At 40.8% G+C, this 205,860-nt stretch overlaps 2 protein-coding genes across 3 annotated transcripts in view; one reads left to right on the top strand and one right to left on the bottom strand.

Moving 5' to 3' along the window:
* Positions 1–4,595, top strand: part of LOC124622507 (cilia- and flagella-associated protein 97-like) — a 7,653-nt gene extending 3,058 nt beyond the window's left edge. Inside the window, exon 2 of the mRNA XM_047148226.1 lies at positions 1,980–4,595. Within this exon, the coding sequence (XP_047004182.1) occupies positions 1,980–2,048 (69 nt within the window). The 3' untranslated portion in view covers positions 2,049–4,595. The remainder of the gene's footprint in view (positions 1–1,979) is intronic.
* A 32,416-nt stretch (positions 4,596–37,011) lies between these two features.
* On the bottom strand, positions 37,012–205,515 carry LOC124621968. Of its 2 annotated transcripts, none has more exons than XM_047147501.1 (10): positions 205,297–205,515; positions 195,796–195,938; positions 169,047–169,318; positions 152,335–152,547; positions 120,552–120,957; positions 110,459–110,503; positions 102,901–103,098; positions 90,763–90,854; positions 58,174–58,346; positions 37,012–37,796 (listed from the first exon to the last, which is right to left on the bottom strand). In XM_047147501.1, exons 1-10 carry the CDS (start codon positions 205,404–205,406, stop codon positions 37,739–37,741), a joined length of 1,710 nt encoding a protein of 569 aa, XP_047003457.1. In that variant the 5' UTR covers positions 205,407–205,515; the 3' UTR covers positions 37,012–37,738. The 2 variants fall into 2 exon arrangements, with proteins under 2 accessions (XP_047003457.1, XP_047003458.1); XM_047147502.1 differs by having other exon boundaries at positions 195,796–195,957; positions 205,297–205,435.
* Between the last annotated feature and the right edge of the window lie 345 nt (positions 205,516–205,860).

The following is a 205,860-nucleotide window of genomic DNA, read 5'->3' as shown; positions in this document are numbered from 1 at the left end:
TGGGCAGTCTTGCCTTCTTTTATTTTATCTCCTGCTATAATTGATAGGCTTTGTATTGCTTCACATGTTGCTACATTTCTACAAAACCCAAATTGCTCCCCCCCCCCCCCCCCTCCTTTTACATACTATTAAATGAAATTTTCTACAGAAACCAAACTGACACCCCCCCCCCCTCCCTACCCGCCTGCCCTCCATGATTGTCTTTTAGCAGTCATTCCATTCTATTTGTTAGTATTTTGCAACCGTGAATTGTTAAAGTAATAGTTCAGTACTACTAACAACTGTTAGCAACAGTGATTATTATTTTGCCTGCCTGAGAGTGGTTTTTGCAGGGTTTGTTCTCTCAAGAAGTAATTCAGGTAAAATATCGTAAGCACTAGATTAACATTGAAAATTGGAAACAGAAAAATGTCAGATTTGTTGAAGAAGTTGTATTCAATATCTGCAATAATTAACGAGCAAATAATTTCCACTTTGTAGTACTAATCAGGGTGGGGAAACAGGGAATTAACTTAAAATGTTTACTGTTGAATATAGTAAAAGTTGACCAAAATGTTTTTTAAAAGCTATATTTTTGGGCACTTGGATGAAATGTAACTAACGGCCAGCCTATGATGAGATGAACTTGAGAAACTGTCCAAACCAACCCTCATATGCTCCCTGTCTCTGGAGTTGTCAACTGGCCTGCGGCATTTGTGTCTATAAGACTACATGTTGTGCCTCATGCAGTTTGAGAAATTCCAACTCATGGTGAGGACGTGTGTTCGGCTGTGAAATTTTCATTTTTTCCCTCTCTCACAGGGCTTCCTTGCAACTACTGCATTTTGATTCACAGACAAACATGCCTTCAGTATAGCTCTCATACTGCTGTGCAAAACTTTATGTAGTCTTGGCAAAGTTTGTTGGGTCTTCTTTATATACACATGAGTGTTAAACAGCTATTGTAATTAGTTGTGCAGCAAAGGAAGGGGGGTATCCTTTTGGGAATTGGGATAGGTGTCTGGCAGATATACTGCAGTTAAGTTTTCTGTGGGCTTGGTGTTGAAACTGCCCATTTCCACAGCTCCGTAGGGATTATGTAGGAAAGTGACAGAAAAATTTGCAGGCTTGCTGTGGTAATTTTCTGTGAAGATTTGCATCTGCTATGGCTACATGATGGCTCTACGCAATTGCACCGAGGAAACAGAATGAATTACTGTGACCTACAGATAACCAAACAAATCCAAGTTACACAGCGCTTGGTAGTGTCACAGTGTTTTCCATTGCACTCAGCAATACTAAATCTGTAATTTGGTAGCATATCAGACTTTTATTTCAATAATGAACAAAAGGTCTGTACCCCATATTCCAGGGGAGGAGGGGGGGGGGGGGGGCCAAGTGACCACCCTTGCTGCCCCTAAGACATTTTGTCATGTATGGCAACTAGAATGGGAAAAGTGTAGAATAGTAATGGAATAATCCTGTATATAAAACAATATTTAGGCAACTGAATTGAACATTTTGTATTCTCAGCTATGAAAAGGATAAAAAAAGGTGATCTCTATGTTACTCACAGTTGGTAGAACACATATATTCAAGGCAGTTGTAGCAACTACTGTTGCCCATGGCAGCTTGGTTGAAAAGGGATAACACTCTTACTAAATTTGAAAGACTTCTATAAACATATTTCTTACATTTATATAGATGAAGAGTAAAATGCAACTTCTGGTCAAAAAACATGATTCATAAAGAAAGAGGGAGTAGACCAATGAATAATGCTTGAAAATTAGTCACCTAATCACTATGTGCTAATGAAAAAAATATTTCTATTTTTTTCAGTTTCATTTGTAATGCCTGTGCCTATATGCTTATTAATGTCGTTCAAGATGATGATATTATGCATTTTATTGAATTACAGTTATTGTCCAGTGCATGTGTTTACTGACAAGCTATTTTTGGAAATGTGATTTTTAATACAGTGCTTTCTCTTCTTTTCACAGACGTTACTAAAAAAAATTGAATGTGTTAAAAGCACCATCAGTGCAAGAGTCAGTGTACGAAAGGTTTGACAATTGATTTTGTGATTTTTGTTCGGATTTTCCTCATAGCCAGTGTACAAATTACTGCAGTCAAGTGAAGATTATATTTTGTAATTTTTTGTATTCTAGTCAAATCCAGGAAGTATAGGTGAATGTACATATATTTTATACAATATTTTTGAAAAATATATTTATATATCTCACTCATGTTTTATCAATTTATGCAGATCTGTGAATAGTTGTTCCCTTTTTCTAAGAAAATAACACTTGATTGAAAAGTATTATACCCTGTGTAAAGAAAGTGCTCAGCATTTACAGCCATTTTGACTAAATGAATGGATAGAGAGGAGTATTAGATACTAGTCATCAATTTCCACCAGTGACATAGGAAACTTGCGACAAATGTGAACAATGTCGTAACTGTAATGTGATATTGGTGGCAATATTTTCAAACTACTAGATAAGTCTGTCACCACAGCCTGGTTTTTACGTTTTGTGGCTTCACTCACTCTCACAACCAAACTGGAAATATGCACGGAAAGATGACATCACAGCAGCAGCCATTAACATTGTCACTGGTTAAAGCTGAGTACTAGTAGTGAATATTCCTCTTGATCCAAATGAACTGTAAAAAGAAAGAACAAACAATCAGGAAGAAATGAGTCTGTGAACGAGTCAATCATATATTAGTAGATAGCAATGGTGCTACCTTAAAGTGTCTCAAAAATAATAGACTAAGGACCTTACATAGACTGTTGAAAAGATTTCAAGCTTTCAGAATCATCTGGAAATTAAACCTGCCACACTGTATATTGTGATTTGCTGGGTATGAGTATAGATGAAACAAATTAATAAACTCACCCATTCTAATATGTGTATCTTGGACAGTTTTTCATCAAGAATACTTCCAGTTTTGAAAATGAGTTACTCAAGTTTGTGTGTTCTTGACAGATTAAAACTGTGTCCTGGGATGATAATCATACTCAGATCCATATCTTCTGTATTGTTGGTGCATGTTTCCATAGCACAGAAAACTTATTAAGAAACATTCACTTTTTGTGCTGTTGCCACTCAGTTGTTTCCTTTCTAATTGGTAAGTTAACATTTTTACATACAACCTCTGACAAAGTTTGGCGCGAATGAAGTCAGAACGTTCTATCGGGTGACACTGGTGACTCGCAGCACCGCTCCTCCTGCGTAGTGCCTGGTATGGACAACTTTCCCCCACCATAATTCAGTGGAGCATCGTGTGTGTTCAGTGTTAGACTGATGGGCGAAGTGCTTGTTTGGTGCATTGATTCTGAACTGACAACAGGACAATGAACGAGCAAAGGATCAATTTAAAGTTTTGTTTTAAGTTTGGCAAGACACCAAAAGAAACACATGAAATGCTGGTACATGTTTATGGGGATCAAGCACTGCCCATGAAGTGTGTGTGCAAATGGTTCGCCCGTTTTCGAGGAGGCCGGGAAAGTGTTTCTGACAATCCCCATAGCAGACGACCGGTGTCTGCTGTCGGTGACGAAAACATAAAGTGAGGACGCTAATAATGAAGGACCGTTGATTAACTGTGCACATAATAGCAGATCAACTGTGAATCCATGCAACAAATCCTTACCCAGCAGTTAGGGAAGAGAAAAACGTGTTGTCGGCTTGTGCCACATCATTTGACTGATGATCAGAAGCAGGCACATTTGAGGCTTCACATGATTTTGTAGAAATGGTGGATGTGACATAATTTCTTGAACTGTATTGTCACTGAGGATGAAACCTGGTGTCTCCGGTACAGCCATGAAACAAAGAAGCAAAGCATGGAATGGCATTCTCCAACATCACCTCATCCGAAAAACGTCAGAGCCAAAAACTGCACATCAGAATGGTGGTAATCACCTTTTGCAATAGTCAAGGCAGTATCCACAAGGAATTCCTTCCTGAGGGAACATAATCAAATGCTGCACAGTACATTGAAATTTTGACCCATTTCATGCAATGTCTATGCAGGGTGCAACCCCAGTACGCACAACAAGGTCCCTGGCTTTTTGTTCACGATAACGCTCACCCACACACGGCCAATATTGACAAACAGTTCCTGGCAAAAAAAGGGGGTGGTTCAACTTGAACATCCACCATACATGCCAGGTCAATTCTCCAGACATCTTCCTATTCCCTTGACTCAAACTTGCTTTGAAAGGAAAGAGATTTGACAATATTCCTGACATATGAAATGTGGCGCAGCTTTTGAACACAGTACCTAAGGAAGACTTCGTGCAAGGTTTCCAGGACATGTATCACAGAGCTCAGCAGTGCATAGTTATGGGAGGTGACTATTTCGAAGGACAGTAACATAACTGTAACTCATAGTTCTTGTACGTTAATGTTAATAGGACTATTCATCCAACTTTATGGCCGGAGGCTGTATTTATCTGGTTATCATTCTGGACTCTGCACGTAGTCGTGTACCAATTTTTTATGAAGTACTCATTTACAGAATCAGAAATGTATTTGCTTCTTTAACATTGTTTTTCTGAAAGAACTGTGTTAGAATGTGCGTAAGAGAATTATTAGTATTATTATTTAAAACTCATGTATGTATAAAAATCAATTACTCACATGAATAATTTCATCCTCACGTCTGCTCATTTTTTATTTGAAATAAATACTATAGCCATTTTATTTTAAAAGGCATTTATGAGGTACTTTCTGAAATTATGTATACTGTATAGCTGTTTCCTGCCTTCATCAGTGCCATCATTCCTATGCTGACTTGATAACATACTCTACTAATTTAATTGCCATTTGTATCAAAGAATGTGTGTTGATTTCAGTTCTCATCAGTGCTTAAAGGTGTCAAAGTCAGGTAGGCCTACATTAAAGTCTATCAAGTTGGTAGTGAAAACCTTTGGTAAATAATTTTAAGGAACAAACCACATCTGCACTGTACTTCACAGGTGGTCTAAAAGTAGTGTGTTTCGACTATCATCTAAATGTCCTAGATCCCAGGTTCAAACCCAGCCACTACTTAAATTCTGAATAAAAATGCAATGGCAGCCAAAGGCTTCTGATAGGAGGAGTCACCGTCAGTCTGCTGAGAGCCTTGTACAAGAGGGTGGAGGGGTGGATAGAGGTTAATGGAACTCTCTTGGCTCGGCAGTCGAAAATGGCCCTAAAGGCAAAATATTTGGCAATGATTTATGGCATGAGGATGCAGAAGGTTAAGGAAAACACTGCATTAAAGACACACAATGTGTATTCACAAGCAATTGGCCTGTAATCAGTAGCAGGCCACACGAAACTAGCCAGGAGACTGATGATTCTGCCGCCATTCCCTTTCCCCCTTCCAAGAACTAAGAAACTGGCAGTGAAACTCCATGAGCTCACGCCCCCTTCCCCCCACCTGGCCCGTATGCTTGTTTTGCAAGATGTATGTGGGAGGAGGTAATATGCTGCCCACTCTTCTCAGAATAGGAGCACTTGAATTTTTTACAGTAATCCTGTCAATTACAAATGTCTATAGAGGATAGTCTACACACAAAAACTATCAAATTGTGTCTGTCATTTCATTTCTTTGCTTTAAATTTATTTTAAAGGATTTGTGCTAAAGCTTTATGTATTTACTTCTTGTATATATTTCTATATCTGTTCTTGTAAATTCGACTACAACTTTCAATGTAGCATACCTGACAGTGTGTATTCTCAAGTAATACTGTCTTATTCAGCAGCTGATGTCCGTGCTCCATCCACTGCCACCTGCTGCCATCATGGTTAGAAAATCAGAATGTGTTCAGAATGAGATTTCCACTCTGCAGCGGAGTGTGCGCTGATATGAAACTTTCCTGGCAGATTAAAACTGTGTGCCGGACCGCGACTCGAACTTGGGACCTTTGCCTATCGTGGGCAAGTGCTCTACCAACTGAGCTACCCTAGCACGACTCACGCCCCGTCCTCACAGCTTTACTTCTGCCAGTACCTCGTCTCCTACCTTCCAAACTTTACAGAAGCTCTCCTGCGAACCTTGCAGAACTAGCACTCCTGAAAGAAAGGATATTACAGAGACATGGCTTAGCCACAGCCTGGGGGATGTTTCCAGAATGAGATTTCCACTCTGCAGCGGCGTGTGCGCTGACATGAAACTTTCCTGGCAGATTAAAACTGTGTGCTGGACCAAGACTCGAACTCGGGACCTTTGCCTAGTTCGAGTCTTGGTCCGGCACACAGTTTTAATCTGCTGGGAAAGTTTCATATCAGAATATGTTGTTATTGTAGCTTTTATTTTAGATGTGTTTTAGCCAATTACTATCTCTTTGTACAGAAATCCCTTTGATTGTGTATTATATTGCCATGCTTACGACCTGAAGATGGTCTAAATTGTAGACCAAAACTGGTTGCCATTCTAAGTAAACTTCTGTTGCGATCGAGACTGTTTTATTGAATTTTGGGATTTTATACCGATTGCTGTTTATGCCCCATTGATAGAATTCTTTCTAAAATTTTAAAAATCTCTATGGTGAAACTTTTCTTGTCGTGTTTTATGAGCATCTCCATCATGCCCTGGTGCTTACTATATAGACCTGTGATGATTGCATCAGTTGACTTTGCATCTTTAACTCCTCTAATAATCCCACCAGGTAAGGGTCTGAGACTGATGAAAAGTGCTCAAGAAACTGTCTGTCTAGGGTTTTGTAAACTACCTCTTTTGTGGGTGAATTACATTTCCCTAATATCTCTCCAGTTGTGAATCTCAGTGTGGCATCTTTTCCTGCTAGTTTCATGTGACAGTTCCCTTTAAGATCACTTCGGATGGTTATTCCAAGTTATTTTATAATTTTTGCTATCTTAGGTGATTTATTGGCTGTTGTGTAATCAAATCATCCTTCACTTCACTGCTGAAAGTCGTGACTTTCCAATTACTACATTTTAAACTGTGTATCAGATACTACAGTAATATTTCATATCATATATTGGATACTACAATACATTTTGTCAAGTATCATGTAGTATAGTACTGTTTTACATGCTCAAAAGTAAACACATAAAACCTGTAGATGAAGAAGTATAAGTCATTGTGAACACTTTGTGTCATCTTTGATTTAACTAAGGTATTTGATTGTGTTGATCACAAAATGTTACTGCAGAAGTTGAACAGTAATAGAATAAGAGCAGTAGCTCACAGTTGGTTTCTCTCCTATTTCAAGAACAGACAGCAAAAGGTCATTCTCTACAGTAATGAGAACAGCTGTGAGGTGGCATTTGATTGGGCCATGGTTAAAAAGAGGGTGGAGGGCCTCAGGGATCAATGCTGGGACCACTACTGTATCCTCTGAAGGAGACGAAAGTAGTTCATGAGTGCCAAAAACTTAGTTTAGATAGCTGTTAAGAGTATAACATGCCACTGTGCATCCTCATATTTTTATTTGTGTGCAGATAAAGTGTAAGTTACTTTAGCTCTAGACACTGGCAAGTTACAACAGTGAGTAAACCTCTCCACCTGCTGTGTTGGCGTGCATGATCTTTGGACATCATTACTTGACAGTGCCTTGGAGTTCAAAGAACGGAGAGACATTGTCAAGAATGCAAATGAGTAGAAATACATGAAGAATCATTTTAAAAAGTTTACTCACTTTTTATCGCTAACATCATAGCATTACATGTCTGTTTTAAATAGACTGCCATGAGCTATGAGATCTCTTCACCCATCGTTATTTTTGAAGCTGTATATCAAACCAAGTGGGCGTAAAATGCAAAAGAATTACTGCTATGCTCTTTACATCATTTAGTAGCTTGGACAGATTACAGATCTCTTCCAGCACTCACACATTAGCACAGAGTGAAGAAATCCGAGAGAATGGTCCTGTGTCACTGCACAGCAGGACCACACAAAAAATTAACTTCAAGAATGGCAACTGGAAATTATGTGCAAGGTAAGTTGACGTACATGCATTGTGGGTGACAGATTGGCTTGAAGTGCAGCACGACACGAGGCAACACCACAAAACACCTCACTATATTCATGGAATTTATGCTATATCACAATAATATTCAGTTTTTACAGTTTCTAATGCGGTATTCAACTAAAACTGACATTTTGATTACACAGTATGGGCATAAGATTGGTGAGTTTGAACAATTCACATTTATAGGTGTTCAGATAGAAAGTAAGTTGTCACGGAAAGCCCATGTTCAGGGCCTCATCCAAAAAATGAATGATGTTATATTTATCATTAGAACAGGATCTGTACTAAGTGAAAGTCCAACAAGCAAATTAAACTACTTTGTTTATTTCCGTTTAGGTATGACATGCAGCACTATATTCTGGGGTAAATCTTCCCATTCGTGATGGGTATTTTTGGCTCAGAAATGGACAGTTCGAGCCGTATGCAGTGTAAGTTCATGAGCCTCTTGTTGACCCCTACTCAGGAGGCTGGGAATTCTGACATTGGCCTCTCAATATTTATTTTCTGTGATGATGTTTGTTCTCAACACTATAAGCTTGTTCCCAAGAATTAGCAGCTTTCACTTATTTAATACTAAGACAGAAATCCAGTCTGCATTTGGATTGCAACTTCTTGACTCTTTTGCAACATGGTGAACAGTATTCTGCTGCAGCCATTTTCAAATAGCTACCAAAAGAATAAAAAATCTTAACAGTAATCAATGCAATTACAGGTGCAAACTAAAGAATTTCCTTGTGACTCACCCATCTTCTGAAGACAATCATCGAAAGACCATCTTCATTCCACTGATGACAGCGACAAAAATACCACAAGGCTCCTCTGCTTACCTACTCTGGAGCTTGGTCACATGACCAACAACAACAGTTGAGTCTGTTACTTTCCCTGATCCCATCTTATCAAAACTACAATTCACACTGTTTTATATACATTATGAAAATTGGAAAATTGAATAAACGTTTTCTTAAATCTGCATATATTTATGTCTTATATTATGACTAAATGAAACAATCAAAAATCCAGGATGGAATGTAACAATATTATGAAAGGAAAGTTGGTACGCACCATATAACAGAAATGCTGAGTTGCAGATAGGCACGACAAAATGACTGCAAGGCCTTCATTAAAAATAGACAAAACACGCACACACGACTGCAGTCTCTGGCAACTGAAGCCACACTGCAAGCAGCAACAGTGAGACTTTGGGAGACTGGAAAGATAAGGCACAAGAGATTTGTTTTGTACAAGGCTGGGAGGACAATTACGGTCTGTGAAGGCTTCAGTGAGTCCCACAGCGTATTTCGAGAGAGATCACTTGTCACTGCAGACACGATGACCACTGGTGGCTACACTTTGTGGAGGGGATTTCTTAGTATGGAATGGTTGGCAGCTGTCGAAGTGTGTGGCCACAGAGGAGCATTCCCCTCATAACTCAGTACCACCCAGGACTGGAGCAACTGAATTACATTCTCTTCCAGGGTTTCAACTACCTCTCGTTGTGCCCTGAAATGAGAAATGTCCTACCCGCTATCCTTCCCAACCCTCCCACAGTGGTATTCCGCTATCCATCAAACCTGCACAATATACTTGTCCATCCCTACTTAACCCTACTCCCAACCCCCTACCTCATGGCTCCTGTCCCTGTAATAGACCTAGATGCAAGACCTGGCCCATACATCCTCCCACCACCACCTGCTCCAGTCTGGACACAAACATCACATAGCCCATCAAAGGCAGGGCTACCTGAGAAACCAGTCATGTGATCTACAAGCTAAGCTGCAACCACTGTATTGCATTCTATGCGGGCATGACAACCAACAAGCTGTCTGTCCGCATGAATGGCCATAGACAAACTGTCAGGAAGCAAGTGGACCACACTGTTGCAGAGCACACTGCCAAACATGATATCCTTTATTTCAAAGACTGCTTTACAGGCTGTCCCATATGGATCCTTCCCACCAACACCAGCTTTTCTGAATTGCGCAGGTGGGAACTTTCTCTGCAGTATATCCTATGTTCCTGTAACCCTCCTGGCCTCGACCTTTGTTAGTCATTGTCTTCACCCATCCAGCCCCTTCCCTGCTCCCATTCCAGCACTACACTGCCCTCATTCCACCATCGCACCCGGTCTTCTTACTCCTCTCCTATTCTGCTGCCCCCCCCCCCAACCAACCTCTCCCCTCCCCCTCCCTCTGTCTAACACCCTGACTGCACATAGCTGCCCTATTCTCTCTCTTCTCTCTTGACCTTGTCCCTGCACACTCTCCAGCAGCGCTTCACTGTCCCGTGCCCTAGCCTACTATTCCCTACCTGCAAACAAATACGGGATACCTCTATGGGCATCCGCATGGCACCATCTTATGCCAACCTATTCATGGGACATCTAGAGGAATCTTTCCTAAAAACCCAGAATCCTAAGCCCCTCACTTGGTTCAGATTCACTGATGACATCTTTGCTATTTGGATTGAAGGTGATGACACCCTGTCCACGTTCCTCCAGAACCCCAACAACTTCCCCATTTGCTTTACCTGGTCCTACTCAATCGAACAAGCCACCTTCCTAGATGTTGACTTCCACCTCAAAGGTGGCTACGTCAGTACCTCCGTCCATATCAAGCCTACTAACTACCAGCAATACCTCCACTTCGACAGCTGCCACCCATTCCATACTAAGATGTCCCTTCTGTACAGCCTAGCCACCCATGGTTGTTGGCCTCCTGTCGTTGTCGCATATGCAGTCATGAGCAGTCCCTCTCAAAATATACCGAGGGTCTCACTGAAGATTTCACTGACCGTAATTATCGTCCCAACCTTGTACAAAACCAAATCTCCCGTGTCTTATCTTTTTACTCTCCCACCACCTCTCATAGTCCCACTGTCCAGCCACAGAGGAGCATTCCCCTCGTAATTCAGTACCAGCCAGGACTGGAATTACATTCTCCACCAGGGTTTTGATTACTTCTCATCGTGCTCTGAAATAGGAAATGTCCTTCCCATAATCCTTCCCACAGTGGTAATCCACCCTCCACCTAACCTACACGATACACTCGTCCATCCTTATACAACCCCTGCTCCCAATGCCTTACCTCATGGCTCATACCCCTGTAATAGACCTGGATGCCAGATCTGTCCCACACACCCCTCCCACCACCACCTACCCCAGTCCGGTCACTAACATCACCTCTCTCATCAAAGGCAGGGCTACCTGTGAAACCAGTCATGTGATCTACAAGCTGCAACCAATGTGCTGTTGTAGGCACGACAACCAACAAGCTGTCTGTCCGCATCAATGACCAACGACAAACTGTGGCCTAGAAACGAGTGAACCACCCTGCTGCTGAACACGCTGCCAAACATGATACCCTTCATTTCAATGACTGCTTCACAGGCTGTGCCATATGGATCCTTCCCAACAACACCAGATTTTCTGAATTGCGCAGTATGAACTTTCCCTGGAATAAATCCTATGTTCCCATAACCCTTCTGGCCTCAGCTTATGTTAGTCACTTCTCTCACGAATTCAGCCCCTTCCCTGTTCCCATTCCAGCACTACACAGCTGTCATCCCACCACCACACCCAGTCTCTTTATTTCTCTCATTTTCCACTACTCACCCCCCCCTCCTCCCCCACCTCTCCCCTGCCCTCTATCTGACCTGCAGCACTTCACTGTCCGCCACCCCCACCAAACTATCCCTCCCCTCCCCAGCCTCCGCCATACCCTTACCCAGTCGCCACTCCCATCGTGCCCTGAGGGGCCGCAGCTCATGCTCTAGTGGCTAGTGTTGCTGCCTCTGGATCACGGGATCCCAGATTTGATTCCAAGTCGGGTAGGGATTTTCTCTGCCTGGAGTCTGGGTGTTTGTGTTGTCCATGCCATTTCACCATCCTCATCATCATTCGTGACAGTGGTAAAATTGGACTGTGAAAAAATTGGGACATTATACGGGCGCTGATGCTCACATGACCAATCATCATCATGCACAGTGTGTGTGTGTGTGTGTGTGTGTGTGTGTGTGTGTGTGTGTGTGTGTGCATGTGTATGGGTGTATAGTGTTGACGAAGGCCTTAATGGCCATAAGCTTTAATTGTGAGAGTCTTTGTTGTGCCTATTTGCGACTTGGCATCTCCGCTATATTGTGAATGGCAACTTTACTTCTCATAATATTGTTACATTCCATCCTGGATTTTCCATTGTTTAATCACAATTTAAGTCCAACATATTCCAAGTCTTACAGAGACACTGCACTTTTTCAGTAATGTTTCCTCTTCATATTCAAATTTTGTCTTCGAGATTTTCTTTTTTGCTGTAGCTCCACATTAACTTCTTATTTCATCAAACTTTCAATGTTTTGGTCCAACAAATATTATTTCTTAACGGGTATCCTAAGACAAAAAAATAGAGTTTGTAACTTATATAGTTAAAATAATCACACTCTTTAGACAATGCTTTGATGATCTGTTTAATGATTCTCGGTTTAATATGAAGATGTGGCAGGATGATCTCATTTTTCTCCCCAGGATTCATTGTTGTTCTGGTAGGCCATTATATTCTACTCTGAGGCATTTCACAGTCACAACTATCCCAGGGGCACAGGAAACGAGGAAACTTTGTAAAGCCTGACTGTTGTCCAGCAAATTTCCTATTACTTTCAGGTCTCCACATACAAGTCATTGGTGTTTCAAATATTTTAATGCCTTCAGCATCATCTCCATGTTTTCAGAGGTTTCTTTTAAGTGCACAGAGTATGCTACAGGCACTGAGCCATACTATTTCCAATGTGTAGAAATATGGCGTTGAGGCTCCTTTTGTTAGAATCTGTAAATAGACTCCATTCATTTGTGTTGCATGTAACAACATATCTTGATAACACACCTTCAACGTCCTTACAGTAAACAAGAGAGCATTCTGTAGTGACATATTCACGGAATTCCGATTCTCGTGACCGAAACCAGTAGAATGTTGTGCCCAGGGCAAGCAGATGTTTTTCCTTTAATAAAGATCCAAAAACTTGGGCTGCTTCTTTTGAAACACACAGATCTCTTACCAAGTCATTCAGGACTTCTTGTGTAAACTTCTCTGGTTGTCCTTTTGGGGGTGAGGAGACATAATCAGGATCTGAAGTTTTACTGGATGATGATGATTCTGATTCTAAAGCAGTGGACGCTTCAGGCATGGGAATGTTAAAATCATGTGGTATGGGTCTTATGCCTGATTTTAGGTTGGGATAAACAATTCCTTTCATACTGTTCCCTTTATGCCCACCAACTTTCACCATACAAAAATAGCAATCATCTACACTATTTTCCTGTTCTCTCCGTAGTATTGGAATCCGGAATGGTAAAGATTTCTGCTTGCCTTGTGTCAATTTCCTCAAACCTGCAACACGTGTATGACAAACAGTATATGGTGCAAAATTTTCATCCTGGTCTCCCTAAATTTATATTGAAATAATATAGGTATGGTTTTTTGACAAACGAGTTTATGTTCTCTCTCCTGGTTTGAGAGTCAGGGACCCACAGATGTAACAAAACACATCAGTGTCATTCACACCGGATCTTGATGAAGCAGTCATTATTAGGCTGATTTGAAACAACCAGGTAGCATCGAGCACACAGACAAATTTCACTTCAAGTTTATTCTCAAATGACTGTGTTTGTGTGCTTCTAAACAACTGGAGAGGTATTGATCTTTTCACAGTTGATAATTTTGAACCGCTTAACAGTGTATTGCAGTATATATTATGCAAGAAATTTAAAAATAAGAAACTTAAGGAATTATGTAAACGCTATGGGTGTTAGAAGAAAACAAATTATATCTTCATAATGAGTGCTCTTGGCCACTAATTGACCCACTTTCATGTAAACTGCCAAAACATTGCAGCCCTGTGTTGTTAGATTGTAGTCTCTGCTGCAAAATTAACATGCCACAGCTAAATAATAGTGTTTGTGTGCAGTATTCTGTTTTATCACAGCTTAATTAATAATTATAAATAACTTGTTTAACAATTTGTTTGTGTACAAATTGCGCAACAAATCTGCTCGTTGTGTAGCTGAAGTTGCGACCTATTCATTGGTTGTCGTATGTGTTAATATGTTTGTGAATGGTTTTTACTTTTTATAAATAAATAAACATTTGAACTTTCATGACTTGTAAACAAGATATCGTATAAATATGTTAATAATTTTATTGTGTTCTAGGACTCTAATGATTCCAAAAATTTCCTTATGTTTTCTGTAGCTCATCTGTATGCAGTTTTGGCTATTTTAGTGTGTATACAGTACATATAATGTTACACATTCAGTTGCCAGGCCATCTTGGCAGTCACCTTCATTGTCACCAGGCATGTTAGTCATGGGCTCTTTCCCATTGTCATGCTCTGTCCACAGACAAGCCAGCCCTCGGGCGCTTTGCTCACACTGCAGCTCTGTCCGACCTTCCTGTTCCAGGCTAGGTGTAGCCTGGTCATACACAACAGACTGGCTCTCCACTACTTGCATCTGTACAGATCAGTCAAGCTGCTTGTTTTGTCACATCTTTCTTAAAATGAGTAATGAAGTAAAAATTAAATTTTTGAAAAGCTTTTTTGAGGGAGAAGTATTGTCTTGGCCTAACCAAACTGACTGCCAAAACTTAACATTTGGTGAGACTGAAAAGGATTAAAAAAAAAAAAAAAAAGTTCAGAACAGGCTAGGATAAAGAGTGAGTTCCTAAATAGGCCGCGTTATAGTGATCAGGAGACAGGTATGAAAGAATTTTGTAAAACTCAGTTGAAAAGGTTAGTTCACTCGAATCAACTATTCAATGTATTATCACAGATTAATGCATTACAGAAAACGTCTGAAAGAATACAGTGAAGGTTGGTTTATAGACCAGATAACTCAATTGAACCATTTTTGAAATATATAGACAATCTGGATAGGGCATTAAATAGAACAAATGACAAAACTTTGACTTTGGAATACAGATTTAGAGGAATGGTAACCTTCATAATAATAAGCAAGCACCCGTATCATCTAACACAGCCACACATCGATCAAGATGCACCCAACACATGCCTAAGAAAAGGCAATATATACAGTGAGACGGAAGGATTCATGATCGCAATACTGGATCAAACAATAAACACCAGATATTACAGCAAGATCCCAATACCACAACAGATAAATGCAGACTTTGCAAACAACAAATAGAAACAGTAGACCACATCACAAGCGGATGAACAACACTAGCAAATACAGAATACCCCAGAAGACATGACATTGTAGCAAAAATAATACATCAATAACTTGCCATACAACATAAACTAATAAAACAACATCCAGAATGAGATTTTCACTCTGCAGCGGAGTGTGCGCTGATATGAAACTTCCTGGCAGATTAAAACTGTGTGCCCGACCGAGACTCGAACTCGGGACCTTTGCCTTTCGCAGTTCTGCAAGGTTCGCAGAAGAGCTTCTGTAAAGTTTGGAAGGTAGGAGACGAGATACTGGCAGAAGTAAAGCTGTGAGTACCGGGCGTGAGTCGTGCTTCGGTAGCTCAGATGGTAGAGCACTTGCCCGCGAAAGGCAAAGGTCCCGAGTTCGAGTCTCGGTCGGGACACAGTTTTAATCTGCCAGGAAGTTTCAATAAAACAACATGTTCCCACATACAAGTATGCACCACAAAATGTACTGGAGAATGATGAATACAAATTATACTGGAACAGAACCATTATAACAGATAAAACAACACCACATAACAAACCTGACATCATACTCGCCAATAAAAAGAAGAAATTAACACAACTAATCGAAATATCCATGCCCAATACAACAAATATATAGAAGAAAACAGGAGGAAAAAATTGAAAAAAAAAAAATAATTGAAAAATACCTTACATCTAACTGGCTGAGGAAGTCAAGGACATGTGGAATCAGGATAAAGTTGACATTATACCAATTATACTATCAACTACAGGAGTCATACCACACAATATCCACCAGTACATCAACACAATACAGCTACATCCAAACATATATATACAACTACAGAAATCTGTAATTATTAATACATGTTCAACTACCCGAAAGTTCCTAAATTCAATGTAACATATACCGTACAGTTAAAAAGAAGTCACGCTTGATCAAGGTCCGCGTCACTTTCCATTTTTAAACAGACATAACGTCTGAGAAAGGAAAGAAATAATAATAATATAATGGAAGGAAACATTCCACGTGGGAAAAATTATATATAAAAACAAAGATGAGGTGACTTACCGAACAAAAGCGCTGGCAGGTCGATAGACACACATACAAACACAAACATACACACAAAATTCAAGCTTTCGCAACAAACTGTTGCCTCATCAGGAAAGAGGGAAGGAGAGGGGAAGACGAAAGGAAGTGGGTTTTAAAGGAGAGGGTAAGGAGTCATTCCAATCCCGGGAGCGGAAAGACTTACCTTAGGGGGAAAAAAGGACAGGTATACACTCGCACACACGCACATACAGACACAAGCAGACATATTTAAAGACAAAGAGTTTGGGCAGAGATGTCAGTCGAGGCAGAAGTGTAGAGGCAAAGAAGTTGTTGAAAGACAGGTGAGGTATGAGTGGCGGCAACTTGAAATTAGCGGAGATTGAGGCCTGGCGGATGACGAGAAGAGAGGATATACTGAAGGGCAAGTTCCCATCTCCGGAGTTCGGATAGGTTGGTGTTGGTGGGAAGTATCCAGATAACCCGGACGGTGTAACACTGTGCCAAGATGTGCTGGCCGTGCACCAAGGCATGTTTAGCCACAGGGTGATCCTCATTACCAACAAACACTGTCTGCCTGTGTCCATTCATGCGAATGGACAGTTTGTTGCTGGTCATTCCCACATAGAATGCGTCACAGTGTAGGCAGGTCAGTTGGTAAATCACGTGGGTGCTTTCACACGTGGCTCTGCCTTTGATCGTGTACACCTTCCGGGTTACAGGACTGGAGTAGGTGGTGGTGGGAGGGTGCATGGGACAGGTTTTGCATCGGGGGCGGTTACAAGGATAGGAGCCAGAGGGTAGGGAAGGTGGTTTGGGGATTTCATAGGGATGAACTAACAGGTTACGAAGGTTAGGTGGACGGCGGAAAGACACTCTTGGCGGAGTGGGGAGGATTTCATGAAGGATGGATCTCATTTCAGGGCAGGATTTGAGGAAGTCGTATCCCTGCTGGAGAGCCACATTCAGAGTCTGGTCCAGTCCCGGAAAGTATCCTGTCACAAGTGGGGCACTTTTGTGGTTCTTCTGTGGGGGATTCTGGGTTTGAGGGGACGAGGAAGTGGCTCTGGTTATTTGCTTCTGTACCAGGTCGGGAGGGTAGTTGCGGGATGCGAAAGCTGTTTTCAGGTTGTTGGTGTAATGATTCAGGGATTCCGGACTGGAGCAGATTCGTTTGCCACGAAGACCTAGGCGCTTTTGTTCGGTAAGTCACCTCATCTTTGTTTTTATATATAATAATAATAATAATAATAATAAAGGGAGAAGGGAAGTATACAACTACAGAAATTATTATTCAGAAACGGGACATATGCAAGGGAACAGGATTTTTCAGAGACAGAGATCGTAATAGAGGTTTTGAAGGGAGATCAGACCTTGGCCAGAACACAGTCCACCCCAAATGTATAGGCCCAATGAGAGAAGAAATAACTCATTAAATTTAGGGCTCTTGCATTGGTGGCACACAATGTGAGAGCTTATGATAGTTTTAATACAGGAACCATTTGTACAAATAAATGAATATGTTTCAGATGAACAAAACTACTATTTATAAGGAATTTTTGGAGGACTATTAAGTAAGTGGAGAAGGTAAAGAAACAAAATTTGATGAGTTTTGTTTGGAGAAAGGGGATTTACAAATGCTTTACAGTTATGAATTTGGAGGGAGCCAAGGGAAAAAAGGAATGAGACACTGGGAATGCAAAACAGTTTTGAAGAGCTGAGGAAATGGCAGTACCTGGAGAGAAGGATGAAAATATTCCTGATATTCCGTCAGTGGAACAGCAGCCAGTACAATACTGAAAAAGTTTGTTCTAGTCTATGGTTACAATTTATTTATTTTGCCCATTGGCTACTGGTTTTGGTACACAGCACCATCCTCATATGGCATATAGTGCACCTTACAATGTACAGGTAGCCACTTACCCCTAGCACCCAGTCATCATGCTCGCTTCCCAGGTAGATGGGTCAATACTAAAAAGGAGGTCATTGTTGAGCTTTAAATAGATTTAAATTATGGTCAGCAGTGAAAGAACTCCCCCCTACTTACAGAGTTTTTTATTTTCTTTTTACCTTTTAAACAGTCTCAGTATAAAAGGTATCTAAAAACAACAAAAAATATGAAATTAAGAAAGTACACAATATAGTCCCCACTGCAATAAAACACTAAAAGCCAAACAGAATATCCACTTACCCAAGTTTATGTTTTACCTTTGTATACAGTTTATAACAATGTAAAATATCAATTTGACCATGAATCTTTAAATTAAGCAAGTGTTGTTGTTGTTGTTGTTGTTGTGTACTGAGATACCACACAAGAACAGCTTGTGATAGTTGTTACCAGAAGTGCAATGGATGAAACTTCCTGGTAGATTAAAACTGTGTGCCGGACCGAGACTCGAACTTGGTACCTTTGCCTTTCACGGGCAAGTGCTCTACCTACTGAGCTACCCAAGCACGACTCAAGCCCCGTCTTCGCAGCATTATTTCCGCCAGTACCTTCCTCTCCTACCTTCCAAACTTCACAGAAGCTCTTCTGCGAAACTTGCAAAGAAAGGATATTGTGGAGACATGGTTTTGCCACAGCCTGGGCATGTTTCCAGAATGAAATTATCACTGTGTAGCGGAGTGTGCGCTGATATGAAACTTCCTGGCAGATCAGTGCACACTCCACTGCAGAGTGAAAATCTCCTTCTGGATTATGACCTCCTGTTTAATAACTTGTTTGTCCATCTTTTAAAAGAATTATATAATACACCTTCCGTGTATCAGAGATCAGGCAGTTTGTTGGTAAGTTTGTAGAGATATGTGGCACTACATGTCTACACATGTAAATAATGGCCCACTGTTTTGCGTATGCAGTGTGGCGCCCAAGAGTGACGCAGATGGGTTCCATATGAGTTACATCAGGAAAATTTGTTCACCAAGAAATCAATGCGAGTTCACTATAATCCTTCTCAAACCACTGTGGCACAGTTCTGGCTCTGAGATACGAGCAATTATACCGCTGAAAGGTGACATACCTGTTGGGGAAGATGTCAGGTATTAAGATATGCAGGTCCTTTGCACCTGTCAGCATGTCTTTGATCACTAGCACGGGTCCCATGCAAGCACAGGAGAATGTCTCTTGTAGCATGATATAGCTGCCAGCAGCCTGCGTCTGTGGTGCACTGCATGTTTCGAGCAGCTGTTCATCTTTATGACGGTGTTTGTGGAGACGACCAGTGACCTAGTGTAGCAAAAATGAGACTCACCCAAAGAGCTGACTTTTTTCCCTTAATTGACAGTTGAATCCCGATGGTCACACACCCACTGCAATCATAATTGATGATGTCATCGGGTCAACATGTGAACACACAAGGGTGGTCTGTTGCGGATCTCATGTTCAATAATGTACGATGAACGGTGTACTCTGAAACACTTGGACATGTGCCAGTGTTCTGCTCTTTCGACAGAGATGCCACAGACACCATGCATCCTACTTTACAGAGCAGACAAGATTCCGAAACCCGTGTTGTGTGAAGAGTCATGGACATCCAACTATTTAGCGCCTAGTGGTAGTTTCACTGTCCTTGTGCCTCTCTCTGTATATGCTGAAGACAGTAGCGCATAAATATTTGGCCAGCTTTGTTGTTTTCAAGATACTTGTTCACAGTCGTGCATAACAATAATCTGCCCTTTCCCAAAATCACTTGTGTCAATGGATTTCCCCATTTGCAGCATGTATTTTGCTAGGGTGATCCCCATCTGTCTCTGCTCTCCTTGCACACTTTTTTTACCATGTCACTTGCCCGCAACACTACCAGACATATCGAACGTTGCAGTGTGCAGTGGTCATAATGCTTTTGGCTTATCAGTGTACATTAAAAATATAAAATTATATTTACTGGAAAGAAATCAAGCAACCAGAAGGAATAGTGACACACTGTGGCAACTTATTGTTCTGCAACCATCAGTTGATGATTCTTTGGCCACATCTCTAACTTCATGTTTCTGCAATCAGTGAGTATGCTGGGGCTCACAGCAGCAGACTGCATCGATGGGCATTGATATTAGGCCAAAAAGAGCATGCCATGCTGTGAACATAATGTATTGTGGCAGTGTAATCCAATTATTATGTTCTGAATGTGGCAGTGCTGTATGTCTATAATGATGAGACAATTTTAAGTGCGTAGTTATTTTGTACATCTACAGCTGAAACCAGTAAGTCATATGCATTAAAGTATTATGGCACTAGAACCCCTCTCATCTTAAAAATTTTTTTTTTTTTTTTGTATCAGTCATTTAAAACATAGTAAACAGTGGGGTGTATTAGACTAAATACCATACACTTATGATGCACAGCACTACCATGTTCAGAACATAGTAATTGCATTATACTACCACAATAGGATGATGATCACAGCATGGCATCTTTCTTTGTCGGCACCTAATATCAATGCTCGTTGATGCAGCCTTTCAAAACTGCATGTTACTTACATGGAGTGGTTACCTGCATGTTACTTACATGGAGTGGTTACCAGGGCTGGCTGATGAGCTGCAATGCAACGTCGAAAAAGCATGACGCAGTGCTGCTGAGAGCTCCAGCATACTCATGGACACTGCTTGCAGAAACAGGAAACTAGAGAAGCAGCCAAAGATATTCAATTGATGGTTGCGAGTAGTACATCGCCACAGTGTGTCACTGTTCCCTCTACTTGCTTGATTTCTTTCCGATAAATATAATTTCATATTTTTAATATACAATGCTATCATGATGACAACACTTGCTTCATTTAAAGATTCATGGTCAGATCAGTGTTTTACAGTGGTATAAACTGTATAGAATGGTAAAATATAAATTTGGATAAACAGATTTGCTATTTTGCTTTTCATGTTTTATTACAGTGGGAACTATTTTGTTTTGCAAGTCTTAATTTCACATTTTACGCTATTTTTAGAAATCTCTTATTTTGTGACTTTTCAAAAGGTAAAAATTTAAAGAAAAAACTATACAAATATGGAGCACTATTAACCTTTATTTAAATCTATTTAAAGCTCAACATTGACCCTTTTTTTTAGTATTAACTCATCTATTTGGGAAGTGAGCACGACGACTGCATGCCAGGGGTAATTGGCCACCTATGTTTCAAAGTGCACTATATATTTTGTAAATTACTCTTGCACTATTGTTCAATGTTATCAAATCTTTTGATCATAGGATGGCCTGAGAATTTGAGAGGTGGTCACAATATAAACAACATCGTAATTCACTAACAGCATCACAGATCTTTCGTATGGGGTCCTTCAAAAACGGTACCACTTTTGATATATAAGATTATGATCTTCACTAATAACCTGCCCTGGCTTTGCATGGGTAGCAGTATGTCTCTACAGCCGAACGACTGGTCTGGCGTACCAATAATTGTTTTACAACCCACTGTGTAGAGTTACAATTAAAATCATGCAACTATCACACAGTATTTGATTCATACTATTTACACCCACTCAGTCTGGAAGTAAAATAGTATATGGAAATTGCACATCCCACTGCTCAGCTTACACATTTGCCATGACTTGATGTGGAGGCGGGATTGATTACGCATGCGAAATCTCATACTTTTGAGTTTGAAAAACACTCGTCAAAGTTTTAGGATAAAAACTAATATAATCTGGATTAAATACTTAATATGACAATTTATTTAATAAAGATCATTATTTTGTTGTCCAGGTGACTCACTTAAACTGAAGTTTTTCATTGTGTATCTTGCAAGCTATTCATTTTGAAATTGCAAGTTTGTATTAATAGACAGACATATAGTGTTGCAAACTTTTCTTTATACCTCTTTGAGAGGATCATTTCCTCCATATGAGGATCAATTCCTCATAACTCAAACAATTTAAGCCCACCAGGAAAGTTCTCAGAAGGCACGACATATTTGTGAAAATCGTATCAAAATTCCTACAGTAGTTCCTCAGATTAACATTCACATACAAACAGAAAAACACAGCAGGAGACTTTGTAATAAGTAATGATTATTTCAAAACACCTCAACAAAATACATGTACATGTTCATAATGCCTTCCCATTTCAGATATGGAAAATTATGACTGGAATATGACCTCTAACATTCAAATTTCTTCCTTTAATTCGTGGATGTTTTCGAGTTTATTGACATACACTAATCAGGGATTAAGGTAAATGATCTGGGTGGCCATTGTTGGTCACCATTGTGCAAAATGAGGCAATCTGGAAACTGCTCATGGAACAACTCAGTTGTTTTGTCGGAAGTGTGACAGGCATCATCCTGCTGAAACCACAACTCTTGAGCGTCCATTCCATTTAAATGAGGCCACAAAAAGCTTCTTTCAGATGCTGTGTTAACTGAATTCTGTATGGGTTGGTAATGGAGATCATACCAGAGAATTTGCTGCACTGTGCTGAAAAATAACAATTGTTTCAAAAACTTTGAAAGGAAATGCACTTAAACCTGAATTATAGTGAATTAAGGAGATAACTCCTTCTTGTATTAATAATTACATATTTGTTATTCCTGCACCTTGCTCTTGTTGGAACTGAAAGCTTATTGAAGTTCCTCAGTTTCAGATACTGAACTGCAAACTGTCTGCAGATAATTTTGGTACAACAAAATGATCTCAGTTTATAAGCAGCATCACTTAAAATAAAACATCAAGTTTTTGATAGCTGTCTCCACCATTGTCATCAGGAGTTAACCGCCATTGTCATCAGGAGTTAAAATCACTGCTGCTGGGGCAGACACAGAGTTCTGCTTTTACAGATGTAATGGCAGTATTTGGAACTTACAGAGAGGCCAGAGTGATGCATGTGTGAAAGGCAGCTCCCAGCAGCTCCATCCCACTGCAGGACTGAGTGATATCACATCACGTGGGGGCCTGGTGCTATGTTTGGTACTGTCACTCCCACATTTCCACAAGTGTCAAGCCTATGCCTTTGTTTTCACTCAGTGTCCAATGCCCATCCCCATGACCACACCCTCTAAATGTGCACCCCTGGTCCCAGTTAAAATTTCTGATATTTATTTTAGTTGTGGTCACTTCTTTGATAACAGAATCCCATTATGATGGTGTCTGAGCCAAAACACTCATCTTTTCCAGTTGTATTTAATGCCCATTTTCTAGGCAATGTCAGCCATGGCCATTTTCTCAAGTTTCCTTTATTTGATGTCATGAATGCCCTGCACAAAGCTGAGCAACACTTCAAATAGTGAGGCCTATGTAAATGCTATCACATTCACATGCCAGGAACCCGAAGACTTATGTTGTCTTTAACATAGATCTTCGAATTCCTGGCATGTATAGTGTTCCCTGTGAATGTGGTAGCATTTACATAGGTCACAGTATTCGAACTGTTGCTGAGCAATATGCAAAGTGTTCACAATGTATCAAACAAAGTAAACTTGAGAAGTTCCCCATGGCTGAACCTAGACATCAGTCAGTCCTCCGGCGGGAGATGCCAAACTTGCCTTCCGTGCATGCATCGCTCCGGCTATCTCTGGAAGGTTCCAGATGCTGCCATTACTTCTATAAAAGCAGAACACCATGCCAGTCACTGATCTTAAATAATAATGATGATGATGGTGGAGACAGATATTGAAACCTTGAATGTTTTATTCAAAATGATGCGGCTTGTAAACCAAGAAGATTTTACTGAAGCATGCCACTGTGAAAGACTGAGGACACAAGTTGAGTATGAGTTGACTAGGCAAAAGTGGATGGTTCTGGTAAAATTCTGCTTGGCACGCAATAAATGCCCAAAGTTTTTAAAATCTGAGAAGCAGTGAGGTGAAATTCCCTTTATAATTTCATACTGACATTACATTTGAAATGTAAGTTACTAAGTTCATGGGATATGATAAAGAAGTTGTTATTACAGTTGTGGGAACAAGGTACTATACTTGGTGAATATAATGACATGTGACTACTTTATGTAACAAAACATACTTATTACAATACATTGATCCAAAATAATAATTCACTAACGATCACAGAGAGAAAACACACTGAGTCAGGTCGTCTCTAAAGGCTATGCGGATGCCAAACACCTATGGAAAAGCCATTGACCAGGAACGTGTAATTGGTTGACAAAATTATTTGCCCCTCTTGTGTAGCAGATATGTGTAGTGTTTTGACTGATGAGGTCCATATAATGGAAATGTCTCGAGGAAAGAACGCTGGCAGGATTGTGGAGCACATCCATGAGCGGTTTGTGATCTGTGAAGATCATGACTTCACTACCTTCAATGTTCTTGCAGAAATATCACATGGCCTCATAGATCCTGAGAAGTTCCTGGTCAAATCCTGATCACTTGTCTTGTGAAAGGGAGAGATTCTTTTGGGGGGGGGGGGGGGGGGGAAGAGGATCATATCACTGATGTGTTGTTAAAGAATGGCACCAATTGATTATTCACTCATGTCATTCATGATAGACTATCAGTAAGTGGGTGCACGAGTGTAACGGCATTTGTGAGGGCAGTCATGTGATCATTGAATGTGCGATTTGTGTCATCAGACCGATAGTCTAACACTGGATGGATTCTCTCAACAGTGACGGTATGACTGAGGAAGAAAAACTAGTGTGGCACGATCATGATTTGCTGTGGTTAATTTCCACATCAGCGAGTGCTTTAATGACTTTTGTTAAGTGTTGCTTGTGCTCCTTGGCACAGGTGGAGTAGATAGGAAAGTCATTGAGACGGGCATTACAAAAAGGTAGGGAAAAAAGTACAGAGTAAATAAACCACTGCCATGTCTGAGCTGTGTTCTTGAGACCATATGACACAAAGCAGTATTCAAACAAGCCAAACCGCACAATGGCTGTTTTCGGTACGTCATCTTTGTGCCTAGGGTGCACTGTAGAGTTGTTGAACAGTCTTGTATGTGAAGAATAGGGTAGTTGTCCATAAAGGTATGGGCGTTAAGCTTGCAATGGTTCCCACATAACCAGAATGAACTGTCTCTTTTTTAGGGGCTAGATGAATGGTGACACCCAATTGCTATCCGATGGATGTACAGTTCTGACATTTAAGAGTCCGTGAATGGCTGCTTCCGCAAGACAATTGTTCTTAGAGGTTAGGCGTCAGGCCTTGTAATGGACCAGAGGCCCTTCTGTAGTGAAGAACCTATGGAACGTACCACTTGTGATTGACCAATGAGAGCAGTTTGAATATGTGGGGGGAACATGTGTATAAACACGAGATGGAGGTGCCAGATCACACAAAACATTGATGGTTTGAGTGTCATTGACATGAATGGTATGAAGCATGATCAGGGGTGAGGGAGCACCGTGTGTGAAGGCAGAACCAACAATGTGAAGTGGTTGCAAAGCAGCGAGGTCATTGACCACATGAAGAGCATGTGCCAGATTGTCTGATGCATCAGCAATCAGCTGAGGATGTTGCAGGAGTGGAGGGCATTGATCTAGAAGCACCGAGTCACAAGCCCAGCTAATGAGCTGATGAGGTTAGCTGCTGTCAAATGGGAGCAGTTGGAGGTTGTGTGAAAAAGGGAATCATACTGAACCAGAAGTGAAGGTGGGAAAGGAGCAGAGGAGCCAGGAATGTGTGCCAGTTGAATGATGGAGTAAGGTGGCTGAAAGCAGGTCAGGAGACAGACTGAAACACTTTAGGAAATTGATCTCAAGGACCAGGCCATCCACATCACAACATGGAAGGTCCAAGGGAGCTGTAGCTCTGGAGTAAGCTGGAGTCCGAGATGAAGAGTCTGCTGCTCGGAGGAGCCATTGTCTTGGACGACTGATGTGAGGGACACAGCCCTGTTGTGTTGCCTCGAGCTGTGGCACCAAAATCAGCTTGCATGTTCAATTTGGGAAGGTGCAGGGGGACAACAGGTCCTTGCAGTGCTGCTTAAGATCATGTGGCACCAGCACAGCAGGTATGAGAGGTGGGGAGTGGGCTGTGATGTAGATGAGCCATCCTACAAGCTGTGTTTTTCATCTGGGAGGCTTGCAGTGAGAGCAGTAGAGGACAGAGCAGGAGGTGCCCGTGGCAGTCCACTAGGTGACAGGGAGGTGGCTTGTTGAGTTGCAAAAGTTCACATGCAACCTTTACCAGCTAGGCTTTGAGATGATGTGCACGAAGCAGGAGTGCTGTTCCCAACCTTAGAGGTAGGCAATGAGCCAGTTGTAGGGAGAGGCTGTCAGTGGGTCGGCGACATGATATGCCTCATAGGCCAGCTGAAGTTTGGATTCCAATTTGTCACCAGAGTGTGAAAGTAACTGAAGTTGCAGATCAGTGGGAAGTTCGATGAGCCAGTGTCCACAAAGTGACATTAGGCATGTCTCCACACCAATCAGTGCTCAAAGGTGCCTCCACAGCTGTGAAGATGTTCTGACGTGAGGTTGTACATCATGGATGATGTGATGTATTCATCATGGATGATGTGATGTATTGCCTTCGACAGAGGACTTAACAGCCACTCAATGGTGAGAGATTTTGTGGTGACATGTTTATGTTGAGGAGGTGGGTTGAGAAGCATATCACTAATAAGATCAGTATGATCGTGGAGATGGCAGATGAGGCAAATAAAGAAGCATTATCATTACTTATTCCACAAATGCCTAAGATGTTGTCCACAAAGAGAAACCATGTTTTTGGGTTCTCTTTCTGCAGCTGGGGAAAGTTTGAGGAATCTGCCCACAGGAATGTGCTGCAATGGAACAGGCTAGGACATGGTTTGACAAGCAAATAATGAAGAGGTAGGTAGTTGAGGAAGGGTGCTGTTGGCAGTGGAATTGTGATTGAGGGCAGTGGATGAAGTAGGCAGAGGATGCAGTGCGTCGCTTGAGGCCTGCTTGAGGAGGGGGCGGGCGGTCACTGTCTGCATGTCAGACATGGCGCAGCTGGTGCGGAAGGTAACACGTCTGACCTAGACGGGGCAACTGTGGTCACTGTAGAATGGTTTGGAAAGTTTGCAGGAAAAGCAAGCAGGCAGAACACTGCACCACATGTTCACAGGCTGCTCAGGCAGTGAAGCTGGAGGCGGTGGTGCAGCAAGATGATGTGGCGATGTGATTTCGTGCTCCAAATCACATGCTAGACAGTCTGTATAGGCTGAATGAGCCTGGAAACACACGTATGGTTGAGGACGTAGTGGCATGAGTGCATGTTGTTCCCATAATGGCAGCGTCAGCCAGGTGAGGTTAGGTGCTGGAGTGCCAGTATGAAGTGAGTGCATGTGTGCTCACAAATCTGGGAAGTGCAATGAAAGCAGAGTTTGTCTTTCACAGTCTAAGTTCACTGTAGAAGCCACAAGTCACTATGCAGTAAGCAATTCATTGTCATGGTGCAAAACCAGTAATGGCCAACACACATTTTGCAGATGAAAGAAAAGAAATGGTGTCACGTTTGGGGAAACAAGGTACTATACTTGGTGACTATGATGGCACGCAGCCGCTTTATGTAGCAAAATATATTTATTATGATACACCAATACAAAGTTGTAATTCACTAATGATCACATTGGACAGAGAACAGACTGTGCGAAAGATGATATCACTGAGCTTCACAGCACTTTAACCAGATTATCGATAGTTGATCTGCTATCAATAATCACCATACAGTCTTCTGATGTACTCACAATTTCTCATACACTGTTATTTTATAGAGATGTAAATTAAATAAATGAATCAGCTGTCCTGGCTGTTACCATTTCCCTGTAAGCAGGTAAAATAATTCCTACCTTCACATCTTCTATCCACTGACCATAGAGACCCTCTCTCACCTAGCTCCCCATTCTTCACTTCGTTTGTGCGCACTCACAGCAGCACTTTACCGTCCCCCACCCCTACCCCTACCGTGCTATTCCTCCCCCTCCCTGCCCCAGCCTCCTCCTCATCCACACCTGGTTGCCTCTTCCATAATGTCCTGCTGCTTGCAGTGTGGCTCCAGCTGCCAGAGACTGTGGTCATATGTGTGTGAGTTGCATTTATGTGACTGCATGTGTGTATATTGTCTATTTTTGTGAAAGGCTTTGTTGGATGAAAGCTAGACAGAAGTTAAACATTTTAATCAAATCTAAGGAACTGTATTGTTTCCATCTTAATCCTAACATGGCATGATCTGTCTATCCTCCAGGGATCCTTCCAAATAAAGCAACAAATTGAACACAATTAAATGGAAACCAATGAAATTTAATCAAACTCAGACACTTCTTCATTTCACTATTTAATATATCTACTTCATGGTAGACTTGTATATGTAGTCAAAGTTAGCACAATCAACGATGATAGGGCAAACGGGTTGGGGGGGGGGGGGGGGGGAATCTGAGTCTTTGTTTAACCACTATCACTTGGTTACATTTAATAACAAATATATGGCATAACACTCTGAGAGCTGTCTTATTTATGCATTGAGACAGAAGATGAATTTTACTTTCATGCTGTGCAGGAATTGATACATCATTGAACATAGTTTTGGCTTTAAACAACTAAATTTACACTCATACTCAGCAAACCACCTCACAGTGTGGATACTGAAGATACCACTATCTTTTTCGCTCTTCCCTGTTCCACTCACAAATAACATGGGAAGAATGACAGTTGTTAAACCTCCATAAGAACTCTAATTTCTCATATTTTCTCGTTGTGAGACATATCTGTGAAGTAGCAATATGTTGTCTGAATCTTGTAGGTGTTGTATGACTGTGTGGTGTCTCTGTCACGAAGCTCCATTTCTTTGGACTATGTTCTTTGACTTTGCTATTTTTTCTGTGTGTTCTCGCACAACCTTTTCTGCATTCGCTCTGTTCAGTGCTGAAATAAATGTTCATTTTGACTCTAAAAGTGTGTTATTACGGTTCTACGTCACGTAATACCCACAACTGTTATATGTGTGCAAGAAAATTATTCCTTCTGCAATTTGTCTCAGCCTTCTTGCCACACAACACAAAATAACTTAAACCTAGAACTATAGACAGTTGTAGATTAAATTAAGAATTCCTTATTTACACTTGGCAACCCTTTTACATACAGAATTGTCATTTCCCAACATGTAATATATACTTGAAAACATGTTATTGATAGCTCTGTAATGTGCTTCATCACCAAAGCAACCTAGTTTCATAGTGTGCAAGTTATAATCACAAAAAGGAAATTTAATCATGTCTTGTTCCATAGTCCAGCCATAAAGAGGTGCCTTCAGATGGCAGCAATAACAGGGAAGAATTTGAGTATTTCTGGGGAAATACTATGAAACTATGAGGGTTGAATGAAAAATAATGCCTCCACCTTCGTTAATTGGGTTCGGATGGGAATATTTTAATAAATCAAATGCAGAAATAATCTGTAGAATGCGATCTTAATTACCAATATTCACTTTTCCACAAAATCACCAGCCAATTGGATACATTTCTGCCAATGATGAACAAGTTTTTTGAAGCCATCACAGAAGAAGTCGACACTCCACAACCACAGTCTCACAGTTCCCTCAACATCTTCATCAGAAGCATAATGATGTCCCGGCAGATCGTCTTTCATTATAGGGAGTAGATGGAAGTCAGACAGTGCTAAATCTGGAATGTATGGAGGATGCCGTACGGTGTTGAGATTCAGTCTCTGATGGTCTGTTGTGGTGGCACGTGAAGTGTGCTGCTTGGCATTGTCATGCTGCAGAAAAACATTTCCCTTTTCCTTTCAGACCCTTATTAGCCATGGTTTCAAGTTTGCAGCATTTTGATGTAACACACTGAATTGATTGTTGTTCCATGATCAAGGAAATCAACAGGGATAAAGCCATCTGCATCCCAGAACACTGTGGTCATGATTTTTCCAGCTGAGGGCTGCGCCTTGAAATTTTTTTTCTGGGGCGAGTCTATGTGTTGATATTCCATACACTGACGTTTTGTATCTGGGTCATAATGGTGTACCCATGTTTCATCTCCTGTCACAATTGAGTGGAGAAAGGCGTCACCTTTATTCTCATAACGTGAGAGGAGTTCCTGGCAAATTTCAAGTCTGTGCGCTTTCATTTCAGAAGTCAGTATACGGGGTACCCATTGTGCACAGATCTTCCAATAGCGAAGAAAAGCAATAATGTGACCCCACACATTCTTGTGAAATGCCAATTGTGCTTGCAATTTCTCTCTGAGTGAGACGACGATCATCCTGAATCAATCTGTCAACATTTTGCTTGTGAAACTCGGTGGTTGCTGCCACAGGATGTCCAACTACTTGTTTGTCACGCAGGTTTTACTTACCCAATGACGCACAGTACTCACATCAACACAATCATCATAAACTGCTTTCATTCTCTGATGAATCTCCTTTTGGGTGACACCACCTGTTGTCAAGAATTCAATGACTGCACATTGCTTAAATCGCATTGACCGACTGTCTGTGCAGGGTTCCATACTTTACACTGTAACAACACAATAGTTCAATGTTAAGGCTTCCTGCCAACTGGAGTTGTAGAGAAGAGGCTACGGAACAAGCCAGTACTTGCCACATACCAATGCTGCCAACTGTTGAGTTATGAAGGTGGAGGCATTACTTTTCTGTCAATCCTCGTAGGTTGAAGATGAAGCACATTAAAGAGCTATCAATAACGTATGTTTTCAGGTACATATTACATGTTGGGAAATGACAAATTTGTATGAAAAAGCATGCCAATTGCCGCATATGCAGTGGTGGATGTAATCACTGCAAGGCCTGCGGGCGCACGGTATTAGGTGCAAGGCTCTGCTGTGGCCTCGTGGCAGTGAACATGTTAATGGACTTGGATAATAAGTATTTATTGGAGAGTTACTCTCACATTCCACAACAAGTGAAATCATCAAATATGTAACACATTGTCTTTCATTTGAAATTACTTCATAAACTTTTGAGGGGATTACCACAAGTGGTCCATCATACAGGAATTGGTAATAGTGGTTAATGAACAATTAACCAACACTGTAAGGAACAAGGTAAGGACCTGTGAATGCACAATTTATCATAATGAAAGAAAACACTATAATGGTGTGCTTTGGCATGTTCAGCCGAGTTGTTGATTCCATTTTTGTGCACAATATGTTGGCGACTGACCCAGTCATCATTTTCAGGTGCTGTGAGCTGTGTTAGTAATGAAACTGCCTGCCAGGCTTGCAGTCACATCGTGAAGTATTGTTGGCGTTGCACTGTTACCTATAACCAAGTTGGAAGCCCAGAACCTGCTAAACCCTTTGATGCTCGCTTGTTTTCAGGGTCCACACGCACTCCCAGCATTTTGCAGCTCTAGTGGACAGAATGACTGGTGAGATTTTAATAAACTCAGTGTCAGATCCAAAAGCCCTCCTTACACTGTAACCTCCGTACCACTTTATTGGGTTTTTTTAGATCTTTATTTTGAGAGACTTCTTAATTAAGCTTTCCCGGAGATTTGGTGTTAGTGCAATAACGGTCTGTCCCGCGTAACAAGCCGCATTCATGTGGGATGCAGTACACTTTTTGCTTTCTGGGATCTAGGTTACATTTTAACATTACAAAGAGAAGACTTTTTACCTTTGTTGAAACACACAAAATACATTGGATGCCATTTTTATGTGGGAGTCTACCAGTTTTTCAGAAGACTGGGCTGGCATAACTCAGAAAAGCAATTCTTAGCTTTTTTTTCCATTTTTCCATCTCTACCTCAGGCACTGCTGATTTTGACTGCAATGCCTGCTCAATTTGTCGACCTATATATCCATTCCTTCAGAACACTAACTGCATTTGTAGTAAAACTTTGGCAAGACCCCCCTTGCCTGACATTACATAAGCTGTAAGGATCATAGGCTTCAGCCTCTAATCAAGTGCAACTATTAAATATCAAGTCACTAACTGTTTTCTTGGATACTGCTTCGTTTTAATTTTAGCAATTTATTTATTTATTATTATTATCTATTTATTATGGTTAGATAAATTATATGAAAAAGTGATTACACCTGTATAGTAAAATATATTAATGTCCTGCATAATTACTGCAGAAAATTTACAATGGGGTTTAAGTTACAAGTGTCCAACAGTAGTTGGAAATGATTTCTTTTACCCATAATTTTCAAAAACTTAATTCTCTTAGGATTTCTATATATTGTAATTAGGTAGAAGTTTGCACTGCATCTTGTGGATGAAGCTCACTTTGTGTTTGCCTTCAAATATAGGATTATGAAAATATGGTTCTGCCTTGAAAAATCACAAATTATTATAAGACACAATCACATTTTGAAAATGCGTGATGACATCATTATCAGTGGGTTCCTTTATTTTCTGTCAAAATTACGCATGAAAATATATCATCATCAAGATAGCAAAACCCTGCATCTCAATAAAGATATTCTTAGGTCTTCTACAGCAAAGTATCAAAACTGATTATCTTGTAGCATTGAAATACTGAAGTATGGTGCCTCGTATCTCAGAAGAATGTTTCTGCTTGGGAATTCATTCATGTTGTGTAATGTAATAATTATTAGTTTGTAGATGAGATTTACAATATTCTTAATGTGGGATGAATTTTCACTCTGCTGCGAAATGTAGGCTGATTTGGAACTTCCTGGAAGATTAAAAGTGTGTGCTGGTCCAGGACTCAAACCTAGCTTTGATCTTCGCTGGCAAGTGCTCTACCAACTGAGCTACCCAAGTGCGGCTCATGGCCTGCCCTCACAGCTTTACTTACAGCAGAACCTAATTTCCTACCTTTCAAACTTCACAGAAGTTCTCCTGCAATGTTGCAGTACTACCACTCCTGGAAGGAAGGACATTCCAGAGACAATGTGTGTCTATGTCTCATGTCTTTACAGTGTCCTTTCTTCCAGAAGTGCTAGTCCTGCAATCTTTCAGGGGAACTGCAAAGTTAGGAAGTTAGAGATACACAAATAATGAAGTATGCTATTTTCAGTAAGCAAATCAATTTCTATAATGAAAGACAAAGATGATAAAAGTAATACGGGTAAGAAAAAAGAACAAATAGAAATAAGAACCTACAGGCCCATGATGCTCATTGAATTTCCAGTGCAAGTCAATGACTAGAGTATCAACAGAAAAGCCCCACAGATGTGTGACACAATTGCTCTTATTCTCTATTTATATAAATGATCTGGCCAATAGGATGAGCAGCATCTGCAACTGTTTGCTGATGATGCTATGTATACTGCAAACTATCATCATCGACTGACTGTACAAGGATACAGGGATGAGTTAGACACAATTTCCAACTTTCTCTAAATATAGAAAAATGTAAACTAATGCAAATGAGTAGAAAAACTATCCTGTAGTGTTCAAATGTAGTATTAGTGGTATGCTGCTTCACGAAGTTGCATTGATTAAATATGTAGGCATAACATTGAAAAGCAGTACGAAATGGAAGCACATAAGATAATAGGAAAGGACAGTCTTAGATTTTGGTTTATCAGGAAAATTTTAGGAAATGTAGCTCATATACAAAGGGGACCCATTCTTGAGAACTGGTTGATCGTTTGGGATCCCCATCAGGTTGGATTAAAGGATGATGATGATTGGATTGTGGGGTGCTCAACTGCGCGGTAATCAGTGCCTGTACAAATTCTCTACCTTTGCTCAGCCCAGTCTCTACAGTTTCATGAACAACGATGAAATGATGAGGACAACACAAACACCGAGTCATCTCAAGGCAGGTGAAAATCCCTGACCCCACTGGGAATTGAACCCAGGACCCCGTGCTCGGGAAGCGAGAATGCGACCACGATGGATTAAAGGAAGACAATGAGACAATTCAGAAGCATGTTCCTAAATTTGTTACCAGCAGATTTGATAAACAAGCAGATATTATGGAGATGCTTATTGAACTACTCAAATGGCAATGGCCAGAGGGGAAAACCAATGTTATTTTTGCACAACATTATTGAGAAAATTTAGAGAACATGCATTTTCAGCTGATGCAGAACAATTCTACTGCTGCCAATGTACATTTTGCATAAGGAGTGTGGAAACAAGAAAACAGAAATTAGGGCTCATATGGAGACATGCAGACAGGCATTTATCCCTTGATTCACTTGTAAATGAAACAAAAGGAAATGAAATGATTTGCAGTGATACATGGTACCCACCACCACACAATGGCTTGTGGAATGTGTGTGTGTGTGTGTGTGTGTGTGTGTGTGTGTGTGTGTGTGTGTAAATGAAACAAAAGGAAATGAAATGATTTGCAGTGATACATGGTACCCACCACCACACAATGGCTTATGGAATGTGTGTGTGTGTGTGTGTGTGTGTGTGTGTGTGTGTGTGTGTGTGCGCGCCTGTGCAGATATAGAAAGAACTAAAAAATGTGTTCAATATCTGAGGAAAACTATTGTCAAATATTTATCACATTCTTGTCAAATAGACTGGGAATGGGATTCATGTATGTTGTTACCCAGTTGAACGGAAAGAAGTTAAAATCCAAAATAGGGGAATCAAGAAGAAAACAGTTTTCAGTACAGTTTAGTGTTCAAAGAAATGTTCTTTCCAACAATAAGCCCTGGTGAATGGTCAGTCAGTAGTTGAGATTAACAGAGTATACAGGTTAATTATTTCAAAACAAAATGGCAATAGAAAGAAGAAAGCAATGCACTGAAAGAAAATATATATAAATTATTGGATAAAATTCCAAAGTTACCATCCCACTACAGCTGAGCATCATTTCATTAACTGTACAGAGCATTCAAAAGTGATTACATTAGCAGTAATACTGAACCAATTGCAAAAAAGGAAAAAAAAATTTTCTTTATTCTGTCAACAGATAAAAATTAATGTGGGACATAATATTTCAGAGAGCAAGCACAATGCTCACAGATGAAAAAGGAAGGTCAAGACAAGAGAAGCACTATGATAAAAAGGCACCTGAAGCAGGAAAGTGCTGTGTGTTTGCCATGGCCAGAAAGAGATTAAATGACGTGGATGTGTAAAGATAATGGAAGATGCCAGAATACCAAAACAAATTACGGAAGCCACGTTTGAAGGTAAGAGGGAGACCTAGAGTAAGAGGGATTGACTCGATGAAGACCAGTTTAAGAAGAAGAAATCTGGACTGGAACAAAACAGTTACACAAGAAGAATGGTGAAAAGACAGGAGAAAGTGGAGAAGTACTATAAACTTTCCAACCTGGCCTGACGCCGGATAAAGGGGAAACAAAGACAATATGGTTTGGTGGTATGTTATATTTGGCATGGAGGAGGCAGTTGGGTGCTAATGTGTTTGCAATTTTAATTGCAGAATGTGGAATGCAGTAGAACACCCATACCCATGTGTGAAAGACACTGGCTGGCTGGTTGGCTGGCTGGCTGGCTGGTTTGGGGGAGGAGACCAGACAGCGAGGTCATCGGTCTCATCGGATTAGGGAAGGACGAGGAAAGAAATCGGCCGTGCCCTTTGAAAGGAGCCTGGAGCGATTTAGGGAAATCACGGAAAACCTAAATTAGGATGGCCAGACGTGGGATTGAACCATCATCCTCCAGAATGCGAGTCCAGTGTGCTAACCACTGCGCCACCTCGCTCGGTGAGAAAGAGGTATAATCCATATGTAGATACTGAATATAAACTGGATTTTGAAAAGGACTGTAAATTACTTTCAAAACACCCTAACACAGTCATTAGGGATATAAAAGAATGTGTACAATGGCCCAGTTGCAATTTCAGTTTGAAAGTATTACGATTCAGTGTCTCTCAAACTCGGATATTTCAACAGATTAGCATCCTTTTATGAAGGTCTTCTTTATAAACAATATTACACAAATTGTAGCAAAAACACAAGCAACTTTTCAATAATTTCTATCTTTGTGCTAAAAAGCTTTAATTTCAAATTATATTTGTGTTATGAATATGCTCAGTTCTGATAGGAACATTAAAAACTAAGTGCAAAAACTAACTTATTGTTTGTTAACAGCGTTTTGTTACAAAAGCTTGTATCTTATTAAATAAGGTTATTAATACTACAAAACTGCTGAATAACACATGCATCAGATATAGTAACTTTAGTTTCCGACTCAAAACCTCTGTGATGTAGTATGACTTATCAATTAAAATTTTATTATTAGAATGTTCATTAGTTTCCTGTATGATACATAGTATTGAGACACAAGATTTTGCAATCTTAATGTTGATTTACAATTTTGGGGTTATGGTATTGATATTCATTACATTATCTTAGCATAACATATTGATGTTTGTGTGACTGTCTGTCATCTGCAGTACAGTTGATTTTTGCTGCAGTTTGTCATCTGCAATTGATCAGGCTTTCTCAATAGCATATAAATAATATATTTACCAAAATGTAAGGCCTAAAACCAGAATTATCCATTCACTTTGGTAACGACCTAGTCATTTTGGCAAGTTGATGCCCAAAGCAGAGTGTGGCTCGCTCTCCACTGATTGAAGGGCTTTAAACCAGTTGTACCACTTCGTAATCTGTGTGACACCTTTAGCATAATCACCAAAAGCTGTCTGAATCTTCCGGATGGTTTCCACCTGGCTGTTGCTCAGTTTCTGGCAAAATTTGATGCTGCAGTGCTGCTCCACTCATTCTGTAACTTTTCTTGCAATGAAAAAACAATGCCAGCACTACGCCCTACCTCACTTAACTGCTGCTTGCAGGTGGGAAAAAATTAATGCATGGACACGTGGGTTCAAGATTGGCTTATCCATTAGGTGGTGTTCAGGAAAAAAAAAGTCTTTAACTACTTCCTTATGCTGTATCAAAACTGAACAATCTGTTGGCAGGTTACTGTACACAAATTCTTGCGCTCTGCTGGAAGTTCTATTTATTTTTATTTCAAATTAAAATAAGTGGGGGTAAGGATAAAAACACACTGTGTAAAAAAAGTTTATTGTATCAATTGTTGCTGATTTCTTTTCATAAATTTATAAATATATACAACTTTTTGTTTACAAAATCTTTTGATACAAAAACAATACTCATTTCTTGCATTTCAAAATCTACTCCTTAAAACAGAAGGATATGAAAAATGCCTGCTATCAACTTCCATTTTTTCTCTAAAGTACAAAATAGTAACTTTTTAAAAACAGATGTGCACATCTTCGTAAAACTCAGCTCTTTTCTTACGTGACAGACCACATAATACTGCAGTTTTATGAAGAATTTAATGAAGGGATGACAATGCACTGATTCACCAAAGCCATTAACAGGTCAGTCTTTCAACATCTAACAAGTGGAATAATTAACTAGACTATGCAACTTTTAAAGCAAGCACCAGAACCACTTCAGTCTACAATTATTGGTAAACATTAATACGTAAATGAAAAACACATTAGTATTCAAGATGTAATGTCTTTTTTAACAAAAGCAGTTACCTCTGAACAAAAAAGTAAATACTGAAATCATGTATTAAATGAACTGTTTCTTATTTCCATTAAGTGAGGTGTAACATCTCTGGTGAACTTCTTAACTGAAGAATTCCACATAGCTTCATCACATATAACAAAATGTTAAATTTATTAAAACCAGTCAATGTTTATCATGTCTTTCATAAAAACGTGTATTTGAGGCACTATGGTATTATTAAAATGTCATCTAAATTAGTAATAACCAGGCATTTTATTGGTTTTGCTGGGTGGCTGCCCAGCATTTGATGACCTGAAAGAGAGAAGCTCACATGAGTGCATAATTCAATCTATGTAGCAAATTAATTGCTGTGTTAATAAGACAGAATAGAAATATTATTGAATGCAAGTAATTTATAACCTAATCATGTAAAAGTGTGTTCCCAGTGATATGAGCACTGTCCTGTTGTGCTTCAGAGAGAAAAAGGTAGAGTTATTTATAGGACTTCTGTGGGCAAAAAGTAGGGGCCAAAAATATCTTTTTACAATGTTTTTTTGCTCCTAGGCAAAGAAAAAAATTAAATGTGGCATCCTCAAGTAATACAGAACACAACACTGCTTTCCAAGCACACATTTTGGTTACATTTACTGTACCGTTAAAGCCTCATTATCTCTTTTTATGATTTGTCTCTCTAATTGGAGTCTATACTTTAGACTTCTGAACTCATTCAAAACAACAAAAGAAATGAATTAATGTATGGAAATGACAATAAATAGATAAATATTATGAGAAGGATGGATTTTCAAGGAAATACACTAGCGGGAAACTTAAGTTTTTCATAGTGAAAATATATTGTATATACATTTTGTACCATATTTTTTTCACTACTTGGTAGCAATAACCCCTTTTTACGATTGCTGTAAATTGCTAATCAGCTATCTTCAGATTACAAGAGTACTGCAGCAAACGATATCTCCAACTTGATTGTATCATATCTCACACAATGCTGTTGTGAATGCTGTGGTGGTGGTGGTGGTGGTGGTGGTGGTGTGATGATGACACTAGTTAGCAGATATAGTGATATGGCACAAGTTCAGGTGGCATTTTAAGATCTCTGCTGGCAGCCAATCCTATTCTTTAGAAAGAGCTGTACAGAAGATTCCTCTGTGGGGGGTTGACTGGCATCAATTTCTCTCTACAAAACACCTGACCAACAACAAATGTTTTAACAATTCAACATGTTGCTTTCTTACACTCTCCTTCCACCCCTAAACAGAACTATTATTTTTCCATAATATTCCAGTGATTGTACTGGCTACACCTTTCCTTCCTCATGGATATGTGATAATTATTCTATATACTGAGGTGTGATTAATCTGTGATAAAAATATTCTTCCATTCATTTACAGTACAATTTCAACACTCCTGATGCAACAGTCTTTAAACCTGCTTCCTCACTTTTTGAGAAGGGCACGTACTGCTAGAATCTCGAACAGACCACCTGCTCTGATTCTCAAATATACAGGTTGTCCGGCAACTACCAGCTGAAGGAAGTGTTAGCTCTACAAACAGCTATGGTGTAGAAATTGTTACATATTGTTAAGTCCAAATATTGGTTCTGTGGTGGAGTGGTTGCTCTTTGTCCACCTCATACAGGTCCATAATAAATATTTCTTGTGTCCTTGAACAACCATCAAAATCACTAAACTGCTACAGATCAATGTTCCAGCACACTGTTCACATGGAAAATAAGGCTGTTGGTAGGAAGATAAATTAATCAGCACCATTTTGATTAGCCCTCCCTGTTGTTGGCTCAATGCCCCTCTTTCCACATTCCTGTTTGGACTTAACCTTTGAACAATAGTTTAGTAGGACTCTACTGTCCATTAAATCCAGGACGAAGAGAATCAAAAGCACACACATGGCGGGAAGATCAACATCCATTAAATAGTGGCCTTGCGATAAATGCAAATTATGCCTCAATATGTGAAAATGTGAATCTACGTAATAAATGCTATTTCATAGCCAACTGTATCCAAATCAACTTGTTTATGAGAGATAGTTTGAAATAGCTTTACTTTCTGGAAATAAGTATCAAAAAAGCAACCAATTTTCCATTATCAGTTTTGCAAAATATCTGGTGAAGTCCAATTTGGGAAGAGAATGTGCTTAAGAAGGTGCCTACAAAGAAAGGGCACCTATGCACAAACGTATCAGTGCATTTATAAGTTATGTTCTGGTGTCAAATCAAACAGTGGATGGTTGCCCAATATCTGTAAAGGCTGTTTTACATAAATCAGTTTCTGGTCAAAACTGAGTACTCGCTGTGGATGTGCACGCTATACTTGTGTGTAACTCAACAGCCAACTACTTAACAAATGAGACAGAGACATCCATGATCAATTGATTGTGCCAAGTGTAGAGCTTGTAAACTCAAGAGTATGCTGCAGACTGTACATCTGTTGAAACAAGGGATTGTGATGTCACCTGCATCAATACTCCGCAATCCACTTGTCAGTGTAATCCACCTGTCAGTGTATTGTGGAGGATACTTCTTATACCACTAACTGCCTTACCTGTTCTATTTGCGAATGATGTGTGGGAAGAATTATCGTCGATAAGCCTCTGTGTTAGCTCTAATTTTTCAAATTTTCTCATTGTGGTCATTTTGCGATACATAAAATAGTGGAAATTAGTATACGAGCAGGATTCCTATGAAAGTAATATACAATGTATGAAGCATTTATTTATCGAATTTAGTATGAGAGTAGCAGATATATATAAGACAATCATGACAATAGAATTACATAGTTTCTTTTGTAACACGAGTAACAAAATAATGTGTCTGCATTTCTTGGCTGGAAATTGGTATAAAAGCAGCTACTGTTCTGTTGTGTTATTGCACTGTTAGTATGTTGTCCAACATCTGTTCTTCCTAATAGCCTCAAAAGTTCTCTTCGACATTGATTTTGATAGGGTTTGTAGTTCTTGCTGTGAAATTGTTGTCCACTCTTCTTGTATTGCTATTTACAGCTCACATACAGGCTCAAATTGCCTTCCATTGTGACAAACATGCCTGACAGGTATTCCCCATAGATTTTATATGAGGTTCAAATCCAGGCTGCATGCGGGTGGGGCCAGACATTGATACCTTTTATCTTCAAACCTCTTTTTTATTATAGAAGAAACATGCACAGATGCATTATCCTGTTGAATATTAGACTTTCATCCCCTAGATCATCATATATTCTAATCCATTCTGTCTCTAGCTCTATGGATACATGTTACAGTTTATTCTACTGTTCACTCAAGGAATGTGTGATCTACCTTTAGTGCAGAATGCTACCCAAATCCTAACACTTCGACCACCAAAATGTCTGCTCATTCTTACCTACTACTCTGTTCTTTGACCATGCCAATCATAATGAAATACATCCGGACCATATAAATTAAACTACTTCTGATCACTGAAGATCACTCTACCCCATTCTCTAGTGCATGACGTGTTACAGCGAACTACAATGTAACCTGTTTATGTTTGGATGTTAAGAGCAGGCTTATGCAGTCGTTTCTTGAATGCAAGTTGTTTTTTGTTGTACACATCTGGCAGTTACTGACAACTGTAAATCACTACCAAGTTGAGCAGAATAATGGTTTGTGGCCCTTGCTTTGGGCAAAAGTAACTGTTTTGATGCCTCAGATAATTTTCTACTTTGCCAATATTTTCTGTTCCATCCATGTTGTCTACCGATTCTGATGAAATTATAAATCTTTGTATTTGAATGCTTCAACTTTTGGTGATTCAGCAATTAGAGCGCCCCATTTCCTCCTATATACCAATTTATTTGCTTTTTCATCACACAATAACTGTTTTCTGTATGTCTATATCACAATTGCGGCTTATGTACAAAATACGCACTGTCACTAATGATGTCTGGTTCCTACCTGCTAGAAAGGCATGTACACACGTACACACACACACACACACACACACACACACACACACACACAGAGGTGAGTTCCACCCTTGACATCTTGTTATATACTGCACTACTGACATCAAATGCAATATCATTTGACTGTATTTGTAAGTACACTGGATCCCACACTATTGCATACACACTGTGCACAATTATTACAATTGACGATGTTAATTCTCCAACATACTCTCTCTAAATTTCAACAGTAAATCTCTCTGTGATGTACAATGCCTCTCTTGTAGCATCTGTCATTGGAGTTTGCTGACGATTTTAACTCTCTCATGAGGACTAAACGGTGCCGCAACAGAAGGCAGCAATATTTGTTGGATCTTCTCTCCCTCTTCTGTCAGTCCTACCTAGTAAGCGTTCCTGACTGATGAACTTACTCAAGAATTGGTCAAACAAGTGTCTTGTGAGCCACCTCTTTACAGGGTGAATTACATTTCCTTAAGAGTGTTCCTAAGAGTGAGTCTGGCATCTGCTGTTCCTATTATTGGTTTTATGTGGTCATTCCACTTAAAAGCTTCTCCAGACAGATACTCCTTCATATTTTACAGCAGTTACCATTTCCAGCAATTTGTCGTAAGTAGTGTAGCTGTACAGTAGTGGATTTCTTTTCCTGTGTGTGTACAATGTTATATTTATTTACATTCAGGATACGCTGCCAGTCTCTGCACCATTCATCAATCCTCTGCAGGTCCTTCTGCAAATCAAGGGTTTTCTGGCATTGCTATCTTCTTATAGACAACGCCATAATCTGCGAACAGCCTTAAAGAGCTCCTGAAGCAACCTGCTCCATCATTTATATACATTGTAAATAGTATCGGTCCTATCACACTTCCTTGGGGTACTCCTGAAATCTTTAATTTCTGCCGATTTTGTTTCATTGAGAGTGAAGTGTGAGTTCTCTCTGCAAGAAAGTCTTGAATCAATTCACAAGTCTGGTAAGATGGTTTGTAAGTTCATACTTTTTCACTAAATGGCAGTACAGGACCCTGTCAAATGCTTTCCTGAAGTCAAGGAACACAGATCACCTTGAATGCTGTTACCTACTGCACTATCTTCTGGAAGAACAGAGCAAGGCGAGTTTCACTAGATCTGTCTGTGGAATACATTATGAATTTTATAGAGATGGTTTTTGTTCTCCAAAGAACATCACAATTCTTGAGCCTACAACATTTTCCTTAATTTCACAAAAGATAGACATCAACAATATACGTGCATCTGTCCTAGAGCCCTTCTTGAAAACTGGAGCGACCAGCACTTTTTTCCGGTCACTAGGTACCCTTCATTGTTCCAGAGATTACGTTAAACTGCTCTAGTAGGGGAGCAAGTTCTTTAGCGTAATCTTTGTACAATATTACTGGTGCCTCATCTGATCCTGATGCCTTTCTATTACTAAATGATTTTAGTTGCTTTTCTACTGTTCAATCCATTATCTCAATATCTGCCGTTTCGATGTTCGTACAATTATTGAAAGAAGGGACCATGTTACTGTGTTCCGCAGTGAAACAATTTTGGAAGATCAAATTCAGGAAGACCAAATCCAGTATTCTGGCCTTCTCTCTTATATTCCATTCCAGTGCCAGTAATGTCTCTGAGTAAATGAGTATATTATTTTGAGATACTTACTGATTTTATGTAAGATCAAACCTCTTAGGGTTTTTACTCAGACCAGTTGACAAAATATTACTTTCAAAGTCATTTAACACTTATCTCATTGCTTTCCTTTGTTCACTTTCACTTTGTTCACCATTTGTCAGCCAGGTTTCGAATTTTCTTGAATCTGTGATGAAGGTCTCTCTGTTTATGTAGAAGTTTTCTAATACTGCTGTTAAACCACGGTGGGTTTTTCCCATCCACTATCACCATGCTTGAAACATACTTGTCTAAGGCATATTCAACAATGCTTTTGAATTTTGTTCTATTTGTGCGCCACTTCTATGTCCTCATGACTGAATATTTGATGCTGACTACTCTAGCTAAGCAAAAATATTTTCCTAACTTTCTTAACACTCCTTGTAATACCCATAGTCATAATTGCTACCACAGCCTTATGTTCCCTGATACCCTTCTCTACTCCAGAAGTGCAGGTGTATCTGTTGCTATAGTCCGATCCATGAACGATGGCACTTCGCGTGATTTCACTGTTGCTGTTCCAAGCGGCACTAAGCGGATAAATGTGCTTGCACCTGAAGAAAATGTGTACACAGGAAGTTGCATCTCTCGCATGGTTGAGCAGAATTTGTTGCTTACCACCACTGTCAAGATGCGACAACTCACAACAAATGCAATAAAAATTTGCTACGTAATAAGCTACGATCACATTTAACGCTCACATTAGCTGCAACATTCACAGCAGAACACTACTGAATGCTCATTGGATGTCGGAGAATGTGTGACATAGATGTGCAGAACAATCCTAAACTCAACTGCCATTGTTCATGACTCCAATTTCAGGTGGTCTAAGATATTTCATGTGTGAACTGTTAACTATCTGCTCGAAGTAATATTCAGTAATGACATCCATAATAATGTCACATGAATTCCTGTGCCTGGGAAAAGTTTTGATAGCAAGACTCTCCCACTCTGCACCTGGCAAGTTGAAGTGACTGCCCGCTACTTCATGATCTGCTTATTTACTAAATGCTGCAAGTTCTCTCTGAAGCACTCTATCATTACAACTTCTGATGTAGGTGGTCTATGAAAGCATCTGATTACCATTTTTGACCCACTTTTGATGCTTAACTTCACCCAGATTAATTCACATTCAGACTCTGTAATAACCTCCCTAGATATTAACAAATTCTTTACTTTAATAAATTCGCAGCCACCAGTGGTGACTAACCTATCCTTACAATAACTATTCCAATCTGATTTTAGGATTTTGCTGCTATTCACTACTTCTTTAAACAATTTTCTGTTGGTAATACTATCTGGGCATCACAGCCTTCAATACACAATACTCATTTTGGCACCTCAGCATGGATGCTCCTGCAGTTAACCTATTCTCACTGAGCTCACTCATTATAGTACCGGGTTTTGTGCTTTTGTATCTTCTTCATCTTTATTTTGTTGTTTGCTTAGTTTTCATGACAATGCAAATGTTGTGCCAAAGCCTGGTATTTTTCCTACTAGTGTTCTCACACAAGAAAGACTAAATATCAAAGCGAAACGGTACCGCTATTTACAATATTGGTTCCACGACAAAAGAGAAGCCTACATTATGGATAAACAAGAATGTAAATAGATAAACCTTTTTACCGAGAAAAGTACTTTGAAAGAAATCAAGATACAGAGGACAATATAAAAAGGTGCTGTCTGCTGCCTTATAAATGTTGTTTGATATGTTCCTAAGTATATATTTTCTCAAGCAGATAAATGTAGATATTTTTCGAAGTCTGGATGACACATTTTCTTTCTTTCAGTTATCAGAATTTTGTGTTGTATGTAGCATGTTATTTTATTTTCCTATTTTCAAAAGAATGAGGAAAGTAATCCTGCCCCATCATGGGTTTCATGCGAAGCCTCACAACTGCAAAGGTGTCGACAATCCCCATGACCATGTGTCAGTTCCGCTTTTGCAGAAACACAGAAAATGGTATAAAGCTAGCTTCGCTGAGAAGGGGTGGTGGTACTTGTTCCTCACACTACTCCTCACCCTTCGAGCAGCCAGAGTTCTTATTTACTCACAACTGGCAGTTATATTGTAGACTCTACACTACAGCAACCACGCTGAAGGCCTTCCTGTAAAGTGCACGTAATTATTTTTAAGTTCTACTTATATCCCAATGCTAAAGTACTTCATTTGTTCTGTCTGTAGCATTGTTAAGTACAGGTTGCGAATTACATGAAAGGACTCTGCAATACGCTAATCCAATCTTACATACTACAGATTTGAAATCGATGTTCTGCAGATCTTGAAATTATTGAACAGGATAGGAAAAGAGAGATAATTTCAAGAAATACCTTAAATCAGAGAAGTGCTCAATGGTGAGAAAATGCTGCTACTTCTCAACACAAACAATCATTTGCTGAAAACTTAAATAGAGCAAAAATAAGAAAACAAGTGAAGACTATTTCAGGGTTGGAGGTTTAAGTTTTATAAAAGCAAATATTCCACTCAAAAAGCTATAATTATAAAGGAAAAACTAATTAATCTCTCATTATTTTATCACCAACTATGATGTATCATGCAGCGTAACTTGCTGTGACAGTGCGAGAGAGAGACAAAGATATTGTTTATTACTCTGTGGCGGTCAGCGCTCACATAATTATTCTTAGGATATAGAGTTTTTTGTTCTTGTTTAGAGTAATTTTAGGAGAGGAGAGCCATTCCTGTGATATAAAAAATCGACGCCATTGCGAGTTTTTGATTCACATTGTAAAATATAAGTGTATATGGAAGGAAATCAGTTAATAGAACACCAGCTTGAGAACAGTTCCGACGGGAGCGTTCAGTTCTAGTGAAATAGTTCGATGTTTTCTTCGGAAAAGAAGTCACTTCATGGATCATTCAAATCCACAATAGTAACTGGACATTTCTCAGAACTGAAAGCAATCTGATTGCTATGCAACAGAGCCCCGAAGAATATTTCTCCGTACTTTGGTTACCACTTTCAGCTCAACACGGTATCTGCAGCATCTGGAGCAGATTTCTACACAGCGGAAGCGTGTAATCGCTATCAGTTTCACACACCGCCCTGTGTACGCTGTATGTATTTACCCAGAACAGTAAACATACAGTTACTCACACACACAGAAAGACAATACTAGGTGGTGTGGGGAAACATTTCAGTATAAAGGCCGTGTAGAGCTAAACAGTAATTAGCCTAGTAAGAAGGGGAGTCTCTATAGATGTCTACCGTTAGACAGGACACGATCCTGATATAACACTCACAGTGAACCTGCAATATAACTATGTTAGTAATTTAGTAATTAATGTTTCATTGTGTGTCTATATGTCTAGTTTTATAGAGTAACTACATTATGGTCCTTTGTATGTTTCACGCTAACTGAACGTGCGGGAGTATCTTGTGAAGAGAACGAGTGCGCCGTCCCAGCAGCTGAGCAGAAACTTCAAAAAGGCCAGAACATTTGAATTACTAGCTTTCTTGAGCATTTATGCATTGTAGTGACCTTTCATGTATTAATTTTCTAAGTATAAATAGTGTTGCTACATTACTTTTATTAGAATTCCAGTATTTCAGTAGATATAGTAAGACAATATTTTATGTGTTATCTATGTACTGTGTTTGTGTCACACTGTAAAGTGTACATTAACAGCATTAGGATATTAACACTTTTTGCGTGTGTAAAATTTAATAGTCACTTTTGTAGGACTTATTTAGAGGAGAAACTGTCAATTGCTCATTTACATGGTGATAACTAGATCTATGTTCAAAGCCAATAAGCAAGCACACATCACAATGCCACAAAATTAATTAAATACTGTGAATGCATCGTCAACTAGTGCCACAGAATTTAATACCGCCGTAGTTAGCGATATGTCGATTACGGCTGAGCAACCAGCAATAATTAATGCGCTCACGCCGTCGACACAAACGGTTGCTAGTTCCGACATTCATATGTCGAAAGAAGTCCAGAGAAATATGCAGCAACCAACAAACAACATGAATTTCATCTCTGACACAGACGCGTGCGAAAACAAAATGACTGTACTGAAAATTGTGTCGGTACAATCCTCATTAACCCCAGTGCAATCGCCAATTGCTGAGAATACCGATTTGTTATCCCAGCTGATGTCAAGTTTGACTGTCATAACACAAGGGATTAAAGCATTGGAAACCACGCAATCCACGTTTGCAAATGACATGAATCGTAGATTCCAGGCATTGGAAACCACGCAATCTAATCTTGCAATGGCACAATCCACGTTTGCAAACGACATGAATTGTAGATTCCAGGCATTGGAAACTATGCAATCCACTTTTGCAAATGACATGAATCGTAGATTCCAAGTATTGGAGAGTGCACAATTTAATTTGGCTCAGGAGCAATCTAATAAACTAAAAGAAATAAATGATAAGATTACTGAAAAATTCCAGAGTTTGGAAACAAAGCAGAGTCACTTGATTGCCAGTCAAGCACAACTCATAGTTACACAAGAACAACAGTATCAGGAATTAACAAACAAATACAAAGACATCTTATGTCGTCAAGACACACTAAATCATCAAGTGCAAGAAGTTATTCATGTACAGAACACTATTGCGCAAGACGTGAATACAATTAAGCATGATAATGAGCAAGCTGTCATTGAGCTTACTCGGAGGATAGACACTCTCAGTCTCGAAGGCGAGAAACACACAGAGAAACTTTTCAATGAACATAAGATCGCATTCTCTAAGGACATTGAAGATAGGGCGAAAGAGCAAACCGAGACAGTGCGAAATTATGTTGACAAAACCTTGAAAGAAATGGTTTCTAACGTGCAAGTTAACAACGAAGCTGCACAAGAACAACTTAAAGCAGAAGTTAAAGAGATTAAGGAGAATATAGGAGATGAATTTCCTGCTTGGAAAGCAAAGATAGAAAATACATTAAAAGCATGCCAGCAGGGTCTAATTAATACTAGAGGGGCACATACTACTTGCAGTTTATCAAAAGCAGACATTATTCCTGATGAAACCAGTGAAACCGAATCCATGCAGCAATATCCATGTATTGGCGCATATTTATGTAATCAATCAGAAACAAATTATCGAGATTATAATTCACTGCTAAGTAGCCACCAGAATACACCTGTGACTATGAATGAAGGAAAAATGCTTAAATATCGTCAATTCCAGATATTTATTCCCGAAAGGAAGTCTATCAATCCCGTGGTATTTATCAAGCAATTTAAAGGGATATTGCCGCGAATGTGTACTGAGCAACAAAAAATTATGTACGTTGCAGGATTCATACATGGAGATGGATCGATGTGGGCGTCAGAAGCATCTGACTGGTGTCAAGATTATGACCAATTTGAACGTGCTTTCTTGCACAAATACTGGAATAAGGGAGTACAAGAAAGACTACGTAAGGAAGTTTTTGACCCACAACCTTTTTCTTTCAAAAATGGATCTTTAAGAAAGTATTTCGAGAAGTATATAAATAAAAGCAAATACTGGAATGAACCAATCCCAACGCAGGATATCATTCGAATATTAAAGGGCAAACTTCCACTTGAAGTTAAGGAAAAACTTCTACATGTGCCTGAACAACATGTGGAAGATTTTCTAGCCACATTGGATTCAACAGACATTCTATTCGAAGAATCACGTGTGCGCTATAACCAACCAAGTTACCAACCTAACAAATACAATAACAACAACAAACAGTATGGAAACAAACCTTTTGCACACAATTCAGCAAACCCACAGGTGAATTATTTCCAGAAAAACGTGAAATTTGGTAACGAAAATCCCGACCAGTGTAATCATGACCAACAATGTGAACAAACATATAAACAGAAATGGAGGAAGAATAATAAGAAGAGGAAAGGATACTATCAAGAAGGGAATTATCAGCAAAAATGCCGATATCAGCAACCAACCCAAGAATATCACAACCAACCACAAACTTCAGGTTGGGTACCAAATGACAATGCAAATGAATGGAGAAATCAACCACCAATAATAACCGACGTAACGGAGCAGACATCTGCTAATAATGGACAATCGTCAAACTAAACTCGACTGTCAGAAGCTCCGACGGAGCAGTCGAGGAAGTTTTCAGGGGCGAAAATTCAAGCGTCAATTTTTTTTGGTACAATGACGGCAGATTATTAATAGAAGAACTTCAGCAGGATATGATGCCTTGTCAAGAGGAACATATCACTGAACCTGTTGCGAAAATTCAGGCGGCAATTGAAGGCATTACTGTGCAAGTTACTTTAGATACAGGAGCAGCAGTAAATGTCGTTTCTGAGAAGTTATTTCAAAGAATACTTCAGAAAGCAAATCCACCGATTTTTCCTGTTCAATGTTGTAGAATTGTAGGTCCTACTGGTCATAAGTCTTCTCAGGTTAATGTGCAGACTCAACTCCAGTTAGATATAGGAAATGTAGCTATAAATTGCACGTTCCTTGTAATAGAAAAATTGATTGAGGACTGTATCCTGGGTATAGATGAATTTAGAGAGAGAAATTGGCATATCGATTTTTCTCTAGGCCGTGCCAGTTTTACAATAATGAATCAGAAACATCAACTGAATCTTCTCAGGGAATATAGTACCCATGGAAAGTATTGTCAGGGACGAAAGCTGCAAATAAAGTGGATACATAGCAAACCTATACGGTATTACCAAATTAATTACTTGCAACCAGTTTTAAACCCTGAAGATATGGTATATGAAAAGGTGCAAGAACCTGAATATTTGCAACAACATCAAAGAAAGCAATTATATGATCTTCTACAGGAATATCATGAAGTCTTTCGAGAAAGACCTGGTGTAATCAAGGGATACACATGCCATTTAGATGTGATACCACACCAAGTTTTCTGCCGTATTTTTTATCCAGTACCGTGGCACCAACGAAAGGCAGTTGATGCGGAAATCCACCAGATGCTTGAATGGGATCTGATCGAACCTTCGACGAGTCCATACCGTAGTCCGCTTCATGTTGTCTCGAAAAAGGGAGGAAAAGTTCGTCTCGTGCTATACGCTCGGCAGATAAATAAGATTATCGTGCCCGTGCGAACTCATCCTGAAAATATCGATGAACTAATTTAAAAGTTCGAGGGGATGAAATATTTAACAAATATTGATCTGAGAAGTTCATTTTGGTAGGTAGCTCTAGATGAACCATCAAAAAAGTACACCGCATTTGTACATGCAGGTAGAAGCTATCAATTTAAGGTTTTACCTTTTGGGCTAAACGTGAGCTCAGGAGTTTTTATAAATGCTCTAGATTATGCATTGGGACCTGCACTTCGAAGCAATTTAACTTTGTTTGTGGACGACATGCTCATAGCTACGACCACATGGAAGGAGCACGTTGATTTATTGAGAAGAGTGTTAGAACGTTTCAAGGAAGCAGGCATAACCGCAAATCTGCAAAAGTCTCATTTTGCTCGAGATAAAATCAAATTTTTGGGTCATCTTATAAATGGAAAAGGCATCTTACCGGACTCCGAGAAACTAAAGGCAATCAAAAACTTTGCAGTTCCAACAACAAAAAGGCAGTTAAAGGGCTTCCTCAGAGTTGTCTCTTTTTTCAGGCGTTTCATTCACGACCACTCTATTAATGCAGAACTGTTGTACAGCTTGTTGCGCAAAAATACTCCGTGGGTGAGGACGCAACAATGTCAGAATGCATTTAAAGCAATAAAACATGCCTTAGTCAATTTGCAAATATTATATCATCCAGATATGAGCCAAGAATTCGGTTTAATGGCAGATGCTTCAGAAATTGGAATAGGTTCATGCCTCTTCCAAGTAAAGATGATAGATAGAAAATCAACTTTCTGTGCAATAGCTTTTGCTAGCCGACTCTGAACTGCTTGTGAAAGAACATATACGACTACCGAAAGGGAAGCATTGGCCGTAGTCTGGTCATTTAAGAAATTTTACTATTAGTTATATGGAGCGAAGACAACAGTATACTGTGACCACAAAGCTTTAAGTTCTTTGCAAACATGTAAATTATTACATCCAAGATTAGCAAGATGGACGCTCTCACTCCAAGAGTTTCAATTTGAAATTAAATACCTAAGCGGACAGGATAATTTCATCGCTGATGCATTGTCTAAAATGCCAGATGGAGATTTGTCAACTATCAACATCACGGACAATCCGTCCGAATTTAATGTTCTTATAATGACTAATAGAATACATAGGAAACATTTTCTTGACATGTGTAAGAACATGGAAAAATTACAGAATGAAGATCCTCGTTGGCATTCAATAAAGGAAACTTTAGCAAAGCCTGGAAACGATGATCTGAAGAGACTGTACAAAGTTGAGGACGACGTCTTATTTTTCAAAGGGCATCTTGATTCAGATAATTGGAAGGTGTGTCTTCCCGAGAAGAATGAGAATGACTTAATTTTGCACATGCACATCACTTGGGGACATTTTGGAGTATTAAAGTGTGCTCGGAAGATTCAAGCATATTGCTACTTCCCAAACATTCGCAGGAAAGTGCACAGACAGTTAAGGAAACGTTAAATTTGTCAGCTAGCCAAATCAGGAAATTTTTGTGTGAAAGATTTCCTACATCCTATTATACCCACTAAACCGCTGTCAATCATTTCGGTCGACGTCTGTGGTCCTCTACCATCATCAAGGGGAGGATGCAAATATATTGTAGCTTTTCTTGATATATTCACTAAGTATGTCAAACTTTATCCATTAAAATCAGCTACTGCTGCATCCATAGCCAAGAAGCTGGTCAAGGATTATATAGTCAAGGTAGGCAAACCAGAGGCTATTCTTTCTGACAATGGGTCAATGTTCACTGGATTTCGTTGGAGGCAAACATTAGCCAGTTGTGAAATAAAACAAATTCTAACATCAGTGTACCACCCCTCGGCGAATCCCGTGGAACGAATTTTTCATGAATTAAACCGGTTCATGAGAACCTATTGCCACAACCAGCAACCCAAATGGATCGATTATCTTCACGATTTTCAGGAATTGTAAACAATATGCCACATACTACGACAGAATACACCCCATACGAACTGATGTTTGGAAAACAGGAACAGAATGACTGGATTAGACCAATTCCTAAAGTAGCTATTAACAATATAGACCTACAAAATAAAGTACGACAATCCTTACTCAATATAATGGACAAGGCAAGAAAAAGGAAAATATATTTTGACAATCGACTTGGAAAAATAAAAACATATAAAGTGAAAGACCAAGTTTTAGTAAAAACTCATCCTAAGGCTTCACTTATACAGAGGAAGAACACAAAATGGCAATTATTGTATCAAGGACCATTTGTGATTACCAAAATACCCCATCCAGGAACTTATGTTTTGAAGGATGTGAAGAATGGAAAGGTGAAAGGAATGTATCCTCATCACTTGTAACAGCAATTTCATGATGACTGAAGATTCTGAAGATTGAAAATACTATTCTTATCAGATAATATTGATTAGAGAATTTTCATTAAACCTATGAATCATACTTAGGATAGTTTCTTTCTTTTTGCAATTTCGTAGTTAGTTTTTCTTTTCAGGCATAATGTATGAGATATATGCAGACATTATGTATTTGTTTTCTACTGTAAAGATAAGTTTTCTTTTCAGTATGCAGAGAATTTAGCTATAGTATGAATGATTTCTTTTAAAAAATTTTTTATTTAGTTGATAGTAACTTCAATCAGGTTTCACAATGCATAATGACCATGGGTTAGTGACTCAAATGAATCTAGTCTATGGCAAGATATTTTTTCTTATGTCAATTTAACAATGTCAGTGTGTGTTTGTATTTGCTTTTTTACTCGCTGAGCTGAAGTCATGCTGTTCGGAAGGGATAACCCGTTCTCAGTTTTAAAAGGACGCCTATTACTTTGTTTCAATCTTGTGTGATGAACATTGTCTTTATAGTTGTACATACCTGTGTATGTAAATTATGTACGTCAATTGTTGCTCGCGAAGTTACCAACTGAGCGAATGCCTTTCAGTTATAAGCACATCAACAAGTGTTAAAGTCCATCTGAAAGATGATGAGTGTAAGTTGACACAGCAGCACCAGTTGGATTTGTGTATAGTGCATTCTAGGGTTGTTGATAGAAATGAAGAACACCTTACGACTTCCGAATATTTCAAATTCAGGACAGAGAATTAGAAAGCACTTTAGATTAGATTCTATTTCAGCTCAGCATAGATCAAACACCTTTTCCACAGAACTTACACTGACTCTTATTTTCATGTTAACCATATGTGGAAAACCATAATATCCACGAGGAGACAGTGAAATGGGAATAAAATTCAATCAGTTACCCGGAGATGACAGATAGAAGGGAATCGTAGATGGAAGTAAACCAACGCGTCGACGGTTCACCTCAAGACACAGAAGATTAACAGTGTTGTGTTTCTTTTGTGAACAGCGTTTAAATTCATTCAAAAAAATCCATATTGTAAATATTTTTTTTATTTTCCATTGTAAATCAATTAATTTTCTTTGCAAATGAGAAATACGAGGATGGTAAATCTATCCCGAGGTTTTCCTTGGATTTCCTTTGTGGGGCTTGGCCGAATGGCTAGATTATCCGTTTGAGACATCCCAAGGCGAGTGACAGAAGCTTTGAGTGATGATGAAAAAGCTTTCTGATCACATCTCATGCCATCCTCGACAAATGAATAAAAGCAAGCATGTAAACTATGCATATAAGCTGCATCAGAAATTCAGCACAGTCTTTGTCAGCAGTATATGTACCCAAATCTATAATTTACATTTAGATAGTCATTCACTAATACCAAAATATCATAAGAAATACAGTGGACATTAATACAGCGTCATAAACAATCAACAATATAGTGTTGTGTGAACGCTCGTGTTTGTTTTTGCCCAAAAACGTTCGTCCACAAGAGGGGCATATATGATGTATCATGCAGCGTAACTTGCTGTGAGAGAGAGAGAGAGAGAGAGAGAGAGAGAGAGAGAGAGAGAGAGAGAGAGAGAGAGAGAGATATTGTTTATTACTCTGTGGCGGTCAGTGCTCACATAATTATTCTTAGGATATAGAGTTTTTTGTTCTTGTTAAGAGTAATTTTAGGAGAGGAGAGCCATTCTTGTGATGTAAAAAAACGACGCCATTGCGAGTTTTTGATTCACATTGTAAAATATAAGTGTATATGGAAGGAAATCAGTTAATAGAACAATAAAATATTGTTCATTTCAAGAAGGTACGTCTTGTTATACACCCAGCGATATACTGCTATTGCGATTTACTAATAAACACCAGCTTGAGAACAGTTCCGACAGGAGCGTTCAGTTCTAGTGAAATAGTTCGATGTTTTCTTCGGAAAAGAAGTCACTTCATGGATCATTCAAATCCACAATAGTAACTGGACATTTCTCGGAACTGAAAGCAATCTGATTGCTATGCAACAGAGCCCCGAAGAATATTTCTCCGTACTTTGGTTACCACTTTCAGCTCAACACGGTATCTGCAGCATCTGGAGCAGATTTCTACACAGCGGAAGCGTGTAATCGCTATCAGTTTCACACACCGCCCTGTGTGCGCTGTATGTATTTACCCAGAACAGTAAACATACAGTTACTCACACACATAGAAAGACAATACTATGTGGTGTGGGGAAACATTTCGGTATAAAAGCTCTGTAGAGCTAAACAGTAATTAGCCTAGTAAGAAAGGAGTCTTTATACAACCACTGTTTTTTAATTTTCTTTTGTGATGAATTTCAACTTCACACATGTAGCACCCCAAATTTTTAATTTATACCTCTAATTAATTATAAAAATATATGCTGATTCTGCTGCAAATTTTGTTCACAACAAAGCTAATTGCTCCAAAAAATGATGCTAATTCTGTCTAAAATAAATGCTACATTTTCTGGTCCCTAGCCATAACTGTCAAGTAACACTTGCTGTTACGTTCCTCTTCATAATCATTAAAATATTTTCGAATACAAAACACAATTCGTTTTCATATATTTATCCTCTGCTCAGAGCTTAGAACATGTCACATCTGTATAGAACATATCTAGAAAAGAACTCGGTGAGCTGGTATGCCAATTAAGTATGTTCATAACAGAGTGGCAGTCCCCACATTGTTATGTCTGTGTACAAGTGTTACTGAAACATGTTTACAGGTATACTGGTTAAAACTGAAAGGAATATTTTGAATTTGTGAAAAATACACCTATGAGCAAAAACGTTATGACTGCTGCCCACCACGAGGGCACCTGGTAGTGGTGTGGGCATGTGATGTGGTAAGAAAATATATAAGCAGAGCAAAGAGAAATGGGAAGAATTTCTAGTGATACAGGCTGCAAACAAGAAATCACACTGACATAAGCAACTTTGACAAGATGCAAACTGTTATAATGCGGGATGTGGTGACTAGCATCTCAGACACACTGAAACTGATCAGCTTTTCATGTACTACTATCATGAGCATCTACGGGAAGTGACTGAATGACAGTGAAACCGTGATTAGCTGACAAGGTGTTGGACAACTGTGCCACATCACAGAATGTAGACATAGGAGGCTTGCTCAGTCTGTAAAGCAGGATGGTTGACAATCTGTGGTGTATCTGACCATAGTACAAAGCTCATGCAGGGGCAAGTGTTTCAGCGTGTACTGTTCACCATCACTGTTGAACACTGGGAACCGCAGCAGAGGATCCTTCAGTACTCTCATATCGACCCAACATCGTCGATTATGACTGTAGTGGTAACGAGATCATTGATATTACCGTATTTACTCGAATCTAAGCCGCACTTTTTTTCCGGTTTTTGTAATCCAAAAAACCGCCTGCGGCTTAGAATCGAGTGCAAAGCAAACGGAAGTTCTGAAAAATGTTGGTAGGTGCCGCCACAACTAACTTCTGCCATCGAATGTGTGTAGCACTACACAGAAATGCTTTGTACAAGTTCCGTATTGTTCATCTTCGAATGTAGCAGAATTTCAATATACTACGAAAATCCGACTGGCAAGACTGTTTGGGATGTTTGTCAATATGGCCAACTCTACGTTCTGAATTTTTTCTGCGTGTGAGAAGAGATTGCTGCTAACAGGTACCTGATGAAATGTGAATCACATGCAGTATTCTCTTCACCATAAGAATAATACGAATATAAACATTTTGCCATGTATTCTTTCATGTTTGCTGCTATCTCATTTAAATCCTGTCTGCCTAATAAACTGTGAAACTAGAGTGGCACTACAGCAAACGCGGAAGAATATACATATCGTGTCATGTTTATATTCGCATTATTTTATGCCTAATAGTGATACAGTCAGAAATGAAGCACTGCAACTAACTAGATTTTTAAATCTAAGATGACTAATTTCGGTACAGAATTTGATGTGCTAAAGAAGCGGCTGCAAAGATCTTCAAATGGAGAAAATTTTTCGCCTAACTCTTGTTCAGAACATGTTCTATCATACACAGTCTATTATTTGGTTCTTGTTGATCATTATCAAAGAAAGCAGCAGTGTAAGTAACAACAAATAGCAGTCTCTTGCCAAGCAGCGGCAGCGCGCACAAAAGCAAGCCCTGTCGCGAGCAGCGACAGGCCGTAAACACGCACTATCAGAATGCGACAAACAATGCATGACACCGTACAACTTAGAGTGACGTAAACACCTATAACAAAGAAAACGGCACTTATCAGATCAAAGCAAAATAAGCAATTGATTCAAAACAGATGAAGCACGTTAAAAAGGAAGGGTACCCGTATAAATACGGACGGAGCGCCTGACACATAGCAATGGCTACCTGGTAAAGCGTAACTGCTAAGCTTATGACTCTAACCAAACTACTGTAGCTGTATCGTCATTCATTCGACGTAAATTGCGTCTCATATTACAATGGACCAACTTTGTTTCGATTTGGAGGTGCGGCCTAAAACTTTTCTCTCCCCTTGAATTTCGAGTCTCAAATTTCAGGTGCGGCTTAGAGTCGGGGAATTTTTTTTTTTCCCCTTTATTTCAAATCTCATTTTTCAGGTGTGGCTTAGATTCGAGTGCGGCTTAGATTCGAGTAAATACGGTATACTGTGGATTAAGCGAAATGTGTTGCTTGTTTGAATGAATCAGTTTTCTTTTTGTGCCAGGTCAATATTTGTGTCTGCATAGACCAACATTCAGGTAAATAGCTGCTCAAAACGTACATCGTATCATAGGTGCAGGCCTGTGGGTGCACTATTATGCTGCGGCATACATTCTTCTGGACATGTTCAGGACCTTTGGTAGTAATTGAAGTTATCAAAACGGCTGTGAACTGCAAGAACATTATTGCGTACTACCTGCATCCATTCATACTTGACGTCTTCCCAGACGAGGGATTTTTCCAGTAGGATAACTGTCCATGTCACATGTCTAGAATCATGCTACAGTGATTTGTGAAACATGATAGTGCCCATTACATTTCCCTGATCTGGGCCTAATGGAATACATCTGGGACACAATTGGGCACCTGCTCCACATCCACAAATCACCAGCTCATAATTTACAGGAATTGCATAACCTCTGCATAGACATATAGTGCCACAAACCATCTGAAACCAATCAAGGGTTTGTCAAACCCACATCCAACATTCTTAATCAGGCCTTTTGACTGAAATTTTTAAACACCTTCTGCAAATTCGTATGAAGAATATCACTGACGAACATCTTGTTAATGCAAATTAAAACAAGAGGAGGAGGAGAGGAAGAAATAGAAGGTGAAGATTGTAAGCAAATGGATTTTCTTAAGTGTAAGCAAATCAAAGATGAGATTCACTTGCTTCTGGCAATAATTTTAAATGCAAGAAATTAGAAATGACCAAACAGCAGCTGGTGACTTAGAAGAGAAAATGAGACAGTGGAGATGCACAGAATAGACGTGGGAGAAGAAAGAAAATAAAGGGGAGGGCGGGGGAGAAGAAGCACATTAAAAGAAAAGAATTATTCGAATTATTAAACTGCTTACATTCAGTGATAGCTTATGTTGTCAAAATATTTTACAGAGAGAGACCACATCATATCCAAAACATGTATTATCTGCTACATTACCTGATTTTAGGAGCAGGCAACCTTGAAGGCAATCGTGAAGGAGGTCGAGGAATGCCACTAGAAGGTCTTCCCTGTGGTGGGATTGTGTTTATCCTAGGAGGTCGAATGGAAGGAGGTCGCAAACTAGACGATGGCCGAGGTCTTACGTTTTCTGGTTGTCTCAAAACTGGTACCTGTAAATTGATTTCAACATGAGGAAACTACAAATACTGAATACATTTTAGTAATTTCTTAACATTTAATAAGAACTTAAGAACATGCTACATTACGAGGAACATTTGCAAGTACATGAAATACACAATATACAATGAATATCATTGTTGAAAAAAAAAGGGAGTAACTTAATGGATAAATAAGTAGGTAAAAAATTAAAATAAAATTAAAAAAAGGTACACAGACTTCAGTATTTTTCACGTTTTTTCATCTATCATTTTATGAGACTCAGGCATTTGAACAGTCAATTCATCCTCTAATCTACTTTAAGAGCGTAGACATTATGTAAATTAAAAACTAGTTAGTTGGTTAGTTGGTGATTAAGGGACTAAACGGCAAGTTCATCAGTCCCTCAATTCAACATCAGTGACGTCCACAAAGCAAGTGTTCTGGTGATTAAAGTATGTAAGAGCGGTGAGACAGACATTGAAGGCCATACCAATGCCAGAACTGGGAAAGAATTTACAGAGAAGTGTATGGATCAGATTGGCATATAGGTCAGAGCAGACAAGGAGTCTCCTGAGGCTCATCCGAAGGCAACAAAAGCACCACCTCACATCTGACTCCTGCGAGCCCAATGAAGGGTGAAGACAGTTACAGAGCAAAGAATGTCTTCTGGTTGGCAGATTCAGAAGAGTAAAAGTGAGACTGCTAAAAATGTACTGAAAATCAGTTGGACCATCAATAATAAAAACAAGAGAGAGAGATAGGTAAGACAGGACAAAGGAATCCCCAGGGCTCCATGCACAATATGAGTCACACCACCCACAGCTGTCCCATTCCTGCACCAGTGTAGTTGCGGTGTTAAACAGCATCCACTAATCAAAAGAATGCTACCTCTAAAATAGAAAAAAAGCTTATGGCTGAGAAAGAGGCAACATGCATCTAAAAACAATTAAAACAGAGTAAGGAAGAGATGAAAGAGCTGATGAAGGAGGTAAGGTCGGGTGTCCCCCAGACTCAGCATGCAGCAGGAGATACCCGAACCCCAACCATACCGCCCCAGCTCCGAGGCTAGCTTAAGATATATCTGGCAATTAAAGCCACTTTCACAGAGAAAATGGAAAACCAGTGCAGCTGTCCATGAATGATCAGCTAATAATTGAGGCAAGGCATTTGGAAAGCCATTCTTAGCATGGAAGAAGAGGGAAAAAAAGAAGTCATTCCAACAGGATAAGAGTTACTGTCCGTAATGCTCCACAGCTAAAACATGCAGGTGGCTCGCTACGTACTATAAAACTATGGGTCAGCCTGGTCTCACCAATGTGGAGGACATAGGATGGTGGATTCTTTCGCAATTCCTGGGGAGGGGGGGGGGGGGGTGCAGCAAGATGATCATGAATATCAGAGATCACAAGGTGTTGAATAAAACTGTCCAATGGCCTGAAGACCATTCACTGAGTCACTACATATTAAACGTGGTCAGTGGAGGGCTCTGCTAAGGGCCACCAGCTCTGCTGTAAAAATACTACATGTTTTTTGCAACAAATGAAGTTCCTACCCAGGAGCAAATGTAAAAGCAAATCCCCTCTTATCCAGTTTTACAGCTGTCAGTGTAAAAGAGGGTTGCACCCTAAAACTCCTGAAGCAACAAACATAACAAGGCGTCAAAAGGTCATGGGGGTGACAGACTTTAGGACCTTGAAATAGATCAGTCCTAGTTTGTGGGGGTGGGAGAGGGGGAGACACAAGGAGCACAATCCAGGGAGGGGATATGGAGAGAGCCAATCCAGGGAGGGGATATGGAGATCCTGGCAGAGGGCTGTGAGGCAAATTCCCATTTGTAATCCCACCCAATGTCTGATGCCCCTCAAAAGCAAAAAGAATAGGATATGTTGGGTGATCAGGGAATTGATGAATTGCAACTGCGTAGGAGACGAAGAGTTGGTACCGTTGGAAGATGCAAGATCCATGCTTCAAAAGAAGATTGTCTACAGGATTACACTGGAAAATACCAGTGGCCAAACAAACTCTATGCTGATGAACTGTGTCTAACAATTTCAAAGTTGTTGGTGCCATATAGCTGTAAACTTAGCACCCGTAGTCCAGTCAGGAGGAGACCAGGGCCTACTAAATACAGAGAAGAAAAGCACTATATGCACCGCAACCGTTGCAGGCAAGGAGGAGATAGTATTAAGCTTTTGCTTGAACTAGGCTTTAGTTGATAAATATGGGCAGCGAAGTTGGCCTTTTATCAAAAAGAAGGCCCAAGAAAAATGAGTAAAGTACAACTGAGCAGGCAGTATGACTAAGTTCAGCAAGAAGATCATGAATAGCAGAGATCACAAGGTGTTGAATCAAACTGTCCAATGGCCTGAAGACCATTCACTGAGTCACTGTCCTTCTCTGGGTCCTTTACTTTCAAGCACTGGGTACCCAAGTAGAATTCTGGATCAGGAAGCTAGGACAACAGTATAACTTTTATAAGATATCACTGAAAAAGCCATTTTACAGTGTAATACGGGTCTCAGCATCCTCCATATACCCCCAGTCTCAACTGAAACTATTACTATTACAATTTGCCAAGAGCAAATAAGGCTGCATTTTAATGACTACACAGCTGCCTAGTTCTGAAAGTCAACCAAAGAATCTTGTGATACTGGTTTTCGCAAATATTCTACTGTAACACTTAAATTGGTACTTTCAATCATTCAAGTTCTATACTTAATTGACTTGCTTTCAAACCATGGGCATCCTTTATTTTTCAATGTTTGTCCATCAAACAATTAATTCTTGGAAAGAAGAAGTATCTGCATTTCAAGTATAGACATAGTGAAAATGCTGACAAAATTTAATGTGAAACTGAAATAGGCGTCCTTCTATTGATTAAGTTACTCAAAGTGAACAAATATTTATGAAGCAGAATAAATAAAAAAGAGGAGGTGAAGAACAGACATGGTACGGAGGATTGCACAAGAAAAAAATGTCTTCTTAGAAAAAGGGAACAGCTGCTGACACAAAAATACACTAGTGTCCAAAATTAAAGCAGCAAACTGCTATTTCCTCGTCCTGTGTCTAATTCACAATATAATCATACAAACTGTCAAAAGGTGTCTGTACCATCGTGTTCTTCATGGAAGATGGCACTTTGGTCAATGAAAAACCATGCCAACGAGGACGTCAGGGCACCTACCAAATGGAGTAGTGTTTGTCAGATAGTTTCACATTAACAATTACTGTGTACACAGTCACAGATGGTGCAATATGACAAAGAAAAGACGTCTACCAGATTCTCTGTGGTGGAGGGCCACAGGAAGAATGGAAGCGGGACAGTTGCAAACTCATATGGTTCGGTGGCTTAACGTGAATCGTTCTGTTGTTTCTCGGATGTGGCTGCAGTTTATAGAGATCACAACTGCACCCTTGACCAGGGTAGCTCTGACCATCAGTGACATCAGAAAGAGCGGAGTAGAGAAGCTTTGTCACAGTGGCCATTATTGCCAGAGACCTGCCGCGCGCGTGTGTGTGTGTGTGTGTGTGTGTGTGTGTGTGTGTGTGTGTGTGTGTGTGTGCGCGCGCACGTGTGACGCGTCTTCACAGAAGGGAAGTCCTCAACATGCCACCTGGACAGTTGAACAGTGGTCCAATGTTCTTTCCATAGATGAATCCTGATCTGATCTGGAGAGTGATTCTCGACAAATTATCTGAAGGGAATGTGGAACATGATCTTGAAACCCAAACACTGCGAAAGACAGCGTTATCAAGGAGGATCGCTAATGGCATGGTCAGGGATTATGATGGCCACTTGAACACCTCTTCATGAAATTGGATAGGTGAATCTGGAAGGTTTAACTACTGTCATGTGCCATGATGAAGTCTTGAGACCTCATGTGCAGTTTTTGCGAGGTCGTGAACAATAATGTTCAGCCCCATGGAGCACGAGTGGTTGATGTTTTCTTGGAAACAGAAGATACTGCACCCATGGCATGGCTGTTTGTTCTCTTGATCTGAAACCCATAGAGCGTGGCTGGGATGCACAAGGGAGACGGGTTGCATATCAACATCCACCAACCACTCTCCAAGACCAGCGAGCAGCTCCGCACGAAGAATGGGCGTTATTGTCTCATCATGACACTGACATTATTCAAAGCATGCTCCATCATTGTCAGGCCTCTGTTGCTGCCAGAGGTGGTCACACCTCATAGTGAGCACATTAACCAGTTGTTGGATGTGTTGGCAAATCTGTTAACTTGGAAAAAGCAAAGAACATTTTCATCTACTGTTCTATATGCTGTAGTTGCTTATGTTCTGTGTTCTTTACATTGTCTCTATCCACTGTCACCTGTTTATACTGTTATGTGGCAAAATAAATGCAACCTTGCAAAATTTCCATTTGTTGCTCTAATTTTGGACACCAGTGTATAAACTGTGAGATCAAAAAAAGATCCTGAAAAGTTATGTTTGGAGCAGACAAAGTTGGATAGTGGAGAAGATAGAATGAATCAACTGAGAACCTTTGAACTATGTTACAGGAGACTGCTGAAGATTAGTGGACTGATCATGTAAGGAATGAAGATGCTCCACAGTGAGTCAATGAGGAAAATGTCTAATGAAGAATATAATGAAAATAAGTGACAGAAGGTTGTGCACATATTAAACAGCAGTTTAACACTGACAATTGTTAAGTGAAGGGGTGATGGAAGCAAATAATTACAGAGGAAAGACTAAACATTGGTATAAAAGGCACAGAGCTTATCATGTGGGATGCAGCAGTTACCAACCTCAAAGTTGACTGAAACAATGAATATTTTTTTGTCCAGATAGTTAAACAAACTATTTAATGTGGAATATAGATGACAACGTGACTTTGCATTTTTACACAGATAAGATGGATGTTTCATTTTACCAAATTATGGTTAGAATAACTTGGCTTTATTACATAGCCTCCCATGATTATTACTTGTATACTGTGTGAAGACCAACTTTTTTCATTTCATCAGTAAAGGATATTACATATTTCCTCTGTACAACCCAAATCAGTTTTTTTTTTCCCCTTTGTAAAGCTTAATGCCATGTTCCTTTACTTGAGGGAGATACTTGATACAGTTCCACACTCATTTAGTGAACAAAATATGGCATTACCAATTATCAGATCAGATTTGTCCCTGGATTTGAGACTTCCTTGCAGATTGAACTCAACATGTTGCTCTTAATAGAACAAAATTTACTGTTACAATCTGAGGAATAGCACGAGGAACTGTAATAGGACTATTGCCATTTACAACACATACAAAATCAGAAGCTCTATGAGGCTGTCCACAGATGATAAAATTGTCTACAAGAAGGAAACAAGGCCAGAAGACTGTAGTGAATAACAGGAAGACCTGCAGAGGATAGGTGATCGGGTAGAGTGTCTGGCAACTTACCCTGAATGTAAATAAATTAGGCACTGAATATAAATAGGCAAAGAAATTCACTATTATATGATTACGCTATTGTGTATTGGAAACAGTAACTACAATAAAATACCAAGTACTGTAGTAGCCATCCAGAGCACCCTAAAGTGGTACGATCACACAAAACAAATTGTAGGGAAAGCAGATATCATGTTCAGAGTCACTGGAAAAACCTTAAATGTAAGTTAATGCAGACAAGTAGAGAAATAGTTCTGTAAAGTTCAAATGCAATTGTTTTTTAGTGGTGTGCTGCTTGACACAATCACGTCATTAAAATATCTAAGTGTAACAATGCAAAACCATATGAAATTGAACAAGCACCTAAGGTCAGTAGTAGGGAAGGCGAATGGTCAACTTAGGTTTATTGGGAGATTTTTAGGTGCGTGTATCCCATCCATAAAAGAGACCACTTGTGTAACACTAATGCAACCCATTCTCAAGTGCTGCTCATGTGTTTGGGATCCCCATCAGTTCAGATTAAAGGAAGAAATCGTTGAGAAGTATTCTGCTACATTTATTACTGGGAGGTTTGATCAACATGTGAGTGTTACAGAGATGCTTTATGAACTCTCACAGGAATCCCTAAGGAGCAAAGACTACATATTTGTGTGAAACACTATGAGAAAATTTATAGAATGGATATTCATAGAAGATTGCAATACAATTCTACTGCCATCAAAGTAAATTTAATGTATGGACCGCAAAGACAAGATAAGAATAATTCGGCGTCAAAGGAGACTTACAGGCAGTCATTTTTCCCTGGTTCCATTTGTGAGTGGAACTGGAAAGGGAATGACTAGTAGTGGCACACGGTACCCTCCACCATGCATGGTATACTGACTTGTGTAGTATGTATGTACATATGTTTAGATGAAGGTGAAGAAGTGGCTTACATAACACTTTTATGACCACTTCTTGAGTCTGACTACTCAGCCTAAAACTCTTACCAGGTTGGATTAATAGAAGAGATAGTGAAGACCCTACACCAAGAGAATCAACAGAGTTTTGTCATGGGCTTGTTTAACCTGCATGGGAGTGTTTCTGAGGTGCTTAGCGAACATCAGTGGCAGAAAATACAAGAGAGACATTGTGCATCATAGAAAGAGTTACTGTTTAAATTCTGAGAGAGTATTTTCTGGTTGGTTTGTAGGGGTTGAAGGTACCAGACTACAAAGGCCATTGGTTCCTTATTCCACAACCATGAAACACCCACAAGGAAGAAAAACAAGCAATGGAGATGACAAGGGACAACACTGAACAAGAAAAACAGACAAAGGCCAGAAAAGAGGAATTAAAAACACACAGTGTTACAGTGGTTGGCTGACCATGAGGGGTGGGGAAAAAAAATCTAAAACCGTATGCCAAAGGCCAGACTCAACACAAAAAAGAAACAAACCCTCAGATCAAGTGATAAACGCCCCCTGCATGAATAAAACTCAAAACTAAGCCAGCGATGGCAGCGTCATCAATTAAAAGTGCAGGGAGCATATCAAGCAGAGCAAACGTCTGCCTGAGCACAGTTAAAAGCGGACAATCCAACAAAATGTGGACCACTGTCAACACTGAACCACAGCGACAGAGAGATGGGTCCTCGCGGCGCAGTGAATAACTGTGCGTCAGCCAGGTGTTGCCAATACGTAGTCGGCAGAGTACAACGGAGTCCTTGCGAGAGGCCCACAAGGAGGAGTGCCACACACCTGTAGTCTTCTTGATGACTCGAAGTTTGTTGGGAGAAGGCAGGGTGCGCCATTCATCACCCCACGCACCAAGGACTTTTTGCCGCAATACTGACTGGAGATCACATTCGGGAAGGCCAATCTCCAGGTCTGGTGCACTGATAGCCTGTTTGGCCAGCGTGTCAACACTTTCGTTACCCAGGATGCCAACATGACCTGGGGTCCACACAAAAGCCATGCAGCAATGGGCAAGAGTATGGATGGACTCCTGGATAGCCATCACCAAATGAGAGTGAGGTAAACACTGGGCGGCAGCTCGTAAACCGCTCAGGGAGTCACTACAGGTAACGAAGGACTTACCCGAGCAGGTGCGGTTGTACTCTAGGGTGCAAGAGATGGTGACAAGTAGCTGTCCAGCAATGAGTGTTGTTCAAATTGTTCCCCAAGAGTAAAAGCATACCAAACTCGACCAGCAACCAACGAACCGTCTGTATAGACTACGGCAGAGCCGGGGAACGGGGCAAGGATGGAAATAAAGCGTCAACGGAGGGACTCAGGAGGGACTGAGTCTTTCGGGCCTTGAGCCAAATCCAGCTGAAGCCATGAATGGGGCACACAAAATGGGGATATACGTATATGGGCACAGAAAAGAGGTGAGAGAGGGAAAATCTCAAGCCCAGAGAGAAGAGACTGGACACGAATCGCAATCGGACAACCTGACTGGGGCTGCCATTTGGGAAGATGGATGACTGAGTTGGGGAACAGCAGATGGTAATTTGGACGCCCGGGCAAGCTATAAACATGTACAGCATAAGTGACCAGTAGTCGTTGGCACCGGATCTGCAACAGAGGGACACCAGCCTCCACAAGTATGCTGTTTACAGGGCTTGTGTAGAAAGCTCCAGTTGCGAGTCGGATCCCGCAGTGAAGTACGGAATCAAGCAACCGCAACAAGGAAGGCGATGCCGAACTGTAAGACAGGCTCTCACAACCGAGATGGGACTGAATCAACGCCTGATACAGTTGTAGAAGGGTAGACCGATCGGCACCCCAGTTGGTGTGAATCAAGCAACAAAGAGTGTTAAGATGCCGCCAGCATGTTTGTTTAAGCTGCTGAGTATGAGGGAGCCAAGTCAACTGGGTATCAAAAAGCAATCCCAAAAACCGACGTGTCTCCACCAGAGCAAGAGGTTTGCCGTCAAGATAAAGCCATGGCTCAGGGTGAACAGTGCGATGTCGGCAGAAATGCACGACCAAGTCTTGGCAGCCGAAAACGGGAAGCCGTGCGCTACGGCCCAAGGCGGCACCCTGCGGATAGCACCCTGCAGCTGCCGTTCAGCAACTGCAATGCCAGTGGAGCTGTAGTACAGGCAAAAGTCATCAGCTTGCAAAAAAGAGGCAGACACTCAAGACAGGATCTTGTGGGACCCCATTCTCTGCACTCGGGAGGAACTATGAGAGGAACCAACTTGCACGCGGAAGGAACGAAGCGACAGGAAATTTTGAATAAAAATCAGGAGCAGGCCCCTAAGAACCCACCCACGAAGCGTGGTAAGGATGTGATGTCACCATGTTGTATTGTATGCCTTCTGCATATCAAAAGAGACAGCAACCAGATGCTGACTGCGGGCAAATGCCATACAAATGGCAGACTCCAGGCAGATTGGATTATTGGTGGCACAGCGGCCCTTACAGAACCCACCCTGAGACGGAGCCAGAAGGCCCCGAGAGTCAAGTAGCCAACTAAACCTCTGGCTCACTATACATTTGAGCAACTTGCACAGAACGTTGGTGAGGCTAATGGGGCAGTAGCTGTTCACCTCCAGTGGGTCCTTGCCAGGTTTCAGCACTGGTATGACGATACTTTCATGTCACTGTGATAGGAACTCGCCCTCAACCCAGATATGGTTGAAAAGGTTGAGGAGGTGTCACTGGCAGTCCACCGAGAGATGTTTGAGCATCTGATGATGCAATCCGGCCCAGGAGCCATACCAGGGCAAGCGGCTAGGGCACTTTGGAATTCCCACTCACTGAAGGGAGCATTGTATGATTCAGGGTGGCACATATGGAATGAAAGGCTCCAACATTCCAACCGCTCTTGCAGGAAGCGGAAGGCCAGTGGTTAATTCGTAGAAGTGGAACTCTGAGCATAATGCTCTGCTAAGAGTTCTGCAATCGTATCTGATTCAGTACCGACTGCTCCATTCAGGGAAAGCCCAGGTACACTGACAGGGGGCCGATACCCATAGAGTCGCCTGATCTTGGTCCAAACCTGCGATGGAGAGGTACGGATGACAATGGTGAAGATATACCATTCCCAGCACTCTTGTTTCCATTGGTGAATAAGATGTTGGGCTTGGGCACAGAACCGCCTAAGGGTAATGAGGTGTTCCAGTGGCGGGTGCCACTTATGACTTTGGAGCGCCCACCTGCCATCTCTAATCAACTCAGTGAACTCTGGTGACCACCAAGGCACAGTCATCTGCCAGAGGACCCGGAAGAACAGGGAATTGCAGATTCCGCTGCAGAAACGATGCTGGCGGTGATCGTGTGAACCACCACATCAATGGTGTCATGAGAAAGAGGCTCAATTGTGGCAATGGAGGCGAATGAGTCCAAGTCAGCTTTATTCAAAGCCCATCTGGGGAGGCGCACAGATGAGTGACAATATGGCAGTGACAGAAAGACCGGAAAGTGGTCACTATAGCACAAGTCGTCATGCACACTCCACTGGACAGATGGTAAAAAGCTAGGGCTGTAGACCAAAAGGTCGATGGCTGAGTACATGCCATGCACCACACTGAAATGTGTGGAGGCACCAGTATTTAAGAGGGAAAGGTCGAACTGTGCCAATACTTACTCAACGACAGTGCCTCGGCCTGTTGCCACCAATCCACCCCACAAAGGATTATCGGCATTAAAGTTGCCCAGTAACAGAAAATGTGGTGGCAGTTGGGCTATCAGTGCAGCCAATACATGTTGTGGGACATCACCATCTGGTGGAAGGTAGATACTGCAAACAGTAACAGCCTGGGGCATACACACCTGAACAGTTACAGCCTCTAAAGGTGTTTGAAGAGGTACACACTCACTGTAAAGAGAGTTAAGGATGTAGACACAGACGCCATCTGATATCCGCACATAAGCTGCCCGATTCTTATAAAAACCCTGATAGCCACGGAGGGCGCAGGTTCGCATCACCGGAAACCAAGTTTCCTGGAGAGCAATGCAGGAGAAAGGGTGAAGACTGAGAAGTTATCAGAGCTCAGCAAGGTGGTGGATGAAACCACTGCAATTCCACTGGAGAATGACATTGTCCACAGCTGAAAACGGCGCGAATGGACTGAGGAGGCAGATCACACCACCGTGTCATCTACCACCACCAAAGAAGAGCCTGAATCAAGAACCATTGCGTCTGAGGTAGAGGTGAGATTGAGGTTGTTGGGGGACACACCAAAATCAGCAAATTGTCCTCAGATGCAGAGCTGGTAAGGACAGGTGGCACTGAGAACCTCTTCCTTCTTACCCAGCTTGGTCGTCTTCTTATTCTTCTTCCCCCCCCCCCCCCCCCCCCACCCGCTGCTCATTAGGAGCACCCTGGGAGGCAGTCGCAGGAAGGGGTCAGGGACAGACAAAGAGCAGGAAACTCTTCGATCCGCCACTCGTGGCTCCTTGAGCCACTGACTGATGTCAGCTGTCGCACTGGAGGGTGACTGGGAAGATAGACTTGTAAGGGACCCTTTCCACGTGAGAGAGGCCGGAGGAGGCTGGTGTACCTCCGGCAGGGTGGGGTTGGCTCAACAGCCCCATCAATTTGGAGGTTTGGTCTCCCAAGGGATGTACCGTGGGAGCACCAGAAGGAGCAGTGTCCCCCATCACAGACACGGGGGAAGAGTTGGGGCGGCCCCGAGGGCCCACTGGAGGTTTTACAAACGCAGGGACAGCCGTCGCCAACGGGGGCAACGAAGTTGCAGTCGCAGCATATGATGCAGTCATTGGAACAGGATGTAGGTGTTTGTATTTCCTCTTCGCATCTTGATAGGTGAGCCTGTCCAAGATCTTTGTTTCCATTATTCGCCGCTCCTTATGGAGAACAGGGCAGTCAGGCGAACAGGGGGAGAGGTGCTTCCCACAGTTGACAAGTGGGAGGAGGCACACACGGAGCACCAGGGTGCAAAGGACGACTCCAATCCCTGCAAATGGTGCTGGAGTTACAGCGAGATGACATGTGACCAAACCTCCAGCACTTTAAGTATCACATAGGAGGAGGGGCGTAAAGTTCCATGTCGCAACGGTAAACCATCAACTTGACCTTTACAGGTAATGAGCCACCCTCAAAAAACAAGATGAAGGCACTGGTAGCAACCCTGTTATCTTGGGGTCCTCTATGCACGCGCCGGACGAAGTGGACACCCCATCGCTCCAAGGTGGCTTGTAGCTCGTCATCCGACTGCAAAAGGAGGTCACAATGGAAAATAACACCCTGGACCATGTTACGGCTTCTATGGGGTGTAATCGAGACAGGGATGTCACCCAGCTTGTCACAGGCAAGCAGCACCCGCGACTGGGCTGGGGAGGCTGCCTGGATCAAAAACAACCCGCTACGCATTTTGGACAATGCCGCCACTTCCCCAAACCTATCTTTCATGATGGTCGACAAAAAACTCGGGCTTAATTGCCTGAAAGATCTCTTGATCAGTCCTGCTGCAAATGAGGTACTGAGGCGAATACGGCTCTCAAGACCTGGTCGCCCAACGCTCCTCCCAAGGTGTTGCCAGGAAGGGGAACGATCGAGAATCATAGGCTGCAGCATCGAAATCATTCCTGATGCGATTTTGAGACTGCTGGGGCCGAGCGACCACTAGCTTGATTCGATTTAACCCATTTCATTCCGGGTCATCCACCCTGATGCCACCCACTTCGACCAGGGGCTCTCCCCACGGGCACCACCCAGTCTCAGCAAGGGCCACCTGGCGGGATGACCATTGCTGGTAGTCCTGGGGCCCCAGAAGGATGGGCACCTACTCCTTGGCATACACAGGGAGGTCTCAGCTCTGGCATCAGCAGTGTGATCCCTGTGTTGTCAGGGGGACACCACCAAAAGGTTACATGACAAACCCACCAAGATGGACTGGCTACCGCGCTGGATTTCAGGTGTCGAAATGGTCCAAAATTGCCGTGGGCACGAAGGATGGTACGGTGCAGGAGACGTTCGGTGCAAAGCCCGCCACACAACAATAAGTAGCATGGAAGATCTTGGTGCATGATGGACAAACAAACACCACGTAAGTAGTCCTTCCCCAAATGGCACGCACTAGCAACAGAAATCTGGAAAAGATGGAGGTCAAACCCGAGAGGGGACCAACATGAAGACCGAGACTCCTTTTAGTCACCTCTTACGGCAGGCAGGGATACCTCAGGCCTATTCTTACCTCCAAACCTACAGGGGGTATTTTCTGGGTAATTTCATGTGAAATCACCCTGTGGCCATTGCCCTTAGGTCACAAATTTTTTATGAAAATTTGATGTAAGAATTTACATAATGAGTTAGGGTTAAAATATTTTTTCTGGAATTTTTTGACCAAAATTATAATTAGGAGACCTTTTGAAATGTGGGCCCCTTCTACCAACTGGCATTGAGAAACAAAGTGCCATGTAAGTTTGTAACCACTATAACTTTTATTATCTATGAATCAATTTTATTCAACTTGCGTGTCATTGGAAAGTAATAGAGTAGAGCTATAATATAAAAATGATTAAAGTGCTGTGTTTAAGCAACAAATGTTTGAAAGTTTGTAATTAATATAATTTCTCACTTTTTTTCCCTCCCAAGAATTTTTTCCCAGCAGAATCACAAGTTTCACCATCTGAATTTTTATTTCAAATAATTCCTATTGCCATACTTTTCAACATGAAAAAAATCAGAAGGGTGTTTGTCCTCTATTGTTAGATCTTATACTTTTTCAATAATGCTGTAATAATTAATTGCTTCAAATAGCTAATCAACAATACACAAAACAACAATGAAATATTCAGTCTAGCTGCAACACACATGCAGTGCAGGCTGGATGTGTTAGGTTTTTGTGTGTCTGTGCACTTTATATATCTGAAGGACTTTTTTGTCTTGATTTTGTGCTTCTTACATAAGCAGCCATTCTGTCTGGTAATTAGCGAACAAGAAAAAGTTTCAAACCAATGGAAAACAAATGTCTTTAGGTTGTGTGTCAGCAGTTGTGTGTCAGAAGAAAAGTAGTAGCAATGAAGAGCTTGATTTAATAGATATGTCAAGCCTGAATTAAGCTGATACTGAATTATTGAAGCTAAGAAGCTCCTGTGAAAATATTGAGTGTGTTTTTTCTTTTCACAGTAGGCTCTATTTGGGAACATTTGAAGATAGACAAAAATTTTTCTGTGACCCTTTTAAGAAGCATAGTAAAAAGACTGCTAAAAAATCTTTGAAACCTATTTGTTTAAGGAAATATGAAACCCTTGGACTTACATCCCGCAAGGACCTTTTATCTCCTATGGGGGATAACCTTCCAGGGATGGATGAATGTGAAGTTGAAGATCAAGAATACACACCAGATCCATCTACAGCTCTTCAAAAACTTAATGGAAGTTGTGAATTACTTGAAATTTCACCATTTAAGGTTACCAAGAGAGCAAAAGACAGACATCCAGAATACATTCGATCCCAGTCTTGTTGCTTAGCTTTAAAATTCCAGCAAACAGCATCAGAGGTGCTACATGTTCTAGTGAAAAATGTGTCTGAAGAAACTGGCAGTGCTGAATGTACAGACTGTAATATTTTAATGCAAAAACTTAAAGAGAAATTCAGCAGAAGTTCTGTTAAAGAAGAACTACAAATACTTACCTTACCACCAGCTTCATGGAGTAAAGAAAAAATCCAAATGTTTTTTAACACTACTGAATACATGGTAAAGAAATCGAGGGTATTGCTAAAAGAAGATGGTATTTTGTCAAAAGGGAGTTATGAAGTGGGAAGCATAATAGGTAAGGATGTGGGAAAACGTGTCCAGAATTTTTACGGTGAAGATGATACAAGTCGTATTTCTGCTAATAAAAAAGACTGTCTGTCTGTCCCTTCAGGAAATGGCAAAAGAGTATACAAGACAAAAACACTAATTTTACATAATCTGAATGATGTATACTTAGCTTTCAGAGAAAAATACCCTGAAGAGAAAATTGGTTTTACTAACTTTTGTGAACTTAGGCCAAAAGAATGTGTTACTGTAAACAGTCATGGATGCATAACGTATGCATATGCACGTATCACCAAAACATAAAACTGTTAATGCATGCTGCACATGTGAAAGAACCGTACACTGAACTTCTACAGAAACTTGTGTGCAATCTGGAAAATGAGGAGTGCACACTACATCGCTGTTCTCTGTCCCCTGACGAATACGAACTGCGCAGTTTTTTAATGGAGCTGGAGTCCTAACAAGATTGTGGAAATGTATTCAAACAATGGATGTAAACTGATCAACCTACACTGAAGACATTAATGAAGATGACTGATGAATTTGTAGAGTATCTCATGCAAAAACTTCCCAAGACGACTGATGAATTTGTTTAGTATCCATGCAAAAACTTCAAAACTTAACACAACATCATTATGTATCAAAATTTCAGAGTCACTACTTCAAATCAAACAAAGAAACCCTCCCTGATACTACATGCATCATCATAGTGGATTTTGTAGAGAACTATACCTGTTTGCTTCAAGATGCTGCACAAGGATTTCACTGGCAGAACATTCAAGTCACCCTTCATCCTTTTGTGGTGTACTTTAAAACAGATGATTGCATTAGGTCAATGTCACTGTGTTGTACAAGTGACTGTTTGCAGCATGATACAAACACATTCTATGTCTTCCAGAAAACTGCTCTCACTTATGTATTGGAACAATTATCACACATCCAGCATGTTATGTGCTTCAGTGATGGCAGTTCTGCACAATATAAAAACTTTAAGAACTTTTTAAATTTGTGCCATCACAAGCAAGATCATGGAGTAACTGCAGAATGGAATTTTTTGCCACTAGTCATGGCAAAAATGACTGTGATGGAGTTGGTGGTACTATTAAATGCTTAACAACAAGAGCAAGTTTACAGCGTCCATTTGAGAGTCACATTTTAAGTCCAAAAGATCTGTTTACATTTGCCAAAACTCATTTTCCAAGAATAGAAACCTTTTATGTTACAACAGAGGAGATAAAGTTCACAAACATGTTACAAAAACAACACGAGACTGGTTCTACCATTCCTGGGACTAGAGTAAATCATTTTTTCAAACCACTGAATGAAGATAAGTTGCTGATAAAGCGTGTTTCATCATCTACTAAATTCATTCAAGTTCCTCTTGGAATTCAAAACACTGCCTCTGACACAATTAAAGAAGAAACATTTGCTGCAGCTATCTACAATAACCAGTGGTGGCTTGGAAAAATTCTAGAGGTAAGTGAAGAACATAGAGGTGCAAAAGTCAAGTTCATGAGTCCAAGTGGCCCTTCCTCAAGTTATTCATGGCCACTTCACACTGATGTTTGCTGGAGACCTTATGAAAACATTTTAATGACTTTGCCTGCTCCTAGCGCAAGCACAAGTACTGGTCGTTTATATAGTTTTAAGTCAGACATAATATTGCCCATTGAAAACTTGTTTGAAAGAATGAATGTGTTTTATGAGAACTGATCATCACTTGTAACCTCTAGGTAAGAGTCACAAAATGAAACGTGTATATTATTATTATTATTATTATTATTATTATTATTTACGTTCTTTCTGTTTTAAATGATTAAACAGAACAAACACCCTTCTGATTTTTTTTGTTGAAATGTATGACAATAGGAATTTTTTGAGACAAAATTTAAATTGGTAAAACTTGTGATTTTGACGAAAAAATTCTTAAGTTTGTAAAAAAAATAAATTGAAAATGACTTTAATTACACATTTGCACATATTAATGTGCACAGTTGCAGCATTTTTATAGTTTAGTGATATAGTTGGTCCTTTTATCTTTCTAATGACACCAAATTAAATAAAATTGATTTAAAAATAAGGGAGTTATAGTAGTTAAACCTATCTTTTGTACTGACACCAGATGGAGAAAATGCTAGACATTTCAAAATGACCCCCTCACTACAGTTTTGATCTAAAAAAAATCTGAAAAAAATTATTTTATCACTTTCTATTTATGTACTTTCTTACACCAAATTTTCACAAATATCTATGACATGATGGCAATGAGATTTCTTTATTTTGGGTGATTTTAAATGAAATAAGCCTTCTGGGATGAGTCAGTTAACATATTACTTCCTCTCCTGTATGTCTTGTGAAATGACCACAGTGAGAAGATTAGAGAAATTGGTGCTAGTATGGAGACTCATTATTTCTATGCACCATTTGTGAATTGAACACGGAAGAGGGAAAAGGAACTGGTACCAGAGAAATTTTTGAGCATACGCCACAAGATAGCTCAGGGAGTATAGGTGTAGATATAGACTACTGGGTTCTTGTTCTAATTTACTAATCTTTTAGCCTATGGGTGTAACATGACTTAACTTTAAATTATAGTATTTAACAACACTAAATGATCTTCAGTGTATACATGTCTAACATACACTGATGGAAAAAATATATATATCACAACACCAAGGTGGAGCTGTGTGACAGATGAAAGTTGGTAGGCACAGTTCTACACCTGAAAGATGCTGTCTGTTCAAATTTTACTCCAATCACATAACAGTGGCACTAGTAGTGCCACTGTGATGAAGCAAATAAATGCTGTAATGGTGATGACATTAGTTGTCTTCGAGATTGGACATGGTGAGTTAACGCAGTCAAGAATGCATTTAAGATGACAAAGACGCCATCACCAAACCTCACTGAGTAAAGAAAGTCATGTAATATGGCTACAAGAAGCTGGATGTTCCTCCAATGGTTACAAGATGATATTTGTCTTGGTTTCAGTCGTCTAGCGGAAGTATGATTCCACAATGCAGTTTTGTCAGCTGCAGAAATGACCTGGTTCAATGTGTTTGCCTCATTTTTGGGGCTTCAAATACCACTTCTTCGAATGTGGTTTCTTCTTAAAGTTTACATAAAAAATAGTAACATAATTCATTTTTTCCTCTTCACTAGCAAATTATTTATAACGACGATCTGCACATTGTTCTACCGTCAACACACACCAAGAGTTCACTGCCGATTGACTACAGTCAAAGACGACTCCAGCGTCAAATCAGTCTCTCTGATATTCTTCGTCACATTTACTAATAGTAATCAATATGCTTTCACTCTCAAAAATGTAAGTAAATTAGCATATAATAAGGCAAATTAAAAAAAAAAAAAAAAAAAATTCTGACAAAAATATAAGAAAACATTACCAACTTCCCACATTAAATTTGGTATCGACAAATCCGGTAGAAAGTAACACATCTCCCAGATCCATTACACTGGGTGCCAGTGAGAGCCATGTGTTGGTTAGGAGGCGGCCAGATGAGGGCCTTCAACCACCTGTGTGTGCCATATACACTAGACCTACATCTGGAGTCATGGTCTGGGAGGCAATTTCGTATGACAGCAGAAGCACTCTCATGGCTATCCTATGCACCCTGACTGGAAATTCTTATGTCAATCTGGTGATATGAAATACTGTGCTGTCATTCATGAACAACATCCCTGAAGAGTTATATTCCAGGTGGTGTTTTCCAACTGGATAATGCTCACCCTCATACTGCTGCTGTAACAACATCCTCTACAGTGTCAACATGTTGCCTTGGCCTGCTCAATAACCAGAACTGTCTCCAATCGAGCACATATGGGACACCACTTGACAACTCTAGCATCATCCACAAACAGAATTAACCATCCCTATATTGACCAACCATTGCAGTTACATCAGTTATTAATGCAGCAGCACTTCACATTTGCAAAGGCTTATTTCCCCTTACATTTAACCTGTGATCTTGCAATGTTAAGCAATTAAATATTTTAACAAGACAAATGTATTCCAGTAGTTTCATTACTCTACGTGAACTATTTATTGGTGTTTGGTTTTTTCTATTAGTGCATTAATGATACAATAATTTCTAGGAGGAACAACAATCAAAATTGAAGAAAGGCACCCTGCAGTTGCAAACAGATGGTGGTTGGTGTATGTCAATATGTGAAATTAGGAAACACACAGTTGAGAAACAAATGAAGTTGCTTGTGATAGAGGAGAGGCTACTGCACCTGATGGGATACTTTGAGATTCCATGTGAGGCAGAATGGGCTCTTCACCTAGCAAGAGTCTACAAATTTGGTGAAAATCAGTGTGCCCTGCTTGTTCATGAAAAAGTTGTTAATAGTCAAGATCGCATTGATGGCATATTTCTGGACCTCTGGAAATTCTTCCTTGCAGTTGTGCACCACTGCCAAGCCAATTACGTCAAACAGAATATGGACTTGCATGTTATCTGGGAAGAAAAGTATAATTCAATTGATGATTTGCTGGGTGGGTGGGGGGTTGTTCTCCATGGGGAAATGTCAGAAATGAGAGACATGTACAACGTAGCACCGAAGGAACATTGCTGTCCACACTATACAAAGTGACCAGATATCGCCTACTGCTGTCTGAAGCTGTATGCAGATTATGCAGTCTTTTACTGGCAGGTGTTGACATTAAATGACTAGATTATCAGTAGTTGCTGTAATGACTAGAGTGATTTTATTTGTCTATCACTTTTATGGGGATATTACATACATATGGTATTACAATTTCAGAACAAGACAGGCAATTTTAAAGTAGATAATGTTAACACATGTAAACAGAAAAAGAATGGGATATTACTTGATTAATCTATCAACAGCTAGTCACTGCTGCCAGCTATATGTAAGTACCAGTTAATAACAAATTACAGAAGAACGATCACCTTGGGGAAGATAGACACCAAGTGAAAGAATGCGTCCAACATTCAATTTGCATAATGCGCACAAAAGTAAAATGAAACAAATTCAGATTTAGGCAGAGAGGTACATCTACATCTACATCCATACTCCGCAAGCCACCTGACTGTGTGTGGCGGAGGGCACCTTGAGTACCTCTATCGGTTCTCCCTTCTATTCCAGTCTCGTATTGTTCGTGGAAAGAAGGATTGTTGGTATGCCTGTGGGCTCTAATTTCTCTGATTTTATCCTCATGGTCTCTTCGTGAGATATACGTAGGAGAGAGCAATATACTGCTTGACTCCTTGGTGAAGGTATGTTCTCGAAACTTCAACAAAAGCCTGTACCGAGGTACTGAGTGTGTCTCCTGCAGAGTCTTCCACTGGAGTTGATCTATCATCTCCGTAATGCTTTCATGATTACTAAATGATCCTGTAACGAAGCGCGCTGCTCTCCGTTGGATCTCCTCTATCAACCCCATCTGGCACGGATCCCACACTGCTGAGCAGTATTCAAGCAGTGGGCGAACAAGCGTACTGTAACCTACTTCCTTTGTTTTCGGATTGCATTTCCTTAGGACTCTTCCAATGAATCTCAGTCTGGCATCTGCTTTACCGACGATCAACTTTATATGATCATTCCATTTTAAATCACTCCTAATGCGTACTCCCAGATAATTTATGGAATGAACTGCTTCCAGTTGCTGACCTGCTATATTGTAGCTGAATGATAAGGGATCTTTCTTTCTATGTATTCGCAGCACATTACACTTGTCTACATTGAGATTCAACTGCCATTCCCTGCACCATGCGTCAATTCGCTGCAGATCTTCCAGCATTTCAGTACAATTTTCCATTGTTACAACCTCTCGATATACCACAGCATCATCCGCAAAAAGCCTCAATGAACTTCCGATGTCATCCACAAGGTCATTCATGTATATTGTGAATAGCAACGGTCCTAAAACACTCCCCTGCGACACTCCTGAAATCACTCTTACTTCAGAAGACTTCTCTTCATTGAGAATGACATTCTGTGTTCTGTTGTCTAGGAACTCTTCAATCCAACAGTAAACAGTAAACTTTGATTCAACAGTAAGTTGAGTGATAGGGGCCATACACCAGCCAATCATAGCTGTTTCTTCAGCTCCAAGTGATCCCTTTGTCACCTGTTCTGCACGCATGAGCACCTCACAAGGTAATGACTGGGGTTGGGGTGGAAGGAGGGGTAAGTGAGACAGCCTGTGTGGATGGGAGGGGAGGGGAAAGTGCCAAATACAGATACTTTCACATGGTCCATTGCACCACTATAAAAATATTTTAATGTAAATAAAGCAAAAGAACATTCCCTGCTGCAATTAGTACTTTGGTAACAATGTTAATTTCTGCAGAAAAATACTCGAAAGTACTCCACAGATTCACAATCTTTACCAAGTGATCAAAAGAAACTTTTTGGTCAAAAACCAATTCTTTCGCATCGTATAGTCTCATACGGCAATGACCTTGCCACAGTGGATACACCGGTTCCCGTGATATCACCGAAGTTAAGTGCTGTCTGGCGTGGTTGGCACTTGAATGGGTGACCATCCAGGCCGCCATGCGCTGTTGCCATTTTTCGGGGTGCACTAAGCCTCGTGATGCCAACTAAGGAGCTACTAGACTGAATAGTAGCAGCTTTGGTCAAGAATACCATCATAACAACTGGGAGAGTGGTGTGCTGACCCTCCTATCCGCATCCTCCACTGAGGATGACACGGTGGTCGGATGGTCCTGATGGGCCACTTGTGGCCTGAAGACGGAGTGCTTTTAGTCTCATACCTTAGCTTGACAAAGTGGTTTGGCAATGAATTGGCTATCTTTCCTTGATCACAGTTGTTACAACATTAAGAAACTACGAAACTTTTGCACAAGTTCACCTTGTAAGATGTGGTCGCTTGATACTTTACTTTAAGTACACTTCAGACCACATATTACTGTGTATGAAATGTAGTCATCGAACCAAAATTGTTTTTAAGGCTAAAGAAGAGATATCTCTCACTACAATATGGAGTAAATATACATAGTTACATACATATATATGGAGTAAATATACATAGCTGTGAATGGTGATGTGCCACTCAGCATTACAATCATATCTATCCTCAAATGTTATGCCAAATTCATTTGCGTGTTTTGTGTTTCTGTTTCTTATGCAATTTATTAGAAGTCACAGCCTCAGTCTAAGTTTGCATTCCAGCCCAATACAAACCAACTTAGGAAGAAATTTGCATATTAGCATCAGGGTCAGAATATCGAATGTACGTCTACATTTTTCTCTCCTCTTTTAAATGATTTGTTATTTTTATATAAGGAAACTATTCTCTCATAGACACTAATGGCTCTCCTTTTAGTTAGCACTAGAACTGCCCGAGGAACATTTGTAGCCCATAGCAAAAGTTTAACCCCTCTGCCTGTTTTATGGGATGGATGAGAGTTCAAGGTTTAATGCTTCTTAGCCTAGTTCATTTTGAAATAAAAGTCAACACTGTCAGTTGCTTAACTTTTGGGCAAAAATAATAAGTAGTACCTAAAATTGCTGATGCGCATTTTTGTCCCGTTTAATAAACTAAGCCCTGCCAATTGCTACACACTGTTGCAGCCTGTACTGTGCCTGCTGCTGCAGTGCAGTTGTGAAACTAAGGGAATGGTCCAATCCAACATGTCGAAACTTACCCTGAAATTTTTCAGACAGGAAAGATACATCGAAAGAATTGCACAGTCAAAATTTTAGCTGCTAAGGCGCTCTGAAAGGTTTTTTTTTTTTTAAAAAAGCAAAAACACTGAAAACTGGCATCTTTGTAGCACACCACGCAGCTACAGCTACAGAATTGTACATAGTTGCCGTAGCTGTAGTAGACGGTGCACGCACAACACGGTAGGCACATACCCTTGATTGATGTCTAATTTGTAAAGTGAATTCCAGTTCCATTGATAGATTCCCAGACAGCTATTCGCAGTTACTTTTCACTTGAATTTGCAACTCATTTAATATCCATAATAATTAGTAGTTGTCTTTGCAGTACTGCCAAGAGTGAACAATAGAGGTAAAATTGAATTAACTTTTTTTTCGTTCTCTCTTCGTACACGCTTGCTAACAGCATCTGTCTTTGTGCAGGTTTCATAGTTGCACAGTAATGTGGTATCCAATTAATGTTTTTTACTTAGCAAATTAAAATATGAAGAACGTGGCATGTATTCAGAATCGACTACTTCTCATGAAGACCTACATACCGGTTACTTGTTACCGGTAGTTAATTTCTTGAACATCCATTTGAATGATGTCAGCATTTTGTTAGAAATTGTGGGAACATGAGAAGAAAGAGGAAATAACTGATGATTTCATGTATTGTGGTTTGAATGATGATTGGTGTGTATTGAAGTAAAACTACAATACCTTCCTAGCCATAAGAAAATAAGGACAGCCATAGCTTTGTGACAAAGAAAGGGCTATAAGCTTTAGTTAAATGAAGGAGGCAGAAAATGCTTCAAATTAACCTGTGTGCAATGTCGATTTTGTTTCGTATAATCTGAATCTGAACTGTGTTATAATCTGAATCTGAACTGTGTAAGTGGAAAAAATATTTACACACAATACGAAATCTGCTCCAAAATAAAACTTGCAAAAGTGTGAAAGAATAACTATTTCGAAGATTTAGAACTTCTTGTGGGAGTCAATGCACAATTACTGAGGGAAATCTACAAAACAAGACCTTCTGAAACGCAAGTGAGATGAACATTACCGAGGTTCTAGTCTTCTTCAACATGGATTCGGAAAATTATAAGGAAAAGAAAGCTGCAAAACTGCAAAGCTTACTTCAAGAAAACATGTAGAGGAGATGAGAGTAATAGTAGTACTATAGACAAATTCCTTGCTTTTTGCTATCCCTTAAAATGCTTTGTATAAACCCGGTCAGTCAGGATTCATGGAAGAACTGTGTGCAAACCGCCGACAGGGGAGGGGGGAAGGAGTTGCTCATGCAGTCAATGAATGCTATGACACATTCATATACAACAATGGCAGTAGTAAGTATCAGCAGATTACTGTTACCGCAGCTTTATACCTGTCTTCAGAAACCTCAAGGCAAATTACGGCCAAAATTTAAAAAGAGGATTGTTTGGTTGCAAAGATCCTGTAATCGATGTAGCAAACTCTGGAAAAAGGGAGAAAACGATTTTCCATATTACATCTGAAATGTCCTATCACAGCTGCAGAAATTTACTTATTGCCTTTTCTGGCCTGTTGGCCTGCACATACGACACCTCTCCCTTTACAAGGATGCCAACAAGACTTAATATAATTCAGATTCAGCCTGGAATGAATAGTGTGGTTCATACCCTTAATAAAAAAATGTTTTGACAATGTGAAGCATTTTTCAGAAAATTTTTGCACAACATAATTTCCGATAGCTCTTTGTCATTTAAGTTTTATGAGCACATCAATACTGTTAAACTTCAGTCATTTGTGCACTGTCTGTTTGCATCATCAAACTAAAGCTAAGATCCGCCCGAACAGGCCTCAAAGACCCAACAGTACCGACATGATCATCTTTTATGAATGTATGCCTGATACACAGCACCATACGCAACTAACAGCCATGGCCATTTCTTTCTCCATTCTAGTTCTGTCTAAATAAGACTAGCGATTCCTGTGAAGCACCTAAATGCATTAATTTTTTTTATCGGGTATGCCTTATGCAAGGAAACTGTTTTCATCATCCAATAACTGCTTCACACTTGTGATTACCACAGGGTATAAATATGAAAATGTTTCTTGTTAGTAAAATATACATCGTTCAAAAATTATCATATAAGTTGCAGGAGTAGTTATAAAATATTTCAAGTCAACCAATTAAAATCCTGCTTAATGGAAGTAGTCTGAAATGAAACATCATACACTGCCTTGATTCTGTTTCCTCTGGTAGTCTATTGTGTAAAAATTACATTTGCAACAATGTAGACTTCAATATGAACTGCAACTTATTCAAAATATTAATGATTTGAGACGTTTCAGGTATGGTTCAGGTGCTTAAAATTCATGGGTATGCACTTTGAACTTTGTGCTGTGTGGTGTTAAGTTGTCTTGTCACGGCTCGCTCTGCTTATTTGCCAATCCGCGTGCTAGTCAAGAAAAACTGTACGAACCACTATTGTAGCAGACCTTTGGGCAGCAAGACTGACTGACTACAACTTTTTTTTTTGGTAAATACTTGCAGTATGCTGTATCAGCAAAAGATTTACAGTGCTGGTTGGTTGGTTTGTGGGTTTGAGGGGGAGGAGGAGGAGGAGATTAGTGTTTAACGTCCCGTCGACAACGAGGTCATGAGAGACGGAGCGCAAGCTCGGGTGAGGGAAGGATGGAGAAGGAAATCGGCCGTGCCCTTTCAAAGGAACCATCCCGGCATTTGCCTGAAGTGATTTAGGGAAATCACGGAAAACCTAGATCAGGATGGCCGGAGACGGGATTGAACCGTCGTCCTCCCGAATGCGAGTCCAGTGTGCTACCACTGCGCCACCTCGCTCGGTGGTTTGTGGGTTTAAGGGACCAGACAGCAATGGTCATCGGACCCTTGTTCCAAAACTTAAAAAAACACCAACACAGAGTAAAAAACGGATAATGGAGACAACAGAAAACACAGACAAGAAAAACTCAAAGAACAGACAAAAACAAAACAAATTAAAATCACATGGAGTGTGGCGGTGGTTGGCCGACCATAGAATAAAAAAGGAGAAAAGCCAACCACCGAGAACACATTAAAAACTCAGTTTAAAACCGTAGGCCAAAGGCCAGAATCAACACAAAACAATAAAATAAAACAAACACTCATATTAAATGATAAAAAACCCCTGCCCGAATAAAACGTAAAACTAAGCCAGCCATAGCAGGGTCATCAGTTAAAAGGGCAGGGAGCATGTCAGGCAGTGTGAACATCTGCCTGAGCACAGCTAAACGGGGACACTCCAATAAAATGTGGACCACAGATAAAACAGAGCCGCAGCGACATAGAGGTGGGTCCTCACGGCGCAATAAGTGGCCGTGGGTCATCCGCGGTGCCCAATGCGCAGTCGGCAGAGGATGACAGACTCCTTGCGAGAGACGCGCGAGGAGGAGTGCCACACAGTCGTCGTCTCCTTGACGGCACGGAGTTTGTTAGGGGTGGTCAGACCGCACCATTCAGTGTCCCAAAGCGAGCTAACTTTGTGGCGTAAGACTGCCTTCAAATCAGTCTCCGGAAGGCCAATGTCTAGAGTGGATTCACTGGTGGCCTGTTTGGCCAGGCGGTCAACACGTTCATTGCCCACGCCAACTTAGAGCGACGAGGGGTCCATTTCGTCCAGCGCATCCATCGGGGTTTGAGGGATTACCAAGTTGCCACCGGTGCCTTCATCTTGGCCTTCGAGGGTGACACGTTACCTGAGAAGGTCAAGGTGATGGTATACTGTTGTGATGTCAAGCCCTATATCCCTCCCCCGATGCGGTGCTTCAAGTGTTGGGAGTTCGGCCATATGTCTTCTCGCTGTGCTTCCAGCCTCATATGTCGCGATTGTGGTCAACCATCCCATCCTGATACTCCATGTGCCCCGCCTCCCATCTATGTCAACTGCGGCGAGCACCATCCCCCTTGCTCGCCGGACTGTAAGATTCTCCAGAAGGAGCGAAAAATAATGGAATACAAGATCCTGGATAGGCTGACCTACACTGAGGCTAAGCGTAAGTTTGAATGACTGCATCCAGTACGAATGACGTCCACTTATGCCGCCACTGTCGCTCCTGTTACAGTTCCTATAGCTGCACCACACAACGTTAGCTCTCAGAGCCAGAGAACCACACCTGCCCCCTTGATGGTGGGGGGTACACTCCCTGTTGCCTGGAAGAGCCGTAACAGGGTAGATCGGTCGGCGCCCCAGCGGGTGCGGCTCAAGCATGTCAGAGCATTTAGATGCCGCCAATACGCCTGTTTAAGCTGCCGAATATGAGGCAGCCAAGTCAGCCGGGCATCAAAAACTACACCCAAAAACCTGTGGGTCTCCACCACAGCAAGGAGTTCGTTGGCAAGATAAAGCCGCGGCTCAGGATGGACTGTTCGGCGCCGGCAGAAATGCATAACGCGGGTCTTGGCAGCCGAAAACTGAAAACCATGCCCTACAGCCCAAGACTGTGCCTTGCGGATAGCGCCCTGTAGCTGATGTTCAACAGCTGCAATGCCAGTAGAGCTGTAGTAAAGGCAGAAGTCGTCAGCATACAGGGAAGCGGAGACAGTGCATCTCTTTCGGAGTATTCTTCCACACGAAAAATTTCAGGGTAGGTTTCGACATGAAGGATTGCACCATTCCCTTTTAAGTGCAGTGTCCTTGACATAATACAAATTTATATAAAAAGAATAAACAGACACCATGAAGAACTGCAGCATGGCGCATCAATGCAATCTCACAGGTTGACAATTGTTATCTTTGACAAATAATACTGAAGAAATTAAATCAATTAAGTCTGATGGAGAATATGTAGACAGTATCCAACTTATTCTGATTATGATGCAAAACAAAGTACAGCATGGGGTTCAGATGAAATAGAGAGCAACAATGATGATTCTAATGAATCTCCACATGTACATTGTAGTGGAAAAGACAACAATAAATAAAATATTTCTGGCATCACATATTTGTGTTTTCCCATTTTTCATTCCAACTATGTTCATCTGATGAAAAACACAAATTTTACCACCTCATCCAAAGGTCATCCAAGTTGTCACGATATTAGAAAAGGTAGCAGAGGCAGTTCTGCTACAATGGTTCACTATAGTGTTGCCAGAGTTACTACAGTTAACATTTCACAAGATGATAATGAACAGTACAGGTGGAAGCAACTCTCATTTAAATGAGACAATTGAGCCATGCATTACTAAAAGGTGGTATAATACAAGAAAAAATGCTCTCTCAGTAATTTGGGTGTCAGTTCAGAGTTTGAAGCTCCTGATGGAACAACGTTAGTTGTATTTGGGAGAGGGGCCCAAACAGCGAGCTCACTGGTTCCATCAGATTAGGGAAGTATGGGGAAGGAAGTCAGCCATGCCCTTTCAAAGGAACCATCCCAGTATTTGACTGAAGCAATTTAGAGAAATCACACAAAAGCTAGATCAGGATGGTGGGACGTGGGTTTGAACAGTCACCTTCCCAAATACGAGTCCAGTGTGCTAACCACTGTGCCACCTCGCTTGATGATGGAACGCAGTGGGAAGTAGTTTCTACTGATAAAGGAACTTCCAGAAGGTGTGGACACAAGAACGTTCTTCAGGAAAATAGTGGTCCTCCCCATATGTGAAAAGGTGGGAATCTTGGTATATTTAGAGAGAGACTGCTCAACCATTCCAAAATTTCTCCACTGAGTGTGCGTGTCCTCAACCCCAGCAGTCCTACCTTCAACATGATTCCTAAGGCATATGCATCCAACCACCTGGGATGCTCCCTTGGGGCTGGTTACTGTGCTCCCAAAGAGAGCATCTCTCCTCTTGTGGGCTAGCTCCTTCAGCTTATCACCTGTAATGAACCCTTCTATATAAAAATCTCCACTACCTCCACTGACTCTCCACAGTTACTATCTACATTAATGTCCCCAATGCCCATGTCTCTACTGCTTTTGGTCACTCCCTTTCCCAATGTCCGATTGACTCCAAACCTACAACCCTCTCCTGGTCATAACGACCAATATATCTTCACTCACTATTGCTTCTCATTTGAATCCATCACCCACAAACACATCTGTGGTGTACAGCAATGGGTACCCACATGCCACTATCCTAGGCTAGCCTATTCATGGACCACTGAGAGGAATTCTTCCTAACAACCCATAATTCCAATGCCTCACCCGGTTCTCATTGATGGCATCTTGATGATCTAGAGACAGGCTGAAGGCACACTATCAATCACATTTCTCCAGAACCTGCTCAACACCTTATACCCCATTCGCTTCACCCAGTCCTCCAAAGCCCACTAAGCTACCTTCTTCATGCCTATCTCCACCTCACAGATGGTTACATCAGTACTTCCATTGATGTCAGACAAACCAACCAACAACAATACCTCCACTTCAACAGCTGCCACCAATTCTACACTAAAAAGTCCCGTCCACACAACTTAGCTACCCACAGTAGTTGCACTGGTAGTGACTAGCAGTCATTCACCAAAAATGCTGAGGGTCTTACTGAGGCCTTCACAGACTGAAATTACCCTCCTGAACCTTGTCTAGAAACAGATCTACCTAGTCTTATCTCCAAAGACACCTACCACCCTTACATATTCACTGTCAGGCCACAAAGGAGTATTCCTCTTGTGACTAAGTACTACCTTGGACTGTAGCAAATGAATTACATTCTCCATCAGTGTTTCGACTACCTCTCATTGTGCCCTGAAATGGGAAATATAATTCTCCCCCTCCCCCACAGTGATATTCTGACACCCTCTCAATCTGTCCTTTTCCACTCCTGCTTCCAACCCCTTGCCTCAAGGTCCATATCTGTGCAATAGAACCAGGCACGTGTTCCACACATCCTCCCACTATCACCTACTCTAGTCCTTTCAAAGTCGTCTCCTATACCATCACAGGCAGGGTCACCTGTGAAAGCAACCACGTGATCTACCAACTTAGCTGCAAACACTAAGCTGCATTCTATGTGGACATGACAACTAACACTGCTTGTTCACCCAACAGCCACTGCCAAACTGTGAACTGTCATCAAGAGACAGCTGGAACACCCAGTTGCTTAGCATGTTGCCCAACATGGTGTGTTTCACTTTAAAAGCTGCTTTACAGCCTGTGCCATCTGGATTGTTCCTACCAACACCAGCTTTTCTGAATTACACTTATGGGAACTCTCCCTGCAACACATCATTTGTTCCTGCAACCCTCCTGGCCTCAATCTTCACTGGTCTCTGTCCTCCATCTGCTCATCCCCAATCCCTGCTCCAACAACAACATGGTAGGTGCCCTCTACCCTGTTGATGCACCTGTAGGGGTTGGACAAAAATATGGAAACACTGCAGAAACACTTGAACATAAATGCAGATGTTAGCTAAGCCTGCAAGTTATGCTGTTGTATTTGTCTAAGAACAGCACCTGTACAATGTCCTCAGTATGCTGAAGAAGCCAGTTATGGTCAGAACAATTTTCTGTGTAGTCGTGAGTGCATTATGTCAGAGGTAAGTGAATTCCACATGGTGGGTGCTTCCATAACCAAAGGAGCTGAACTGTTTGGCATTTCAAGAGACACCATACCAAAGATCTACACCATATACATGAAAGGTGAAACTTGTCAGCCACTAAGTCGCAATATGGAGGAAAGTGTGTGCTGAGTGATCATGACAGATGGTCAATGAAGGGAACTGTGATGAACAGTAAGTGAACAACAGCTGCAAAAGTCACTGCACAACTGAATGTCACACTCGCGAACCCTGCCAGCACCATAATACCACTAGGGAAGCTCCTTATGTAGGGAACTGCACGGGGAGCATGAATTCCAAAATCACAAATGCCGTAGTAAAAAAACATGATGTCAAAGCCATAAAACCTGAACCACGGAGCAATGGAAGAAAGTCATTTGGTCAGATGAGTCTTGGCGCAAAATGTTTCCAAATTCTGACTGAGTTTGCATCCCAGGAGTGAAATATGGCTGGGGCTCCCTGATGATACCGGCAGCCGTATCATGGTATTCCGTGGACCACAAGGTCACCTTGTTAGATCACATTACTGCCAAAGATGGTGTGACCTTTTTGGTTGATGAGGTCCATCTCATGGTACAATGTCTTTTCCTAAATGGTGATGATGTGTTCCATGGCACCTGTTTACACAGCTCGCATAATCCATAACTGATTTTGTGAGAATGAGGATGGGGACAAGGATGAGGATGGGGATGAGTTATCGCATCTCTCCTGGCTATCTTAGTCATCAGAAAATGGTTCAAATGCCTCTGAGCAATATGGGACTTAACATCTGAGGTCATCAGTCCCCTAGAACTTAGAACTACTTACACCTAATTAACCTAAGGACATCACACACATCCATGCCCGAGGCAGGATTCGAACCCGCAACCGTAGCGGTCGTGCGGTTCCAGACTGAAGTGCCTAGAACTGCTCGGCCACACTGGCCAGCCTAGTCATCAGATCTCAATATTATTGAGCCTCTATGGTCGACTTTGTAGAGAAAGGTGTGTGACTGCTATTCACCCAGTATCATTAGTATCTGAACTTGCCACTATTTTGCAGGAAAAATTGAGTAAGATTCATTTGGAAACCATACAGGACTCTTCTTTATCCATTCCCAACAATTGGAACCGTTCTGAATGCCAGTGGTTTTCATACACTGTATTAAGCATGGTATTGTGTTGTGTTTATATTTTGGCCCACCTCCTGTGCATAGCCCTTCCCACTTCTCTATTCCTCTCCCCATCCCTGATAATGGTCACGGGTGTGTGCGCACGCACGCACGCACACGCACGCGTTTAGTTGACCTAATGTATTTTTAATGTGTGTGTGTGTGTGTGTGTGTGTGTGTGTGTGTGTGTGTGTGTGTGTGTGTGTGAGAGAGAGAGAGAGAGAGAGAGAGAGAGAGAGAGAGAGAGAGAGAGAGAGAGAGAGATATCTGTAATTTTACTCTATAATGTGTAATACAGCAATATTTACTGCAAAACCATTCGAAAAAAAGAAGAAAATGTCCTAAGGACGAGGGTGAATTCGGGCTGCACACTGGAGTTTCATCTCCGGTTCCTTATAAACAAACCCGAAGCGGCCTGAAACTGTACTGCACTCTGATAGCAGATCTAAGCCTCATATTAAAAACATTTTCCAGTTTTTTTTTTTTTTTGAGAAGTAATTGTTATTTTGCAACATGTGTGGCTAAACACTTTTATTGTTGCTGTTACTCGCCTTTACATTTGCGATTATGGCTGTCATATGCATTGCTAACCCTACGGACATCTGCATTATGCACCAGATTCTCTTAAAACCAAATGACTGATTTTCTGTCGGCATGAACTTAGTTTGGAAGTTGTATCACCTAGCTTATACAGTTGCTGTATTCAATAATTTTCTCACAAATCAGCTACCATCACTTCTTCATACCAACAAATCATACATCACACGTAAAAACACTGTATGATCATGACGTAATGTAAAAGTACACACACACACACACACACACACACACACACACACACACACACACAAAATGTATTACGTGATGATGTGTACAATATGATGTTTAGTTGACCTAATGTATTTTTAATACTCTCAATTTCTGTAAAGAAATGAATTAAAATCACGCAGTTGGGTAGCAGCGATGTTGAAAGCAGTAGTATAGAATGAGGTGAATGTGTGAGAAGGAAAGTGCTGGGTGCATAATACAGAGACCATGTCGGAAAAAGAAACTTATCTTTTGGAGCTACTGCCAAGAAAATTATTTTGAGTTTGTTTATAGCAATGACAAAAACAAGATACTACTAACATTCCCCGATGTCATGGGAAACTAAATAAAATTTAAAAAAATACTAAATAGATTTTTGAATATAATAGAGGGAAACATTCCACGTGGGAAAAATATATCTAAAAACAAAGACGATGTGACTTACCAAACGAAAGTGCTGGCAGGTCGATAGACACACAAACGAACACAAACATACACACAAAATTCAGCTTTCGCAACCAACGGTTTCTTCATCAGGAAAGAGGGAAGGAGAGGGAAAGACGAAAGGATGTGGGTTTTAAGGGAGATGGTAAGGAGTCATTCCAATCCCGGGAGCGGAAAGACTTACCTTAGGGGGAAAAAAGGACAAGTATACACTCGCGCGCGCTCAGGTCTACTAGTCATGTGACCCATCCATATCCACTTTATTTACTCTACATGTCTCAAATTGAGACAATTAATTAAATTTGAAACTGTGTTGTTTTAATTACTGCATATTTGATATTCATATACTTCCTTAACAATTTGCATCTTCATCAACCCTTTTATGAATATTTGTAGCTCTGAATCCGAGATTATTGCCACTTATGGAATGTATCTCATTTGAGTCACTTTGTCATATTTCATGTATATTCATGATTGTCATGATGTATTACACAAGCACAAAAATCACAATTTCGTAACTTGCTTGAACAGTGCATTTCTTAAAATTCTGCAAGACCAAATAATATCAGTTTCCTAATTTCACTACTACTACTACTACTACTACTACTACTACAACTACTACAAAACATCAATTAAAATAGCTAATTACATCAAACAGAAATTCCATAATGGCTGCAGATGATGTTCCAGTATACTCACAGTTGGTCTTTGTATGGCGTGATGCTGAGCTGATGGAACACTTGTCGATACTCTACTCTGCAAAGCAACTGGATGCTGATATGTGACATTGTCTAAAGCAAACAGAAAATAGAAAATATGACAACATATATGTACTCTTTGTTGAAATTTATAATAAGTCTTAATTCAACAACAGTTCCAATGACCATGTCTTATTAATGAGATTAATACACTGATGCAACAAAGAAACTGGTATAGGCATGCTTATTTAAATACAGAGAGATGTAAACAGGCAGAATACGGCACTGAGGTCCACAACGCCTATATAAGACAAAAAGTGTCTGGCGCTGTTTTTAGGTTGGTTACTGCTACTACAGTGGCAGGTTATCGAGATTTAAGTGAATTTGAATGTGGTGTTATAGATGGTGCATGAGCTATGGGACACAGCATCTCTGAGGTAGTGATGAAGTGGGGATTTTCCATCATTTCATGAGCGTACTATGGATGTCAGGAATCTGGTAAAACATTAAATCTCCATCACTGTGGCTGTAAAAAAATTCCTGCAAGAATGGGACCAACAATGACTGAAGAGAATCGTTCCATGTGACAGAAGTGCAACTCTTCCACAAATTGCTGCAGATTTCAATGCTAGGCCATCAACAAAAGTCAATGTCAGTATGTGAAACAGTCAATGAAACAACACAGATATGGGCTTTCGGAGCCGAAGCCCCAGTTCTGTACCCCTGATGACTGCATGGCACAAGGCTTTATGCCTTGCCTGGGCCTGTCAACACCGACATTGGACTGTTGATGACTGGAAACATGTTGCCAGGTTGGATGAGTCTCGTTTCAAATTGTAAAGAGTGGATGGACATGTACAGGTGTACAGACAACCTCATGAAACCATAGACCCTGCATGCCTAGATACGAATTTGACAGGCGACATGTACTTAAGCATCCTGTCTGATCGATCACCTGCATCCATTCATGTCCATTTCGCATTCTGATGGACTGAGCCAATTCCAGCAGAACAATATGACATCCCACACATCCAGAATTGCTAAAGAGTGGCTCCAGGAACACTCTTCCGAGTATAAACACTTCCGCTGGCCACCAAACACCCCAGACTTTAACATTATTGAGCATACCCGGGATGCTCTGCAACATGCTTTTCAGAAGAGATCTCCACCCCCCTTACTCTTATGGATTTATTGACAGCCCTGCAGGATTCATGGTGTCAGTTCCCTCCAGCATTACTTCAGACATTAGTTGAGTCCATGCCATGTCGTGTTGTGGCACTTCTGCGTGCTCGTGGGGGCCCTACACGATATTAGGCAGGTGTACCAGTTTCTTTGGCTCTTCAGTGTATTTTCAACTGGCAACATAATTCCAACATAGGCTTGTTAACATTTGAATCACTTGTGTTAAAAAATTGTTACAAAAACAAATGTGTGAGGCTTATGAGCATTATATATCATCTACATGAAACTATGGGCATATTTTCCAGCAGACATCTGGATGTATGAGAAGAAGCGCAGGAAAACATAAGCAAACTGTGAAATGTCCATACAGTTAGAAAGCCCTGCAGGATACTGTGGGAAGCACCAACTTTAACTTGGAAAGCAGAGTGCAATAAGAACCAGACAAAAATTGGAATGGGGCCCGGAGACACCACTCGTGTAAGGTAATGAGGATGTGATGATGCCATGTGGTATCATAAGCCTTTCACATATCTAAGAGGATAGTGATAAGGTGTCAGTGGGCAAAAACTGTCCACGTAACAGACTCTAGGCAGAAACAAACTCAGTGGTAGAACAGTCTTTGCGAAAACCACCCTAAGCTGGAGTCAGATGGCCTGGAAACTCAAGGTACCAACATACATTCAATTAAGTTGCAGAGCAGATTAGTGAGACTAATTGGGTGATAGCTGTCCATCTCAAAAGACACTTACACGGTTTCAGTACCAAGTTGATCACAGTTTCTCGCCACTGAGATGGGAAATCATCCTCCCTCCAGATATACGGTCGTGGCTAGGACACGATACTGGCAGTCCACTGATGGGTGCATGGGCTTGGATGCTGTCTAGCCATGGAGTGATGTCAGGGCTTGGGCAATGAGGAATTCCCACTCATTGAACGGAATATGACTTCTGGTGGCTTGTAGAGTAAGGCAAGTGAATTTGCTCCACGTACTGTTTGAGGACACAAAATGCAGGCTGGTAATCCTCAAATGCATAGGCTCAAACATAACATAGAGCAAAATGTTGGGCACAGCATGTAGGTCAGTGTAGGCAACACCATTCACCATTCATGGAGATAACAGGTACACCTATGGAGGAATAGCGTCCACAGAAGCACTGAATCTTTCCCCTAACCTCAGGAGGAGGGGTATGTGGTCCAATGGCAGTGACATACTGTTCCCAGCATTTTTGTTTCTGTCATTTTATTAGAAGGTGGGCCCAGGCACGGAGCTATTTAAAAGCAATAAGGTACTCTATCAATGTATGTTGCTTATGGTGTTGGAGAGTCCACCTGCGATCTCTGATCGCCACATTAATTTTGGAGGTCAACCAAGGCACTGCCTTCTGACGAGCGTATCCTGAGGGACAGAGGACCACGAAGTTAGGGATAGCAGGAAGTCCCCTGTGGATACAGAGGAGGAACATGCAGAGTCCTATGACTTAGGGGCCACCAGAGTCTTCTCCTTGGAGAACTACTACTTGTCTTTCTCCTTGGATGTTTGTCTGTGAGGGCTTGTCTCCCTTAGTTTCAGCGACAGAGGAGGAATGACAAGTCCTACGACCAGCAGCCTGTGACCCCTTCAGCTAATGGCTGATATCCAGTTTTAGAGATCAGCAGTACCTGATATGAGAGCACCCCAAGGAAGCACTTCCTGGTGAAAGGTGCCAAATGTAGGTGATGCTTCTCTGACTGGGGGCCAGAGATCGACATTCCCATGGAGTAGGTAGTCAGCACTTCCAAACTGGGTGTGGGGGAAGCAGTAGGAGAAGGGCCCTAAACCGCCAGAGGAGGGGATGCAATCAACACAAAATGCACAAAGGGTAAGGATACTGTTGCTGGAGAGGATCATGTCGTCTTAGCTGTAACCTACACGATAATCACATGCACAGGATGCAAACAATTATATCACTGCTTGGGCTCTTGATATGTCAGGCACTCAAGAGTCTTGGATTTTCTTTCCTTCTTGGCAGATGGTACAGTCCAATGAGCTGGGGGAATGATACTCTCTGCACCTAACACAGAAGGGGAGCAGCACAAGGAATATTTTTGGCCAATTGACATCCACAGTCCCTGCAGATAGGGACTGTGTTACAATGCAAGACACGTTTTAATATCATGCATTTGAAGCACCACATGGGTTGGGGGTACATACAGTTTCACACCACACTGATACACTATCCACTTGACCTTTTTGGCCAATGAGTCACCTCCAAAGGCCAAGATGAAGACCCTACAATCAACCCAGTTGTCCTTGGATCCCACTGGACATGGACAAAATGCACACCCTATCACTCTAAATTGGTATGTAACTTGTCATCGGTCGGAAAAGAAGATCGTGGCGGAATATGAAACCTTCTATTATATGAAGACTCTCATGGGTGGATGATAATTACAGGAAAGTCATCCAGCTTGTCACAGGTAAGTAGCACCTGTGGCTGAGTAGGGGATGCTGTTTTAATAGGAATGGAAGTTCTTTTCATTTTCAAAATTATGTTACTTCCTCAAATCTGTCTTAAAGGTGTTCAACAAAGAACAATGGCTTTGGGCCGAAAAGGAACTCCTATCGATCCTAGAACAAGCTCTTTTTGTCCAATGTTCCCCCCACGGTAGAGTCAAGGAAGGGAAGATTTATGGGGTCATATCTCTCTGCATTGTAAGAATTTTTTCCTTCACAAACAACTGCTGGGCAGTGTGGCCAACATTTGAAGAATGATTAATCCACTTCATGTGGGAGTCATCCACCATGGTACCACCCATTCTGCATAGGGCTTTCTCTGCAGGTGGGCACCACCCAAACTCAGCAATGGCTGCTTGGGCATTGCTCAGTTCCCTGGAGTCTCCGTGCCCCAGGCATGAAGGGCACATACCCTTGGCATATGTTGGGAGTTTGCAGCTTAGGCACTAACAGTGTGATCCCTGTGTGGTCAGGGGACTACCACTGTGCACGTACTGTATGTGCACATACTGTGTGTCCACTCACCCCCTACCTACCACAACGGAATGGCTATCATGTTGGATTTTGGGCATATTACCATTGGCAGATAGGCAGGGTGCAGAGAGAGAAATGCACAATGGTGCAATATAAACTGCATTGGGTGACCTCCCTACACAATCTGCACTTCAGCAAATGTGGAAGAGGAATAGTATGTCAAAACCAAACAATGCCAACCAAGTATTTTAGGATGAAAGGATTTGTGAAGGAACAGAAGAGAAAAAAAATGAATGTTCAAATTCATAAACCAAATCCAAGTGTGGTCGGCATCAAGAAGACCATCCAATGGAAAGGGAGAGGGGGAGACAGAACAGTGGAAGGACGGGCTTTCAGCATGGAAAGGGAAGTAGCACTTCAAGGGCTGGGGGCCCATGTTGGTGAAGCACATACTCACTGAAGAGTTGTGAGCCCCAGATGGGTTTGTGTAATTTCTTCAGGGAAGACATGATTAATTTTGTTTGATATTGTCAGATTCTGCAATAGCAGAATTCACCATCTATCAGAAGCATCACTACCCACTCAGTGCAATACATTTAGATGATAATGCCCACTTATGTTACAATGCATTGGTCATACCAAGTTGGGATTTAACACTTTCCCTAAGGTTTTGAAATATTAAGAATAGTTTGCACTTTGATATTTTTAAATTGATGAGTATGTTTATTCATGTGTGACAACATATGTTCACAAGCTGTACCATCCGTGCAGCACTATGACAAATGCATAAGTGAGGATAGCGTTAGACCTACCAGTAATACAAGCTACACTTAAATATAAGTGGAGAGTTTTCAAGATATATCATCACAAACAATATCAGAAAAAACACAATATAATGAATGGCCTATGTGAGAAGATTACAGATTACTTTCTACCCAATACACAATTTATTCACTTACGGCTGAAGTTAGCATTACAGCAGGAAAAATACAGATGAAAATATAACAGTTATGCTGCTGTTTATAACAGTATTAAATATATAAAAATCTTGTAAATCTTTTACAGAATTTCAAGGAATTTAAAGCAACAAAATTTTGTAATGAACCCCACAAAAGAACTTATGCAGTGTCATGTAAACTGATAACGTGCACACACCGACTAATGTGAATGGACGTTTATTTATTAGACTTGCTACTGTACATAAATAGCCGTGTAACGACACTACCTGACCTTACTAGGGAAATCAAGCAGCTTGTGTAAACTGTTGACTCGTGTTGTGGCACTACTCAGATGGCACTCATCTGGATTGCTCTCTGATGGCACCAGGCCAAAATCTGGCATATGAGCCAGCTCAGAGCCAGTCCGAGGCAACTGTGATGTGACCTGTGAAGTGCCACTATTGTGGATTCTGTGTATTATATGAAGATTCTTCTCCTCCTCCTCATTTTTGTCGATACTGTAATTGCAAGTGGTGATATTTCTTTACAGCACTAACATTGTAGATTCCCCTTGTTTGTACTTGCCATTAACAAATGTCTTTTTTGATGCTGCTGCTGTTTTTCCTCAAGTGTGAATAAATACACAACACAGATGAGGTAGACAGTAGCATTTTCACCGCTGTGTCCTAATACACCACAATGCACATGATAGAGCACAAGTGCAAAATTAGTGTACAAAAAAAAAGTACAATCATACAATGAGGCAAAAGGAAGAAAGAAGGGAAGTGAAATAAGGGGGAAAATGTGAGCCACTACTGTAGACAAGATTTCCCCAAAACTGATATTGTGCTGCCTGCATGCGAAAGGACCACCCATTAGTCCAAATAGGCATGTAATAAGTAGGTAACAAAATTTAGTGTAATAAGCCCCTAAAGTCTAAGTGATGTTCACATTTTTTCTTATGAGCAGTATTTAGCCTCCTAGTAATGCTTGTGCCATTACATTACACAGGTACCATTTATGGCTTCTTGCGTGGGGTAGAACCACATCAAATATACAAGCAAATCAGATGCATACCACAATCTCATTGAATGAGCTACAAAGTGCCACTTCACGGCTTTAATGCTAGTTCTGAAAGGCTAACAATGCTTGTCACAGGTCAGTATGAGAACAGAGTAGCCAAGTAGCTGCTTACAACATGACGAAAATCTCCATACAAGTACTTTCGGAAAATCCTTCCTGACACTTAAATCTATACTTGATGTTAACAAATTTTTCTTCCCAGAAACACTTTCCTCGCCACTGCCAGTCTACATTTTATATCCTCTCTACTTCGACCATCATCAGTTATTTTTCTCTCCAAATAGAAAAACTCCTCTACTACTTTAAGTGTGGTTTCCTAATCTAATACCCTCAGCATCTTCTGATTAAATTTTACCACATGCCATTATTCTCATTTTGCTTTTGTTGATGTTCATCTTATATCCTCCTTTCAAGACACTGTCCATTCTGTTCAGCTGGTCTTCCAGATCCTTTGCTGTCTCTGACAGAATTACAATGCCATCGGCGAACCTCAAAGTTTTTATTTCTTCTCCATGGATTTTAATTCCTACTCCAAATGTTTCTTTTGTTTCCTTTACTGCTTGCGCAATATACAGATTGAATAACATCGAGGATAGGCTACAACTCTGTCTTGCTCCCTTCCCAACCACTGCTTCCCTTTCACGCCCCTCTACTCTTATAAATACCATCTGGTTTCTGTACAAATTGTAAATAGCCTTTTGCTTCCTGTATTTTAGCCCTGCCACCTTCAGAATTTGAAAGAGAGTATTCCAGTCAACATTGTCAAAAGCTTTCTCTAAGTCTACAAATGCTAGAAACGTATGTTTGGCTTTCCTTAATCTATTTTCTAATGCTTTTATTAAGTGATTTGAGTTGCTTCACTACTCCGAGGATATTTACTTCTATGTTACTCATGTTGGCAGCTGGTCTCGATTTGAATTCTGGAATATTAACTTCATCTTCTTTTGTGAAGGCATTTTGGAAGGCTGTGTTTAATAACTCTGCTTTGGCAGCACTGTCTTCGATAGTATCTCCACTGTTATTGTGCAGAGAAGGCATTGATTGTTTCTTGCCGCTAACATACTTCACATACGACCAGAATCTCTTTGGATTTTCTGCCAGGTTTTGAGACAAAGTTTCGTTGTGGAAACTGTTATAGGCACCTGGCATTGAACTCCGCACTAAACTTTGAGCTTTTGTAAAGGATCGCCAATCTTGGGGGTTTTGTGTCTGTTTAAATTTGGTATGTTTGTTTCGTTGTATCTGCAACAGTGTTATAAACCGTTTTGTGTACCAAGGAGGATCAGCTCCATTGTTGGTTAGTTTATTTGGAATAAATCTCTCAATTGCTGCCGATACTATTTCTATGAATTTAAGCCACATCTGGTCTACACTTATATTATTAATTTGGAATGAGTGGAGATTGTCTCTCAGGAAGGCATCAAGTGAATATTTATCTGCTTTTTTTGAATAGGTATATTTTTTGCTTATTTTTCAAGGATTTGGGAATTACAATATCCAATATCCCTACGACAACCTTGTGATCACTAATCCCTATATCGGTTTTGATGCTCATTATTAACTCAGGATTATTTGTTGCTAAGAGGTCATGTATGTTTTCACAACCGTTTACTATTCACGTGGCATCATGAACTAACTGCTCGAAATAATTTTCAGAGAATGCGTTTAGCACAATTTCGGATGATATTTTATGCGTATCTCCGGAATTAAACATGTATTTTCGCCAACATATCAAGGGTAAATTAAAGTCACCACCAACTATTATTGTATGAGTCGGGTACTTGTTTGAAATCAACCTCACGTTTTCTTTGAACCTTTCAGCAACTTTACTATATGAACTGGGAGGTTGGTAAAAGGATCCAATTATTATTTTACTCCGGTTGCCAACATTAATCTCTGCCCATAATAATTGACAGGAGGTATCTACTTCAATTTTGCGACAAGTTTTAAACTACTTCTGAAAGCAACAAACACGCCACCGCCAACGGTGCTTAGCCTATCTTTTCGGAACACAATTAGGTACTTAGCAAAAATTTCGGCTGAGCTTATATCCGGCTTTAGCCAGCTTTCAGTGCCTACAACGATTTGATCCGAAGACCCTCTAACCTAAAAAACTGCCCAGTCCACACCACACAGCCCCTGCTACCCATGTAGCTACCTCCTGCATATAGTGGACACCTGACCTATTCAGTGAAACCAGAAACCCAACCACCCTTTGGCGCAAGTCGAGGAATCCGCAACCTACACGGTCGCAGAACCATCTGAGCCTCTGATTCAGACCCTCCACTCTCTGTACCAGAGGTGCGCAATTGGTCCTGTCAACTTTGCTGCAAATGGTCAGCTCTGCTTTCATCTTGCAAGCAAGACTGGCAGCCTTTACCACTTCTGTTAGCCACTAGAAACCAGAGAGAATCTCTTCTGATCCAAAGTGACACACATCATTGGTACCGATGTGAGCAACCACTTGCAGTTGGCTGCACCCTGGGCTCTTCATGGCATCTGGGAGGACCCTTTCCACATCTGGAATAACTCCACCCGGTGTGCACACCAAGTGCACATTGGTTTTCTTACCTTTCTTGTTAGCCAAGTCCCTAAGGGGCCCCATAATGCGCCTATTGTTGGAGCTCCCAACTACCAATAATTCCACCCTCTGCAATTGCCCAGATCTTGCAGGCTGAGTAGTTTTCTCTGAAACAGGACAGGCAACATCATCCGGCTCAGCGACAGTGTCAGCCACAGACAGCACCTGGAACCATTGGACGCCCACTGCAGAGATATTGAGCAATGCTGTCTCTATAGTCCTCTAGAATTGTGGAAGTGTTGCCCGTGCAGGATTTTGTACACCAACTGACCTCTCCATTATGTCCCATAAATATTCAATGGGATTCATGTTGATTGTCCAGAATTGCGAACTATTGCAGCCAAGTGACATGATGCGTTGTCATCCATAAAAATTTCATTGTTGTTTGGGAACCCGGAGTCCATGAATGGCTACAAATGGTTTTTAAGTAGCCGAACATAACTATTTCCAGTCAATGATCAGTTCAGTTAGACCACGGTATTCAGTCCATTCCATATAAAAACAGCTAACGCCATTATGGAACCGCCACTGACATCAGCTTGCACAGTGCCTTGCTATGCAAACTGGGTCCATGGCTTCATGGGGTCCATGCAACACACTAGCTCAACCATCAGCTATTACCAACTGAAATCAGGACTCATCTGACGAGCCACAGTTTTTCAGTCATATAGGGTCCAACCAATGTGGTCACAAGCCCAGCAGAGGCACTGCAGGCAATGTCGTTCTGTTAGTAAAGGCTTTCACATCAGTCATCTGCTGCTGTAGCTTATTGAGGCCATATTCTACCACACTGTCCTAATCGATATGTTCCTCATAGTCCCACATTGATTTCTGTGGTTATTTGATGCAGTATTGCTTGTATGTTGGCACTGACAACTCTGTGCAAAGGCCACTGCTCTTGGTCATTAAATTAAGGCCATCAGCCACTCCGTTGTCTATAGTGAGAGGTACTGCCTGAAATTTGGTATTCTCGGCACTCTCTTGACACCACGGACCTCGGAAATTTAATTCTGTAATGACTTCCAAAACCGAATGTCTCATACATCTAGCTCCAACTACCATTCTGCATTGACAGTCATAATTCCTGTTGTGCACCCTTAATTACATTTCACAGGAATCACTCGAGTGCAAATGACGACTTCGCCAATACACTGCCCTTTCATATCTTTTATACATGATAATACCACCAGCTGTAAATGTGCATTATCACTGTCCCATGAGTTGTCACCTCAGTGTAGCCTACAAGTATATAACATTTCATCTTGCAGCCATGGCGTATTATATCCAAGACTACCACATCCCCTAACTACACTGTTGTTTAGAAGATTTTTCATATCTTTTCTTGTTTCATTTCAATTGATGAAATTTCTTCTTTCACACTTGAGACACTGCTTTAGGTCAAATGTGTTGTGACTGAACAGCACCTTTTTCTGTAATCCTTTTAACACCCTATTCATTTCCTATGTATGCTGAACTTTTCAACATGAATATATTTAAAGAACTCCCCTGAGGAACACCATACAAATTTAGCCAGAGACTAATGAGTTACTTACTTGCAATAAAAGAATATGTATCAGCACATTTTAATTATAGTTTATCAGCCTATCACTTCACTGCTAGACTTGCTTGTATAGCTTAACACACAGTGCACTAACATTCAACACAGGGAACTGGGGCAGACCTGGACTGAATCTGCGTAGCAGATTAATGATACTTGGGTTGGAACTAGGCAGCCTGGGTATTGCTTTACTGTAAGTGAAACATTAGGATCACATCCAACAGCTTCAGTAATAAACAGAACGTAACAAAAAGTAGTAGACAAACTTTCAGGATATATTCCTCAAAAATGGAAAAAGAAAATATGTTGCATGGACGAAAGTCCAGAAATGTTTTATTTCTTTGTTAGGACTCGCTTCTAGAACCCTTAATAGTGAATTAATCATGGCAACTGTACATATAAAGAATTATCAGCATACCACTTTAATCCTACCTATATGAAACATTTAAAATGTGTGTGTTAGCATTTGTACAGTACATCCATCAAGTGCTGCACTGCATCCTGGATGTGTAGCTGTATCCCTCTAGTATTAGATCTGTTTTACAGAAAATGAATTGTAACATAGAAGTAAGACATCTCTGGACCCTTGTTCATATAAAAAGTTTTCCCCTAGAGTGGAACATGTTCTGCAAGTATGGCCATACAGTGTCACAGCCTGTTTTCTGTGTTTCTTTTAGAAGTTCCATAATAATTCCTGCTTGCTATTATTCTGTCCAGATAATGAAGAGCTATTTTCTCTCTTCTTTAGAAAACATCGTTCCTATGAAACACAACTAGCTCTTTACTTGCATGAAGTGTTGAGTGCTACTGACAAGGGATATCACATTGATCCCTTACTTCTGGATTTCCGGAGGGTTTTTGATACTGTACCATACAAGCAGCTTGTAGTGAAATTGCATGCTTATGGAATATCGTCTCAGTTATGTGACTGGATTGGTGATTTCCTGTCAGGGAGGTCACAGTTTGTAGTAACTCTTGCAAAGTCTTTGAGTAAGACAGAAGTGATTTCTGGTGTTCCCCAAGGTAGTGTTACAGAACCTTTGCTGTTTCTTATCTATATAAACAATTTGGGAGACAATCTGTGCAGCCGTCTTAGGTTGTTTGCAAATGACTTTTTTGCAGCAGAGCAATCTTCTCATGGAATTCCAATCACCAACTCTCTCCTCTGAATGTGAAAATATTTTGTTGGCATAAAGAGAAATTATCGCCATGATAAAACAAGGGAAATCATAGCTTGTATGGAAAGATATAAGCGTTTGTTCTTTCCACGCGCTATATGAGATTGGAGTAATAGAGAATTGTGAAGGTGGTTTGATGAACCCTGAGTAGCCATGTAGATGTAGGTGTTCACTAAGTTAATCAAGAAAGAACATAGCAAATGTGCAGATGGCATTACACCCCTACCTCCCACCTATTTTCTGAACACCTAATACTTCACACATCAATGCGCACACTAACTATGTTCTCTCTTCTCATGAGAAAGGCTTTAAGGTAAGTTATCATGTCACGAGTACAGCAGAAAATGTAATGTCAGTTTCTAGCACATCTGCAGTTTGGTATTTATACCACTATGAATAATGGCAACATTCGTGTGTGTGTGTGTGTGTGTGTGTGTGTGTGTGTGTGTGTGTGTGTAGGGGGCACGTGGGTGTGGTTGCGTGTTAGGGGGGGGGGGGGGGGGGGGGGTAGGGGCAGCAGATTGTGATAGAGCCATCTTTTCCCCCACACACAAAGCATATACAATTCTTAGAAAATTTATGAAAAAAAAGGACACACTCTTCATATTGTGGCTATGAGAATGCTATTTTACATTTTAGAAAAGTTCTTACCATTCATATTACTGAGCAAATTTGTTGAGCCATAGGGACTGCTACTACAGCTTGACCGAACAGAACTTCGAGAACTTTTGGCACGGCTATCACCTGAGGAATGATCTGAGTGATCTGACTGGTATCCATGGTTTGTATCTGGACAGTTACCAGGCACAATTGGTGAAGGTAGCTCATCTCCCGAATTGGAAAATGGGTCTGCAACATCACATGAGATCACAGAAGTTTTTAACCAATTATTAATGTGGAAAATGCATACATTAATGATTAACAAAGTACATCTTTTGAGATTTAAGGCATAAAATCTAAATGCTCAACTTCCGTAACTAAGTCAATATTTTCACTTAATTGACAGCATTATATAAACAGCACAACTTTTTTAAATATTAGGAAAGTTCTGGTAGAATGTAACAATGGAAACTCCAGGTGGGAAACCTCAACAATATTAGGAAAAAAAGATTGCTAATCACTGTAAAGGTGACCTGTTTTTGAGTTGCAGATGGGCACAATGAAAAGAATGACACTGACACACACACACACACACACACACACACACACACACACACACGCACCTCATGCCCAGACAGTTATAAACTATAAATTAATGGACAAATTAATTGGAGGAAAAGTAAGGGACACTAAAGTCATACGAAGTGAGCACTTGGATAGTGACCACAGGTTACTAGTAGCTGACCTAAATTATAAGATGAAAAGTTTGAATGCTGTACAAAGAATGCCAAAAATTAAGGAGTGGAAGTTGAAAGAAGAAGAAAATATGAAAAGTTTCCAAAATGTAGTAGCACAAAAATTGCCAAAAACTGAAGAGGGTAGTATAGAGGAAGAGTGGAACCGATTTAAATCATCAGTAGTTAATAGTGCTGCGCAGTTATGCGGCAAAACAAACAGAAAGTGAAACACAAAGAAACCAGTTGGTGGAATGACAGAGTAAAAGATGCAATTAAAAAACATAATATGGCAAAGAGAAACATGGAGTTTGAAAAAGAAATTAGGACCACAGGCTGGTACCAGAAGAGGAACACAAGGTGACAACACTGGAGGAGGAATACCGACAAAAGAAACTACAAGCAAAGAGAATTGTGAAAGAAGAGTTGGAAAATATTCACCCAGAAACTAGAGCAGGATAGCAAAAGGAACCAAAAACTGCTATATGGGTTATTGAAAAGTAAGAGATCCGACAGATAAGACATAAAAGCGATTGAAACAGAGGATGAGGATATTATCAGGGACATGGAAGGTATAAGAGTAGAGATGACGAATTATTTTGAAATCTTACTGAATGGGGAAGGTGCACAAGAAAGTGACACTGAAGTCATTGAATTAGAAGAGGAGCAGGATCCAATCTCTTGGTTAGAAACTGAGAACTCCCTGAAATGGACGAAAAGTGGGAAGGCGGCTGGAGTAGATGAGCTGAAAGCGGATATGATTAAAGCCGCAAGAATCCATGGAATACAATAGTTACACTGGGTGCTGGGGGTGATATGGAAAGAAAACAAAATGCTGGATGAATGGGAAAAAGGAATTATAATACCATTGTTCAAGAAAGGTAGTAGAAAGAAATGCACCAACTATCGAGGAATCACACTGTTATCACACTGCCTTAAGATAATGGAAAAGGACATAGGAAAAATATCGTGGAAAGTTCTAGAACACCAATTAGAGGAACAACAGCATGGGTTCATAAGTAATATGGGAACAATACATCTAATTTGCTCCCTCTGTCAGTTAATGGAAAAGCAGTGGGAAAAAGGAAAGGACTTGATAGTAGTATTCATGTATTTGGGAAAAGCATATGACAGTGTACCAAGGGATAAAATATGGGAATGCTTGAGAAAACATAACATTCCTGATTCATTAATTAAAAAGGTCTAGATGCTGTATGATGCTGGTGAGAGCAATGTATAAGTAGGAGGTAGAAGATCAAAATGCTTTAAGACAAAGAGAGTTGTTCAGCAAGGCAGTTTGCTCTCTCCTTTACTCTTCATTACACTTATGGACACAATCATGAAAGAAATCAAGGAAGAAGAATATGAAGATCTCAGCTCTTGTTTTTGCTGATGAGATCGCCAATTGGGGAGGGATGGAAATGGAGGCTCAGAGGAGACTAGATTATTGGAACACAAAATTTAAAAAATTCAAGTTAACTGTGAGTAGGAACAAGATAGTGGCAATGAAGATGAGCAGGACAGCCACACCCTGTTACATCATACTGGAGTGGGAGAAGGTTGAATGTGTGAAAAGCTTCAATTATCTGGGTAGCATCACATCACACGATGGAAGTTCCAAACTAGAAGTCTTAAACAGAATAACAAAAGGATCTAGCTTCTCCCACCAAGTACGAAATCTAATCTGGGTCAAGGAAGTCCCTCAAAGAGCCAAATAGAACATGTATGAAACTTATCTTCTGCCAATCATGATGTATAGTCTAGAGGCCTGTGTCATAAATAAGAGAGCATGTGAAATGAAGTTCCTCTACAAAAAAACTAAGAGAGATACAGAGTCAGGAATGATTATGATTATGTAAGGAGACACCTGCAGGTGACACTGACTACAGGAGAGAGGATGAGTGCTTTCAGATTGAAGTGGTTTGGTCATGTGAAGCGAATGCACCCGACTAACTCCACGCCAGTATTTGGAAATGGAGGTACCAGAAAGAAGACCAATTGGGCAGCCTAGAAAGAGGTGGACAGACCAGGTTAAGGAAGATCTGAAGAGGACAGGAGTAACATGGGATGTAGTGGAGAGGGAAAGGCTATACCAGGAGGCTATACCAGGACAGAAACCAATGGAGGCATATTGTTCACAAAGTTCCTACCCAGCTTGCTCGAAGGAAATCCTGATGATGATATGTGACAAAAGCAATAACATCAAATGGTTAGAGAGAGACTGCACATACTACTTAATTCATAAAGATGATGATGAAACATACAGGCACAACAACAACAACAACAACAACAACACTGCTCAATGAGCAAACCTTCAGCCAAAAAGCTTCCTGGCTGGTCCACCTGTTTCTTGGCCAGTGAGTGGCCATTCATGTGGACAGACAGCTTGTTAGTTGTCTTGCCCATGTAGAATGCAGCACACTGACTGCAGCTTAGCTTGTAGATCACATGATTGGTTTCACAGGTAACCCTGCTTTTGATGGACAGGTGATGCTAGTGACCTGCCTGGATTGGTTGTGGTGGTAGTATGTATGGTACAGTTCTTGCTTCTAGATCTATTACACGGAGATCAGCCATGAGGCAAGGGGTTGGAAGCAGGGGTTGTGTAGGGATGAACGAAGATACTGTGCAGGTTTGGTGGGCAGTGGAATACCACTGTGGGAGGAATGGAAAGGATAATGGGTAGGACACTACTCATTTCGAGGTGCAATGAGAGATAGCTGAAATCATATTGGAGTACGTGATTCAGTTGCTCCAGTCCTGGGTAGCATGGAGTCACAAGGAGAATGCTCCACTGTGGCCAGATGGTGGGATTTTGGAAGGTGGTGGGTGACTGGAGAATGAGAGCATGAGAGATCTGTTTCTGTACATGGTTGGGAGTGTAACTGCTGTCTGTGAAGGCCTCAGCGAGACCCTCAGTACATTTTGAGTGGGACTGCTTGTCACTACAGGTGCAAAGGCCAGGGCTGTCTAGGGTGTATGGAAGGGACTTTTTGGTATGAAATGGGTGGCAGCTGTTGAAGTGGAGGTATTGCTGGTAGTTGGTAGGTTTGATACCGACAGAGGTATGATGTAGCCATCTTTGAGGTGAGTTTCTGGAGGAATGTGGATAGCGTGTCCTCACCCTTGATCTTGATCATGAAGATGTCATCAATGAATCTGAGGGGTTTTGGATTCTGGGTGGTTAGTAAGGATTCCTCTAGATGGGCCATGAATAGGTTGGTACAGGATGGTGCCATATGGGTTCCTATTATCATGCCCCGGATTTGCTTGTATGTGACGCCATAACCGTCCTGGCCTCAACCTTCGTTAGTCATTGTCCTCTACCCACCTAGCCCCTTCCCTGTTCCCACTTCAGCACTACACAGTCCTCTATGCCACCAAAGCACCCAGTCTTTTTACTTGTCTCTTTTCCACTTCTCCCCCCCCCCTCCCCTTTTGCTCTGCGTCTAACTTCCCCAGACTGCACCTAGCTGCCCTACCCTCTCTCCACCTCATCCCAGCATGCTTCCACAGGCAACACTTTACTATCACGGTGAGTAGCAATCTATTCTTTCCATAATATTGTCATTATTCCATCCTGGAATTTCCCCTATTTAATTTTTAAAGAAGTGTAAGAAAGCCAGAAGGAAAGACAAAAGAGTGTCACAGAGACAGAAATGGAGGATGAAGTAAAGAAGAAGTGGAAAGAGTACAGGAGTGGTTGTAGGAAGGGGAAAGAAGACACGAGGCGTAACAACTATAGAAAATGAGGGAGAGAAGGGCTACAACACACTAAAGAGTGAACTGGAGGCAGCTCTTTAAGACACAGAAAATGGAAAGGGCACAGGGATTAACAAGCTGCCAACAGAAATATTACAAACCTCAAATGGAAAAGGAACAGAAGAGCTATTGTAAATAAGGAGAGCTAATGTAAATATGAAGAGACATATACTCAAAGGGAGAGTGGCCTAAGAATTTCTTGGAAAAGGTCTTGGTACTCCTCAAATAGAAAACACACGAAAATGTGAGGAACCCAGCACTTTCAGTCTGACACTGTATGTGGCCAATGTTTTACTGAGTGTCATGAGTAGAAGGATGTTTAGCAAACTGAACACCACCCCAGGGGGAAAAAAAACCAGTTCAGTCTCAGGAAAGAGTAAGTCCAACAGGTACTATAGGTTTATGAGTCCTAGGAGAGAGGCACAATGGAAAGAATAGGAAGATTTACGCTGTTTTATTGATTTGAAATAAGCTTTCAATTGTTTGAGATGGGATAGGCTAATGCTAATAATGAGAAAATATGGCATTAACTGGAGAGATAGAAAACTGAATAGAGGAGTCATACATGAATCAAAAATGCCAAGTCAGAATTGGTGGACAACTAGCTGAGAACATAGAAATACGATTTAGCCAAAATGTTGGCTTTCACTTACAATGTTTAACATCTACTTAGAAGGAATCCTAGGACAGACCATGGCTGGAATGTGAGGGGTGTGTGTAGTAGGCAAAAGGGTGGTGTTGGCAGAATCCAAGAAAGTGCTTAATGAAGCTATGGAAGACATAACCAGCAAATCATAAGAATTATTGCCAAAAATAAATAATGAAAAGGCAAAAACCAAAATGCTGGCAGAAATTCAGAGAAGGCCTAAATCAACAACCAGAACAGGTCGCAAAATAATGAGAATGGCAACAGCTGTGGTAGCATTAATCAGAAACAGGAAATTGCTGTGGGGTCACTGAATGAAGACTCAAGGAAAATATTGGCCAAATGCTTTATAAAGATACCTGGACACTGCAAAAAACTGAGGAGAAAAGGTGATAGACACTAGAAATGTGAGTATGAAGGAAAATAGAGCATTTGAGTTGGGAATGAGATGTTTAGAGGAGATGGGGGTGAATAGAAACCTCTCAGACACCATAATAAAAAGAAAGAAAAATTGGTAGGCCATATTGCAGCAAGGAATGGTAGGGACAATAATGGGAAAGAGAGGAAGAGGGAGAGGAAGGAGATACTAACAAACAAAGGTTGTCGAGGAGGAAACTTAACGACATGAAACTCAAGAGGAAAGCACAAGGCAAGAAGATGCGAAGTACAATGCCTGGAACTGCTGCAAGGCAGAACACCCAACTGATATGTCCAATTTTCACACGAAATTAAATGACTGTCCTTGGTGGTGCAAAATGCTGCTTTCTGGCCCTGGTGTCACACGATGTAAACTGTAGCTTTCTCAGGGAAGGGTGAGGTAGACTGGGAAAGGTTGAAACGGAAGGGCAGGTCACTCTGACCCTAGGCCTGTTTGGCCAAAAGCACTGTTTGAGAGTCTTTTTGTTGTACCTATCTGCGACTCAGCATCTCAGCTGAATGGTAAGTTGCAACTACCCTTATCGCTATAATTTATTTGTTTTCTCCATTGAATTTTCCCTTGATATAATTAATTGCTTCTCAGTGTTATGCTGAGAATGTAAATATACCTATTAGTTACATTATGTTTATTTATAACATTCATCACATTTATATTAAACATATTAAATTTAATCAATTAGTGAAAAATAATGCTGCAACTATACACTGTTTAAAGTCTGTCAAAAGAAAGCATTGTCACAACTTCAAATTCTCTTCAGAGAGATCATGCCACCAGTCAGTCAACAATTCATTAACGTGTGAAAACAGCCACTTTGACTATATTTGAACAAGGAAGACAAACAGCCTACAGAACAACAGCACAAATTTGTCAATATTAACATTTCCTGTTGGCAAGGAACATTGATTTTCCACTAAATTCTGAAAGCATTCATATCTATTTAGAATATACACACTAATGAGATCTGTCATTCCAGGTATATATAACAGACTCTTTGCCATTTCAGCATTAAGAGTTCATAATCATCATCCTTGGGATGAATGATGGACTTACACGGATCTGTATCAGCCTCGTTTGGCTGACTACATCACCAGAAAGTGCCACAGCAATGAAGCAGTCTTCTACTTGGTTTCACTTGGAATAGAGCTAACAGTTTTATCCAATGGCACCACATTTCTCGGTACTTTCGCACAGCAAATAGTGCTGTAAGTGACATGTTTTTTGAACAGATCTTTAATGCAGCCCATAAATTACACTGTACACTTTTGTAGTATGTGAGTATAAATACATGTATCACTAAACACGGGACTTAAACTTCACAAGCACATAGATCAATATGGCTGCTCCTCGGTTTTCAACTACAAGCAACTCACAGTATAGGACACATGATATTATGCAAGTGTGTTACTGGTAGTAAAAAACAATATTAAGAAGGTTTATTTTAGTATTTATTCATTGGTACTTTTACTATTTTGTGAATGAAGTTTATTGATGATAGCCTCATCTTCAGCCTAATTTGATCTCTAGGTCAGGTTAAACGATAACCCGGTTGACAGCAAAATCAATGAATATTATTCTATTCATCATATTTGACAACAGTGATGTTTGGCTGAGGAGCTTCATGTCTTGTGCTGGACTGACAGAGAAGCAAACCGAGCTGGCATCATGTTGATTTATATGTCTGCAAAGCAGAAGTGCCATATTTAGTTGTTTTCGTACGTATATTCTCCATCATAAAAATATGTAGGTTACTTCATGCACTGCACAAAAGACCTCAAAAAATTGCATTTTTTTGTACGACTGTGAAAGAGTGTCAAGAAATGTGGTGTGAGAAAATAATTTGGTTACTGGAATGGGTAGGTATGTTGCAGATTACAAGTACCAAAACTTCATGGAAAGAAATTCCTCACTGAAGAGGAAAAAAAAAAAAAAAAAAAAAAAAAAAAATAGTCTAAGTGAATGGAACGAAGGAAACTACACTGCAAATAAGTAAACTTGTTTCAATTTAAAAAATCAACGGCACAAACTTACCATTTACATATCCTCTCACAGGAGTCGAATTTGCTTGTTTCAGACCTGCAACATACAAAATTAGAAGTTAGATCTACTATTAAACAAGTATGACGTACGAATGAATATTACGACTCATCATATGTAAGGCATTTGCAGAAAGTGTGTAATTTTCAAAATGGGAGTCTGCTGTGAATATTAGACACATTTGAAACTTTTAGGGAGTGTCAACCTATTAACTGCCAAAATAGGAACAACAAGCTTAAAATTTCAGCTCAGCTACCTATTGACAGTGTAAAAAAAAAAAAAAAAAAAAAAAAAAACCACAATTTCTGTCTTTCGATGGTCAAGTCTTCATCATCAGAATTGTGGTATAAGAACCTCTCACATTGATCTATTGAAATGAACAAGAGTCTGCTACTTCCCTTAAAGCCATGTCCTCTTTAACATGTACATCCATATGGCACATGTTATCCTGGATATTTGGGATATTTTGCAGCATCATAATGACAGCCACTTGTGTGCACAGCCCATGTATCTTCCTGAAGGCCACACCCCGCAGACTTACGTGTTTGTCTGTGAGATGTGGCTTTCAGGAAGATACATAGGCCATGCACAAATACGGATGTTACCTTCACACTGAAATACTCAGGACAACACATGCAATTCCCTTTAGATTTTTTATACTGTAAATAGGTGGTTGAACCAACATTTTACATTGATTTTTACAAACATGACCTATCAAGGGGAAAACATTGTTGTCAGATACATGGTTGTGGTGTGGGAGTGACGGGGGGAGGGAGGGGAGGGTGGGGGGTTAGTGTGACCCTCTATGAATATCCAACCACAAGTGTATAAGGCTATTTTTAAACAAAATGTCTTTTTGGAGGGAGCCACCATTCTCCCATCTCATTTAATGCAGCCCACCATGATTTCTCTCCTGTGCCAACATCTTCATCACAGAGTAGCATATTCACCACAATTTCTCGATTATTTGTTGGATTTATTCCAATCTCTGTCTTTTTCACAGTTTTTACCAGCTACAGCTTCTTTCAGAGTCATGAAAATTATTCCTTCACATTTTAACATCTTATCATGCAGTCCCTTCTTATGTAGGATACAGTACGCAACATAACAAATACCAGTAGGGCTGCAAGTTCTTTTTCACTGTTCAGTCTGATAATTTTGGTCTTCCCTACAAACTCAGTTTCCAGTCTCTTCAGTTCAGATGCAATGGTCTCCAATACGTACATGACTAACAGAAGTCACATGATTTTTCTGTTTAGCTCTCGGGTTTTCAAATCTCATCTAGTGCATTCCCTAACAATGTCTCTCCTCCTCATCCCATTCTTAAGTCTTCTCTGACCTGGGGTTCTGGGTGACATTTCTGAACTCTCTCCATTTTCTAAACTTCACCAGTCCTTTCTCCTTCAGCCTCTTCCTTCTCCTTCAACCCTTCTGTCAGAAGGAGCCACTGGCTCCGAAGCTTGTGAATTTCAGTACCTTTATACATGTGTGTTCTCCTGCTGCCACTTTGGGAGTAAGTCAAGAGAGTGTATAACAAGATTAATTTTTAGAATTCTGTTGGCAATCCTTGACAATAAGTAGCGCTAAATAGCACTGAGGAACAAATTGCCAGTTTCTTCATGGTGCATATAATTTTTTACCATATTCTGGGTATTTTGGCACTGCTACTGATTTTAACAACTACAGTTTAGCGATGACATGATTACATGCATTCCTTTTATGATTACTTTTTGCCATGCACATAAATTTTTAAGATAGTTGCCTAAGTTCATTACATTACAAATGAAGATACATGTTGTGGTCTTCAGTCCTGAGACTGGTTTGATGCAGCTCTCCATGCTACTCTATCCTGTGCAAGCTTCTTCATTTCCCAGTATGTACTGCAGCCGACATCCTTCTGAATCTGCTTACTGTACTCATCTCTTGGTCTCCCTTTATGATTTTTACCCTCCACACTGCCCTCCAACGCTAAATTTGTGATCCCTTGATGCCTCAGAACATGTCCTACCAACCGATCCCTTCTTCTAGTCAAGTTGTACCACAAACTCCTCTTCTCCCCAATCCTATTCAATACCTCCTCATTACTTATGTGATCTACCCATCTAATCTCCAGCATTCTTCTGTAGCACCACATTTCGAAAGCTTCTATTCTCTTCTTGTCCAAACTGTTTAACGTCCATGTTTCACTTCCATACATGGCTACACTGCATACGAATACTTTCAGAAACAACTTCCTGACACTTAAATCTATACTTGATGTTAACAAATTTCTCTTCTTCAGAAACACCTTCCTTGCCATTGCCAGTCTACATTTTATATCCTCTCTACTTCGACCATCATCAGTTATTTTGCTCCCCAAATAGCAAAACTCCTTTACTACTTGAAGTGTCTCATTTCCTAATCTAATCCCCTCAGCATCACCCGACTTAATTTGACTACATTCCATTATCCTCGTTTAGCTTTTGTTGCTGTTCATCTTATATCCTCCCTTCAAGACACTGTCCATTCCGTTCAAAAATGTCATCGGTGAACCTTAAAGTTTTTATTTCTTCTCCATGGATTTTAATACCTACTACGAACTTTTCTTTTGTTTCCTTTAGTGCTTGCTCAATATACAGATTGAACAACATCGGGGAGAGGCTACAACCCTGTCTCACTCCCTTCCCAACCACTGCTTCCCTTTCATGTCCCTCGACTCATAACTGCCATCTGGTTTCTGTACAAATTGTAAATAGCCATTCACTCCCTGTATTTTACCCCTGCCACCTTCAGAATTTGAAAAAGAGTATTCCAGTCAACATTGTCAAAAGCTTTCTCCAAGTCTACAAATGCTAGAAACGTAAGTTTGCCTTTTCTTAGTCTAGCTTCTAAGATAAGTCGTAGGGTTAGTATTGCCTCACATGTTCCCATATTTCTACAGAACCCAAACTGATCTTCCCCGAGGTCGGCTTCTACCAGTTTGTCCATTCTTCTGTAAAGAATTCGCGTTAGTATTTTGCAGCTGTGACTTATTAAACTGATAGTTCGGTAACTTTCACATCTGTCAACGCCTGCTTTCTTTGGGATTGGAATTATTATATTCTTCTTGAAGTCTGAGGGTATTTCACCTGTCTCATACATTTTGCTCACCAGATGGTAGAGTTTTGTTAAGACCGGTTCTCCCAAGGCTGTCAGTAGTTCTAATGGAATGTTGTCTACTCCTGGGGCCCTGTTTCGACTCAGGTCTTTCAGTGCTCTGTCAAACTCTTCATGCAGTATCGTATCTCCCATTTCATCTTCATCTACAGTCTCTTCTCTTTCTATAACATTGCCCTCAAGTACATCGCCCTTGTAAAGTCCCTCTATATACTCCTTCCACTTTCTGCTTTCCCTTCTTGGCTTAGAACTGGGTTTCCATCTGAGCTCTTGATATTCATACAAGTGGTTCTCTTTTCTCCTAAGGTCTCTTTAATTTTCCTGTAGGCAGTATCTATCTTACCCCTAGTGAGATAAGCCTCTACATCCTTACATTTGTCCTCTAGCCATGCCTGCTTAGCCATTTTGCACTTCCTGTCGATCTCATTTTTGAGACGTTTGTATTCCTTTTTGTCTGCTTCATTTACTGCGTTTTTGTATTTTCTCCTTTCATCAATTAAATTCAATATTTCTTCTGTTACCCAAGGGTTTCTACTAGCCCTCGTCATTTTACCTATTTGATCCGCTGCTGCCTTCACTATTCCATCCCTCAAAGCTACCCATTCTTCTTCTAATGTATTTCCTTCCCCCATTCCTGTCAATTGTTCCCTCATGCTCTCCCTGAAACTCTGTATAACCTCTGGTTTAGTCAGTTTAATCCAGGTCCCATCTCCTTAAATTCCTACCTTTTTGCAGTTTCTTCAGTTTTAATCTACAGTTGATAATGAATAGATTGTGGTCAGAGTCCACATCTGCCCCTGGAAATGTCTTACAATTTAAAACCTGGTTCCTAAATCTCTGTCTTACCATTATATAATCTATCTGAAACCTGTCAGTATCTCCACGCTTCTTCCATGTATACAACCTTCTTTTATGATTCTTAAACCAAGTGTTAGCTATGATTAAGTTATGCTCTGTGCAAAATTCTACCAGACGGCTTCCTCTTTCACTTCTTCCCCCCAATCCATATTCACCTACTCCGTTTCCTTCTCTCCCTTTTCCTACTATCGAATTCCAGTCACCCATGACTATTTAATTTTCGTCTCTCTTCACTACCTGAATAATTTCTTTTATCTCATCATACATTTCTTCAATTTCTTTGTCATCTGCAGAGCAAGTTGGCATATAGACTTTTACTACTGTGGTAGGCGTGGGCTTCATGTCTATCTTGGCCACAATAATGCGTTCACTATGTTGTTTGTAGTAGCTTACCCGAACTCTTAATTTTTTTTATTCATTATTAAATCTACTCCTGCATTAGCCCTATTTGATTTTGTATTTATGACCCTGTATTCACCTGACCAGAAGTCTTGTTCCTCCTGCCACCGAACTTCACTAATTCCCACTATATATAAATTTAACCTATCCATTTCCCTTTTTAAATTTTCTAATCTACCTGCCCGATTAAGGGATCTGACATTCGATGCTCCGATCTATACAACGCCAGTTTTCTTTCTCTTGATAACGACGTCCTCTTGAGTAGTACCCGCCCAGAGATCCGAATGGGGGACTATTTTACCTCCGGAATATTTTACCCGAGAGGATGCCATCATCATTCATCTATACAGTAAAGCTGCATGCCCTCGGGAAAAATTACAGCTGTAGTTTCCTCTTGCTTTCAGCCGTTCGCAGTACCACAACAGCAAGGCCGTTTTGGTTAGTGTTACAAGGCCAGATCAGTCAATCATCCAGACTGTTGCCCCTGCAACTACTGAAAAGGCTGCTGCCCCTCTTCAGGAACCACACGTTTGTCTGGCCTCTCAACAGACACCCCTCCGTTGTGGTTGCACCTACAGTACGGCTATCTGTATCGCTGAGGCACGCAAGCCTCCATACCAATGGCAAGGTCTATGGTTCATGGCAAGATACATATTTAGCCAAAAGATGACAGGAACAACTCTGTGAATACTGCATCAGAGCTTCGTACAATAAACCTGTGATGTCACCAGTATCTCATTATACGGATTTAGCTGAAAGATGGTACAAGAACTTTGTACATACATCAGAACTTTGTACAATGAACAATTGATTTCATTTGAGATGTTCATCATATTCTATGAAGTATAGTTGCTTGTGGAATGAGTGATCTGCAAGAGCCTATTCTAATCAACCTGATCTTTAACGCATTTACGAGGGTCGGACCTTAAATAGTGGCAACTACTTATTCACAACTGATACAGTAGAGTTAGATGTTTGCACCTGTTACTGTCCTTCAAAGTAGTCACCAGCATTTTGTAGAACACATTGCCAGCGATGTGGAAGGTGTAGTATACCGTTAGACGAGACTGTTCTGTTCATGGTGCAAATGGAGCAGTCTAAAATTATGGTGATTCTCATATGTGACTGTGATGGTGTTATCCTGACGCATTATGTCCTCCACGGAAGACTGTCAACCCACAGTATTACTGTATGTTTTTGGAGCATCACCTGTGGCCAGCTTTGTGAAAGAAGCAGCGACACTTTTTGCACAACCCACCCATCATTTTGCACAATGCGTGGGCGCATACAGTGCTAGCTGTGACTGCTCTGTTCGGTCGATGGGACTGGGAAGTACTGAACCATCCACCATACTCCTCAGACTCAAGTCTTTGTGACTATTTTGAGTCCGGAGATGAAGGAACCACTTCGTGGCTTTCGTTTCAGAACTATCCCAGAGATTCGACAGGCAGTAGACCGCTCCAATTGACCCATCAATGGAACAGGCTCTGCTAACAGTATACTACACCTTCCACATCGCTGATAACGGGTTCTACACAACGCTGGTGACTACTTTGAAGAACAGTAACAGGTGCAAACATGTAACTCTTTGGTATCGGTTGTGGATAAATAGTTGCCACTAGTTAAGTTCCAACCCTTGTGTAAAGGGTGATAAATATTTTTACAGCCTATTTTGTGCCCTTTTTAAAAGTACACTTAAAAATTAAATTCTCTTATCACCTACCTAATTAATTTACTTCACTCAAGAACATCTGTGTTGTTTTGTATGCTGTATTTAACTGTTCTGATTTCTTCTCTTTCACAGACACTGAAAAGGATTCGCCATATACAAAATGTGTGAATCATTCTGATGTGTTTTGTTTGTGAGGATTAAACATTTATTCAGTAAAGAAAACATGTGACTGACTTTGTAAAATATTTAATGCAAAGTATTTAGCCTACTTCAAAGTAAAACTGAGATCACGAGGTTTGGGCACTTTAGTTTGTGTGTGAAACAGGAATAGAACATTTTCAACAGTACTCAATCGGTAAATGAAAGTGCGTGAACTTCACATATGAGAAGAACAGAGAAACCACAGTGATGATTTATTTTTGTTCAGTGAATGTCAAGATTATCAAAGGAAATAACCAGTTGAAGTGGGTAGATGCCAGTGAGGACTTGACCAGAGTCAATGTTCCACATTCAGGAGATACCTGTTCCCACGATTACCTGTCTCTAGAAATTATCTGGAGAAGAACAGGAAGAAGAAGAAGAAGAAATCAGGTGGTCAAAAGCATACTACGGCTGAGCAAAGAACCTTCATAATGTGTTCTGAGTATGAGGCTCACTTTATCACAAGCCTGAAAAAAGATTTCTTGCCATTCCTTATTGAAAAGAACTAATTTGATTTTGTAATAACATGCAAGGATTGCTAACAAAACTGGCTGTAAGACAACAGAACCAAGCGAATGGAGATAATTTATAGATAGCTACAACTGCAGCCTCAACTGGGTACTTCTTCATAACAGGAACCTATACAAGACTATCCCAGCTGGTTATTCCACTGCTGTGAATAAAAACCGCACTACAGTAACCATAGCCCCAGATAAAATCTCTTATCATAATCACCAATGGATCATATCATAATCACCAATGGATCATTTGGTTGATTTGAAAGTGGTGAATTTTCTTCTGGGACAGCAAGACGAGTGCACCCAGCACCTTCTGGACAGGAAAGCAAATGATCAATGCTGGGTGAAAGAAAACAGTTGCCCCCTAGAGAAAGCACGGTCTTTGGGGAGGGAAGGAGAGAGAAGGGTGCAACGCCACTACTGCACATAAAACTTGGTTTAATGAAACAATCTGTAAAGGAGTTGAAGAAAAATGGAGCCTGTTTCGGCTATGTATGTAGAAAATTTTCTGCACCAATACATAGAAAATAAATGCAGGTATATTTGATAGACCGCAAATCTGAGAATTCATAAGTGACCAGCAGTTTTAAGACACAGTGAACAACACTGAAGCTGATGCATGGTTGTCATTTTGTATAGGAGCGAAGAATTTTCTTAGGAACTATTACAACTAACCATTATGAAATTCTATAAAGTATGAACACTGCCTTTTGTATACTTGGCTGGTCTGAAACCTTAGTACTCCCTGCAATCATTTGGACCGATTTCTGGATTCTTTTGATGCAGAATGAGCATTTTCACCATGAGATAAGAATACTGGAAGAACAGTACCGTGGACAGTGGGACACATACATGATGGCAAACTACTGTTGGAGTATCCATCACAAATGTACAGGAACAGGTCATCAAAGGAATTCATAGATCTGAGGTTTCTGTGAGCTGATGGAAGAATGTCTAATACCATATTCAGAATCTACAGACCCAAAATGTTTTGAAGATCCAGGCATCAAATTAAATTTATTTAATTATATTAATAAATTTATTATTGCACAGGCTTTCAAGCAGTAGCTCTTTTTCTAGCACAAGTACACACATTCACACACACAAAACCACACAGACACCCAAACGCACACTTCTGTAGGCACAGCAAGACCCGAGTCTTGGTTGTCCGTGTGAGATAATGTGTGTACTTGTGCTAGAAAGAGAGCTATTGCTCTATAGATAGTGTAAATGCTGTTTTCTGTTACATGTTTTTATGAGTCACTCATCAATCTCCTATAGGTGAGTGGTTGTCTTTCACTTATTGTATGTACTCCTTCGGCCAGGAATTTCCATTATTGTTATAAATTTCTTTACTATAATTCTTAATTGCTGCTTTTTGACTTACTTCCTAATTAATAATATGTAATTATGATTTTAGCTAGTACTAAGCTGTTTTAGCATAGTGTAATTAGTATGTGTTTGTTGTAACAGTATCATATTGAATATATAATCATTTTTAAATAATACAATTTCACACAAAAACTTTTGGGTGACCACTAGTTTGAGCAGAATATATTTAATAAGGTATCAATGTTCTATCTCAAAAACTAGAGCTGGCAGAGGAAAGCAATCATTTCCAGAACTGGTACCCATTACATACATCAAAAGCAGAACCAACCTTAAGGCACCAAAATGAGTGTTTCTCAGTGTAAGAAATAATAGGTATATATAACTGTCTTGTTATCTGTTTATCCAACAGAAAATGAGTGGCCATCACAATCAGCCCAGACCTTACAACCTATGCAACAATAATTTTGTGAACAAAACTGCAAAGGGCGATTTGACACTGAGGACTATGACAATATGCAGATGTTGGATGATACCTTTTTCTATCTAATAAAATTTGTTAAGAGAATTTTCACTATGGACTACAAGAGTTATTGCAGATTTAAACTCTCTCTGTTATGCCCAAGGCAGTTAGTGATCAGTATAACTGTACAGAGCAATAAATTTTATTTTTTCCACATTTCTTGAAATCAAGAAAGGTAAACTTCCAGTGAGGAGGTAGTTGTTCCTGCTAAGCACATACCTAAGGCTACTGCAAGGTCAATTCTCCAATAATCATACTGTCACAGAAAAATGATATTGCCCTGGCCTCTGTGCTGGGTGAAGTGAGGGGGTAGGTGGGGGGGTTTGAAAGCATGACCCACTGATGTCAAAACTAGTGAAAGAATAATACCGAAATTGTAAGGGACAGATAAAGAAGTTTCTACACTCATTCTCAAATGCACAAGGAGATCATCATTTACAGGTGGCCACTGATGTCTAAACTAGTGAAAGAATAATACCGAAATTGTAAGGGACAGATAAAGAAGTTTCTACACTCATTCTCAAATGCACAAGGAGATCATCATTTACAGGTGGCATAACAATTCTTTTACGCATTTATTATCTCAATTGAACTTTGTAAATGTTTGTGAAAGGTTTGCTACTTTTTCTAATTTTAGTGAATTTCACAAATTGGGAGTTAATGTGACATCACATAAATTGTTAATAGATGTTACAAACACCCGTCCCTCCAAAAATTCACATTCTTCTGAAACCAATCAAAATTTTCACAATGACTAATTTGTTAAAAATCTGTTTCAAAATGAATACTGTAACTACAGAATAAAAGAATTATTCAAATTTAAGGTATATCTTACGTGGTGAAAACAAGCACAGAGTATTAACATTACGGATTTGCATCAGTCATTTGTTTGCACAGCTCATTTTCATTGTTTCTGTTACAGCTGGTAGTGGGTTCGTTTCTGTTCAATAGAGGGTTAGTAATTTATTTACGTTCATGTAAATTCTCATTTCTTCTAATTAACTAACGATTCCTGATGTGTCCGATATGTGAATGACAAGATAGCAAGTGAGTTATTACCATAGGTCATTCAGATTTCTTCTATGTTAAAAACACTACACAAGTTAGAATGAGAATACCACATTCATCGTTTCTTGGAATCAATATTTCTGATGATATTGAAACTGGGGTGGTCTGCACAAAAAAAGCAATGATGAGAATCTTACAAGAATACATCATAGTGGCTGAAATCATTGTGGCTGATAGGATTAGTTCAATATGGGAAACTGCGTCAACTTCTAACTATAAAATAATTACGCAAAAGTTCAGTAAATATATTACAGACAGCTGGTCACTGTGTGCCATTCAACTTTGTATGCATAACAAACTTTGAAAATGACTGTTATGAGCAGTTGTAATGTTAAATTTGGCAACCATTAATTGAGGAACAAATAGTGAAAAGAGATAACTCACTTTCTTCCTGGATGTGCGCTATTATCTGGACATCACCCACATTCATGGGCTTGCTAGCAGAAGAGTAACTGCTGTCAGAAGCACTGCTGAGCTGATCTTCATCCAATCCACTCTCACACGAAGCAGTACGACCACTATGTCGACTAATGCTACGAGTCACAGTCCCGTCCACAACTGAGAATGTACTGTTCATAATTTCAGAATTATTTGCAGTATCCCGATCAATACACATAGTCGCATAGGGGAATCCTGTGTCCTGAGTTGGTAAGTCTGTTGCATTGATATTTCCTTGCTCCTTGGGTTTATGATTTGTCTGACCAGCAGAACATTTGTTATTCAAAGTTGTATTGAACAGTAAGTTTTCTGTAGTGAAATGAAAACCCGAATTGTTCTTTTTTTCATCACCCTGCAAATAATTAAAAAAACCATAGAATTCTCATAGTCTTAATTTAATTAAATTTAAAATTGTCAAGGAAGAACATACAAATACAAACACCAGAATACCTACAGAAAATGCTTGACCAATGTTGCAGAGAAATGACTACATGTACTTTGTAACAGTGAAAAGCCAAGAAAATAAGAATGTAAGACAGCCATGTACATGAGGGATGAGGAGCAAAAGACAGAGTAGTAAGTGGGCAGGAAAGAAAGGCATGAATGGAAATGAGAGATGGAAAAGGATGTTAAACAATGTTCTGCCGATCATAAGGTCTTTACCACCAGAGCAATAGTCGAGAATAAATCCTCCCAAATTTGAGTCCAGTGACTTATCACTGTTCCACCTTGGTACAGAAGGAGGGAAAGAAGGCAGGGTAAGGAAGTACAGTATATAAGAGTGCAGAGCATGGAATATAAGGAAAGAGACTTGACGAGAGGAGGAGAGGAGAGGAGAGGAGAACTGACAAATTGACAGAATTTAGAGCTAGGGAAAATGATGTGACATCAGAATATATACTTAAATTATTGCTTTTGGTGTTTTTGCTTTGCTGTCAATTCTGATGAGAAAATCCAATCACTGAATTGTCCAGCGTAACTCTTTCTTGAGCTACCTTCTCCTTCATTATGAATCCTACTCCTGTTATACTAATTTCTGCTTATGTTGACATTACCCTCTATCTGTCTGGCCACAAACCCTTATCTTTCTGCTTCACTTTACTTACCCACATTATATCTAAACGGAGACTGTATTCTCTTTTTCCATTTTCTTGCTTTCCTAACGCTTTCAGAATTGTGACATTACATGCTATGACTCAGAATGTCACTCTTTCATTGGTTAAGGTCACACTTCCGGCAGTCCCCTCTAAAGTATCTCAATGGGAGACTAGTCTGTAACCTTTTGCCCATGGAGAGATGATCATTACTTTTTTGCCCCAATTACGAGCCACAAGTCCAGTGGATAAACACTGTATCTAATGCAGTAGTTGTCAATACCTTCTACATCCTCATGGTGTTGGTCATTGATGATTCTTCCATCTTTTAAGGGCAGTTTCCCAGAGACAAGAATGTGCACCAAGCCTCTGGCCACTCTTCCACCCTATTTGACATGGCTGTTGGTAGAACAAGGGTGATTCCTTATAGCAGACGCCAGTGGTGACTGTAGTTGATTTTTATTTAAAATTTAAGCAGTGGCTAGAATCTAATCTGTAACCCATTCATTGTGATTACTAGCCCCTGATGCTACTCCTAGACCACAAATCCCTTATGTCATCAAAATCCAACAGACCACAACAGAATATAACTAAGGCCCTAGCCATTAATTTTGCTACTGAAGACACTCCGTAAGCTCTTGTCATTGGTACTGGCTCGCAGTTTGCATTTGCTGGTTTTTAGCAGTTCTACCTCCACTCTACCCCACCTCTAATGGTGTAGCCTAATGTTGTGTGAAATTTCAAAATGGCGAAGAAAAACTATTGACACCCACGACTACTGACTTTCCTTTTTATCCTTCTATTAGGTAACACCAATCCATGATCAAGGCCCAGTGAAACTATTGCTCAGATGCCTTCATCATTCCTTGTTAAATCAGGTGCCACCTCCATCAGTACAAGAAGAAGAAGCCACACTTTTTACAATGGACAGCCACATTTTGGTGCACATTATGTGACACACATCTGTCTAGATATGTGGCTTGATCATCATCCAGAAAAGCTGCCACCTGGTGCTGGTTGCCCAGGAGCAGCTCTCCTACCACCAGAACATCCAAAGCCATACCCTAGCCTTCACAGGGGACCATGCCCACCTCATCCTACCCTCCCCTGTGCCCTATGGGCCAATTCAAGAGCTTGTGGATGGGGGTGGCTGGAACGGGGAGGGATCTTTTAATCACACTGAATGCAATGTCACTTTAATTGACATAATTATGCCTATGTCCTGCAGGGACACTAGTTGCAGAGTGGGAGGATAAACCCCCAGCAGTGGGTCACATGGCACAACAATCATGTCAGAGTGAAGGGCTGTCACACACTGCTACAATCTCACCTGTTGCAGCAAGAAGTTCAGAGCAAACTCTCCAGTGTAGTTATTTATAATGACCTTGTCCGCGTACTTCTCTCTTGGACTGTGCTTTGGGCTTTGTTGATTCCTAACATTGATGTTTGGTTAGCACACAGACTTCCCTGTCTGCCTAATGTGGTACTGTCTACATTCACTGTTGAACCAATAGTTGTGTTTTCAGTGAACAAACAAACAGCATATGGATGCACCGAGAGTGTGGCTCGTATTCAAGTGCTTCCCAGTCAAAGCCACAAATAGTGTTCTCCTGGAAAACCTGTGAATTTTTGAACTTCCACCACCTCCTTGAGTTTTTCATTCTGTGTATTTCTAGGAGAACCTTCTGCTATTTATTTTTACATAATTTTTGTTTAATAAAATCTGCACTGTTGAAGAAGCAGATTTCTAACACCAGGTTTTGTACCCACTGTTTGGTTTTGTTTTGCTTTGCTTTAGGGCGGAAAAACAATGACAACAACAACAACAACAACAACAACAACAACAACTGGGGTCATACACGCCCAAGACAAAATTGTAGAGCACAAAGACAGAGAGGAATTAAAAAATGACTATACGTCAGTCCCAATGGGCATAATAGAAGACAACTACAAAAAGGCACATGGAAAAGGGGCTAAAAATGACACCATACAGAAACAGAGGTCCAAAACTAAAAATTAAACGGCTTTTGCCATATTGCTTTGGTAGGTAAAAAGTAAAACACGGTTGACAGCCTGCACATCATTTGCTAAATCAGCTGATAACTCAGGTGGCAAACCCAAGTGGGAACATAAATGGTTAAAAAATAGGCATTCCACCTGGAAGTGGTGGGCAGTTACAACTTGGGCACAATGTGTACAAAGTGGTGGGGTGGCACCACTTATCAAATGATGTTAGCTAAAAAGGCAGTACGTCCAAGAGGAGGTCATCCAAGCTGTTGGGAGGGGCTTAATAAGCCGGAGCTTATTCCCGTGAAGGGAGGTCCATTGGCGATGCCAAAAGGACACCACTTCTTGATAGATGGCAACACAGAGATCATCGGAGGGAATAGAAGAACTCACGGGCTGAGGTACGAGGACTGCAGCCTTGGCAGAAGTGTCAGCAGCCTCGTTTCCTGGCAGACCAACATGACTAGGAACCCACAGAAATGTAACACTTGCTCCACAAAGAGTGAGCAAGTGACAGTTTTCCTGGACCCACTGCACTAAGGGATGGGCAGTGTACAGCGCACATAGACTTCGAAGAGTGCTGAGTGAGTCTGAGCAGAGGACACACCTGAAAAGGCTGTATTGCCAGATGAACTCTGTGGCCTGATACAAGGCAAAGTGCTTGGCTGTAAATACTGAGCAGTGTGCTGGAAGCCAATATCGAAAGACAGGGGTGCCAATGACGAAGGCACACCCGACCCCACAGTCAGTCTGTGTGCCATCAGTGTATACAAAGGCACTATTGCTGAGTTCCATGCGAAGGTCATGCAACTGAAGGCGATACACCTAGGCTGGGGTAGTGTCCTTAGGAAGTAAATGATGGCCAAAGTTAACGTGAAACACTTCGCAAAGCCTAGGTGGTGAAGGGTTCACACCCATTGGGTAAGTTGCAGAATGTGTGAAGTTAAGCCGCTGTAGCAAGTGCTGAAAGCGGACTCCAGGTGGTAACAGAAGAGAGGGATGCTCCCCATGCTGGCAAAAGAGTCGTCAAAGGAGGTCGCATAGGATGGGTGGCCACGCATAGCAGACAAATGGTATGCATACTGGCTAAGGGGAAAGTCACAGTGATAGGACAGTGGTCATTCAGCAGCTTCAGCATACAGACTCTCAACTTGGCTGGTGTACAAGGCACCCATGGCCAAATGGATGCCACAATGGTGGATAGTGCCGAGATGGTGTGAGAGGTATAGACGTACAGAACGGCGTCAGAGGGATGGACATGCAGAGGGCATAAAGAACCCACAGTATAGTTTTGAACAGACAAAGGACCGGTACAAACAGAGGAGTGTGGTTTGATCGACACCCCAGGAAGTACCATTGAGGGCACGTAGGACATTGAAGAACCCCTTACAGCAGTCTGCCAGGTAAGACACATGGGAGGACCAAGAGTGTTTCCTATCGAGAATGAGCCCCAGGAATTTCGCAGTTTCAACGAACGAAAGGGCAACAGGCCCAAAATGTAAAGACGGCGAGAGAAACAATTTGCGCAGCCAGAAATTCATACACGGTTTCCCAGTGGAAAAATGAAAGCCACTGTCGATGCTACAGGAGTACAGATAATCAAGATATCGCTGAAGACGTCGCTCAAGGAGACAGGTCCGTGGAGAACTGCTGTAGATGGCAAAATTGTCAACAAAAAGTGAGCCAGAGATGCACGGCAGAAGACAGGCCATTATAGGGTTAATAGCAATAGCAATGAGAATGACACTCAGGACAGAACCCTGAGGCACACCATTTTCCCGGATAAAGGTGTCCAACAAGGCAGAGCCCACAAACCCTTTGAAAACTTGGTCTTTTAAAAATGCCTGAAGGAAACAGGGCAGGCGGCCACAGAAGTGCCATGTGTAAAGAGTACGGACGATACCAGTTCTCCAGTAGGTGTCGTAGGCCTTCTCCAAATCAAAAAAATATGGCCACAGTCTGGGAGTTCTGCAGAAAACCATTCATGACATGGGTGGACAAAGTAACAAGGATGTCAACTGCAGAACGGCACGCTGGAAATCCACACTGTGCGTTCGTCAGTACATTGTGATACTCAAGCCACCATACCAGCCGAGCATGAGTCATATGTTCCATCACATGGCAAACGCATATGATAAGAGGGATGGGGCAGTGGCAAGAAGGATGGTTTTGTCGATACCAGGCTTAGGTATGGGTATGAAGGTGGCTTCACGCCAGTGTTCAGGAAATAAGCCCTCTGCCCAGATGTGGTTGTGGGTGTTAAGCAGGAAGTGCTTGCCTGCAAGAGAAAGGTACTGCAACTTTTGAATGTGGACAGCATCTGGCCCTAGGACTGGGATGAACCGAGAGCACGACTTAGCTCCCTCATAGTAAAGGGACACTGTAGCACTCACGATTTAGAGAAGAGAAGGGTATCGCCTGAGCCTCCTCCACTTGTTTCTGATGGAGGAAGGCAGGGTGATAGTGGGAAGAGTTCAAAACTGCCACAAAATGGTGGCCCAAGGTGTTGGAGATTGGAATAGGGTCCACGATGACATCGTCTGCAACTGTCATGCCGGATATTGGCGAATGGATCTTGGTTCCAGAGAGCCATCGGAGGTTGGCACACATGAGAAAGGAAGGGGTGGAACTGTTAAAAGAACTAGTGAATGAAATCCAGCTAGCTCTTTTGCTATATCAAAGAATGCGGTGCACTTTACATGTGTCTGTTTATAATAAATGCAGTTTGCCATTGTAATATTCAGATAGCCACCTGGAATGTGAGGACACTCAAGAGGCCTGGCAAGCTACAAGAAATTGGGAATGAGTTAGATAAGAATCAAGTGAAAATAGCAGCAATACAAGAAACTAGATTTCAGGGCAAGGAATGACAGGGTGGGGGGAACATTTAATTATGCATAGCGGTGGAGATACAGGCCTTTATGGCACTGGTTTCCTTCTATATAGGTCTCTGAAGGCTAATGTAATTGGTTTTATGGTAGTAAGTGACAGAATGTGTTCTCTAAGGATAAGGGCAAAAATTTTTAACATTACAATAGTGAATGTCTATGCCCCTATGGAGGAGGCAGACAAAGATGCAAAGGATATATTGTATGACAAATTGGAAGAAGAAACTGGTAGAATTCAAAGGCACGATATGACAATAATACTTGGAGACCTAAATGCAAAAATAGGGAAATAAGAGGTATATAGGAAGTGTAATAGGAAAGGAAAGGCTACACAATGACAGCAACGATAATGGGCTCAGACTGATAGACTTTGCCAGTGGGAAAAACATGATAATAAAAAGCACTTATCACCCGAGGAAAGATATTAAGAAAGGTACATGGGTATCACCAGACGGAAACACAAGAAACCAAACAGATCACGTACTCATAGACAAAAGGCATGCATCAGATATTATGAAAGTTAGCAGCTGCAGAGGGGCAGATGGAGAGACAGACCACTACTTAGTACGAATTAGATGTAAGCAGAAGATAAATTCAGTAAGAAACCAAAGGAGTCAGATAAGAATTAAACACAATATACAAAGACTCCAAACAAAGGAAACACACGAAGAATATAGGAAGAAACTAGAAGAGATGTCGGAAGCTGGGAGATACACAGGGAATGAAGATAACGTGGAAACTAAATGGGAGTCGTTGAAAACTGCCATTAGCGTAGCTGCGGAAGAGATACTGGAGAGAGAACAACACAAAAGGGTTGTTAAGTGGTTCAACAAGGAATGCTTAACAGTAATACACAAGAGAAATTAAGCGAGACGGAGAGTGTTGCAAAGGAACATGAGGTTAGTGGCAGAAGAATACAGAGAAAAGAGGAAAAAAGCAGGTAAGCTTTGTAGGGTAAAGAAAAGGCAGCATGAAAGGCGAGGGATAGAGCAGCTGGACAAAATGGGACAATAAAGAGATCAGAAGGTTCTATGAAAGAACAAGAGATTTGAAGGAAGGTTTCCAACCTCTAGCAGTTTTTTTTTTTTTTAGGATAAGGACAGAAATCTAATTGGAGATAGAAGTAAAGTCCTAGAAAGGTGACAAGAGTATCTTACTGAACTACATGATGGGAAAGGACGGGATAAAGAAGAAGGAACCATGACTGAGAATGAAAGGGAACAGGACTCAGAATTGGAATCAGAGTTAGATGTAGAGGATTGGGAAAAGGAAGTAGTAACAGAGCTAGAGGAAGTAGTAACAGAACTAGAGGAAGTAGTAACAGAACTAGAGGAAGTAGTAACAGAACTAGAGGAAGTAGTAACAGAGCTAGAGGAAGTGAAGAATGCTATCAAGAGCCTAAAAAATAATAAAGCAGCAGGAAAGACAGCATAGAGGCCGAATTATTGAAATATGAAGGAAAGAAAATGGAGGAGGAAGTGCAAGAATCGACAAAGGAAATATGGATATAGGAGGTAATGCCTAAGGACTGGAACATGGGAATTATCTGCCCGTTACAAGTCAGAATGTAGTAATTTCGTGGAATCACTCTCTTGCATGTAACATATAACATATTCAGTAAAATTTTAGCCTCCAGACTTGCCAGGATGATAGAAGGGATATTCAGGGACTATCAAGGCTGGATTTAGGAGGAACAGATCCACGATGGATCAGATATTTTTATTAAGACAAGTGGTAGAGAAGATTTATGAATATGACAAGCAACTACATCAGTTGTACATTGATTTTAAGCAAGTGTACGACAGCCTACACAGGAAGAAAATTATGCAGATCGTGAAAGATTTTAGAATCCCACTAAAACTGGTCAATTTAATAGAAATGACAATGAAAGCAACAGTGTGTAAAGTAAGAATAGAGCAAGAACTGTCTGGAGAATTCCAAGTACAGAAGGGGTACGACAGGGAGATGTGATCTCTACAATGCTATTTAATTTAGTTTTAGAAAAGGTGATGCTGCAAATGCTGATAAACCCAGGAGGATCAATACTTAATCGGCAAGTTCAAGTGGTAGCATATGCAGATGATGTAGCACTAATGGCAAGGAATGTAAGGGCACTAAAGGGGAACTACAATACGTTAGAGGAAGCAGCAAGAGAAATAGGTTTAGAAGTAAACAAACAAAACAAAGTATATGGTGATGGGGGAGCCCAATATAAACAGACAAAAGAATTCAATAGTAATGAATGGGAAAGAATATGAAAGAGTAAAAACATTTAAATATATCAGTTCTGCAATAATGGAGGACAATAAAGTGGCAGTAGAAATTAAAGCCCCCCCCCCCCCCCCCACGAACCATGGACCTTGCCGTTGGTGGGGAGGCTTGCGTGCCTCAGCGATACAGATAGCCGTACCATAGGTGCAACCACAACAGAGGGGTATCTGTTGAGAGGCCAGACAAACATGTGGTTCCTGAAGAGGGGCAGCAGCCTTTTCAGTAGTTGCAAGGGCAACAATCTGGATGATTGACTGATCTGGCCTTGTAACAATAACCAAAACGGCCTTGCTGTGCTGGTACTGCAAACGGCTGAAAGCAAGGGGAAACTACAGCCGTAATTTTTCCCGAGGGCATGCAGCTTTACTGTATGATTAAATGATGATGGCGTCCTCTTGGGTAAAATATTCCGGAGGTAAAATAGTCCCCCATTCGGATCTCTGGGCAGGGACTACTCAAGAGGATGTCGTTATAAGGAGAAAGAAAACTGGCGTTCTACGGATCGGAGCGTGGAATGTCAGATCCCTTAATCGGGCAGGTAGGTTAGAAAATTTAAAAAGGGAAATGGATAGGTTGAAGTTAGATATAGTGGGAATTAGTGAAGTTCGGTGGCAGGAGGAACAAGACTTCTGGTCAGGTGACTACAGGGTTATAAACACAAAATCAAATAGGGGTAATGCAGGAGTAGGTTTAATAATGAGTAGGAAAACAGGAATGCGGGTAAGCTACTACAAACAGCATAGTGAACGCGTTATTGTGGCCAAGATAGATACGAAGCCCACACCTACTACAGAGAGGATATAAAATGTAGGCTGGCAATGGCAAGGAAAGCGTTTCTGAAGAAGAGAAATTTGTTAACATCCAGTATTGATTTAAGTGTCAGGAAGTCATTTATGAAAGTATTCGTATGGAGTGTAGCCATGTATGGAAGTGAAACATGGACGATAAATAGTTTGGACAAGAAGAGAATAGAAGCTTTCGAAATGTGGTGCTACAGAAGAATGCTGAAGATTAGATGGGTAGATCACATAACTAATGAGGAAGTATTGAATAGGATTGGGGAGAAGAGAAATTTGTGGCACAACTTGACCAGAAGAAGCGATCGGTTGGTAGGACATGTTCTGAGGCATCAAGGTATCACCAATTTAGTATTGGAGGGCAGCGTGGAGGGTAAAAATCGTAGAGGGAGGCCAAGAGATGAATACACTAAGCAGATTCAGAAGGATGTAGGTTGCAGTAGGTACTGGGAGATGAAAAAGCTTGCACAGGATAGAGTAGCATGGAGAGCTGCATCAAACCAGTCTCAGGACTGAAGACCAGAACAACAACAACAGAAATTAAAGAAAGGATAGTGAGTGGAAATCATTGCTATTTTGCCTTGCAGAACATATTTAATTTGAGGAATGTTAGTAGGAATACAAGAATCAAAATATACATGACCATATTACGACCTATAGTAATATATGGATCAGAAGGCTGGGTACTGACATTAAAGGAGAACTGCTTATTGAGATGGGAAAGAAAGATACTGAGAAGGATTTTTGGAGCAGTGGGAGAGGAAGATGACTGGAGAGAAACTGCAAATGTAGAACTAAAAACACTTTTTGGACAGATGGATGATGATGTTAAAATTAAGCAGGGAAAAATGATGGGCAGGACATGTACAGAGAATGCCAGAAACTCAGAGTGTCAAGAAAGTTTTCATGGGAAAACCTGATGGGAGAAGGAGAAGAGATAGACCCAGGAAAGGCGGCTGAGTGGCCGAACGGTTCTAGACGCTTCAGTCTGGAACCGCGCAACCGGTACGGTCGCAGGTTCGAATACTGCCTCGGGCATGGATGTGTCTGATGTACTTAGGTTAGTTGGGTTTAAGTAGTTCTAAGTTCTAGGGGACTGATGACCTTAGATTTTAATTCCCATAGTGCTCAGAGCCATTTGAACCAAGACCCAGGAAAAGGTGGCTGGATGATATGGAAGAAGATCTAAAGGCGATGGGAATAATAAATTGGAGAAGACAACGGACAGAGTAGAATGAAGGCAGGTGGTACAAGAGGCCAAGGTTCTTCAAGGACTGTAGAGCCAACCAAGAAGAAGTTTGCCATCGTAGGATGGTGGTTAAAAATGCGGAGAGCATGTCTCGGTGTGCGAATTACATCGCGGCATGCCTCAGTCCACCAAGGGACTGGGACATGACAGGAAAAAAAAAAGAGGACGTGTGAGGAATGGAACGTTCTGTAGCAGTAAGGCAGAAGAGGTTAAGTTGGTTAAGAAAATCAGCCAAGAGGGCACCTCTCTGACAGGTCCTGGGAGAACCCCAAAGGGGATGATGTGCATTAAAGTCACCGACTAGCAAAAGGGGGGAGGTAGCTCCCCAATAAGCTGAAGGAAGTCTGCCCTCGCGACATTGAATGACAGTGGGACATAAATGCTACAGAGGGAAAATGTCAGATGGGGAAGGAAAAGGCGAACTGCAACAGCTTGAAGATGGGTATTCAGGGAGATGGGTTGATTATGAATGTCATCCCATATGAGCAGCATGACGCCCCCATGAGATGGACTACTGATCTCAGTGGGAAGGTCGAAATGAACCGGTAAGAAATGTGAAAGCTCAAAGTGGTCTTGAGGGTGCAATTTCATTTCCTGAAGGCAGACTACAAGGGGCCACTGCAATGCTAAAGCAGTCGTAAATCTTCTTTGTGGGACCAAGGCAGCAAACGTTCCACTGGTCACGATGAAGACATGTAGGTGTGTCACCTCAGCGGCTGCCGAGTGACAGCCATTGAATAGTCACTACTACAGGGCACAGAAGCAGGAGGATTCTGCTCCATGTGGCCCATGTGTTAGCCGGGCTAAAGTATCACGTGGCAACACCGTCAAGGAGGATTTTCAAGTTGGTGAAGGAGAAGACCATTTGCCTTTGGTGGACTTCTTCGAGCCTTTCTGGTTAAAGGAAGACTCAGGTGTTGTTTGGCTGGAGGAATGGAGGAAGTCTTCACGGGACTACTCCTTCAGTCCTTTCTCACTTATTGGTTGTGTAGCTGGTGGTTTCTCCACTTGAGGCGAGAGTTTGATGGCTTGTTGCACAGCTGGACTGAGGGGGGGTGGAGGGTGGGGGGGAGGGGGGTGGCGATGCTACCTTGACACTGGGCGATTTCACAACCTCAGAGCAGAATTGGAGGTTGCATGTCTGCATGGCCATGTCCTTCATGGTGCGAGGGTTAACAAGAACAGAACTCTAGGTCCCAGAGGGGAGAACGCATGGTTTGCGACTAGCCAGCAACTTGTGAGCGACTGGGTAAGGCACTTTTTCTTCTACCTGGATCTCCTGGACAGCCCACTCATCAAGACACACAGGACAATCCTGAGGGGGTGGTATGGCAACCATTGCAGTTGATACAGCGGGGCGGAGGCAGCAGACAATCGCCCCACTTGTGCATCCCTACCACAGGTTACACGTTTGACTGGGTGTCTACAAGACATTCTAGTGTGGTTGAAATGATGACACTGGTAGCAGCTTATCTGGTTCAGAATGCACAGCCGCAAGGGGAATTTTTGTAAGTAATACTTCGGAATCAAGAGTACCAAAAGCTCTGCTAGAATCAAGCAGAGAGAAAATGATCGCTTCACATCTGCCCACGAAATGTTTGATGTAGTCAGTCACCTTAATTAATGCAGTTGCCGTGCCAGTGTTTTTGAAAGCCCAATTTTTCAGCTGCTCATTAAGAAACTACTCAAAGGTTTTAGATACTACAAGTGATATGTTTATTGGCATATAATTGTATGATGACCGAGTTGTCTTTACTGAGAGTTTGTTGAGTTAAGCTTTGTTTCCACTCTATAGGACAGGTACCACTAACGACACAAACTGAAGATATCTGTAAAAGAAGTTCATATTAGTGATTCAGTTTCTCGTTATTCCAACTGACCTCTGTGTCTACAAGACATGGCCATACATTCCTTAACTTAAAAAGAAGTTGTGACATTTTAAAGTATCTGTCACAAAGAGTGAAGAACAGTTTCTTTTTAAGAGACACCTATGCTTAACACACACTTTTCAGACCCTACTCGTGATGTTACTTTTGCAGTGGGCAAATGGAACAATAACAATCAGTAAGTCTGATTTTTCAGTGTCCTTTCATATAATATGTAAGAATCATTATGCACCGAGTTTAACTCATCATTCTTTCACATTTGTGAATTTACACCAGAAAATTTAATTTCAAGGTTGAAATGTACATACAGTATCCGTTCCAAAAGTTATAAGAATAATTTTTGGTAGGTGAAAATGCTGGCTGTCACGACGGAGTTTCAGACGGAGAAGTTGGTGAGGGATTTAAGCTTTGAAACAGAGCTGGTGTCAGTTGCTTGCAGGCAGTAGCTGATGCAGGGTCACGCCCTGCACAGACATATCTACTGCACCATCATCAACCAAAAATGGAGCAGTTTTGGGAGCAGCATTTTACAATCAAACTGTGTGAAACTGGGGCACAGGTGCTTGAAATTCTTTGAAAGGCCTATGGTGATAAGGCAATGAAACAAAGCCAAAATTTTACGTGTCACAGGAGGTTGCGGGGAGGTCAGGAGTCCATCAGTCACGACGATCGTTCGGCACACCCGTAGACATCACAAACAGATGATTCAATGCAAAAAGTGCACCAAGTTATGGACAAGGACAGACAGTTAAGTGTTTGGACGATTGCAGAAGCATGTACTCAAAACAATCATTCACCACATTTTAACTAGGATCTTCAAATGAGGGAAGTCTGCATGAAAATGGTGCCAAAAGTCCTGATGAGTGAGATGAAGGAGCAGTGTTTGCTGAAGTGCCAGGAATTGCTTGACCACTACGAAAAGGACCCATAATTTTGAGGGAGAGTGATCGCAGGGGATGAGACATGGATTCTTAGCACAATCCCAAAACAAAGAATCAGAGCAGTGAGTGTCACACCAAGGAGCCTCCTCACCTGAAAAAAAGCAAGGTTGAGCAAATCGGGAGTCAAGGCCATGCTCATTATGTTTTTCGACAGAAACTCTGTTGTTCACAGTGAATTTGTGCCACAAGGACAAGCAGTCAACAAGGAGTTTTACCGCGAAGTGCTCAAATGGTTGTGCAACAGGATTTGATGCGCATGAAAAGAAATTTGCGACAATTGGATTGCGCACTATGACAATGAGTCAAGCCACACTGAGCTCATTGTCTCCGAGTTGCTGGCCAAAACAGGTGTGGCAGTGCTGCCCTAGCTGCCATACAGCCCTGATCTGGCGCCATTGGATTTCTTTTTATTCCCAAGGTTCAAAAAAACCCTGAACGGAATTCAGCATAGGATGCTTGAGGTGGTAAAAGCAGCTACGATGACGACACTGGATGAGACTCCCGCTGGCTTCCAGGTGACCTTCAATGATTAAGTAAAGCATTGGCAATGGTGCAACGAAGCAGGGGGGAGAATAATTTGGAAAGTTCTGAAAAGATTTTAGACTGATACTGAATAAATTATTTTTAAATTTCATTTCATGAATTTTGGGGCAGACCCTGTATAATAACATGTTTAAACAATTGGAAGTCTGGATAGAATAGCAACAACATAGAAAGGATAGATTGCTACTCACCACAAAGAGACAGGTACAATGAAAAACAACTGCTAAAATATAGCTGCAGTCAGGCCCCAGCATCCAGCTTGTGCTTGTGTGTGTTTTCTTCTTTGGATGGAGAACTCTCTCTGCAAGCTTAAATATTTTATCTATATTTTAGCAGCCTTTTTCACTGTGCCTGCTCAACACCACCTCTCTATCCTTTCCATATTCTTATAACACTGTGTTTGTTAGATGAAGACTCTGTGACCGACACAAACCTAGGAAAGAAGTCTTGATGACGTAAAAAGAACACTTGCCACAATAATGGTGCGTTATTATCTCAAGCCACCCACTGGGTGCCACCAACTGCGCGCCGGCCTGTGCCCAGCTAGTTACCGAAACCAGCGAAACTTCGGTATGCGGTGTAGATGACATTTGTGGCAGCAACAAACAAAAACCCACTTTATTGTGTATAAATATTGTCCAACTAGCCAGGCAGGTCATCAAATCAGCAAGTCACCAAGTCGGCTTCCGTCAAGGTGTCTGCTTCCGCTGTGAGGTTGCTACCACTCCATAGTCATCCTGCCAGGGGTGCAGCCACAACATCCATGGGCTGAGTGTCGAACCGAGGTCCTCCTGGCCACTGACCTATTAGGTGTCAGCCAGTGCCAGATCCGCTAGCCAGATACCACACTGAGGTTCACCCACCAGACATCTATGCTCTGTCACCCACCATCCTGGACTTGGCCTGGCTGTGCCAGTCTGTCACATCAGCTCCAGACAGCTCTGCTGGTTATGTTTACCATGCTATATCATGCCACAGCTGGGCTGTGGTGGGAGTGACAGCTGCAAGTGTCTTCACAACAATGTTCAGCTGCCCTGGTGGGTTGATGCCCACCTTTCAGCACCTGACATGTGGACTTGAGATACTAATATGATCTGTTGCAAAGTAATAAAGGGATTTTATGTCATTGTTCAGATTTAGACAAACCCTGACCCACCATCATCCATCAGAGAGCGCATGCATACGTACACACACACACACACACACACACACACACACACACACACACACACACACACACACACACACACCTCTCTTATTTGTAATTTGTTAAACCTTTTAAAAAAAAATATCATCTGAAGATGGGAGGATGCTATGCTCTTAAGCCTTAAAACAGATAATAGTTTTATGGTTAATAATTCCTAAACGTGACTGGTTGCTGGAGTTTTCTCCAGAAATCAAATTCTTATTTTATATATCTGATGAACTTGCATTATGTGGGTTCAATCAAAGAAGTTTCCAACTGTTTACTTGCTTATATCAAGATGAAATTTTTAATTATTAAGCAAAAATGAGCATCCAAAAAAATCCAGTTTTGTTGAAATATATATTTAAAAAATCATAAAACTCAAAAACAAATGAAATCTTTTCCTACTTATGAGGCCCGTAAATTCTCATTGTCCTATGACTTTAGCAATATGAGAATCACTACATTGTTTAGTGAACAAAAATTTAAAACATTGTTGCATAAATGATGACAGGTAAAATATAAGGTGCTGCTTTTAATTTTAATCCAAAGGCTGCAGTTCCTCACTTTTCAACAATTCACAGAGTCTTCAAGGGACAGGAAACACACAGCAGCTGGCAACATGCTGGTGTCACTATATGTTCTCCAACATTGCAAAAAACAAAATTCTGAATGGTCTCAAGTACATATCCAAAGCAGTTCCCAGTCTCTCACCACCGATGCCAAGATAGGCTTGATTGGACTTCAGTCTGCAGACTCTGCACGCATTCAAGCATCTGGGTGTCTGATCAGTCAATCTTCAGTTTATTTGATGTTTGCACACTACTGTTACTGTGCACTATGTGCTAGACAGCAAGGCCGACCAGCTGGCAGCATACATTGTTCTCCAGCATGAGTGTGTCATCCTGAATCCATCCACGGCAGAACTCTAGCACTTCAATTCGAGCTGCAGGCATCTTACCCTTCATGGCTAAGTTTATCATTACATTTTGTGATGCGGCAACAATATTATTTGGAGCGTACCAACATATCAAAGTCTCCATACAAACAATATCCCAGAAACAAAAAAACAAAAAATATCACAGGACCATACCACCAAGTCCCAAAATTCTTCACCAAATTGGAGGTACTGGCAACAAAATACTGCTTGTTTCTCTATAATAAGATATAATGGTTTGGTTTCTAAGCCTGTGGAGAATGAAACCAGCAGCATGAAGGTGTTGGTGGACAGTTATAGCACTCACTCATTGACACAATGAGGTTTCTGTGCACTCCTATAACTGATAGACTTTTGTTTCAATGTTCGTTATTAAAATGGCTAAATGTTGGTCCCCAGCAGTTGATTTAAACCTCAATGCATTTTTGTGAGTTCTAAGCCATTTGCTCTCCTCTTGTTGTCTTCTTACTCATATTTCTTTACATTCGAGATAATCCTGCAACATGTGCAATTGGGCAACAACATCGCCACATAACAACTGCATGACCACTAGTTACCTTTGATAACTAAGGCACGCTGAAAAAAGAAAACCCTATTATTATTTGCCCTATTCTTATATAAATGTTGACATAATCTGAACCATTTATCACTAAAAAAGACTAACTGCAACAGCACAAGACTCAAAATTGTACCCAAAAATATGACCCATACCCTAGTGTTCATAACGATCATTTTAACCACAGATTGGTAGGAGTTGCTCAGCAACATGTCAGTTCACTAACTGTAGACTATATTCTTTAGTCTGTTGTAAGGTTGATTGATTTGGTGTGCTTGTGTGTGTGTGTGTGTGTTTTTGGAAGGGGGGAAGGGGGGGAGGAGGCAGCAAACAGCGTCGTCAGTACCATCAGATTAGGGAAGGATGGGGGAGGAAGTCAGCTGTGTCCTTTCTAAGAAACCATCCCGGCATTTGCTTGAAGACATTTATGGAACTCACAGAATACCTAAATTAGGATGGCCAGACATGGATTTGAACCATCCTCCTCACAAATGCAATTCCAGTGTGCTATCAACCACTGCGCCACCTTGTTCGGTACTCTGTTGCAACAGAGGTTGCGAGGGGTTTATGGTAATATACCAGCACAACTATATGGGTGTTATAGGGATGCTGTTAAAAGCCAAAATATTCACTTCCATGAGCACATTTTGCACACTAGATTCACACAATGCTTAATTATCTCTCATAATTTCACAGCTTATAAGAAAACAGTTTTACACCAGTCAAACGATTTACCAACGACATTGTTGACTCAACAGTAACATCATCATCAATTTCTTCTCCTCCTGGAAGGATGTGGAATATGAAAGGTGCAGAAAAGCAGGGCAGTTCTACAAATGCATTAGGGGGCTTATTTGGAGCAAGGAGGTGCCACAGAAATCCAAGGGAATTATATACCGAACCTACTTTGTCCCCATATTGGCATACGGAAGTGAGACATGGGTAATGCACAAAAGCGACAAAAGTAGAATACAGGCTAGTGAAATGAAGTTCCAGAGGAGCAGGTTGAGTGTAACAAGACGAGACAGATTGCGAAATGTGTATGTGAGGGAAAGACTAAAGGAGGAACCAGTACAGGACAGGATAGAAAAATCAAGACTGCAGTGGTATGGACACATGAAGAGAATGGATGAGGGAAGAATTCCAAAGAGGATGTTTGATCTGCAACTGGAGGGGAAGAGGCCCAGAGGAAGACCAAGAGATAGATGGGTGAAGGGAGTGAAGGAATGTGTGATGAGAAGAGGAGAGAACTGGACGAAGGTGGAAGAGGGGGAATGGTGGAAAGACGGAACACGATGGAGAGGCTTGTGTTCCTGACAGACCCAGCCAGTGGCTGGAAACTGTCCAAGATGATGATGATGATGATGATGATGATTGTTGACTCAACAGATGACAGTAGGTGCCAATTAGAGTGGCCTTTGGTAGAAGCATCCCAGAAACACATTCATTTACTACATAATGTTGAAGCCCTATGCCACTTAATGACAGAATCAGCAAATAGTGAATGAAGTACCATTGTTAGTCATCCATGGCGAAAATTTTTATCATCTTATTATTACTTCAAGATATCGCAGTTTTCTTACTCAGCAGTGTATACAACTTAATTACGCTAGACTCTCGCTAATCCGGTCATTCCTGGCACATATGGGTGCTGGATTAGCAGAAGTGCTGGATTATTGAGTATCTGAAATTTATTTTATTCATTTATTTTGTTTTTTATTTATTTTTAAAACATAGGGGATATAGTGTACTGTATTTTATTAAACCGAAGGATACAATTTTAAAACAGGATATACTTTTTTAAATCCAAATATACATTAATTTTCAAAGAAGACCTAGTCCTTGAGTGCATACTGTTCATAATTATACAGTCGTATCATTCACTATGAAACATGTCCCTAATTTTTAACTGTTGCAGTGATGATACATGATGGGGGCATGCTTTATCATGCAAGCGCTTTACAAGCATTACATCGGTACTGCATGTATCTGGTTGTTGCATAATGTAATCCAGGAAGACCTCGGCAGCTTCAGCACCAGCAGTGTGAGAAATCTTCATGCTATCTCCTCCTGTGTCCTCTTCTTCTTCACTTTCGTCATTACTTTTTCTTGCATGCTTTTGATTATTTCTTCACCTGTTAAAGTTTGGTCTGTATCACAGTTTTCCTCATTCAGCCTCTTAGTAACATCTTCATCATCAATTTCTTCTCCTCCTGGAAGGATGTGGAATATGCCAGTGTACAAAGTAATTGATAATTCCGAGCTGACTGGCTCATCTCTGTCACTCGCTACTGGATCCAACTCGGCATCAATGTATGGCCACAATTTTCTCCAGCTCTTCATTATGGTAGCACTCTCCACTTTATCCCATGCTTCGGCTGCTTGGAAAACAACAACATGTATGTCAATTGCTTTCCATACCTTTAGCATAGCCTCGATAAGAGTCGTTTTTACTTTCGTTCAGAACGGAGACGAGAAGTGAATGTCGATAATGACATTTAATTGATTCCAAAATTCCCTGGTCCTTGGAATGAATTAGGGCTGTCACATTGGATGGGAGGAAGAGCACTTGTCCATGTATACCATCCGACTTTAGAGAAACATCTGAAGGATGACTGGGAGCATTGTCAATTATAAGGATAGCTTTCAGTGGAAGCTCTCTCTTCTTTAGCTCTTTTCTCACTGCTGGTACAAACGTTTCATGGAACCACCGAGAGAATATTTGTCTGTCCATCCACGCTTTCTTCTGAGTGCAGTACTGCACTGGTAGAATATTTATGTCAGTGTGTTGAAAACAACGTGGATGTCGGGATTTTCCCATCACCATAAGTGGTAGTTTATGACTCCTATTTGCATTACAACACACCATTAATGTTACGTGCTGTTTCTGTTGCTTGTAACCACGAGCTTCCTTCTCGTTCTTGGCAGCTAATGGTTTTGAAGGAAGCATCTTGTAAAAGAGTCCTGTTTCATCAGCATTTTACGAGGCATCAGCAATTAAATCTTCTTCCTCTGTTATCTTCTGTATCTTGCTTACAAACTCACCAGCATTCACATCATTAGCTGAGCATCTTTCGCCGGTGACTGTCAGCTGATGAATGCTATGCCGTTTTCCCCAGTTCAATAGCCAACCTTTGCTCGCTGCAAACAAGTAACTACCGCCAAGATGTTTGTTAAATGCGGCTGTTTTTTCCTATATAATTGGGCCACTGACTGGAATTCCTTTTCTGGGTTGTTGTATGAACCACCTGTAAATAGCTATGTCCAATTCTTCATTCTCGCTCTTTCGCATAACCTTCTGTTTTCCAAACTCATTATCCAATTTATGTTGAGTACTGTCGAATAACATCATCTTTCTTTTTGATGTCATAAATAGTTTGCTCATCCAAAATTGAACTCAGCAGCAATGGCTTCCTGCGAAGAACCTCAATTTAACTTACCTAAAATTTCAAGTTTCTGCTTCAGGTTTAGTGTAATGTGTTTTCTTTTAGAAGACGTGATTCCGAACAGTAAAGAAAGCTACTATTTCAAATACAGTATATAAAGCATTGTTGCACACGATAATTCATTGCACACGTGTTTTTGGAAGTGCGCAAGATTACTGAGAGGCCGGACTACTGAGGGCCGGATTAGCAACTGTCTATTGTATTTCTGTCTTTGGCAGATATGATCACACTGTGTTGAAATCTATAACTCTGGAACTTTCAAAATACACACCTCAACAAACGTTTGGAATGTCAGAGTTTACTACAATCCCTTCTTACACTACACCCACTTAGATTTATACAATACCTTATTAACAAAATAAACTTCATTCCTTATGAGAACAAGAAAGATTTTTATATATATATATATATATATATATATATATATATATATATATATATATATATATATCTAAAAACAAAGATGATGAGACTTACCAAACAAAAGCGCTGGCAGGTCGATAGACACACAAACAAACACAAACATACACACAAAATTCAAGCTTTCGCAACAAACAGTTGCTTCATCAGGAAAGAGGGAAGGAGAGGGAACGACGAAAGGATGTGGGTTTTAAGGGAGAGGGTAAGGTGTCATTCCAATCCCGGGAGCGGGAAGACTTACCTTAGGGGGAAAAAAGGACGGGTATATAGACACACACACACACACACACACACACACACACACACACACACACACACACCCATCGGCACATACACAGACACAAGCAGACATTTGTAAAGGCAAAGAGTTTGGGCAGAGATGCTGCCTCTGTACTTCGTCCTCGACTGATATCTCTGCCCAAACTCTTTGCCTTTACAAATGTCTGCTTGTGTCTGTATGTGCGGATCCACACATATACAGACACAAGCTTGTGTCTGTATATGTGTGGATGGATATGTGTGTGTGTGCGCGCGCGCGAGCGAGTGTATACCCGTCCTTTTTTCCCCGTAAGGTAAGTCTTTCCACTCCCAGGATTGGAATGACTCCTTACCCTCTCCCTTAAAATCCACATCCTTTCGTCTTTCCCTCTCATTCCCTCTTTCCTGATGAACAGTTTGTTGCGAAAGCTTGAATTTTGTGTGTATGTTTGTGTTTGTTTGTGTGTCTATCAACCTGCCAGCGCTTTCGTTTGGTAAGTCACATCATCTTTGTTTTTAGATATATTTTTCCCACGTGAAATGTTTCCCTCTATTATATTAATATCATTAATTTGAACCCAACAATTACGTTTGTTATTGTCACTGTTGCATTTCGAAATCTTTCCTGTCGTCTTATTTTCTCTTTGTGTTTTTGCCAGTAGTTTCACTTTGTATTCACCTTCTCCTTTTTACCGTAATCTGCTATACAATTTTATTCCGCCTATATATACTCAACAATACGTAACCCACTTCCAAACCATAACCAAAAACTTTTTTTTGCCGCTTTCAACACTACCGCTGCTATAAAATCCACCGTTTCTAGTTCAGAAACAGTTCCTTTCACCTTTTAAACAACCATTTTGGCTATTTCTAATAACTTTCGCTTTATTTCCATTTCCGTTTTTCCCACATCACTGATAATTTTTAGCCGCTTCCCACAGGTTTTAACGTCATCATTTCCTCGTCAGACAATTTTTAGCCTAATTTTCATAATCTGCCACCACAAAACCACTCCTTTTAATACATTACACGCAGTTTTTTCGAAATTTTCCCGAATTTCTCCGTCCTTTAACGTGTTTTGGCGGCAACACAACCACCTAACCTTTGTGCACATAGTTGTCTACCAACCCAAGTCCAACATAGCCCAGCTGTAACCAACACCTTTTCACCTTTTTCACACCAGATCTCCAGTTACTTTCCAGTTCACCTTTATCTCTCCCCATATATTTTTATTTTCATTTTCATTTCAGCCTCACGTTACACTTTCCACCTTCTAATACCATGTCACCCTCACAACACCCCCACAACAACCCCATTAAGTTTTATTTACATTCCCTCCGCAAACATGCCTTCGCCCTAGCTAGATTACGCTCCCATATTCTATTTTCTCAAGCTTGTCTAACATTTGGCATTACCCCCAAAGGCCTCACACTTAAAGTTCCCATCTCTGGCTGCAACCCTTCTTTCCATCAGTCCCTATACCAGTTCCAAACTGAACAATCCATTGCCCTCACCCACCTAATCCTTCACCTACACAAAGGCTTGTGCCTATATGTGTGGATGGATGTGTGTGTGTGTGTGTGTGTGTGTGTGTGTGTGTGTGTGTGTGTGTGTGTGTGTGTGTATGCGCGCGCGCGCGCTCGAGCGAGTGTATACCCGTCCTTTTTCCCCCCTAAGGTAAGTCTTTCCGCTCCCGGGATTGGAATGACTCCTTACCCTCTCCCTTAAAACCCACATCCTTTCGTCTTTCCCTCTCCTTCCCTCTTTCCTGATGAGGCAACAGTCTGTTGCGAAAGCTTGAATTTTGTGTGTATGTTTGTGTGTCTATCGACCTGCCAGCACTTTCATCATCTTTGTTTTTAGATATATTTTTCCCACGTGGAATGTTTCCCTATACATTCTTTTTAAAAACAAAGCAGACTCCTTCCTAACTTGCATATCGGAAACAAAAACAGTGAAAATGTCACGATGATAATTATCAGTCTGTAGTAGTATGTCCTCCCTGTAAACGGATGGGTTCTTCCACTCTTCAAGGCACGTTCTGAATGAAACCAACTTGATCTTGGGGTATGAGGTCCCGTACCTCAAAGGTAGCTTCAGTGAGGTTCTGAAGATAGTCAGGTGGATTCAGACATCGTGCAATGGCCACCTTCAATAGGTCCCATGCATGCTCAGTTGAATTCATGTCTGGTGACTGTGCTGGCCAATGCATTCCGTTAATGTTGCATCTCTGAAAATACTGAGACACAGCTAAAGTACAGTGCAGTCTTGCATTGTCATCAACTAAGATGAAGTTGTCACTGACTTCACACTTGTAGGACCTTTCAATTGTTTGTGAGATCCCTTGGGGGTATCGGGGACCAGTCAAATTGCTGTAGATGGGAATGAGAGGGGTCGCTGTCCCACCGTTACTGCCATTCAGAACATTATGCCTCCACCTGCAAAAGGATGGACTTCCTGAATGTATCCGTATTCCTGGTGTCGTCTAATGCTTCACCAAACCCTAGCACATCTAGTGCCCAGTAGTAAGCTAATCCTGGTCTCATCAGCAAACATGAAATTACTTCATTCTGCAATGGTCCAATGTTGATGGGCAACAGCCCAGGTTCTTCGATTACATCAGTTCCATTTGTTCAGTGCGAGAGATAGGTAGGTAGGTTGGCTGGAATAAAAGAGGGGGAAAGGGACCAAACTAGGAGGTCATTGGTCCCTTGTTACTAATAAAACTATGCCACAAATGTGAGAATAAAATAGATACAGCATATAACATAAAATGGAAAGAAAGGAAAGACCACAAGAATGAAGGAAACACAACAAACACTAAAAGAAACAAAAGAGGACAAGAGAACAACAGAGATGCAAGAAACAGTTACAAGAGAGTAAAACCAGGAAGCAGATTACAGTGGCTGGCTGACCAAGAAAATAAGAATGAAAAGCCAGCTCCCCTGCAACACATTAAAACCTTCACCCCAAAAACGCTAGGGTGGAGGACACAGAGGGACAAAGGACAGGCGCTAAAACTTAGATCAAATGATAAAACTCAACCTCATGGATGATACGTAAAACCGAATCAACCGATGAGGCATTGCCTGCTAAAAATCAATGATAATGAGACCGGCAACCGAGGATAAATTCGTAGGACTGCCAAAGGAGGACACAGCAGAATAATATGGGCCACTGTCAACCAGACGCCGCACCGACACTGAGGTTGGTGTTCACGGCGCAGGAGGTTGCCTGGGTCGCCCATACATGGCCAATGTGGAGCCTGCAGAGAACCACAGAGTTCTTGCGAGATGCCCTCACCGAGGACTTTCACACATTCGTGGTCCCCTTAATGGCTCGCAGTTTGTTGTGCATACTGAGATTTTGCCATTCCGTCTCTCAAAGCTGAAAAACCTTGCGGCGTAATAACGAACACAGGTCAGTTGCGGGGACGCCCATCTCTGGAAGTGGTTTCTGTGTAGCCTGTTTGGCCAGCCTGTCAGCAAGTTCATTTCCTGGGATTCCGACGTGACCAGGGGTCCAGACGAACACCACTGAATGACTGGACCGTTCCAGGGCATAGATGGACTCCTGGATGGACACTGCCAAAGGATGACAAGGGTAGCACTGGTCGATAGTTTTCAGGCTGCTCAAGGAGTCAATATATAAAAGAAAAGACTCCCCAGGGCATGAATGGAGATACTGAAGTGCACAAGAAATGGCCACCAGCTCTGCAGTGAATACACTGCAGTCATCAGGAAAGGAATGCTATTCAATATGGCTGCCGTTCACGTAGGCAAAGCCAACACGAACATCAGACATCGAGCTAGTGGCGTAAGCCACTTCAGAGCCCCGGAACATGTCAAGAATCAAGAGGATGTGACAACGGAGAGCCGCAGGGCTAATGGAGTCCTTAAGGCCTCATGAAAGGTCCAGACGAAGGTGCAGCCAAGGCGTACACCATAGAGGCATATGTGAATGGACCGCAAGTAGAGGTGGTAAAGGGAAGGACTCCAGTTCGGAGAGAAGGGACTACAGGCAAACCACAATCGTTAGCCCCGACCTGGGCCGCCGATGCGAGAGAGAGACTGCTGTGGGTGGGAAAAGGAGACAGTAATTCGGATGCTCAGGGGAACTATGAATGAGTGTTGCGTAACTGGTGAGCAGTTGCGCACATCTGATCTGCAATGGAGGGACTCCGGCCTCCACCAGTACACTGGTTACCGGACTCATCCTAAAAGCTCCTGTCACTAGTTGAACCCCACAGTGGTGCACAGGGTCAAGTAAATGCAACGTTGAAGGCACTGCCAAACCATAAACCACTCTCTCATAGTCAATTCAGGATTGGACAAGGGCTCTGTGGAGCTGCAGCAGCATAGAGCGATCTGCACCCCAATTAGTGTTGCTCAGGCAACGGAGGGCATTGAGGTGCTGCCAGCACTTCTGCTTAAGCTGACGAAGATGAGGGAGCCAAGTCAATCAAGTGTCAAAAACCAGTCCTAGGACTCGATATGTCTCCACTACAGTGAGTGGATCATCATTAAGGTAAAGTGCTGGTCCCAGATGAACGATATGACGCCGATGGAAGTGCATGACACACGACTTTGTGGCTGAACGCTGGAAGCTGTAGGCTACAGCCCATGACTGCATCTTGTGGATGGCTCCCTGAAGGCACCACTCAGCAACACCAGTACTTGAGCAGCAGTACGAAATGCAGAAGTCATCTGCATACAGCGGAGGTGAGATTGAGAGCCTGACTGATGCTTCTAGACCGTTAATGGCCACTAAAAATAGAACACTTAATACAGAGCCCTGCGGGACTCCATTCTCCTGGATATGGATGGAACTATGAGGCACCAACTTGGACACGGAAACTATGGAGCGACAGTATAAGTTTTGGATAAAAATTGGGAGCAGGCCCTGGAGACCCCACTCATACAATGTGGCAAGGGTATGATGGCGCCAGATCGTGTTGTTTGCTTTACGTAAGTCAAAAAAGACGGCAACCGGGTGTTGCCGTCTGGAAAAGGCTGTTCGGATGGCAGACTCGATGGACACAAGATTATCAGTAGTAGAGCGACCCTGGCAGAAGCCGCCCTGACATGAAGCCAGCAGACAACGTGACTCCAGGACCCAACCCAACTGTCGTCATACCATAGTTTCCAGCAGCTTACAAAGAACATTGATGGGCTGATAGCTATCCACATCAAGCGAGTTTTTACCAGTTTTGAGCACCTGCCATTGCACCAAATCTGGTTGAGGACGACGAGGAGAGGTCGCTTGTCGTCAGATGAAAGACGTTTAATCATCTGACTGTGGATCTGATCAGGCCCAGGAGCTGCGTCGTGGCAATGTGCAAGGGCACTGAGGAGCTCCCACTCTGTAAATGGGGCATTACAGGATTCGCTGCAATGTGTAGTGAATGAGAGGACATTCCCTTCCAGCCACCGTTTGAGCGAGCGAAAGGCTGGGGGGAATTCTCTGACGCAGAGGCTCGAGCACAGTGCTCATCAATGTGCTCGGCAATCGCATTTGCATTGGTAGATAAAACACCATTTATGGTAACACCAGGGACACCTGTTAGGGCCTGATACCCAAAAAGACGTTTGATCTTTGCCCAGACTTGGGAACATGACGTATGGCACCCAATGGTTGAGATGTATCTCTCCCAACACTCCTGCTTCCGTCGTCTGATAAGGTAGTGAACATAGGCATGGAGCCGTTTTAAGGCTATGAGGTGCTCCAGGGAAGGGTGCCACCTATGCCCCTGTAGAGCTCACCGATGCTCCTTAATTGCTTCAGCGACTTCCGTCAACCACCAAGGGACTGCCTTACACCTCAGGTACCCTAAAGAGCAAGGGATCGCGTTTTCTGCCACAGAAACAATTTTGCTAGTCTCCTGCTCAACCATCACATCGATGTGGGGACAGCAGATGTGAAAGTTTTCCAGTCCGTGGCCCGACGCCGGGGCAGTGGCAGGAAGATGGGGAAGTGATCGCTACTACACAGGTCGTCATGTGCTCTCCAGTGGACAGATGGGAGAAGTCATGGGCTGCAAATTGATATATCAATGGCCAAGCAACTACCATGAGCCACACTGAAATGTGTGGCGGCCCCAGAGTTTAAGAGACAGGGGTCGAACTGAGACAGTAAAGTTTCGACATCTCTGCCTCGGCCAGTAAGCATGGTACCACACCACAAGGGGTTATGGGCATTAAAATCTTCCAGAAGTAGGAAAGGTTTAGGGAGTTGATCAATTAGTGCAGCTAATACATATAAGGGTACTGCACCATCTGGAGGAAGATATACATTGCAGACAGTTATTTCCCGTGTTGTTGTTATTCTGACAGCCAAAGCTTCTAGAGGGGTTTGAAGGGGCACATGTTCACTATAGACTGAGTTTAGGACATAAACGCAAACTCCACCTGACACTCGATTATAGTCGCTACGGTTCCTGTAATATCCCTTATAGCCGGAGAGGGCAGGGGTCTGCACTGCCGGGAACCAGGTTTCCTGGAGGACAATGCAGATAGCAGGAGTAAAGCTTAACAGTTGCCGTAGCTCAGCCAGTCGGTGGAGGAAACTGCTGCAATTCCACTGGAGGATGACGTCATGAGACTGGGAAGGCATGGAACATTCAATGAGGCACCTCAGGGTCACCTGCTGCCACCAACTTTTTGCCTGGGCATTCTATATCCATTTTGTCTGAGGGTCTGGCGAAATCTAGGTCCTCAGCGGACCCCAAAATCTCCACCCCATCCTCAGCTGCAGAGCTTGTAGGTAATGGTGGTATGGGTGTACAGCAATTACCTTGGTCTTAGGGGTTTTCTTTTCTTGCTGCTCCTTGGGTTTCCCTGGCTGGGAGGACTTCACTGGCTCAATCTCCGGGATTGAGGATGAGCGTGAATCCCTGCGTGCAGCTGCTTTTGGTCTCTTCGGCCACTGGTGGGTGTCTTCTTTCCCAGTAGCAGAATCCTGGGAAGGGAGTGACCCAAGGGACCCCTCCCTAATGAGAGAAGCTGAAGAAGACTTAACACTTCTCCAGTTTAGAAGGGGGGGGGGGCGGGGGGTTTGTTGCTCCCGAAGTAGGTGGTGCAGGAGCAACAGGGAGGGAAATGCCCCCCACCATTAAAGGGACAGGTGTAGTCTTCCAGCTGAGAGGTGACTTGGGTTGGTGTAGCTGATGGTGCTGTAACTGTTGTAGCGACAGTGTAAGACGATGTCAGATGCACAGGAAGCAGGCGTCCAAATTTTCTCTTAGCCTCAGTGTAGGTCAGTCGGTCCAGGATCTTGTACTCCACGATTTTCCTTTCTTTTTGGAGAATCCTGCAGTCTGGTGAGCAAGGCGAATGGTGTTCTCCGCAGTTGACACAGATGGGAGGCAGGGCACATGGAGTATTGGGTTGTGATGGGCGTTCACAATCTCGGCATGCAACACTGGAAGTACAGCAGGAAGACATAGGGCCAAACTTCCAGCACTTAAAGCACATCAGGAGAGCGATATAGGGCTTTACATCACACCGGTAGACCATCACCTTGACTTTATTGGGCAATATATCACCCTTAAAGGCCAAGATGAAGGCACTGGTGGCAACCCGATTATCCCCTGGTAGACAAGCCGGATGAAATGTACACCTCACCACTCTAAATTGGCACGCAGTTCATCAACGGTCTGCAAAAGAAGGTCCCTATGAAATATGATACCATATTTAGGCTCTAATGGGGCGTGATGGTTACAGGAACATCCCCCAGCTTGTAAAAAGCAAGTAACTCCCGTGTATGGGCACAGGATGCTGTTTAGATCGAGACTGACCCAGATCTCATTTTGACAAGCACTCCACCTCCACAAAATTGTCCTCTAAATGCTCAACAAAAAACTGTGCTTCATCGTCATAAAAGACTCCCCATCAGCTCTCGAACATACAAGGTTCCCGGGGCGAATAAGATTCACTGCCATCCTCAGCCTGACGTTCCTCCCATGGTGCGGCCAGGGAGGGGAACGATTTGGGGTCATACTTCTGTGCGTTGAATTGAGCTCGTGATCGCTTAGAGACTGCTGGTGTTGAGATGATGGACTATGCTTCATCATGTCATACTCCCTGATGCCACCCACTTCAATCAGGGGCCCTCACCATGGGCGCCACCTAGCCACAGCAAAGGCCACCTCGCAGGATGGCCACTGCCGAGACTCCTGATGCCCCAGGGGGATGGATATCTACCCCTCGGCATACGTGGGGAGTTAACGGTGCAGGCATCAGCAGAGCAATCCCTGTGTTGTCAGGGGGCTACAACCAACAGGATACATGGCAGCCCCACCACAACAGACTGGCTACTGTGCTCGATACCAGGTGCAAAGAAGCCCACGGTCATCGTCGACGCAGAAAGCGACACTGCATTGCGCATAGTGGAGAACGTACTCAGGAAGGTGTCCTCACCCAACAGATGGGGAATGGGCAGGACTGCAATGCAACGATGAGAAACTGGGCTAGAGATCTCAATGCACGATGGACACAATGCACCATGTAAGGCGCCCTTCCCCAACTGACTCACTCTTCAGGAAAATTTTGAAGAATGGAGGTCAAACCCTACAGGGGACCATCACATAAAGGCTGAAATGTGCGAGACTCCTTTTAGTCGCCTCTTATGACAGGCAGGAATACCTCGGGCCTATTCTAAACCCAGGACCCGCAGGGGGGAGTTCAGTGCAAAACTTCTCATTGGTCTTCTGCAGAGAAGACCACCCTCCACACTGTTTTGTCTGGGATATAAATCCCTGTTGCCCAGGCAAAGTCATTTCCAATATTTCAGGCAGTAGTTATTGGGTGCCTATGAGCCGACAGCTGGAGAAAATGATTCTGCATTGGTACTGTCTGCATTGGTACTGTCATAAGAGGATGACTGCGGTGAGGTATATTGTTCACATTTCCCAACTCTCTGTACTATCTCCACATCTTAGATACACCACTTAGAGCGACATGTAACCGATTGGCAACATATTGCTGTGTATGACCTTCTGAAAGTAAAGCCACTATTCTGAATCTATCAAAGTATTGTATACTTCAACGTGGAATGTTACCGCAGTGCTAAACACAAACTGAATGAAACTGTTGTCAATACTGGACTGCTTGCAGTTTGCTGCTGTGGTAGCAGTATGTGTACATGACTGGGAAATGGCAAAGTGCACAGGTCAATGAAACCTATAATATTGTGGACTACATTTTAAAACTATTTCAAACTTTTGTTGAGCAATGTACATTAAGACTAATTCACAACTACAATAGTCTTGACAGTATTAATATAGACAAGTGGAGCAATACAATTCCATTAGGTAATTTTTGTTTATAAGAGATGACATGCAAGGACAACTACTGTTGTCTTCAGTCCAAAGACTGATGTGATGCAGCTCTCCATGCTACTCTATCCTATGCTAGCCTCTTCATCTTCAAGTAACTACTGCAACCTACATCCTTCTGAATCTGCTAACTGTATTCATCTCTTGGTCTCCCTCTATGATTTTTACCCTCCACGATGCCCACCAATACTAAATTGGTAATTCCTTGATGCCTCAGAACATGTCCTGCCAACCAATCCCTTCTTCTAGTCAAGTTGTGCCACAAATTGCTCTACTCCCCAATCCTATTCAGTACCACCTCATTAGCTAGGTGATCTACCCATCTAATCTTCAGCATTCTTCTGTAGTACCACTTTCCAAAGCTTCTATTCTTTTCTCATCTAAAATGTTTAATGTCTATGTTTCATTTTCATACATGGTTACACTCCATACAAATACTTTCAGAAAATCCTTCCTGACACTTAAATCTATATTTGATGTTAACAAATTTCTCTTCTTCAGAAACACTTTCCTCGCCATTGTGTCTACATTTTATATCCTCTCTACTTTGACCATCATCAGTTATTTTGCTCCCCAAATAGCAAAACTCCTTTACTACTTTAAGTGTCTCATTTCCTAATCTAATACCCACAGCATCGCCTGATTAAATTTGACTACATGCCATTATTCTCGTTTTGCTTTTGCTGATGTCCATCTTATATCCTCCTTTCAAGACACTGTCCATTCCGTTCAAGTGCTCTTCCAAGTCCTTTGCTGTCTCTGACAGAATTGCAATGTCATCGGCAAACCTCTTCATTTCTTCTCCCTGGATTTTAATTCCTACTCCGAATTTTTATTTTGTTTCCTTTACTGCTTGCTCAATATACAGATTGAATAACACTGGGGATAGGCTACAACCCTGTCTTACTCCCTTCTAATCCAATGCTTCCCTTTTGTGCCCCCCAAACCATAACTGCCATCTGGTTTCTGTATAAACTGAACAGCCTTTCGTGTCCTGTATTTTACCCCTGCCATCTTCAGAATTTGAGAGTATTCCAGTCAACATTGTCAAAAGCTTTCTTTAAGTCTACAGATGCTATAAACGTAGATTCGCCTTTCCTCAACCTATCTTCTAAAACAAGTCGTAGGGCCAGTATTGCTTCACGTGCTCCTACATTTCTATGGAATCCAAACTGATATTCCCCAAGGTCGGCTTCTACCAGTTCTTCCATTCGTCTGTAAAGAATTCGTGTTAGTATTTTGCAACTGTGACTTATTAATCTGATAGTTCAGTAATTTTCACGCCTGTCAGCTGCTGCTTTCTTTGGAATTAGAATTTTCTACTCTTCTTGATGTCTCACACATCTTGCTGACTAGATGGAAGAATTTGTCATGGCTGGCTCTCCCAAGGCTGTCAATGGTTCTAATGGAATATTGTCTACTCCCAGGGGCTTTGTTTCGACTTAGTTCTTTCAGAGCTCTGTCAAATTTTTCACGCATTATCGTGTCTCCCATCTCATCTTCATCTACCTCTTCCTCCATTTCAATAAAACTTTTAGTGATGAAGAAAGGAATAATAATAATAAAAAAAGATAGTATGTCAGGTGTAATGTGGGAATTGCTTTTCTTGGTAACTTTTTTCCAAGGATTTCCAAAGTTACATTCTAGGTGAAAATAAGCAAAATTAACTAGCTTGTAAAGGCGTTTTTTTGCTTTTTGTTTTTTGTTTTTTAATACTTTTGGTTTATTGGAAAGTTGTAACAAATATAGCTTCTTACAACATGGCTGTTTCTACAAGAGCACTTATGCAAATGATAAAGGGCACATGAATGGAATCAGCAAGTGCTGAGTGTACCTATGGAACTAACTGTAAGAAATAACAACTGTTTAGCCTTAAATGTACACTACACACAGAACAAACTACTAAACAACCTTACCTTTATACCAGATATGTGTCGAAATGATGAATTTATGCTGGGTGAATCATTTTTACAGAAAGTTTGATTTAAAATATCAGGTTCAGATGTCAAAGATGTAAATGTTATAGATACGTCTTCTATATTATCTCCCAAAGACTGTAGGTTCTTCTTTGTAAACCAAGGAGATGAAAATAATTGCCGATTTTCCATTGCTGGTACTTCGAACTTCGTCTAGGATAAAGAAATGAACAATTAGAAAAAAATTAAATATTGCAGGTATAATATAATAAATGTTTTTGAGAGTTCCTAGAGAAGACTCTTTAAGTATTCCATAAAAAGCCTATAACACTATCTTGGAGAATACCAGAAGTCACTTCTGGTTTACTTGACTTTCCATCAATTATTACAAACTACAACCTTTCTGACAGCAATCCACTTGCACAACTGAGGCAATAGTCCATAGGCACACAATCTGATTAGAAGTCGCTTGTGAGGAATTGTATTGAAAAGCCTATATTACGTTGCAACTAGTTTTAATAATTATGTCTACACCTGGTAGACCGGGCACAACACAAAATGAGAAAATTTTATTATAATAGAAGGGCATGCAATACCACACCAACTAACACAGAGTCTTATCATTACATACAAATGTTAACACCCTTTGTCCACTATTGTAAAATATGTTACTTATCTAGCTTATGCTGAGGAATCAAGTAGGACTACAAATGCATGTGTAATAAACATATGAACCATGGTATCATATGCATCAATAACAATTACTTTCACTTTCAATAGTACACTACCTGGTGTCTGGTAGGACAGTTTACAGCCCCAAACAACTCCACGCGCCAGCTATTTTTATATGCCATGCAATGGTATACTGAACTACCAGTGTACATGACGAGCAACACTGAAGTCTACTTGTTTGTCACTGACCTATTTCATCGTCAATGTTGCACAAAATATTAATGCACAACATAAAGGACAATTAAAACTGAGGTCTGCCAATGTGATATTTAATTCAGAGACATCACAGCACTTTAAAGAGCAGCTGAATGGAAGAAACAGTATCTTGAACATGTTGTGAGTACAATGAGGATAATCGAATGCAGTCTAATTAAACCAAATGAAGCCGAGGGAATTAAGTGTAGGAAATGAGGCATTAAAGGTGGCCAAACATAGCAAACAATAAATATTAGAAGCTTTTAAAAGGTGTTAATACAGAGGAATGCTGAAGATCAGATGGGTGGATTGGGTGCATAATGATGAGATACTGAGTAATGTTGGAGAGAAAACAAATTTGTCACACAGCCTGACTACAAGACGGGATCAGTAGATCTAAGATACATAAGGGACATCACTCAGAAATGGCCAATTTGGTAATGAAGGTAACTGTGTGGGGCAAAAATTATATGTTCAAATTGATGTAGGTTGCAGTAGCTCTGCACAGATCTCACCTACATCTACATGATTACTCTGCAATCCACAATTAAGTGCCAGGCAAAGGGTTCATTGAACAACCTTAAAGCTATTTCTCTACCGTTTCACTCTCAAATGGTGCATGGAAAAACTAACACTTAAATCGTTCTGTGTGAGTTCTGATTCCTCTTATTTTATTATGGTGATCATTTCTCCCTATGCAGGTGGGCACCATCAAAATACTTTAGCAATATGAAAAGAAAGCTGATGATTGAAAGTTCACGAGAAGATCCTGCCATGATGAAAAACACCTTGGTTTTAATGATTGGCACCCCAACTCACATATCGTGACTATATCATTATCTCTTCTATCTCATGATAATACAAAATGAGCTGCCTTCTTTGAACTTTTCAAATTCCTTGGTCAGTCCCATTTGGTGTAGACTGCACACGGCACAGTAATAACCCAGAAGAAAGCAAACAAGCATGGTGTTGCACTTTCTAAATATTCTTGCCAATAAATCACAGTCTTTGGTTTGCTTTCCCCACAGCATTACCTATGTGATCATTTCAATTTAAGTTATTGGTACCTGCAATTCCTAAGTATTTACTTGAATTTACAGCCTTTAGGTTTGTGCGATTTATCATGTAACCAAAATTTAATGGATTTCTTTTAGCACGCACGTGTATGACTTCACACTTTTAATTATATAGAGTCAATTGCCACTTTACTTGCCATACAGGTATCTTATCCAAATCATTTTGCAATTGGTTCTGATCATCTGATGACTCTACAAGTTGATAAATGACACTACAATTTGCAAACAATCTAAGTTGGATGCTCAGATTGTCTCCTAAATCTTTTATATAGATAAAGAGCAGCGGAGGGCCTATAACACTATCTTAGGGAATACCAGAAGTCACTTCTGTTTTACTCGACTTTCCATCAATTATTACCAACTACGACCTTTCTGACAGGAACCCAGTTGCACAACTGAGGCAATTTGATTAAAAGTCACTTGTGAGGAATGGTATTGAAAGCCTCCAGGAAACCTAAAACTATGGAATCAGTTTGATATCCCATGCTGATAGCACTTATTACTTCATGGGAATAAAGAGCTAATTTTGTTTCACAAGAACGATATTTTCTGAATTCTTGCCCTCTATTTGTCAATCTGACAATCAAGAGGCTTGCACAGGACAGGCTAATACAGAGAGCTACCTCCAATCAGTCTTTAGACTAAAAACAACAATGGCAACATGTTGTTGTTGTTGTTGTTGTTGTTGTTGTGGTCTTCAGTCCTGAGACTGGTTTGATGCAGCTCTCCATGCTACTCTATCCTGTGCAAGCTTCTTCATCTCCCAGTACCTACTGCAACCTACATCCTTCTGAATCTGCTTAGTGTATTCATCTCTTGGTCTCCCTCTACGATTTTTACCCTCCATGCTGCCCTCCAATACTAAATTTGTGATCCCTTGATGCCTCAGAACATGTCCTACCAATCGATCCCTTCTTCTGGTCAAGTTGTGCCACAAACTTCTCTTCTCCCCAATCCTAATCAATACTTCCTCATTAGTTATGTGATCTACCCATCTAATCTTCAGCATTCTTCTGTAGCACCACATTTCGAAAGCTTCTATTCTCTTCTTGTCCAAACTATTTATCGTCCATGTTTCACTTCCATACATGGCTACACTCCATACGAATACTTTCAGAAATGACTTCCTGACACTTAAATCAATACTGGATGTTAACAAATTTCTCTTCTTCAGAAACGCTTTCCTTGCCATTGCCAGCCTACATTTTATATCCTCTCTACTTCGACCATCATCAGTTAATTTGCTCCCCAAATAGCAAAACTCCTTTACTACTTTAAGTGCCTCATTTCCTAATCTAATTCCCTCAGCATCACCCGACTTAATTAGACTACATTCCATTATCCTTGTTTTGCTTTTGTTGATGTTCATCTTATATCCTCCTTTCAAGACACTGTCCATTCCATTCAACTGCTCTTCCAAGTCCTTTGCTGTCTCTGACAGAATTACAATGTCATCGGCGAACCTCAAAGTTTTTATTTCTTCTCCATGAATTTTAATACCTACTCCGAATTTTTCTTTTGTTTCCTTTACTGCTTGCTCAATATACAGATTGAACAACATCGGGGAGAGGCTACAACCCTGTCTTACTCCCTTCCCAACCACTGCTTCCCTTTCATGTCCCTCGACTCTTATAACTGCCATCTGGTTTCTGTACAAATTGTAAATAGCCTTTCGCTCCCTGTAATTTACCCCTGCTACCTTTAGAATTTGAAAGAGAGTATTCCAGTCAACATTGTCAAAAGCTTTCTCTAAGTCTACAAATGCTAGAAACGTAGGTTTGCCTTTCCTTAATCTTTCTTCTAAGATAAGTCGTAAGGTCAGTATTGCCTCACGTGTTCCAGTGTTTCTACGGAATCCAAACTGATCTTCCCCGAGGTTGGCTTCTACTAGTTTTTCCATTCGTCTGTAAAGAATTCGTGTTAGTATTTTGCAGCTGTGACTTATTAAGCTGATAGTTCGGTAATTTTCACATCTGTCAACACCTGCTTTCTTTGGGATTGGAATTATTATATTCTTCTTGAAGTCTGAGGGTATTTCGCCTGTTTCATACATCTTGCTCACAAGATGGTAGAGTTTTGTCAGGACTGGCTCTCCCACGGCCGTCAGTAGTTCCAATGGAATATTGTCTACTCCGGGGGCCTTGTTTCGACTCAGGTCTTTCAGTGATCTGTCAAACTCTTCACGCAGTATCGTATCTCCCATTTCATCTTCATCTACATCCTCTTCCATTTCCATAATATTGTCCTCAATTACATAGCCCTTGTATAGACCCTCTATATACCCCTTCCACCTTTCTGCTTTCCCTTCTTTGCTTAGAACTGGGTTTCCATCTGAGCTCTTGATATTCATACAAGTCGTTCTTTTATCTCCAAAGGTCTCTTTAATTTTCCTGTAGGCGGTATCTATCTTACCCCTAGTGAGATAGGCCTCTACATCCTTACATTTGTCCTCTAGCCATCCCTGCTTAGCCATTTTGCACTTCCTGTCGATCTCATTTTTGAGATGTTTGTATTCCTTTTTGCCTGTTTCACTTACTGCATTTTTATATTTTCTCCTTTCATCAATTAAATTCAATATTTCTTCTGTTACCCAAGGATTTCTACTAGCCCTCGTCTTTTTACCTACTTGATCCTCTGCTGCCTTCACTACTTCATCCCTCAAAGCTACCCATTCTTCTTCTACTGTATTTATTTCCCCCATTCCTGTCAATTGCTCCCTTACGCTCTCCCTGAATCTCTGTACAACCTCTGGTTCTTTTAGTTTATCCAGGTCCCATCTCCTTAAATTCCCACCTTTTTGCAGTTTCTTCAGTTTTAATCTACAGGTCATAACCAATAGATTGTGGTCAGAGTCCACATCTGCCCCTGGAAATGTCTTACAATTTAAAACCTGGTTCCTAAATCTCTGTCTTACCATTATATAATCTATCTGATACCTTTTAGTATCTCCAGGGTTCTTCCAGGTATACAACCTTCTTTCATGATTCTTAAACCAAGTGTTAGTTATGATTATGTTGTGCTCTGTGCAAAATTCTACCAGGCGGCTTCCTCTTTCATTTCTGTCCCCCAATCCATATTCACCTACTATGTTTCCTTCTCTCCCTTTTCCTACACTCGAATTCCAGTCACCCATGACTATTAAATTTTCGTCTCCCTTCACAATCTGGATAATTTCTTTTATTTCATCATACATTTCTTCAATTTCTTCGTCATCTGCAGAGCTAGTTGGCATATAAACTTGTACTACTGTAGTAGGTGTGGGCTTCGTATCTATCTTGGCCACAATAATGCGTTCACTATGCTGTTTGTAGTAGCTTACCCGCATTCCTATTTTCCTATTCATTATTAAACCTACTCCTGCATTACCCCTATTTGAGTTTGTGTTTATAACCCTGTAGTCACCTGACCAGAAGTCTTGTTCCTCCTGCCACCGAACTTCACTAATTCCCACTATATCTAACTTCAACCTATCCATTTCCCTTTTTAAATTTTCTAACCTACCTGCCCGATTAAGGGATCTGACATTCCACGCTCCGATCCGTAGAACGCCAGTTTTCTTTCTCCTGATAACGACATCCTCTTGAGTAGTCCCCGCCCGGAGATCCGAATGGGGGACTATTTTACCTCCGGAATATTTTACCCAAGAGGACGCCTTCATCATGTAATCATACAGTAAAGCTGCATGCCCTCGGGAAAAATTACGGCTGTAGTTTTCCCTTGCTTTCAGCCGTTCGCAGTACCAGCACAGCAAGGCCGTTTTGGTTATTGTTACAAGGCCAGATCAGTCACTCATCCAGACTGTTGCCCTTGCAACTACTGAAAAGGCTGCTGGCAACATACCAGACCAGAAATTAGAGTGTTACGACAAGTCATATAATTACTAAATAAAACAAGCTATATTGTAAAGAAACAGTATATTAGAACTGTGCAGTTATTTTCTGGACAGGTGTTTTTAAGCAAACAAATGGCTGACAAGTTTTACGGAGTAAAGATTTTTAAATTCTATGACTATTTTCTACAGTTTACTTTCTCTCTTTTATTTAATAATTAATTTAAATGTTGTACAGTCTAATTTCTGTATCTATATAAAGTAACTAAAAAGAAACAATTGTTGTTGGCTTCTAGATGAAGACCAGTTTGATGCAGCTCCCCACATTAGCCTATCGTGTAAGCCTCTGCTCAACTACCACAGCCTCCATCCATTTGAACCTGTTTACTGCAGTGGAGCCTCTAGAATGTTGCCCCAAACACTTCCCTCCTTTACCAAATTGATAATTCCTCGATGTCTCATAGTCTGTTGTATCAACAGACTCTTTCTTTAAGTCTCTATTCAATTCTGTACCTACTCATTAGCTTTCAATCTAGCAATCAAATCTTCAGAATTATTTGGCGGCACCAGACATAAAAAGCTTTTAATTCCTTCTTGCTGAAATGTTTATCATCCATGCTTCAATCCAATGTAAGGCTACATTTCAGACAAATAACTTTATGTAAAATTTTGTAGCACAAATTTATATCTGATGATGCCTAATTTTTATTTTTCAGAAAAGGTTTTCTTGCTATTGCTAATCTGTATTTTACACCCTCTCAACTTCGGCCATCATCAGAAGTTTGGTGCCAAAATATGGGAATTCGTCTACTATTTTTTGTGGGATTTCCTACATGTAACTCCTTTGGCATATTTGTTGTTGTGGTCTTCAGTTTGAAGATGGATTTGATGCAGCTCCCCATGCTACTCTATACTGTACAAGCCTCTTCATTCCCAAGTAACTAATGCAACTTACATCTTCCTGAATCTGCTTACGATGTTCATCTCTGTCTCCCTCTACGATTTTCACTCCCCTGACTTCCATCTAGTACAAAATTTTGGCATCTAAGAATGTGTCTTAACCGATCCTTTCTTCTAGACAGACTGTGCCACAAATTTCTTTTCTCCCAGTTTCTATTCAGTACATCCTCGTTAATTACGCGATCTGATCTTCAGGATCCTTCTGTAGCACCGTATTTCAGAAGATTCAATTCTTTTCTTCCTTAAGCTGTTTATTGTCCATGTTTCAATTCCACACATGGCTAAACTCCAGACAAATTCTTTCAGAAAAGACTTCCTGAAACATAAATCTATATACGATGTTTACGAACTTCATTTGTTACGAAACACTTTTCTGCCCACTGCCAGCCTACATTTTATATCCTCTCTACTTCTCCCATCATTAGTTATTTTTCTGCCCAAATAGCAAAACTCATCTACTACTTTAGGTGTCTCATTTCCTAATCTAATTCGCAAAGCATCATCTGATTTAACTCGACTGTATTCCATTATCCTTGTTTTGATTTTGTTGGTGTCCAACTTGTGTCTTCCTTTCAAGATGCTGTTCATTCCATTCACCTGCTCTTACAAGTCTTTTGCTGTCTCTGACTCAATTACAATGTCATCAGCAAACCTCAAAGCTTTTATTTCTTCTCCCTGAACTTTAATTTCTGCTCCAAATTTTAGTTTCGTTTCCATTACTACTTGCTCAATGTACAGATTGAACAACACTGAGGATCAGCTAGAACCCTATCTCTCTCACTTCTCGACCACTGTTTCCCTTTCATACCCCTCGAGCCATACCAGCTATCTGGTTTCTGTGCAAGTTGTAAGCAGCCTTTCACTCCCTGTTTTTTACCGCTGCTACCTTCAGAATTTCAAAGAGAACATTTCAGTCAACATTGTCAAAAGCTTAAGTCTACAAATGCTATAAACGTATGTTTGCCTTTCCTTGACCTATCTTTCATAAGAAATCATAGGATCAGTACTGCCTTGCATGTTCCTACATTTATCCGGAATCTAAATTTATTTTTCCCAAGGTAAGCTTCTAGCAGCTTTTTCATTCTTCACTGTAGCCCAATATAATTTCACAACAACCCACTGCCCTTGTTTAAATTATGCTGCGAAACCATGTCATAAAAATGTCGAATGGACCAGAGCTGCTCAGTGCCGGTCCAAGTTCGCTGCGTCAGGTATCCATTGGAGCGCGTACTTACCAATAGGCAAAATTCTGACGATGTATAGTGCACATGGGTACGCTACGACAAAAAGCAGTATGAGTGTTAGCTGAGCCACCAAACATTACAGAAGTGTTTTATGGATTATGTTTCTGCGAGCAGCGGACCATATGGGTTGAGCTTAACACGGATCCCCACCGACATGTACAGAAGTTAGTTCGGCACTACCTGTTTTCACTTTCACTTTGGCGAATCTGCGAAATACATGGCGCCAGACAATTGCAAGGAAAGTTTACTTCATTCTGGATACATGTCCCTCATTCCCCCACGCTAATGTGATCAGAAAATGCACTTGCCACCGAGGAATGTACCCCCTTTGGGATCAGTGTTCGAGTGGAATTGTTATGCAAACACCATTATCATCATCGCCACTTAATATACACTGCAATCTGGTTTCATTTTTGTCACTCATTTGTGCAGAATAAACACAGGTGTTGCAAACATGTACTTGATGAATTCCTGTCACCACAGAGTGCGACAGTGAAGCTGACTCGCTGCATGACTGATGGGTAAGCAGAGGTACCCACATGTTCCCTCATCATTAGTGATTTTCATCTCGTAACCCCTTTTCAAGATATTATCCGTTTTATTCAATGGCTTTTCAAAGTCATTTACCAATTCTTAGAGAATTTCATTTAATCGGCAAACCTCAAGCTTTTTATTTCTTCACACTGAACTTCAATTATATTTCTAAATTTCACCTCTATTTCCTTCACTACTTTCCCAACACTGGGGTAGACTATAACCCTATTACACTCTGTTGTTTGTTTTGCTTTAGGGCGCAAAAAACAACTGGGGTCATATGCGCCCAAGTTAAAACTACAGAACATGAAGACAGAGATGAATTAAAAACTATACCATACAATGTAGGCTTCCATGGCCAGTATTGTCTTCACTTAAAGCTTACGGGCTGATAGGCCGTGGTCGATGTCTAAATGTCTCCCCTGACATTTCGTCTCGACTGCAGGAGACATCCTCCGTGGTAAAGTGGTGAAATCTGTGTTACCTCAGAGGACGTCTCCCACAGTCGGAGACGAAATGTCAGGGGAGAGTTTTATACATCGACTACGGCCTATCGGCCTGGAAGTATTAAGTGAAAACAACTATACGTCAGTCCCAATTGACATAACAGATGCCAGCTAAAACAGGCAGGTGGAAAAAGGGCTAAAAAAGACACCTTACAGAAACAGAGGTCCAAAACTAAACATTAAGGCATTTGCCATATTGTTTTGGCAGATAAAAAGGGAGCCACAGATGCCCCGCAGAAGACAGGCAATTATAAGGTTAATGGCAATAACAACGAGTACAACGCTCAGGATGGAACCCTGAGGCACACCATTTTCCCGGATAAAGGTGTCCAACAAGGCAGAGCCCACAAACCCTTTGAAAACTTGGTCTTTTAAAATATGCCTGAAGGAGACAGGGCAGGCGGTCATGGAAACTCCATGTGTAAAGAGTACGGAGGATACCAGTTCTCCAGCAGGTGTCATAAGCCTTCTCCAAATTGAGAAACATGGCAAAAGTCTGCAATTTCCACAGAAAACCATTCATGACATGGGTGTGCAAAGTAGCGAGAGAGTGAACTGCAGAACGGCGTGCTCGAAATCTATACTGTGTGTTCATCAATAAATTGCAAGACTCTAGCCACCACACCAGCCGAGCATGAATCGTACATTCCATTACCTTGCAAATGCAGCTGATAAGAGAGATGGGGCGGTAGCTAGAAGGAAGGTTTTTGTCCTTACCAGGCTTAGGTATAGGTATGAAAGTGGCTTCATGCCAGTGTCCGGGAAATATGCCCTCTACCCAGATGTGGTTGTATGTGTTAAGCAGGAAGTGCTTGCCTGCAGGAGAAAGGTGCTGCAACATTGAATGTAGACAGTGTCTGACCCTAGGGCGGAGGATCGGGATGAACTGAGAGCACGACCTAAGCTCCCTCATAGTAAAGGTACACTAGCACTCACAATTCAGGAAAGAGAGGGGTATCGCCCGAGCCTCCTCTGCTCGTTTCCGATGGAGGAAGGCGGCCCAAGGAGTCTGGAGATAGGAATAGGGTCCACGATGACATCATCAGCTACTGTCAGGCCGGGAACTGGTGAATGGATTTTTGTCCTTTAGAGCTGTCATAGGTTGGCCCACATGGCAGAGGAAGGGGTAGAACTGATAAAAGAACCAGTGAGTGAAATCCAGCTAGGTCTTTTGCTATCCCGAAGAACGCAACAACATTTTGCACGGATCCGTTTATAACGAATGCAGTTTGCCATCGTAGGATGATGGTTAGGAATGCGGGGAGCACTTCTCCGTGCGTGAATTGAGTTGCGGCATGCCTCAGTCCACCGAGGGACTGGGACATGAGGTGGTAAAGAGGAAGTGCCAGTAAAGGAACGTTCTGCTGCAGAAAAGATAATGTTTTTGAGATATTCCACCTGGCCACCACAACTGCGGAAATCTTGTTCTTCAAAGGTTGCCAGGGAGGAATAAAGCTTCCAGTCAGCCTCAGTAAGCTGCCATTTGGGCGTACACGGACATGGGGTAGGAGTCAGCAAACTGATAGCATATGGGAAATGGTCGCTCGAGTAGGTGTCAGAAAAAATGGACCACTCAAGACGATGGGCAAGCTGGGCAGGCAGTGCAGAAGGATAGGTCCAAATGGGAACAGGTGTGCAAGGAGTGGGAAAGTAAAGTGGGTGCTCCAGTGTTAAAGGAGAAGAGGGTAAGTAAGAACGTCAGCCAAGAGGGCACCTCTCTGACAGGTCCTAAATTGGGGAGGAAGTTTCCTAATAAGCTGAAGGAAGTCTGCTCTGTAGATATCAAATGACGGAGGGGCATAAATGGTACAGAGGGAAAATGTCCGGTGGGGAAGGAAAACGCGAACTGCAACAGGTTGAAGATGAGTATTGATGGAGATGGGTTGGCTATGAATGTCATCCTGTATGAGCAACATGACGCCCCCATGAGATGGGATGTTGACTTCAGGGGAAAGGTGAAAATGAATCAGTAAAAAATGTGAAAGTACAAATCGGTCGTGAGGGCACAGTTTTGTTTCCTGAAGGCAGACTACAAGGGGACGCTAAAAAGCAACTGTAAATCCTCTTTGTGGGACTCAAGGTTGCCAATATTCCAATTGGAGGAGAGTCATGATGAAGACATGTAGGTGTGTCACCTCAGCGGCTGCCGAGTGACAGCCATTGAATAGTCACTACTACAGGGCACAGAAGCAGGAGGATCCTGCTCCATGTGGCCCATGTGTTAGTCGGGCTAAAATATCACGTGGCAACACCGTCAAGGAGGATTTTCAAGTTGGTGAAGGAGAAGACCATTTGCCTTTGGTGGACTTCTTCGAACCTTTCTGGTTAAAGGAAGACTCAGGTGTTGTTTGGCTGGAGGAATGGAGGAAGTCTTCACGGGACTACTCCTTCAGTCCTTTCTCACTTATTGGTTGTGTAGCTGGTGGTTTCTCCACTTGAGGCGAGAGTTTGATGGCTTGTTGCACAGCTGGACTGGGGGGGTGGGGGGGGGGTGGGGGGGGAGGGGGGGTGGCGATGCTACCTTGACACTGGGCGATTTCACAACCTCAGAGCAGAATTGGAGGTTGCATGTCTGCATGGCCATGTCCTTCATGGAGCGAGGGGTAACAAGAACAGAACTATATGTCCCAGACGGGAAAACGCATGGTTTGTGACTACCCAGCAACTTGTGAGCGACTGGGTAAGGCACTTTTTCTTCTACCTGGATCTCCTGGACAGCCCACTCATCAAGTTACATGGGGCAATCCTGGGAAGAGGCGGCATGGCTGACATTGCAGTTGATACATTGGGGAGAAGGAGGCGCACAATCGCCCTCGTGCACAACCCTGTCACAGTTTACACATTTGGCTGGGTGTTGACAAGATGTTCTAGTGTGGTTGAAATGATGACACTGGTAGCAGTGCATCAGGTTCTGAATGCACAGCCACACTGTGTTAATTTTATAGCCTGCTTTGATCTTGGACCGAAGCACCACTCTATCAAAGGTGAGAAAAAGAGTGTGGGTGGGCACTAAAGGAGGCATCTACCTTTTTCATTACATGATGGGCAGCAATGACACCCCAATCAGAGAGGTAAGATTGGATTTTGGCCTCACTTAGACCCTCGAGCAACCTGGTGTAAATTACACCACAGGAAGAATTCAAAGTTGTATGAGCCTTGGTATGAACAGGGTAGCTGTAGAGAAGTGAGACAGCATGCAGCTTGAGAATCAAAAGTAGTTTCCAAAAGCAAAGTGCCATTCCGTAAATGATGCAGGATTTCACAGGGCTGGCAATTACATCAACACATTTCTGAATAATAAACGGGTTTACTGTGGCAAAGGACTGACTGTCTTCAGCATGTAAGACGACGAGGAACCATGGTGCAGGAGGGGAGGGTCTTGGAATCTTTAGCCTCATTACATTTACATTTCGTAGACGTTGACTGGAAAGATGATTGACTCATTGCAAGAAAATTCTCCATGATTGCCAGCGTCTCTGAAGGCGTGCTCCTTCCAACTGGGGGCCCTCTTTACAAGAGGGCGCACCTGCCTTCGGTGATTGGTTACACCTCCAGAACACCTGACCAACGGGCAATCAGACGGCTGTAGCTCAGGCAATCATCCCTCCCCGGGCCTGGCCTGTACCAGGGAGTATGTGCAAACCCTGCCTGGTCTGTACCAGGGGGTACGTGTGAACCCTACCTGTCGACCCAGGGCTGGGGACTATGCATTACCCAGTCACCTGTTATGCATCAGATGCTTGGGCTGGCCTTCACGAGCACACAGAGGAAGAAGAAAAAGAGGAACCTCAAACGCCGAAGCAGAGGAACAAGAGGAGAAGGTAAACAAAGAAAGGAAAAGGGAGCGAAAAATGAAGGTGAGACTGTTCTTATGTCTGTGACAGACAATGCCCAACATTCCCAGACATGTTCTCAAGGGAGGGGAAAAACATTAGCAAGAGGATAGACATGCAGCACGGAAGGGAAAAAATGCTGCATCTTTCCCAAGATCAGCTATTACTTTTTTCATTCTTCTATAAATAATTCATGTCACTATCTTGCAACCGTGCCTTGTTAAATGGATGGTCTGGTAATATTCACACCTGTCAGCACTGGCCTTCTTTGGAATTATTACAGTCTTGTTGAAGTCTGAGGGTATTTTGCTTACCTCATTTATCCTGCACACTGGGAGCATAGCGTTATCTCTCTAGGATCTGAATAATTCTCAGGAAATTTTGTCAATTCCGTGAGCCTTCTTTTGTCTTAAAGCTCTGTCAAATTCTACTTGCAATATCGTATCTAGTATCTCATTTCCATAATATTGTCAACAAGTTTTTTTTTTCCTTTGGATAACCTGAGTGTACGTAATGATAATATACTCTTTGCCTTTACAAATATCTGCTTGTGTCTGTGTATGTGCGGATGGGTGTGTGTGCGCGCGCGCATACCTGTCCTTTTTTCCCCCTAAGGTAAGTCTTTCCGTTCCCGGGATTGGAATGACTCCTTACCCTCTCCCTTAAAACACACATCCTTTCATCTTTCGCTCTCCTTCCCTATTTCCTGATGAAGCAACCGTTGGTTGCGAAAGCTTGAATTTTGTGTGTATGTTTGTTTGTGTGTCTATCAACCTGCCAGCGCTTTCGTTTGGTAAGTCACATCATCTTTGTTTTTAGATATAATAATATAATATAATATAATAATATAACAAAATAATGAAATAGTTTGGCGTTCCACATATGCACTTCGATACTACTAATCACTTAACACTGACAGTTCAATATACCCCATCTGGTTTACAAACTGACGTAGCATGGATACCTAATTCTGTTGTACCATACACAAAGAATTTGAAAATTAGATGTTACTTACATGTAATACCACGGCTCTGATGTGCAATGCACTTGTCTTTGTTTATATGCTGATTGTTTCCACAGCATTAACTAGACACACTATATGATCAAAAGTATCCGGGCAACCCCAAAAGCATACATTTTTCATAGTAGGTGTGTTGCACTGCCACCTACTGCCATGTACTCCATACCAGTGACCTCAGTAGTCACTAGACATCGTGAGACAGCAGAATGGGACGCTCTGTGGAACTCATTGACTTCGAATGTGGTCAGGTGATTGGGTGTCACTTGTATCATATGTCTCTACGCGAGATTTCCACACTCCTGAACACCCTTAGGTCAACTGTTTCCGATATGATACAGAAAAGGGAACTTGAAAGGACACACAGCACAAAAGCGTACAGGCCAACCTCATTTGTTGACTGACAGATTGCAAACAGTTGAAGAGGGTCATAATACGTAATAGGCAGACCACCACACAGGAATTCCAAGCTGCATCAGGATCCACTACAAGTACTATGACAGTTAGGTGGGAGGTTATAAAGCTGATTTCATGGTCAAGCAGCTGCTCATAAGCCACACATCACACTGATAAATGCCAAATGACACCTCACTTGGTGTAAGGAGCATAAACATTGGACGATTGAACAGAAGAAAAACGTTGTGTGCAGTGGCGAATCAGGTACAGAACGTGGCGATCCGATGGCAGGGTGTGGGTATGACAAATGCCTGGTAAATGTCATCTGCCAGTATGTGTTCTGCCAATGGTAAAATTCAGAGGTGGTGGTGTTTCTCATGTTGTTTTGCTGTTTTGCATGGCACTATCACAGAACAGGCCTACATTGATGTTTTGAGCACCTTCTTGCTTCCCGCTGTTGAAGAGCAATTCAGGGATGGCGATTGCATCTTTCAACACAATCAAGCACCTGTTCATAATGCAAAGCCTGTGGTGGAATGGTTACACAAGAATAACATCCCTGTAATGGACTGGCCTGCACAGAGTCCTGACCTGCATCCTATGGAACACCTATGGGATGTTTCAGAACGCTGACTTCGTACCAGGCCTCACCAGCCGACATCGATACCTCTCTTCAGTGCACCACTCCATGAAGAATGGGCTGCCATACCCCAAGAAACCTTCCAGCACCTGATTGAACATATGTCTGTGAGAGTGGAAGCTGTCATCAAGGCTAAGGGTGAGCCAACACCATACTGAATTCCAGTATTATCGATGGAGGGTGCCACGAACTTTTAAGTCATTTTCAGCCAGGTGTGCTGATATTTTTGATCACACAGTGTATATAACATGCAATACTGGACATGAGGTATACATGATATTAAGCTTTAAAGTATGTTACCAGTGATATAACAGAACTGAGGGGGGGCTAGAATCAAAACTGGCTATGTCCACTAAAAAAGGTTAGGAATGAATTTTGATTCTACTGGTAGCAATGACTATCTTGCAATACCTTCATTCAACAAAACTAACCGTAAGTACCTCGAAAGCAGCTTTAAAATTGGCCATTATTAACAAAACTGTCCATGTTCCTTGCATGTAAGAAATGAAACTGGCCATGTCCCATATAAAATCAGCTACAGGCTCTGTATCAGCACTGACCACATGTATTTGAAAATTTCGACACTTTAAAATTATTGTTGATTTAAAATGTTAGTTGACGTTGGGTTATTTTTTAAAAAGTTACTTTTTAAAAACGTTCCAGAATTGGCATTTGGGTAGTGAGTGTTGGCAAACTTAGATTAGGTGTAGGCTACATGCATTATTGTGTAAACAGACATTGTGGTTGTCAGATTGGAAGCGTCTCCAATAATCAGTGCTGTTTGCATAATGCTACAAGTAACATCATTCTTATAGTTGATTTAAAAAATTCAAAGACGAATGTAAGTGTGGACTCTACTCCTGGAAAAGAGTGTAAGAAATGAGAGATGAAGCGAATTGGAAAGCAAATAAAAATAAGCCAATGACAACACAGTTGGAATGGATGTAAATTATTCTGACAACTTGTGTGAAACAAAATGAAGCATATAAGGAACAAATGATTTAAAATATGTAAATCAACTATCCAATATTTGTTACCTAACAGGTATATCTGGCTCTAGTTCTTAAACATATTGTACAGCTGAACTGAAACACACAGGAAGGAATTCAATTTTGGTTAATTAATAGGGTTCCTGAAATAAAGGAGTGAGCTTTTTGTTTACAGTTTAATAAAAGGCTGTGGCAAAACTGTTTATGTCCAACCATGTAAGGAACAGAACTGGCTATGTGTAGTAGGCCAGTAATGAAAGTTGCTACATCCAAAGAATATTGCCCCATATCTTGATCATAAATTACTTGTGTCCTAATTTAATTGTTTCACACACAAATGGAATAAAATGGTGACTCAACAATGCTTAAATAAATATTGCAATTTTTTCAAAACTATTTTGACATAGTCCTTTATTTATAGCGTAACATACATATTTTACTTCAGTTGTAAACTGTCAAAACTCACTGCAGTACAATAAGGTTTTGAACAGATTTTAAGAACATAGTTTAAAATGTCATCCAAGAGATGGTGCACAAGCTAGGAGAAAAAAGCTTTTAAATAAGTTTCCATTAATTGTTAATATGCGAGGAATTTAATTTTATTATAATATAGCTGTTCCTGAAGGAGTGCAATGCAAATAATAAAAAGATGGTGTAGTTTTAATATTAATTGAGTATATCTCTAATTTATTCTGTGGCACTACAGTAATTGTTTTGCCTTGGTTTATCATAAACAAAAATAGCTACTTAATAGTCTTACCTGCACACCAGATATATGAGGAGATGAATTTATGCTTGGAGAAACACTTTTACACAGAGTTTTATTTGTAATGTCAGCGTCAGATGAAAATGATATAGTGACATCATCTATGTTGTCTCGCAAAGACAACAGATTGTTCTTTGCAAACCAAGGAGATGATAATAATTGGCGGTTTTCCATAATTGGTACTTCCAACATCGTCTCCAGAGCAGGACGGCTGACACGCTTCTTAGGTCTCGTAAATGTTCTTGTATCAATGATCTTCTGGGGTACTGGAAAATAAAATACTTTTATTGTTTTGACGGCATCTAACAACAGTGATGAGGTCACCTTATTTCATGAACATTAAACTGTATGACTCTCTGTAGTATTTTTAAGCTGCCGCATTCTCCATTCACATCTGGCACTATTTCTGAATAACTACGCAATTTTACCATTATGATGCATTGTGTTGAGCCATGGTTTGCCATCATGTTACACTGCAGATCCCTCATTTAATTGGCTATTTTGCAGAAGTTTCAATCTCAGAGGCAGGCAACACTACACCAACTCCAATACGGCCATGTCTAGTAAAGTACTGTGGTGTTCACACCAACCTTCGGATTGATGACACCATCGTGATCTCAACACAACACTTTAGATGGAACACACACACACACACACACACACACACACACACACACACACTTGGGGAGGGGGGGGGGGGGGCAAGGGGAGAGAAAAGCAGCCGATCTTCCAATTAAATTAATATCAACAATCAATCAAAACTTTGGAAATCAATCACACTTAAACATGGCCTAAAGGAAAAATATGAAAGAAACATCCCTTATGGGTCAGGCACTTTATCTGAAGTCATCATGAGGAAGAGACTGGCAATTTGCTTTAAACATTCAGAAATATAAAATTGTTTGCTTCATAAAATGAATTTAAAAAAAAACTTAGTATCCTACAACTATAATATCAATGAGTCAATGTCGGAATTGGCCAACTCATACAATTACCCAGGTGCAACACTTTGTAGGGCTACGAAGTGGAATGATCACACAGCCTTAGTTGTGGGTAAAGGAGGTGGTAGCCTTTGGTTCATTGACACTATATTGGGGAAGCGCAACAAGTCCACAAAGGAGATTGCTTACAAATCACTCATGTGACCAGTTCTAGAATATCGTTCAAGTGTGTGGAACACATACCAAATAGAACTAACAGGGGATATTGAATGTATACTGAGAAGGGCAGCACGAATTATCACAGGTTTGTTTGATCTGTGTGTGGGAGTGTCACACAGAGATACTGAAGGAACTGAACTGGAAGACTCTTGAGGATGGACATAAGATTTTCCAAGAAAGTCTATTAATAAAGTTTCAAGAAGTGGCTTTATTAAATGGTTACTACAGAAATATACTACAATCCCCGATTTATTGCTCACATACAGATCATGAGGACAGGATTAGAACCATTACTACAAACACAAAAGAATTGAGTCATTCTTCCCACATTCGATAAATCAATGGAACGGAAAGAAACCCTAATAACACGGACAATGGGGTGTACCCTACGCCATGCATCTCACGGCAATTTGTAGAGTATAGATGTAGATGTAGAAGTAGAATCACAGTACGATAGTTCCCTCCCCCATTACCTTTATTACAGATTCACTCCAACTCTGATCTTCTAATGGACATTAAAAGTATTTTTTAAATATAATTTACTGGCCTTTGGTTTACACAACACAACCAGCTCATACTTAAGATAAAATATATAGGTATTGATAGAAAATTAGAGTTGTAATGTAACCATTGTAGAACGCTTTTGTGCAGTCCATTGTCAGTAATATGTTCATTTTTGAAGTGAATACTTGCAGCAACAGTGAATCTGTACATAATGTGTGAAAGTCGGTGATCCTATGTTGCTAACAAAGCAATCATGTAGGTTGGCAATGGATGAATAAGCTTTGAAAGTTGTGGTTAAAGGATTGTAGTATTTCACGTAGTCCGGGGCGCCCAAAGAATAGGTGATCTGCGTCATCCTCCTCTCCAACTGAGCAGAAAAATGTACCTATGATGTGCAATATGTAAAGTTGTTTACAGAGACATCCATGGTTAAATACTGAGTCTGGCTGTTAGACAGGCAAGGTGCCTAGGCACTGAATTTGTATGAGATTTTGTGGAACAGGGGACTGACAGGTAAATCACTGCATACTTCTCATCTTTGTGTCGTCGTTTCCTCTCATTCATGTTGCCATTCTTCTATCATGCCTCTGTGTAGAACTTATTGGTAATCCATTCATGAAATTGCAGTCTAAGTAGTACACCCTGTCACAGCAGGTTCTTTGGCTAATAGGAGCCACGGAGCCCACAGTGCGATTTTACCCAGGAGAAATTAATGGAATGGCCTACTTCACGCAACAGTTCCAGCAGTTTAATAATCATGTATGCAGCAGGGTTTTCTGTCAAACTGATGCTGCAATTTTTAAGTACTGTTACAGCAGATAAAGCATCAGTGAGTAGAAAACATAAGGATGCTGTCATCCACAAGCAGAACCAAAGGGCTTCTAGTTTACAAAAACTTCCACGATCATAATACTTGCCTCTATTCGTTATTTGAATAGCCCAGACTTCTGCAAATATGTATAAAATCCATGTCTGACCATCAGCTGCTTTCATTTCAAAACCAAATATCAACTGGGCTCAGTGATGGACCATCTACATGGATAAGGGTTAAAATGATTTAAGCCACCACATTGGATTTGGCATTACTTATATAATGTGTAGAGCATTTCGTAAGTATCAATATACGACACAGGACTTTTAGAAGCATTCATGTCATGCTCTACACACAAGACTTTTAGAAGCATTCATTTCGTAAGTCTGTTAAAAGGTTATGGAATGGCACCCTGCTAATAGAGACAATGACATCCAGTGAAATGCCTACATTACAGCACAGCAAAAGACTTGGACATATTCTACAGTTGTTGAAATGCACAACACCCTCAGTTAAAACAAAGTCATCATATCAAGTAGCGATCTTATGTATTTGGACCCCAATTAACTTATAAGTGGAATGGCAAAACAAAAGTACGAGGGGCATTCATTAAGTAATGCGAAACTTGCTTCTGAAAACCCCATTGTTTTATTCAGGATTCCAATACACCATATTATTCCCCACTCTTCTGGCTACAAAACCCTTTCTTTTAACATGATCTCCTTTCAGTCCGATAGCTTTACTGGGAGGGGCTATATGCCCACATGGTACGACCCTACTGCTCGATGATGGAGCCAACATCTTGCTACATCGATAACCTCCCATCAGCCATTTACTGCTTCCCATGGAGTGTATCCTTCACTGGGCCAAACAGATGGAAATCAAAAGTGCAAGATGCGGGCTGTGGGGTGGACGAGGAAGAACAGTCCACTGAACACCAGCAACTCCCTCCACAAGCTTTTGTACATAAAACAGGGATATTCTCTCGAGTATTATTATGAACTGGCATTGTTCTGTTACTGTGATTCATGACTGAAATAGATGTGCCAGGTGGGCTTTCTGCATGTTGGGAGTGGGTAAGAAAACAATACAGTAGCCTACCCCTTCCACTGGAGTTTTAACTTTGTTGTTATTGTGAACCGTTTTGGCCCTACAAGATGCTAGGGAATCATTCGTCCACCCAGACAGAGCCCCACTTGCGTAGGTTAGCCAGTTACAACTGAGAAGGGGACCATCAGACCTGTTAATCATGGATTTTGATAAGCCTTTCGTATTTTGCAGAGTAATCTGTCTGAGTGTCTTAATATCGGCTTTTCATTTGACAGCCCCTAGCTTCTGACAAAATCAGTCTTAAGTTTTACGTGTACCTTTTATATCCATAATGTCAATCATCTTTAGAATGATCACGCATACTGCAAGGGCTAAGTTTCACAGCTACCATGCTAGTGGTACAGATTCAAACCCTGCCCACATTTTTTTTTTCCTTCACTTTCATCATACAGAATATCATTACATAATAAATTTCCTTGCGAAAGTACTTAAAAAATCATTTTCACAGTAGTATGTTCATTAATAAATCAGTCACTACGAAAACTTCAAATGTGTATTCCATTTGTACACAAAATCAGCATGTACAGATCTTATTACCAAAGACAGCTCATGCTATTCTTATCAGTACAAGCAGCCCTAATTACCAGAACAAGTGGCCCTATTATCAGTTCCTCATAAATGGAGTGCTGAGGTTCCCAATGGATGAATCTAAAGTTTGAAGAGGAGGAGATATTTTGAAGTAAGTTTCAAAGAGCAACATTTAATAATTAAGGATCATATTGAAATCACCCCATAAAAATTAAAAACGAGTACTTCGCTTGTAAAAATGCAGTCTTGCAGCAGTAACATCGAACAAAAAGTTCTTGTCTTTGCACATGCGTCAAGTAATTAATATTACATGAGATTTTGGTCAAGCTCTCCTTGGCCATTGTCAAGTGGCATGACTGCCATGGGCTGCTGGCATACCCCATATATACACTAGTTGCTGGCTGTGATGTCACTGGTGCCCGCTGCATTGCCGTATAAGGACCTATGCCGACTCTGCGTTCAATGTGCCCACTTCAACCACGCAATCGCTGGATCCCACGCTGTGCTGAGCTGAAGGCGGCCATCTCTGTTTAGAGTGCTATTGGTGACCTTTATTTCAATGGATACTTTAATTGCACAATCCCTGAAGCTGTTTGCGCGAGTCGCAACAGACGTTTCATCAAATTTTATCCAGTGTCCGTTTTCTACAGCATGCTCAGCTAAGGCAGTTTTCTCAGGGTAGCACAGGCTATAAAACCTCTCATGCTCCTTCCTGCGTTGTTCCACAGTGCTTACTGTTTGTCTTACATACGACTGGTCACTCTCTCAAGGTATTTTGTATATCCCAGTGGTCTGAGACCTACTGCATCTTTAACTGATATCAGTAATTGACGGATTTTTTTGGCGGTCTGAAGAGTGACATGATCTTTGTGTCATTTCAGCGGGTGGCTTATCTTGCCCAACACAGAGCCACAAAACATTAAGAAAGCAAGTTTACTTTCCATCATCTCGTTGATGGTCTTGTTCTGAGTCATGTAGATCTGTTCATGGGGCATGTTATCAGCATCTGATACCATTCTTGCACAGTGCACCAATGTTTGTAAAACAGTGCACCTCTGTGCCAGGTGATGATGGCTGATGGCATGCAAGTACAGTTTGGTGTGGGTGGTTTATCTATAGATGCTATGGTCAAGGCAGCCATTTCGTTTACAGTGGACTAGTATGTTGAGGAAGGGCAATGCATCTTCTTTTTCTACCTTCTGGATGTTACTGTTAATGCTGTTGAGGAGTTCCAAGAACTTGTTGAGATCATCACATACATGGGGCCAAGTGACTAACATGTCATCAATGTACTGAAAGAAACAACTAGGCTACAACAGTGCTGTGTCTAAGGCAATATCCCTGGAATTCTCTGTGAAGAGGTTTGCAACATGCTCGAGCTAACGGGCTACCCATTGCAACACCATCTGTCTGATAGTAACACTGACCACTGTACAGAAAATAAGAAGATACAAGTGTGTGTCTAAATGGCTTGACCACTTCACTTACGAACAACTGGGATACTAGGTCCAAACCGTCTTTGAAAGGCACATCTGTAAACAGTGCCACCACAACAAAACTAATATGATGTCACCCTCACTAAGTCAAAGATGGTTGATCTGGTTCAAAAAATCTGCTGAATTTTTAATATGATGTTCACAGTGCCCCAGATGTGGCGCGAGGAGATTGGCCAAGTACTTTGCCAGCTTGTACATTGGTGAACCAACGGTGGATATAATAAGGCGGAATGGCGTCCCGTCCTTTTAGATCTTCAGTAAAGTATAAGCAGTAAGTGGTCTATGTGCCTGTAGGAGAAAGTTTTTGAACATATGGTCTTCCACCGCATAGCGCTTGAGAAGTTCAAATGTCTTTCTTATTATCCTTGATGTTTGGTTGCTAACGAGTTTCTGATAAGTACATTACCTAGTAGCACGTAGATCTTCATATCACAGTCCACGTATTATTCCATAATTACAGCTGCATTCCCCTTGTCAGCAGGAAGGACTACAATACTTTCGTTACTGTGTTGTAAGTGATGTGGTCAGGCTATTTTGGCACACTCTTACATAATCTTATTTTCTGTACAATGGCCAATATTGTGATCAGATGGATGGTGCTGCAATACGTAGCCTGTTAACTCCAGCTGTTGCAACACTCTTCATGGAACATTTAGAGGATATTGCCTTAGACATAGTGCTATTAAAGCCTAGTCGTTCATTCGATATGCTGACAACACGCTCGTTATTTGACCCCATGGACTTCAGAAACTTGAGTTCTTGCAACATTTCAATGGCATTAACAGTAACATCCATTATATGATGTATTACCCTTCCATGATGTTCTAGTCCACCGCAAACAAAATGGATGCCTTGGCCACAGCATCTATAAAAAACCAATCCACACCGATCTGTACTTGCATGCCATCAGCCATCACCAACCAGCACAGAAGCGCAATGTTTTACAAACATTGGTGTGTCATGCAAGAATATCGGATGCTGATAACCTGCGTCCCATGAGCTGAGCTACCTACACAAAGTATTCATGAACAATGGCTGCAACATTGATCAAATAAATGAAGCAATTTAGTTTACGACTCTCACAACAAGACCACTGATGAGGAGCACGAAAAGAAACTTGCTTTCTTGCTGTTCTCTGGGTCCATGTTGGGCAAGCTGCCTGCTGAAATGGCAAGATCAAATCAATCTTCAGACTTCCAACAAAAATCCAACAATTACTAAGACCAGTTAAATATGCAGCAGGTCTCAGAACACCAGGTGTCTACAAGATACCTTGTGAGTGTAGCCAGTCTTATGCTGAACAAACTTTACACACCAAAGAGCAATGCAGAAAGGAACATGAGAGGTTTTATCACTTATGCTACCCTAAGAAATTGCTTTAGCTTAGCATTCTTTAGAAACCAGACACCGAATAAAATTTGACAACAAACAGCTTCTAGGATTGTGTAATTAAAGAAGCCATTGAAATTGAAATCACTGATAATACATTAAATAGAGATGGTGGTCTTCAGCTCAGCACAGCATGGGATCCAGCAATAATGTGGTTGAAGTGAGCGCATCAAATGCCAAGCCAATATATACCTGTGTATGGCAATGCCCTAGGCACCAGTGACATCACAACTGACTACTTAGTATATAAAAGGGGCATACCAACATTCCACTGACAATCATAGCACTTTAAATTGGCCAAGCAGTGCTTGGCCAAAATCTCTTGAAATTTTAATAACTTGACACTGATGGAAACCCGAGTACTTTTTTATTCAAGCAGCTGTGCTAATTAATGTAGTAAATGTCATTCATCAGCATGCCACATAGTGACGTGGGTGTGTTTCACACATGGATTGTTTTAAATTACAGACGATTACAAAATTTATGTTTCTAAAATTGTTTTCACCACAAATATGATTTAACCTGTGTTAAATGCATTAAAGATGGATTGACTTTATGTTGACTGATGCAAAGCAAGCACTAAATGCACTGCTAGACATTGTGTGGTACACATCAATTTGTTTGATATGTTACATCACATGGAGACAAGATTTTAATTGGTTGACTGATGCACCCTATTTAATCCATGCATGACAGAGCACAGTACCAATGCATTCCAAAAAGCCGTGTGGTGGGAAAATGCCATTTTTCACATGACCATGTCGCAGGCTCTATTGATCACAGAGATAAAGGATTAAGTGTTTTGGATCACCTTGGGTCATGCAAAAATCTGCATAACTGTCTGAAGAACGGATATATTGTAGCTATCTTACAGTACAGGATCAAAATTTAAACACTTTGCATTTCTTCCAGCCCAGGTTAATTGAGCATAGGGGGTGGTTCTTTCGTAATACGTATGGTCTCGCGTGGGCCTTAGACCGCTTATAGAAGCACAATTTGTTCACAGGTTGTTCCTGAGAAAATCTCAAAGAAGCCTTCATTTTGACTACCAAAAGTACCTATTGCAATGATGGTCATTTCCGTAATTTCTGTTCATGACAAATCGTCAAAATTTTTGCCAAATGTTTTGAAGATGATGATGCTCAGGGAACAATGGAACTTTTTTGATAACATTATCCGTTACAGAGATCCAGAGGTTGAAAGTTACCATAATTATGCACATAATATCCAGTCTGAGGCATATATATAGTTTTAATTGACATGGTGAACACATGGGGCAAGGGTTCTGGAGTCATTGAAACCGTTCTGACGTCATTTTTAGTCACTACTTTTTTTCCAAAGAAAATTTGATGATGGGCTGTCTCTGTACAGTGGGCACCACTTTTTTAGTGTTGAAACTTTGATGATGTGCTGTACCTGTACAATGTGCACTTCACACCTATACAGACTGTCTTTACCTGGAAATTATTCAACCTGGCAGTGTACGCATTTTACAAAAAAAAAATCGTCATATGAAATTCTTTATTCTTGCAAAGTGAACATTGTATTTTTTTGGTATACTGTAAGTGGAGCCTAAAAATGTTGTAGACTTTTAGGTGTAGTAGTGTAACGTGAACTTGCATTGGATGGGAGACAATTTTGTGTTGACAGTATATTATATACTTATTTCTCGTTTATATTTGTCGAAGCATGTAAATGTGTTAATGTATATAAAGTGTCAAAGCTTTACTGACCTACAGAATTCATTTTAAGTAAGCAAAGCAGCACAACCTCCTATTAAATCAGGCCACAATTTTGTGTTTTGGTCGTGCCCAAGCATAGGCCGGGCCACAATTTTATTGACATGCAAGCCATCTATCACTCGCAAACTGGAAACATTGGGTATGAGAACAATGTATGGACATCTCCTTACCTGTCCCTTGATTGTTGCTGCCTTCTGTTATCAATTTCAAAATAAACATTAGCAAACATAACACTACTGTTGCAAATGGCTGAGTCAATATGACCTAACTGACCTATTTTTGTGCGTACTCATTAGGTTTTGCAATTTGCTGTAATTCTGCTACAAATGTGTCACATCTGTCAAATGAGCAAGCTCAAGAGGTAGAAATTGCTCAGGAACTACCATCATGCTTTTTTTTAAGGATAATTATACTTCCTGTCATCACCATTCCAAAATTTGCAATCTAAAAATAAATCTTGAACTTGTATGTATTACACTTTTAAGATATATAAATTTCATATGTGCTAGTAATACTTCAAATAAGGGCGCAAATGGCCAGTTTCCTAGGTCTGATATTCTTCTAAGCAGCCATTCTCCAAAGTTTGTTTAACAGGGGAAAGAAAGGAACCAGCTAAAAAAGCTCCTGCTGGAGCACAAAAAAGGCGAACATGGTCCTCCTCAAAAGACTGATGGGGAAGTGGAGAACCAGTTGCCTCAATCCTCATTCCCCACTAAAACTTTTAGCATGTGAAACATATTCACTTTTTTGTACTGAAAGAGCAGCATAGAGACAGTAATTGTGGAAGAATGAGAAGATAGTCCCAGTGGCAGCCAAAATGAGAGGAGACTGACTGTGCGACAGGGAAAGAGGCAGTGAAAGAGAAAGACCTGGATGAAGACAACTGTAATGGGAGACAAAGGGAGAGGAGATAGTGTTGGTCAGTGGTAGCGGAGGGAGGGTAGGAGCCAGCCAGGAGAGAAAACGGACAGCGGGGGGAGGGGGGGGAGAGAGGGAGAGAGAGAGAGAGAGAGAGAGAGAGAGAGAGAGAGAGAGAGAGAGAGGGGGGGGGGTGGATGGAGATAGCTGCCCTGGGAGCAAGGCAATGGAAATGAAAGAGTGATGAGTGGAGAGACCATACACAGGCTTTGGAGGGGGTGGGGGCTGGTTCTGGAATCCCCCACCTGAACTTGCAAACTCACAAAAACATTTGCCTACCGTATCTTTCGCCATCCCCTATGCCCACATGTTAAAGTTTCACAGTGTAGAGGTCAAAACCCGAGCAAACCACCCCAAAGGACATGTGTGAAGAGGAAACAATGGTGGTCAAAGAGAAACACACCAAACTGCAAATGAGAGAGAAGGAGCCAGTGGCAATGGAAGAGAAAAAGAAAAGGACGAAGTAAATGGCAATGGTGCAGAGAGAGACAGTGAAAGTGGCAGAGGAGACCGGTAAGGAAGAGGATAAGAAAGGGATGACGACTGGCAGTGGGATAGACAGGAGAGAGTGACAATGGGAGGAAAAGACTGTGAGAGAGGCAACAGACTGTGGTAGTGAGAGGTAGATACCAAGAATGAAGGCTTCACTACAAAGAGAGATGGGGTAAAAGGATTGGGGACGTTTTGTGCAAAAAGGATGCAAAAATGTTTTGGCGAGAACAGTGGAATGAGGGCTGAGGCAGTTGGTTTCCCAGTTTTCTGTCAGTCTTTTAAAGGTGAGCATATTCACCTTTTTGTTCTCTAACAGCAGCACTTTTCAGCTGGTTATATATTAAATGAAAATCGATTGTGGTAACATTGCACATATGGTCTCCCTTGTCCCTCCCTCTGTGTTGTATGCTGTAAGATGCCTGCCTGCCTGCTTGCCTGCCTGCCTGCCCGCCTGCATCTACAGCTACAGCTACACTACACTAGCCATCTTATAAGGTGTGGCTGAGGGTAATTACGTACAACTGTCACTTCTCCCCTTTCCTGTTCCAATCATGAAATGTGGGTGGGAAGACAGATTGTTGGTAAGCCTCCGCGTGATCTTGAGTTCTCTAATTTTACTTTCGTGAACTTTTCATGAGATACAGTTAGGATGAAGCAATACATCGGTTGACTCTTTTAGAAATTATGCCCTTGGAAATCTAACAATAAACCACTCTGTGATGAATTAGCATCTCTCTAACATTTTTATGCAAACTAAACGCCCCTGTGATAACAGTCACTGCTCTTCATTGAATCTTCTATTTAATCTATCAATTTTGTTTAGAAAGGGTCCTAGACTTGCAGTACTCTAGTATTTTCAGGATGTGGATTTAGTACGCTACCGACTTTGTGGATGTACTAATCCTCCTGACGATTCTTCTATGTATCTCAGTCTGACATTTATCCTTCCTACAGTAAGCTTTATGTATTCATTTCACTTTAAATTTCTTCGTAGGTATACTCCCAGATATTTAAAGAATGGGTTTCCAGAAATTATACGACAGCTTTGTAATTATACATTTGTTTGTGCCACGAACAACTGCTGATCCCAGCAACAAGCATCGACCACTGCAGGTTTTCTTGTAACTGCTTTATATGTAACAGAATCCTCCACAATCTGCTCAAGGAGCTTCTTCCAACATTATCAACTAGTCAGTTATACTGCAAACAGTAAGGTCCTGTAAAACTCCCCTTGGGGTATGACTTTAGTTACTTTTACACCCCCCTACCAAAGAAGATTTTTCTCCACTAAGAATGACATGTTGTATTCTATTTGCCTGTAACTCTTCAAGCCAGTCACAAAGCTCGTCTGATATTTTGTACAATAGTACTTTGAGCATCAGACAAAGTCAAGGAACACAGCACCAACATGGGTACCTTCTGAGCCTTGTGAACAAAGAGCATACATATCCTGTGGTCACTTATTTCAATAAGTGTCAATTTCTTGTAGTATATCTTTCCTTGTGTGCATACGTCAAAAACATGTCATTTCATACACAAAAACTGTCTGGCAGCATGAACATTCATACAACTGCATCTGTATTGTAAATATGTGTACATGAATTTTATTCTTCTGAGAGTTACAAATTACATTGCAGAATTGTTAGAGCTTTGCTGGCACATACACAATGTGTCCCCGTTCCATTAGGAATGTGGCTATGAAAAATAAGAGTCATGGATTATGTTCACAAAATCACTGTACTTATTCAAAATAGTCTCCACCTCAATCAAAACACAGCTGAATTTGTTTTAAAATTGGTCTGAAACAGTCACCATAGTCTTTTTTGGACTTGCATTTAGTACCGCACTACAATTTTCTTGGATGTCCTTTACTGCATCATAACAGCATTCTTTCATTGCGAACTTCAATTTAGGGAACAATAAGAAGTTGGCTGGAGTCAAATCTGCTGTATACGGTGGGTGGTCCAGAATTGTGATATATCTGCTAGCCAAAAACTCACGCGCAACTGTTGCTTTATAGGCTGGGTAGTGGTGGTGGTGATTGTATGCTTAGGACACTCAACAGCGAGGTCATCAGTGCTTGGTAGACTGGGGTGTCATCATGGAGGAATGAATTCTCACTCACACATGCTGGAGGACTCAAACTTTATGAAGCCTCACTGCTCCACAGCCATTTTCCGTTAGGTGTCAGACGTGTATTGTTACATTTGCAGCCTGGATGCCTGCTGCAGCTGTTTTTGAAACTCCAAGGATCGTAACACCACAATTTGTTTTGAGATAGCATTGCAGTTGGGAAATTCACACAAGCAGTCCTAACGGAATTGGGACACACTGTGTACACATGCTGCAGTTAGTCACAGGTTTTTTTCAGAAGGACTACCTACACAGCCCTCATAATGTTAGGTGTTGATACAAACCTTCAGTACACACATCACATTCAGAGTTAAGCAAAAGAGTTCACAGGTTCCATTTTAGCCTTGTGGGTAGCTAGGTGATTACTGCCGCCCCCCCCCCCCCCCCCCCCACATTGCCCTATTTGTCTGGCACAGCCTTGTACAATTGAGGTGTAAACAGGTAATCCGAAGATTATGTTCCAATTTCAGTCCTTCATCATTTGTTTTTCTTTCTTTTTCTTCCCACAGTCCTTCCTTGTTTCACAATTTTCTTTTCCTGTCTTCAGACCAGTTTTTGCCAGTTTTCTTTGCTCTCCTGCCTTTGAATTCTTCCAGTTTTAAAACCCTTTCCCTAAAAATCTCTTCCTTACAATACTAATTTCGTCTTCTCCCCTTATGTTAGTCCTTTCCAAATCTTTCATAACCTTTTTAATCCAGGTGGTTGTTAATTTTTTTTCCATTAGATATCTGAAGATCTCCTTGGTGATTATTGTCATCCATTCTGTGTAAAGATGTTCAAAAAATAGTGATCTCTTTACTTTTTCCCACATGTTTCCTATGTTCTGATAAATTTCATTGTTACTTCCTAATTTCCAAAATGCTGTATGTTCTGGAGACCCAGTATTTTCCATATAATAATTCTTTCTAATATTTCTAATTTATCAAGCATGAAATTTAATCCAAGACATTCCTTAGAAAACAGGCAATCTGGTTTCACTACTGTGTATATCTGCAGAAATTCTTAAGCCTGCCATGTTGGTTGTCAAAGACAACTAACTTGCACTGTTGCATATGTCACGCTTTCAGAAAGTATGAGACAATCATCCACAAATGCTATGCAATTTACTGCAATACCTTTATGAATTAGTTACCATGTTTTGAATTCTTTCAGTTCTTCATTCCAAATTATTGTTATCAGCATTTGTTGCATTCTTTCACTCTTGATGGCTAAGCCAAAATTTTCCCTGCCAGGGACTTACAACATTCCATCACTATGCTGCACAGTGGTAGCTGAAGCAACCACAGAATTTACTGAACACCACGAACACTGAGCATTCTATGTACAATTATACATCTTTGCAAAAGTCTGTTCTGGTATTAGTATTACAATCATTCTTGGCATTATTTTTGTGAAATACTATTACTGACAACAAACGTTAATGTGTGTTTTATGAAACAATTGTCCAAACACCATGCTTTTGTGAAGATGTCTGCAGAGTGTTCTAGGGCTACCATCAGGTATAATCCTTCTAAGAAGTTTCTGTGTTTTGATGATGATATATGTATGTAGAGATTCTCTATAAGATGATTCTGTAAATAATAAATGTAATCCATAGAACAAAACATACACTTCCTGTGTTTCATTGTTTAGCTGGAGATTAAGATGATCAACTAGAAATACTGAATTGAATGTTCACAGCTGTTTCAATATTTAGTGACAATCCATGTGGTTTTTTATTTTTATTTTTTAAATTGTCATTAGCTGGCCACTAAGCTACAGGACTAGTAAATCCTTTTATTCATATAGCTGCCTCAGCTGCAAACAGCACAAACAAAATAAAAAAAGCATCTTCTGGCACTGTTAGTGGAAGGTGATAAATTTCTTGGTTATAAACTTGATATTAAGTTTATTGCTAATCTCATTTCTGCTACTCGTTACTCTTGTTTTTCTTCGGTTACTCACAATACATATTCTGTACTCATCAGACTTAACTCCATTCCACAGGTCCTGCAATAATCCTTTCATTCTTATTTGGGATAGGTATGCCATAAACAAATCTTAACAGTTATCACCGATATACTTTCACTCTGAATTTTAACACTTTTCTTGAATCTCTCTTGTACTTCCTTCACTGCGCCTTCAACATATACACTGAAGAACAGAGGTGAAAGACTACTTCCCTGTCTTACATCGTTTTTAATCCAAGCGCTTCATTCTTGGTCTTCCATTCTTAGCATTCCCTCTTCGTTCTTGCACATGTTGTATACTAGCAGAAAAATGCTCCTTTCAGAGCATAAAAATGGCGAATGTGTTCCTCTTTAAAAGTCTATAACAGAAAAGTGGGGAACCAGCTGCCTCATTCCAACTCCCTCACCACAAATTTTGTCACGCAAACATATTTGCACTCTTTGAACGTACAACATTCTAAATTCTTTTACACATGTCTCTCTCTGTAGTTAAGCTTTCTTACTCAGCATCATCATCTCACTCCCACTGTCTATAAATTTATCCTTCCCACTGTCTCCTTTTTCTCCCATTGATTTACAGTAAATCCCACTGCCACGGTCTCCACTCTCACTTATACTATCTCCTTTTGTCTTTCTTTCCCACTGCCACTTTCTCCCATACCCCGGCAACTCATTAAGTCTGGGGGTTCCAACTAACTGTTTCCCTATATCAACATGTTTAAAACTTCAGTCCAAAATATGCCCTATATTTATGTCAAAGTTCACCGGTCTGGGAGGATCCAGATTCCCAAGCCTATGGATGGTCTTCATTCATCCATTTTCCGTTTCCACTATCCCCTCTCTTTTCTTCCCAATGCTATCTCTATCCTTCTCTCACTCTTTTTACCTTCACTGACTATCACTATCTCCTCTCTCTCTGGTTCCCATTACTATTGTCTTCATCCACCTCTGTCTCTCATGGCCACTTTTTCTCTTCATACATCACCTCACTCCCCCCCCCCCTCTCACCCATTTGCACTGTCTCTCCTCTCTTCTACAGTCATTATCTCTCTGATACTCTTTCAGCACAAAAAGCACGAATGGCAAAATTTTTGGTGAGGAAGCTGGACTAAGAACTGATGCAGCTAGTTTCCCACTTTTCTGACAGACATTTAAAAAAGAACATATCTGCCTTTTTTGTGCCCCAAAATGAACGTTTTTCTGCTGGTTTCTGTCTTTTTTCTGCTACAACAGGGTGTACTGCTTAAACAAAATGAATTCTGTAGGTGAAATGAAATGAAATGCCATGTGGCTAGGGCCTCCCGTCAGGTAGACTGGTCGCCTGACGCATGTCTTTTGGAGTTGACACCACTTCGGCGACTTGCGTGTCGAAATTCTATAGGTCAGCAAAGTTTATTCATAGATTTCGACTTATTTATATACTTTTATATATAAAATCAAAGATGAGGTGACTTACCGAACGAAAGCGCTGGCAGGTCGATAGACACACAAACAAACACAAACATACACACAAAATTCAAGCTTTCGCAACAAACTGTTGCCTCATCAGGAAAGAGGGAAGGAGAGGGGAAGACGAAAGGAAGTGGGTTTTAAGGGAGAGGGTAAGGAGTCATTCCAATCCCGGGAGCGGACAGACTTACCTTAGGGGGAAAAAAGGACAGGTATACACTCGCACACACGCACATATCCATCCACACATACAGACACAAGCAGACATCAATGTCTTGTGTCTGTATGTGTGGATGGATATGTGCGTGTGTGCGAGTGTATACCTGTCCTTTTTTCCCCCTAAGGTAAGTCTGTCCGCTCCCGGGATTGGAATGACTCCTTACCCTCTCCCTTAAAACCCACTTCCTTTCGTCTTCCCCTCTCCTTCCCTCTTTCCTGATGAGGCAACAGTTTGTTGCGAAAGCTTGAATTTTGTGTGTATGTTTGTGTTTGTTTGTGTGTCTATCGACCTGCCAGCGCTTTCGTTCGGTAAGTCACCTCATCTTTGATTTTATATATAATTTTTCCCATGTGGAATGTTTCCTTCTATTATATTGATATTTATATACTTGATACACATAACCAACAAACAACTAACTACACACAATATAAGGTTAATACGAAACTGTGCTTTATATTTTTCTGGATACTTGGCTCATTAAAAACATCGCAATTACAATTTGTATCTTAGAAGAGTGAACACATATTCTACTGAATTTGTAGTCTTCAATTTCACATAATTTTTGGCAGTCATTTTTAGTTATTTTCACACTTGTTTAGAGCTTTTTCAGCTCTTTTTCTCACTGCAGTACCACTTTGGACATATTTGTAAAGGTGTAAAGTATCCATTATACAGAGACAGCAAATAATAAAGTTGTATTGGTGAGAAGATGCTGAATAAAAACATAGTTTGTTGACCTCAGAACCCTTGCCAACTGTTCACTACACCACTCAAAACTACGTTTACACTGCAGACCAAATATTATGTGCACAAGAACATTAACTTTAAGTCTCTCGCTCTTGGTAACGGATAATGATATTGAAAGAAGTTCCAATGTTCCCTTAAACCATCATCTTAAAAACATGTGGAAAAAATTAATTTCAATGATTTGCCATGAATAGGAATGATAGAAGTGACCATCCAATCCAAAATCTAGGTTTTTTGGGATTTTCTCAGGAACCACCCACGAACAAACTGTGCTTCTATAAATGTAATGAAAAAGAGCCATGCAATTTTCTCAATTAGCCTGGGTGGAGGAAGTATGCAGTATTTATGTTTTGACCCTGTACTGTAGGAAGGCTACAGCATGCCTGTTTTTCCAAAAGGTATACAAACTCTGACTAGACCCAAGGCTATCAAAACAAATCAATATCTCTCGTCAATAGAAGCCGAGATACGACCCCCTGGAAAATCACATTTTTGCACAAGGCTTTTTGGGACATATTTGTACCATGCACTGTCATGCACAAACCGATAACCCATCCATCCTTGTACCTTGTTTCTATTTTTCTCAGACTTTTAAACAGTTTGCACCATTTCACATTGTTGAATGCTTTTTTTAATTCAACAAATCCTATGAACATGTCCTAAATTTTCTTATGCCTTGTTTCCACTATCACTCATAATGATGACCTGTCCCTCTGCTGCGGTTACTGATCTAATAGGTGCTCAGTTTTCTTTTCTATTCTTTTGCATGTTATTCTTGGTGGCAACTTAGATGCACGAGTTGTTAAGCTGACTGCGAGATAGTTCTTGCACTTATCTGCCTTTGCCATCTTTGGACTATGTGAATGACTTTTCCAGAACTCTGATGATATGTCTCTAGTCTCACAGACCCTACACAACCATAAATGTTTGGTGGCCACTTCCACCAATAATTTTAGTATTTCTGGACGGATGCCATGTACGACTCCTGTCTTATTTGATTGCAAGTCTTCCAAAGCTCAGTTAAACTCTAATACTGGATCTTTTTGTTTCCAAATTTACTTCTGTTTCTTCTTAATCAACAGACTGTTCCTCCCTATTTTAGAGACTTCTAATGTCATCCTTCCATTTATCTGCTCCCTCCTCTGTGTTCATCAAGGAATTTCTCTTGCACTCTGAAAGATGATGCCCGTGTTTTAATTTCACCAAAGGGATTTTTTGACCTTTCCATATGCTGAACCAGTCCTTCTAATGACAGTATCCTTTTCAATTTCTTTACATTTTTTTGTGCTTTTTCACCTTGGCTTCCCTCGTTCCCTACTTATTTTCCATTCCTAAGTGACTTATTCTGCAGTATTCCTGTCTTTCCATGATCTTTTTTTAGTTTTTTTATCATTTCAAGTATTTATTCTGTAACTCAAAAGCTGCTTTGCTGTTACCTTCCTTGTACTTATGTTTGTCTGCCAAACCTCCGAGACTGTCATTTTTACAAATGGCTACACCTCTTGAACTGAACTGCCTGCCATGGTATTCATTATCGCACAATTTAAACCCTTAAAGATCAAACTTACATCATAACAACTCAGTACCTCATTTCACTCTACTGTGATTCTTTGGGCCAATTCTCAAACTTCAGTCTACTTTTCATCATTACTAGTTTGCGATCCGAGTCTATATCTGCTCCTGGGCACACCTTATAATGCAACCTATGTATGATCGTGATACAGCCCAGCTGGACTCTCCTCATGTCTCCAGGCTTTTTCCATGTATACCTCCTCCTCTTGCAGTTTTTTAACCGTTTATTCACTATCAGTAGGTGAATTTATTGCAAAATTCAATCTCTCTCCTCTCTCATTCCTACTACAAAGTTCACATTTTCCCAGAACTACTACTTTTCCTGCCCCTACTATCACATCCCAGTCCCTCACAATTATTACATTATTCTTTTACACACTGCATTACTCGCTCCCATGACAATACGTACTTTATGTGTGCATCTCGTGCTGTGACGTCAGCGAATATACCTGAATTTTTGCTGTTGGTGTTTATTTGCTGTTGATTCTAATGAAAATAATCCATTAATTCCAATAAGAATAACCTAGCAACTAACTCTTTGACCTCCTTACCTATCTGTAATGAATCCTCCCCCTGTTATAGCAATTTTTGCTGATGCTGATATTACACCGTATTCATTTGACCAGGAAACCTGATCTTTTTATTTCATGTTACTTACCTCCACTATATATAATTGATCCTTTGCATTCACTTTTTAGATTTTCAATGTTACCTTTTTGTTGGTTATCCAGTCTTTTTATGTTTGTAGCGGTTTTCCATTCCAATCGCAGGAGGATGCACCAAATCTCAGTCTGCTCCTCCGCTCTCTTTCCAAGGCAGTTGGCAGTACAACAGTGACTCCTTATACAGCATGTCTGTGACTTTTATTCAAAATTTAAGCAGTAGCTGGGATCCAATCTGTGACCCAGGACTTCGTGATCACTAGTTATCTTCTACGACTAACTGTTGTAACTATTTCTGTCTGGTTTCTAATTTGCCATTCACCTGGAGCAGTTGTAAAGTATTTTACACTGCTTAAAAGACACGATCAAAGCACTGTGATCTCTTAGCTTAATTGGGTGGCCTGAGGCCTACATTTCTATCACTTTTAGTTAAATATTCATCTGATAAGCTGTAACTACTTTTGTTACTATTTCGATTTTACAAAGAGAATCTTATGGCATTGGTCCTTTACCTAGTTTGCACTTATGATGAATCTCCCACCCAGCACAAAGTTCCAAGCAACTGGTAAAAAGCGCAGGTGGCTCCAGTATATAAACAGGGTAAAAGAACAGACCCAAAAAATTACAGACCAATATCAGTAACTTTGGTTTGCTGCAGAATCTTTAACATGTTTTCAGTTTGAATATAATGAACTTCCTTGAGACAGAGAAGCTGATGTGCATGACTCAGCATGGTTTTAGAAATTATCACTTGTGTGAAACTCTGCTTCCCTTTTCTCACATGATATACTGTGACCTATGGATGATCGGCAACAGATAGATTCCATATTTCTAGATTCGACATGGTACCCCATTCCAGGATGTTAACGAAGGTATGAGCATAGGTTCAGAGATAAGTGAGTGGTTCAAAGACTTCTTAAGTAACAGAATCCAGTATGTTGTCCTTGATGGTGAGTGTTCATCAGAGACTAGACTATCATCAGGAGTGTCCCAGGGAAGTGTGATAGGACCTTGGTTAGTCTCCATATACATAAATGATTTGGCGGACAGCTTGAGCAGCAATCTGTGTAGTTTCCTGACGATGCTGTGGTGTACGGTAAGCTTTCAAAGCTGAGTGATTGTAGAAAGATACAAAACAACTTGCAGACAAAATTTCTAGTTGGTGTGACAATGGCAGTTAGCTCTAAATGTGGAAAAATATAAGTTAATGCAGATGGGTAGGAAGAACAAACCTGTAATGTTTGGATATAATATCAGTAGTGTCCTACTTGACACAGTGAAGTCGTTTAAACATCTGGGCGTAACGTTGCAAAGTAATATGAAATGGAACAAACATATGAGAACTGTGGTAGGGAAGGTGACTGGTCGACTTCGGTTTACTGGCAGAATTTTAGGAAAGTGTGGTTCACCTGTAAAGGAGACCATTTATACGATGCTGGTGCTCCCTATTCTTGAGTACCGCTCAAATGTTTGGAATCCGTACCAGGTTGGATTGAAGGAAGATATTGAAGCAATTCAAAGACAGGCCACAAGATTTGTTTCCGGTAGGTTTAAACAACATGCAAGTGTTACAGAGATGCTTCGGGAACTTAAACGTGAATTCCTGGAAGGAAGACGACATTCTATTTGAGGAAAACTATTGAGAACATTTAGAGAACCGGCACCTGAAGCTGACTGATGAATGATCCTACAGCCACTTACATACATTGTGCGTAGAGACTGAAGATAAATATGAGAAATTAGGGCTCATAAGGAGGCATATAGACAGTCATTTTTTTCTCGTTCTATTTGCGAGTGGAACAGCGGAGGGCATAACTAGTAATGGTACATGGTATCCTTCACCACGCACCATACAGTGGCTTGCGGAGTATTGATGTAGATGTAGGAGCTAGATATGCAACTGGATGTGTAATAAAAGTTTTTGCAAACTGAGCACGTTTTTTTAGTTGCAACCTGTCTGAGTTACAGAAGAAAACAATTAAAACTACCGGTTGGAATATCAATAATATAAGGAAAATACAGGCACAACAAAAAGACACTTACACATTAGCTTTTGACAAAGGCTTTGGCCAGAAGCTAAAGTGTAAGCATCTTTTTGTTGTGCCTGTCTGCAAATCAATGTGTCAACTTTACAGTCAGTAGCAATCTATCTCCTCCGTATATTGTTGAGTTACAGAATAGTTATGTTACAATGTCCATATTTCACCAATACTTCCTGAAGAGTTAACTGATACTTTTACATTATCTGGCATTTCCATGCAAGTTTAATATGACTGCCATCTGTAGCTGCACCTAGTATTTGGAATAAATGGCCACAACTGAATCAGATGAAATTTGCATTAATACAGTCTGGAAAATAAGTTACTCTAATGATGTTATAAAAGAACCAAATCTGTCAGTTTACTGTTCACATATTCATTATATTCCTCAAATCTGAAACAAAATTCCAAACAAAATTCTTTCAAAAAAGGTTTTCAGAAATTACTGCAATTCTTTCACTCACTCTAATTGAAATAACTTCAGAAAAGGTGTGCTTTTCAAATTTTAAAGCATACTCACTTCCAATCATTGCACTTATTAAGGCGTTCTTGTTACAATGTGTCTAAATGTGTGGGGCCCTTTTCTATGTTTTTTACACATCTTTTGATTCTCCTGTCATAATTTGTTATCACCTAAAGTTACAAGAGTCTGACAACTTCTCAAATGTCCTATCTTTTTTCATTATTAAGAACAAATGTGACCTGTTGTTTTTCACACTTTTAATCTGATCTTCAAATCTCTCTGAAAGATTACTCACCCAAGCTCTGTTACCTGGGTATCAGTAATGACGAGTAACTCACACACACCATTTGCAGAGTTTAAATTCTGACTAATTCAAGTCATTTTGGTCCCTAGAGAAGCTAGTGAAAGGACGATCAAAGCATATGAAGTCTCTTTTAGGTGCAAAAGATTTTGTACAAGTAGCCATCTAATGACTCCCTCCCCTGTTATACATTCAATCTATGCACAGTTTTCCATGACATCATGTTTCTTATGAGGGGGTCAGCAGAAGAAAGTGCTAACCCTCAGTTTCATGAGGGTTTATTTGCTCACAGTATATGAATGATTTCAAACATACTGCAAACTGGTATCAAGTACAGCAGAAGCCTGATGTAATATGGTTGTCAGGGGACACGCTTTACTCCAGCGTTATAGCGTACCCGCAGTATACTGACAGTAACCCATGTAATGACGAACTGTGCATTTCAATTAGGAAGAATACATAATGCAATATTATACATACCGTACTGTAGTGTATTTCAATTTAAGGAACATTAGAAGTAAACCATTTCAGAAACTTACCACATAGGGTACAGCAATTAGACAAACTTCAATGAAACATTGACCAAACAATAACATCAGTTTGAAAATGGTATGGAGTACATTATCACATACAGAATGATAACTTAAAGCACTGCCTGCAGGCTACAGTACATCATTATTCTACTACTTTGAAGAAGTTGGCTAGCTTTCTTTGACAGGTCATTTTATGCAGTTTCTTTAGTGCATATTGATTTATGCGCATCAGGTGCAACAACACAATTTGGTTTAGTTTACTTTGTCACTCCCCACATGTAATCACTTTATTTATATTATCCAACATTTCACATTTATTGCAATCATCATCATCCCCAACAGTTCCACTCCTCTCATTCCAAACAGTGTCAATAATGTCCTCGTCTCTGGTCTGTTGTTCTTTGTCAATGACTACCCAATGGTTCAACTGTTCAAGGACAATACCGCACGGGAGAACATCACAAGCAGACTGGGTGTTACTGATGTTTAAATCTACATCACTACAGCATTCCTCTATTATATTTTTGGCAATGGAACACTTTTTCCAGCAATTCCTAATAGTGATCAAACTGATGCTTTATCACACTAGACTTACTGAAATACAACACACTTATGATCTATGATTTCAAGAATATTTCCCTTTCCTCATCTGAATTTACCATTGAACTGAGGAGTTCATGGCGAGAATTAGCCTTAAATGCTCATATGCTGCCTTGATCCAGTGGCAACACATCAGCAGGTGGATGAGCTGGACAGTGATCAAGGATTAGTAGAGCTGCTTCTCTCAGATTAATTGACCATAGGTGCTTTCTCAATGAAAGAACAAGCTCTTCTTGAAACCAATTGGTGAAAATTGTCATGTCATCCAAGCATTCTTTGAATGTCTGTTAAGTGAATTGTAAAGATTACATTCCTACATACTCGAAACATCTTGAGCTTTTACTTTTATCTATGCTAAGAGGTTTCAAGCTTATAGTCCGATTTATTAGTGGCAAAGAGGATAATTATTGTGTCCATGCTAATTTTCAAATCCATCATATTTTCTGAGTTTTGCTTGTCTAGAGAACTAGTTGGAAGCAACAGACAATAATGTGCCATTTCATCAAAATTATACACTTAATGATCATTTAAATTTTCATCTACAATTACTTTGTGTAGAATTTTGGAAAACTGTGAAGCAGGTAGTCACAAAATCTCACTTCTCCTTCAGTGGTCATTTGGGCAATTACCACAGCAACATTTCCATCTTGAAAACCATCCATCAGAAGTTATAAAATCTCTGTTGCCATGTAAATCAACGTCAAATTTTTCAGTTTCTACTTTAATAGTTGGCCTGCAAAGTGGCAAACCTTCACTTTTTTTTTTTTTTTTTTTATTAAAAACCACCTATAAAGGCAATCATCAAGTTCACTGTCTTTTTCTACTTTTTGTCTTCTTTCTGTCAATTCCCACATAACTGTCAACTGCATTCACAAAACTTCTAAGTTTATTCTCTTCATTCACTCATCCACTAATTGTTCCTTCAGATACAACACATGCTCATGGCAAACTTACTTTCACCATTCTTCACATGATCAACCATTTTTAGTTTATCACTCACAGAATATGCTTTCCATTTCTGTGACATTGTGACAAGTATACAGAAATCTACACAATGAATGACTAATTTATGATCCACAAGCTGATTGTGCTCACTTCACTTTAGCTAAGCAATGCTCCATAGTCACTTTTTTGACTGCATCATAATGTTAACTGTGAGATGTGTATTCAAAGTTTCTGTCCAGAAACAGTCCTCATATGTTGATAAGACAAACTAAAGGTTGTGTTTAATTATGTCCATCTATTCTGGTTATTGTTCAGAGAATACAGAAAGCCTACAAGCAAAGCGAAATAACATTCTCTCAGGTATGTAATATATACTGAGAGTGCAAATTCATAAATGATATTTTATTTTGGGGACATAGTTTATACCGCATTACATCCAAATTCGAGGTATAATCATGCTCTTACTGTAGTTTCATACATACCAGTAGAGCACGCCGTTTACAACAAAAAATACTTTGTCTTACTGTATTTATGTTCTTGCGTTCGTATTTAATCAAACATATAACATGAAGTAATGCAAAATAAACTTTCGTGGGTTGGTACTTTCTTCTGCGAACCCCTTCGTACTTTCTTGCTGGCTAAGCCATGACCTTGCCCTCAGAGAATGTTACACTGCTACATGCATTGTGTACAGTAATAAAACAAACTGGTGGTGCTGACCAACACCATATCCAGCCATTGCTGATCGAACTCCTCAATGAGCTACCACATATCGGAGGCATGTGCAACTTATCAGATGCTACAGATATAGTGTTACTCCAGATGGAAAAACCTGTGCTGAAGAGACACAATGATTAGGCTTTTATTATGTAAAAAAAAGTTTTTAAGGTGATTTGATATGATTAACACACTAATCATTGAGATTATTAGTGCCTTCACTAAAAAATATTTAGATGAACATGTTTGTAATATTTAAAACTGTATAATATGAGGGAAAAAATCCATCCCTATCACACAGAAGTACTTAATGCACAAAGCTCAGGCTAAAGTCTGTGTATAGAATTCATTATTAAAGATACAAGTAAAACAGCAACAAAATCAAACACTCACCCCCCCCCCCCCCCCCCCACACACACACACACACACACACACACACACACACACACACACACACACACACACACACTCAATGAAAATCTAATATCCATCTTCTTAAATCTTCCAACTGTCTACTCAACTGCAAGGATTGAGTAGGAGATGGATACAACAAAACCCTACACAAATAACGAACACTGTGTAGGAACCTCAGATGTGGACATAATGCTGATGATTGGTGTAGCAAAGTCACACTTATTCCAGATCCCAGAGGAACATCATTCTCTTGTTTGAATATCTCTGGCAGATTTTCACTAACTTTGGTGGACAGGAGGGACCATTTGAAGATTGGTGGATGTCCTGTAAGTAGTTCTGCAGGCCAGCAAAAGTATAAGGCGTGTGTGAGTGCAGTCTGCATAAGAAAGATAGTGCATTGTCACCTCCTGCAGGATGAGGTAATTCCAAGACCCAACTCATAATCAACTGACCATGTATTTAGTGTATCCTATGCAGTAGATGAGAGTTACATTATGACAAATGGTCCACAATATATGACAATATCAGACTAATGGACAAAGACATAGTCAACCAAATTTTTTGAAAGCAGCTAGCAAGAGTTATTTTCTCTGCTTTTTAAGGTTCCATAACACACTGTACTGAATTTAATTACTGCCTGACCAATACACCACACAAGAGTACGCCTGACCTTATGGTACTTTATTCAGTTTGTAACAATGAAAATAATTTTTAACAATTTAATGTAATTGAATGGATAAAAAATTACCCGCAAATTGGTGGCACGAGAACACACGTATGAAAAGTTTTACTTATGCAAATTTACAGAGCCAATGGCTCCTCCTTCTGGCAGAAGGGGTGAAGGGGAAGGAAGAGGGGTGAAGGGGAAGGAACTGGAAAGTTTCAGAAAAGGGGTAGAGTTTGGAAGTCACCCAGAACCCCAGGTCTAAGAGATACATACTGGATGGGATGAGAAGGAAAGCTTTCATTTTCACTCCATCCGGTGAACATCCCCTGGTCCAGTGTTCTGGGCAACTTTCATGAACTCTATCCCTTTTCCTAAAGCTCTCCAGTTCCTTCCCCTTCAACCCTTTCGCCAGAAGAAGGAGCCACTAGCTCTGAAAGGTTTATACAGTTTGTGGTATCTGTAATGTATAGTTTTACTGTCAGTCTAACAAATCCAACTTAAGACTAGGCTAGCACAATTGCCAACTCAATTGATTAGAGTAAATGTAGCATCTTGCTTTTTGTTTCAAACATCAGTGACCCATTTTCCTGCCTATTCCTCCGAAAATGCTGTAGTGTGTGTACATAGTGTCACTGCATATCCCCAGACATTTGAGTTAGTAGTATGGTTGTTATGTTAATGAAAGATGAATTTCATTACACTCCATGAGGTTATAGTCTGATTAACAATAAAACATGAGGTTTAATCCAACAAAAAGCATAGTTTGCTAACTAGACAACTGTCTATACAATTGTATGAAATAAAATTACAGAAATTTATGTTTGAAATTAATTTCAGAGCCCCAATACAGTTACTTCATCACATATTTGTGAGCACTATTAAAACACCAAAAAATAAGTATTTGTTACTGTCAAGAAAAGTAATGTGGGTTGTAATAAAAACTTATGTTATTGGCACTTTGTGCAATACTGACACTTTACAATAGCTACAAATGTGAAACTTCCTAGCAGATTAAAACTGTGTGCCGGACCAAGACTCAAACTCGGTCCCGAGTTTGAGTCTCGATCCAGCACACAGTTTTTAACCTGTCAGGAAGTTTGATATCAGCACACACTCTGCTCTAGAGTGAAAAACTCATTCTGGAAGAAACAAGTGTATTTTTCCTCAAGAACTATATCATACCTTGCTTCAACTCTTCTATCCTCTGTTCAATACATCTTCGCATAACCTGAAGTTCATTGTTGTTGCAGTTGATGTCCTGGTGAAGCACAGTTTGGAAATCCAATTGTGTATCCTTTCCTTGTCCTCCCAAACTTCTTACCAACCTTTATCAAAAGGAAGATACTGTCAAACAATTAAAATTACTACCTTTTTCCATATGTATAGGCAAAAAGTGACAATTAAAACTCACATTACATACACAACTAGGCTAAGAATCACAATTTTAAAAAATCAAATGTTATTGGTATTTTTCCCGGAAAATAATTTTAAAAAATTATTTGACAATATATACTTAGCCCCATTTCAAATCTGACAGTAGCTTTTTCTAGCATTTTATTGAATTAAGTTGAGCCACTACATTACATTAATCAATACTGGAGAGTAATTTGTAGGCACAGAAATGGAATATTTCAGCATGCTACAAAACAAGAATGTTGCTAGACCTTGCACTTCCAATTATCTTGACAGTAGAGTACACTATTGGTATGACACCTAACCTTAGGTAAACTGAATGAGGCTAGACCACATGGATGTTTGGGACATTCTCTCACAGGTGATTTAACTTCAGCAACTCAATTTGGAAGAAGTATCTAGTGTTGGAGTCAACTGCTGTGGGCAACAATGTTTTGTTGACAGGAATTATGGCTGAATATCACAGTTTGTAACAGCAGATAGACAGGTGACAGTGCAGCAAATTTCTGACCAATTAAATATGAGACAAAAATTGGGCAGCAGTCTCACCATCCATGAGCACTTCCTAACTATGAGGTACAGAAGCCTGTACCTTACATGTGTAATATTCTCAAGAGTACAAGCTGTCGCTTAGTGCTGTGGCTGATGTGAGTGACCGTAAGTGGCAGAATCCTTTATGGTCGCTCACGCTAGCCACTGTGCTGAGTGTCAAGTTTGGATTGTGAGAATAGTGCCTATGCTCACTGCCCATCACAGTACACAGACCAGCACAAATCAGAAACACTGCCATTGGACATCTGACCTTTGACTGATGATGATGGTACACGTTTGTACACGCTGATGGCAGTGTGTGAGGACGTTGAAAACCACATTAGGTCATACATAACATTTGCCGATAGCACACCATTTGAACAAATGGTGGAGGTATTTTCATGTGATGGATATTTACAGGATGAACTGGGTCCACCAATATGCCTACCATATCTCACTGGCATATAACACCAGCACCTCCACACCATCACCTGCTCCTCTTTGCTTACAGCACTTTACAGGTGTCCTATGCCTTCAGTAAGATAATGCACCATCTGATTACTTCTGTATTGTGACAGAATGTTACAACAAACACTTGACAGACATTGGGCTGCTTGTGAGACACAGCAGATCAATTTATGTCTAAATCTGCATTACTACCACACACTTTAAAAATTTCACTAAACTTGCTTAAAAACAGTTCAGAAGTCAAGATTAACCAGCACTAGAGACAAGAGCACCTCAGATTTAAAAAAGAAAAAATACTACTAAAGCTATAATAACGCGAATTATTTCAATCAGGAGGCATTCCACAGTGAGGAGGGTTCCCTTCATGGCAGAAGTCATTCCAGTAAATTGGGAATGCAGATCTGAAGGTTCAGTGACCTCATGTCATCGAAACACATCGGTAATTAGAAAATAAAGAAAGATTGAACTATGTTGTTGTGGTCTTCAGTCCTGAGACTGGTTTGATGCAGCTCTCCACACTACTCTATCCTGTGCAAGCCTCTTCATCTCCCAGTACCTACTGCAACCTACAGCCTTCTGAATCTGCTTAGTGTATTCATCTCTTGGTCTCCCTCTATGATTTTTACCCTCCAATACTAAATTCATGATCCCTTGATGCCTCAGAACATGTCCAACCAACTGGTAACTTCTTCTAGTCAAGTTGTGCCACAAACTCCTCCCCAATCCTATTCAGTACCTCCTCATTAGTTATGTGATCTACCCACCTAATCTTCAGCATTCTTCTGTGGCACCACATTTTGAAAGCTTCTCTTCTCTTCTTGTACAAACTATTTATCGTCCATGTCTCACTTCCATACACTGCATACAAATACTTTCAGAAACGACTTCCTGACACTTAAATCTCTACTAGATGTTAACAAATTCCTCTTCTTCAGAAACACTTTCCTTACCATTGCCAGTCTACATTTTATATCCTCTCTACTTTGACCATCATCAGTTATTTTGCTCCCCAAATAGCAAAACTCCTTTACTACTTTAAGCGTCTCATTTCCTAATCTAATTCCCTCAGCATCACCAGATTTAATTCAACTACATTCCATTATCCTCGTTTTGCTTTTGTTGATGTTCATCTTATATCATCCTTTCAAGACACTGTCAATTCCGTTCAACTGCTCTTCCAAGTCCTTTCCTGTCTCTGACAGAATTACAATGTCATCGGCGAACCTCAAAGTTTTTATTTCTTCTGAATGGATTTTAATACCTACTCCGAATTTTTCATTTGTTTCCTTTACTGCTTGCTCAATATACAGACTGAATAACATCGGGGAGAGGCTACAACCCTGTCTCACTCCCTTCCCAACCACTGCTTCCCTTTCATGCCCCTCGACTCATAACTGCCATCTGGTTTCTGTACAAATTGTAAATAGCCATTCGCTCCCTGTATTTTACCCCTGCCACCTTCAGAATTTGAAAGAGTACTCCAGTCAACATTGTCAAAAGCTTTCTCTAAGTCTACAAATGCTAGAACGTAGGTTTGCCTTTCCTTCATCTTTCTTCTAAGGTGAGTAGTAAGGTCAGTATTGCCTCACGTGTTCCAATATTTCTACAGAATCCAAACTGACCTTACCCGACGTCGGCTTCTACCAGTTTTTCCATTCATCTGTAAAGAATTCGCGTTAGTATTTTGCAGCTGTGACTTATTGAACTGATAGTTCGGTAACTTTCACATCTGTCAGCACCTGCTTTCTTTGGGATTGGAATTATTATATTCTTCTTGAAGTCTGAGGGTATTTCGCCTGTCTCATACATCTTGCTCACCAGATGGTAGAGTTTTGTCACAGTACTACACTGATGTCATGTGAACAACGAAGACAGTTTTGTGTCGTGAAATGCCACGGATATTCACATATGCAGAGTATGCTGACATGGTGTTTGTCTATGGTTCGTCCAGTGGGAATTCGAGAGCTGCTGTGCGAGAATATCAACAACAATTTCTCAATTGCAGAGTGCCAGATAGCACAGTTTCTCACAGATTGCATGAGCGTGGGACACTTATCAGTGTAAATGTTGTCTCTGAACATCCTGTACAATAAACTCTTAATGAAGTTGAGAACATTCTTCAAAGAGTGGAGCGCAACTGTACAACTAACTACAGAAGAATTGCTGCCCAACTTGGTATTCTTCCACATAAAGAAGTGATACACACAGTACTGGAGCATGGTCTGCATCCCTTTCATCGGAAGAGTGTACAACATCTGCATGAACGTGATGCTGCCGCCCGGCAAGAATTGTCAATGGATATTTGCCAATGAGCGATTAATTCCATGTATTCTGCTTACTGATGAGTCAACATTTACCTGTGATGGAATCAACAGGCACAACTCTTGTGTATGGGCATATGAAAATGTGCGTGCTACTGCGGAAATGAATTTTCAACGATGTTTCTCAGTCAATGTGTGGTGTGATGATATTGAAGACCAACTCATCAGTTCAGTTGTGTTTTAGATAACCGTCTTACTGGGACATGATGTCTTGAGTTTCTCAAAAATGTGTTACCAGAATACGTAGAGGATATACCTTTGGCAACTTGAGCTCATACGTACTTTCAGCATGACAGTGCTCCTACACATTCCGTACGACCAGTGACAAGTGACACAGTATCTCATCACAACGTATCCTGGTCATTGGATCGGTTGCTGTGGAGTCATTGCTTGGCCACTGAGGTCACCCAATCTTACCCCATTGGATTACTGTTTGTGGGGGTGGCTGAAGAGCAACGTCTACAAGCACAGAGTGGACACAAGAGAGGACCTTCTCACTCGTATTTAACATGCTTGTACCCAGGTAAAGGAATGCAAAACTGAGCTCTGATTGACGACACAACACCTGGGTCATTCCATGTCAATTCAACCAATTTGAGAAAATGTTCCAGCTTATAGCCTCAGATTTGGCTGAAATTTAGCACACCATGCTACCAAGTGTGGAACACTCACGTACAAAATTTTAAGTTCCCCTGCCAATTAGTTCCAGAATTATGGCTTGTGAAACAGGTGGCGTGACCCGGAAATTGCAGTCCGCATCTGGCAATCTATCTTGAGACCCAACTTCAGGCCTTAACAACTTTGGAACTATTCTGCACAGCCCAGTGAAATTTTTACAACCCAGTAACATCCACTTAGAGAACACACTATGAATCAAAACACCAACATATTTCTGAGGGAAAATAAAAAAATTACCTGAAAAACATGGATTTTCTAAGTGTGGTAGCACAAAAGGGGCAAGTGATATCCAAGCCAAATTTCAAACACTGCATAAGTAGACCATAATATAATATGTGGCAAAATTTGAACTTGTTATTGCAAGGCATTTGGGGACTAGTGTAGCAGGGGATACAACCCGTCGGCTTTGGACAATGACGTCACAAGTCGCCAAACGAGAAGCGATTCTTCTTAGTGATGTAGCTCCCTTCAGTAGCTGATAAGTGTTTTTTGGCTTTTAAAAAAAAAATCTCACGAGATAGAATAAACAGATCCACTTTATTAAGCAATCAGTAAAAAAAACCAAACTGAAACATAACAGCAAAAGCGAAAATGGTAAACTGCTCTCTGGCGACTTGTGACGTCATTGTCCAAAGCCGACGGGTTGTATCCCAGGCTACACTAGACCCGGCATTTGTATACAATAAAATGTGACAGATGTATTTGGTTATGTTTCTTTTAACACGATTTAGCAAGTAATAGTGATGATGCAGACAGCTTGTTTCAGATAAAGCTGCAGCAATTTTCGGTGACCATTAGGCAACAAAAAGTTAAACAATGGTATTTTCTGGGACAGAATGAGTCATTGTTAGGCAGGAACAACAGAGGAAACAAGCAACAATTACAGGTTACTCATGTTTTTAAGATTCTAGTTCAGAGTGGTCAGTACTGTCGTGGAAAGTCAGTATGGAGGCAGCTAAGAGTGTACTAATGGTGCTTTTGTTCAAACAAGTTGCAGTATTGGTAGAGCACAAGCATCTGAACATATGGAACAAAATGTGGCATTCGCTTTGTACTGTATGATCTGGATGAATCGGACCAAGATTTGTTGCTATGGAGACCTGGGATACCACCTGGGGGCACAAGAAGTACAGTTCCAGGAAACTTTAGTGTTTGTTATCATCATATGAAAGTGTTTCTGGATAAGTATTCTTTCCTACAAAGAAGTTGTTTGATCCATTTCGGATTCATAAGAAGACAGTCAAGTGTAGCCTCAGAGAAATTGATATAAAATCAGTATTGAAAGTGAATCAGTGCATGGGACTCAACATGAAACCAGGACAAAAGTTATGTTCCAGGTGTGTTACACTGCTAAAAAATGAAGAATATTCTGATAATTTACATGACAGTGGCAAAGAGTATCAGCCACCTACAACCACAGCGGATGAGCAATTAAATACTGCTCTTGGTTTGTCTCCCATGAAGACACACAAAGTTGGGAAAAGAGACAGGCCCAGCTATGGTAGAAGAAAACTACAAGAAGCTCAAATGGAATTAAAACACAAAATAGCTGACACACTAATGGTGGAAGAGGAAGAACTATCTGCTCCAAAGGAACAGAAATCATGCCAGAAATGCTCTGATTTGGACAAAATTGTGCATGATTGGAAAGAAAAATGTGCCATATCCACATGCCAGAAAAGAAGTAGGCTAGCTATTCTTAACCTTGCACCTTCCAGCTGGTCTGTCGACTACAATGCAAAGGAATTCAATGTTTCTACATATATGGTAAAGCAAGCTAGGAAAATAAAAGCAGCCCAAGGAGTGCTTCCACAACTTCAGCAGGCTCAGGGTAAGCAATTGAGTTCAGAAATAAAGGTGCTAGTGTCGGAGTCTTATGAAAATAATGATTACAGCTGAATAATGCCTGGAAAAAAAAAAGACTACGTAAAGGTGAAAATGGGAAATGTACGTGTACAGATGCAAAAAAGACTGTTGCTATGCAACACATCAGAACTATATGTAGAATTCAAGGAAAAGTATCCCAATACCAAAGTAGGTTTATCACCTTCTTTCAATCTTTGGCCTAAATGGGTTGTGCCTGTAAGTGCAAGGGGCACACACAATGTTTGTGTATGTGAGACCCCTCAAAATTATGCTAAGCTGATGTTTGCTGCTATAAAGGATTCTGGTCTGGATTACAAAGGTGCAATGAAGCTGCTAGTGTGTGACATCAGTTCCTACCAGTGCATGATACACAGGTGTGAAAAGTGTCCTGGTAAGGCAAAACTTGCAGAACACATGAATAACAAACTGCATGGTGAACTCCTTATGCATGACGAACTTGTTTCTTATAAGCAATGGACAAACATGGATCGCACAAGTCTTGAAACAAAGCAAAGTACAGTGGAAGGTTTTGTTGAAATGTGTTGTCAAAAAATGGATAAACTGACCACATACAGCTTCACAGCTACAGTACAATCGGCTTATCTTCAGTTTTGTAAGGATAATTTGAAACAAGATGAAATTATAGTAATACTAGACTTCTCTGAAAATTATGCATTTATAGTTCAAGATGCCATCCAAGGATATCATTGGGACAACAGTCAAGCAACTCTCCAGCCACTTGCAATTTACTATAGAGGTGAATCTGGTGATGTGTGTGTGTCATGAACCTCTGTATTTTTAGTGACTGTTTAATTCACGACGCCACTGCAGTTCATGCCCACATTCGCACTGTCATGGCATATGTGAAAAACAAGCTGCCTCACAAACATTTTGTGAAATACTTCAGTGATGGGGCAGCTAGTCAGTACAAAAACTGTAAAAATCTCAAAAATCTATGCGTGCGTTACCATGATTTTCAGATTCTTGCAGAATGGAATTTTTTTTTGCAACAAGTCATGGTAAAAATGTATGTGATGTTATTGGTGCTACCACTACGCGCATGGCATCATGAGCTAGTCTGCAGCACCCTACATAAGGTCACATTCTAACACCTCTTCAATTATTTACCTGGGTACAGAAAAATATCTCTGGCATCCAATCATTCTATGTTTCGAAAGATGAGGTGAAATCAGTCAAAGAGTTGCTAAAAAGCAGACTAGAACACGTTAAAACTGTTCCAGGCACAAGGAGCCATCATCACTTCTCTCCAGCGGACTCTGACAATGTGCAGACTGTCTGGTTATAACTATAGGTTCATGCACAACACGTGCCTTCACAGTGTGTCGTGTCCGACTCAGGATTCAGAAGCAAAAGCAGCAAAATACAACCAGGTTGCTATATTATTGTTGTTTATGATGACAAATCGTACTTAGGATGTGTTGCAGAGTGCTGTGAAGCAGACGGTGATGTATTTGTGAACTTCATGGCACCAGCAGGACCAGCAAGATCATTTCATTGGCCACGTTTGGCACACAGGTGTTCGATTCCTTTTGAACATATTCTTATGACAGTTCCAGTTCCTACCACGGTGTCAGGCAGACAGTACAATTTGCCACTCAATGTACAGAGTACAGTAGCTAAAGTGTGGGAGAACTTCTGTTTGAAGCAGAAGTGACTGGTTTTTAGCAGTTAAGGTGCAGTAAACATTAATGATAGGTTGTGTTAATCTGTCTATATGTTGTTGCTTAGTGATTAAACAGTTTATGATATGTTTTTACAAAATTGTGCTGTGGAACAATGGACACATCACCAAACACATATTTCAACTTCCATTGTACACAAATGTCTTGCAATAACATGCTGAAATTTTCAGATATATATTATGGTCTACTTATGTAGTGTGTGAAATTTGGCTTGGATACCACTTGCCCCTTTTGTGCTACCACACTTCGAAAATCCATGTTTTTCAGGCAATTTTTCAAATTTTTGTATTTTCGTGTATATGTAACTCAGTTTTTGTGACTGATATGGGCATGATGAGTTCTCTGTGTGTTTAGGCCACATTAAGCTTACCACAAAAAAATTTATACCCTTTTTGAGTGAATTATATTTGGCGTTGAAGGCACCTATAATATGTACCTTTTAATGTATTACATTTTTTTAATCACATTGTGGAATTTTTTATTTTCGCTCAGAAATATGTTGTTGGAGTTTTGATTCATGGAGTGTGTTCTCTAAATGAATGTCACTGGGTTGTAAAAATTTCACTGGACTGTGTGCGATAGTTCCAAAGTTATTAAGACCTGAAGTTGGGCCTGAAGATAGATTGCCAGATGCGGGTTGCAATTTCCGGGTCACACCACCTTCTTTCACAAGTCAATTCTGGAACTAATTGGCAGGGGAAACTAATATTTTGTACACGAGTGTTCCACACATGGTAGAAATAGTGTACTGAATTTCAATCAAATCTGAGACTACAAGCTGGAGCCCCTGGTTGAACTGACATGGAACGACCCACCTGTCTACAAGAGCAGCAACATGCACTGAAGATGGTGGACTGTTTGAACATCTTCTGTGAGGAAACATACACTACTAAATAAAACAGGATCTTAATTTACCGTCACTGGATAATTGCTGATGAGGAACTGACCTGAATTGAGAAGAAAAATTTGTGGCACAACTTGACTAGAAGATGGGATCAGTTGATAATGACACATGCTGAGGCATCAAGGAATCGTCAATTTGGTAACGGAGGGCAATGTGGAAGTAAAAACAACAGAGAGACCAAAGCTTGAGCGCAGAATGGAGGAATAAGCACAATGAACAAGAAAACAAAAAGATAGCAATGAATGCCGTGGCAAGGGCACAACCTGTAATCGTGTAGCTATGACAGTGTTACGTTGTGGTCTCCGCTCGCATATTTCGTAATGTATGCTTCATATATCGCCAAAATACTAGTGTGCGGTTTGCTTATCATGTAACGCAGCTTTCCTGAGCTTACCTGGTAACTTTATACACTCATTAAAAAAAGAGCGATAAATATGGACCTCACGCTAATTTATTGATCAACTTTTAAGTCATTTTCACACACAATGCCTGCACCAGGTTAACACAAAACTGGCATCTTCCAAAATAACATACAGCCCTGGCAGAGCTAAATATCACCCATCACAATTACGATTTTGACTGGGGAACCCATCACACACTAGTGCAAGCTAGAAACAGCCCACAACCAGGAATTTCACACTTCTTCATGAGTAGCACAATGTTAACGTCAGCAGCTATCAAATCTGAGAGCCCATAACCTAACAACATTTGTCATTTCAAAGCTATAACATTTCACACGATCGTCTTCTTGTAGGTATCTTTTTCACCATGGCATAAAAACAACACACAACAAACTTACCAGTTTTCATGATCCCAGAAATCTACCTCGACTAACTGACAGGTATCCAAACTAGAGGAACTTGTGTTCAATGCATTTTGTGTATCTATGGCAGTCGTATTACACGCCATTCTTCAACGATGAGTGCTTTCTTCCAGACATACACGTAAATCTTCCGTAACTCTACAATTTGAAAAACAACGTCTAACAACATCCTTCATACCCCTACCATTTTGCCTCGCATGGTAGTTCATACGGAAAGATATGTTACTAGAATGCTCCCATTGAATCACTTTGGTTTTCATGGCGCCAGACCAAGTTTCTAATGGCATTGAAAAATTGTACATGCATTCTTTCCCTTACTCCCCTTCCGCTACACAAATTTAAAGATCGGGAGGAATTTATACTTCCATATTTTTTAAGAGAGCGCCAACTGAAGTGCTAGGTGAGGGAATTATTGTCGCAGAGCAAATCTACATCAAGAGCGTATGGGATTATCCAATTCACACCTGCCGTCACTTCACGTCATGTCACGTCAAAACTTTCCACAATACATTTCAAATGACAGTATTAATTCAAGCCGTT

The sequence above is a fragment of the Schistocerca americana genome, chromosome 7, assembly GCF_021461395.2.
Source record: "Schistocerca americana isolate TAMUIC-IGC-003095 chromosome 7, iqSchAmer2.1, whole genome shotgun sequence".
In the NCBI taxonomy this organism is placed as follows: domain Eukaryota; kingdom Metazoa; phylum Arthropoda; class Insecta; order Orthoptera; family Acrididae; genus Schistocerca; species Schistocerca americana.
This window is presented reverse-complemented; position numbering and strand designations above follow the sequence as displayed.

Bases quoted from the DNA above. Each gene is read 5' to 3' on its own strand.
- LOC124621968 (XM_047147501.1), bottom strand. From the start codon at position 205,406: ATGGCGTGTAATACGACTGCCATAGATACACAAAATGCATTGAACACA. The intron at 169,319-195,795 runs GTATGATATAGT...TTTATTTTCCAG, and splicing joins GATAGAAGAGTTGAAGCAAG to TACCCCAGAAGATCATTGAT. The intron at 110,504-120,551 runs GTGAGTTATCTC...TGTATGTTGCAG, and splicing joins AGCGCACATCCAGGAAGAAA to GTCTGAAACAAGCAAATTCG.